The following is a 288,358-nucleotide window of genomic DNA, read 5'->3' as shown; positions in this document are numbered from 1 at the left end:
ATATATATATACATATATATATACATATATATATATATATACATGCATAGATCATCGTATAACGATTAGATCACTCTCTGACTGACGTAAATGAACATTTAAAATTAAAATGTTGTAATCCAACGCTATTTCATGCGGTTAATGGTAGCCGAATGGAAACGGTCTCCGCTAATCGAGCCAGAGATGTCTCGTGATGCGGGGTTTGAATCGTTCGGCTGGTGTTAATCGTGACACCCTGCACTGAAGAATCCCGAAAGGATGAAACACTAGTGTCTGTAGGTATTTAATTATTATAGCAAAAAATTATTATGACAGCCCCTTTAAGAAATTCATTTCTTATCGTTGAGCACTTTCAGTTGAATAAAGTCGGTCAATTTAGCTCTTATGTATAGATCATCGTATAACGATTAGATCAGTCTCTGACTGACGTAAATGAACATTTAAAATTAAAATGTTTAAATTCAACGCTATTTCACGCGGTTAATGGTAGCCGAATGGAAACGGTCTCCGCTAATCGAGCCAGAGATATCTCCGGGTGCGGGGTTTGAATCGTTCGGCTGGTGTTAATCGTGACACCCTGCACTGAAGAATCCCGAAAGGATGAAACACTAGTGTCTGTAGGTATTTAATTATTATAGCAAAAAATAATTATATATATATATATATATAATATTCCGATAAAATTAAGTATAGAATGTAAAAATGATGAGCTAAACTGGATAATAGAGTTAAAAATAGCATACACAAAGTAAAATAAAATTATAAAAAAAATTACTTCGTGTATTAGTTTGTTTCTGCGTTTATTTGTCCATTTTATATTGTATAATACCTTTATTGTATATTATATAATATTTTAGATGATATTTTAAATCTCATTATCAAGGTTAACTAATAGTACTTACATTCTATACTTAATTGCACCGTCATATGGTCTCTTTTCTAATACCTGATTATAGGAAAAATATTTGAGAATACAATCCCAACAAAAGAATAACGCAGGTTAAAATAGTGTACAGCACTGGTTCAGGGGTAGATCCTGATTAAAATTAATATTCAAACTTTTCTGATTGAAAACTCGTTAGTGAACAAATCAAAATTCAAGTAAAATACATTTAACTCTAAAAAAGAAATAATTATGTTTAAAACGAATTGCTTTCCTATATATTGCAACATGATCGTCTTCAAATTTTATGTCAATAAATTCATTCTATGAACCATTCCCCACTAATAATTCGAGCTTTTTGTATGCAACACATCTTTCCCAATCCTCTCAAAATTTTCTTATCTCTCAATTCTGAGGAAAGTAGAAATTAAACCTTGGCTTTGCTTTCCGCAACTTTACAACCTTCGCTTCTTTTATTTTGTGCTTTAGTCCTCACATTCCATAAGCGATGTTACTGACAAAGAAAACGCGAAGAGAATCGCTGCTTTCTGTGTCGGAATCTCTCCATCTAACTCTTATCGTTCGCTACATTTTGACCTCGAAGTGTTATTTTTTGCTCAAGTGGCTTCATACTTTGTCTGGAGCGATTTCCATAAAAAATCTGATATGTTACCTTGAACATGATGGTACAGGTAAAACAATGTTGTTTTATAAATGTTAATCGATCTTTTTATTTGAAAGTGTAAAAAAAAAGAATTAAAAGGACAACACAGACAAGCTTACAATATTCATAAATGTGATCGCATCCTTATTGATCTTCCCTGTTGCACCATCTGGAGCCGTGATTTTACCCTGGACGTCCACCACCAGAACGTTTGCTTGGAAAATCAAAATCAGCTGTCGTCCGTGCCAATAATTGAGCTAAACTGAAACTAAAGCAAACCAAATACCTTTTAAAACGATTAATAAGCGTTCAAAATCGATGGAAATAAACGTAACAGTTCTGGTGGTTTGAAGTTACAGCCGGAACACCTGAAACCTTAAACCAATAGAACTATTGCATTCAAGTATCACAAATCCCTCCTCTGTAAAATTATTTGGTCCAATCAGATCCATTATGGTAATCGATACGTGTCAGTCATGCATATCCAAGAAAAACTATATAGGTTGATAGATAGGAATACGCTCCGGTGTCTAACACGAAGCCAAATTAAGAATTTCTTTCGCTAGTTAAACATTAAGATACGTATAATAATTGCACCCGAAAAGTAATCGTATCACCTTTAAAATGGCGGGTGGTAGCGCCATTGCCATTTTCATACCCATTTTCATCCTTTTCCTGCAGACAGCATCTTTGGTCCGGTAAGTGTTGACTTGCTACATAATATTTGTAGAAGAATATGAACAGAATTTTAAGTTAGTTTTGGTTTGTAAAATTCTGACTATATTTAAACTAAGAATCTTAGATTTTTAATAAGATGAAGATTAATTGTTTAACAACAGATTTCGAAAGATTCCTGTTAGAAATTTACTTGAGGGATCGTTCCTAAAAAAAAATACAGATAAGTATTTTTTCTTTTATTTTTAGCTTTATCCTTTCTGGTTTTATGCTATCAAACTTTGCCTTAAGTCTTACCCGTCATTCACATATAACAGCTCATTCCTTTGAATTCGTAGTCTTCTATTCGTCATTCTTATTAGTTCCAAATATACATTGTTCGAGTTAAAACCTTCGTCTGAAGAAGCAATTATTTTGTTTCTTTGCAAGTTTTCTTCTCAATTCAGTTCTCTCGGTATAATGAACATTGTTTTAGCCTTTTGCACTTTGAAAATTAATTATTTTTCGAATAAAGATGTTCATCTCGCTTTTAATCCTTGTCCAGTTACAATTGTGTTTGAAATTAACACATTCCCAATGTATCTTTCTGTTCAGTTTTTATTCATAACGACTTTCATAAGCTACTGTTTTATTTTCTGTAGAATTTACTCTCTGATTTCCCGCTGCTATTATTATTATTATTATTATTAATAGTAGTAGTATTTTTATTATTCTTCTTCCTCTTTTTCTTCTTCTTCTTTTTCTTCTTCTTCTTATTATTATTTTATACCCACTAGAGCGGTGTTAGTACAGTATATATTACAGTCCGTTTTCATCTAGCTTCTACCGATTTACAAAAAATATCTTTGAAATTACATGGAAGAATACGCTAAGTAACTACGATGAATTTCTTTAGTTATTTAAAATTGTATACGTACTATTTTATTGTCGAAAAATGTAAGCAATTATGTTTTTAAGCAAAAGTCATTCGCAGTGAACTAATTATGAATATCTCACTCTGCGTTTTGCGAAATATTAAAAAAGATGTCCTTTGCTTTCATTTTTATGTTATGTTATATCAATGATTTTAAATTTATGAAGAAATATCCAGTTAAAATTATCATTTAGACTTAAGTTAGATTCGAACTCGTGTACTGTTAGTTATAAAACTTTACTTCTTTAGTAATGTGTAATCTGCCTATTCTTTCTTTCAAGTCTGTTTCTATTCGCGTACAAACAAGCAAACTCCAAAGCAGCAAACTTTTTTAATAGATATTTTCAAAGATCGTTCACCAGCAAAAGCAGGTAGTGTTAATTTGAATCTGAGTGGCATCAAATATCCTCTTGTCCTTCAGGGGCATAGTACTCTGCATTTCTTTTGATCACTGTTGTATTCTTGCAACTATTATTTGCCATTGAATTGTTGTACCATTGCAACAGGCAATTGAACTCTAACTATTACCGGCCGTTAAAGACCCTCAAAATCGTTTTATTCTCTCAGACTCTTCAACACCTTTTCTAGGTAACATCCGATGCTGCTGTCACCACATCCTTTTGGGGAGCTCAGATTAGATGTTGCTTTTTTTTATATAAATCAATTCTGGCAGTATCAACTCCCTTGGTTTCGCCTTGTGCCTTTTTTATGTTCGCAATCGGTATTCTGCTTCAACTGATCTGTGTTTAGTCTTTGTCACCTGGTGTGGATGCGGGATGGTTTTCGAACTCGAAATGTTTTCTTCATAGTGTGCTATGTTTTGTTTGTTTCCAATTTTTCCTTTCATTCAAAATTATCTTGGGTGTATTCCAGTTTTTTTTTTCTGAACTGTTCCTGGAAGTAGTATAGTAGTTATCTTAATGTTACATATTCCTGACAGTTTTCCAGTATTTCTTTAATTTTTCTGCCACATTCACATTCAACCTGTGAATTACTGTGACGGTGAAATGTACATTTTAACAACTTTTTAATTCTGTTTGACAATTAACACATTTAATCTTCTTGCTTTTCCGTGTCCCAGTGGATTATATGCATTTAGTTTCCCAATTTATTTAGCAATCTTCGCGTGTTTTCGTGCACAATACCTGCTATCTTATAAACAGTTCATGCACCTTCTTATCGCATTTTGATTCACCCGTTTTGATATTTCCCATTTCGCTGTTGTCCATAGTGTTCATCTTGTTGTTGCTTTTGGCGGTAGTAATTAACCATACAGTATTTTTTGTGTGTAGTATTTTTCCTGCCTATTTGCCGCATTGTTTCTGCAGTATTCATTAGTCATTCCTTTTTCCCTTTCTTTTGTTTATTTTACTATCATCTTTTGCATTTTTTATATTAATCTTGTTTCTTTTTATCCAATTTCTTATTCCCTTTCTGTTTTCTCTTATACACTATTAGCTCTCAAACAACATTAACAGTGATTTCTCACAGATAAAAAAAAAGCAATGTTCCTTAAAGTTTTCTAAAAGTCTCGTTTTCTTTGTTTCTTTCAATTTCAATTATACACTACTTCTTCTCGTTTACATCGAGTTGCTGCTGATAATTTATAGGACAGTAAACCTCCTTAAGGTTCCAGTAGTAACTGTATACTTTCAGTTGAATATTCCGTGGTGTTTTCTTCCTCCGTCTTTCCTTCGTCTCAAACCCTCCGGAATATTTTCTGTGGTCTTAACCGATATTGAAGCTAGTAGGATATTTTGTAGAAGTTAAGCGTCATGTTAAAAGATTTTTTCTATAACTACCCAGTTAGGGCTAATTAGCTTAATATTACATATTACTCATTAGGAGTTCTCATTGATTTAAAAAAAAAAACGAGTAGCGTTTCCTTGAATTTGAGGGATAGCAAATCACTGCATGTATTCCTTTTTTAGAACACAGTTGAAAATCACTTTGCGTTTTCGTAATAGACACTTACCGTTAAGTTCTTGCTGATAAAACCGCCCGCTCTCTCTTTCTGAAATTCGAATGACAATAAACAACCTCAGGATTACAATACTATACATACCCCTCAAGTGGAGTTCCTGAATTTTCTTCCGTTTATCTGGCTTTTTTATTATGTGGCATTAACCCATACTGATATTAACGCGCTTTTATATGTGAGGAAGCGGTGGTCCTTACCTACTTACCGAACCCCCATCCCACGAAACTGAGGTAGACACAAAGGCAGTTTTTAAAGTGGAGAAAATTCAGCTATACCAAAAGAGATACTCTGGATTGTAACAACGATTAAAAACAAAATCTCAGTTTTCACTGACCGAGGACAGAAAAGCGATATCAGAACATATACTTTATTGCACCCTTAGCTAACGAAGAAAGTCATATTATGGACTTTGTTCTCATATATCAAACCTTGTAGTTTCAGATCCGTTGGCTTCGTGCAATGGTCTTTCTGTATTTCTAGTCATGCGCATGCAAAACTATTCCATACCAGTTTACGTGTGAGCGGTCGTTTTCGCTTGCTGATATAAGCTGCCTTCCGATCTCGAAATTTTTTCTTAATATTTCAACTATGCCGTACTTTGTATGTCAATCCTTTATTTGATTTCAATTTCTACTTTTATCATTTTCGTTATTCTGTAATAATTATTGATATTACTGTAGTTTTCTCCATGTTCCACATTCTCTTAAATATCCGAGCTAGCTCCACATATATTTTTTTCTGCTTTCTATTGCTATTAGGCATGTTTCTACTCTTACTGATTATTATCACACCTGATAATTTTGCTTGAATCAGTTCATCCGTTTGTATTTTCAAATAGCACTTCAGTTTATGCCTTTCATTTTCCAATAACATTTTCGATTTGTTGATTTGTCTGTATGTTCCAAGCTCAGTTGTGCATAGTTCCCAATGGAATATATTCCTAGTCGAGCCATTCCTGTTTATATAATTGTTTTCAGATTTGTTGCATTTACTTTTAATGTGGTTTATCCTTTTGTCTTTTTGCACACAATTTACCTTTTTATGTAATTCGTTTCGATTGCGTTGTTTTGTACGGTTGTAAGTATCTATTGCGTTTCTTTCTTTCCATGTCTTTTCAACAACCATGTCGAATGGTCCATCTATTTTCATACGCTATTTCTTTATAAATCGTCTATGCAGCTATCCACACAGTTTTCAATAGTTACACTTTCTTTTCTCCCTTCTTTACTTTTTACATATAGACGGTCAATATGACTCTTCAAAGTGAAGTACGATATTCATTCTCATTAGTTTCCTCGTTCTTTAATTCATACATCTGTGTTCTTCTTTAGGCTATGTATGAAGGATCCGGAATATCTTATTAATTATACTGCACACTTATGGATTCTTTTTATTGGGTTTCTTCTATGTAATTTGGCTTTAAAGAGGTTTCTTATTTTTTTTCATGTATTGTCTCCTAATCATTTCTTTCATCGCTGTTTATTTGATGATATTCACTTCCATAATTCATCCTCTCTCTCTCTCTCTCTCTCTCTCTCTCTATATATATATATATATATATATATATATATATATATATATATAATGTGTGTGTGTGTTAGAAGGACTAACCAGTGTGTTCAGAGGCAAGTAAAATAAAATAGCAGAGTTTTAAACGTGTGTATATCATCGTTATATTAAACCTCATATCTTTCTACTTCGCACAATCTGTCTCTTTATCTTTTCTTTTATCCCGCATTCTACATTCTTCTGCTCATCTTTCTTTCATCTCTACCCAGCCCATTGCTCTCTCTGTTTTAATGCATAATAATAATATAAGTCATTCACCTGAGTTTTCAATTTTCAAGTTATTGCTCATGGGCAACATCGAGTTTCTCTCCACCCATCCTCATAAATGTAACAGTATATATATATATATATATATATATATATATATATATATATATATATATATATATATATTCGTTTTAATTTATTTTCCTTTCTCTCTTAATAATATAATGAAGTCTACATTTATTTTACTGTATTTCCGGACAACGCAGGGTTTCGTTTTCCCTTTATCCATGAAGCATACATCACATTGAATCTGTCCTACCGTATTGTTGCACACACCTACTCTATTTAGAATATTCAACACTGACTTCCGAACAACACCGAGTACCTTTTCTGCGATACAATAGTAAAAAAATACCGTGAAAACTTTGTTCTCGGAAAACGCGGTACTTAAAACCACCTGCTGTATTTAGATTAAGTCAACCTCAGATAACCATGACTCGTCTGCAACGCCGTGTAAACACACATGCTCTTAGATATTTAGCACTTTAGATTAACTTATATAACTTCATTTACGAAATGGAACATTTATTATTATTATTATTATTATTATTATTATTATTATTATTATTATTATTATTATTATTATTATTATTATTATTGTCCCGAGTCAACTAAAGATCAAAACTCTTATTACCGGGCAACGCTGCGTTTATAAACACCTACTATATCTACGATAAATTACAATCTTACATTTATGTTTCCTTTGTTTAGAGCGGTACTGAGACCACCTTTTCCAAGTTTCTTACCATTTTCCCCATAATCAGAAACGTTAAATAATTTTAAAGCAATTGACAAGCGGAAGGGACATCTTCTTTTTGTTCCAACCGATTGCTGAAAAACTCGGTTCTCACCATGACGAAATCTGCTCAATACGGATGATCTGGGAATGCATACATTGTCTTCCCCCTTAATCTATCTATATATATAAAAGTCAACGCGTGTGTCTGTGTACATTTCCCTACGCAATAACTCTGTCAATTTTTAGTCTACAGACTCGAAATTTGATATACAGGGTACTGAGATTTGAGAAAATCGATGTGATTGTTTTTTGGCCAGAAATTTAGCGTCAAAGTTCAACGATTTGACCTTTGAGAACTCTACCAAAGTCCTCCGACAATTTTGGGGCTACGCACTTGAAATTTTAGATATGCGTTCCTTGGACATGGATCTAACTTAATAACTTAATTTGAGCCCAAAACAATACATTTTAAGGGGTCATAATACGGGTCAAAGTTTTTAAAAAATTGACCTCTGCGGTCTCTTCCAAATTACTCAGACAATTTCTGGTCTAAATATTTGAAATTTTACATAAAGGGTATTCAGAGATAGGGCAAGTTTTTTCATCAGTTTGGGTCGAAAATTTTTAGTTACCAATATATAAATGCATGTATGTATGTCTGTTTGCATGTCTGCCTTAAACTTTCAATAGAGGCGACGGATTTTACCAAGATCAGGATCGTTTTAAAGTTCGACCTTTCATACGACAAATATCGAAAAATTGGCTAAAACATTTATCAACTGGGCACTTTTCTACGGGGGACGGGTCACTTTTTTCGCCGAGATTTTTTTAAGTTATCCTCTCCTTTAGATTGTTTAGCCTTAATTTTTAAAAATGTCGCTTCCGGTTTAGCGGTGTTCGTAACAGCATAAACGTTAGGTTTTTACCCCGTTCTTTTCCTCCTTTGCGGTGCGGGTTCGAGCCTGCCTTCCTACTACCACTTTTTTTTTTTTTTTGCTCAACATATACATCCAAACACCCGGGCAACACCGGGATGAAATGCTAGTTTTATATAAAAATACACTTTTAGATTTTGTGAGCATTTTCTAACATTTTTCCTATAGGAAGTACACATACACTGAGTTATATATATATATATATATATATATATATATATATATATATATATATATATATATACAGAGAGAGAGAGAGAGAGAGAGAGAGAGAGAGAGAGAGAGAGAGGATCAAACCGTATTATGTGTTCATACACGTTCTGTCTTTATTTCGAGACTTCCTCTGGATTAAATAAAGACGAAACGTTGATGAACACATAACACGGTTTGTTCCTTTTTATTTCTCTATTTTGTCGGAATACTATTTCCATTATGTTCATCACCCCCCACATATATATATATATATATATATATATATATATATATATATATATATATATATATATATATATATATCGCGTTCACGAAGTTATCGTGCGATTAAGCAATTCTATACCTTCCGTTATTTTGAGTTTTCTCTTCACACTTTTTGGTTGTATTTGTTTATTAATGTTTTAGCTCCTGTTTGTTTTCGTAAATAGTTTTAATTCATCATCATCATCATCATCATCATCATCATCATCATCATCATCATCATCATTGTTATTAGCGTGCATGAGTTTCGTTAATGGATTTATGTTAATATTGTCATTCCAGATTATAAACAAGCAATTTATGTTTAACTTCCGTACAGTCTATTTCAAATATATTGATAAATATCTTAATATCATAATAAATATTTTTTTTATTATTTTAGTGAGGTGTGATAATATCCTTTTAACTAGTTTGCCAATATATGGAAGTTTTTGAAATTGAAGCATGCATGAGATGACAAATTTGAGTCGTCGAATTTATTTGTGTTAGACTTAATGATTCATTGAAGGTGGAGTACATATGTATCGTTTAAATTAATGTGCACTTTTTTATATGAGCAAGTACCTATTTTCAGATTTTAAATATGACCCAGAAGTTATGGAAGTTTCATATTTAAATGAGGTTGCCAAGCAGTTATTTAGTGAGTTGGTCATTTTTATTAAACCAGCCTAGGTGTCCGGCGTTTCCCGGATGCTTGGAGGTGTGTGTTGAGCAAAATAAAAAAATGTGGTAGTAGGCAGGCAGGCTCGAACCCGTACCGCGAAGGAGGAAAGGAAAGTAACAAAAAATCTGAGGTCTTTACCTTTGCGTCCATCGCCAAGTCGGAAGTAAATTAAAGTTAGTCAATCAATAATAGGAGATAACTTTCGGAAATATCGGCGAAAAAAGTGACCCCCTCCCTGTAGAAAAGTGCCCAGTTGAGGGTGAAGGAGTTAATGTTTTTAGCCATTTTTTCGATATTTGCTGTCCGAAAGGTCGAGCTTCAAAACGATACCAATCTCGTGAAAATATGTCGCCTCCATCGAAAGTTTTAGGCAGACATACATACTTACGTACATACATACATATATTTAAACAGACAGGTAAGATTTATATTATTAAATAACAGTGAAACGCTTTTTGAAATGAATTGCGCACTCTTTATTTTAAGATAAAAAGGAGACGATTAATTGGACAATCATTATTTTCTTTTCTTTTTTTTACTATTTTGTCGCCACTTATAAAAGCGAATATACACGAGATAATGAGACAGGAATGATTGACAGCCGAAGAATGATGGACATTATAAGTGTACTAACATTTATCAATGATATGAACTATTATTATCATCTATGGTGCAGTTTATGACAACTAGTTTGACATGAAGATGACCAAGTTCTAATTAAGACAGAAATAGTCTGCCGTAGTGGTGTGTTCCACAGACAGAAAGCCCTTGCAAAAAAAGCTCGGTCAAAAATTTCATCTAACGTTAAGTACATGGAAGAACGGACAAAAGTCGTATTTCGTTGTGGTAGCAAGTGTTCTTACTGTGAAAGTTTTACAAGATGGAATCAAAGATTTGAGTTCAGCCGAGCATCTTTCATGGGAATAACGATGGGGTAGAGAAAGAATAGCAGCGTATCTTCTATGAGAAAGAAACATTGTACAAGAGATCAGCTCCGTTAGATTTCGAATATAATTGAGTAATGTTTCACGACAGGAAAGAGTGCGACACTTCTCTGGATGAGGCAACGCATTTTATTTTGTGGACTGAATCTTTTATAGGTAAAGATTGTATCTAGAGTCAGACACTTTCTGGAGCGCTAAAACTATTGGAGCAGTTTTTCAGCGATCTTAGCAGCGACTACATATACGTCTTCGACTTTAGATCTTATTAATCATAAGAGCTTATCAAAACAAGATTCTTCAGTGAAAGAAAAATTCATTTTTATTGGAACAAAACATTCGATCATATTACTCTTCTAAAACAATAGTACATAAATATATTCATACAGTCCATATGAAAATCGAACTCGTACTTTGTAAAGAAAATTAAACAAAACTAGTGTTGCAGAATAAAATTAAATGTGCATTATTGAGTTATTCGCACAACTATGCTTTATATTAGTTGTTACATCCAAAATGTTTCGGTAACATCTGCCCTTCTGCAGGCGAACTTGAGAATTTTGGGGTTTGTATTACTGTACACATAGATTCGAAAAAGTTGTCAAAAAACAAATATATAACAGATAAATGTTATCAAAGGCAAGATAAGTTACTTTTCTACCAAACTGGATATATTTTTCGTGTTTTTATTCAATGTAACATGTTTATTCAGCTCGAAAAACATACAGTGTTTACCGATGTATTCGAAAATTCAAGATGGCGTCTGACTCTCTCTTTAACACGGTAAGTTTGAGAAAAGGTGTTATAAATTAAAAAAAAAACTGAATAAAATACAGTTAAAACCCGCTCAATATATGTTACCGTGACATAGGTTGACATATATTAGGCGGGTTTTTAACAGTATTTTGTCTATTTTTTTTTTTATTTATAACACCTTTTCCCAAACTTATCGTGTTAAAGAGGAAGTGAAAAAATATATCCAGTTTGGTAGAAAAGTAACTTATCTTGCCTTTGATAACATTTATTTGTTATATATTTGTTTTTTGACAACTTTTTCAAATCTATGTGTACAGTAATACAAACCCGAATTTTTATTTAGATAATCTATGTAGAGTTTTAATCTGCAATCTTTATTTAATCGACAGGAAGTATAGTTCTCATTCCATCAGCAATGATCATGTAGAAGTATTATTTTTATGCTTAATTGTCATCACTTGTAGCACGAATTGAATATTTAAAACCCAGAAAACAGTACATACTGCTGATTATTAACTTATGCTTTTAACCGTTAGTCCATATATGCAGACGAAATAGAAGATTCTTACGTTCTCAAATAATGCACCGGAGAGGATAAGAAGTTACGTATGCCAAAACGTTCTGAATATAAAACTAACATGTGTATAAAGTGTTACGATAGAAGTGTCGCCCTAAGGAGAAAAAAAGCACTACAACTATATTTGAAAACTTTTATTGAAAAAATCAATTTAGGTAACTTCATTATGTGATAGAATTGACAGCTATTCAATGCCTTCAGTCTCAATTAATATCTCATTATTGTCCGGAACTGGGAGAATGTCTTTTTCCACAAGCCCCGGCAGGAGCTCGGCGAATACTCAGCAGATGGTGGCGATCAGGCTTGCTTTGGTGTTGGTGATTTTCTCGACGTGTGACTAAACAAAGCAGTCTATCTGGTTCAGTTCGGGAGAGAAGGGGGGCTATTGAAAGAAGGGTACAAGTCGTAGTACCCCTGAAGCCAAGCCTAGGTCTCTTTGGACTTGTGGGTCGAGTCCTGCTGCTACACCAGGTCTGCCAGCGGCCAGCTGATTGCACCAGGGGATCACCACACTCTTAAGCACATTCAGGTACACTTTGGTGTTGACTTTCAAGCCTACTTCGAAGATGTAAAGTGGCATGATGTGACCCTCACTTGAACCACACCAAAGACCATAACTGTGACTGGTTGGTTGGTTGTTTTTGTTTTACGGCATATCAACCCTTTTCAGGTTATTTAATGCCGAATCCGGTGATTTTGAAGAAAAATTTTTTTAATCGAATATATTTGTTATTTTCAAGTTGGTTTCTATTTAACCCATAGTTGGGACCCTAACAGATACTACCATTCCGGGTCAGAGTAGACCTGGGAGCAATGGCAATTAAAGGGTGGCTCCACATTCCCCAAACACCGCAAGCTAGGGCCTCACCATCGGATATAGTTTAATGTCATACCCAGGACCCATAACCGCGACAGGAAACTTTGTTTTCATTACTCTGAGCACGTTCCTGTTATTCGTTATGCATGTTGATGGTGCTGGCGTTGTCGTAACTTGGATCGGTAGAGGGCATGAGTTGTATAGCGGTGCATCTCCGAGCTTGCTCGTTGAACATTGTCACTTTCAGACATGATAAAAGGCTCCTATCCCTCTTGAGATTTGTACACAACTGGCCTACTAGTAGATGATCTGCAATAAAAACAGAGAAGCCGTATTCGTCAAACGGAAATGGAATCCGTTCGTCTTTTCTAGTGCGACGATACAGTAAGACGATTAAGATCAAAATAATACGCATTAATTTCATCTAAAAAAATTAATTCACCTAAAACAAGGTACACTGACGTAAAGAGATGTAAAGGGCTATTGTAAATTAAGGATCCGTCTTTATAAGGAAGTTCTTTATGGAGAGCTGTTCAGCAATATGTTTGTTTACATGTGTATACGGGAGCATACAGGAGAGCTGAGAGAAAATTCCAAATGTTAGCCGTCCGGGGAAAGAAACTATTAGAACAGAAGCCATTCTATTATCTGGGAACTCTACTGTGAAGAGTAGTAATTTTGCTGATTGTAGGGTTAATCGTCGGAAAGCACCAGCCCGGTAAGTTCGTCGGACCACATTCTATTGAAGTACTTGTAAAAGAAGCGCAAGAATGCAATATTGCGGTGATTTGACAAGGGCTGGAGCTTGATAACAAGTGCAGGGCCTATTAAATTAGTGATGCAGATATCAGGGTACGTACCTGCAGATTCTTAAAAACTTCCTGTGGTTGAAGCGGATGGCTATATTTTAAGAAATATTGCAGGTTTAAGTTCGGTCTGAATAAGGCCCTCCATGATAATGGCGATGTTAGCGTAAGATAAGATCATATGTGTGTATATATATATATATATATATATATATATATATATATATATATTGTTGCTGCAAAAATAATGTTGTTTTTGAACGTTCAACTATATATATATATATATATATATATATATATATATATATATATATATATATATATATATATAAACGACATTATTTTTGCACCAACCTAATATAAGCTTATCAGTTAGATTTTCGCACGCACGTACATAATAGTTTCGGTCAGAATGACCTTTCTATCGCAAAACCTCGCTAGTATTGTTTCATGTAATATTCTTATAACTTTCAAAAACGTCAACATATCAGTTGAAATCCTTCCCTACAGATTTTTTTGTACACGATCTATTCAGTTCTCGTGTTTGTTTATTCTGAGAATTTATTTTCTTCGTTAATTAAGCTTTGTATTTTATCACAGGGGGGACAGATATGTTTCAAGGGTGAGACTATATAAATATTCAGTTTTGCAATTCGAGCAGTAACCATGAACCAATTTAAACAAAACATAAAACGATTATTTTAATCTTAATGGCCGTAAGAATGTGATAGATTATGCTATGTTTGACCAGATTTTCCAGCTCTGCGTCCTTCCTTTGTGGGTAGATTTTCTGCTTAATGGTGTAGGTTTATCAAAATATTTATTTCTGTAGTTAAACTCCAGTTAAGAATATAAATTGAATTTTTAGTTATTGATATGTTGGTTTTAAACTATTCCAACGTCTACAATATGTTTTATACGAACAGATAGTTGCTTGACAGAGATTAACATGAATACTGCAAATACCGAAGTTATTTTATTTTCCTTAATCAGTTCAATATACAGTAGGTTGGCGAATCTCTCAAATAATTAAATTAAACATTTACGAAACTGTTGTAACCTTGTAGGGACGATAAAAATTATGACAGCACGATTGTATATTTGCAATGTAATGTCGTCGTTGCATGTCCTCACTCGGAATCCACACGTTGCATAAAGATAGTCGCAAGGAAACAAAAGACAAAGAAAAAATCGACTCAATTTTCTTCAGTTGACAAAACAGACATTTATTTACAGGTACTTCCAAAATAACGCCTTGTCTCTCGTACTACAATGTGCTTCACAAGCCTCTGCCGTATCGAACATGTGGTACTCTAACTGTGTCCAGCCATGTTTAGGACATCTCTTTTCCATATCGCTCTCTGGCTACGTGTGTAACACGTCTGTACTTCTAAGGACAGATATTTTATATAATCTTTTTCTTTTTTCTTCCTCGCTGTGACATCACCTCGCACACAGCTCGGTCATTTGCATACGTTGACTGTTACTGCTGCTGCTATACGCGAGTCTGCACTCTGTTACAGCAAGAATGTATTTACAGAAATACAGAAAACGTTTGTAACATAAAGTCTGCATCCAATAATGTGGGCTTGACTGTCACCAATGACGGCCACTAATGACTGTCACGACACATAGTCGTATCTCTATTCATATTTTCTGATATAAGCCATCTACATGCGAAATGAGGTAGATTAACATCGCTCTATAACAAAAACCCGGCGTGTTAAAATGAGAAAGACGGAACAACGTCAATATTTCAAGTACCGAATGCATATATGAATAAAAGGACGAATATACAAAATTGTGAATATGGACGGAACTAGTCACGATGTAGGTCACTGGCTTCAGTTTGAATTAATCATTGTATTTCCCTGCTAGAGAAACACCAAGAGATATTTTTCTATCGTACCATAAATCATAAAGCGTGACACTAAAAGTTTAATCGGTATCGTGTACATTATGTAAATTTAATGCAGGTTATTATTCGAGAAGTTGAATAGACACACTTTAAATATTTCTCAGTGACAAAACGTGACATTTTCAATGAAATAGCAAATAATTTGAATGCTATTTTAACACTGATACACGTTTTCCGTCAAAATTTTTGCAAGTGTTTCTACTTATTTTCTGATATTTTTTAGTTTCATTCCCAATTTTCTACTCTTTTTTTAGTTTTACTTATAACACGTTAAAGTTCTTATTTCTAAAACACACATAAAATTTTACCCCAAATTAGCACACAGCTAAATATGTTTCTATTCCTTCATTCATATATATATATATATATATATATATATATATATATATATATATATATATATATATATGTGTGTGTGTGTGTGCATATATATATATATGTATATTCCTATAAATTTGGAATATTTGTGTATTGATGTTCATATTAAAACCGTTTTTTTCTATTTATTTAAAAAGAAAATACAACTTTGTTATATATGGGTTGTGGAATTGCATTCATCTGCATAAGATCTAGCTAATTTGCATATTCTTTCAAACATTCATTTTAATTCAATCTCTATTAGTTTTTTTCGATTTTCTTATGAGATGATCATCTTTTGTTAACTATTACGTGTAATTATTTTTATGCAGATATTTTACATGATTTATACTTGCGTACTATTTGTGTAAACACAAACCCCTTTCTATATATTTATATATGCGTATATATATATTTGTTTAAAAAATTTTGCCTACCAAACTCCTCTGTCAGTTTTTGGTCTACAGAAATGAATCTTACATTATAGGATATTCGAACCCACGGGAAACTTAATAACTTGGTTTTTACCGAGGAAAATTGGTGCAAAACTGTGAAAATCAAAAAAAGGCGGCATTACGAATATGCATGCGTAACGTAATAGCAATTGGTTCATGTTTTAATTTTTAGTCTTGCAGCAAACATGTCTCTATAGCTCAGGCATTAACGTCAAAGGAAAAAGTAAATCGTAAGCTAAACGTTTTGGTTTCGATTCTCAGTGGTGGTGCACGAGTCATTTTTTTACATTTTAAATCATTACTCTATATGTGTCAAATATAATATATAATAATAAATACCAAATCTGCATTAATCAAAATATTAATAAAAACAATTTAAGCGTATTTTACGATCGATTATACGATGGGCATACCTTAGTAAATGGAATTATAGCGTGGTAATCATAAGTAGTTGAAATTTTGTAAATTGGATTACTTACTCAAGAACTTGTTTACGTTGGACTTGAAGACAATCAAATTGTAGTACACTGGAAAGCAGGCAAACGGAAGAGAGTTCCACAGACGCGCAGTTCTAAGAAAGAAGATTTGTTCATAGAATCTACGTTTAGGTTTAGGCACAGATAAATAGTGTGGGAAAGTATTGATAGCGGTTTTGGCTAGACGAGTGTTTTTCGTGAAAGTTTGACGAGGGTGGACCATAGATTTAAGCTCAGACGAGCACTTGCTATGAAAATAACGATAAAGCATTGACAGGTTTGCAACGTCTCTTCTGTGCGAAAGAGGTTGCAGGGAAGAGAAAAGGGCATCCCCCACTAAGCTACGATATCTATTTTGAACTCTGTCAAATCAGGATAAGCTGCTTCCAGTAGCTCATGCCCAGATGTGGCAACAGTACTCCATCATGGGAATATTTTACGTTACACTGGCCAAGGGAAATAATAAAATCTCAGCAAATCATTTCTTTTTAAAATAAAACAAATTTATTATCATCTGGAGACATAGCAGAATGGTAGAGCATTCGACTACAGATCGAATGATCCAGTGTGTCAGCTCGGGTGTACCTCAACATTTTATTTTAATTTTTTCTTATTCATGAGTTAAATTTACGATAAAGAAGAGGTAGCATTTCAAATCGCCGCAAATAATTTATTCGTTTGTATATTTAAAAACTAAAAATTAATTAGAAGTAACATTTCCAGATCATTTATCGTCAAGCCAAAGTATCAGCTGACTTGATATTGTAAACAAGCACGGACGGAATTTGATAAACGACATTATTCTTTTTTCTTTTGCAAACAAGTCCACCCGGTAAATTATTCCTTGTAATATATAATAATCAATAGAAAATTGATTCTATAATAATACACATGCAATTTGCATAAATTAAAATATCATATTTAAGCGTATTGTACCACAAGGCAACACCGCGTGGCCAGCTAGAATATGTGCATTTAGGCGGCATTTTTCTCTTAAGCATATTTCATTAAATAAAATAGACGTTATTTGTTTATTAATTCTATTTTTGATCCTTTCCAACTTCCCAATACCGATCTTCACTACTGGCAGGAACCGGCTGATGTAATCGTCATATTTGTCGTAAGTCTGAGTAGGAGTACTTTTCTATCTTTCTGGATGCATCATCCTGTATAGCTTAATATAACTGGTTTTGTATAGCTTATATATATATATACTATGTATACTAGCATGGGTGCCCGGCGTTGCCCGGGTGTTCGGAGGTGTGTGTTGAGCAAAAAAAAAAAAGTGGTTGTAGGAAGGCAGGCTCGAACCCGTACCGCGAAGGAGGAAAAGAACGGGAAAAAACCTGACGTCTTCGCTGTTACGATCACCGCCAAATCGGAAGTGACGTAGGTTTAAATTAAGGCTAGACAATCGAAAAGAGGGGATGACTTTCGAAAATATCGGCGAAAAAATGCCCAGTTGAAGGTGAAGAAATTAATGTTTTTAGCCAATTTATCAGTATTTGTCGTCTGAAGGATCGACCTTCTAAACGATACTGATCTTGTCGAAATCCGTCGCCTCTGTCGAATGTTTTAGGCAGACATGCAAACATACATACATAGATTTATATATTTGTAGCTCAAATTTTCGACCTAAACTGATTAAAAAGCTTGTCCCATCTCTGAATACCCTTTATGTAAAATTTCAAATGTCTAGACCATAAAGTGTCTGAGTAATTTGGTAGAGACTGCACAGGTCAAATTTTTTTTCACTTTGACCCCTATTATGACCCCTTAACGTTTATTGTTTTGGGCTCAAATTAAGTTAGATCCATGTCCATGGAATCTATATTTAAAATTTCAAGTGTTTAGACCCAAAATCTGCGAGTCTGCAAAGGTCAACTCTTTCAACTTTGACCGCTTGGCCGCCAAATTTTCGCCCAAAAACTGATTAAAAAGCTTGCTACGTGTCGAATACAATTTATGTAAAATTTCAAAATTTGCTTAATAGTTTGCTAGAGGCCGCAAAGGTCAAATCTTTTTAACTTTGACCTCTTGGCAGCCAAATTTTAGGCCAAAATCGATTAAAAAGCTTGCCTTATGTCTGAATATACGTTATGTAAAATTTCAAATGTTTAGACCAAAAATTGGCAGAGTAATTTGGTAGAGGCCGCAGAGGTAATTTTTTTAAAACTTTGACCCCAATTTTGCCGCCTTAATGTTTATTGTCTTGAACTCAAATCAAATTAGAAAGTTTGATCCATGTCTAAGTGACCTACATCTAAAATTTCCAGTGTTTAGACTACAAATTGGCGGAGTAGTTTGTTAGAGTATTCAAAGGTCAAATCGTTGAACTTTGACCCCTTTATAGCCAAATTTATAGCCGAAAACCGATTAAAAACATTTTCCCAAATCCCAATACCCTTATCTCAAATCCCGAGTCTGCAGACTGGAAATTGCCAGAGTAGTTTGGTAGAGAAATGTACACACAGAGACAATTTCACTTTTATAGATTTATATGGATGATTAATCGGAATCGGAAACACGAATCGGATGACTTCTGGAACAAAGTTATTTAGTCAGATGAAACGAAACTTGAGCTTTTTGGAAGAAATGCACACCCGTGTATGGAGAATAAGGGGCACAGAATTTAAACTATCTAATACCATTCCCACTGTAATATTTGTGAGGTGAAAGTGTGCTGATTTGGGGATGCTTTTCTGCAAATGTTGGAGCAATGGAAATTAAAGAAGGGAAAATGAATGCAGCAAAATACACGAAGATATTGTCAACACATCTGTTCAAGAATGTAGCAAATTTAGGGTTGGGCCATGACTTTATATTCCAGCAAGACGATGATTTCAAGTACAAGGCTAAAATAACTATAAAATAGTTTAAGGATAATGGGATTAATGTCGTCTGCTTCCATTTAGATAGCATTTTTGTAATTGGGCTAATGAAACTCCCCGAAATTCAATGTAAAGAAATAATTGATGAATAAGTAACTAATCCGAAAATAAGAAGTCAGCCCTCCCTTTTAGTATCACCTTAAAAATTACTGTAAAGATAACAGAATGAAAAATACAGTAAATAAAATCTAAAGTCGAGTGATCGTTTCAACATTTGAAGAATGCTGGCGGCTGACTGTTAGAGTTTGCTGTAAAACCTGGAAGCGAAGGTTAGTTCGTTTTGTGTTTTTTTTTGTTTGTTTTTTTTTTACTAAACGTGATATTCTCTGTGTAAACTGTAGTTGTATTGCGGAGGAGCACGGATTTCTGTAAGAGAGCGTTTTCATAGTATGCTATGAAATTAAGCAACGTAAAATTAAACGTGGGATAAGAATTAATATATCTGGGAATATTGGTTAAGATGTAATCCGTGGTGCGGGGCAGATGTAAAAAAATTGGGGGACAAAATAAAAAAAGAAACAGATGGCCTAAGTAACTCTTCGAATCGATAAGAAAAAAAAATAAAAACAAAAAAGGAAAAGATGGCCTAAGTAACCCTTCGATTCGCAAAGAAAAAAAAAGTAAAATAATGGCATAAGTAACCCTTAGAATAGCTGAAACCGAAGGTTGCGTTTCACCCGACTGTAAAATGCCAACTACAAGCAACTACGAACTCAAACCGGTGTTTCCTCGTAATGCCCCTTGTAGATGTATCCCCAACGGTGTTAAGTGGTCGCGGGAGGGGAATGAATGTATTAGAGATAAAAGATTTTACCACTTCCATTGATTTTAACCGAGTTTTGCCGTGAACTATCAGAAGAAAAAATATAGGGATCTAAGATTATCGAGGAAGTTGATAGGTAATAGGCCTATAACACACCAGAGATATTGTGCTGCAGTGCGTGCATATTACATTCGCACGAAATATTTTGATTTTTAATCCTATTAATGTCAAAATCAGAATATATAGAGAGAAAAAGTATAGATAGATAGAAGATAGAAGAGAAGAGATGACGAACTCGATACTAATTAAATTACGAGAATATATTTAAATAAAGAAAGAGTATTAATTGTATATAGCAAGTTTAAAATCCAAATAAATATGATATTACATTTATTTTTGAAATATATAAACGAATTTCAAACAAGCATAAAAAAGTACATAAGAGTAGTAAACATTTTTCTGAAATTTCCGATTTTAAGTTTTGTGAAAATGTACCCGAAAAGAAGATTTTGTATTATTGTTTTCATTTACCATTCTTCGGTTTCATACTAAACGATGGAACATACGGTGTAATCTGAACAATTGATCAATTATGTTTTTATTATTTCCTTACGGTGTAATGGTTGCGGGAAAAGGACTTGTGACTGAGAGAGTCATCTCTTCCGATTCTCTATCAGAAATAAAAAGTGTTGATTGGATTGCATATAAAACTTTAAATGAAAATAATTTTGTTAAACATACACGAATAACTAAATTCCTGACGATACAACTTTGTTATTTAGCTTTTGTTATAAATGTATGCCGGTTAAAGATGAGAAGTTCTTGTCTGCACATAATATATGAGAAGACTGAAAGTGAAAACTCTTAACATAATACAAGCAATACTTGAGAACCTTTGTTTTAAACGAGTTCATAATTTAACTCTACCAATTATTATTTCTATTTAAAAAATTGAAGTAAAACAAATAATTTGATTAATTAATCGATTATTTGTTATCAAGTGTTTTTAAAATATAATTAATTGATACTTTAAAATCATACATCGCTATGTGTTGCTTTTGCCGATTGTTAGAAATCGAAATTATATATAATATAGATTTTTTTAATGAGGCCTTTATTACAGAAAATGAGAAAACGTACAGAATTGGAACACAAGTTCTCTTTTATTATTATATGAAGAGTTATGACAAAACTTGCACGATAAGCAAATTTTAATTTAATACGCGAAGTTATTAAAAATACTATAGATTTCTTGAAAATGTCTATAAGGGATAATTTACGAGAAAAGAAAATTATCATACGAAAGCCATAAAGTCATAAAATACACAGAAAAACAATAACTCAGGTAGATTATATTAACTGGAAAAAATCAAAATGCAGAGAATATTTGTCGATTTAATCAGACAATTAAAAATGCTTCAAGGTGAAATTGATTAAAAGACATATTTGATTTTTAACTCCGTTCTAGGAACTTTGCGATAGGCTTGGTCTGTCGTGATTTCAGTTTAAAACAATATTACCATCGCTAAATGTAGACATCGTAGATATAAATTATTTTATATGCGACCAAGCATTTTAAAAGTCTCTCTCTGTAAATCACTCGTTGTGTCACGCTTAAATTTGAAGTATTATTTTCTCACGAATAAGTTTTAAGTACCATCTTCTTTAATCTGCCACGTTAAGTTTTAAATATTATTTATCTTGGTCTGCCAGGCTTAAGTTCTAAATGTCATTTAAGTCGGTCTGTCACATGTACATATAGCAAATCATTTTCAAGGTCTATCATAGTTAAGTTTTAAATAGCATTATTAAACGTGTAGATGAACAAACGCCTCTAAATTATAGTCATTTTTATTTATATCAGCATTAATATGGTCTACAGGTCATCAGCGTAGCTTGACTGTATAAGGGCTCGAACCTCGAACCATAGGTTCTATGGTCGAGTGTGTATACGTTAAGCTACAACCCCTGCTGATATTATGCAATGCAGCAAGAAGCCGTAGGGTAATGGTATACGCACTTGCTTCGAGATTCGAGTTGTAATACAGTCAAGCTACGCTGATGACCTGTAGAGCAGCGAAACACATGTACGTAGAATACTGGTTTAAAAAGTAAAATAAAAAAAATAGTATATATATTTATTTGCTTACGTCCAAAAAATATGGGCGACCTTTCTTAGGGAAAACTAATTCCTTCATCTCCTAGGTAGGAGACACTGTACAGAATATTTAATTATCGATAAAAAGTCAAGTACAAAAAATCGACATAGCATTAAATCAATATTGTTTTCAGTATCTGGTATAATATAATTAAAATTCTGCTTGGAGTAAAAGACTTCATGGCAGTTTGGATTCCTTTTTTAATATGGTTGGTTTTGTTTTTGGCGTTCTTTATGTTAAACATTTTCTCATTTTGATAATTATTTTTTACTCTTGTTTATTTTCTGTAATAGTAACATTTTATGACCATTAAATTACTTTTCTAACATGTCATTTTATTACTATATACTAGGAACAAAAGAACAAGATTATATAAATGTAAAAATAAAGCATGTCATACTAATTCTAATTGCTACATTCTAATTACTAGATAATGTGAAATCCAATTTAAATTATACCCAATATAGATCGTTACCACAATCAACTCTACGACCGATATCTAAATTTCAACATTTATCTTCATTTCTATCGATTAAGCAATAAATGACAAATTATAAATATTACAAATCGAATTTGTCCGTCCCCATTCTAATTGCTTCATTGTTATTCTGACAGTGAAATGCATTAACAATAATACTAAAAATACATGCTCACCACTTACATCTGTATTTATTTTTAGCATTTTACTTTATTTCCATAAGCTGAGCACACACAGATAATGTTATAAAAGTGTCTCTTCTGGTTGCTAAATTGTATTCCAAAAGGATTTTAAAAGCAATTTAAATTATAGTCAACAGATATTATTGATCCGTTCACCTCTGACATCTATTTTTTTTACATTTTTGTTTATTTAGATTAATAAAAAATGATAAAATTGTAAAATGAAATAGAATTTATTCTTCCCGTTTTAAATGTTTTATTCGTCTTGCGAAAGTATGTGTTATGCAATTTAAATTATAGTCCAAATTTATTTTTGAATCATATTATTTATTAATATAGATTATTAACCAATGACAAGATTATAAAAATAAAAATAGTATTTATTCTTTCCGTTCTAAATGTTACTTTTTTATTACTAAAGAATAGTAAATGCTATTTACATTATAGCAAAATGTATTGCTGCCATGCTCACCTACATGCTCATATTTATTTTCTTAATATTTCTATTTATCACTATTAATTAAAAACGCTAAAAAAAAAAACGCCGCCGTTCAGTCTCGAAAGACAATGGATACTCCCTGTAAGGGTAGATACGCGTGTAATTAGGAGACAAGGGTTGCGTAATCCCAACCACACCTCTCCTGAATCGGCACTGATTGAGCCCAGTGACAAGGAGAATCCAGGACAATTGCAAACAATGTCGAGGTAAGCGGAAAGCACATACAGCCACTGGGATTCCCAAATGGTCATCTATTTTAGTACTGACTGGGCTCACCGTTTCTTATCATCGGTGATATAACTGGGTCCGGTATGTTAACATAATTATGTCACACTATTTATTAAGCATTAAATGACAAGCTTATATAAAAAAAAACTCTAAATCGCATTTCTAATTGCTACGAAGTTAAAAACTATTAAAAACAAAAACGCAAAAATGAACTTGTTCTCTTTATTTTAGTTCCTACATTCTTATCACAAAATGGTGCGAAATGAAATTTAAATTATAACCTAAATACTCATATATCGTTACCACGATCATCTCTCACATGTCTATTCATGATTTTAGCATTTATTTTTATTCATACAAATTAACCCAAAATTAAAACAGGAACTCCTCATTCTCATTCTAATTTCTACATTTTTATTAAAAAAGGATTTTTTTTTCCATTTTCACCCCAAGCAAGGCACAGTGCCGCTTTGATGTAGAGGGATACTATTAGGGACATAGGTTGCAGGGATACTATGCATGGAGTTGAGCAGCTAGATGTTCGTTCACATTACACTTTAACTTCTGCATGTCAGTACAGTTGAAAAAGAAGGAATCCGGAAGGGAGTTCCAAAGTCTAGCAGTTCTGGGGTAGAAACTATTAGAGTAAAAGTAAAAGACTTATTTAAGAAAGATTTAATTATGTTAAGTATTCGTCCAGTAATATAATAAGATCTGATTTTCCTGAGAAGACCATCATGTTATGCCCTGTCAAAAGTCTTAGATTTATCTAGGGCTACCGCTCTACTCCTACTTGCTTTGTCCAGTGTATGGTATATACGTTCAGCGATTACAGTTAGGATATCTGCTGTAGAACGGGCTTGTTTAAATCCATATTATTGATCAGTGAGAAGTTTAGCAGCTGTAAGGTGATGGGCTAGGGCTTGGTTAATTATGGACTCAAATATTTGGCGAAAAGCGGGAGAAGGCTAATGGCGCAATAATTTAATAGATCAGTTCTTTCGCCATAATTCTTGTAAACTGGTGCCACAGAATCAATTTTCCAACAGTTGGGAAAGCAAGATTCATTAAGCCATTTGTTGTATAGTTAGGAGAGGACTGCACCAATTAAATGTATAACCACCTCTATGATCTGTATTTATTTTTTTAAATATTTCTCTTTATAAATATTAATATATCAATGTTAATCCGACTAGAGATGAGCATTCTTGCAATAATCTGGTCTCTGTTGATTACGATGAGATGCTAATTTTGTGCAATCCACCCTCTCACGCTTTGCCTTCTCTCTTTGAGAAGGGGATTGTTTATTGCTAATCGCCCGAGGCGCCCTTACAGCGGAATGCCGACGACGTTGCCTAGAATCTTTTTGCTGTTCAAAGTTCTCCTTCTCGGAAGCTCTAACTTCTCAATCACACTTTTTGACCCTGGTGTCCAAGTTCTTGCAGTGGGAGAGAACTAAATACCTTCTTTTTATTACTATCAAGCACGCGATAACAAGATTATAAAGATATTAGCAACAGAACTTCTATTTATTCTACTGGCTACATTGTAATTAGAAACGGATGTAAAATTCAATGTAAACTATAGCCAAAATTAATCGACGGCGTGCCCACATATAACAATTATATTTGAATTTAATATTTATCTTCATAACATGTATTAAATTACAAGATGATAAAATATTAAAATTCTTCGTGGTATATTCTGATTACAGAAGGATTTTAAATTCAATTTAAATTATAATCGATGGACAATGGCCCCCACTCTTACCTTTAAACACTGCATATGCTTCAATAAATTATTTATACTTTTACTATAAATTCAGTCCTAAATTACAAGATTATAAAAATTACTTGTAAAATAGCTAAATACGTCCTTAAATTAAGTACTGTTTCTACATCTGGGGAGGAACTGCTAAAAGTGGACTTTCCTTCCTCAACAGTGTATAAAGCCGTCTTAGAATTCTAAAGGGCGAGTTTCTTTTAACCTCCATAATTCATCTTTCTCACAGAAGAGACGCTACAAGTCTATCTCTGCTCTGTCGTTATTTTCATGACATGTACTCAACAGAGATTTAATATATACTGCCACTGCAAAACATTCACAACTAATACTCGTCTAACTACAACCACTGTTAACAATTACCCTTACTCTATAGCTGTGCCTAAAACTAAACGCAATTTTCATGAATAAAGTTTCTTTCTTAAACTGTCCGTTTGTGGAACACAATACTGTGGGGCTGCTCCCCAGCATTCAAGCCTGATGTAAATAAGTTTTTGTTGAGCATTCTTCAAAATAATCAAACTGTGCCCAAGTTCCACAATTATCGATCATCACAGAGTTGTTTCATCGTTCTCGACACTTATTAGCGCTTATCCTTGAGTAGCTTTTGGGTCTTGATAAGCATTGACATCACCCCTAAGTAAAAAATATATATCTTTATCAAAATAAGTGTTTAGTACTCATGACAGTATTCGATTTATCATTGAAAATAGTTACATCGTTCATTTCTGGTGTTTATATAAAATAATTTCTCCGAATACTCATGAGATTAAAATCTATCTAACTGATGTCGATAGATTAAAAATGCATTACAAGAATATAAATAGAATGAAGAAATAATTAATTTTATATAATTAACAGCCATCGATATCAACTGAAAATGAATCCGTTAAATATCATCCTGTTTCCTTGTGTAAGAACTATTCCTAAGCTGACATTAAAAACATTTACAATGATATTTATTATAATTTAATAGAAAAAGCGATTATTATACTGGACAGAGTCTTGTCCTGAAAGTTTTTAAAACTACAACTTAAAACTACAAACGCTATGTACATAGATGCGAGTGAAAATATTACGTTTGCTAAAAGCTTTTGAGGAAAGAACGTTTCACACACCTTGAAAATCTGTGAGCTATTTTGAGTTTTGTAAGGCTCATTTCGATTTTTTATAATAAAAAAAGCTTTCGCTTGATCTTGCCAGTATTGACAATAAAATGAAGAGTTTCATTGACAAAATGAAATCATGAATCTTATGCATGAACCCAAGACATTATTTCCATTCCCAGTTAGATTTTATGACATATCCATTACAAGAGATGTCATCAAGCTATCTAAAGATGGACATGGCACACATAATCATGTAATTGTTCAGGACATTAACACAAAGTAGAAATAAAGAACTGGCGGCGAAATTGAAACTTGGTTACTCTACTCCGAACATGGAAGCCGTTGTGCGACATCGGCAAATCCGCATGTCATTTTGTCCTTAGTAAACATTTCGTTATAATTTATACGCATCTTTACATTTCCTTAGGTTCTGTTATGTACATAAAGATTTCTTTTGTCAGTTTGTGCATAAGATTTTAATAACATTCTCTAATGATCAATAACACTATCTTTCAAGCAATCGATTTCTTGTCCGTCAATCTGAACGCCATGATAAAGCGAAGACTATTTTTTTATATATATTTTAATCGATCGTTTTATTTGAAAGAATAAAAACCAAAATTAAAAGCACAACAATAGCAAGCCCACAATATTCATAAATATGATCGCATCCTTATTGATCTTCCATGTTGCACCATCTGGAGCTGTGTCTAACCTTCGACGTCTACCACCAGAACGTTTCCCCGGAAAATCAAAATCAGCTGTCGTCCGTGCCAATAATTGAGCATAACTAAAAACAAAGCAAACCAAATACCTTTTAAAACGATTAATAAGCGTTCAAAATCGATGGAAATAAACGTAACAGTTCTGGTGGTTTGAAGTTACTGCCGGAACATTAAACCAATAGAACTGTTACATTTATTTATCGCAAATCCCTCCTTTGTGGATCTATTTGGTCCAATCAAATTCATTATAAATCGATGCCCGTCAGTCAAACGTATTGAAGAAAGACTATATAGGTTGATTACGCTTTGGTGTCTATGGCAATGCCAAATTAAGAATTTCGTTGGGTAGTTAACATACACAATAATAATTGCAGCCGTAAAGTAATATGTTCACCATTAAGATGGCGGGTGGTAGTGCCATTGCCATTTTCATACCCATTGCCATCTTTTTCCTGCAGACAACATCTTTGGTCCGGTAAGTGTTTACTTGTTGAATAATATTTGTATAAAATATAAATAAGATAATATTTTAAGGTTATTTTTTTGTCCGTAAACTTTTGTACCTATGAATTTTTAATCAGCTGGTCAAAAATCATGAGTACTTGAATAATCTAAAAAATAATCCGTAAGTGAATAGTTCAGCGAATTTTTATTAAAATTTAATTTGAGGCAAACAGTCCTAAAACAAAGTATAGACAAGCATTTTTTTTTAATTATATAATCGCACTATCAGCCAACCTCCAACATATGTCCCATCGCCACAATGATGTATTCCTGTGCCTGCTTGACAAGTACTTTAATGGAATGTGATCTGATGAACTCATAACACTTGTACCTCACCATCGACGTACATATTTCCCACTAAACCGACATGCAGCAAAGCAAAATCCACCCCTTTGATTATTAAGGTCCCTAAATGCCGGAAAGACTTATACTCTAATAGTTTCTTCCTCGGGTTGCTATACTTTTAAATCCATTCACTGTTCCCCGCTTCCCTGAATGTACTAATCTACAGAAGTTTAAATATAATGTGAGCATACATCTTGCTGCCCAACTCTGCACAATCTTCTGTTAGACACAAGCCTTAATAGTAGCCTCCAAGTAGCAATATATCTTGTTTGGGAGGAATTCTATTCCATAATTCCTGTATTTTTGGGAGTTAAACAGCAGTGATATCTTACCATTTCGTTCACTCACGGAACTATGTATTTTAAATGTGCGGCATCCTCTTCATTATTCTTATTTATTTCCAAAGTGTACGAATAATAATCTTTTTTTGAATAAACAATTTTTTACGAATGTTCTTCTTATTATAATCAACGTTGTTCTTACAGTTTGTACTGAAAAATTATTATTTTTTATAATTCTAACCGTGATCCCGCTTTGAATTTTTATTCGGTTCCAGTGTCGTTTTCTTTTTATTTTATTAATTATTTGACACGAACGTTGCTCGAAATTGAATGAGGAACACAAATATTTCCTTTTTTATTATGCTCAAACTTTCTTCTTTTTCCTGCTATCATTTTTTCCTCTAAAATATCGAAAAACAACTGAACTTTTGGAAATATATTAATCGGTATTATATATGTTTTAAATTTCATTTAAATCGGATTTACGCATTTAAAAATGTAATGATTTACCGCATTCATGGCTGACTTAACATAGAGAAGCTAGAGATTCGGTAACATTTACATTCGCTTTCCAAGCGAATTTTGATACATATCATATAACTTTCGTCGAAATAGGATATACTATGGGTTTTCAATGGCGTTCGACCCTTATTCTCTTTTAAGTGGGCACTTAAAGATTCAGGACGACATTCATTGTTTTCATTTATATATATATATATATATATATATATATATATATATATATATATATATATATATATATATAGACAGACAGATAGATAGATATTCAGAATGTGAGAGATGATATAATTATTTCCACAGTAAAACAATGTCGCAGCTCACGTGGTTGCTCAAGTGGCAGGGTACTTTTCGATAACAACCATGATTCGCCCCTTTTTTGCCATTTAAAAGACCTCTAATAAAGCGATGGACAGTATAAATTACTTGATAATACATAACATATCATAACTTCGTGAATATCGCCTGGGTTTGAATAACATTTTGGGAAATAACTAACCTTGAAACAGTCATTTGATGATACAATTTTCTTTTTTGTGTGACGTACATTTAGTGAAATATTGATATTTTAGTAATCTGCAATAAAGCGATTGACAAAGTTTATATGTTTTGGTTTGGATTCTATGTAAGGGCACCCAGGTCACTTTTTAAACTTTTGAAATCACTACTATGATATAATTATCAATATAGAATTAGCTATATAAGAAATACGAAATCTGCATAAATTAAAATATAATATTGTAGCGTATTATATATATATATATATATATATATATATATATATATATATATATATATTTAAATAAGAGAGTAGTCACTCACAATGTGTATTTTTTAACATTATTTTATTATTCCGTGTCTTGGTTTTTCATTGAGAATTATGTTTGGATCATTGTAATAATGTTTTTAAGTCACTGAAATCGTTTTTACGCGCGTTTCAGACGTTCTGTGAAGGGTCCTCGTCAGAAATTATTTTCAAATGTGTTGGAGATGTAAAAATGGCAATTTTCGTAGTTAATTCGAGGTTTTTCCAAGGGGTGGAGGCTTGTAAGTGTTTATTATTCATTGGCATGCTCAATTTTTATTACTCTTTTATTGGGCTAGTCGAGGGAGGCCGCTGATCTGGTTGTAGTCGCTCTCTCTTTCTGCTAATGTTTTTTTTCTTTTCCTTTAGGGTAGGGTGTGTGTGTGTGTGTGTATGTGTGTGTGTGTGTGTGTTTGCTTTTATTGGTTTGGGAATGTGTCTATTGTTTTATAGTGTTATGAGGTTATTTGCTTCCTTAGGAAGGCGACTGTGATCCGAGGTCGTTACTAATGTGTATGTGTGAGGAGGGAGGGACCGGCTCTTCTGAAATAAGGGTAGGGGTGCTTTCATTCTATTTTGATATTTATTTTTTGGATTCTTGGATTTTAGTATTGTGATTTTTCGTTTTAGTCTTTTCGGGTATTCCTTATATTATGTTTGTTTAGAAAGAGGGGTGTATTTAAAATATGTATAGGGGATTTTTTAATGTTTCTATTCATTTGTTTCCCCATGTGGGTATGGCCAGACCCAGGACCGGTTCCTAGTGTGGGGAAGATTTTGTTCCCCAAAGGGGGGTATTTGAGGGGGTATAGGTATGGGAGGGGGGTGATAGAAGGGATGATAGTTGTTTCAGTCATGAGGGGGTTCTCCTCCACTGATTGAGGAGGGAGCGAGGTGTTGGAACAGATATTATACTATGGTTCTAGGTGTTTTCTAGTGTTGTTGGTTTCGAGGTTAAGTAGGGTTGGTATTGTTCAGTGTGTTGTATTAGAGATAGGGGTGTTATTTCTGTGTGTGGTTGTATGCGCGTACGTGTGTGTGTTTTAATGTGTCGGTTCTGATTTATGTGTGCGTGTGTATATGTGTATGTGTATGGATGTGCATGCGAGTGTACCTTGCATTTCATGTTTTTGTGTGATGATATTAGGCTCTGTTCAGTTCAGGAGTGAATCTGGTGATGAAGTTTTTTTCTTGTGTAAGTAAATAAAAATAATTGTCTGTTTGGAAGATTGGCATTATTTTGAAGCTGTTTCCACTGCATGTGTGTAAATGTTTTGAAACATAGAGGTGTCTGTTATCTGCAATTTTGATGTTGCTCTTATGTAAGCCCACTCTATTGCTGAAATTTTTGGTGGCGCCTATGTAGGATTTGTTGCATGTTGTGCGCCTTAGTGCATATACTACATTTCTGGAGGTGCAATTTAGATCCTTTTTATTTTGAATGTCTGTGCTGAGTTTTTGAATGTGTATGTGTTACCTTCTATTATTATGTCACATACTCCACATCGCGGTTTGTTGCATTTTGTAACCCCTTTTGTAGTATGTGGGACGAGTTTTGAGGAAGTTAGGATGTGTTTTAAGTTTTTGGGTTAGCGTTTGCTTTTTATTATTTTGGTTGTTTTAAGTATGTTGTTTAGTTTGTCGTTCTGATTGAGGAGGATAAGGTTTTTTTGTTATCTGTGTGAATAGTTCTGGGTTGTTTGTGTTGTGTGTAGAGACGTATGCTAAAATTTGTTATTTGTTGTGTTCTTTTGGGGTTCTTAGTTGGTCTATTGGAATTTTTTCAGCCAGTTCAATACCTTTCTGTATTAGTGGTAGTGGATATCCTCTTTTCCGCAGTGTTATTTGTAGTTCATTCAGTCTAGTTGAACGGAGGTGTCTGTCTGTTACTATGGTGCTAGGGAGTAGGGTATTGATTTTAGACAGTTTTTAGGATGGTGGCTTTTGAAGTGGAGGTATTGTTGAGTGTCTGGGGGTTTGTGGTAGATGTCTGTGATTATGTTGTTGTTTTTTATTGTTACTACGATGTCTAGGAAAGGTAGTTCTGTGGGGCTTTGTTCTAGTGTGAAGTTTATTTTTGGGTGTAGATTTTGTAGCAAAGTGTGGAGTTCTTTGATATCCCCCATGAGGTTCTCCAGAGGATAAAGCAGTCGTCTAGGTATCTTTTCCAAGATTTTATGAAGAGTGTTTTTATATTGTGCCCGTACTTTTACTCTATCCTTTCATAAAGGGTCTCTTCTAGGAAGGCGAGTGTAAGGGTGACATATGTCGATGCCATTTTGGTACCCATTGCTGTGCCTAGTATTTGGATGTAGTTGTCTTTATTGAATTGGAAGGAGTTGTTATTGAGGATTATGTCGATGCTATCAATCACGAATTGTTTATTGAATCTGGGGTGTAAAATCTGTGTATGTTTGTCAATCCAATATGCGATAGCTTCTTTTCCTAGATTGTGTGGTATATTGCTATATAGGCTGCTAACATCGAATGTGGCTAGTATAGTCCCATCGTCTACTGTTTGTGGTAGGGAGCTAAGGAAGTGTGTGTTATCTCTTACAAAACTTCTGACTAGATTGGTGAAAGGCTGTAATAGTATATCTATTAGGTTGCTAAGTCTGCTTGTTGGGCATGATGGTCCTGCTACTATGGGTCTGAATGTGAGGTCGTTGGGGTTTGGGGTGCTTATGTATTCCGACTTTTGTATGTTGAAGGCATGTCTTTCCTGGTTAGATTTGTGTATTTTGGGTAGCCCATAAAAGATGTTTGTTTTTGTTGTGAAGTTTGTAAGGAAGTCTTTTTCTTTTTTAGTTAATGTACTATTGTATGTTGTGCAGAGTTTTGTTATTTTAGATATCGTTGTGTCGTCTATGTTATAGTTTATATGTTTAAATATACATCTTTCTTTCGTTGGAATTTCTTAACCCATTTTATATATATATATATATATATATATATATATATATATATATATATATATATGAAGTTTTATATGGAGTCTCTTTCCATAGCCATCTCTTAGAGGTTCTCCTGAGGATTCGAGAGGATTTTGATTGTCTTCCCCCTGAATATTTTACATAAAAATACACTTTTACATTTCATTTAGATTCTCTTCCTTTTTTCTGTAAGAAACAATCACATAATTGACATTTATATAAGGGAATTAATAAATTCTTATTGGATACTTGGATTTATATTTAGTCATATTTACTTCCTGAAGCTACCATTTCTATATTTAATCGAGTAAATTACAATTTTATCTCGGTTTTCTTATTTTTACTATAAAATTCATCATTCGTTAAGAGTTCTCACACAATTATTGCCAGGGATTTCTCGCTGCTAACAACTAGTAGTGTTATCAGGAAATTCAGTGACAGACATGTTCTCCATACTTTTATCATTGTCTGTTCTATTCCATTGTAGTTGAATGTCATTTCGTGTTCTCGTATCTGATCATAGCAGCGATTTTCTCGTGGATTTCTCTGGAAGCTGAGTGTCTCCACACAATTCCGATAATCATCACTCCGATTTTGCCGAGGTCTGTGCGGCGGTCTATTTCTCCTTAGTTTTTGACCTTCTCAAATATTCTGCGGCCCTTTTCCATGTTACCAAACGATTATAATGACACTGTTTTTCTTCTCATTATTATTGCTACTTAATTGCTTCGCGACGAGAGCAATATGTGACACAAGGTCGTTTTTAATGAGGGAGGAACCAGCTCCACAAAAAGGGGCTCTCTGGAAATAGACAAAAATAAAAGTTGCCTTAATATAGAAGGGTTACCTTTACATTGACTAAGGACACAATAAACTTAAGTGTAGCATCAGAACAGATACTACACTCAGATCTTTGTATTCTCATTATTATTTACCCGTTAGGTGTTCTCATACGAGTAATTATAAGGGATTGCTCACTATTAACAATAGGTGGTGTTTCTTGATCCACCTTTCTTGCCTGCATTAATGTTACACCCTTCCGGACGCTATCTGTTAAATTACTCCTTAATGACATAGCTGTACCATCTCTATTATTTTCACAAGCTACTTATGAATTAACACATCATCTCATTATGTTTTATGACTATAAAATCTAATTTCATGCAATTTCAGATTTGTATATAATAGTTATAATAATAAATAAATAAATAATATACAAAACAAGTGAAGCATGCATGATCCTCCGTGAGTGCACAGTGAACGAAGCATAAAAATTAACAAGTTCAGCCAATGCCACCCCCATTTAGCCCCAAAAGTCCCCAGAGGACGTCAAATCTAGGCAAACAAACGGTGCAGTTTTAGGTCTTAACATATGTAAATTTGAGTTCTGTACCATGCAAAAGAAAAAAGGAATTTACTAAGTCCATCATCTCCCCATTTAGCCCCAAAAGTCCTCAAGGCCTTAACATATTTAAATTTGAGTTCAACACCATGCAAAACTGTTTAATAGGCATACACAAAAATTTTGGACAAACAAGAACCCAAGTTTGCCCAGCTTGGCAAACTTGAGTCCTTGTACCGGAAAAATATCCAGTTGTTTAGTAAATCGTTATTTTTTTTGCATTTTTTCTTTTTTGCATTTCCATACACCAAACATGGATATAAATATCAGTAAAACATTCGTTGGGTCATAAGCTTCATTTCGGTACTTAACTTGCCTGGGTGGGTTGCCTTTAGGCTGAGATAAACCGCGTCACACACACAGACATACAGTAAACCGAACTTACTAAGGGAGATAATAACTTCCGGTGAATACCGGAAAATATCCAGTAAATAAAACGTTTTTTAGTAAATCGCTATTTTTTTTTTTTTTGCATTTCCATACACCAAACATGGATATAAATATCACTAAAACATCCGCTGGGTCATAAGCTTCATTTCGGTATTTTACTTTCCTGGGTGGGTTGCCTCTAGGCTGAGATAAACCGCTTCACACACACACACACACACACACACACACACTAGGAAAATGTATAATAAAGATAAGATGTGCTAAAATAGTCACAAAAAGGAATGTTTTTATTAGTCCTAAAAGAGCTCCAAGGGCACACCCAAGAATTATCGCGAAGTATAAACAAACAAAATTACATAGAAATCAGTTAGCTACAACTTTTCAAAAAGTTTTATAAAAATCCTAGGCATCATTTTTTTAATAAGCACAAAAGTATGATTTTTAGCAATTTTAACCCGAAAGGCACCCCTAGGGGGGGGGCAGTCGGGGTTTTCCCGGAAAATCCGTTCTGTTACTTTTTTACTCATATCATGTTTAATGTTTGTGCAAAATTTCAAAAAATTCTAAGGTGTAGTTATTGAGAAAAGTGCGGACAGACGAACAGACGAATGGACAAGGGTGAATTTACAGGGCCACCCTCCTTTTGTCGGGGGACCAATAAAATATTTTAATATATGTACACATATTGATTAAGTCGGTATTGTATATGAACATTAGTGCAAACATTAACGAACTATAATTTTGTCCGTCATTTTTTTCATGGAGAGTGTACATTCGTATTAGATTATTTATTGACTACTAGCGGGACCTCTGGATATTCCAACGTCGACTCTTCCATATGTAATATATTGATGTTGGCATTCTGTGGATGTTCAGTGTAAATAGAGACGCCCTGATATTATTGTAGTTCTTTTGTTAAAACTGCAAAAGTATTCATCTACGCTAGCCGAGACTCCAAGCGTGACCGGGTGGTAAAGGACGCTTAAATATGGAATTTTGATTTATGCAGACTTAGTATATATTGTTATAGAGTTAATTTTCTATCGATTCTTATATATTGTAAAGTTTTGAGTTCCAAAATAAAAAAAATGTATTCATATGACTTGGGCGCATCAGCTTCAATCGAAACTGAAACTAAAACTTATGAATTATATATATATATATATTTATATATATATATATATATATAACTTGAGTTCCTTCAGCTATAATCGAAACCGAAACCAAAACCTATGAAGAATTCTTGGTAAAATTATTTATTACAAGAAATAGACGGTCATAACAATTAAACGACAGTCACTGTAGCAGGGTCAATAATACTTTCGTTAATGTATAATTATATTCTCAAACAGATTTTCTGTTAAAGATATCGCAGGATAACTTAAGCACACTTTCATAGCATGAGTCCTAACTGCAACAGAGACTAGTAGTTTCAACTAATGGACCAGTTTGCCCATATTATATGGTTATCAACTTCATGTGATCTATGAATAACTGGTAGTTAATAAAAAGTTCATCTTTTTTTTTGCTAAAATACGCTATTGATGATAATCGACAAAGAGCAAATGAATGATCTAGAAAAGAAGAGGTGACTGTAGTCTAGTGGTTAATGACACGAACTGATGACCTCGGTGTCCCAAGTTCGAATCCAGTTCTTTCCATAAAAGTCAATTTCACTTAGGATGTTGGGATAATCCCCGTATGTTCCCGTAATCCCCGATGTCTTTCTACAATGAACTCTGACTAGAAAAATATGCCAACAATTGAATCTTCGGATTCATACGATATGATAATTAGGATCTTGAAAAGTTCTGTAGATATTGAAACATCCCACTGCGGCATTCATCCTGGAGCGGGTTTTCGACTTTTCTAGAACGACGGAGTTTCTAGTGAATACTAATTACTAAATTCACAAATGTTCCCTACGAACGTGGATTCTCACACTAGCAAAGTTAGATATGTTCGGTTTTTAATGTGAACAAACATGAAGTTACGTAAAAGAAAAATTCTAGATTGGGACAAAAAAAATGTTTTAATTAAAAATGTCTTCAATCTAAACGAATATCTTCCTTCACTAACCGAGGACAGAAAATACGAGATACAGTATAAGAACACACACTAGACGTTTTCTCCTTGTTCAAAAATCAAGGAATGCTGAACAAGAAGACGATTAGTTAGTTTTTGTATTTTTATTGTAGGTGAGTTTCGCCGCCACCTCATACAGCGCCTGGTATTTCAATCTAGCCATTTATCTGGTATTAACCAGGTTCGATGTCGCTTAATGTCGCTAATTAAATGAGAACTGTTGTATCAACGTGATTGTGACTTCACATAAGAGATGATCATGTGTCATTCGCAGGCATAATTCACCAGACGTTTCAAATAAGTTACAAGCATTACGTTTTTTAATTTTTTAAGATGAGAATTGGTTATGCGTATTATTTGGAATCTTCGGACTACTATTCTCAGCTTGAGTGTCATTTTCACATGAGTGAGGTAAATAAAGGGTTCCGTTCGGAATTCCCGAGTTTGGCAGAAACATTCCCGAGTTCGATAAGATACATCTGAAGAAGGTCGGAGGTTACATCGACCGAAGCCTTGTGAAAATAACGCGCAAGGTGAAAACAGTAGTCCAAAGTTTCCAAATAATACGAAGTTGCAAACATGTTATGAGTCTCCAATTGCCCATTTATGAATTTTTTATCACTAAAGATGCGTTGCCAATTTGTACCTCAGCTTAATACGGTAATGGAAATTCGAAAATCTATTTTACTCTAAACTTTTGTATTCCACCAGATTCGAATGCAATTCGGCATGACTTTCATAAACATAAACGAAATGAAGCTCTCGCTCTCTCCCTTCCTCCCTATTTATTTATTTCTAAAACATATAAACCAAACTTCTAAACCTTTACTAACAGCATTCAAATCAATGTTGAAATGAATGGTTCTTTTTTTTTCGAGAAAACTTTTTGTTTTGATAAGCTCCTAAGATTAGCATTCACTCTAGATATAAAATAGAAGACTTATCGCCAATCTGTTGTTAAGTTTGATGGAACAATAGATGGATACTTTTACCACCCTAGAACGCACCCGATTCCTGGTGCAACCTTGTACTTATATACAAAGCAGATACACACGAAGATGTTATACTGGTGCACGACCGACGTAAATATAGATTCAGGCCTGCTAACTGAGAAATTACGCCATGCCTGAGGGCTTAACAAGCGATATCTACCAAACAGGCACACTGTCGATAATGTATTAAATATTGTACGAAAACTATTAGGAATCTTTAAAATAAAAGAGAAAATAAAGGATATGATTTCCATTGAAATTTAGATGATTATAATTTTAATTAAGAAAAGAAAAACATGAATTCAAGAAAGGAAACTTGTGCGTTAAAAGCAAATAAAAATTTCGTTTTTCCATAATATTAAAGACTGAAATTCGTCGATTGTTTATTTCAAAAATCACATATAAAAAAGAAAAGTAAGAAACATGATTTGCTACATGTTAAATTACGTGCTTGAAGGGGAAGACAATGAAATACTGCAAAACCTAAATTGTGAATTTAGCGAATATAATGAATATTAAACAACCGATTAAGAATCAGGCGATAAATAATTCTTATGCCAAAATGAACGATAAATAATAGAATAATTAACCATAATATGTCATTAATTTATCTGAATTTAATTGCATTTAAATATTTAGATAACTCATCTCGCACTGAGAATAAACATGACAAAATTAATTTTTAATACGAAAATTACAATTTTCCATGTTCATATCGAAATATCAAAGTACACGATTTAGATCGACTTAAACAGGATTTATAATGAAAATGAACTTATTCAATATTAATATTTATAAAAAAAAAATGAAAGACGAGAACTAATTAAAAAGAGAAAAAAATGTGTTGTTTCTTCCAATCAACATTTTGTAAATAAACACTTTTTGTTTCATGGACTTAAAAGACTAACATTCGTTTATTTACTTACAAAATATCATTAAAAAAGCAAGCACGATTCGATTTTTTCTGAAACTGAAATTTATTCAATATAAATTTTAAAAAACCAAAAAAACAAGCATGATGTATGTAAAAATAATTGCATATAATGTAGGAGACAATCAAATACTGCAAAAACTGAATTATTAATTTTAAGTAATAAACAAACAATAATTAAACAAACAAATAAAAATCAAGTCATGGAATCGAAAGATAAATTATTTAAATTCAATTAAATAATTTAAACATTTATAATAATTTAGTGTTAAGTTATTTCTTTTTAAAGTTAAACTTATAGAAAAATTTTGTTAAATAATTTTAAGAACGGGTTTCTAAATGATAACATTATTTCAGCACGCATCGTTTTCCTCCATAAATAATAAAGGCCGATTCACTAATGAATTTTCCAACTGTTATAAAAATTGGTGATGCAGAATATTCAAAACTGTTTGGGAATAAGTTATATAAACAGTTTTAGTTTCCACAGATTTTTATGGAAAACTTTTGAACGAGGACTAACATTACTTTTTAAATATATCATTATCCAATAAAATCTTACTGGTAGAAGTAATGAACTTGGAACATACTCAAATCGACTACCGAGATTCAGTTTGTATTCAAAATAATTTAAACTTTTTGTTTCGTTTAAAACCGTAAATTTTTATTATATTAATAAAAAAAAATCTGCTTAACCTATGTACATGATTTTTTCATTATGTCTATGTTCCGTGACAAATACATCATACATCGTCATAAAGATTCTTCTGTATTTTTGTTAAAGTCGTATTCTTAATAAGAACCGACTTATATATTGTTATAAAACTTGTTGATGCGAAAAATTCTGAATTATTTGGGCATAAATATATGATATAATATATATGTGTAGATGCTTTCTTTTTATGGAAATATATTTGTTTGTAATTATACATTCAAGCGAGAATAAATATTAATATTTGAAAAATGCCATCATACAAAAATTTCCCCACAAAAATAATACATTTGAAACATTCATTTTATACAAAAAAGTTTTAATAGAATTTGATAAATTCAAAATAAAGAAATAGACAACTTACGGTCGAAGGTAAACGGTTGCTTACTGGCGGTAAATTTACATTTTTAGATTCGTATAAAAATATATGCAGTTCACGAATAAATAATTCAACCTTGTCTGCTGTATTATCAATAAAAAGGATCGTAAAACGAATCTCGCTTAAAATCATTTGAAAACAGGTGCATTTTTAATTAAAATTGAACTACCGCGTGAATTAGTAATTAAATACACTTAACAAATAAAAAACTTTACAGTATTTTTCCTGCAAAAATACTTCTTTTTAGTTGCACGTATCCAAATGTCAAAATAATTTTTATCTTGCCGAAAATAAAATACAGTCATTTTTTAGCCAGTTTTAGGAATCCAGCGGCAATTTCTCTGAGAACTGAAACATAAAATAACGATCCTTTATAATAGTCAGTGCTGTTTGAATGTGAATGTAGGACTACATCTGTGATGTTGGCAGATCACGTCACTTTTAGCGACACGGCCTGCTATATTTACATCGGTCGTGGTTGGTGTCACATCGGAGTAAGAACCGTTCGAGACTCCTTTCCTTGCCTTGATAGAGTACAAAATATGTTTCGAAATCTAGTTGAAGATTATCTCTTTTGTCTATTTAGTCTCAAAGAAAATAACTTTGCTAGTTTTCTTATAATATTCTATATCATTTAATTGGCAATACGCCAATCCCATTAGTGTCTATCATCGAGTGGCTTTCGATCTTAATTATTGGGGACTCATTAGTAAAACAAATATGCAAGTTATGAACTTTTCCGAATTTTCTGTATCAACTTTGAGTCGTGCGTTATGGCTTTCACAGAATTATCTAGAACGTCATTGCTTCACTAAGTAAATGTCGAATAGTTTTACATTTCTCGGTTGAAAGGCTTAGAGAGAATCCGCTTTGATTGTGGAAAATAGTTGATTTCGTTTTAAATGCTTATATATTTACCTTATTGTTTAACACGGCTTTAGCTGTGATCCATTTTAATTTTTTCTGCTGTTTTTTTTTTTTTTTGCATATCCTTTGATCTCATTACCCTTTTTTGCTAAGATTCCTTTTGTGCTAATATAGTTTTCACGTTATAAAATAAAACGTGACATTTTATATGATTTACTAGAAATGTAAATATAAAAGGATTTTACTGATTTTCTTTCGCGCAGAAGTTATAGACGACTTTCGACATCTTTTCGTCATAAAACTGTTGAGAATTTGAACTTGCGCCATTAATACGAAGATGCCTTGTTAGAGATTAAAACTTTCGTATTATTTTGATTATTCAAATTTGTGTTTTTATCTTGAAGTTACAGTTTTTCTACCCGTGTAACTTTCGACCTTCGTAATGTGCGTCTTGTTTAATACGGAAACCTGTGCGAAATTTCAAACTACACAATTCATTTAATCAACTGAGTATCTTACTTTCATTCCTTCAACCATGACTAGGAAAAAAGTCTTAAGTGATTTTTATTATGAACCTGTAGCGCAAAAATAAATATTAGTTAGTCTTAAGTTACATTCGTCTGGAATTTCAAGGTTTAATCTTCACAAAAATGGTACTAACTAATAATAAAGCTTACTGAAGACCTCTGTCTGACCATGTCTAATTGAACGATAACGACCAACCTCGTGAATTAAATAAAAGTTTTAGTCTGAAATTCCGTACGGATCGCCGGGTTCGATATAAACATTCCCGATTTCGACGAGGCGCGCCGAAAGAAGGTCGGAGGTGTGAGAATAACATTCAAGATGAGAACAGTAGTCCAACTAATTCAAATACAAATTATCGCCCCGCATCTCAAAGCTTCGAAACACTAAAACTTTCTTACAAACTTTCACCTATAGTTTCTATGTGATACTAGACATATCCGTGAATCATTGAATTAGAACAACTACCACTATTTATTTTACTTCGACAATTCACGAACTATGACATAACATTTAAGACATTCTTCTTGCACAATTAAAAATAATAAGTCTATTTACCTCTATATTGTTATTATCATGAATAACATAGAAGTAATGAGACTTATTATTTTGTCATCGGATTTATATACGAGTTTGTGGTGTATATATTGCAAACTTTGCTTTAGTATAAACTGTATCGCCTGAAGAGGTATCTAATTACTAAAAGCTAGTTGACCTCTAAACGCACACAAGGAGATTAGGAAATATTAGAAAGCAAGCGAATCAACATACGAGGATCGTACCAAAAGTAAGCCCTTTCATTTTAACTCAAAAACTAAAACGTCGAAAAGCTACGAAGACGGGAGTAGTACTATTAAAACAAACAAGGTGTTTGCATCAGAAAGTATTTTTCTACATAGTTACCACAATTCTTAAGGCGCTTTTTCACTCACATTTTCGTCCTCACTTTGAAGTCGATAAAGCAATCTCCTAACTGTGCTGATATGAACTGCATCAGGCGCCGATGAATGTTGATTGGTTCAACTTTTTCTGCATTGAGGAATTCAATGATGTATCTCTGCTTCTGACTCACATCCATGAAAGGAGTTACTTACTTAGTCTATAATCGTCAATATCGACAACAGAGAGATGAAACTTTAAGATAATGAATCCATGTTCTGTCGCCATAACAATGCAATTTACAATCCCCTCTGATCCATTACGCTGGAATAAAAATATGAGGCATTACTTTTGGAACGTCTCTCGTAAAGTGAGTAATGTATAGATAGTTGTTACAGATTCATTAGCCTTTCGGCTAGGAGCAGCGTGTAATATTTGTTCTGATGGTACACTACATTATTTCTGTCCTTGGTCAGAGAAGGAGAAATGCTTGTAGACTGAAGTAATTTTTATTTTGTCCGAATACAGAGTCCCATTTTTATCGCTCGGTGGATTTTCCCCGCATTAAAGATCGACTTTTTGTTTAACAATGCTCTCGTGAGAAGACAAGTAATTGTTAGTTTGCTAAGTAAATTGCAGATAACTTCTAATTATAACAATCAAAGCAGAATCATATTATAACAACTTTAAAATGCGGTATATTTACTTTTGCCAGTAATTTACACAGTTTTTTTTTTATTGAAAAGGCAAGTGCAGTGTTTCAACAATTACATATTGAAATTCTATGCTTGATTTTTCATCTAATTGCATAATTCTCTGTTAGTAACAATATTTCTTTGAATTCATTGGTAGCTCGTGGCTAAGATCAGTGAGGATGCCGCTTTAATAAGCTTTTGTCTATTGTTTTAATCTATCTATTCTATTCTACTATTTTATAAAAAAGGAAGTTTGTGTGTGTTTTGTATCTGTGTGTCTCTGTATTCATTCATTATGGACTCAGAAACGGCTGGGTTGATTTTTATTAAATTTCTCAGAAAGGTACTGTATATGCCTGACAGTGTTCTTAGATAGGTTTTCTGTCGGAATGTCTTCGATAAGTATCTATAATCGAAATAATCCGATGAAAGAAGGAACAGGCGATTTTGACCAAAGTTAATATCTTACACAGCCTAAAATCACAAGTGCATTTGAGAAGTTTTATTACCGCACAAGCCGAAAGGCCCAACACATAAATCAACCGTAGGTTCTTTGATATGACAGAGGTGCGTATGAGATGAATGTTTGTTTAAAGCACATTTCCACAATGATACTTGACTTTTTCATTTTAAACTTAAATTCAAACAATTATCATCGCACAACTAGTAATGCCAGACATATAAAATCAACAGTAGGTCCTTGATATGACAAGGGCGCGTTCGAAATAATTGTTTCTGTTTGGAGCGCAATTAAATCATGATATTTGACTTTTGCATTTTAAACTTTAATGCAAGCCATTATATATAAATAGTATTTTATAAAATGAACAGTAGGTTCTCAGAAATGCAATGTAGACTACAACATATTGTGAACTTAGTTACTGCGAGAGGCATGTGAAGCTTCTTTCAGGTGCATAGCAATGTGTCCCCAGGCAATCAATCGATTTGATTGGAAAATAGGCTATTTCATCGATTTCGATAACAATAAAAAAAATATGGGAGTGTGAAACATTTGTTCATCATCATACAATCCGGACAATGTCGGGTCACCCTGTTAGTATATTATAAAAGGAAAACGCCATATATAGAAATATACATAATTCGTACATATGTATAGATATGAAAATACATAAACTAGATAGAATCCTAAATACAAACTAAATTTCTAATTTACTTGACACAATCATTGAGAAGTAAACTACACATTTCTTGTTTTAATTTACGAGAAAATATTAATAATTTTCTCTTTTTTACTCTGAATGACGGCGGGGGAATACTCATAAACAAGTTTCCTTTATTGAATAGATAAATGGTTATATTGAGACTTCGAACCTAGCCATGGTGTCCGATTCTTACGTCAACATGACATCAATATTTTGACGCCGGTGTGTATCTGATAAAAAGATATTCGAGCTAACTACAAAGTCGAAATCATTTTTATTAGCTTTAAAAAGAAATCAATTAAAATCAAATGTTTCGGCTTATTACTAACAATTTACTATAACAAGATGACTCCAGCCCCCCAAAAGATTGACTCTTGAATTGTCATTAACAATTTTATAAAGTATGACGATACCAACTCAACAGTTTCTATTTTTCTTTTTTCTCTTTCTCAACACTCAATGTGGTCCCAATTTCTCGCATCGCCTTTAGTTTATGGCCGAAATAGCTTGTAGAAAATTAGCAGCACTCCTTTTCACCTTCACCGTAATTCGCACCAACTCTTAACTTCGATCTGTTCTCTCAGTTGCCAAACACTTGGCTCACATCCTTCCCATTTCTTCTTCAACTTCCTTTCCTGCAAAATAATTGTCATTGTCAGTTAAAATCTCTTTAAATGGCTAAAATGAATAATTTACTGTTTTATAATTTCTTACTCTGTTTGTTACATTTTTCTTAGTTTAACAAATCCAGCATAATATTATGAAATTTGTGCAAAAAGAAAGTTGTGCCAATTAGTATTAATTTACAAAGAAAATAATCTCTTAATAAACTCAAGTGTTTGGTGAAGGCATTTCTTCTAGAATAAATCAAGTTTAGTTATAATGGAAAAGTTGTTTTTTGTTGTGTTTTTGTTGTTTTTGTTTTGTTTTTTGTTTTTTGCAATCGTATTTTTATGTTACATTTTTTATATTACATTCTTTTCAGAGGCGAATTTCATTTCTGTAACATAACCGAATTTACCAACATCCAAATGAATGGATCCTGTGCAGGAGCTGATGTCTTGTTATTGAATGGCTACAGACTGGCTAATGACAGGCTGCCGCCTATAGGTCAACCGTGTCTGTTTGAAAAGTAAGTGTTGGAGTGCCGTTTTATTTTATGGTGCATTTTTTACAATTAGTAATGTAATTAAAAATCTTGAAGAAACTTAGAAGTCGAAAAATCGTAATAAAAACAGTAAAATCATGCTTATTACCATAAACATCTTTGAGCATAAGAAACATATAGATGAGACTAATATTCTTTGAAAGTCGACGAATCTGATGAGTTAAAAATTTTATGTTTTTTAAATTCTAAGTTTAAGAATTTCGTTTGCTAGAGTTTTCTTTACCTAGTGGCATCTTATGCATTTGTAAAACCCCAGCATATTATTAGAGACTGTCGGAGTCTTAAAAAAATGTACTGGATTTTTAAAAACCCATACGATGCTACGTCAACGTAATTCTTAAACTCAACCGAATGACGGAGTGTTTAAAAATAATATTAGCTCCATCTTTTTGAAGATCGGAGAATTTGGCGAATTTTTAAATGTTTAAGACTTGACTAATATAGAAAAAAATATTTGTAACTACATCTTTCTGAAGAATGAAGAATCTAATTATTTTTTAAACTTTCCTTCCGATTTTTAAGATCCAACAATAAAACTGTCATTAACGACATCCTTTTGAATGTCGCAGAATCGTATGTATTTTAAGTTCCCCATCCGATCGTTTTTAATACAGTACGTACCTTTAAAAATGTTGTTGACATTTTTAAAGTATCACAAAATCTGATAAGTTTTATTTTTGAAATTCCGTACCAAGCTTGAAGAAAGACTACATTTTGAAGTTCGCGGAATATGCAGGTGTATTTTTAACTCCTATCAAGATTTTGAACCCTCATAGTAGTTTTAAATGCTGCACTAATTATTAAAATATCATTGACTACATTCTTGTGAAGGTCGTGGAATATACGGAGATTCACACCCCCTCCAGATCGGATTTTTCAACCCCAATCATTTTTAAATATCCTTACAAACTTTAAAATATCAATCATTAGATCTTTTTAAAGACCATAGAATCTTAAGAGTTTTAACTCCCCCCCCACTACCACCACAACATTTTTGAGAGAGTCTGCCAGCCATTAAAATTATCATTGACTTAGACGCAAAATATGATTGTAGTCGCTTAAAACACATTGATGTTCTTGGGGTTTTAAAATTATTTCTCTGAAATATAACTGAATTTCTGAATAAAGACTTAAAATATATCTATTATATTCTCCATTATTTTTATTTAACAAGTATACCATAAATATTTCATCAAATAAAGGATTAGGTAATTATCTATTGTATCCATTTCACCAATCTATTCAATGTATTATATATATATATATATATATATATATATATATATATATATATATATATATATATATATATACAGAGAGAGAGAGAGAGAGAGAGAGAGAAAGTTATAAAAATATGCATGGCAATTAAGCTACACAGAATATTTCGCGCTTATGCCTGACGAACTCTTACGAGTCGATGACATTTTTAAACACTTTCAAAGATACGTACTGTATTAAAAACAATCCGATGGGGAATTAAAATCACATATAATTCTGCGACATTCAAAAGGATGCCTGACGAATTCTCACGAGAATGAAACGCTGAATATTTTGTGTTGCTTAATTACCATATATATTTTTATAATTTACTACCTAGCTCTACCTATGTATAGATCACTGTTGAAGTAAATACTGAAAATTTACGCATAAAATTATATTCTCGTATATTTATGTGATAAAATGAAGTAGTCATATATATATATATATATATATATATATATATATATATATATATATATATATATATATATATATATATACCTACTTTCCTATACAATTTACAGTTCCAGTAAAATTATGAATTACTTTAATCATTTCAGATTTATATCCAATTGTTAAACTAATTTTTAATAATCTTCCAATAGGTTGTAATCCGATCTTTTCATTTTTTTTTAATCCTTTTTTATCCTCTTTTTTAGAGAGCTCACAACTTTTTATGATCTTTTTATATTTTTTTAGGAGCTCCATTTTTTTTCCTTTTTCAATCTTTCTTTCTAATTTTTTCCATTTTTCTTTGCGGCGTCGCGAGGTTCCAGGTCGCCTGAGGAAGTCTCATTGACTGAAACCGATGGCTATTTGTAGCGACCATATGTAGCTATTTACCCTCAAATAAAAAAATATTTTGCTTGTTTTCATTAGTCCCGACTTTTGAACACCTCAAACCTGAACCTATATATATATATATATATATATATATATATATATATATATATATATATATATATATATATATATATGGTGGCAATAAGAGTTTATGCAAAGGATCTGCATGCTGTTTGTTCGTTGACGAAGGATTCAAACAGAATGTAAAATCAAAATTTGTGATAAAGAAAATTGTTGTCATGTTATCTTATTCAAGTGGATTAACTATTCTCAACAGGAATCGAAAATGTAAATTGAATAACGTCATTTACATCAAGAGCATCGGGTTTTTTCAGACAGGTGATAAATTCAATCCGATCGTGTTACAATAGTGAAAGAGTGTTTAATTTCTCAACATAATATATCTATGCTAATTGTTTTTCAGGGTAAAAGTTCATACGGAAATGCAGTGTTGTGTATCATGGTCTGGTGTGAATTGTGACATACGTAAGTATAATGGCAAATGTTTTCCAATAAAAGAAACACGATTTAGAATTCACACTAGAGAAATCTGTAAATTAAGGAACAAGAAATCTTCTTTTTGTTTTTGAAGTCAAAAAATAATAATTCAAATTTTATTAGTATATAGTAATACTAGCATTTCAGCCCGGTGTTGCCCGGGTGTTTGGAGGTGTATGTTGAGCAAAAAAAAAAAAAAAAAAAAAAAATTTTTTATTAACTTTGACCCCTTAATATTTATTGTTTTGGGCTCAAATCAAGTTATTAAGTTAGATCTATGTCCAAGTAACCTATATCTAAAATTTTAATTGTTTATACCCAAATTGGCGGAGGAGTTTGGTAGAGTGCTCAAAGGTCAAATTGTTGAACTTTGACCCCTTAACAGCTAAATTTCTGACCGAAAATGGATTACAAGGATTTTCCTAAATCTCAATACCCTGTATATCAAATTTCGAGTCTGTAGACTGAAAATTGACAGAGTTATTGCGTAGGGAAATGTACACAGACAGACAGACATATACACAGACAAAGAGATAGACAGACACTTTCACTTTTATAGATATATAGATTGATAATAATAGTCTCTTTATTTAGATAATTGCTTAGAATTGCGATTTCATTTTCCAAACATATTTTGCACTTCTCCTAGGTCTCTATTTATACTTTTTTAAAAATGTTTATCCTAAACAGAAACTAGTTCACAAAAATTGATGACTGGACAATTTATTGGGATACAGGACTGGATACAGGATAAACCGCAAATAAGGTCTTAAAATTAGATATACTATTTCGGATTATTCGGACTATCGTATTTATCTTGAATGTTATTCTCACAGCGTTTCTGCCGATGTAATCGTCGACCTTTTTCAAGTGTATCTTGTAAGACTCATGAATCTTTATGCCGAATTCGGAAAACTATACGGAATTACGGATTTAACCGTTTATTTAATCCACGAGACAGAGTGTTTCAAGTTCTATCAGCCATTATTAAATAGAAATGTTAAGTAATTTTTTATGTTTTCTTCTTAGTGCCGCCTTTCATAAAGCTTGAAAACTTGTTGCTCTTCAACGTCTGTGTTGACACGTGTCGCAACGAATGAATTATTAATCCACATCTCAAAATGTACTATACTTAGATCTTATACATTTGAGTATATGTATTATATAAGACATGAGAGAATTGAATGACAACACAAAGGCATCCTATCTATTAATATGACCTTACACGAGAACGGGAAGTTTGTTTTTTACATAAGAGTCACCACTTATCAAGGCCAGGAGGTCACTCGAGGATAAGGGTTAATGAGTGTACAACAGCCAATGGGATAACATCGGAAGTTGAAACTTAGATTAAATGTAACGCGAAGTTGGAACTTAGATTAAATGTAACGGAAAGTTGAACTTAGATTAAATTTAACGGAAGTTGAAACTTATTAAATAACTTGTTTATATTTAGTTATTCAGTAATTACTTTTTAATCATAGCTTCTCCAGACAAAGCATAACACAACTTGATGTAAGGAGCTAGAATTACTTCAACGTCAATAACTAACCAACGATATGTGTTAGATGGATATATTCCAACCAAGAAACAATTATTCTCCTTTTGTCGGAAACATCGCTCATGGAATGTGAGATCTTACTTTTCCTTAATCTGTAGACAATTTAATCGTGTCGTTGCTGTAGTTTGAGAAATTAATATAATTCAAATACTCACTAGTGGACGTCTTCTAATACCAATCGTTGTCGAATTGCAAACGATTGAATATCAAGGAAAAGGAGACACTAGAATAAATGAGACTTAAAAACAGTTGAGCGTGAGAAGGAAAACTAAGTAAAATAAATATATTATTTAAACGATACAACTGAGAAAAACTGAACACGATTTCTTACATTGTTCATGTTTACTTATATAAATAAAACGGATATGATTCTTTACTGAAAACTAGCATGTCACCCGGCGTTGCAGGGGTCGTAAAATACGCTTGAATATGGTATTTTAATCGATGCAGCTGTCATATTTATTATTTGTTTCCCCCACATATGGTCTTTGCTTGCAGTATCTGCCGGAACAGATGGTATTTATTTGCTCCCCCACCGAGCAAATTAGGCACAAGGCCAATTTTTAATGTGAAGAGTGAAGGGAGGGGGAAGGGACAAGGGGACCAGCTCCCGAGAGGTGGGAAATGGGAGCTGGTTAAAGGTCAGGCATGTGGGGTTGCCCCCACATCTGGTCTTTGCTAGTCATAGCTAGTCATAGCTAGTCATAGCTTGCAGTATCTGTCGGAACAGATGGTATTTATTTGCTCCCCCACCGAGCAAATTAGGCACAAGGCCGATTTTTAATGTGAGGAGTGAAGGGAGGGGGAAGGGAAAAAGGGGACCAGCTCCCGAGAGGTGGGAAATGGGAGCTGGTTAATGGTCAGGCATGTGGGGTTGCCCCCACATCTGGTCTTTGCTAGTCATAGCTAGTCATAGCTTGCAGCATCTGTCGGAACAGATGGTATTTATTTGCTCCCCCACCGAGCAAATTAGGCACAAGGCCGATTTTTAATGTGAGGAGTGAAGGGAGGGGGAAGGGGAAAAGGGGACCAGCTCCCGAGAGGTGGGAAATGGGAGCTGGTTAAAGGTCAGGCATGTGGGGTTGCCCCCACTTCTGGTCTTTGCTAGTCATAGCTTTGCAGTATCTGTCGGAACAGATGGTATTTATTTGCTCCCCCACCGAGCAAATTAGGCACAAGGCCGATTTTTAATGTGAGGAGTGAAGGGAGGGGGAAGGGGAAAAGGGGACCAGCTCCCGAGAGGTGGGAAATGGGAGCTGGTTAAAGGTCAGGCATGTGGGGTTGCCCCCACATCTGGTCTTTGCTAGTCATAGCTAGTCATAGCTTGCAGTATCTGTCGGAACAGATGGTATTTATTTGCTCCCCCACCAAGCAAAATCTGTCGGAACAGATGGTATTTATTTGCTCCCCCACCGAGCAAATTAGGCACAAGGCCGATTTTTAATGTGAGGAGTGAAGGGAGGGGGAAGGGAAAAAGGGGACCAGCTCCCGAGAGGTGGGAAATGGGAGCTGGTTAAAGGTCAGGCATGTGGGGTTGCCCCCACATCTGGTCTTTGCTAGTCATAGCTGGTCTTTGCTAGTCATAGCTTGCAGCATCTGCCGGAACAGATGGTATTTATTTGCTCCCCCACTGAGCAAATTAGGCACAAGGCCGTTTTTAATGTGAGGCAAAAACCAGCTCCCCTAAAAGTAGGCAAAAAGGGGGCACTCTGGTTACCAAAAATAATAATTGTCCCAGTATAGAGGGTTTCCCCTCCATTGACTGGTACAAATTATCTTAAGTGCAGCATCTGCCGGAACAGATGCTACACTTTGATCTTAGCCAACAGGCCAAGAAAAGCTTAAAAGGCCAAGAAAAGGTTAAAAGGCCAAGAACAGCATCTATTAACAACAGACCTTTGATCTTAACCAAAAAGACCAAGCACAAAAGTGTTATGGACAGACCGACAGACCAACCGACCGACCGACCGACCGACCTACCGACCGACGGAGTGACTTATAGAGTCGCTTGCACACGACTAATAAACCGATAGTTTTATCTGTTTTAGCTAATTTATTTAAATCAAAATCGTTTTCGCATTAATTCTCTTTTTATTTTTACTGTCAAAAATTTTTCCGGTACCCTATTTTAAAAAAAAAAAAATAGATATTCGGTGATCGGGCGAGTTTATCTGCTAAAGGTGGATGTGGAGCGCGATAATGGACGTGCATGAAATTTTCTTAACGTGCTAAAATATACATAACAAAAAATCGTGTTTATAAAGCAGACGTAAAATAATGATGGAAAATGATACTTCGCAAGCGTACAATAATATTCTTAAAATAATGTAAAATTAAATAATAAAACGTCTATAATTTGAAAGTTGAAACTAAAAAATAAGAACGTATTAATCGTCTATAGAAACAAGAAGAGAATAAAAAAGGAAAGCATCATATTGTGGAAATAGTCCGAATTGCTTTCCGAAAGCATAAACGGCAGACGTTTAGACATGCTTTCTCCTAAAAACTTGAAATTGTTTCGTTCGAGAGTTTTTACTCACTAATGATTATGCATTTATTTTTATTATAGAGTGAAGGATATTGATTTTTATTGAACTATTAGTGATTTATTGTATCGTGTTTATTTTTCAGCGGAATGCTTACCAACTTGCATGAACGAAGGAATTTGTGAATCGCCGAATTATTGTACCTGTCTCGACGGATACGCTGGTTTCCGTTGTGGTATTAAGGTTTCAGGTAAAACAAAACAATTTTTCACTGCAACGTGCATGCTTCAATTTCGTGTTGTATGTATATATATATATATATATATATATATATATATATATATATTAAAAATATAAAACAAATAGAATAAAGATTTTAATATGTTTAATACTAGCAGGCCTCCATTCCTGACATTGTCCGGGAGAATTTTTCTTTAAATGCTAACTAAAAATATTAACTATTCTTTTTTAATGAGTATATGCTTAAAATTAATTTGCGTTTACATGTACATGTAAGCACCCAAATATATAATTCATGGGCCTTATTTCTGTTCTAATTCTTCTTTGAGTAAATTAATGAAATTGTATTCTTTTGTACTGGATGATCAGTAGGGACTTGCAATGTTTGCCATAAAATCGGTGACGACATCATTTTATGCGTATTTTATGAAGCTGCTAAGATAAATATTACTACAGTATAGATAATCTTTAAATTCCGAGGAAGTGTAATATATTTTGTTCACCTTTCATTAAATTAAATAGGGGAATGCGTCACGTACAAAAATAAATTTCCAAATCCTCTAACCAACACACGCAATGGAAATATGAAATGTTAACGATGTATTATTGGAAAAAACAATGTATTTTTGTTTTACGTAAAAATGCGATATCTATAAAAAATATACGTTTTTCTAAAAAAAAAAAAAAAAAAAAAAAAGAGCAATGTCTGTTTTGATGCTACATTTCATCTAGCTTGTTCTAGGTTAATGGTGCAAATATTGTTCTATACTAAATCGTTTTTTTTTTTATTATTATTATTTTTGTTCTTCAATTTGAGAGCAGCTAGATATTTCCTACATTAAGAACCGTGCCAAAATTTGGGCTTGTAAAAAATGATGTTATTATTAAAAAAAAAACATTCTTAACATGGGGAGGGTGGGATCATAATTAATTATTCTACATTTTTATCGAACAATTTAATGAACACAACTACTGAGAAAAATTAAGTTAAATTCAAAATCGTACCCCTAAAAAGGTAAAGTTTGCACATCTTACTCCTCCCAAAATGTTACTAAAGGCAAGATAATTTTTTGGATTGTTGAATAAGTTTAATAGACAGTAGTTACATTTTACTTTTAACAAAACTAGGGACAACACTCGGTAGTTACATCTAGCTGTCATGAAGTTGAAAAAATAAACACTGGAAACAATTTTCATAACCATGACAGCCGACTCTTATAACTATACTAGCGGAGGTGTCCAACATTGCCCGGGTGTTTGGGGGTGTTAAAAAACAAGTGGTAGATGCAGGCAGGCTCGAACCCGTATCGCGAAGGAGGAAAAGAACGTGAAAAAAAAGAGTTGGTAATTAAGTTTTGTCAAGGTGACGAAAGACGAAATAAAAAATTTTAAAAAGAAAAGGAGAGAGAGAGGTGGGATCGTACTCGAAATTGTAATTAGTCATCATCGCTAACTATTACGTCAACGAAGACAGTGAATTCATTTAGCATGTAATTAAGTTAAGAATCTTAGGAGTCGGCGCAGGAATGAAAGTGGCTTTTAAACCTGGCCAGCGGCCAGTTAAGCTTTCTACTTTCTGTCGTGGTATTTATTTATTTCCCCACGAAAGCAAATTAGACACGAGATCGATTATAATGTGGGGGAAAACCAGTCTCCCCCCCCCAAAAAAAAAACAGGGGGGACTCTGGCAGTGTCCAAATGAATAGCAATTGTCAGATATGAAGGGTTTTCCTCACATTGATCAAACCTAATTGCCTTCAACACGTGCCGGCCAAAAAGGTCAGGTTGACGCCTTTGCTTTGCTTCGATCAGTTTCGCTTTATTTATACGAGAAAGACAAACACTGAAAACAACGGTTTTTTTTATAACTCGATCAAAATAAACATAGAAACGATGTCCCCTTGCAAATCGGAGATATTACGATCTAGGAAGTATAACGAAAGTTCCCCATAAACGTAACCGACGCGGGAGGCCGAGGAAAAAAGCCTTTCTTGGGCATACACGAACGCGCGTGCCCATTTTGCCTTTTATATAATAGACTAGTAGTGGTCACCGGCGTCGCCCGGGTGTTTGTAGGTGTAAAAAAAAGTTTTGGTTGGCACGAACCCGAATCCTTGAGGCGAAAGCGAATAAGGTCGACATCTTACCACGACGCTAAGAAGGCACAGATGTGAGAATGATTGAATTTATACGATTAAAAACTTAAGTGACAGGTGCATAAATTTAATGAGGTTAAACATCACGCCACAGGGGGATGAAATTCCGTACTTAACTTTGGCTGCGAGGCAGTTTTTTGGGGGGAGGAGCTTTGTTTCCCCAAGATGTTGGGGAAAACCACTCCTTATAAAAGGAGTGCGTCCAAATGATTATAAATGGGCATAAAAAGCTCTAAGACATAGTAATCTCCCAGAGAACCCCGGCGAAAAAAGCCTTTGTTCGACGTACAAAAATACACGCCGCTTTTGCCTTTTATATATATAGATGTTATGATCGCACTCCTACAGATTCTAACAATGGACTATTCCTAACGTGACTTCCGGTAACCAGTTTATACTATCGAGTAATCTGGAGCTGAGACTGTGGGAGTAGTTTGTAACCTTACTTTGTCCTTCCAGTTGAGCGGAGTCTCACTCAACCAATATGCGTTGCTGTATTTTCTGATAATATATATTTTTCATTTCACTGTTTCCAAGTCTTCTCGTTCTTCTTTCAACATTAAACCACAATAAAATGGCGACGAGGTTTCGAAAACTTATGAAGGAAAACCGAATTTTAAAATACCTCAGTATTCCCACAACAAACTAGCCACGAAAGAATTCGAATAAAAAAACAATGGACGGTAATTCGAAACGAAATTACGAAATTCATAAGCAAAACCCGGCTACTGTTAATTTGAAAAAAAAGAAAAAATACATTTTATCGAAGGTCTCACAAGTAAAGTCATAACGGACGTCAGAACTACTCATAAAAAGAAACAAACGCATAAAAGGAGAAAAACGAATGCAAGGAGGTAGAATGGAAATTCAAAGTCGTAAGTCAAAATCTTTTTGTCTTTTCTTGAAAAAAAAGTGAAAAAAAAACGATTTCTGTTACAAAGCATTTTTGTAGTTTGAACATTTTTACTTGATGCAAACAAATGAAAAACACAAATTTCCATGTTAAAAGCTGACCTAATTTATTACATGAGTGTGTCGCCTTCACTCATTCATTTAATTAATTCATTGCAAACTGGAAAACTTAAATAACATTTTAAATTTTTTTAAGAAATCTTCCCCTTGAGTTTGAATATTTTTCCGTGCTGTCGTTTTTATTTTATGAAACAAGGAAAAAGGACCATTTTTCGGCTAACGAGCAAAGGCGCCATTTTTGTACACTGTTAAATATTTGGAAATAAGTTTTTGCCAATTTTAATTTCGGCTTTCAATGTTTTAGACCTGAGAACCCAAGTGATATGTGAAAAAGATTTAGTATTAACACAAAAAAATATATCACAATTTTTTTTCTCTGAGTAAGTTTTTTCTTGTCGTTCGCTTGGAGTAGATATCAAAGAAAGAAAACTGAAAAAAAAAACAATATCACACAGTTGCTCAAAGTGCAGCAAAAATCAGAGGAAAAATTCGAAGAACAAAATAGACAGATCCAGTTGCAATTTTAAAAGCAGTTTCAGCAACACCAACTTTTCCTGCAGTTCCAGAACAAACAGGAAAAATGCAACAAAGGCAATTGTCGGAACAAGAAGCCAAACAGCAACAGCGACAATAAATGTTGGAAGAAAAATTGTTACTTCAACAGACGGGATAAGAGGGGTTTTTCTTTAAAAATGTTTAACAGAATGGAACACAACAGCGTAGTTTTTTTCTTCCAAAACACCACATGGAATTCGATTGAAACATTCACCTACGTACCGGAGCAGGATGAGACCTTTGACGGTTTTTATAGGCGGTGCAAAGATTTATTTACTGTTAATTGTCCAGAGTGGAGAAATATCAAAAAGATCTGCTTACTTTAAAAAAAAAATTAGGGAACACAGAACACAGTAAGTTCGTTCACTATTTACTGCCCAGGAAAGCGAGCGAACTGGAATTCTCTGAGGCAGTCGAACTTATCTGAACTTTTCGGCCCGAATACGACGCCTTTTCACAAGAAATGCAAGTGTTTCAACCTGGCGAAACGCGACGATGACAATTATCTCACATTTGAGATTGTTAACAAGCATTGCGACGACTTTCATGTGGCTGAACTATCAACGGATGATTTCAAGTGTTTGATTATTATACAGGGTCTCGTCTCGTCGAAAAACGCAGATACGAGTTCTCTCAAGACTCGAAAGCGAACAAGGGTTCACACTCCAAAAGATGACAGAAGATAGCCAACATGTAGTCAGCATGAACAACTCAAGAAACATCAAAGAGTCAGGCGTGTCATACGTACGAAGGGATAGTTACAGACCAAAGGAGTGGTTCATCAGAATATAAACAAATAAACAAGAAGACAACCCAGGCACAATCAATAAGTAATTATATAATCTCTTGACCAAAATCGCTCACAAGTCCGTGCAGACTTTGCGGCGGACAAATTGGTCTATAGACAGTTTTTACAAAAATAAAACATGTAATGAAAGGAACCGACGGAACTATGTAACTGTTAACATCCTCAACAAGGAAGTGGATTTACAGATGGATTCCGGTTCAGACCTGTCAATCATCAGCATACAAATATAGAAAATGTTGAAGAAACCAACCATAACTAACAAGCAAGCCTGTGCAGTGATAGGTGATGAGATAAAATTTGAGGGAGAGCTAACACTCTCTGTAAAATTGAATGTTACTACCTAAAAGTATGAGACTCTGTGCACAAGACATCTGAAAACCTCTTTGAACCAGATTGGATGGAGCAATTTAAACTTTGAGACCAACCGATAAACAAGTTCTGTCATAAAGTAGAAAACTCTATTGGAGTACAGCAATTAAAAGACGAGTTAAAAGGAAAATTTCCGGAAGTTCTTTCCATCGGGGCTAAGATGTACCAAGGCTATAACCAGATTTCAGCTAAAGGAAAAGACTCTGCACATTTTCAAACGTCGAAACGTCCGTTTTGTAGCAGTTGAGAAAATTAATAAGGAACTGGATTGGCTAGAAAAGGTCTGAATACTATAAAAAGTAAGCACCAGTGAATAGGCTGCCCCTACCGCATACATTACGAAAAAGACCAACCAAATCTGAGTCTGTACGGATTTTTCCACGGGTTTGCATGCGGCTCTGAAAGATTACCACTATCCCCTCCTTACACCAGAGGAGATATTCAACAATTCAACAAATCTAACCGTGATACACTATTCTGTAAGATGGATTAAAGTTATGCATATGTTCAGATCCCCATCGAGGAAGGATGCTCTAAACTCCTCTACATAAATACTCACAGGGGACTCCACAAGTTTAAGAGATTGGCCTTCGGGATGAAGGTCGCACCTGCGATATACCATGCTGGGCGAACTCAACTTCGCATGCACCTACTTGGACGACATCTCTATTGCCAGTAAATTCGCAGACGAACATCCCAAACTTAACTATGACATTTTTTAAAAAAATTTAAACTTCGGATTTTAAGTAACAGAAATAAAACGTGATTTCCTCACGAACGACATAAAGTACCTAGGTCACATAATTGATAAAAATGGAAGACCTCCCGACGGGAGAAGGACAAAAGCCATAAAGAACATGCCTACCCCGCTAATGTACAAGCGCTTCAAAGTTTTCTGGGACTGGCGAACTTCCACCAGGTCTTCACAAAGAACATGCATGGCTTGCGCGCCAATGCTGAATGAACTAGGAAGGAAACAGTCTGGAAGTGGGTTCCTGAATGTCAAACGGCGTTTGGAAAAATCAAGGATACGCTAACATCGGATCTGCTTCTTACGCATATGACCAAAAGCTGAAAATAATTGTAGCAAGCGACGCAAGCTCATATAGTATTGGAGCTTGTATACTACATATAATGCCCGATTGTATCAAAAAACCGATCGACCATGCATCAAGAGCGCTACTGCCAGACAGAGAATATTCGAAAATCGAAAAGAAGCTCTAAGTACTATATTCGTGCTAATTACATGACATACTTTCACCTTACAAACCTATTATAAGCCGTTACTGAAGATTTTCGGATAAAAAAAGCGTAACCATGTATACTACCAATAGACTACTTACATGGGTTACTTTCCTATTAACGTATGAATTTAAATTTGAGTACATGCCATCAAAAAAATTAGCCATGCAGATGCCTTATCAAAATTGATAACAATGAAAAGGGAACTTTTTGGGGATTCTGTAATTGCTGCATTTCGTACCGATTCCGAAATAAAAACAACGAGAGACAACACAATTAGATAGCTTCCAGTATCTCTATCTGAAATAAAAATAGAAGCAGAAAAGGACAACTTTATTTGTGACATCAAGAGCAAGGTCGCTATGAAGGACAACAACGTTCCAGAAGTATACTCGCTTTGTGACGAGGTCTTACTGTATAGTGAAAGAGTTATAATTCCGAGAAGACCCAAGAAAGAATTCTACGGAATTTTTACATCGGACACCCTGGAAAAAACGGATGAAAAGTTTAATGAGAACCTACGTCTACTTGTCTAACATGGACAAAGACGTAATGGATATGATTGACTCTTGCAGAGGTTGCGCACTAGCTAGAAAAGCAGCACCTATCACAATTAAACCTTGGCCGAAAACTTCCCAGCCAGGGTCAAGAATCTACATCGACTTTGCAGATCCTCTCGATTACCACGATTATTTAACCGTAGTTGATAGCTACAAAAGACCCACATCAAAGACAACAATAATTTTTTTATCCGAACTGTTTCTACATTTCGGTGTAGTAGACTGCATCGTGAGCGATAACGGAAAAGTTTTTGCGATACGTTCCAACACATCACCACGCCCAATATCACCCTTGATCAAATGGACAAGCGGCACAACTCGTGGATACACTCAAAAGAGCACTGAAGAAGGCCTAAGATACATCGGCGTATGAAGCCCTCCCACATTTCTTACACGTGTATAGAATTATACATAATCCTAATACTCCAAGAGCGGTCTCACCGGCGGAAACCATGTTCGCATAGAAGGTGAGATCCGTCTTTGACAAACTCTTACCACAGCAGACAAGGCCACAAGTGACTACTTGTGTAAGCAGAAAACGTTTCATTCCGGCAAGGAGAATTTTCTTCAAGAGTTACAAGAATAACACCTTATTCTGGGATGATTAGTAAGAGAGTCAGAGATATGGTGTATATCGTGCAGGGTCTAAAACATACCCATAGACGCCACCAGCAGAAAACCACCCTTTGAGGAAGAACTAATCGAGTCCATTTTCGAGACACTCGATCTCGACTCTCACCAATTTACGCCAGAATCACGACGGTCGGTTCGGAAAAGTAAAGTAAGCGATCCATTAATAATCGATCCTAAACGTGAGAGATATGAACAGCTTTTACGAAGAAAATGCTTGGAAGGGGAGTTTTAAGGTAGCACCTCTACAGATTCTGACAATGGGCTATTCCTGATGTCACTTCTAGTAACCAATTTCTGGTATCGTGTAGCCTGGAGTTGAGACTCAGTAGGTGTGGGTCGTAACCTTACTTTGTCCTTCCGGTTGAGTGGAGTCCCATTCAACCAATATACGTTTCTGTATTTTCTGTTAATATATATTTCATTTCACTGTTTCCAAGCCTTCTCGTTCTTCTTTTAACATTAAACCACAATACTATAGGAAGAAGCTACTGCTGTTTGGCACGGTTAAAGTAAGATAAAGGGCACATAATATAAAGCGGCTTAAGCAATTACAAGTCGTTTGATTTTAGTGTGAAATCGCACATTACAACGCAATGTTTGTAACTCGTTCGAGTTAAAGCTTTTACAGAATATATATTTGGTAGAATATATTTATTCGAATGCAAATAAAAGAAAGAGAAAAGGTGAATGTTTATGTTTAAAAACATTCAAAGGAATATGAGGTGAGCAATTGTGTTATTAATTGCAGTGATTACTTGGTGGTCGACAATGTCATTCCGTCATTCCGAGACTAAGAAATCTATGCATTTGAAAATAAATAAGATTGTACTTTTCATCAAGGTACTTTAAAGTTCTTTAGTTCGGTGCCATAATAAACGGAAAAGAAAGTAAATTTAGTAGCTTAATGTACCTGGTGTTACCTATGAATATTTTTAACTGAAATTCTAAAGCTTTTAAAATGATAATTTGAAATGCATCAAAAGTAAAGATAAGAATTATTGAAACTACTGTAAACTACTGTAAAGATAAGAATTATTGAAACTACTGTAAACGAACAGTGAAAAAAATCTGCTCAAATGTTATTTTATTTACTTTCTTTCTGAGAGATTAGACACAAAGCCATGCATGGGTTTGATGAAAGTATTTATGTTGAACAAATTTGGGTCGAACTTGACACACCTACGCTTCCAGTTTGTGTCGTTTACTATTTAGCCACCGTCATCTGCTCAAATGCTATTCTGTCAACAGATAATGTAAAAATATATTTGGAATCAAAATGCTCCCAAAAAGAACGTGTATGTGAATGAAGAGTCCCATTTTTAAGTGAAAAATGTATAGTACCTAACAGCACTAGCAAGATCGAACAAATGAAATAATGATGGTACTGGAAACGAATAGTTTTCCGCTCAAAAATACTTTCCGGTAAAAGTTAATTGCAGTTGTAGTAGATCTGAGCGTTATAGTAAAAATTTCTCCGACTTCCTGGATAAATGACAATTTTGGGGAGAATCTTCTGGAACGGAAAAATGAAAACCTTATAAGAACTGATTGAAACAAATGCATATTTGTTGGCAACAAACAAAAAAGAAGAAATTGCCGAAATTGCAGCTGAAACAGAAACGCAGATAGATATCAACAAACAAACAAGAAGAAATGGCCGAAATTGCTGCTGAAGTAAAAGACGCATATAGATCTCAACAAACAAACAAGAAGAAATGACCGAAATTGCCGCTGAAACAAAAGACGCATATAGATCTATACAAACAAACAAGAAGAAATGGCTGAAATTGCTGCTGAAACAAAGGAGCATATAGATCTCTCTGAATTGAAATCAATAATTCTTAATCAAATAGGTGAAATCGATAATGCATATTATCATTTTATAATTATTTTAAGTCGTTGTAAAAACAAAATTCGGAGTTATAAAAGTATTTACTATCAATCTTTTGACAGTATTTAAGTCATCACCCAACCGTGTTAGTGGCGCAGATCTTCTAGACTCTTTCATACCATATGTCTGATTTTGTACATGAGTTGTAATCAGTTTGTGTATAACTGTACAGTGTTTACCTACGCCATACAACAGAAAAATAGTTATTTGCTGAGCTAAAGTAAACCACCACTGGCGAAATTTGTTACTTACATTCATTAAACTACTTACTTGTGGATAGAAGTTGTCTCTACATACATCGCATACTATACCAAAAACCAAAATGATAACCCATCTGGTACTGACCAGGCTAGATATTGTTTAACCACTTATCTAACGAGAAATGGTGTGTCAGCGTGATTATGCAGTATTAGTCTTTAAATTATTAAAAAAATATATATTGTTTATTTTTTGCAGTTTCTGGTGTTACAAAAATTTAATAGGTGTCGATTCGCTTATTCCACTGAAACGGTGATTGAATCCCTATGTTTGGTTGTTTTTGTTTTACAACATATTAATCCTTTTCAGGTTATTTAATGCCGAATCCAGTTATTTTGAAGAAAATTATTTTAATAGAATATTTTTTTTCAAGTTTCTATTTAACCCATAGTTGAGATCCTAACAGGTACTACCACTCCGGGTCAGAGTGGACCTGGGAGCAATGGCAATTAAAGGGTGGCTCCACATTCTCCAAAGCCCCCAAGCTGAGGCCTTACCATCGGATATAGTTTAAGGTCATATCCAGGATCGATCCCTATGTTTGAACCTTTGATTTCACTAATGACACTTGATTATTTACAAAATTTTCTGAGCAATAAATATTATTTATCAATGTTTTTAATTTGTATTATTTATATTAAACTATATTCTTAATATTTATAAAGTCAGAAAATCACTGATGTTCATATGAAATATGCGCAGCCAAACCATTATATATATATATATATATATATATATATATATATATATATATATATATATATATATAAACTCAATGTCCATGTATATGTGTGTGCGTGTGCCCTGTAGAGAAAAATGTTAGAGAATTTACATAATATCTAAAAATAGTATTAAATGAAAAGCTACCCGAGTGGATATAATGGATGTGTTCTTGAATCTCTAAGGGGACTATGCAGCAGATTTCATCTGGATTCGAGTTTGTTTGTTTTTTTTTTCAGACGTAATTTTGAAATAAAACACTTTAATTTATATGTATTCCTTCTGCAAATGCCTCAACCTTTTCTTTCAACATTATGTTACAATCTTAAACTTTTCTTCAAGCTAGGAGAAAGGGAACAAGAAACTAATAAAGGATGATTTTCGCCAGAGAGTGTTATTAATTTCATTTGGTTGACAATGATCCCAACGGGGGCGTTTCCCGAAAATATACTAAAATGAATATAGGTTTCATTATATTATTAAGGGGAGAAAAATATATGCAACTCGGTGTTGCCAGATAATTTTTCGGAAAGTGGGGTAATTCTCGAGATCGATAACTTTAAAACCAAAAGTTTAGGTGAATAACTAACATATATATTATTTCCAATACATTAAAACAAAAGAGAAGAATAGGTTGGGCTAAGTGAAAAAGGGAGCGGGAGAGTCATGCGAACAAACAGAGAAGGGAGAAACGAGAGAAAGATAGAGAGACGAATTGAGGTATATATAATAATTCTTTTAAAAGTTACTCTCTGTCAAACCAAACTACTCTATCCAACTATATTTGGCAACTAAAAAACAGCAATATTTCTTTCAACTTAAAATGGCAAATAATTGAGACTTGCAAATCATATAAACCAGGAGATAAATTTTGTGCACTATGTACCTTTTGTACATAGTGCCCAAAATTTTAAAAATATGAAGATATAAAAAATACAACCAAACTATTAAATTCAAGACAGGAGCTTATGACATGTAGTCATAAACGTTGGTTTAAATTTAATAAATATAAACCACCTTAAATCATTAAAAATTACTTATTAGTAAAAATAGATTACAATTATTATTATTTTTATTATTTTTTTTTTTAATAAATTAAGTTAGACTAATTATCTCCCTTACACCCGTCAAATAAATAAAGTAAAGAAAACATGACAATTATCTCCCCTTAAAATATGTAATAATAATATTCTCTATATATAAACCATAGCGTCTTTAAATCAAAAATACGCTAACGGAAACAATTTATTGCACGAGCGTCCCCCCCCTTTTAAAATTCATCATTCAATAAGATAAAAAGCTATAGCAAACATCTAAATGACTATTTTAACCACAGTTCCTGATTTCAAAAAACGAAAAATTAAAAGGTAAATATCTCTATATATTTTTAAAGCAAATTTATTATGTAAATTCAAAAATATATATTTTTCTCTACTTATTTCTATCTCTAACCCATATTAATTTTCTTTTAAATTTTAAATCCAGACCTTTATTTCAATTTTTCAGATTCATCTGCCTTTCTTTTAATGCTAGGTTTATTTATGGTGTCTTTTAAGTTCAATAAAAACCCTTCAAAATTTGCTGATGAGGAGACCTTGCTTATCAAAAAACTATATATAATTATTGTACATAACTTGATGTATACCACAATAAAAAGCATTGTTTTCCGAAACGATCGTACAGATAATTGATTTTGTTGTTGTTCCTTCTTATGAAACGGATTTTTAATTTAATTAAAATTTGATTTTTAAATTTTAAATTATCAATCACATTACTTAATATATATATGTGTGTGTGTGTGTGTGTGTGTGTGTGTGTGTGTGTGTGTGTGTGTGTGTGTGTGTGTGTGTGTGTGTGTGTGTTTTAATACAAAAATGTTACGTACACTTTCTAACCTTTTCTATTCTATTTTTATGACCCTGAGTAGCGCCGGGTGGTTAAGTTAGTAGTATATGAAATAAAGTAATCGATACGTTTCTGCATACAAGAACAATATTTGATTATGATCCGGATGTTTACTCGTTCGCCTCTTGCAGCCTGTTCTTAAAAAGAAAATAAATAATATAAAATACTTTATCTGAGTCGGAATGTTTTTAGATTATGAAATAAAAAACATGGCTCATCTATAAAGCATTACATAATATTTACACAGAGAGATCGGGCAACAGAGAATTATAGAAATAGGCAGTTACTTGATGGATTATAACAGTAGCAGTAACGCTATTTCGCTCTGCTTTTAAGGTATAAAAAAGTGGCAGAGAGAAGAGAGTTAGAGAGTAACGGAACACCTTCATAGCTACGCTGTTCCCCTGTTTTATTAGGGAATACAATAGCCCAATTGGGAACGTATTAGACTAAAGATCTGAAGCTCTCTGTTTCAATTCAGTTCACATAATTTTTCGTTTCTTCTACTTAATGAAATATTTGCATTACCTGGTGTAGAGATTAAAACATTACCTAAACAAAAAACTACTTGTTGTCTTATAGGATTATTGCTCAAGATATACTTTAGTAACTAAACGATATTCTACTAAACACATTTAACTTTCAAATTTATGTATGTAAAAACAAAACGTATGTAAACAATCAAGTAAACAATATGAATGTAAAAAGAAAAGAGTATTTTTGTATAAAGAAACGACATAGTTTTTTAAAAAAAAGAAAACCAAAATAAAAGTAAAACACTCACGAGAATCGCCGGGTAGTTATAATATTTGGTAGTAGTGTCATGAATATAGCAGTAGTATCAGTTAATAAAACACTGTCGTAATGAATGCAAATCTCTGTAATATATTTTTACTGGATATTAAAAACATTAAATCGAAATAATGTCTGCTGCATTGTTTTTATCTTTTATTCAGATGCAACTGATAATCTAAAGTTTTGCTTTGAATCAAATTCCTGCAATGGGCCAGAGGTGGAAAACACTTCAGGCAGACTAACAAGCCTAATTGACTGCTGTGGTAATCGTAACAACGGTTCTTGGGGTGTGCCAGGACTTAACTGCCTCGTTTGTAACTATCAAAGTAAGTTCATGACTTAATGTAGTTCTAAAATATAGAAAATGGCGTTTTATGAAGGTTTTGAATAGTAACACATTGCTTAGATGCTAGAGTGCAAGCTTTGGTTATCCAACATTCTTTCTATTCAAGAGTTCTAGTTTTCATGTATTTTTGCAAAATATTCCTATCCCAATAAGGAGGAACAGACAAGTTAGATAGCTCAATAATTTCTGTTTCAAGAATTAATGATTGAAAACCATCTCCCTCGGAATAGATTAATTCTTAATCAGTAAATAAAACGTATAATATACTACATTACCCGTGACTTTCCGGATTACAACTAAATACTACTATTTTTTACACTTATTCTTATTTGAGAATTCATAAGTTGTTTTCTTAGCTAATTTACACACATCTGTATAAGCACACTACGTAAATGTCACTCTTTATCTGAATATTTACAAACATTTAATATATTAGAGAGTTGCTGAATCAGCATAAAGTGAAATGGAGTGAGATGTAGATATTCAAGAAAATGGGTGACTTGTTTAGTTAATTATAAATTACAGCTAAAAAGAACAATTAAGTTTATATTCAAACGTAACTTAATCCCAAAACTAAATTATATTTTAACATCTATTTTGTGCTATTAAAGCATATTGAAAAAAAGTTAAGGGTTACAAACCTTGATTAGCTGACATTTAATAATAGAGTAAATATATTTTAAATTATCAAAAATGATGATTAAAACGGAAATCTTCATTGAAAATGTTTGAAATCTATTACTTCTTTTTTTTATTTAATATTTTTATTTGGTTTGTTAATTAATTGATTATTTATTTAATTTCTTGTATTTTTATAAATTAATCATAATTGTCCCATAAATTTTACTTTTTTTTAAAATAACCCTTCTTTGTCTACATTTGACACACATTGAAATAATTGAAATATAATGATAGTTTAGGAATAACACTATTGATTATAATGCATAAGTATTAATAATTGAGCATTAGTTTCAGTTTTTGAAGAACCATGTTCTTAAGACTCATTATTTTTTAAAAAATGCAGATTTTGTTCATTCTTTTAGTGATCAAACCTAAAATTATCGGGTAGGTTTTCTTAACAAAACGCAATGTCAGCACGAAAAAAAAAGAAAACAATTGTCCAATAAAGTTTTTCTCAATAAAAGAATTAATTCGTTTTTCATCTTTTGAACAAGCCCTAAATGATCATAATTTTAAAATTTTAATTTATTTTCTTATCAAAATAGTTGGAAAATGCCACTATAGTTTATATCAATATATATATATATCATATATATATATATCATATATCAATACTGATAAACGAGCATTGAATATGATTTTTTAAGATAATCTGATGAAATATGAAACATTCAAAGGTACAGATAGAGTTAATTAAAACTTAACTAAAATACCAACTGTTTACATATGAGATTAAAAAGAGCTCTTACTAAATATTGTTGATAAAATAGATTCCCTATAAAAACATATAAAACTATACATATTTCAGTACACAATTTGACATTACATTAAAGTACATTTTAAACTATTCTTTATATTAATTCTGCGGTTTTCTTCCAATTTATTTTAAATTAATTCTTTTATAACTTAAACTGTCGTAAATATTCAATAATCAAATAGGAAAATATAGCAAATCTCTAGTACAGACATAGGAATTGCTTTATCTATGTTATTATAATTTAAGCATAAGATGCATGTCTCTTTGCTTTAATAGTTCGTTTATTATTATTATTATTATTATTATTATTATTATTATTATTATTATTATTATTATTATTATTATATGTACCTGTTTTATTGTGCGTTTTCTGGAATATTCAACACAATTTCACTCACTTTATCAGAAAAGTTTTCTCAACAAAAATCGCAAATGAAAAATATTTTTAAAAAATAAATAAAACCATTTAAACATTTTTCTATAAAAATACAAAGGATATTTAAGCCAGCGTTCATAATTCCAGTGTTTGTCGCATTTTAAAGAAACATTCTTATTTTTGGTTTTATTTGATTTTCAGATAATAGCGTTACAAATGAAACACTAACAAAAGATCCAAGCTGTCGTTTTGAAGGAGCACAACTATTAAAGACCTTCGATGGAACCTATTTTCCCGTGCAAACCGGCACGTGTACTTTCAATTTAGCCGAGTACAGTAACGTGTGGGTGATTTCTGTGACAGTTAATAACTGCCTTAATCCAACTTTCTGTAGAAAGGTAAGTCGATAGAAAAGCTTTCGGGGAGTGCTTAATTTGTCTTATGAAGAAATTAACTTATATACACGCATCCACTGAACATGACTTAACTTGAATCGTCTAGCTATTGATGAGGAAACATTTTAAACATTCATGCTCCGTGATGCTTGCTCGCTTATCGAAACCAGTCGCTACAATCAACAAACGCTTTTCACGGCTTTGTTTTTATTTCTTTACGCATGCGCATTGTAAAGCAGAACCGGAAACACGGTTTCAACGCCCATGCAAGACGATTTGAGTTTTATAATATAATAGATGTATTATATAACTTTATTTATACAAACATTAATGGCTACATACATGTTAAACCTGTGATTTCTTTCAAAGTTTAATGTCAACAGTCGATTTCAAAAGCAAACGCATATAGTTGTTTTGATTATAAATAACCCCCTCTCCAGCTCGTTGTTTAGTTTCTCGGGTTCACAGAATCATTTTTTCCAACAGGTTTATTATGTTAAAACACATGTCCAGAAAGCGCCGAAAGTCGGTGTTAAAGAACATCCAACATACGTGGAAACAATTAATGTGTTTGTTACATGACATGGTATTTTGTAGACGACGTATGTCATTAAAGGTTATGATCCAGAGAATCTTGACTTCAATGCATATGCATAAACTCTCAATTGTTTACATATTATTTATACTCTTGTTCATGGATAATGTGTTAATGTGTAAGTATTAACAGTATAAATGATAATGCTCATTTAAACATTTGTGTCATTTCATAACAACGAAAATGCATCATCGTAGAAACAAAAATTACGTAGTAGAAATGATTATTTTTATTGGGGAGATAAATACGTTCTTTTGTACATAAACACTGGAAGGAAGATAATATTTTATATTAATTAAAATAGAAAGAAAAATCATAAATCTTATCGCTAACCATAACTCTGATTGACAATTCAGAAAGGTGTAAACGGTTCGCGCGCAGTGGGCTTAACACAACCGGTAAACGTCAAGTTAGGGTTTAAGATGCCGTTAAAAGTTAATTTCTGAATAACTCTGTTGATTCGAACCCGAACACCTCCGACGATTCGACACGACATGATCCCAAACAACTCCGTTAATTCGAACCAGAAAGCTTCCGACGATTTGATACGACCTTACACAATCCCGAACAGCTCTCTCAATTCTAACTCGACTACCGACGACGATTCGATACGATCATGAAGGCAATGATTCAACACGACAGGTTACCAGAGCAAACTTGGCAGATACTCGTTGATTGACTGTTATCTGCTTTTTATAGCCCTTGGACGAACTCATTTTCGCTGTTGGTAGGTCCGACTTGAACATTGACATACAATTTTTGTGCGCTTCCGTGAATGCTCGTCATAGTTCTCCCTGATTTCTATATCACACAAATAACAATGTTGGGCAGGCTGCTTTTTCCTGGTACTTCGCCTTAATGGTACAGGTTCAGATACTTCCTCAGTGGCGCCTTTATCTATCACATCATTGAATTCTTCCTGTTCTGGATCCTTGGGTGCATCATCTTCTGACGAGCTTTCTTCATGTGATTTTTCGTACAGCAGTGGGGCTTCGTCATCTGAGGAGGTAATTTTGTCAAGGATTAAGTAATCCTGTCGGCACGTTGGGAGCACTTCATTTATGTGGCGTGATATCCCATGAACTGAGACCGAGTGTTGTCTATTGATTTCCGTCACCATCCCAGTGCTAAACTGCGTTGAGCATCTTCCCCGTAGCTCCTTCACCCAAACAGCATCTCCCTCCTTGTACGAACTAGTAATTGAATTGTTGGGCACCACCACTTCATCGATACCTTTGAAACAGATCCTACAGGTGTATAGTACATTCGCAGGTGCAGTCATAGCCATCTTGTCATCTTTATGCGTAAAGTTGTGTCAGTACACTGCCTACAAGGTTGTGCACTGTGTTTTTGCTGCAATATGCTTTATTGTGCGATGGCACCTCTCAATTATTCCGTTTCTCGCGGGTACCTGAGAGCATCGAAATCGAATGTGCACGCTCCATATCCGTATAAAGTCAGAAAAACTTTTCCACAAAACAGCAGCTCCCTTTCAAAGAACATGATCTCCAACTGTTTAATGGCGCTAGCAAAATCTTGTTGGTGCAACTGCTTCCAGATGGCAAAACGTCTAGGACCACAGTCTATCAACATCAGGTACAGCTGAGTGTCGAAATGGGTTATATCCATAACAACCCTGCTCCAATTTTTAGGGACGTAAAGTCTACCTGGCTTCCAATGCACTGGGGCTTAATCTAGGGATTGGCATGTTGTGGAATCCTCAACCATCGTCCGCACTTCAGCTTCAGTTATTAATAGATTGACTAACTTACGACACCCTCTTCACGCCGGGATGTCCGCTGGATCTATGGATTGCCTATACCTGAGAAACATTCTGCGGCTACGGTACACACAGGCTCTCTGGGTTCTGTCTTTTTACTGATTTCATTTAACCATCGTTGTGGTACCCGAATAAGTTGGTCAGTTCTGTTATTGTAAGACTTAACGAGCCCCACATCAATCTTTAGTGAAAATTCCTAGGCCAAATCTCGAAGCGTAGAAAGGCGGTGCCTACTTAACATTTTAAAGGCTGCTTTGGTGTGCACTCTCATCTGTCCGGACGATATACACATGCAAAGTCCGTTCGTAAATGAATGGTTTTGTCTTTTCATTGCAAATCAAGGTTGACACCTCGCAGCATAGCATCAAGCTCAGCTAAATTTATATGCTTGTTCTCATGCACTGCTCGGAGCCAAGTTGCGTCTTTCGCGACGGGACCATTGCTTTCCACAACTACGCCTGTGGCAATGCAACTAGTGTCCACTCACACTGTAAGATCTTTTCCACAGTCAGTCAGCTTTCACTGGATTGTGCTTAGCTTCGATCATCCGTGCTAGAAGAGGGTCTCGCAATGCGTCATCCCATCCAGTTGTCATAGTGTCTGTCCTTCATTTTACAAACGTCGTGGCGACACGTAACCAGTCACACACTGGAAAATGGCCAGTCAGTTTCCCACATACTGAAAACACAATTCGACGCTTAAGCCTATCGGGTACTACTGGTAGGTCACTTTCACGCCGCCATAACAGTTTTCCTTGCTCCTCCTGGACACGAAATCCCAACACGCGTGAGCACAGTCTCAGCTGTTCTGAGGTTTTGCTTGCCAGACCAAACTTCTTCAAATGTTCTTTGACACTGGTTGCAGAGCACACGCTTTCCTTCACAACAATGTTATCAATATAAGACGTAACTTCTTTTATGATCTCGTTCTGGCTGAAGACGGCATTAACTATGACCCGTATTATTAAAGGGGCGACATTGAATCTAAATCCGTGGCGGGTAAGACAATATCGTTGTTCCTTAATCTCAACTGTTTGGAATGGCCAAAGAGATTTTTCAACATTGCAAATAAGCTGGCGTAGGTCTAGCACTGCAACATTTGGTCCTTGGTGTCGTCATTCCTTTATTTTTTTTTTTTTTTGCAAGTTCCGGATATGACAGCAGCCAGCTGTTATCGATCTTCATTTGCAGCTCACGATCATATTTCTCAAGAATTTGCGCTGGGACTGGATATTCTGCAAGTCTATTTTTAACGTACTTCGATGTTGGTCATTAGCCCATTTCCATAATATGGTCCACTTCTGAGTGTGGTTTTCTCTGTGAAGAAATCAGGCTCTGTAATGGTGACGGCAGCAAAATTGGTTTTGGTAAAATATGCAAAATTTACCTCACCGGCACTGGACACAACGACTCGTCCCAGCCGCTTGATTGCGTCCATCCCAAGCAACAAATCAAATCCAAGTAAGTATACAAGTATCCATCCACAACTAAACTTCTATGTTAATGCTCAGCTTTGCACCAATGTTAACTTGCACTACTCCTATTCCACAGCAACTAAGTGTGCTTCCATCTGCTGTGAACACAGGGGTCACTTTCCTTGTCCATTCCTTGCAACACGATTTACGAACTAGTTACCGCATGCATCCAGTATCCACCAGAGCTGTACGTGGTATTCAATTGGCGAACAGTTACAACTGGCAATGCGCCATTTACAGCAGTTTGAGGGTGAGATTGACGCTTAATTCCTTCCCCCTGCTCATTTCCCGGACAAAATCGAGCAATGTGCCGACACCGCTTACATCGATAGCACGTGATATTACTTCAAGGCTTGATACCAGCACCTCTGAATGTATCACTATCCAGTAAACAATCGCTAGCCCTATGATTGGGTTCATTACAATTATAAAACCGCCAGGGAGTATCCGTCTCCGTAGGTGTGCTTTGTGCCGACCGTGTAGCTACTATAACCTGCTCTGGAGCTCTCGTGCCGTTTTGAAAATGGCGCGAGAGCGCGCCAACACGTGTGACAGACATAAGTTATCCATATGGGAGAATGCTCGTAATAGTTATTCCGCATATTCAGGCATTTCAGCAATGAATGAACATTGCAGGCACTGATTTGGTACGCCGTCAAACAGAACCGCAAGCTTGTGTAGTTCTGCCAAAAATAAATCGACTGCTTCACCTGGTTGAAGGCAGCATGCTGCAAACTGCTTCCATGCAGCGAACGGGTTTGAATCAAAAGCTGTGTACAGCGTTTTCTTTATACAACCAAAATCCGAACGCTTTTTTTCACAATTGCATGTACACAGCATATATACCGCCTGGCAAGCGCATCGGAATGACACACTCTGCTGACATATAAGTTCTACTTTCTCCAGACACTTAACTATTGATTGTCCGGATTCATTGCCATTAAATACTGTTATGAACTTTGGGTGGAACGACGTAATAGCTGAAATAGCTTGTTGCTTCACGAGAGAAGAGGAAACAATAAAAAATGTTATCACACGACACCACGATACTTATCCTGAATCTGATCCTGAATAACTTCGTCAATTCGAACCCGAACACCTCCGTTGATTCGATATGACGCAATCCCGGGAAACACCGTCAATTCGAATCCGAACAGCTTCGACGATATGACACGACATGATCTCGTACGACTCCGTCGATTCCAACCCGAACACTTCCGACGATTCAACACACTTCCGAACGCAGTGACTCACTCGACATCTTACCAGAGCAAGCTTGGCAGTTACTCACCGAATTAATCTTATAGATTTTTATAGCATTCGGACGAACTCATTTTCGCCGTAGGTAAGCCCGACTTAGACATTGGCATACAATTTTTGAACGCTTCCCCGCATGCTCGTCACCTGATCGCTACTATCAGTATTCTTCAACAGACTATAGCGCTTCAGACGACATTCAACTAACCTATCTACCCTGAAAGAGAGTGATCAATTCTTTTGAAGATGGATTCCTATTAACTTAGCAACTATGAAATATTTGTTCTATAAATTGTGTAAATCAATGGCAATGTTAGTAAATCTGAGCGGTTAAACTAAACTTCCTCTGATTCCGTTTTATGAATGACTATGTTAGGAGAAGCATTCAGGCTGAATAAAATGAAAGCGAAAGAAATTGGGCGCATATTTTTCAAGAACAAAAATCAAGAATTGGCCTAAATAGGTGCTCAAGCATATTTGTATAAAATATTTTTAAATAGAAAGTTATAGACGTCAATGAGATGGGAGGTAACTATATTTTATTACAAAGAAGAATATCCATGATAGAATTAAACTATTTTTCGTTATTAAATAGATTGATAGGATCAAACGCAGTTGAAAAGAAACATAGATTCATTTGTCCATCTCTTCCTAATGAAATACTTAAACACTTAGAAACAAAGATGCATAACTAGTAGAATTTTGCCTGATAAAAGTAGTTTTTCGATTGAAAATATTCAATTATGAAATAACATAATGGTAAATATAGATTGAAAATAAAAGGGTTCAATCACTGATTAAATGAATTAGCCTTTCGTATTTGAGATTCCACAGCTCCTATAAAGAATTTAAAATAAAAACGTAACGCTTTAGAAAAAAAATGTTACTAAAATTTTATCAAGTTGGGTTGTGATTGTCTAGATATTTCATTTTTTCATTTTCTTACAGACTTTGACAATAAAATACGGGAACACAGCTGTTATATCAGAAAAGGATTCTGTTTTGGTTAATGGAGTCAGTATGGACATAGAGAAAGGAGAAGTGAGAAATGGTATGTATTGAATTAATTCCTTATATTTAAATCATAATGTGATATCAACCTTTTCGTTTAGTCTTTCAGTATTTATCTCTTATTAAAATCAATTCATAGAAATTATTCTTTCATACATGGGGTTTGATAGAACAGAATTGACGATCGTTGTTTAAATCTTTGTTATTTTAGTCATTTAAGTGAATCACATTAAAACATATGACGTTTCAGGAAGTGCTGACAAAAAACTGAAAATTCCGAAAAGAAAAGCATTTTTCATTGATTGTGTTCTTTAACATCTTTAGTTCTTTTTTTTTTTTTTTCATAAAACAGAATTTATTGGAAAAGAAATATTTAGTGTGAAAAAAATGTTCTGGTTGATTATTGTTGGAATTAGCATACCGACGAGTAGAGGGTGGGAGAAAAGACGGTTTAAGTCTTCGAACAAAATGTCGACGTTGCTTACAAACAGTCTTTCCTTGTAAAAGTTACAAATGGGTAACGATGGTCGAAGTGTAATTTGTCTAAAAGACAGCAACAACTACTACAACAACAGTAGAGCGGCCACCCGTTTTTATCTACTCCAACTCTCAGTCAACGAGATTCACGCGTGACTGAAATGTCTATTCAACTTGTAAGGAATAGGCACTCATGTTCTTTGATTAACGGACCAGTACTCCTTTCTTCCCCACCGACCTACCCTTGGCAAGTCAACCAATTCAAAATTCTCACATTTTCTTTGTCAAAAGATAAATAAAATGTTTTTAAAAAATGATCACACGGTCAATATTTGTTGTTCATTATGTTTTCCTGTAAAAAATATTCATGTTTTTTTTCATTTTAATTTGTTTTTTCCCGGTTGTTTACATTTGGGTCGGCAAAAATCGGGGTTGTCAAGTTAAAATACTATACATGTACCGGAATTATTTTCGTTTGTTTCTATTTACCTTATGCAAGCAAAAAATTACCCACCACCCAACTATTAATCTAGCTAAAAGTATTATGTTTTAATGTATAACTTACATTACATATTTTAATATGATGCAAATCTAATGTAATATTAATATCGAGTAGTTTTAAATTCAAATTGCCTCCCTTGAGAATTAATAAATATGGTGTTTTACCAAAGATTTTTGTAATTTATTGTTTAATTAAATAACTTTAATTAGTTGCCGTTAATATTGACTAAACTATATATGAAATATATAATAAACTTACAAATAACACTAAGCCGTAATTTATCATATATTTTAAATAATTATTATAAATTAAATAATGAAAATAGAAAGAACGGAAATAATGAAGACGTGAGAAAATCAATACTACTAATAAAAAAAAAGGAAAAAAGAAAACATTATAATCGAAAAAGTTGTAAATAAAAAGAACCACATATCTCGATGTAAGGAGTTTTAACACAAGGAAAAGTAAGAAAGAAAATTGTAAAAAAAAAAATAAGAAATGCTGAGCTTGCTCCAGTCCTCTCCAAACTTTATAAAAACTACCTCAACGAATCTTGCTTTCCTAACTGCTGGAAAACAGCTTCTGTTGTACCAGTTTACAAGAATTCTGACGAAAGAACTGACCCATTAAATTATCGCCCCATTAGCCTCCTCCCGCTCTTCGCCAAACTATTTGAGTCAATAATTAATCAAACTCTAGTTTATCACCTTACAATTGCTAAACTTTTGACCGACTAACAATATGGATTTAGGCAAGCTCATCCTATAACAGATATCTTTACTGTAATCTCTGGACTATGTACCATATACTGGACAAAGCAGGGGAGCGGAAGGCAGTAGCCCTAGATATATCTAAGGCTTTTGATAGAGTATGGCACGATGGCCTTCTCAGGAAAATCAGACCATACGGTATCACTAAAAGAATGCTTAACATAATTAAATCCTTCTTAAATAAGAGAAGAATCCAGGTTGTCCTTGACGGTCGTACATCTAAACATTATGATATAAATGCGGGTCGTACATCTAAACAATATGATATAAATGCAGGGGTCTATCCTTGGACCTTTATTATTCCTAATATTAATTAATGACCTCTCTGATAAAATTGTCTCTGAGATGGGTATATTTGCTGATGACACCACGCTCTATAGCAAGCACTAGGGGAAAATGAATGAACATGTACCTAAGCCAATGACAGAAACACTAGAGGAAGACTTCCAATCTGTAGTGGAATGGGGACAAAAATGGATGGTAACGTTCAATAATGCCAAGAAAAGCTTGTTTCCTTCAATAATTACAAGAAACCTTCTCAACCACTAATAGCTTTGGCTAGATACATTAACTGAAAGTACTTCCTTCAAACTCCTCGGCTTAACGTTCATAGGGATCATAAATTAGAATAGATACATTGAGAGTAGTGCCAAGGCTGCTGCGAAGAAGGTGGGCTCTCTCTATCGTGCTAGAAAGCTACTTACGCCTGAAAGTATCCTGTACCTCTATAAAACCATCGTTCGCCCATGTATGGAGTATTGTTGTTACATTTGGGCGTGTTCGTCTGCTCTTATTCTCTCACTTCTGGATAGGGTTCAAAAGAAGGTCGCTAACCTGATTGGTCTTAAACTGTCATATAAACGTCAACCTCTGCCTCACCGACAAAATGTTGCATCCCTTTGTCTGTTTTACATGTATTTTAATAGTGGATGCTCCGACGAACTACAAGCCCTTGTACTCCCACGACTTGAATACCCCCGTCACACCAGACAAGCAGCAAAGTCTCATCCTTACACACTACTCTAATAGTTTCTTCCCCAGCACTGCTAGACTTTGGAATTCTCTTCCGGGTTCCTGCTTCCTCAACTGTACTGACATGCAGAAGTTCAAGTGTAATGTAAACAGACACCTTGCTGCTCAACTCCCTACATAGTATCCCTGCAAGTTATGTCCCTGATAGTAGCTCCCTACATCAAAGTGGCAACGTGCCTTGTTTGGGGTGAAAATGTAATTTAAAAAAAAAGCAAGATATGAAATAAAAAGTTAAAAATGATATTTGAAAACTGTTATAGGAAATAGAATAAAAATATACGAATAGGTAACAGTATGAATAAAGTAAACACTTATTGTTGCTCAAAATCCGATGTATGTTTTCAGAAAGCCAAAATCCTGTTTGTATATTTCGAAAATCAGCAATGTGAAATATTTGGAATAATAAAAAAACAAAAGTTTCGCAAAAGGGAGCGCCATGTATTTAACTTGAAAATTTAGTGTAATTTGTAGGCAATAGCGAGAACGAAAAAAAATGAAATACTAATGACGCGAATTCAAATAGCGAAAATATTAAAATAGGACTCCTAATGAAGTGAGTGGCATTTGTAACATATGTTAGCGTAAGAGAGAAATCAATTCTGGTCTCCTATGTAGATAACTTTGTTAGAAGCAGATGAGTCGGGAAAATGTAAGTAACATTTTAAAGCGAACTAAACGAACGCTTATGTACAAACTCACGCATCACGCATGGATGTCCTAACAGATTAAATGGATATCCACACAGATGAGCTGATATAAGTTTGGGTTCTAAAGTTATTATGATCATTAAAATAGGGAAAAGTTCACTTTATTTTTTATATATATAAGATGTAAGATAATTCTATTTAGCAGCATGAACTTAATATATGCAACAAGGCTTGAAATCTTATATATACAAGGTTTACAAATCTAATATATAAATCTCACTATGTCTGTCTGTATGTCTGTCTGTTTGTCTGTCTCCGTTTTTCAAATTATATCTCCTCCCAGACGGAAGGTCGCTGGACGGTGTGCTGTAGCTCAAAATATTGCATTTTGGTACAGAATTTTTGTAAGAGATATTTACTTGGTTCAAATAACGGCCAAGTGGGTTAAAAAGGGGGTCAAAATTGAAAGAAACCCCAACTTGCCAAGCTTATCGTAATGGCGTTGTTGTACGCATGCGTACGTCCTGTAAAACAAATATATTTATTAGTTATTTTACAACATTTTTAAATAGGTTGTCTCTTTTGTGCAGTGGATAGCGTGACCGGCTACTAGTACTGTATTACCGTTTCGCTCCTCAGCATTTCCTCTTCTTTTTTTAAATTCTGATATTCTTGTCTTTTAGATGTTATTATGTAATAATTTTACAAGAACACTTTTATTTTTAAAAATATGGAAGAATGTCTTGATGTACGTAACGAAAATGCCATACTGAATATATATATATATATATATATATATACATATATATACATATATATATATATATATATATATATATATATATATATATATATATATTGTTTATATAGATTTCCGTCTTTCTGGTAGTAATTTATAAGAATCATTTATTTAAAAATACAATTTATATAGAAATTTATTTCGCAAACTTTTATGTAGACATTTTCTATACTTGTAAAAATTAAAACATAATAAAACATAATAATGTAGAGAAAGGGAGAAAAGATTTAAATAGTAACAGGACTTAAATGTTATTATACGTTTTCGTCTTTCTTGTATTGTAGCAACTTATACGAATAATTTATTAAAAATACAATTTATGCTAAATTTTCCTTCGCAAGCTTTTGTGTAGATACTTTCTATACTTGTCATCTCAATAAACACAAATATTAACAACTTTACACTTTTACCATTCCTGCGTTGCATTTATAATATTTGTTTTGAAAATCTAAAGTTCAACATAATTAACAACAAAAGATAGAAAAATTTAGAAAAATCTTTACGATGTAAAATGTACATATCTGACACGGAACTAAAATGCCATATTCTAAAAAGTCACGTAATTTGATCAAGTAGCTATTTTATTTTTTTCAAAAATTTATTTTTGTTCACAAATGTTTTGATTTACATAACTCATGATTAGAATATGAATCAAGCTGATATTCGAAACTTGCTGCTGTTTCTGCCATTTTTTTACAGAAATTAATAGGGGAAAATTCGTAAGTTTTTTTTTTTAATTTGAGTACTTATTTCATATATATTTTTAAGAGGAGTACTATGAAGTCAATCCGAAAATGGCTGAAGCAGTTTACGATCACAGTATTGCTTTATTTCATATATATGTTTAAGAGTAGCAAGAAAAACATGAAGTCAGTTCTGGAAGTAGCTGAAGCAGTTTACGACCTCAAAATCACTGTATGTCATATATATTTTTAAGAGTGGGAGAGGGATGTGGAATAGGTTCCGGAAATGGATGTAGAACTTTATGATCTCAAAATTACTTCATTATAAAATTTTCAAGAGAGTTGAGCAAGAGTTTTAAAATGTGAATGTTTTACATATGTTAAAAAACATTAAATTCAAACAACCTAATAAGTACGTATCTAGTCGATGATATTGCAAAAACATTATTTTTAATCGGCGACGATCATAATAGATTGCTCAGGTTTAAATATATATCTATACAAGTGAAATTTTGTGTGTGTCTGTGTTCGTACATTTCCCTACCAAATAACTCTCTCAATTTTCAGTCTACAGACTCGAGATTTGACATAAAGAGTATTTAGATTTGGGAAAATCTTTCTAATCGGTCTTCGGCGAAAAGTTCAACGATTTGACCTTTTGAAAACTCTACCAAACTCTTCTTCCAATTTTGGGTCTAAACACTTGAAATTTTAAATGTAGGTTACTTGGACATTGGTCAAGCTTTCTAATTTGATTTGAGCCCAAAACAATAAATATTAAGGGGTCAAAGTTGGGGTCCAAGTTAAAAAATTTGACCTCTGGGGTTTCTACTAAATTACTGAGAAAGTTTTGGTCTAAACATTTGAAATTTTACATAAAGTGTATTCAGGCATAGGGCAAGCTTTTAATCGCTTTTTGGCCAAAAATTTAGCTTCCAAGGGGTTAATGTTTAAAAGATTTTACCTTTGCGGTCTCTAGCAACCTATTGAGACAATTTTGGGTCTAAACATTTGAAATTTTACATAAAGGGTATTCAGACATGTAAGCAAGCTTTTTAATTAAGGTATGGACGAAAATTTGGCTGTCAAGAGGTCAAAGATGAAAGAATTGACCTTTGCTGAATCTACCACACTTCTCCGCCAATTTTGAGTCAAACTATTTAATATATATATATACATATGCATATAAAGTGAAAGCCGGGCTGAACTGCTAGTAAAGTATATTTAATTAAAGTATATTTGAATAAAGTACATTTAAAAACAGACGTATCTATATTTGAAAAAACAAAAACAAAACTTATATATGTTTGAAAATATATTAACACAAAATATCTTAATATTTTGCCCAAATATATAAGTAAGCAGTTTTTAAGAATAGCAAAAGTATTGAATACATTTTGTACTTCCATACCTCAATTGACAGGCCTGCCGATTTTTTACACCGATACCTATGCTACAGTTTTAACGTAAATGTCATTACATAGGGAAACAATTATTTGTTATATACTTGTGTTTTCACCAATTTTTAATTCTGTTGAGTATTTTATTTAATTTTCTTTTTCCGGACTGATTCTCGAGATTGCACTCACGTTAGCTTTTTGGCGGATGGGGGGGGGTAAATTTGTACATTAGTTCCACCTCCACAGTTTTCTTTAGAATGACGACTTTTAGAGGTTTTCGATTATGCTTATTAAAAATCTCATTCCAGTTTTGCAGAGACAAGTACTTATAGAAATATAAAGACCTGTATCATGCACTGTAATTCACTGGTTGCCAGATTTGTACGCACGCGTGATAAGCAAATCTACTTCTCTTCTACCGACACTGCTACCCCCTCCCCCAAAGGAGGTTGTTTACCCCGAAAGCTGTTCTTTACATGGTATCTTAGTGGTGTCTTTTTCGAACGCCGTTCTTAAAATGGGGAAGTTGATGATGTCTATTCCAAACACCATTCTTAACATGACAATACTCAAAGACGTGAAGTGAAAAAAGTCCTAATGGTTATGTTTTACACGTTAAAAAATACAACATAAAACTGGGATTTAATTTAATACTATTGGTGGAAGAGTTGAAAAGAAGAGGAAGACTTGAACAACAAACAAAAATAGCTTGAACTGCTACCGCTGATTTCGATCACTCTAAACAGTTCATATAGTGATAATCCCTAACTTCTAAAACTTCTGTTTTTACTTTCTATTATTATTCTAATGGACCATTTTTCGTAATTTTATTAATTCATACTGATTTACGCATTCCCTTAATTGCTTTGTTTTTAAACTCAAACAGTACCTGCATGTTATTGCCCCAAACCAGCACTAATTTCCAGTGAAAATCAGATTATTTACTTTCGGCCACAGCCGCCAGTGTCTGCAATTGTTCAGGGATGGCAGTGGCCGCCAACAACAACCGTAGTTTACTGTTTTGCGAGGGGGGGCTTCACCTGGACAATGCCGGTTAACGGGTCCTGTTAGTATTTTAATAAACATCAACAACCCCTATAACTCTTATATCTAAACAAATGTATGATTTTTGTCTTTTTAGGTGTCATTGTTTCCCGTCGTTATGGTTATATTGCCATAGAAATATCCGATATTCCAGTGAAAATCTTAAGGGATAAAGAATTATTTATCCAATTATCTCCGTCTGAAAGATTATTAGATGATAAACATTTGAAAGGTCTTTGTGGGAACTATGATGGAATAAAAGAAAGTAAGTATATATATTTTTAAATTTTACTTCACACATGAACATCATTTGGGTCGTTTTAATGTTACTTTTAATGTTTCACAACTGTACTGATATGCAGAAGTTCAGGTGTAATGTGAAAAAACACCTTGCTACTCATCTCCCTTCATAATGCCCACTCAAATTATGTCCCCAATAGTAGCCCCCTACTTCAAAGTAGAAGTGTGTCTTGTTTGGGGTGAAAAAAAAATTGAATAAATAGTTACATTTGGTAAAATCTGTTTCCAAAATTTATAAATCTTATAAACTACATGTTAAATAATCATTTAAAAATCTATAAAATTTTATATATTGATAAATTTGATGTTAGTCTCTTCATAAATCTGCATATTCTCTGTATGAATCTTCCTCGCGGCTTTGTGAGAGCACTTGGCACATTTGTCACGGCTATACTGCAACAGTTGACTTAAAACCAATGTGTGAGCTGACATACAGCGTGAGATTATCTATGAAGGGTGACTCTTTAGCGGCTCTTTGTAGTCATCCTTTCCGACATTTGTTCGGAGGTTACTGAGCAGATCTATCGCAATACAATAATATAAATAGGATAGACTGTCTCCATGGAAGTCCCCTCATTGGATCATAACATCTGGGATTTTGATCGTCTAGTTGTTGTGGCTTGGAGATATCCTTGTTATCCACATTTGTATATGAACACCCACTGTCCATTTGATTGACGGATTAATCTTTAATAATCTACCCATGCTTAGATGCCTCTGTCTATTTATTCAGTCTTTAGAGATGATCTTGTAAAGTAATATTTCATTGCTAGGATTATTTATTTCAGAATATTTGTTAAAATTAATTATTATTAAATAATTATCAATGAATCCTCAATGAATTGGTTTCACTATACAATCTCGTTAGCAATTATATACAACACATATGTAACAGTTTGTTCACAGATAATAAATCTGAGTAAACCAACTATCATATTTTATCGATGTCAATAAAATGCAAACCAAGAAACTAGTATCTAGAATAGAGTTCGCTTTCTTTATTTTATATTTCAAATATATCTTAGCAGATACTGCCAGATGTATATGCATTTCCTATATAGAAATCAATAGCTATCAGTTGTCTATATTAGATATCAGTTTAGCAGATCAGACAATTGGAAGCCTTCAGTTGCAGATAATAATTCAAAATATTTTTATAAATATGTTATAAAAATCTTTAGGAAATAAAAATTATGATACATTAATCCTTATACCATTCGATGAATTGTAAAAGATCAATTTCATTATAAATTTAATATTTTTTAAACAATCTATCAAAAAATGTTGGTGACATTTTATATCTGTTTTCTTTTATGTTTTTCCTAGACGATTGGGTCAGAAGAGATGGAATAAAATTAAAATATTCGGAAGAATTTGTTCAATCATTTATCACGCCACCGTTTCAGGTAAGATAACGCTAAGTCAGAAGTAAACAATTACTTACATTGGTGTAAATATTTGACTTTTTTAAGTACAAATATTTATATTTTCTAATGAAAACACAAACTTTATTACAAATATTGCCTGGTTTATTTTATTGGATTTGATTCTTTATTTTTAATAGAATATTCTGAAATTTTAATCACTTACCCATAAAATCTGTTATTATATGTAAGACGTTTTCTATGTCAACGGACACTCAAAAAAGATAATTAACTTATTCCATTTCCATCTGAATTTATATATAATAAATATATGTTACATTTTACTTTAATCGGGTTTCATCAGCGTTACGATTTGTAATAGTAACACAGCCCGTGTGATTCGAACACCAGATAACTGTTCCATTTGCTTTTTATCCGACAATTCTGCCCGTACAGACACTGAAACAGTTACACCAAAAATTAGGGATAAATTACTTTTTCAAGTTCATATAGATCGTTATTGTAAGAGGAGAGAACTTCGTGACATTGCTTTAGTTAGAAGACTTACATATTTCCGCTTTAAAATACTTTAGCTTTGAAGGATTTTTTTAAATAATTATTTTTATATCCACAAATATGTTTTTATATACACCAAGACACATTAGTGTAGCTATTTATTACTATATTGTCAGTTGAGAGCTTCGAACACTGGTGTAAGGAGATTCTACAAATTTTGCAAACATGGGAATAAACAACACCGCATTATAATTAATAAGTTTTCGTCTTGCAACTTTCAGCCAATTAGCTTCATAAAATATATTGATTTTTTCTCCTATATACAATTAATGAAGTTATATATATATATATATATATATATATATATATATATATATATATATATATATATATATACTAGCATGGGTGCCCGGCGTTGCCCGGGTGTTTGGAGGTGTATGCTGAGCAAAAAAAAAGGGGGTAATTTTTTAAACTTTGACCCCTATTAAAATTTATTGTTTTGGCCTCAAATCAAGTTATTAAGTTAGATCCATGTCCACGGAAGCTATATCTAAAATTTCAAGTGTGTAGACCCAAAATTGTCGGAGAAGTTTGGTAGAGTTCTCAAAGCTCAAATCGTTGAACTTTGACCCCTTAATCGCCAAATTTCTGGCTAAAAACCGATCACATAGATTTTTCCAAATCTCAGTACCCTGTATATCAAATTTCGAGTTTGTAGACTAAAAATTGACAGAGTTATTTCGTAGGGAAATGTACACAGGCACACACACACACACACACTTTCACTTTTATAGATATATAGATTTAAAATTTGAGTCTGACAGAATGACAAAATTATATTGCAAACCGATATATTAAACAAACGAACTTCAAAGAGACAAATGAACACATAAGTAAAAAAAATTTGTATTAGAAAACATTTCTTGATTATTCCACGTCTTTTTTTTTTATAGACCTGACGACTGAGGTTCGCTCTTAATAAAAATTGTTTTTTATAGTCTTAATTTTGACTTCCCTTTTCATAAAAAAACTAAAAAAAAAATCAAGAAAGAACAGAAATTTAATTTTATTCTTTTTTCATTAATTTCTTTCTGTGCAAAGCAATTCTTTCAAACTTACTCTGTTTCCAAAATGTTTTTATTTTATTCCCCTCCCCCTTCATTCATTTTCCTCCGCATCCTGGCAAGTATTAAAATAAACCATTTATAATATTTATTTATGGATTTATTTACTTATCATTTCTTTTGTATCGGTAAATGAATTCCATTTAAAAAAAACTGTAAAAGTCACGTTAAAGGTGATTAAGTTGGAAAGTAAGTAAAAATTTACCCTTTTTACTTTTATACGATTTCTGATCACTTTGAAAAAGGTGTGTGTGTGTGTTTTAAAAATGTTTTTTAACTGCTATAATCTCATTTATATATATATATATATATATATATATATATATATATATATATATATATATATATATATATATAACACAACGTGAGTATTCATATCGTGGGTTTGTATTACTGTACACATAGATTCGAAAAATAGTCAAAAACAAATATATAAATAAATGTTATCAAAGGCAAGATAAGTTACTTTTCTACCTAACTGGATATATTTTTTGTGTTTTTAATCAATGTAATATATTTATTCAGCTCGAAAAACATAGTGTTTACCGATGTGTTGGAAAATTCAAGATGGCGTCTCACACCCTCTTTAACACCGTAAGTTTGGGAAAAGGTGTTATAAATAAAAAACTATACAAAATACTATTAAAAACCCGCCGAATATATGTCAACCTATGTCACGGTAACATATATTGAGCGAGTTTTTAACAGTATTTTAACAGGGCACATCGTAAAAACTGACCCATTAATTTTCCTGAAGTAAAAACTATATAGTTTTTAAACTTTTAAAACTATACATTATAAAAAGAAAACTGTTCGAGTGATTTTTTTTTTTACATGGGTGTCACCACTTATCAAGGCCCAGAGGCCACTCAAGGATAAGGGTTAATAAGTATACATTAGTCATTGTGATTTTAGCATAGTAAACAGTGGGAATTTTGTAACTTGGATTACTTGAAAAAGAAAACTGTTCGAATGATTGAAAATGAAAACAAAATAACAATGTAAATATATTGATAAGAAAAAAACAAAAACAAACGAAGTTTCCGTTTCAGGAACCCGAGTTTAATTTTATGTCGTAATCATTCAACTCGTTAGCTGTTTTATTCAGCGATTAGGGATAACCATACGACATATCTAATTACCAAAGCGATTTTTTTTTTTTTATTAAAACTAAACCTGTTTAGTTTTAATGAACCAATTTTTTTAAAGCCAACACTTTAGTTATTTTGAGAGCGTGCAACTGCACCCGAAAAGATTGATTAGGAAACTCCAAATCCTTTTATGACGCGAAAAAAAAAGGCTTTTTATCGGCTTAAATGATAAACTAATGTTAAATATTAGTATTTAATATAATGAGATATCAATCTACACAATTTGCCATCGATTCTGAAATAAAATGAAATCCTGACATTGTGATCATTTTTGCAGGTGTTATGTGCCAAATATTGAAATAAGAATGTTTAAATTTAATTATTGTAATTTAAGTCTTTAATTTTAAAGTCGATTTTATTTATAAAATATCTTTTTAGAAATCAATCTCAAAAACAATCTGAACAATAAATCTCTTTTGTTTTGCTAAGTTTTTGTCAAGGGTAGAAATTATAATAGACAAGTATTCATCCATGATGACATTTTACCGATTCCTTGTTTACAGGTATTCTTGCTAAATTTCTTCGAAAGAATTGACGTAAACAATACTTCAACTAAATACGTATATTTCATGCAATAATGACTTTTGTTTCTTCTGACTTTTCCTAAACTAAACATAAAACATCGGTTAGGGTTAGTTTAACATTCTGTAAAAGTACCTTCCGTTTTTTTTTTGGGGGGGGGGTTGTACTTCTGCAGAGAAGGTAAAAAACCGATAAAAACTGAATATATTTTTCGTGTTTTTATTCAATTTAACATGTTTATTCAGCTCGAAAAGCATACAGTGTTTACCGATGTGTTGGAAAATTCAAGATGGCGTCTCACACCCTCTTTAACACCGTAAGTTTGGGAAAAGGTGTTATAAATAAAAAAAAACTATACAAAATACTATTAAAAACCCGCCGAATATATGTCAACCTATGTCACGGTAACATATATTGAGCGAGTTTTTAACAGTATTTTAACCGGTTTTTTATTTATTACACCTTTTTCCAAACTTACCGTGTTAAAGAGAGAATCGGCCGCCATCTTGAATTTTCCAATACATCGGTAAACACTGTATGCTTTTCGAGCTGAATAAACATGTTAAATTGAATAAAAACACGAAAAATATATCCAGTTTGGTAGAAAAGTAACTTATCTTGCCTTTGATAACATTTATTTGTTATATATTTGTTTTTTGGCAACTTATTCGAATCTATGTGTAAAGTAATACAAACCCGAAATGAATTTAAGACCACGAGTGAAATGAGAAAATGAAGAAAATCACATTTACTGTGTGTGTTTACTGTTTATGTAAGTCAGCGGGTTTGGTTGCCATAACAACGTGACGGTAGTGAACGTGTGTGTGTGTGTGTGTGCGTGTGTGCGCGTGTGCTTGCTAGTACTACTACTAAGTTTGTAGGAGCATTTGATTTCGTGTAGTTTAGTTTCGTATATAAGTTTCGTATTTTTTTAATTTGTAAATAACAAGTTATTAAAAAATTAAACCCTTCCAAGATGGACAATAAATAAAGCCATAATATATTATGGTAAAGGTAAGAGCGTAGAAACCATTGTTTTTTAGGAGATGTGATTATTGGATTAACCAATCAGAAATCGTCTGTGGCACACACATCTCTGTTTTTATAGATATATAGAAGATAGATATATATATATGTATATAAGTGAACGTGTCTGTGTATCTGTGTGTATGTGTCTTTCTGTGTGTGTACATTTCCCTAACCTAACCTAATTTTATGTCTACAGACTCGAAATTTGATATACAGGGTACTGAGATTTGGGAAAATCCTTGTGATCGGTTTTCGCCCAGATATTTGACTGTTACGGGATCAAAGTTCAACGATTTGACCGTTGAGAACTCTACCAAACTTCTCCGACAATTTTGGGTCTAAACACTTGAAATTTTAGATATATGTTCCTTGGACATGGATCTAACTTAATAACTTGATTTGAACCCAAAACAATAAATGTTAAGAGGTCACAATAGGGGTCAAATTAAAAAAATTGACCGCTTTTTTTTTTTTTTTGCTCAACATACAACTCCAAACACCCGGGCAAGGCCAGGCTGAAACGCTAGTATATATATATATATATTGGAAGCCTTCAGTTGCAATGGACATATATATATATAATGTGTATATTAAGGAAGCATTATGTAATATGAGTGTATTTAGGAAGCATTATTTAATGTAGACTGTGTAAAAAAAAAAAGAAAGACAAATACTGTTTAAAATAGCTGTATTTCTTCGCTTAATCATAACTTTTAATTTTTAAATACACACCATAATCATTTTTGTGTTATAACCAAAAGAATTAATGTATGTTCCATATTTATTATTAACGTTTCCGATTCTTCATAGAATCATGCTTAGGTGACAAAAACAAAAACTGGAAAAAAGAGAATTTCAAAACAAAAAACAAGAACATGCAAACACGTTAGAGACTAAAAGAACGGTCTCTCATATTTTCATGAAAGACGTTAACAATTTAAATTCCGGGACGACAGTATATAATTATACAAGGTTAAGCAATTTAAAATGTTGTTTCTCGTTTCATACGTAATGTTATTACTTGTTGGTTTTTGGGTCTTAATGCAGATGGCTTCAAGTATCTTTAGTTTTTAAAATTTATTTTCGGAATATATTATTTTCGTGTTATTAACTGATGTTAATAATGTATTATTGTCGTGTTATCAGAGAGGTTAATTATGTTTTTCGTAGATCTTGGTAGATTAAGCTATAGTTTACTAGATGTATGGTGAGGCAGGATAATAGTTGTTGTCAAACTAATGTAACTATTAACATATTATTATTTTTATTTACTCACTAGGAGTAGTCACACAATCCAACAAAGATTGCTCTTTAAGAACAACTTGTGGTGCTGGCTGGAGTCTGAGTGACAATAAATCTCCCCAGATTTCCAGTACTCTCCACCTCTTTCGATAACCTTTGCAAAGGATTTGCGTTATCGCAACAGTCGCCTATCATTGATTCCTTGTTGGCTGCGACGATTGGTCTTCACTGGTATTTGGGTGGTAATAAGCCTCCCCAAGGCCTCAGTTCACTTTGTACTCATCCAGCGGTCTGGCTAGCGCTCAGTCTTTCCATCATATTATCCACATCCTCATTATTTGGTGTGGTGCTGTTTATGGTGATACCCCGCAAATAATTATTATTATTATTATTATTATTATTATTATTATTATTATTATTATTATTATTATTATTATTATTATTCAGAAACATTTTAAAAATTATTATGGTTGATACATTTTCTCCAAAGAGTATTACAAAATATTGCTTCTTTTCAACGCCATTGTTTTATGTAGGAATCACCACTTATCAAGGCCCATATGCCACTTGAGGATAAGGTTAATGAGTATACATTCGTCATAATGATCATAGCGTAGTAAACATAAGTAGTGGGAATTTTGTAAATTGGATTACTTGGGGGGACGGTTCACTAAGCACTTGTTTACGTTGGACTTGAAGACAATCAGATTGTAGTCAACTGGAAAGCAGGTAAACAGAAGAGAGTTCTACAGACATATAGTTCTAAGAAAGAAGCGTTATTCATTGAATCTACATTTAGGTTACGGAACAGATAACGAGTGTAGGAAATTGTTGATAGTGGTTCTGGCTAGATGCGTGTTTTTCGTGAAAGTTTGCCGAGGGGGAACCATACATTCAGATGAGCACTTACCATGAAACTAAAGATAATGCAGAGATATGCTCGCAACGTCTCTTCTGTGGGAAAGAGATTGCAGGGAAGAAAAAAAGGCATCCCCGACTAAGTCTGTTTTGAACTCTGTCAAGATAGGATAAGCTGCTTCTAGCAGCTCCTGCCCAGATTTGTCAAGTACTGCATCGTTCCCTGTACCTGGCGTTTATATAGGTAAAGAATTGCATCAGGAGTGAGATATCTACCGGAGCGGTAAAATGATCCCACCATTTTTCCATCTACCTTGACAATGGATTTGATATACGTGTTCCATTTCAGATCGGGAGTAAAGGTCAAGCCCAGAAGCTTGTCAAAACATAAAGCCTCTCCAAGACGAGAGCCATTGTTTTTAAATTAATGACAGATGGGCATCACAGCGTTAATGATGTAAAGATAGAAGCTTGTTTTTAGATGCATTAAAAGTAATCAGCCACTGTTTCCTCGTTGTAATACGTGCCCAAGATTAGAGAAGAGAGAATCAGAGAGAACTTGGTCGTTTACGATCTTTGATGTGCTACCATAGATGATAGTGTCGTCAGCATAAATGTCTGAGAATGATGTAAGGATGTGGTTTGGAAGATCATTGATGTAGATCAGGAAGAGAGTAAGGTCTAGGATGGACCCTTGAGAAACTCCAGCATTAATACTGAAATACTATTATTAGAGGCGTTAATAAGAACATTAAGAAATGGGATTTTATTATTTACATTTAGTTCTGCAGTAAATTTAAGAATGTAATATTTTGAAAAAGGCTTTCTAGTCAATGTATTTGGTCATTAATAACATCTATGATAAGACTATCATCAACATAGATTACTTAGAGTGTTTTATTCTGTTATGAATACCTTTTCTAGAATCTTTTATCGAATATATCTTGCTCTAAGACGGTGTAATCAACTCGCACCACAGCTTCTGGATCTGACCTGAATCTGGAGCATATGACTTTCTTGGTTTTCTTTCAAGATGTCTAAACACTAGTTTGATCTGGCAATGGGTTAGGATTTTTTGTTGCAGGCGATATGATTAGTTTCTTTGTCAAATGTTTCTTACAAATGATAGTATATGGGGTTGCCGTTAGGTGAATTGAGGGATCAAATATTGATATAGTGCTTGACAACAGTGGATATCATCTACAATAAGTATAACTATTTGAATTGATTTTGAGTCACTTTTCGAACGTTTGATTATGCACCAAACTTTGTTCGGAGTGGAGTATATATATATGTATATATATATATATATATATATATATATATATATATATATATATATATATATATATATATATATATACGAAGAGAGTTAACATTTTGCAAATTATAATTTACAATATTTATTGTTCATAAACAAAAAATACAGGACAAAGTTGAGTATTTCCTTATTCCATGGAGTTTTAAACATTTGGCTTTATCTTCATGAGAAAACGGGTAGGAAACGAAATTTTATATAGATTAGCTATAATTTTGCCCGTTAGCACAAAATTCACAGCTTCAAAGTTTGAAAGAAATCAATGTTCGAAAGATTATATAGAAAAATATACAGGACAAAAAAAAGGATATTCAAACTGATGTTCAAGTATAAAAATATATTTAGACAGTAACAAAGTTCCAGTCCATGAAGTTGATTGAAAATTGATAAAATCTTTGAATCCATTGCTGATATGTACATTCGTAGATAATAATATTCAGAACGTATAGATCTAAAGTTCTTTGAAGGATTTCTACTAGAAAAATCTCGGAGCGTAAATATGATAGCTTATAGAGGATCTGTTGGTTTTTATAAGACTAAAGTAGATTGTGAATCAAGTTTTTTTTTATTTAAAATTTAGAGGTAAATGTTTCTTTTATCGTTTATATGTATAGATATATGGTTTCACGTAAAGTTTTCCTATGTCCAAAAGCAAAAAAAAAATAATAATTCTGAATATATATATATATATATATATATATATATATATATATGAAAATAGGTAATTTTGTGGCAATTAACAATGATGGCTTTGTATTCTGACATGTATATGCAAGTGTATATATACACATGCGAATATGTGTGTATACGTGTGAATATATTTATGCTAGTTAAACGAAAAAATAGATACACCTACACACTTAGATGAACATGCGAGATTAGGTTCACTGTTACATAATTAACGAAAGTGCGACCCTAATTCACTGGTCCATTTTGTTGCTTATCACTGTTGCGATCTTTTACTAGTAGCCAGATATATGAGTTTACAAAATTAATGGATTCATTTATATAATTTTGTCCTTTTGCGAAAATGCGAAAAATACTTATTTTAAGGAAAATCACTCATATTTTGACATTCAAGTTTGTGTACCCGTTATCTCCCTTACATTTTCTGAAACTGTCACTATTTCCTTTTTGTTCGTAGTCAACTGTTTTGCTGGTATAACAAAGACTTTATTCACGTCTCATAATAAGCAAGAAATAAGAAATACATAATGTAACTACATATAACTGCTATAGAACATTGTGAAATATATAGCAAGACTGATTTGGATATGTCATTAAGGACATAAGCTGCATCAGCATCCGTTTGCTTTTATATTAATAATATTCAGTTTTGGAACTAGTTAAAGTTATTTTTGTTGTGCCTTTCTGATTTTGTATCACTTTCTAATAAATTCTATTCGCCGATATTTAAGGTGGCTGCAGTATACACTTAATATGAAGATTCGATGTTGTATGTTTAGCAAGTGAAAAAAAATGCAATAGCCAGTGGATTAAACTTACCGAATATGTGTTTAACTAGTTTTTCTTTACCATATTTTGCATTATATCGAATTATTCGATCTGGCATGGCTGCCATATTGTTTTTAACGCCTTCTAGACACCGATACAAAATTTAAAAAAAAACACTTAAAATGGTTCCAAAACTGAAAAGCTCCGTAAATTAATTCAAGGTTAAATTTTCTTGCGTTTTGTAACAGTTATTTTTTTGTCTATTTGTTGTTTTTATTGCTCATCCCTTTTTATTTTGATAATATTACTGCACAATCGTTATGTTGACACAATCGCTACATTAACTTATGCTTATTTTTCAGGTTATTATTGGAAAATTTATTTTTATTTTTATTTTTTTGCTCTAAAAAAGTATTTAAAAAACAAGATGCTTGTTTTATGAAAATGAAATTATCTTTGCCTTCTCTTGATTCTTGACGAAATTACATGAACGTTAAAAGGAAGAAACCAAACAAAATCCAGATTTCAGAGAGATGGAATAATTTCTAACCATCATATGTAAACTAATGTTCATTGTGCATACTGCTCTTCTATTCCCTTGAAAATTTTATTCGTTGTGAAATATTAATGAAATTATTTTTTCATACTTGAAATGTTTTATTTTTAGTGCGCCATTTCAAAACATTCTCCAGTTCCTAGTGAAAAATATCCTGAAGGAAATCAAATTTGTGATATTGTAAACTCCTTTTATGGTTGTAACATTGTCGTAAGTATTTCATCAGATTCAATGATAATGCTAACTATTTTCCATAATCAATCCCTACTTACATATAAAGTCACTATTTCTGTATGTGTGCGTGATTTCGTTCCCTGTGAACTCCAAAATGTTTGGATCGATTTTTTTTTTTAATTTCACACAGATGTACTTTATGTGTCTGGAAGTGTTCTTAGATAGGTTTTGTATCGGAATTAGATTAAAGAAAGAAACAGTCTGCTTTTAACTAAGGTTAACACCCTTATACAACCTAACATAACAAGTGCATTTAAAAGGTGTTGTCACTGCACAAGAGCTCGGTGCATAAAATCAAATGTGGGTTCTTTGATAAGATAGAGGTGCGTTAGAAATGAGTTTTTTTCTGTTTAGAGTAGAATTGAACATTGATACTTGAATTTTGCAATTTAAACTTTAAGCAATTATATAAAGATAATTAATAATATTCACAATAGAGTCTATACAGTGCAATCTAATCTACAATATATTGTGAACTAAGTCACTGCGGAGAGGCATGTGAAACTTTCTACTGGTGCACCGCGCTGGGTCCCGGATTAGAGCAGACAATCAACTGATTTTATTGAAAAATGGGCGATTTCACCTATTTTAATGATAAAAAATGTATTGAAATCATAGAACATTCGTTGATCCACATTCAGCTCTGGGTAACGGCGGGTATTCCTGATAGTATAGTCTAAATTATTTGGGCTTCGAATATTATGTTATTTAAATATTTGATCAGGATTTACCTGTAGAGGGAAGTATCCTCAAGTCAGGTTGTCCTGTACGAAGATACCGTAAACAATTGAGGATGGTGTCACTGGGCATTCAACTTCTCGATGTCTAACAAACGCGGTATATGTTTAACAAAAGTGTGCTTTCTCACTACAATAAGGACCATTCACTGTAAACAAATATGGCTTTTCTCCTCCATGTAGTTGAGACTAAGGAGTTCTTAAGACCAAAAGAAGAGTCATACATTTTACAAAAATATGACTTTTAACCAAAATGCTATATTTATTATAAAACGTTCTAAAAGCACATAAAATGAAATCGATTTAATATGAGTTGCCAAGTGTAGTTTCCCGGGGGTGGTCATTTTGTAAAAAACAAAAAAAAAGGTTGCTTTATGCTACAACAATATCCAGATATTATATCTTTATACATAAATCAAGGTTGTATTATGTGTATCGTGGCATCACAGCCGAATGATAGATCTAAGAGCCCAAACAACCGCAGATTTTGAATAGGTACCTTCCCGCCAATTCTACACTACCAACATAAATAACCCCGAAAATGTTTTTTTTTTACAAATAAATAATCAACACAATAAAACGTATTGTTTTATTGTGTACGTTTTCAGCGTCCCAATTGTGTTTTTTTTTTTTTCGTGTTTAAATTATCCAAATAAACAATTGTTAATACTTTCCGTGTTTTTTTTTACATCGTTCATTTCCACATTGTCTTAATTAGTTTTATTGACCTTATTATTAACATAAATTAAATATATGACCCAATGGGTCATGAATGTTTGTTTAAAATAAATGAAAAAGTTACAATTATTTTCATTTTCTATTTAAAAAGCCATTCTTAACATGAGGATAGTGTTTTTAACTATTCTGTACTTTCAACTAACAATTTCATTTAAAAAGATATATCAAAATTTGAATTTAACTTGAAGCATTACGGTATCTGTTCAGTGCACATTTACCTATAAGTATGGCAAACCACTTATAATTCAATGGCTGTAAGTTTTTTCTTTTCAAAAATAAACAATTATAAACAGAACGACTCAGAAATCTATCTATATTCTTTTTTCATTTTAATATACTTTCATAGAAATGTTTCTGTTATGTCACAAAAACTATTTTCTTTACGTCAGAAGTGTCACGCTTATACATTAATTCCATAGCTAATCTAACATACTGAACCAACGGGTCACGTGTAGTCTAGTATATAAATAAAACAGCAGTAAACGAATGACGAAAAAAAGTCGTTAGTCACTCACTCAGTTACTCGCGTTAGTATGTAGATAATACAAACATTTTCACCTCATCTCAAACTGTAATGCTAATTTTAGTTTAAATCATGTAAGTAAATCGAATTTAACAGCAATTATGTAAAAGTGTCCATCTGAACTTTCTATCGTAAGTCAAACATGTCACTTTTACGTGCACATGCAATCATTATAAATAACACGTACTTATGTGTAAATAATACAGTGCATATAGTTAGAACTTCAGACAAATAAAATTGATTGTATTTGCTGTCTAACTAATAAGGTTGCATCCCAATAAGAAAGCAAGATAAAATAAAAAAAATAATTAACACTCGATAATTTGTAAACCAAGACCAACAGCAACAAACAATTGATATAAAACGCATTATAATGAAATTATCTAATTAACTAACTATTTTAACGTTGAAAATGCATTTTTATTTCTCGACTCTCTTAATGGATGTATTAACCTATTATGGCCATCATTAAGAAATAAATTTCGATAGAAGATAATTTATAGAAGAAAATATTGAAATATACAGTGTTATTCCGTAAAAATTGGATTGTTATATAGAGAATTTCATTCTAATGCGTTTGATGCAAATTATATTTTGTTCTTTTGTTTTCGAATTACTGAGTGTTAACTGTTCTGTACTTTTACCGAAAACGACAGAGTTGAAAGTTATCATTGGGGCTATGACAACAGCATATTCTTTTCATTGTTTTGACTCTTGAGTATATATCCGTTAATATCTTATGTTTTTATATAGACGGGTGTGGTTCTCGGTTGGTTAAGTGTGTCTAACTGTGTTGGATATATACCTGAGAGTCAAAAGAACACTACTCTGTTGTCACAGCCCTAGTTATCATTTATTTTAAGAGCCAATGATAGTAAATGAAAAATAACAACTAATATGCACATGTAATAAAAACTGTAAAATATAATTCTAAAAATTAAATATATTCTTTCTTCTAGGAAACAAGTAATTTATTAAAAACTTACTGTTACAATGAAGTGAAATCTGCTTTAACAACGGAAGAAGCCATACAAAGCGCCTGTAATGTTTTGAGTATCGCAGCATTTGAATGTGCTTCAAAAGGTTATCAAGTGGACGACTGGAGAAGCAAGACAACATGCGGTAAGAATACGTTGTCTTATTACTTTGTTTAATGCTTTTGGTTTTGGAGAATCTCTGTTGCTTTTGTAACTTTCATGCCCGTAGTTCACAGAAAATACGTGATAGAGCGTATTTCGTTGTTTATTCTACTTTCCTTGCAGTTATTCTAAGAGTCGCATACGGAGTGTTTTATGGTATTTTTTACAAGGGAGTCACCACTTATCAAGGCCGCTCGAGGATAAGGGTTCATGAGTGTAAGTTGGTCAGTGAAACAACAGCTTAGTGATCTTTTTTGGTGGGAATCGAACACAATTGGGCTATTTAAGGATACGGGATAGCAAGAACCTGTTAACATTAGACTTGAAGACGACCATGTTGTAGTCAGCGGAGAAGAAGACTAGTGGAACAGAATTCCACAAGCGGGTAATTCTAAGAAAGAAGCTTTGTTCATGGAATTTGCGTTTAGATTTAGGCTTGTGTCGGGAGTGAAATACCTTCTGCGCCGGTAGAATGACACAACCATTTTTCCAGTGAACTTGGCATTTCAGGGTGAAGGTCAGTCCAATAGGCTTATCAAAGCAGAGTGATTCTCTAAAACACGAACCACTTGTGGGCAACTTGTACAAAATATTTGACTAATAATGCTATGAAGGGTTACGTTGGTTGGTTTTTGGAGTTTGCGACAAGTTAACCGTAGTTGGGCCTGTATGTTTTGTATATGATTCGTACGTTAATTAATTTATTTTGTAGACGCATATTTTGGAAATAAAATATAAATTCTATTTAAACCATAGATAGGTACCTGACAGGTACTACCACTACAATTTAGTGAAACAGGAAATAGTGATACTGCTTAAAATGCCCAAATTGAGGCCTCGCTACTAAATTCAGTTTTTTATACTAATTATGACGGTTGGTAGAGCTTGAATAGTTGATAAAGTTGGGAAATAAAGGAGACAGAAAAAGTAGTAACGGCTGGATAATATGGATTTCGGTGTGGTTAGGTTGGGTAGAGCCGGACACTTTTCCCAAAGGTTCCAATGTATTTTAGAGTGTCGTATTCCAGACTAATTTTATTTAATTCGTATGTGAAATCTTGACAGATGTTGCCCCATTAGATCAAATTAGACCTGAAAGTAACGTTATTATTGATTAAACATTAAGAGATCTTCTTTCTTAATCATATTAGACTAATTAGAGAATATGAAGAGACGCATTGTAGTCACACCCAAATACGAAACATTTTCCTCAAAATAACTACATAGTGCATGATTTTTCTCAATAATTTTTTTTTTTTAAACTTGGAAATTTAGTGAAGATAATCTCTTCTCTATAAACTAATATTTGCTCCCAGAAGAGTAGCAGAAACTTGCAATGAAGCAAGCGACCAACAGAAGATGCTGTTGTGTGGAAGAAACAGCTTACCATGCAGACATGTATATAATCAAGTTTATCAGATATTTTAACTTGTGGGCTATTTCATTACGGTCTTCAGATAATGTTGGGTAATCAGGGGAGAATACGCAACATTTCGGAGCATACCTCTTTGTTTAGACTTGTATATAAAGTTTATCTTTTCTTTTCTTTTTTTTTTTTTCTTGTGGGGTAATCCATTCCGGCATACATACAATGTGGGGACGTCAAGAAAAAATACGCACTGTTTTGGAGCCTACCACTCAACGGCTTTTCGCGTATCGGATTCCCTCACTAATCTGAGGTCCAATTATCTGAATTGCATTTAACTGGACTGTTCAATAGACTCAAAACTGAACGTTTAATGATTTCAACCTTTTTTCATTTTCTTACAAAAGAAATGTTGCTAGTTTCTCTACACTAGCGCTATTTTCATGGAAGATGCCCGATTTGGCTCCCATATCATGTTCCTCCTCTATAAGAAAATCGCAGCTGAACTTATCTCTCTATCATAACGGAAAAGGACTATTACTTCTTGCGTCACGTACCTAGCCCCAGGCAGAATCTTTATGGACTTATTTGTCATAATTGTCTTCAAATCTAATGTCATCAAATATTTGTCATAAACTCAACCATAAGTAATCTAACTTACTTAATTGCATTAATTGCTTGTAGTACAGCCAAAATCTTCTCTATCTTTCGGTTGACAATTATTCTATCTCATTAACGATTATCCTCAAATAGATTTTGGACTTCATGAATAGTGATACAACAATAAAAATAAATTTGAACAAATTCATTCGAAGTCCTATCGATAATGTAGATTGAATATCATTTTATCAATTCTAAATATTGTACAGAACATTTCCTTGATCTCGTTGATAACTTATTTCTATATATTAGGATAAAAATAAACACCAGAAAGACAAATACATGTAAACATTGAAAAGTCGGTTATGGCTGATCACATAGGAAGGGAAAATGGGAAAACATCTCTTATGGAATGAAGTGAAATTATATTCAGGAAAAAGGATGGGGAGGAAAACATCTAAAAAAAAATAAACGCATATATATATATATATATATATATATGTGTGTGTGTGTGTGTGTGTGTGTGTGTGTGTGTGTGTTTTATTTTTTATTACCATTTTATCTGTTTAGTTACATATGTTTCGGATGCTGGGCCGTGTTTACGATCTAACAGCCTCGTTAGACCTTACAGAAATGGTTGGTTAGTATTAGGAAGAATTGTTTTTAGGAATACGGGGGAAAAAGGGAAAGAAAAAAGAAGGGTTTTTTTGGTAGGAGATAATAGAGGGGGAAGGCGGGTAATGACAATATTTCAGTTTTGAAAGTTAAAATATATTAGGTTGTATTGTGTGTGTGGGAGTAGCAGATTCAGGTAGGCTATATATATATATATATATATATATAAAGTGCGTAGGTATAAAAAATAATTATTGTTTAATAATAATTGTCAAGACCCTTTTACAATACTTAGGAGTGGGCACTTTCTAGAGAATAATAACTAAAAGGCAGTCAACTAGCATCTATGCAATTTTCACGACTTCCACTCGTTCGTCTAATGTATTCGACCGAATCCGGCGTTTAATAGTTCTTAATTCCATTCATTAATTGTTTGGTGACCCTGAGGCAACGGCTCAGCAAATGACGCAAAAGATGGCATTCTAACTGGGTTCGAATCTCATTGCCGGCAGAAATTGTCACACCCTACACTGTATGACACACTAGTGTCTGTAAGTATAAAGAGTAATTATTGTTTAAATAAAAATCATTTTTTAGTTTTAATTCTCAAATGTTGATATTTTTAAGTAATTAAGGTTAAAGTTTGTATAATTATTAAAGAAATTAATTATTATTTAAGGGGAATATAAGCAAGTCTCGCTTTTTATCGGAGCAAAATTCTATCTTTGTCATTGCATGATCTTGTAATTTACCCGTTGATATGCCTAAGACGATAAAATATTTTTTTTCTTTTCACAGTCATATCGCAAAGAAAAACCGTAGTGTCACTGTACTTCAATCTTTAATAAAGCATTGTTGGTCGGTTCATGACATTTTACGCCAATGTATTCAGTCACTTCGTGAATCCCACTCACTTGGTTTCGACCTCCATCAATTTGACTAGGTGCACAACTAAATTGCTTAAGAAGCTAACAGTGTTTCTACGCAATGGCATGTAGCGACTAGTATATATCACCCATCTGAGACTCAAGTGTTATGCAAACTACCAAACGGGTACATTAGTGAAAATCTAATCCATTGTATTTGCGATAAAATAGATCGTGCTTAGCTGTCTATATGACATCCTATTGAAAGGTCTGATTTCGGTTGTACAGGGTGACCCTAAAAAGCAAAAGCTAAATGGAGGCCATCTAGAACATATGCTGTAGAACGGAGAAAAAAAAAGGCAAAAGACTCTAGTGTTTGGATGTGATGTTTTGAATATAATAAACTAGTTATGACCAAAGTTTCATTTCATTCGGACAAAACACTAAGAAACGGGGCCTAATTAGAGTTGGTGCACGTTTTTTTCTTTTTTTTGGGGGGGGTCACCCTGTAAACCTCATGTGTTCCAATTTTGGGTCTTATTTCTTAAAATGTATTCAGAAAGGACACAAGCAGGAAAAGTGTATACATAAAAAAAAAAAATTTTTTAATTTTAAATGTTATTTTTCAATTTTCTAACATAGATAAAACATATCCAATGACATGAGCGGTTTTACAGATTTCCTGTTTGAAACATTTCTTTTAAATGCGTAGATAGTTTTTATGAATTCGAACATTGCATCTGTTTTGGGATTTGGATTATGATTTCAAGCAACATTACTAGTCGAAAATGAAACTGTAACAGAGTTATCTTAATCATTAAATTTGAAAATATTCCTAAATACCGAGTCACTAGAAGAATATCCGTCGTAAAACACATAAAACTGATTCCCTTAACAGAACAGTTTTACACTACTTTTATGCCCTCTTGCGAAGATTAAAATCAAAATATAGTGTTACTGACCCTAGGTACGACCAACAGAGAAGGATGGAGTAAGTATTTTTTACGGAGTCTTTCTTTAAAAATCTATCAAAAATCAAGTAATTATCCAATCAATACGAAATTTTCACCGATTATTAAATGAAGAATGAACTTTATAACGGTGTACTTTTGTCATAATATATATATATATATATATATGTATATATATATATATATATATATATATATATATATAAGTTTGGTGGTTAAATTTCAAATTCTGAAAAAACAACATATAGACACATATATTCGAATTAAGAATTTATTGTTTGACAAAAGGAATATATAGAAGGAGTTATGTTGGGTTTTTTTTTCAGAATTTAACCACCAAAATTATATATTGTTCTATTCTTAAATAATGAGCTTTTCCTTTTTGGCTAGGATCACCTTGAAAGTATTACTTCAAGTAATATCCATCAGGATTTTTCATCTGAAGTCTATCAGTGTCTTATCTCGCTTATATATATATATATATATATATATATATATATATATATATATATATATATATATATATATATATGTGTGTGTGTAGGTATGTATGTATATTGTTGCATACAACCCCATTTGTTTATTTGTAGTTACAAATATACTTAAAATAATCGACCGAAACTGAACAAAATATATTGTATTGTGGGAGGGTAATGTTTGTAGATATAAAAACTGTTCGCTATCAGATTTTAAATTCGAATTTGGAATGTGTTTAATTTTACATCTTTTGTGCTTTGAAGTGTGAAATTCGTCCAGATAAGCAAAAACATTATATATTTTCATTATTTTTATGAAAAACACTACTTTTTAATCTTTGAAAAATAAATTAATATTTTTTTGAAGCCAATATTGTTAGTATACCATTAAATAGGAAATGCTTTGAAGAATCGATGTAAATATATATATATATATATATATATATATATATAAAGTGTGTGTGTGTGTGCGTGTGTATGTGTGTGTGTGTGTGTGTTGCTTACAGAGTTGATTCTTCACTTAATCGTCAAAATAAACGTTAAAAATAAATGGAAATTTACAAAACTAATCAACTTATTTAGTTCTATCGAGGCTACCGGATTTCCTCCAACCGATCATAAATTTTGGATCTTTTATTTCGCCACGCGAAATCCACTCAGTGAGATAAAAGATCTAATTATTTTAAATTCAGGGACTAATGCCATAATATTTTTTAATATTCTTATAGCAAAGCATCTTAAATCTTATCTAGACAAAAAATTAAAAAATTAATTGATTCAAAAACCTTTTCAAAAAATATTTAAATGTGTTATTGATCGAGATAAAATCGCGGTAAAAAAGTGTTGTTTTTTTTTTTTTGTTTTTTGGGGTTTTTTTTAAATTACATCTACAGGGTGTCCACAAAGTCTGGCTACATAATGACTTGTGTATATGACGTGTATGTTACGTGTATGACTGTATAGCGTTGTGACTGTCTAATCTAGAGTTCGTTGTGTGTGTACATTTAATTACAGTTCGTGATGTGACAAGAATATACATAAATATTTTTACAACAAAAAGGAAGAATAACACTTATTTGGGGTTTAAATATCTAGCGAATTGGGAACATATCTGGTCCGTCTTTTGTCTTGTTTAACGGAAAGCTGCAATAGAAAGTCTTCCCAAGAAATAACAGAACCTCGGGTTTTATTTTCGGTAACTTTTTTTATGGCAGTGTTTTCCCCCTTTTGGAAAGTTGCAATGCTGATTCTGACTATCGCCATTTCTGACCTATCTTTACTTGGAGCCACTATGATGAGTCCTTTTTAATAAATAGTATATATATAGAAATCATGCAGGTATAAAATTATATAAGAGTCTGTTTTAACTATTAAAAGATACATGTAAAACAGTGTACCTTTTGTATTTATTAACGAAATTGTGAACTAACAAACAGACAGAAATAAGATAAAAGTTATTGTTTCGTTTTCTATAAAGCTCGCATGTTTTATTGTTTAAATTGGAGGTTATACCTAAAAGTTTATCAATTTTAAATTCATTTTTATTTCTGTGTCAAAACGAACAGGTTTTATCTTTATTTTCCTATTCTTTTAATATCTGAATCTTTAGTAGATGCGTTATAAGGTATTGCGATCAACATCCTCGTAAATAAAATATTGTTCACTGATTATAGATTAAGGCTTATATATTTTATATTATAGTATATATATATATATATATATATATATATATATATATATATATATATATATATATATATTAATGAAGACAAAGGGATGCAGTGTTTACCTGATATACGCAATGGTAAACTTCAAACTAATATAAATAACAGTATTTATATATAGAAAATGTAATCCCAATCGAATTAAAAAAGCTCAATACGCAATAGAGAGTATAGCTTATTATAGGAGAAACAAAATTAAAACTGTAAGTTGAACTTCACAATCAAAATTTATTATTCAACCGAATACTCCAAAAAAACAATTTAAAAAGTCTTTATTCCGCGGAGTTTCAAAGAATGCAATTCTTATTATTCTTCTCATCAGAGGACATAAAGAAATCAGCAAATTATATTTGTATCAATGCTAGAATTTGCTAGTTAAGGCATTAAGTGAAACCGCAATTTGTTGTAGTTATAAATTTCCAAAATAAAAAAATGAAAAATATTGGATATGTAAAAACTAATATAAAAACAAACCGCGCATAATATTTCAGCTTGAATGAAACTCCTCTAGAGTTGATCCAAAATGCAAAGTAGTTCTTAAGATAAAATGTATTCCAAAATAAGTCCAGCGTGACGATGCATATAATCCGATTGGAAAGTTTTCAAAAATCCGATTGGAAAGTTTACAAAACAGCTGAAATAATGAAAATTGTTTTTTTCCGGGCAGTGCAGTAGTCCAAAAAAAGTCTGCCCCTAGTCAAATGGGACCTAATAGTAAAAAGAGAGAAATCTAAAATGAGAACCTTCATCATCGGTTTAAAAAGAAAAACTGATTTCAAGCTGGGAAAAAACCGTGAAAGCTCGTATTACTGTGACCGGACATTGTCTAGACAGAATAAAACAGATCTTTCTATAAAGAAATTCGATGTCATTATTAAAAAAAGTGTAGGGTTGGTGATTATAAATTTTAAGTGTTGCAGAATCATAGTTTATTAAGGCTGTCAAAAAGTTTTAATTACAATTATAATTTTCTTTCTCTTATATATATATATATATATATATATATATATATATATATATATATATATATATTTTACCCACCTGCAACCGATATTCGTAGTTCTTCTTACTCCTCTTCTATTATAAAGAGTTTCACTTTTTATAATTTCCCATATAATATTATTTTTTTCCAAACATATGGGCTAACTCTTCCGTTGCATAGTGAGACACTAAGTTCGTGGTTTACTCATTTCCTTTTTGCCTGTATATATTATTGTTATGGAAGTATATTGATTTTCTATAAAAATATTATTATTGTGTTATCAGCATGAATATTTGCATATTACTTGGTGAAATCCAATGATTTTTCCGATGGATATTCTTTGATTGTGTGCTAAAGTTATTTTGTATTCAATTTTGTAAATGTGAAATTTCTTTTGTTATTAATATCCTTAACGCATTTTATTGTGAAAATTTATCTCTGTAGATTAAATATAGTTCTGTTTGAAGTTCTGTATATATTCTCAAGTTTGACTTAAAGATTACAAACTTCGAAATGATCCATCTGAAGATCTGAGATTATATTGGCCTCAATGTTGTCCATATAACTTCCAAGATGAGAATAATAGACTGAATAATCCCAAACCATACTTTTACACAATATTTTCCTTTAAAGTTTTTGTAATAACACGTTAATATTCTAATAAACACTAAAGATCGGGAAATAGTTCATATCTACTTACCTCATCACGAGAGAATAGTTAAATACAAGAAATTGGAGAGAAATTAAAATTACTTCAGTCTAAAAGGATTTCTACGTCATTGACCTAAAACGAAAGTGCAATATTAGAAGAGATGGTACACTTTACTTCTTCAACAACTCCCAGATATAAAGAAAAACTAAATTAACTAACTCTGAGGAACAAAACAATACCAATGACGATAATGAAAGAAATGATATCTTTATATTTTCAGATAAAAGTTGTCCAACGGGATTGGTATACAGTGACTGTGCTTCACCATGTCCGGCAGTTTGTGCTACAAGATCGGGAGGCAGTAACAATACTGACTGCGATTTTTCCTGTGTCCCCGGATGTGTTTGTCCTGAGGGAAAACTTTATGAAAGCGGAAAATGTGTGGATCAAGCAGATTGTCCTTGTGAATACGAAGGTAAACAGTTTCCCAGCCAAGCAGTTGTTAAAATGAACTGCAATAAATGGTGAGTTAACAGACAAAATATTTTTATTCTTACAAAGTTTTATTTTCTCCGCCTCGTATACTTTTGATTGTTATACAACTGTGGTTTCTACTTACTAGTGATCGAACGATTCCAATATTTTTTTCTGAATCCAATACAATTACTGATTCTGTTCTGAATCTCCGATTCTAATTCCGATTCTTTTAAATTTCTAAATATATATTATTTGAGGAGAGATTATCACAAAAAAAACATGAAAAAATGTACATATAATTTCGTAAACGTATAACTACTCGTATGAAGATGATCTATAGTTTTTCGTTTTACTAGTAGTTCAAAATCAATAAACATTTATCATTTAATTATTAAAACGAGCCATGAAAAGTTTTAAACAAAAAAAGCAAACAAATCAGAACAATGAAAAAGAATCGTTTTTGGCATCGAAAAATAGACGCAAATTTTTCCGACTCCGTCACTCTCAAAAGCTCCGATTTTTTTTATTCCCGATTCCGATTCCTATTAATCGTCCCAACACCCATATTTACATGTGAATACGTTTTATATTGCATACTTACTCATTTGTTACTTCTCATTTAATAGTACCTGCAAAAGTGGTCAGTGGTCTTGTGATGGCAAGAAATGTGATCATACATGCACTATGATTGGGCGTAATACGTTCACAACATTTGATCAGTTAATCTATACCATTGAACCGGTTGCCTGTGGTTATACTTTGGTGCAAGTAAGAACAACTCCTTTTCTATTTTTAATTTTCTTTTATAATCCATCAAGTATTAACATTCTTTGCATTGTAAATTTGGATGATTAATAATCTTAAATTAGTATGTGTCAAGATTGAAACTAGGCGGCATACAATGGGGATTGTTGCTACTTGATCAAAATCAACGATATTATATAACACTGGCTGTACATACCTGGCGTTGTTTGGTAAAATAACAAATTGCCGGGCGGAGGATTTAGTCACATACGATTTAAGTTTTTTTTGTGTTTTATTTTTTTTTTTTTACATAGGCGTCACAACTTATCAAGGCCGATAGGCCACTCAATGATGAGGGTTAAAGAGTGTACAGTCGTCAAAAGGACAATATAGTAATCGATAGTAATGGAAGTTCGGTAAATTTGTTAACTGAAGTGGAACGGTTCATCAGAAACTTGTTCACGTTGGACTTGAAGACAACCATATTATAGGCGGCTGGAAAGCAGAAAAACGGAAGACAATTCCACAAGCGTGCAGTTCTAAGAAAGAAGCTTTGATCATGGAATCTATGTTTAGGTTTAGGCACAGATAAAGAGTAGGGGGAATTATTGATAGTGTTTTCAGCTAGACGAGTGTTTCTTGTGAAAGTTTGGCGAGGGGAGACCATAGATTGAAGCTCAGTCGAACGCTTTCCATGAAAATAACGATACATCAGAGACAAACTCGCAACATCTCTTCTGTGAGATAGAGGTTGCAGCGAAGAGAAAAGGACACCCCCACCAGGCCACGAAGTCTATTTTGAACCCTATCAAGGCAGGACAAGTCTTTTCTAGCAGCTCCTATCCATATGTGGCAACAGTACTCCATCCTTGGACGTATCTGGCTCTTATATAGATAGAGAATTGCATCAGCAGTGAGATATCTACTGGATCGATAGAAGGATGCGACCATTTTTCCAGCGGCCTTGGCAACAGATTTGATGTACGTATTCCATTTAAGATCAAAAGTAAAGGTAGGTACACTCAATATTCAAAGTTATTACGATTTTCCTGACAGTTGCCAAGTACGTGACAAGTCTGACACAAGGTTCACTCTCCGGGAAGTCTCCAGCCCCCCAAAAGGGAGCCTCCTCATTGTACTACATGAGAACCTCCAAAAAGATATAAACAAAAATTATAAGAGTGTTCAACGGTTAAAAGGTTAAAAATGAATAACTCTGAGTTGATTTTTTATTGAATTAAAATGTGACTTCTCGATTTTTCTCTCAAACAGAAAGTTAAATATTGTGACAAAAAGAACTTGATTTTAACTTTTTCTGCCATAAAAAAGGGTGAAATTTAATTTAATTAGAAAAGTGTGATATGTTTTCATTTAACCTTAATATTTACATAATGTCCATTCTTAACAAGAAAAACGGTTACGTGGAAAATAGTGTCCCATTCACTTATAATAGACTCTTCTAATCATTATAAAAACTCAGTCAAGAATCATCGCGACCTAATGCGACTGTATAATAGTCGGAAAATTCCGATAACCTTTTCTTTGTATCACTTTTTTGTACAATATATTCTTTTCTACCTAAACCCGTGGTTCGAGTCTTTCTTTAAGACAATTTCCTAGAGCCACAACAGTTATACGTTCCGATAAAAATAATTGAAAGATGGCTTTTGCTTTTAACTACATTTAAAATTTTCAAATATATCTACAGAAATTTATTCAAATTCTTTTATATTTTCTATATTATCAGAAGCTTCTCTTACGCTTTTACAAAACGGATTTATTTATGGTTCGATAAATAAATGACTCTATCCAACTCATTTCGAATAAATTTCAAATCAATCCATGATGAATGTATTTACTTCAATAGCTTTTACTCTTAGTCACCTCAAACAAGGAATATTGCCATTTGGGTGTAGGAGGCTTCTATTTTGGGATCAGGCCTAATGGGGCGCTATGTTGACAGTTGAACTACAAGGTGTTTGTTTGAATTACATTTTAATTTATGCGTGTTAGTACAGTCAAGGAAGCAAAAAAGAGGGAGGGAATTTCAAAATCTAGCAGTTCGAGGGAATAAACTACTAGAGTAGAAAACTTTCCGGTATCTAGAGACTTCTACAGTGAAGGAATGGGTTTTGTTGCCTATCGGGTTAGTCGAGGGTATTCACATCGAGGAGGTACACATACTACGAGTTCTTCAAAACACACCCCATTAAAGTACTTGTAAAACAGACACATGAATGCAACATTGCAGCGATGGGACCGCTTGATTGACAGCACGGAATCTATTACATTGGAGACTATTTGGGCCCTGTCCAAGAGAGGGAAAACTAGTGGCAGATGCACCAGCTCAAATTTGACAATAATATACCATGCATGAGCGAATGGTTGCTTTGTAGAGATACAGGATACTATCAGGCGTGAGTAGTTTTGTAGCACGGTAAAGGGAGCCCATCTTCATTGCAGCAGCATTGGCAATGTCTTCAATGTATTTGTTCCTATTCATTAAGAGCTCTCGGGATGCATGTATATTAGTCATGTAAATCGATGGGTAAGAAGGTTTCTTGTAATTGTTCAAAGAAAGCAGCTTAATCTTAGCAAGGTTAAATTTTATCGTTCATTTACGTCCCCATTCCACCGGCGGTCATGTTCTAAGATATTTACCTTCAAAATAATACATTTACTTAACATTCATCTAAAGAGTAATCGTCGGTTATACCACACATGTCCTTATTTAAGATTAGCATTTATCTGTTTCAGTTTGTTTTCGTAAATTATCTTCAAGTTAGGTCTAATGTCTAATTAAAATCTACAATTTCTGTCTTCCATATTCAAATTTACGAATTGTCTTTTCATCCTAGTGAATGGTTTTTTATATTTTAACTGGATTTTTTAATATTTTATATATTTTCTTCATTGTTCACTACTTCAATGTGAGAATTTATGTTATTTCTCTTAATTACAATAATAATATAATTATTTTTTAATTGTGCATGAATGTATGTAACATGATTAATTTTGAGGCAAAGTATTTTATTTGATATCTTTCTTTCGACTTAGCGTATGTGTTAAATATCTCTTCCCTTAAGTTTTACTAAATTTATTAACATTGTTTAGCTATATTTTGTATTATTAACGTTCTCTTGGGGGCGTAATACCTTTAATAATTTTGAGATATTTGAATACAACGGTAATAAATTAGCAAAGTTTGAATTTTTCATTTTTCTAATGGACGACGCTTGAAAATGGTGTCGACATTATTAACGTATATTGAAAAGTACACATCTTCGTCAAAAATGTATTGCTGAAATGACACATCTGGATTTTTAGTATATAATTAACATACTCTCCATGTTCAATAACTCAGACTTTTCCAAGAGCAAGTCCCTTTAGATATGCTGCAAATGCATTCTCTCCTCGCTAATACCAGTTTGGTTTATTATAAGAATAATTAGTTATTTGCTTTTCCTTCATATTTGGAACTTATTTAAAAATTATATATATATATATATATATATATATATATATATATAACTACTTCATTTACTCACATAAATTAATATACGAAAGTATAAATTTATGCGTAAACTTTAAGTATTTACTTCAACAGTGCTCAATATGTAAGTAGAGCTAGTTAGTAAGTTATAAAATATATATGGCAATTAAGCTACACTAAACATTCCGCGTTTCATCCACTCTAGGATTCTTCAGACTTATGCATAAGCCTGAAGAATCCTAAAGTGGATGAAAGGCTTATACATAAGCCTGAATAATCCTAGAGTAGATAAAACGCGGAATATTCAGTGTAGCTTAATCGCCATATAACTTACTAACTAGCTCTACATACGTATTGAGAACTGTTGAAGTAAATACTTAAAATTTACGCATAAATTTATACTTTCGTATATTAATTCATGTGAGTAAATGAAGTACTTATATATACAAGCTGAAGAATCCTAGAGTGGATGAAACGCGGAATATTCAGTGTAGCTTAAGCGCCATATATATTTTAAAACTTACTCTCTCTCTCTCTCTCTCTCTCTCTCTATATATATATATATATATATATATATATATATATATATATATATATGTTTGTGTATTAATTTATGTGATCAAATGAAGTAATCATATATATTTATATTTATATATATATATATATATATATATATATATATATATGATTACTTCATAAAATTTATAATTTTATGCGTACATTTATCAGTATAAACTTCAACAGTGCTCAATACATAGGTAGAGCTAGGTAGTAAGTTATGAAAATATATATGGCAATTAAGTTACACACAATATTCCGCGTTTCTATTTTCATGAGAATTCATCAGGTTTATGTCTCACGAGAATGAAACGGGGATTATTTTGTGTAGCTTAATTACCATATATATTTTCATAGCTTACTATATAATCTATATATATGCATATATATATATACATATACATATATACATACATACATACATACATACATATATATATATATATATATATATATATATATACTCCAATACAAGATCGATAAACAATTATATATCATTTAATGCTTCTATCAATTACAAAGACAAAGGCACGTTATTAATAGTCCTTATGAAGTGTAAATGATTATGGCAGTGAATGGTTATCATTCTACAAGAATATGTCAGAAATAGTAGTCATTTATTTTTTATTAATAACTAATGATAATATGTTAAAATTGTGTCTATGCTTTTAACGCCTATTGTTTTCCATTGCAGACTCATGGATTAAGCGATAAGCTAACAATAGATATGGATTTCGGAATGTGTAACAAACCGTTCCAGTCCATGTATAACTGTTCAACTGAGCTTCGTATTGCATTACCAAACGAGACAGCGAAAATTACGCAAACTGGTTTCTACATTAATGGTGCCTACAATGCTGATATCACGTATTTCGGTAAAAAGCTGACAGTAAAGAAATCTTCATCTCTGTTCTATTCAATCGATGGACCAAAATTTCAAATTCTTTACAACCCCGGAGAGCAACTTTACATCAAACTTCACCCAGCATTACAGAAGAAGGTAAAATATTGTTTTAAATCGGGGGGGGGGGGGCAATCAATTTCGTATACAATATACAGTTTATGATGAACCATTCGAGAATTTAGTTTATTTGAGATGTAAATGAAACATATGCAACATTAGTTTTAACAGCAACCGAATTTCTACAATTTCGTTAGATTTATTGTCCCTTTTAAAAACGTATTCATCACTACTGTAAAAATATAGGTGCTAGAGATCTTTCAAAAATACATTACATTGGTCAGATACATTGACTAACTAGCTCATAATTTTTTTTTCTTGTCTTGTTTCTCGTCTGATTTCTCAAATCTTTATATTCTGTATGTCAAAAATGAAAAACCAAATGTTTTAATTCGGTTTATAATGTCGGCTAAGAAATAAATAGAACAGTATAGCAACAAAAATAACAAGAACAATATAATGCCAGGTGTAAGAGTTTAACCCTTAAAGATGGCATAAAATATTAGAACTGAGAACGAACGTTTTATTCGTATCGCCATTGTTTTAACGAAAGTACTGTAAGTGTTTGTGAGTTCGGTGTGTATATATATATACAAAACTAAATATATGTTTTACTCTTACGCATAGACCTAAAGTTGTTTGATTATGTAAATAATAAAAAATAAAGAAATTTTCATTCTTAATTATAACAAAGGATATAAAATACGTACGATTAGTTGACCGAAAACAGTCTAGACTTATTTTTATGTTTATTTGTTTTTTCTTACTTCTAGTGTAAAGGTTCAGATTATGTTGTTCGGTCTGCTGAATAATATAAAATATCAAATTAAAAATGGAACGTTTATAATGTCGGAACATTTGTTTATAACATTTTTACGTAATTTTTGTTTTTGAATAATAAGTTTAAAAAACGGTTCAAGAGCTTCGATAAAAATGTTAGATCGAATGTACTGATTCCAAATTAGTGGTTAGTTCTGGTTTTAGCCCAACTTTTTAACTACGATGTCGTAACACATTCAAACAAATTTTCGTCATATATAGAGAAATATCAATTCAACTAATATATGTTGAGTTACAGAATTATCAAAATATTTTCTTTGTATATAAGTCAATAGATAAAATTCATTTTTATATGCCAAAACACTGAACAATTAAGACAATCAGTTGACACACATTTATTTTTCTATTTTATTATTCCAGGTTCAAGGTCTATGTGGGAATTATGATTTAAATATTAACAATGAGTTTTTAGGTCGCACTGGCTTGCTGTTACCGAAAGTCAAATTTGCCCAAGATTATCTAGCTCCAGCCTGCTTCACTGACCAAAGAGAAGACGTTGAAACTGAACCATGCTCAATAAACATAAACGTGAGTCACATGATCTTGTATTATTATTTCAACTACACAAAGTGTAATTTAAACCATTTTTCTTATTATTAGTACTAGTAGTTGTTGTTTTTAAAACTCAATAATAGTAACTAGTAGTAAACTTATCAAAATTATACGAATTTGTACAAAAATCTTAAATAAATAAAAGTCCTTGTGTTATGTAGAAACCTTTAAGTAAAGAATAGATATCAAATACTGGATAATATTATGTTTCGTGATTTAATTAAATGATTCTATTCATTGTTTTCATGTCTTTAAAATAAATATCGCAGTAGAATTGCGTGCGTATTGCCATTCAGACTTCAAAGATATTATAATTTACAATTATCCTTACGAAGTGGATATTTTAATGAGAAAAAAACTTTGTTCTATTTTAAATTGTTTTTGTTTGTTTGTATTTTTCCTTTCATTCCGATTCTTAACCTTTTTTGTTTTGACTTTCCAGAATGAGGAAACTGCACAAAGATACTGTGCTTTCATCCAGGAAAGTAATGTGTTTGACAAGTGCTTTTCCGTTGTACCATTTCAAAGATACTTAAAACAATGTATGCGAGACATGTGTGCTAGCAATATGTTCAGCCCAAAAGGAATGTGTATCACTTTGCAAGCTTATGCAAAGGAATGTGCTGACAATGAAATTATTGTTGACTGGAGAAAAAATACGACATTAGACAACACATGCGGTATTTATGATTCTTTAGCACTTTCTTTAAACATAAAAATATCTACTCTATCGTTACTTTCGTGACGGGTGATCGATTGAGCTCTAATACATGGTCCCCTCTTTCAAAACGTTTATAACAAATACTCGTTTAGCTACAACAACCGTAAAACATTATTCTCTTTCCGTGCCTAAAACTAAACGTAAATTCCACGCGCAGAGTTTCTTTCCTGGAACAATCCGTCTGTGGAACAAGATTCCGTGGAGCTGTTTCCCGACTGACTATAGCTGATCCTTTTCAAGTCCTATGTAAATAAGTTTTTGTTGACATGTTCTCTTAAATAACTAAACCCTACCCAAGTTCCACCATTACTGATCATTATTGAGTTCTCACCAACTACCTAACACTTAATCTTTATACTTGATTGGCCTCCCGACCTTGATAAGTGACGATTTTGTAATAAAACAATATCTTCCTGTGACAATTTTTTAATATCCTACTTTGATGTTCGCATTCGTGACATTTAATTTTTGTGTATCAATATTTTGACTTTTCTTGACGAAGTCAGGGAGGGGGGTCCAAGATATGAGAAACAGTCAGTCGAAGATTCGGCAGTGAATTTCCAAAATACTGCTTCGTTCCCGCGTTCTAGACTACAAAGAGTCTAATAACGATAGGACCTATCAATGCTCGCTATCTGGCTGATAAACTGTATAAATCGAGGTCTCCACCGTTAACAATGGCTAGAATGTCCAAATCTGCGTAAAGAACGTTCGTTTCTGTAATAACTAACGAATAAAACTGAAACTGCAAAGAAAGGTAAGGATAGTAACCATTTTTTATAAATCGGTTCCGTTAGTGCGATAACTGTCAAGAGTACGTATCACTGTTCGCTACCAGACTGGAAAGTTATTTATCTCTTTCCCACGGCAGGACGATATGACACAAGGGTTGGAAAGTGGGACTTAAAAATCCAGCGCAAAAGCCCTTTGGCCTCCAATAAATATCTGGAGAGCCAAATCGGAATTTCCCGAGAAGGGCGCCTCGGGCTATTAGCAATAAACTAACCCCTTCTCAAAGGGAGAAGGTAAAGCCTGGGAAGATTTACCTCTTAGAAATGCACAGGAGCAGAAACATACCTCGGTCAACAAGGAAAAAGCCATCTCAACAATTACCTTGACTCTGTTGGAAGTTGTGTCAGTAGACCTCATACTGCTAACATTGGCTGTAGTGTCCGAATCTAATCCCACATAAGCTTAGTAAATGATGCTCATTTCGTTAATAATTATGGGTTAATCTGGCGGCAGACAAGTTTACGTTTCACTAACCAATAAAACTTGAGCTGAAAAGGTAAGGGGTAATGGTGGTCGTTTTATAAACACACCACTGCATTACATATGGACACAAGTTCGCGTATACGAATCAATGGCCAGAGCAAACTGACTGATTACTGTCTCGTGCTAAAACAACTTTCTCCTCTCTTTCACATGTGTAAATAAATACTTTTTCAAATATCAAATTTTTTTTTTAATATTTCACCATCAATTTTACGATTGATGTAATCAAAATGTTTTCTGTTTTGCAGCCATCAACTGCCAAGCGGGAACTGGCCAGAAATATACTTATTGTGGTTCTTCATGCCAGGCAACATGTCATGACTTGGGAAAAAATGATCTTGAATGCAATTCCGAATGTGTATTTGGATGCCGTTGTCCTGGGGGAACTTTATTGAATAACGAGAAAAACTGCGTACCCATTGAAGAGTGTACATGCTACGATCGTGTCAGACAGAGGACATACGAAAATGGTGCAAGTTTGCGCAGAGGAGGTGATCATTGGTAAGCTCAAGTGTACTCCAGTTTACGAATAATGCTACTTATAAACTGTATCATTAAATAATTGTAAAACTTGTATAAAGTATTTCACAAATAGTTTTATATTTCAAAATTATTGTCGCACAAAATCGTTGATAATCCAACACTTTTATTTTCAAAGTTTATATTTTTTGTAAATTATAGTAGTATATATTTTCAGTATTCCAATAATAATTGTTCAGTTTTCTTCAAGAATAAAATTCTATGTTTTTAGTGAGGGGAAATTTGGGTGATGGATATCAATACATTTATTTGCATGTATTATATATGTATGCATATTCGCATGTTTGTATTTATAAATGTGTGTGTGTGTGTGTGTATGTGTGTGTGTGTGTGTGTGTGTGTGTGTGTGTGTGTGTGTGTGTGTGTGTGTGTGTGTGTGTGTGTGTGCTTTCATTTCGTGAGGATGAGATGATTCTATTGCTGACATTGGTGATCACGGTATCTTTTTAGTCAGGAAAGATATTGTGTAGCCCAATGGAATCGGTTGTACACATGGGATAGAATCACGGTGACAACACTTTCAACTTCGTCTAGTATTGGACACCTCAAAAATGTAATCAAATATTCACTGATCACTAGAATGTATCACGTTAATGCTCTGAGTGCACAAAAACGCACAATGACCTAAGTCCCTGTGGCAACTCCTTTAGCACGTTAGGTGGTCTGTGAGCCTACCAGACAGTAGTTTGATGTCAGACGTAGTGGTTGAATTCTTCCTTCATAAATGGTGCTTGATATGCCGCTTCTCTTTCATTGTTATGTATCAGGGCAGGTCTGGAAACAGCTGAGTCATTTTCAAATTAACATGCAATCAATAATTAACGAAACGTCAGAGATTATTTTTCTTATAGAAACGTATTTTCATCAAATAATTCAATATATACTTCGTACAAAAAGATTAGATAAGTCGAGACTTTTCTGGATTTAAGCAAAACAAATTGTTTTTGAATGCAGGATTTTTAACTGAATCAAATTATTTTAAATAGTTTTTTACCACTTAGCTATTTCGAAGCTAGTTCTCAAGATTATTTTTTAATAGCTTACAAGGCGGAAACCTTTATCTTTCAGCCGGTCAGAGAGAATGGCCTTCATTTGGCCGGGGTACCTGGTTTTTATGAAGTCGGCTATTGTTTCCTTCCGTCTCTCTGAGATCACCATTTTCTCTTCTCTTCCTTTTTCTTTTTCTCTCTCTTTCTTCTGATAATCTTTCTCTATGAAATCTCTCTGTCTTTCTGTCCTCATCACTGCGATTTTCCCTGTTTTTGTTTTCCTTTTTCTTTTCTCCCCAAAATCGGTTATCGCTATTTTGTATTTTTACGTGCCATTTTTCCATTTTTCTTTTCGATATTTAATGAGATACACTATATTTTTTGCACTTTGCTCATAACACAATATTATTTTCTTTTTTACTTACTCCTCCCCGTTTTCATCACTAAATTAGTCGCAAGAACTGAAAATTTGGAAAATATCATTGAGTTAGTATCTTATACATATGGTTCATATTTTTAATAAATCGAATATACGTATTTGAAGTTTTAAACTCAGTCCCATATATTCCTTAAAACGACTACATAAAGATTCGGCACATTAAAAAGCACGTAGAGATTCATGACCACTTCCAATATCTTCCTGAGAAGACGGGAGGATTCATACAAATTATTTAAATTTCATGAAAATATAGTATATTTAAACTTTTAAGAGAGGTTAGGCTCATATATCTTCCTTAAAGATTCCAAAATACCTCTATTGTCTTCCTTGGGAGATATTATACATTATAGATATCGTTTAGATGTTATCAAAATAGGGTATATATTTGATTTGTGTGTGTGTGTGTGTGTGTGTGTGTGTGTGTGTGTGTGTGTGTGTGTGTGTGTGTGTGTGTGTGTGTGTGTGTGTGTGTGTGTGTATAGTGTGTTTCTGCTTTATGAGTATTTTGCGTTTACGAAAGAACCTCCGATATAAACAAAAAGTTTGGAATGTATATACACCGATATACCAAAGTTTTGTAGCATATATGTCTGAACAAAAAAATATAAAATGAAATAGATAGTATATATTAACTATTTGGCTTAGATTCTATGGATCAATCAATGATTAATCTGTGAAACAGTTTTGTAATCTTTAAAAAATCATAGTGTATTTTTTATAAAATCGTAGCTTGAATATAACATATATTCGGTAGGATTTTATATTGTTGTCATCGTCAATAGAATAGAATGAATCGCTGACCATTTTTGTAACAATTGCGTAACAGAGTTATTTATAAAACAAAAAGACAGAGATCCTCTGTATGTTATGAATCTATATACGTTTGATGAGACATCTATTGTTGTATTCTTCTTACCGATCGAGTAAGTTACGTCAAATAAAAAACGCCAAAGTTTGATCTTATAACTCGCTATCTTTTCATTTTTATTTCTGAAGAATTTTTTTTTTAATGATAAAGATGGTCACTCACTATTGGTTGATACAACGGAACTTTTTTACACTGGAACTTTTTTGCGTTGTATATTTTTACCGCTAACAATGCATTCAATACAACAACGTGTTTGATACTTTATTTTTATCTTTTCTAACAACACAGTTTGCATTACTGATGTTGGACAGAACTTGCTCACTACCAGAACTTTGTTACGTGGTATACTTTGCTCCAAAAACACCATTTTTAATACTGATCTTTATTGCTCAATGATCGCAACCTTTTGAATGTTAAACCATCTTGTCTCTACTTAGATTTCAACGCATACCGGTCACATACGGTAAATACGTGTATATACTATGATTCCAGCATTCATTCTCATATAGAGGCTCTACACGCTAGCAAAGACGGGGTCTTTTTTTGGGCGATGGTAAGATAGGTCGAGACTATTTTCACGACACTATCCAGGGTTTGAGTAATCATGTCCGCTACGATCTCACTTGCTATTTTAGCATTAAAAATGACTGCCATTACTTTTAATAAATTATAAATACAAATTGCGTTTAATTAAATAATGTCTCCATTTTTAACACCGACTATAGAGTAAGCCCGTTTTCATGGCAATATATCGCCATCCAAATTAAAACAAGATCAAGATGAAAAACTGCATGACGGTTAACTCGCCTTAATTAAGCCTGAAATGGCAATTTAATAGGCATTAGAATAAATGTATACAATTGCTGATTTATTTATCTATTTCTCTTAATATATGGCATAATAATTTTGATAACAAAAGCAACGTTAAGTCTGGTCAGTACTAAATAAATCACTAATAACAAATACATAGCGCTTTGCTTATCTTGCCATTTTTCCAGGCCGACTTAGACTTAATTTTTCCCACTAGATTAAAGCATTACCAGTTCAGAGGATGTGTGGTTAAATATTGCGCAACGCATGCTTCAGTAGACTCTCAGCGTAGATACCCTTAGAGGAGTATCCACTGTCTTTCGAGATTGAAAAGATGCTTCTCTCTATTTGAATATCAAAAGGCTTCATTGAATGTTGGCTTTAGCGTAAAACAAGGTTGTATTAACGGACAACTCCATTCAGAAAAATAAATAGCTTCATATGGATAGTAATCAAATGTACCGATTATTCCTCATTATGATGGCTTGTTAAAAGAAACTTGCAGGTTAACCAGTGCGTTAGTCGATATTGATATACATCATTTACTTACTGACCAGAGCATGTTGACATTGTTCACATTAAAAGATTTGCTTGAGTTCAATGTGAGACAATATTTGCTAACAGCTGCCATAAATCTCTTAAGATTATAGTCATGAATCAAGTGACTGTGTCAGCAAAATATTACATTACACAAACGTCTTTATATATTTTCGACATTAATTATTTATCGATTGTTCGTTGGAATCTCGCCATACCGTTTGTTGAATACACTGTAATAAAATGACTTTGATATAAACGAGTATTAGCTTAAGCATATGTATAGTGTTGATCTGGTTTGATTTTGATCTGGTGACAGATATTCATAAAATCTAATGCGCCGAGTACTATACAGTTAGTGTATGTTGCAATATTTATATATATATATATATATATATATATATATATATATATATGTATATATATATATATATATATATATATATATATATATATATATATATATATATATATATATATATATGAGAGTGTATGATTAAAGAAAATTTAAAGGTTTTACTTATAGACACTGGCGATAGGAACTGACCAATTAAAGCGATTCACATTCTGCTAGCAATTAATCAGAAACCGGAATTACTCCATAAAATATTGGATCCTTTAGAATTACTGCACATAATTTTTTCTTGTTCACACGAGAAAGATCTTTGCCTGTATAATTTTAATGTCCAAGGATTATACAGACCAGCCACCCACCGAAAAGATTTTTTTTATCTCCAGGATTTATACAGATCAGCTACCCATCGGAAACTCTTCTGAAATTAGACATAGCTTTCAATTCAAAAGTATGTGTCTCTATACCTATAAAGGGTATTATCTAATAAAGTCAAAATCTCACGATACTTTGATTAGTACAAGGAAAGGGAAGAAACGACGCTGAAGATTTATGACACTGCAACGAGTCAATTAAACTAAAGTCAAGTGGCTTACATCCACCAACAGACTGGTCACATGGGCCTTAGAAGAACGCGGTAATTTGATAGGTCTGTCGACCAGATGGTGTCCAAAGGATTTATCAACTCGATTGTCACAGTCTATGGAGCAGTCCAATCAATTGATCTAGTACCAATTAATTCAGAAAAATAGATCTTAACTTCAAGAAAAGACTGAAATAGATTGACAATGGGCGCAACACATTACAGTGGCTATTTTCTGATGTTTATCGATTGTGGGCCCTACCATTTCATAACCACGACTACTGCAATGTCACGACTCAACCAGTGTCATTAGTAATCTGGAGATATTTTTTATGAACAAGGACAACAACCAAAATATTAACAGATAATTACACGGCATTCACTTACATGCAATTTAGGAAATTTGTAAGAAGCTAGAGTGTACATTTGAGAGTGCGGTGTGCGCATGTCCTGGCTGGGGATGACATTGTCAAACGAAGTTACAGAAGCAACAAAACGATTACACACAGAACGAATTGTTTTTTTCTTTTTTTTTTTTTTTTTTTTTTTGCATTTTCTGCCGGAACCATGAAATAAACATCTGGAAGGAGATTCAAAAATAAAAGAATTTTTTGGTTAAGACCCCATGCAGAAGGTGCAAGACAAAATTCAAAAACAGGGGCATTGTATTTATTTCACGTCTGCCATCTAATCTTTACTAGATCCATGAAGGAATAAAATAAGAATAAATAGGGAAAAAGTATTCTCTGTTGATGGATAAAAATGTGTTGTACGCGTTTTGTTAAATTGAAGTTCTACGCTTTATAAAGACAGGATATTTTTTATTATAAGGTAATTTTAAGCACTTTGAATTATTCAATCCAGATTCTGGCTCATCAGGTTCACTACATTCAGTATACTTAATAGGTGACATTTTATCAACATTCTGTTACTTGTGAATAACGCTTTGACTTGTTGCTGTTGTTGTTGTTGTTGTTGTTGTTGATGATGATGATGATGATGATGATGATGATGATGATGATGATGATGATGATGATGATGATGATGATGGGCCATTTATTTTTTGGTATTCGTTTCCCCAATATCTTTCTAGACATTGAGTACTACGGGAGGGACAACATGAAGGTTGCCAACATCTCTAAGTGAAAGTGTTTCTGTGGAACGAACTGGATTCGAATTTGACACACCCAGGTTGTCAGTCCGTGTCGTTAACCACTCAGCAATCTTCACCTCTCTATTGCTGTTAATTCGAAGTTAACTGTCAGACATTTCAGTAATGACTAGAAGTTAAGGCTTATCGATGCAGACTTGGAAATGCTTAGGGCTGGTTTATATGTACCGAATAGAAATCTAATACCAGAGCAGTGTTTCAAAATGCTTTAGTATAAAGTAAAAAAAGTTTTTTTTTCGGAGCAGAACGTTTAATATTGCTGAAATAGATAATTCAGTTGAATGCTATCTCAACAATATCCAACTAGTTTCAAACATATTGGAAAAATTCCCGATTGCTGTCCGGCTTGAGCAATGAGAAACCTAACATTCGTTGTATTTTGCAATGTAGAAACTTCCACATACGTTATAGAAAACACATTGATTGCATTCACTTAAATATTCGTTATAGATTTTAAGGTGCAAAAGTGGCACCGATGTTAATGGTCAGCAGAGAAAGTATACATGTATTCAATTTTCTACTCGTTAAAGAGTTGGAAGTATTCATGTTTACAGATTTGTGCCACCTGGGATTTAGAACTAAACATGAACGATGTGTGATCCAGCTGAGTCCACAAGCATCTTTTCTGACTGACCAAAGCAACAGTAACATGTTGTTTAGCATGCGTCGCCAACTTTTTCTATCTTCTCTGAACAGGGTACAAGCATTGCTCTCATTACCTTTTCAAGCTTACATTTCTTTATAATTTGTGAGGGGGCTAATATTTTAACGAAAAACATAGGTTATTAGTTTTTACTACAAATTCCCAATTTTAACTGAAAGAATAATAAAAGTGAGTATCCGTCTCTTGTAAAAAGAAACAGATATATGTTTGCTTCGCGTCTTAGTAAATTCAAAATATAAACAGGAACTTCCGCTATTTGGATTATTCTTGCAACTGATTTTAATTGATATTTTCAAAACGTTTTGCTCGATGTAACTTTGCACTTTATTCAGATGCATCATTTCGAACTCAGGAATATTTAGGAAACTCATACAGAATTCCGAACTGAACCATTTATTTTATACAAGGGGTTAGATGGGCCTCATTATGTTAACCATGACTGTGTAAAAGTGTGAGTGACAGTCTTTGGGTGGTTGAAGGTTCAATCTCCATTGCAGGTAATAAAAACTAAAAAAACATTTTAATTAAAATTACTTAACACCTCTACCTTGTTATGGATGACGGGATGAGAACATTGTGGATTAAATAAAAGGTTCCGTACAAAAGTCCGTATAGGATTCAGAGTTCAACATAAAGATTCTCGTGTTTGAAAAAGTGCATTACATTACATTGGCCAAAATGTTATGAAAATAACAGTCTAAATAAGAACAATTGTTCGAATAATCAAAATAATATAAAATATCAATCCTCATCTAAAAACAAAACATTCTTAAAAACCAATTATCGTTTGCTTTTCTTAACAAAAAAGAACATTAAATTCTTAAAGAAGGTAATCTATACTGTACATTAATCTTTGGAAATGTCGAAGAACTGAACACAAATTTAGTTATTTGATGCTAATAAGATCACCTTTCTCTTTTCTAGTGTTTGCAAAAGTGGGAAATGGATTTGCACGGAAGCTCTTGAGGAAGTTATCTGCCCAAAGAACCAAATTTGGATCGAAAACGCTACAACTTGCCAAGAATCTTGTGATTCGTTGGTGAAACCAGAACGCTGTATACAATTTGACAGCGAATACGAAAGCTGTAGGTGTGCAAATGGATTAGTTTTGTCCCCAAATGTATGTATTAAAAGATTCTATTCTATTTCTTAATCAAATTAAAATATTCTTCTCCTCCTCCATGTATATCATTAACATTATTATTATTATTATTATTATTATTATTATTATTATTATTGTTGTTGTTGTTGTTGTTGTTGTTGTTGTTGTTATTATTATTATTATTATTATTATTATTATTATTATTATTATTTTTTACTCACTAAGTTCTCACACAGGACATCATCAGTGATTTCTCAATGATGATAATTGGTGGTTTTTACCTGGAGTCTGAGTGACAACAAGTCTTTCCAGATTTCTAGTATACTCCACTTCAAACAACTTTGCCTTATCGCAACAGCCGCTTATCATTGATTTCTCATTAGCAACGATTACTCTTCTCTTGGATTTAGGTGACAAGTTTTCAGTAATATCCATACACTTCCAGTGAAGGTTTGGTTAGTGTTCTCTCTCTCTCTCTCTCTCTCTCTCTCTCTCTCTCTCTCTCTCTCTCTCTCTCTCTCTCTCTCTCTCTTCCATCCTTCGTGTCACATCAGCTAAGGCTGGTGTCGTTACGTTGTAGCTTTTTATTATTATTATTATTATTATTATTATTATTATTATTATTTAATTACTAAGACTTCTTACGCAAGTTATTATCAGCGACTACTCACTGGCCATAACAATTTTTTAAAGTGTACGTGACAACAAATCTAACAATATTTCCGGTAATTTCTACCGCTTTTACTAACTATTGAAAATCATTTTTCATCGTCACAAAAACTATTTAGCTTTAATTTCTCGTTCGTCTTCTTTAGAATTTGACAGGCAATAGGCCTCTCCAACCTTCAAGTTTTCTCCGAACTCTTCCAGTGGAGGTCTAGTTGGTGTTGTCGTTCACTTTTTATGTTACCAGCTTACGCTAATACCATCAAACATGTATTTGGTTGTATGTTTATTTTTATTTTTTTATTTGTTTATTTTTAGCGTGGAGGGGGTCACATTATGAAATTTTTCGTTTACTTCTTTTTTCTTTTTTTCTACTTTTCCTTGTTGTTGTTGTTGCTGTTGTTGCTGTTGTTGTTGTTGTTGTTGTTGTTGGATCTTACAAGGTTGATAATGAAGTTACAATAATTTGTTCTTAATTCCATTAATAGTAGATTGCTTTTCCCCCGTACAAAATTAAAACTAGATGATTCAATTAAGACTGTTAGCCAATTGACAGCATTTTTTTAGATTTTATTATTTCGTAAATATTTTCTCTTCTTTGTTTTCTTTAGTAATCAATTAAAAAAAAAAACCTCTGTCTGTCTCCAGTTTTTCAAACTATCTCCCCTTGAGATGAAACTCCGCAGAGAAGAAGCACTATGTGGCTTAAATGATTGCATTGTATGTGGATCATTTTTTTCTGTCCCCCCTCTCTGGGTCTTTAGCCGGTTAAAATAGTTACTAAGGGGTAAAAATTGAAAAATATAACAACTTAGGAAGTGTATTGTGTAAGTATCATTTTAACCATTGCGTCTCTTTGCGCATGCGTCAATTAATCTGGCACGTCCTGGCATAAAAAAGTATATTTAGTTAAATTACATCCGTTTCAGAATGCTTGCCCTAAAAGAGTTGTTGATAGTGTGATCGGCTTTTAACAGTAGGGTAGAGGTTTCCATCCCCATTAATTCTTTTTCTTATATTTTTATTACATTCCTACATTCCTGGCTTCATAATGTTATTATGCAAGAATTATACAAGAAGACATTATGTTTGTGTAAAAAAAAAATACAGCCATTGATTTTTTATATAATAGATTCTCTAAAAATTATTATTTGTAAAAGATTGTTTTTTTTTTTTTTTCAAACTAGTCTTATCTAATTATCACTGCAAAATTTAGATCAAATAAAATTAAGTCTTCTCCAGATTCCGTACTCATTGTTTCCAGTTCATTTAATGGCGTTTTTGTTAAATAGCTTAGCTTTTATTTAAATCTACTATTTTCAATAAGTGTGAGCGCTAGTTTTGAATATTTTACAAAATTGTTTTATTTCTCAAAAGAATAAACTACGAATATTTTCAATTTTTTAGCGATCAATATCATTATATTATAATTTTATGTATTCAAATTACCACCAAACTGATTTTCCTTTCTTTTTATTTCGTTTCTTTTTTTTACGATTATTATATTTAGTTTATTGGTTGAATTAATTTATGTACACTGTTCTTGTTTCTCGCTTTTGTGTGTGGTGATAAGAGGAGAAGGGGGAGGAGTATAATTGCTATTTCTGAAGTTTCATCAAATAAATGTTTTTATTAAACGTATTTTCTGCATTTTTCGTCAATTTCAACTTTGGTTCCTTATTTTTTTTAGGGAACTTGCATCTCTCCTTCTTTCTGCCCTTGTCGGTATGAAGAAGAGTGGTTATCACCAAACAGCACATTGAAAATTGGATGTAAAGAACTGTGAGTATCAATCAAATAATATACTTTTAAAACGTTTTTTTTTGGGGGGGGGGATGGAAGTTTGTCTGCGAATGTGGTTGGTTGTCAAAAAAATTTAAGACAGTAGTTTTACGATGTGAATACCTTAATTCAAATCACATATAAAGATATAGGATTTTTTTAACTGGATACGTTTTATAAATTTAAAGAAACTAGCTAATATATATTCCCACCAGTCGTATATTTTTTGCTAGGTTGGAAGGATTATATAATTGTAAAAAAAAAAAACTACATATAATACGTGGTTAAAGCTACTTAACTTGTTTTAGATTATTAAAATAATTTCCAATGCTACTGGAAATGTTTACTCTTTCATTTATTTATTTTTTGTTACCGCTTATGTTTGAATTCATGTTTGGATATAGAACACAAATCATAAATCTATGACATCACTAGGGCTGTGACAGAATATTCTTTTCATTCTTTTGACTCTCAAGTATATATCCGACACAGTAAGACACAGTCAATCAACCGAGAACCACGTCAGTCTATATAAAAACATATTTGGTTGGTTGTTTTTGTTTTACGGCATATCAACCCTTTTCGGGTTATTTAATGCCGAATCCAAAGATTTTGAAGAAAAATTTTTTTTAATAGAGTATATTTGTTGTTTTCACGTCGGTTTCTATTTAACCCATAGTTGGGACCCTAACAGGTACTACCACTCCAGGTCAGAGTGGACCTGGGAGCAATGGTAATTAAAGGGTGGCTCCACACTCCCCAAAGCCCACAAGCTGGGGCCTCACCACTGGATATAGTTTAAGGTCATATCCAGGACCCTCATTTAGGGACTTTTGCCCCCTGCAGGGGGGGCAGTCGGCGTATTCTAATGCCCCACCGACAGGGCCCATAAAAACATATAAGCTATTAACGGATATATACTCAAGAATCAAACAATGAAAAGAATATGCTGTTGTCACAGCCCCAGACATCACACAGAAGCTATAATTTTTTAAGGGTAATGTTTTCAGCTCTGTTTATTGCATTTATTTGCTTCCCCACCAAAGCAAATTAGGCACAATACCGTTTTTAATGTGGGGTAAAAACCAGCTCCCCTAATAGTAGGCAAAAATGGTTATAAAAAATAATAATTGTCCCAGTATAGAGGGTTTCCCCTCCATTGACTGATACAAATTATCTTAAGTGCAGCATCTGCAGAACAGATACTACACTTTGAGATATTAAATCTTTTATTCAGGCAAAAAAAAAGAATATGAACAAAAAACTTAGGCACAAGACACTTTGATCCCGGCCAGAAGGCCAAGAAGTATTTATTTGCTTCCCTACTGAGCAAATTAAGCACAAGGCCGATTTTTAATATGGAGAGAGGGGGAGGGGAGGGAAAAGGGGACCAGCTCCCGATGGATGGGAAATGGGAGCTGGATAGTGACAATTGGTATGAAGGGTTGCCCCTACATTGACCAAGGTCTTACATGTGGGGCTTCCTCCACATATGGTCTTATTTATTTGCTCCCCCACCAAGCAAATTAGGCACATGGCCGATTTTTAATGTGAGGAGTGAAGGGGAAATGGGGACCAACTCCCCGGTGAGTAGGGTAGCTGGATAGTGACAATTGGTATGAAGGGTTGCCCCTACATTGACCAAGGCCTTATATGTAGGGCTGCTCCCACATATGGAATTTAAGGCAAGCCTCTTTCCACTCTGTTTATAAGAAAGTTCAAATAGGTCAGTTGGTAGAACCTCAAACTGTTTATCTCAAGGTTCAGGTTTCGATTTATAGTCGTGGTATTTGCTTTATTTGTTGGGAATTTATTATTTACTATTAATGCAAGAATTTGATTTTTAAGAGTAGCTAAGTTAAGTTAAAAACCCACTCTCCGACCCCTGCCCACTTCTTTTTTCTTTTCTTGCTCATTTAGACCCCATCTCCACTTAGAGATTGACCTGCTTGCCTGGGAAAAGTTAGACACACGGTTATTTCTTTATACATTGAGGATATCAAGCTCCCTAAAACGGGACACTCCTAATAAGACAATATTTTAAATTGACCTTGTTAAAATGGATTTTTCCTACTCTGGTCGAGAACAGAACAGATACTACACATTAAAAATATTTAGATTTTAAACAAATTAGGCACAAGGCCACACTTTCGTGTAGGGAAAATAGGTGTCGGTGCTCATCCTATGTCATAATAACTAAAACATGTCTATCCTACTCTTAATAAGAATCATCAATCACCATAATACCACATTTACTCCAGGGACCTACTTAAAATTTCACAAATGATTAAAAGTTTTATTGTTCATGAAAAGAAATATGTCTATTGTACAAGTTTTGGTGGAGAGAATTGTGGGAATGAGGAAAAAAAGCAAAGAATAAAAAATATTGGTTAGTAAGATCCTCCCAACTCTTTTCTAAATAAATATACCGCCCACTGTTTCCGGTTTGTTTTGAACTGAAAACAAACAGGTCAATCTGTAAGTGGGTGTGAGATCTAAATGGGAGAAAAAGAAAAAAACGTGGGGTAGAGTTTGGATAGTGGGTTGCGTCCTTCCAAAATGCAATTTGGAAGAGGCCAGGGCCAAAAAAATGAAAATGGAGAATAAGCATATTGGAGGCTTTCTATAAGGATGGGGGGGGGGGCTTATTCACGCGAGTAGCCAAGAGGCTAAAAAAAAAACTTAGCTGAAGATATGGGGTTCGACAGGACCAGGAACCGTGTATGCTGTGCTCAGGGAACATGGACTCATACTTGACTTCTCTTCATCACAGATACTACACTTTGATACTAATCCAAAAGATAGGAAGTAATGTTGGGGTAGGTTTTTTTTTTGTGTTTTTTCATTTTACTTTAGTATAAGTCAAGTAGCCCCTTCCTAGAACTAACACTACTAGAGTTATATAAATATGGAGTATAAACATTAATAATTGTAAATTATGAATCAGTTTCAAAAGGATGAACAAACAAAATCAAATTGAGTGTACGATCGTTTCGGAAACGATATTCATTTTATTCAAATTGACAATAAACATTGGCAATAATTGACGAAGATTGTGTTTTTGAATATATCATCAGCGTAAAGAGGATGGGGGGTTTAAGACACCAAAATAAAACTAGCACTTTTGTAGTAAGTAAGGTTGATAGTCCTGAAAATATTTAAAAACATAAGAAAAATGTTGTAAATTTTATGTTGATGATGAAAATAGAAAATTAGGAGAAATAGAAAAAAGAAGGAAGAAAAAATTCTTTAAATACCTTATTGAGTTGAATTAGAACATTTGTTTTAAAGGTCGTCAGCACTTACGTGAGCATGTTGTTGTATTTTGGTCACAAATGGTTGAAAAAATTATTTACAGTTTAGTCCACATTAAGAATGTATTAGTAGGATAAAACTCAAGAGAATTTTATACAGGTTTATAAAATAGTGCTCTATAGTAAATAGAACTATTTATATTAATATTATTTAAAAAGATGTAGTTTGATTGAAGCATTCTGTGTAACATGTATATGGAAGGATATTAGAAAGCTATCACAATGCAAGAACTGAAAATATGTTGCTGTTGAGAAAGACAAAAGACTTCATCTATTATTATTATTAGTAGTAATAATAATAATAATAATAATAATAATAAGGTAGTAGTAGTAGTAGTAGTAGTAGTAGTAGTAGTTTAAATGGGTACTTATTCACATTCTGACTAAAGGGTATTAGAAGGCTATCACAATGCAAGAACTTAAAATATGCTGAGAATGACAAAAATATTAATTTATTATTATTATTATTATTATTATTATTATCATTAATAATAATAATAATAATAATAAGTTAGTAGTAGTAGTAGTAGTAGTAGTTCTAATTTAAATGGGCACTTATTCAGATTCTGACAAAGGTTCTGGCAACCTCGGCTTTGTATATTGCTGCATAGTTATAGAAGCACCTGAAAAAGGCATGCGATGCAAAGACTGCCAGAGGTAATAAATTCAAAACGAAGCATTATAACCAAACGGGATTAAATGATAAAATTGGGGAATTTTTTTGTTTAATATAAAACAAGAAAAATACATAGGAGTTTAACTGTAACTACCATAAGTTTAATTGTATAAAAGAAATGTATTTTTGTTTGTTTGTTTGTTTGTTTGTTTGTTTGTTTGTTTTTTGTTGTTGTTTTTTTGTGTGTGTTTTTCAGGAAAAGTATATTAAAATTTTTGAATTTTGTTTTTCAAGAAAATTTTCAAATAAATTGTTTTTTGTTGCTTTTTCCATTAATAAACATTTAAAGATTCCTCCACGATGTGATAAGAAGACACTTCATTACACCCGTTCGCACGTGGACGTATTATGTAAAACACTAAACACTACCTAAGGCGGTGAAATGGCACAAAATAGTCTTAATGTCTAGAGTTTCATACCATGCAAACGGTAAATTTGCGACAGGTTTGATTATCAGATTCGTTGCCAGGGATTTCTAATACCCCTAAAATAAAAACAAATCCGAGTGGTCGGGGTTCTGTTGAAGTGTAAGTTAACATTTACCAGAAAGTAGTCTTTAATATTAAAAAAAATACCAAGAATGAAACCCTTTAATAAAACAAGGATGAAACTTTTAAACCTGCTGTGCGACTTTGTTTGTTTTTGTTGTTGTTGTTGTTGTTGTTGTTGTTAATGCCGTAACAAAGTCTATAATAATAATAATAATAATAATAATAATAATAATAATAATAATAATAACAACAACAACAACACTAACATCTAGTTTTCAACGTTACAAAAAACGAAAATGCGACGATAGTTGTAGGGGTATTGCAATTTTTATTAAACGAAAACTACGGTTTATTATTTATGTTAAAAACTAGATTTTGGTGTTATTAATATTATAAGCTTTTTTCAGTCAAAACAAAAAAAAACTGCTGCAGTTTTTATTTTTTTATTTTATTTTTTTTCATCCTTGTTCTATTAAAAGGTTTGTTTGAAAAAAAAAATTCCTATCATCGCATTTAATCTCTTATTAAGTCGTAAAAAATGTAGAAAAAGTTGCCGCAGTTTACAACTATCATCGCATTTTCATTTTTTGTAATGTTAAAAACTAAATGTTGGTGTCATTAATATTATAAGCTTTGTTACAGTAAAAAAAAAAAAAAAAAGTCGCCGCAGCTTTAAAAGTTTCATCCTTGTTCTATCAACGAGTTTCATTTTTGGTAGTTTTTAAAGGTTAAAGACTTAATAACATTACCATAACCTTTACTTTTTTAATAAAGAAAAAAAAAAGTTGCCGAACTTCCTTTTTAATTTTTTTCATCTAATCAAAAAAAAAATCGTGGGTTCGGTGGTTTTCTCTTAATAGTCGCGTAAAGACTACATTTGTACTATTAATGTTATTAAATTTATTACATTAAAAAAATTCATCGCAGCTTTCAGTTTTTTTTTTTTTTTTTTTTTTAATATTTTGATTCAAAATCATCGGGTCTTAAATTATGAGATGAAAAAATGAACGTCGTATCTCTTAGTAAATGAGGGTTTCTCACTCTGCACATTGACAAATTGTAAAACAGCGCCAAATAATTATACTTTTTTCAAAGAGGGTGCCGTTTATGTAATTTTACCCAATATTAAAAACTTATAGTTATATAAAAATGTTCTTAGGTTCAAAAACGTGTGTGGGGGGGGGGGCTATACATCAAAAGCTATTCCATTTCGTCCAATATTTTTGTTTTTATAAAATTAAGAGATGCTTTTTTTTTTCCTTTTTTTTTTTCGGAGGGGTTAATGGGTATCCTGGGACAACAGGTATATTGCCTTGATTATTTCATTGATTCATTCTTGTTTGGGTAAAAAAAAAAATAATAATAATGTGCCGTTTTGTATGCGTAATATTGCATGATTAATCATTTTATTTTTCGATACAAGGGAAATAACTCACCGCAAATAAATTTTTCAAGTGATTAACTCCCCTTATCACAATTGCCGCTACTTATTCAGATTCTGACAGAAGTTTTGACAATATCGTGTTGGCATCTTCCGGCATAGTGACTGAAGCTATCGGAAGATTCTGACGCGATTAGCCAATTACGAATCAGCTGTTAACAAGCGATAAACTTCAATGAATTTGTGAAATTCATTTAAACCAGAAAAAACAAATATTTTATGTTAAAGTCGAAAATGAATTACAGCACTAAGCGGACGCATTAATTTTTCAGGAGTCATCGCTTTCTCCCAAGAAAGAACTTATTGCAATGAAGGAAAAATGCAAATATTGTAAATCTATGTACAGAATGACCGAAAGAAACCCTTTAGTGGACAAATATGCATGGATATGTATCGATACTACGGGTATAGGATGGATACATTAGTTTCTCAAACAAGAATGACCATATGTCAAATAAACAAAATCATATACCTTTGGTCCCAGGATTTATCCCTTCTCCAAACAAGCGAAAGAAAAAAATAATAATAATAATTAAAAATTAAAAAAAAATTAAAACGTTGTTAAACTAATTAAATTTCTTTATTTAAAAAAAAGAATAAATAAACTAAAAACATGAATACTGGATTCATTTGCGTAAATTTGGGTGCACAGCACTTTTTTAAAAGGATAGGTACGTACATACTAAAGCTTCATGTAATAATATTTTTAACATTGGCAGCAAACTAGATAAACGCTATCTTCTTTTTAAAAAGGGGATTGTTTTTTTTGTTGATTTTTAACAGTTATTACCATATATTCTTCGTAAAAATAACTTATTTATTTGTAATTTTTATTGAAAAAAAAATGATAAAAAGAAATTTTTTTTTTAATTTTGGTTTTTAGTCGTAAAATATTTAGTAATTGAAAAAATAACAAAAGAAAATATTTGCAACTCTTATTACAAAATACATTCATATATTTTTCTTGAAAAAAAAAACTGGATTTTTCTTTTATACAATATAACTATTGGTCACTATATTTCTTGTTTAACATTTTTTAAAAGAATTTCCCCAAGTTTGTTATTCTGATCCGTTTACAACGCCATGTTTTGAATTCTTACATGTCTGGGAATCGTCGACGTCTGGCTGTTTTTATAACTATGCCGAAAGATGTCAACACAATGTTATCAGAATTTGGGTCAGAATTTGTATAAGTACCATATGTGTGTGCGTGCTGTATATAGATTTTCAGTATTTATTTGTGTGTGTGTACATATATATATATATATATATATATATATATATATATATATATATATATATATATATATATATATATATATATATATATATATATATATATATATATATATATTCTTTCAACCTTGGGGATTTTTACTCAAATCATTACAATTTTTTTTCGATGGGCAGGACATTAATAAAAAAAAAACCTGTCCTTCAGATAATTCGACCTAAAAAAAAAAACTTGCACTTTCCAATATATATATATATATATATATATATATATATATATATATATATATATATATATATATATATATATATATATATATAAGAAGAATCTGAACGTTATTATTTTTCCTCTTTTTTAATACATTTGTACGTAAAAGTAAAAAAAATAAACATTAATCACAGACAGAAATGACTGATTACCTAAAATAAAGAAAAACAAATTTCTTATTTTTTAATTCTCGTTTTAAAAAAAATGACATTGACGGTTTTAAATACTTCAAAATCTCCTTCAAAAACGTTTTCTATTTTCGTTGTTTTGTGTACGTTAATTATTATGCGGATCAAATTATACCTTGCAAAATGAAACTACAGAATAGTAAAAAAAAAATAATTAATTAATTAAACTTTAATCATAGCCAGAAATTGACGGCTTAAATACTTCAAAATTTCCTTCAAAAATGTTTTAATTATCCTGACGCTGACTCTGACTGATTACCTAAAATAAATAAAAAAATTCATCTCTGTGTGTGTGTGTGTGTGTGTGTGTGTGTAATCATTTATTTTTTATTTATTTATTTATTTATTTATTTATTTTCATTTAACATTATTTCATTGTTCTACTGATTTTTTCAGCGTCCCAAATTATATCTTGCAAAATATGCTTATTTTTGCTATGTCTATGCTGGATATCTCTCTTAGATTTAATGATCCGTTGACATAAGCGCCTACTTTTTTTTTTTTTTTTTTTTTTTTTTTTTTTTCATAAAAGCAAAGGATTGTTCAAAACATTAAAATTAAAAGTTTCCATAATCTCTATGCTTTTCAACCGAGATTCACTTTAGCCAAACGTTACAGGTATAACATGATGTAAGGGAGGTAACAAAGCGATTAAACTCTAAGGGAGATAATTCACCTTGGAGTCCATACAGTAGAATTATATTTTATTTTTATTTTTATTTTTTTAATAAATGACGCTTGCAGTGACAGCAGATTCTGTTGAGGATTGGAATCATTTATGTTTATATGTTTATATATATTTTATGCACACCATTCGCTCATTAATTAATTAACCAATCAATATGTGGATAGGGTAGAACATTTCAGAATACTTTGTTTTTATTTGTCTCGAAATGAAACTGAAGAAAACTTTATTGTGAATTTTGTTCAAAATTGGAATAAGAACTCCAGACATATAGTCTAGTATTATTATATTTTAGTTTTAATCTTCTTAAGCGGATATAAATTTTCCCAAAATAAAACTACAATGCTTATAAAAAGTATTCAATAACAAGTGGAGTAGTATCGTAGTATAAATTTCTTAATACAAATATTATTGACTACATATGTGTGTACATGTTTCAGTTATAATTTCTTTCAAAATGCAACTTAATTCCTCTTATGATCAACTGAAATACATTTAAATGAATATATAAATTCATCAAAGTTAGTTAATCTCTTATGCAAATATTAAATAACACTTTTTCTATAAAATTTCACAAATATTGAACGAGGTAGATCACAATGAATAAGATTTACTATTTTCATGGGGAGAAAGAGAGTTAGTTACTGCAATACATTTCTATGTTCATTGGAATGTATTTATGTATTGTTATTATTAGGGACAGAAGTTACATAAAGATGGGAATTGATACAATCAGGTACTGTACCAAAACCGTTTAAGGAACAGTGTAAACTTTTAATTCATTTAAAATTCAAGTTACAGTAAAAACTACATGAAAATTAATATTGGAAACAATGATTGAAATTAATATTTTCAAACGCTGAGAACATTAATGTAAATTTGAAAATTTGTTTGAATTGCATTGATGTTATCATTTTTCATAGTAACTGATATTTACTTATTTATTTATAGAAAATGTTTCAATGCAGTTTGGACTGAACTGACCAGGTCTGATAGTTGTCCAGGTAAGAGAAGCAATATTTACGATTGTGCACACTTGTATGAAGACATGCGTGTATTTTATTTTTTCACTTACTCATTAGAACCATCATGATAGATTTCATATTCATTCATTATATGTTCATAATTTCACTAAATAATTGAGTTAAACAACTTTGTAAGACAAGTAGTAGTATGATATTATGTTAAATCTAAAAACAAAGCATTTATAGTTTTTCTTCTGACTTTTATTTCATAGGGAGGGTGCAAATCAAGGGAAGGGTTAATAAAAAGAAATAAATGTAAACATACATACTAAAGAGAAGAATCCTAAAGTCTGATGTTTCCTTGAACCTTTTAATCGTTGTTTCAACTCCCTTCCTTGAACATTACCTTTTCATATAGAAAACAGTTTCTCATAAAGTTAAATTTTAATGTTTAGTAATTAGTTTTCTGAGAATAATTAAATGCCACTCTCTGAATAACAAAACTTGTTCTGTAATTATTTCTATGTTGCTATAACAGTTTATATTATGTTTCCTGTTTCATTTAGTTATACTTTACAATAAAGCACTTTTATAAATATTATCAATATAATGTGATTATCTACCAGTACTAATATATGTACGATCTGTGAGATTTCTCTAAGCCTTGTTTAAATGCATATTTTTTCAGCTACCTGTTGGGCGTCTGGAGATCCCCACTATTCGACTTTTGATGGAGTCGCTTTTACCTTTGAGGGAGATTGTGAATATCTGTTGTCAGAAGCAATTGATAAATCCTTTTCAATCACGGTGAAAAATGTCAAATGTGGATTTCCAGCTTTGACGTGTACAAAAGACCTTATTATCCATATTCTGGGTCACAAAGTGCATTTCATAAAGGACAAAATACCTACAATTGATGGAAAGCAAATTCCAGATAGAGGATTCACTTCGTCTGGCTTTACAATTAAACGAAACGAATTCTTCTATTCTCTGTTTACTAATATTGGTCTGTCTGTACAATGGGATAAAGGTAAGTATATTCATAGGAAGTTTCATGTGTATCTTCTTAATACTAACATGGCATTAACAAATTATATTCTAATCTATTTGACGCATGCAATATTGGCTTTAGATTTTACTTTTCAAAAATTTGAAATATGCCAAGTATTAATTAATATATGACTAATTTTTAAATTGGATCAGATTCACGTTTCATCATGAAAAAAAGAGAAGAGGAACTGTTACTATCATACATTAATTAAAATCATTTTCTTCATCTTTATTTTCAATCTGCTTATAAGGGAGACTACTATACTACTATTATTAAAATGATAAAAGAAAAATTACCAGTCTTCATGAATTGATCCAAATAGATAAATATGTCTAATTTTAGGGTTTCTACTTTGCTTGAATAAGTTAGAAAACTATTAAACGTATACACTTTCTAAATTATAACAACGGTTCGATTATCCAATAGAAAAGGGGAGTCGTTTAAGCAGTTATATTTTTTTTATTTAGGTACTCGAGTATATGTCCATTTGACTGAAAGATGGATGAAAAAGGTTAAAGGCCTTTGCGGAAATTATGATCAAGATTCAACGAATGATTTTATTTCAAGATCTGGTTCATATGAAAATGTTGCTTCCGCCTTTGCTCACAGCTGGAGAATTTATGACTGTCAAATGGTTCCTCAGGACAAACCAAGTTTCAGCATTCATCCTTGCATTGTAAGTTAATTTTCATGGAAAGAACTTAAACATTGTTATATGGTAAACATTTTTCTGGTGACACCGTATACAAATCAACCACGTTTTTGCCACTAGATCTTTATCACATAATATACATTTTTTTCAACAACACCATATTCAATGTATCTGCCACCGGACCTAACATTGTGAACTTTTCTGCAGCAATATCATTTTTAATACTGATATGTATCGTTTATTAATCTTAGTCTCTCAACTTCCCTTAATCCCCTCTTTTATCGATTGTAATATAGTGGGATTGTGTATATAACTTACTTGTACATATAAACGTCCATGTATTTATGTGTCTATTGAACGTATATAACGTGTATATATTTATGAGTGGGTCTAATGATACTCTAATGCTCTCATGTTTGTATGTGTCGATATATTCACAGATACGGTTCAACAACAAACATAACATTTACAACAAAAAAGGACAGATAACAGTTCTCTAGGGGTTTACATCGAGCCAATCAGAGAAATATATCTAGTCCATCTTCGGTCTTGTTTGATGGAAAGCTGCAAAGAAGATTTATCCCAATTAATCAACAAATCTCGAATTGTCTTTTCAGCAACTTTATTACGGATGTTTCCCCATTGGAAAGCTGCATGTTTATCCTATGTTCCTTACTTTTGATAGGCGTTGAGCCTCTGTTCCCCTGGGTGCTTTGAGCCATTGCAACCAGTAATCTCGACTCTCTGACTGTTTCCTTCAGGCTCTAACTACTAACTGACTAAATCCTACATATACAAAAACATCTCCTTTCTAATGACTTCATCAACACATATCATTCATAGCTATCACGTGATGTCTGCCATGTATACTTGTTTATCTTGCTATCATTCCTGTTTGTGTTAGTTATGTAAACTAACATTCCTTTTCATTTCTAACATAAATATTTTTATCCTAAAAATACCTTTCTCTGTGATAACATTCTTTTGGTTTCTATTTTTACAAATATTGATGATTATTATAATAATAATCTTTCAGTCTAGACCAACTATATAACATAATGACAACGCACACTAATCATACGTGGTGGATATGTCTTAATACTCAACTTCCAGTAACAGACTATTTTATGGCAGTGATAAAATATTTCAAGTATTCATTTCAGGTTCTAACTTATTGTGTCCTTAACTAACTTTTTACTTTAATTACTTGGTTTCCATTTATTCGTATCGTAAAACATGTCACACTATGTTAGAAATCTAGTTATCTCATATAATTTGTTCTTAGTGACCTTATGGTAGATTATCTAATTAAATATAACAATTATAAATGTTTTATTTATTTCAGATAAACCCTTCTCGAAAACTGTGGTCAATGGAAAGTTGTGCACCGATTAAGTATGGACCAACATTTGCAATATGTCGTGCCATCCTCCCTGATAATGTCGTTCAAAGGTTTTATGATGATTGTTTATATGATTCCTGCAGGTAAAATCAGTTGCATTCATCATTCCGATTTCAGATTTTTTAAAATAATATTCAGGGAGATTTTAAATAAAAATAAGTGAAGCATGCATGGTCCCCGTGAGTGCACAGTGAACAAGGCATAAAAAATGATTAAGTTCAGCATTGCCCCCCCTCCCCATTTAGTCCCAAAAGTCCCCAGGGGATGTCAAATCCTGGTGAAAATGAACACACGGTGCAGTTTTAGGCCTTAACATATGTAAATTTGAGTTCTGCACGATGCAAAAAAAAGAAATGACTAAGTCCATCATTTATCCCCCCCATTTAGCCCCAAAAGTCCCCAAAGCTTTTATATATTTAAATTTGAGTTCAGCACCATGCAAAACTGTTAAATAGATATACACAGAAAATTTTGGACAAATATGGTAAAATAGTCCCAAAAATGGAATGTTTTTATTAGTTCTTAAAGAGACCCTGGGGCACACCCAAGAATTATCATGAAGTATAGATAAACAAAATTATATAGAAATCAGTTTGTTACAACTTTTCAGAAAGTTTTATAAAAATCCAAGGCATCAATTTTTTTTTAATAAGCACAAAAGTGTCAATTTTAACCATTTTAATCCGAAAGGCATCCCTGGGGGGTGAGGGGAAACCGGATTTTTACCGGAAAATCCATTCTGTTACTTTTTTACTCATATCATGTTTAATGTTTGTGCAAAAATTTCCAAAATTTCACGGCGTAGTTATTGAGAAAAGTGCAGACAGACAGAGAGACGAACAGACGAATGGACAAGGGTGAATTTACGGGTCCACACTCCTTTTTGTCAGGCGACCAAAAAAGAAATTGCAAGTTTTATTTATCACTTAATGATTTCTAACTTTCTCTCTCGTTACATATACATCTGTTTATCTATCTCTATCTATTTAATGTCAATTTTCCCTGGTATGATGCTTTTTGATATTTCACAAGCTCATTCCCCAGAACTCACGGTTCGATGGGGAAACTGCCTCCAAACATCACTCCCTATGGTCTTGTGCAATTACTTGTTTCCAAGTCTTACTTAGCCGGCCAATTTTCCTGCCATTTTAAGATTTTCATCTTTCCACAATTGTTTTTCCAGGCGGTTGAACACTCTACAAAACCGTACCGGTTCAACCGATCCGTCTATAGAATAACATCTATGCTGGGTAAAAGTAATGCTTTCAAAAAATTCTCCGACACAATGTGTTGAGTTTGCACAGATTTCACATTGCAGAGGCGAGTAATAAGTGGGCACAAACACTTACCAACATATAACATGGCACTTTTGGTATGCCTGATACATAGCTTACCCCGAATGTAGAGGGAGATTGATTGCAATATTAACAGGGGTCATGAAATTTTGCACACATTGTTTTGATCTTTGTGGTTTTAATGTGTCTAAATTCACCACCCATTCTCAACATATCCTCTAGTTAGGATGAAAGAGTCTACTATTTACACACATAGTTATATATAGTACTTTCTGTTATAGTAGTTTTAACAATTGTACTGTAAATAAACTAAATATGTATCTCATTATATTGTTATATATATCGTTTTTCATTATTATTATTGTTATTCTATGTTATTATAGTTGTTAGGATTTTTCGTTGTTATGAAGTCTTATTAAAGTGAGTCTTAGAGTCTTAGTAAGAGAGATGTTGCGTTCTGTGTTCGTGTTATGAAGAGATTCATATAAAGACATTTTAAAACACATGATATATAAGACATATAATCACTTTACCTTTTGGTAGAATTACAACACAAAGATGACGTTTATAAAAACACATGATGGGTTTATTTCTTCTCCGACCAGTCGTGGTTTTCTTAGTCAAGAATTCAAAGTTTTACATTCTATGTTTCAAAGGTGACCGTCTCGCTTCCAGACGTTCGACTGTCCATGTCTGGACTCCAGACTGTCGTCTCTCGTCCTCAGACTCCCCCCTCAGACTCCCCCCTCAGACTCTCTCTGCTTAACTCTAAAGTTTCTAACTATATCGAGAACTTCCCATTTTCCATGACGTCATACACATGTTAAAACATGTGTCTTCTTTCACGTGTTCTGGAAATGCGTGTCCAAAGCTTTTTCCTTTGTTTACAAAAGAAATTTTAACCTATATTCCCAGTAACCTATATTTCCAATATGTTAAAAACATGTTTATTAAATTATCCTATAGTTGCATTCCTTTTCTTAAAACTATTTTATCTCTAAGCTAAACAATGGCTTGTTTTTACATTCCATTTGCTAATTCTCTCTCGTAATCTATTTCTAAACCTAAATTACGAGGTTCGAATTTCGTTTATTCTACTTCATTTTTACATTTAACTAAATCTCTCTATTTTTATACTTACATGAAAAGGGGACAGCCCTTATCATGTAACAATATTATTAATATTAAATATGAAGTTGCTATGAATGGATATGTATTTCGAAATTAAATTAAGAAAATTCTCAGATTCTTTTTTTTATAAGTAAAAAATTAGTACAATTATTAAAAATACTCTAACACAAAGTACTATATATAACTATGTGTGTAAATAGCAGACTCTTTCATCCTAACTAAAGGATATGCTGAGCACAGGTGGTGAATTTGGACACATAAAAACCACAAAGGTTTAAACAATGTGTGCAAACTTTCATGACCTCTGTTAACATTGCAATCAATCTCCCTCTACATCCAGAGTAAGCTATGTATCAGGCATGCCAGAAGTGCCATGTTATATGTTAGTAAGTTTTTGTGCCCACACTCAGTCCTCTATTACCCGCCTCTGCAATGTGAAATAATTGACATACATAATCTAGATGAATTGTGGGAAATGTGTTATGTAATTAGTAACTATTACTAAAGACGTTAGAAAAGATTTTATCGTATGTCATGTGGATTTGGTGTCGTGCTGATAATTATGATACAAAGCTTGAGTAAAAAACAAATAGTTTGTTTATTTAAGATTAAAAACTTTGACTAAATTTCAGGCATATGTCCATCAGACAGAAATTTTGAATATCTTACGATGTGTAAAGCCACTTTTGAGTCATGAGATGAAACCAAATTTAGGATATTGAACTTGAGATAATGTAAGTGTTAGGGTCAATAAAATGCATGTTTTTGTTCTTCAAATCGTCAAGTCAGTTCCAAAGTTTCGTCCAAATTACTTACACTCAAATCCAAAATGTAGCAGAATTTGAAAAAAGGAACTATGTGTTGTTTTTTTTTGTTTTTTTTTTTAAATGGCAAAAATAATTATCAGCATAACAAGTCTGCATAATAAAAATTAGATCTTAAATAAATGTGTTAGTTGTGATTTCTGCTCCAAACTTTATATGCAGTCGAATAAAACTGATCAAGAACTTTATATAATGTCGAATAAAAATAGTTTTTCTCTCCAGCTTAATTACGAATATTATTTATCTTTCCCTGTTTTCTTTTTATCAGTTGTAACTTAGGAGGCGATTGCGAATGTATGTGTACAGCACTTGCTAACTTTGCTACAATCTGCTCGAATAATGGAAGGCCTGTAAAATGGAGAAATAATGATCGGTGTGGTAAGTAATACACGTGTGATTTCACTGGATTTTGGAAGAGAATTTTTTTGTTTTTTCTTTTTCAAATTTAATTCTGATTAAAAAAAAAGTTTATGAACTAATTATTGACATTCCAAAACGAAGAATTCAATGAGATATTTTAGAATCTATTTCAGTATTAAGAAAATATGTTTTATATTATTTAAAATGACACGATTTATTTCAAATTTCAAATTAAAATAAATTATTTCATTCGTTAAGTGCATATGAAAACATCCTGGCAATAATATAAACCAACAAGTACATACAGCATCTTTACTAAAAGACATTAATTTATAATTCCAACAACAAACGATACACAAATGGAAATGAAAACAAACTTAAATCGTAATTTTTTATCCTCCTTTCAAAAAAGTTTTATTTTGAAGTATTAATCATTTCAAACATGGTAGAGAGAAAGGAAATTAATCCAATTTGCATCTCACTATCGCTGTCTCTCATTTTCTCTCTCTTTCTCACGGTCCTCTGTATATATATATATATATATATATATATATATATATATATATATATATATATATATATATATATATAATGAGCAAGAGCGAGAGCAAAAAAGACACAGATAAATAAACTTTAAAAAGTAGCTAATTCTTTGTTTTGGAATGTCAAACATTAGTTCATAAACTTTAGTTTATATATATATATATATATATATATATATATATATATATATATATATATATATATATGTGTGTGTGTGTGTGTGTGTGTGTGTGTGTGTGTGTGTGTGTGTGTGTGTGTGTGTTATAAACTAGAATGTCTTGCAAAGAAGCTATGTTCATGGAAATTTCACTTGAGAGTAGGCACACAGAGGAAGAAAGGAAAATATTTTTCATTGTAATAGTCAGTTCTTGCTGTAAATATTTTATAATGGAAAATCAAAGATTGGAACTCGGTCTAGTACTTTCTATGGAAGAAACGATATCGTGTAAACTAGCAATGTTTGTTCTCTGAGAAAGGAATTGTAAGAAACAGAATGATCATCGTCCCCCTCACTAGATTTCAAAGTCTATTTTTAAACTTTTTCTAGGTAACCGAAAGTGCCCTGATCAACACCTCCCAACATGTGATAGCAGTATTCCATCTTAGGATGCATGTTACGCTTATATAGGTAGAGAAAATTGCATTTGGGGTCGAATACTTTCTTAGAACGATCCAGCCATTTTTAACAAAGATTAGATATAAGCCTTCAATATTTGATTTGGAGCGAAAGTTTGTTCTAGGAGCTCATCTAATTAAGGCGCTTTCTCAAGGAAAATACAATTAATTTCGCCTGAGGAGAAACGGGAAAATAGAGCCTAAAACGTTAGTGATGGAAGAAAAGACTCTTTATATAGTTTTACTATACATATTATTAACTTTTACTTGTAAATATTATCAGTTCTATTAGATATACTTAATAGGTGATATTCTTATTTTACAATTTTGTCAGATACTCAAGTATCTCAAAAAATGCTTTTACGTTGAAAATTGTATTAAAATAGAATATACACCAGTACACATAATGTTGAATATTTGAAAAATAGTTATCCTAATATCTCTCTATACCACAAATTTTCCAGTGCAGCTGAATAGTTTATAATGTGCTCAATCCAAGCTACTTGGCATTTAGGTTACTCGTGTATTCAAGTTTTTAATTACCCTCTGAACGTTTACACACAATCGCAATGTCTTAACTGACCGTAGTCGATCGCTATGACGTTCAATATGTTCCTGTACACTTCCTACCCCCCCCCCTAAAATAAAATTTATTTAGGAGACATTTTATTGTGGAATTGTTGAGCTTTGATAAACGATTTTGTTGCGAGACATTAGACACTCGAAGATAGTGCATTCAAGTTCTCCAATCGTTTTGGATTACTCTTTGTAAATCAAAAGTCTTAGTATGTTTCACTAATCTATCTATCTATCTATCTATCTATCTATAAAAGTGAACGTGTCTGTCTGTGTCTGTGTGTGTGTGTACATTTCCCTACGCAATAACTCTGTCAATTTTAAGTCTACAGACTCAAAATTTGATATACATGGTACTGAGATTTGGGACAATCTTTGTAATGAGTTTTCGGCAAGAAATTTGGCTGTTACTGGGTCAAAGTTCAACGATTTGACATTTGAGAACTCTACCAAACTCCTCCGACAATTTTGGGTCTAAACACTTGAAATTTTAGATATAGGTTCCTTGGACATGGATCTAACTTAATAACTTGATGTGAGCCCAATACAATAAATTTTAAGGGGTCATAATAGGGGTCAAAGTTAAAAAATTGACCGTTTTTCTGTTTTTTTTGGGGGGAGGGGGGCTCAACATACACCTCCAAACACGTGGGCAACGCCGAGCTGAAATGCTAGTATATCTATAAAAGTGAATGTGTCTGTGTGTGCGTGTGTACATTTCCCTACACAATAACTCTGTCAATTTTAAGTCTACAGACTTGAAATTTGATATACAGGGTACTGACATTTGGGAAAATCTCTGTAATCGGTTTTCGGCCAGAAATTTGGCTGTTAAGTTGTCAAAGTTCAACGATTTGATCTTTGAGAACTCTACCAAACTCCTCCGAGAATTTTTGGGTCAAAACACTTGAAATTTTAGATATAGGTTCCTTGGGCATGGATCTAACTTAATAACTTGATTTGAGCCCAAAACACTAAATGTTAAGGGGTCATAATAGTGGTCAAATTTTAAAAAAAAATTGACCTCTGCGGTCTCTACAAAATTACTCAGACAATTTCGTGTCTAAATATTTGAAATTTTACATAAAGGGTATTCAGAAATAGGGCAAGATTTTTAATCAGTTTGGGTCGAAAATTTATAGTTACCAATATATAAATGTATGTATGTATGTATGTTTGCATATCTGCCTAAGACTTTCGACAGAGGCGACGGATTTTACCAAGATCAGTATTGTTTTGAAGTTCGACCTTTTAGACGACAAATATCAAAACATTGGCGAAAAACAAATATCTTCACCTTCAACTGGACACTTTTCAACGGGGGGGGGGGGCTTGTTTCGCCGATATTTTTTAAAGTTATCCTCTCCTTTCGATTGTCTAGCCTTAATTTTAACACAACTCACTTCTGGTTTGGCGGTGGTCGTAACAGCAAAGACGTCAGTTTTTTTCTCCGTTCTTTTCCTCCTTTGCAGTACGGGTTCGAGCCTGCCTTCCTACTACCACTTTTTTTTTATGCTCAACATACACATCCAAACACCCGGGCAACGCCGAGCTGAAATGCTAGTCTATCTATATATCTATAAACGTGAACGTGTCTGTCTGTCTGTCTGTGTGTGTGTGTGTGTGGACATTTCCCTACGTAATAACTACGTCAATTTTCAGTTTACAGACTCAAAATTTAATATACAGGGTCTTGAGATTTGGGAAAATCTATGCGATCGGTTTTCGGCCAGAAATTTGGCTGTTAAGGGGTCAAAGTTCAACGATTTGACCTTTGAGAACTCTACCAAACTCCTCCGACAATTTTGGATCCAAACACTTGAAGTTTTAGATATAGGTTCCTTAGACATGGATCTAACTTAATAACTTGGTTTGAGCCCAAAATGATAAGTATTAAGGGGTCATAATAGGGGACAAAGTTTAAAAAATTGACCTTTTTTTTTTTTTTTTTTGCTTAGCATACACCTCCAAACACCTGGGCAACGCCGGGCACCCATGCTACTAGTTAACTAAAGATGATTATCCCATTAAAAAACCGAAGCAACTAAATAGGGAATTAATTAAAATGAATGTTTAAAAGAATATGTAAAGTAGCTAGATTGTTTGCTAGTGAATGCAATTCCACAACCAAAATATAAGAAAATTGTATTTTCTTTTTAAATAAATAGAAAACGGGGTTTTTAAGATGAATATCGATACACACAAAAGAAAACCGAATTTAAATGTGTGTATATGTGTGCGTGTGTGTGCGTGTGTGTGTGTGTGTGTGACTTGGGTGCCATCAGCCAGAATCGAAAGCAAAACATACAACTCTCCACCCTTGCTCCTTAGTCATTGAGCCACGTCCATGCGCACATAGCTATCTATATATCTATAAAAGTAAACGTGTCTGTGTATCTGTCTGTCTGTGTATCTGTGTGTGTCTGTCTGTGTGTGTACATTTCCCTATGCAATAACTCTGTCAATTTTAAGTCTACAGACTCGAAATTTGATATACAGTGTACTGACATTTGGGACAATCTTTGTAATGAGTTTTCGGCAAGAAATTTGGCGATTAAGGGGTCAAAGTTCAACGATTTGACCTTTGAGAACTCTACCAAACTCCTCCGACAATTTTGGGTCTAAACACTTGAAATTTTAGATATAGGTTCCTTGGACATGGATCTAACTTTATAACTTGATGTGAGCCCAATACAATAAATTTTAAGGTGTCAAATTAGGAGTCAAATTTTAAAAAATGGCCGTTTTGGTTTTGTTTTTTTTGTTTGTTTGTTTTTTTTTGCTCAGCATACACCTCCAAACACCCGGGCAACGCCGGACACCTATGCTAGTATATCTATAAAAATGAACGTGTGTGTGTGTGTGTGTGTATGTGGTTCTGTGTGTCTATGTACATTTTCCTACACAATAACTCTGTCAATTTTAAGTGTACAGACTCGAAATTTTATATACAGTGTACTGAGATTGGGAAAATCTTTGTAATCCGTTTTCGGGCAAAAATTTGGCTGTTAAGAGGTCATATTAGGGGTCAAATTAAATAAATAATAATAAATGTTAAGGGGTCATAATAGGGGTCAAATTAAAAAAAACAATGACCGCTTTTTTTTTTTTTTTTTTTTTTGCCCAACATACACCTCCAAACACCCGGGCAACGCCGGGCTTAAATGCTAGTGTTTAATATAATTGATTGGAATAATGAACGCATATTTTCTACAAACAAATAGAGCTGAAATAATAGTCTTATAAATTTATGTCATATTTTCGTTAAAAGTCAATAGTCGACATTTGACATTTTCTTTTGTTAATTTAATATAGGAACTGTCAATTTTAAATGTTTGCATTATTTTTATGTTTGTATTTGTTTTATGGATGACCACATATTATCTTTTTATTTAATAATAAACATTATATTTTAATATCTTTTACTATAAGCCGATTTATATTTTAATTACAGCTGTAATGTGTGAAGAACCTCGCATCTATAGTGCCTGCGGCCCAGCTAACCCGACAACATGTCGTGATTTAGATTCATCACATGTGACTGACAATACAACGCAATGTTCAGAAGGTTGTTTCTGCCCTCCTGGTCTTGTAGACGATGGTATGTATAACAATTTTAACATTTTATCAATTTCTTCTATTTGGTTTACGGATAATCATACCGTTGCTATAGAAAAACACAAATAAAAAAGAAAATGCAGTGTATTGACGTAATACAAAATATTAATAATATTAGTTGAATTTTTAAAAATAGTAAGACACCATGGAATTTTCAAAGTGTTTTCTACATTAACCCGTATAATTTAACGCTAATAATAATAATAATAATAATAATAATAATAATAATAATATAACATGGAAAATGGAGAAGATGAATCACCTGATGTACACGGACGATCTGAAACTTTTCACAAGGACCGAAAATGAACTAGAGACACTTATAAACACTACAGGATCTTCAGCCAATATATCCAAATGGAATTTGGTATGAAAAAGTGTGCACTACTAGTTATAAGAAAGGGAAAACTGGAGACGACAGAAAGCATAAAACCACCCAACCAAACAGAGATGAGGGCATTAGGGAAACAAGACGCCTATAAATATCTGGGAGTTCTGGGAGCAGACAACACCAAAGCAACAGAAATGAAAGAGAGAATTGGAAAGGAATACCTCAAGAGAGCAAGAAAACTTTTGGAAATTAAATTATATAGCAGAAACCTAATAAAAGGTATAAATACATGGGCAGTATCATTAGCAAGATACTCTGGACCGTTCATATGTTGGACTAAAGAATTGAGACAGCTCGATCAGAAGATCAGGAAACTCATGACCATGCACAATGCACTACACCCGAAGGACGATGTTGACCGACTCTATGTGAAAAGGGAAATATTGTGGGAGGGGACTGGTATGTATAGAAGAATGTGTGAATGACACCAAAAAAAGAACTAGAAAAATACATAGTGCAAAACACCGAAAGGATAATTATGGCAGCAAGAGACACTAAAAAAACAAAACAGAAAACAAAGAGACAAAGGATAAGACAAGAAAAGAAACATGGGAAGAGAAACAACTACACAGAAGATTCGTAAGGATGACAAAACATGAGAATAACAAAAACACGTGGACATGGCTGAGCAAAGGACACATAAACAGAGAAACTGAATCCCTAATAACGGCAACACAAGATAACTCGATAAGAACCAATCACATCAAAGCAAATATCGACAAAACACAAGAAAACAGCAAATGCAGACTCTGTGGACAAAGAGACGAAACAATAAACCATATAGTAAGTGAATGTAGGTAGCCAAAACGGAATATAAGAACAGGTACGACAAAGTGGGAAGAGCAGTATACTGGGAATTGTGCAAACAATTGCATCTGGAATGTGCAGACAAATGATACAAACATAAACCAGCAACAGTAATTGAAAACGAGAATCGCAAAATCCTATGGGACATGGGCATACAAACATATAAACTCATCCAAGCGAGAAACCCAGATATCATAATACTCAACAAGAAAGAAAAGTCCTGCCAAATCGTAGACTTTGCTGTTCCAGCTGACCACAGGATAGATATCAAAGAAAAGGAGAAATGGAACAAATATACAGAACTAGCCCGAGAACTGAAAGGGATGATAGACACAATTAAGATAGTACCTATAATAGTAGGAGCACTTTGAAAAATTCCGAAAAACTTTGAAAAAAGAATGGGAGTAATTGGAATCAGAGGAATGACTGGAAAGATACAAAGAATAATAATAATGAAAACAGTAAGCGACTGTTGCGATAATGCAAATTCATTTGCAAATCTTATCAGAAGAGGTGGAGAGCACTTGAAAACTGAGGAGGCGTGTTGTCACTTGGCTTCCAGAGAGCACTACAGGCTGTTCTTAAGGAGAGATCCTTTATGACCTGTGTGAAAGCGCCTTGTGAGTCAATAATAATAATAATAATAATAATAATAATAATAATAATAATAATAATATTAATAACTAGCAGGACCCGTGGAAATTCCACGGTAGTTAAAATCTTTTAAAACACATCAGTAAGAAATTCCTTATAAAAATGAACGTATGGAAGCAAGTAGAACAAACAAAGAACTTTAGTTTAAACTTTTATTGAAGGTCAATGCGATCGTAACTGATGCTGTTGATATTGTCAGGAAGTGCTGGTGATGATTGAGGCGGTGACAGGGACGTCGATCAGCTGCTTGGAGTGAGAATAGTGGTCAGTCAGCAGGTTCTTGGGAGTCAGATTGTGAATTTAAAAAACTGTGTGACATTGCTGACATCGATTTTGTGCAAGTTCTGATGAGCCCAAGTTATTTAATATTTCAGGACATTTTGGATTACATGTGTGAGTAATGAATACGTCACAGAAAACTGCCATTGCATCTTGATAAAGCTGTTGTAGATTCCTAGGACTTCCTGTAAATGGAGATGGTAGAATAACTGGTACACCAGAATAACCATCTTCATTCCTTGCTAAATGATCCATTAAGCCAGAATATTGAGCAGCTCTTAGTTGACTTTGATGGCTTTTAATGAAGTTAAATAAGCAACTGTCAACTTTTACATATGCGATAGACTTTTCTATTCATTTTGAATTTTATTCAATGAAGATTTGGAAATTCACAAATATTTTTTAAGTGGAATTATTGATATAGATTTCAATTAATGCATCACAACTTCCTGATAATATAAATAGAACACTTTGAATTTTCTGTACAAAAGTTTTTTTCCATAAAAACATTGTAATCTGTTATAATATTCAGATTCTTGTGTATTACATGCATAGAAAATGAAGTGTTTCTGTAAATCTTACGAAGTACAGTTAAATTTTGATTTTTCGATAATCAAAATGATGTGAGGTAGGTTATACCTATCAAATTTATTGTCAATGTTATATAGTTAAGTAAGCTGGCTAATTGGCTATAAAGTAAGTTATTCCGAACTTTGATCTAACATTTTAATTAAAAAAAAAAAAAGCTTAACATTTTCTTGTATCTTTTTTTTGATATTAAGAAAAATGTAAGCATCATGCTGAAATAATAAAATGCCATTCTTAATAAGGGGAGAGGGTTTGATTATTCTAAACCTTCACCTAAATAACAATTTAACGAAAAAAATGTTTAAAATGTTCTTGTATCTTTTTTATAATTTTTGTTAAATAAGAAAAATCAATAAACTTTGATAGCACTATTGTAAGAATCATACTGAAAGCCATTCTTAATATGAGGAGGGGGGTTAACTATTCTGAAACTTCACCTAACAATGTAAAAAAAATAAGGGAAAAATATATGTATGAACAATAAATATTTCTTCAGTTAAATAAAATATACTGTAAATTTTTAAATAAGGAATAAATATTTATTTAAACCATAATTATTGAAACAAAGTATTTTACTGCATAAAAAAAACGGTTATGGGGAGAAGGGTTAACTATTTTGAACCTTCACCTAAATAGCGATTTAATGAAGAAAAATTTAATGGTCTTGTATCTTTTTTTTTATAATTTGTTTTAAAATAAGAAAAAAAAAAAAAAAAAAGGTAAATATCCAGATACGCTACTACAGAACACCGACCACTCTAATTTGTTTTTTTATAGGTAATTGAGGTCGCTGACAACGAATCTGATAGTCAAACCTGGGGCAAATTTACCGTTTGCATGGTATTTACCCCTGAACCCACGAACTACTTTCCACCATTTTGCAGCTTCCGTTTATGCTACGCGCATGCACGTTGTAGCATAAATGATGGCTTCACCAAGCAAACTACGTTGGGGGGAGGGGATTTTTCTTTTTTTCCAGGACATAGAATTTTCTAATTTTCAAAAATACATTATAGCACTTTTTGGGTGGAAAATTTAAAATTAGCTGAAAAAGAAATAAAACCAGAAAAGGAAAGCACTCCAAGTTGGAGTAGGGGGGGGGGGTAATTTATCTGTTTATTTTTTTTACCTGGAACATAGAATTTTCAAATTTTCAAAAAGTAACGCACCGACATTTACCAATTAGAACACCATTTAACATTTTCCGACATTTACCAATTAGAACACCATTTAACATTTTCCGAAGATTTTACTGTGTGGGGCGCGAGGGGGGGCGGATGTGATGTTGGGGCACGCGCGCCTCAACATCACATCCGCCCCTCCCCCGCTCGTGCCCCCAATGTACACAGTAAAATCTTCGGAAAATGTTAAATGGTGTTCTAATTGGTAAATGTCGGTGCGTTACTTACGGAAAAACGTTAAACTAAACTGCAAAAGCACCTATTAAGCCGCATAAGTTCTATAATTGAATCCCCCCCGCAAAAAAAGAATGAAAAACATAAAGATGTTTGGTGCTTATGTTTTTGTAAACCACATTAAAAACTACGCGAGACAAAAAAAAAAAAAAGTCCCCCAATTTGTTGTACTTTTCTTTAACTGTAAGTCATTAAAAAAATGTCAGTCCGTAATTTTTCGATTGGTACGCCATGTGAGAAGGCAGTTTGCTAGGTGAAGCAAGCCGTCGTTCATGCTGCAGCGCACGTGCGTAGCGTAAACGGAAGCTGCAAAATGGTGGAAAGTTATTCGTGGGTTCGGGGGTTAATACCATGCAAACGGTAAATTTGCCCCAAGTTTGACTATCAGATTCGTTGTCAGCGACCTCAATTCCCTGTAAAAAAAGGAAATTAGAGTGGTCGGTGTTCTGTAGTAGCGTATCTGGATATTTACCGAAACTTCACCTAACAATGTAATAAAAATAATGGAAAAATTCTTCAGTTAAATAAAATATACTGAAAATCTTTAAATAGGAAATAAATATTTCTTTAAATAAATTAAATCGTAAGTAATGAAACACTGTTTTATTTCATATTAAAAAAAAATTGCTGTGTCCATTTTTTATAGTATTTAAATATGTATGCCTTTTCGGTGGGCATTAGAAGATGAATGCCTGTAAAAGAAGCAAAATAAAACGAACAAAACATAAGTAATAACTATGTAAACAACATGAAGCTGTATAAATGTTACAAAATTACTCGATTCGGCATTAAATAACACGAAAAAGGATTGATATGCCGTAAAACAAAAACAAAACAGAACAAGACGTAAAATATGTTTTGACTCTGTATTTGCGAATGGTGACTTTGGTGATTTATTTAATAAAGTCATTCTTGACTTTTGTAAACATATTTTTTGTTGTGTAAGGCTCACTCAAAAGTAAATAAAAAAAAATAAAGTGGCACAGTAAAAAAAAAAAAAAAACGTACTCGTAGCGTTAAATGTAAAAAATATATTTATTACTGAATAAAATAGAATAAGCGTTCCTACAATAATAAACAGAAGACATCGTTAAAAATGTAAGTAAAATGCTATACTATTTAAACTGGAACGATACCTTCTATGCATAACTGTCTTTAAAATAATCCGGAACCATAAATAGACAGTTATTATTTTTTTTATTTTTGTTCGGGAACTTTTGGGAAATAAAAGGGTTAATGATTTTAACTGATAAAGATTGAACAATAAAGGGAGATAATTCACATTAATTAATGTTTGCGATGATGATGACGCGTTTCATTAATTAATGTTTGCGATAATGATGACGTGACACCGTACGGACAAGCAAATTAATATATAGATAATAATAATAGTATTCCTTTGGAAATCATAAATGTCTCTCAGGAACAATATTATTAAGAAAAATGACTCTTTCTCTTTGGTGGAAACAATTGTCATTATCAGTTAAATATTTTTAAATAAATAAAATAAATGTGTCACCTTTTTATTCATTTCTTTCTCCATCAAAATTTCATTCTTTTTATTAATCAATAAATATTGTTTCTCTTTATGATAAAAATAATTATTAGCTAAATATTCTTCAAATCAATAAAACAAATGTTGTTTTTTGTCATGTATTTATTTAAAATGGTAGCATTTTAAGCAACAAGGCAACAAAATTTAACTTTGGTACCATTCATTTTAGAATAGATAAAGTCGATTGTTTTTTACCTTAAAGATACTAGATTAATCACTAATCTCCATATCTGGTTGCATCTTTTTAATGGGCGATTAAATATATATATATATATATATATATATATATATGTAAAAACACATTGAAAACATACCTTACTCTACTTCAATATTGAGCAATCTTGAATTAACCTCGTTTCATTTCACTGTTATATTACCCTTGAAAATAGCAACCTCAAATTCTAACTCAGTCACAATGTCACCTTTGACTCTATAGTCTGGTATTCAATATATATTCATATACATACATAATATATATATATATATATATATATATATATATATATATATATAAATATATATATATATATATATATATATATATATATATATATACATACATAATATATATATATATATATATATATACATACATAATATATATATATATATATTATATATATATATTTTATATTTAATGTATATGAAAACTGATAACATATTCAAGAACAGGAAATGCCTAAGTGTATGAGCATATAGATGATGCAAGAATTAAAATTATGTTCTACTGTGATGATTTTTAGTGATTCATGAAACTATTTCTTAATCCAACTACGAGTATAACCCTACTTTTACTTAAATTTAGTTCTTTTAAAAATAATTGTGAATTAACAATGATTATTCAATAATCCTTGGATTGACATAGATATGATGGCATGACTATAAAAATCCACATGTTTTTACAAAGTACTAACCGTCAAATTTAATTCCAGTCAGAATATTAGTTTACTAATTACAGTTATTTAAGTGAAGTTATTGCTGCAAATTTTAAAAGCAATGGAAAAATCTGAATTTCGTGTGTTGATAAAGCTTTGCTTTGATAAAAAAATCTACTGTTCAAGAAATGACATGATAAGTATTATTCCTGCTCTGCTACGTCAGAAACATGAGTTAAGACGCGGTTTTCTGACTTTAAATGCATACAAACACAAATGATGCTGAACACTTAGATCCAACAAATTCGGCAATTGTCTCTGAAAACATCAAAAACGTTCACAAACTCATTTTGGCCGATCATAAATTGAATTGTATGAGATAGTTGAAGAGTTGAACACATTAAAAGGCAGTCTCCATTATAGATATAAATTTGTTAATGAAAAAAATAGTAAAACAAAACCAATAATGCATTGACGATGTTATTTGCAACTGTTTGAGCACAACAAAATAATTTTTTGTTTCAATAGATGAAACATGGATTCACCAATTCACTACAAAGTCAAACCGACAATCAGCTGAGTAAATAACAATTAAAGGCTTCCAAAGCTACCAAAGACGAAAAGAACAAAAAGAACAGAGGCAAATTTTTATTGATTTCTTGAGAAAGGAGGATCCATCAATAGTGAATAATATATCTCATTGATACGTTAGAATAAGATAATTTCCTAAAAATTGACCACAAATGAAGATAAAAAAAGTATTCATGAATTGTATTTCGAATTGTTCCCATCCTATTCTCCAGATCTGATCTCAGCGGCTATAATATTCAAAAAAAAAAATTAAAGAAAAAGATATTTGGCTCCTATAAAGAAGTTATATCGTAAATTGAGGGGTATTTAAGATCAATGACAAATCGTTCTACAAAATTGGCATTTGATTGTTAGAGAAGCGTTTAAATCAATGTATTACATTTTAAAGAAACTCTCTCTCTCTCTCCCCCCCTCTCTCTCTCTCTCTCTCTCTCTATATATATATATATATATATATATATATATATATATATATATATATATATATATTCTGTGATAATTATTGGCGCATAAGGGATTGAATACCAGACTATAGAGTCAAAGGTGACATTGTGACTGAGTTAGAATTTGAGGTTGCTATTTTCAAGGGTAATATAACAGTGAAATAAAACGAGGTTAATTCAAGATTGCTCAATATTGAAGTAGAGTAAGGTATGTTTTCAATGTGTTTTTACATAAGCAGTAATGTGTTGCTACACAGTTATGAGTATGTTTCGATTTTTTTAGTATTTAGTAATAAGAGACCTCTTCAGGCAACAAAACTTATATTCAAAAGCCAAGCATCGTTGCCTGAAGAGGTCTGTAATTACTAAATACTAGAGGACCGAAACATACTAATGACTAATAGCAACACAAAAACACACACACACACACACACACACACACAGACACACACACACACACACACATATATATATATTTAGTAATTATGGAAATATATATGGCAATTAATCTACACAAAATGTTCCGTGTTTCATTCTTGTGAGAATATTCTGTGTAGATTAATTACCATATATATTTTCATAACTTACTACCTAGCTCTACCTATGTATTGAGCACTGTTTAGGTAAATACTGAAAATTTACGCATAAATTATATCTTTGTATATTAATTTATATGATTAAATGAAGTAATCATATATATATTTATATACACACACACACACACACACACACACACACACACATATATATATATATATATATATATATATATATATATATATATATATATATATATACAGTACCGGCAAAAAGAAAGTCTGCACTTGTAATTGTTTCAAAACTGCAAATTTAAGCTAAATTTGATGTAACTGTTTAAACAACCTATACTTCATTTGATTCGCTTTTTTATTCCTCTATAATTTTACTTGTTCATATTTAACTTTTTATTGAAATATTCTAGCGTCCACGTCAATTTTAAAAAAATAACTTCAAATTGAGGTGGCAAAAAGAAAGTCCACAGCAAAAATTTAATTAAAACCAGCTTAAATTATCGCCCCTAAATCAGTTTAAAATATCCACCAACAGGCAACAAAGCATCTCTAATAGTAATTGTTGTTGTTCCAGGTTATACAACGTAACATTTAGTCCATATGCTACGACTTTCTCTTAGTGATTGTCAGGAGCTCATTAATCTCCACCTTTCTGTGGAAATCGAGAAATCGGCCGCAGATTGAAATGTGATGAGAAAACAGAACGAAGGACTGTGCAGAAGCACCAAAACACCGGCAGTGTTCACGATGCCTCTAAATCTGGTAGTACTAGAGTTTCTTCTAACAGGGAAGACAATGCTATCAAGATCCGCAGCCTAAGAAACAGATTTGAAACGGCTCCCCAAATCTAACAGTGCAATCCTTTTAAAAAGTGCTCTTTTTCTACTGTCAAGAACAGATTAAAGGAATTTAATTTGCGAGGATATATTGCAAGACGCAAGCCAATAATTTCTGTAAAGAACAGTCTGGATTTCGTCAGATGCAATGAAGATCATGACTCTTCATATTGGTCAAAAGTGCTTTTTAGCGACGAAAGCAAGTTCAATAGGCTAGGCAGTGATGGTAAGGAAGATGAAGAATTTAATCCTAGGTGTCAATTTCAACACTGCAAGGTGGTGGAGATTCAGTTTTGGTGTGGGGTATTATTAGTACCAATGGTCCAAGGTTGCAAGGTCGAATTAATTCGACCAATGACCTTAATATGTTGACTGAGTATTTTTCTACCTTACTTTGATCGGAATTTGGATGATAATTCCATCTTTATGCCGGATAATGTTCCCATTCACACAGTTGGCAATGTCAAGAGGTTTCTAGCAGAGCATGATATTCCGTGTTTGGATAGGCCTATACAATCTCCAGACCTCAATCCTATCGAAAAGGTATGTCATTACATCAAGCAAACAACTATGCAATGATAAAATTTCAAATTTGGTAGAATTTTGGACAAAAATTTTTTAAAAAGTGGCATGCCCTTTCCCCGGAGTATTGCTGCAGTCTAATTCAAGGAATTCCCGAAAGATTGCAGGCTGTCAAATTGCAGAAAGGGCTATGCTACTAAATATTAACTAGTTCATTGTGTTCCTGTTGTATTTGTGTTGCATTAATGTCCTAAAGTTACATTTAAATAACAATTTTCCATTGTGCGGACTTTGTTTTTTGCCTCCTCAATTTGAAGTTATTTTTTTAAATTGACGTGAACCCTAGAATATTTCAATTAAAAGTCAAATATGAACAGGTAAAATTATAGAAGAATAAAAGGCGAATCAAATTAGGTATAGGCAATTTAAACAGTTACATTAAATTTAGCTTAAATTTGTAGTTTGGAAAAACTTATAAGTGCAGACTTTCTTTTTGCCAGCACTCTCTCTCTCTCTCTCTCTCTCTCTCTCTCTCTCTATATATATATATATATATATATATATATATATATATATATATATATATATATATATATATATATATATATAAACTTAGACAAGGAAAATATAAATATAACTATCATATATGTAGTAATATCATGGAACTATTTTCATATGTGCAATAACTGTAACCAATTCACATAGAAATGTTGAAAACTGTCTCCGGTGCTTAAACATGCATTAAACAACACGCGCGTCTCTTCTTATGTTAAATAAATCTTTAATCAAATAACAATGTCTCCGTTATAATTTACCATGCCTCGATAAAACAACATTATTATATAGTGTCTGCTTGATATTTAAAAAAAATTCTACAACACACTGAGTTTCAACCTTAGCATACTCACAGAAAAAAATTGAAGTCTGAGAATCTGTTTAGATTCAATACACTCGAATACAATACTCAAAAGACAACATCATGCAACTCCTACAGTAAAAACACTAACACACCATTTTGCATATGACAAGCTATATTCTAAACTTGATTCTAAAGCTGGTTATTGTTCGATAAACCTCGACAACGAATCTCAACTATTAATAACATTCTAATCTCTTTATGGTGGATATTGTTTTTAGAGATTACTACTTGGATTAAGTGTATCACATGACATTTTCCAAATGAAGAGGGACTAGATACTTAAACAAGCTAATGGTGCGATAGGAATCACTTACAACGTTGTTACCTATAGTAAAACAGAGGAAGAACACAACAAAATTCTGTGTAGGTTCATGCAGTTAGCTGTTAATAATGGTCTTATGTTTACTTCAACAAAATGCGAAATTCAGTCAAAAAGCATATCTTTCTTCAGGATGACGGTGTCAATCCAGACCTAGAAAAGCTCTAAGACCTACAAAACATGCCTTACCCAATTCGTGTAAATGAGCTACAAGAATTCTTAAGCATTATCACACACTTATCACCGTTCATTCCTAACCTGGTTGTCAAGACACCGGAGGACTGTTAAAGGAGGACACAATTCTTTTAGGAAGAGCACCACAAGGAATGTTTTGAAAATCCCCAAACAATAATCAGCTAAGACTCTATACTAACATAGCTTAACACAGCTGAAATACCAGTACTAGAAACCGATGCAAGTTTGAAATGACTTGGATGTGCATTAATGCAAAACAAAAAAATCATTGCGTCAAAGTCTCTAACAAATGCTGAAAAGTGGTACGCATGCATAGAGAGGGAACTTCTTGTGATTGTATTTGGTGCCCAAAGATTATGTACCTATCTATATGAACGTAAATTTAAAGTACTCACTGACTATAAACCATTCGCCATGATACTATAGAAGTCACTAACTAGTGCATCTCCTAAACTACAAGATGATCAAGTTACAGGGATACCACATGCAAATAGGGTGCATACCAGGACAGGAAATGATTCTAGCTGACACTAAGAGACATCTTTCTAACTCGAGAAACACTGATACGATTGACCAAGATTTTAGAGTCGATTTGGGGAAATTCAGGTGTGAGTGTCTAAATGATATAAGAAAGGAAATAAATGGTGATCTCATATTCGTTCAACTATAGAAAATCATAACAATAGGATTGCCAGACTCGATTAAGAAGATACCACCAGCAATACAGTCATACTGGTCATACAGAAATGAACTATTTGTCAATAATGGTATCATCATAAACTAGTCAACGATCATTATTATTATTATTTTTGACCAGCTGCATTGCAGCCATCAAAATGTTAATGTATCACATCTTCAAGCCAGAAATACTGTACACTGGAATAAGATTAATGCTGATGTAGAAATGTTTTATATGTTAAGAAAACCTTCCAGTACAACCAAAGGCAACTTTGCAGCCACATGACATCCCCAGTAGAGCATATTAAGTTGTTGGCATTGATTTGTATCACTGTAATGATCAAGAATACATAATATTTGTGATTATTCCAGCAAATTTCCAATTATACAGAAAATGAGTAGCCTGACTACAAGCAATATGATCATCTCAGCAATGAAACAGATTTTTCTCTGAACATGGTATTTCCACCAAAGTTGTTAGTGACAATAGACCACAATATTCCAGTGAAGCATTCAAAGAATTTACTCAGCAATAGCAATTCGATCACATAACATCATATCTAAAGTTCCCAAGAGCGAATGGTTTTATTGAATGATAAACAGTCAAAAAAACATTAAATCAAAGCAAGCCTGAAGAGATCATAACTTATCAATGTTATGCCTACCAACAACAACAAAAATTGACCACAAACTTTCAAGCCCAACTGAAAGTTTTAACAATGAGATTATGGGATCGAACATAATTGCAAAAATTCCAAACCCAGAATTTCCCGAAAAGAATTTCCCTGAATCACATCCATGAACAACTAGAACATAGATAATATATGCAGAAAATGTATCATAACAGAACATTTCATGATTTACCAGCACTTGATCGAATTGCTGGACAATATGTACATACACTGGATAATTGCTGCACAATATGTACATACACTGGATAACCAAACAGAGAGATGGAAACGAGCAATGGTCCTGAGTAAATGTGCAGAACCGAAATCATACATCTTTCAGCTACCAAATGGATCTTAAAATGACAAAACAGAATCCAAATAAAAGCAAATGAAACATCCATTCATAAATGTTCATTTCAATGATCACATCACCTCATCACAAACTGGACACACTAACACAAACAATATTTCACATCAATTAACCCCAAAACAATCAACATATAACATAACAAGAACTGGTCATGAAATATATATGCCAAAAAAAATATAAGCAACAAAGATACTACTACGTTTCAGAATTTTTTAGATGAGGATTGCTTATTCATATTATTTGGATTCTTCGGTTTATTGTTCTCATCCTGAGTGTCATTTTCACAACGTTTTGGTCGATGTAACCTCCGACCTTCTTCAGATGTATCTTGTCGAACTCAGGAATCTTTTTTGTCCGACTTGGAAAATCTGCACGGAATTTCTTTATTGAATTCATTGGGAGAAACATGCTCTCGTTCCCTCAGTCATGACTAGATAGTGATCCTAAGTAATCAGTAATTGTATTTTCGGTTGCCTACATATACGCAATAATTGTAATATCTTGGAATGAGGAAAACAGTCTTGGGTGCTAAGGCAACACACACATCTCTTATGCATGCATCTTAAATAAATATTTAATCATATATCGATGCCTGTTACAATTTACCACACCTCGATAAAACAACATTATTGCAACACACACACACACACATATATATATATATATATATATATATATATATATATATACATATATAAATCAAATGCAACCAAACTTCATATTAAATAGAAAAAGCCATAAAAATATTTTACACGGATACATACCCCCAATTGATTATAATGATAAAATTAGACTCATTACTTACTATAAGAAATTTAAAACCCAAAATCTTGTACTAAAAAGAAACTCCTCCCCAACTCATAAGACATTAAAAAAAAACAATGTTATTTATAAGTTTAAATGCCCTTTGAAAGAATGTAACTCTTATAATAACAACTCTATATAGCTACATTGGTTTTACAATCACTACATGTTACCTCACCATGCAACTTCTTAATAACACAAAAATAATACATTCTGAAACCAATTAAAAAAATGAATACTCAAAGTATCTTTACTAAAGCTCAGTCATTTACAATTAATAACATTATGTATGAAACCAGTTTCATTTTTTGCATTGTTGTTCAACCTCTATGAGGATGAGTCAGTTAACTGTGGTAAGCTGACCAGACACTAGAAGGGCAAGCATTTATCTTAGGTACCTTTTCTAACCCTCTCCCTCGTTTGTGATTGCAACCGCCAGTGTTCACCTACACTTATTGTTTTTGTCACATTCCCATTGCCGCAAGACTTGAAGGGTGTGTGTAGATAGATCGGTAATCGGTAATGATTTGCAAAACTGATCTGTGCGTGAAGATTTTATAGTGTCCTCACTACAAAATGCCGGTGCACAGGGGCAATCCCACTCTCTTGGCCTGGGAAGTCTTGATCCAGTGGCACAAAGAACCATTATGACGAGAGACTGCCAGGCTGTAGTGGATGTCCAGGAATTCTTTGGGCACCGCATCCTACTCAAAGCGCTCCAACGACACTTGCTGCCACCACCTTCACAATTGTTGGATCTGCTTGATCCGCCGGGAGTCAGGCTTCGCATGCAGTAGGGCTGATGAAGCCCAATTCTAACTCACTGAAGGTTTGAGGCCCATCGACTACCCTCACCTGGTTTAGCAAGCTCGCCAAATCTAGTACCCAGGGTGTGGCCACTGTTGCATGCGACAGCTACGGGGAGCCACAGGTGAGATCTGAGTGCCAGGTGAGGTTTAGTGGCAGACGAGCTGTCCTAAAAAAGAACATGGCGAGCTCTCTTAACAAAGATACTAACCACTTACTGAACACCTCAAACACACCAGTAACAACATTTAAAAAGCTTAACGTAATTCAATTTTATTCTGTGACGCTAATCCCGGTATTACAGAATTTAAATTTTTAACGTCTTTCCTGGAACAGTTTGAGACTGTTCTTTTGGCAACAAATTCACGTGTGCTTTTCTCGGCTATGTTTTAAAATTCTTTTCATTTCTTGAACTTTCTGTTAATTTGCTTTTTGAAAGTGAAATGACAAATAATAAAAATAACGTTCGTGATACATATGAAACGTACATTATTTTTTTTTTTTAATACAAAAAAGATCATTAGAAAAATTGAACAACTGAAAAGGATATAATTATGCAAAAAAATTTATTCTTTTTAACAGCGTTTGCTTTTATGCATGCATATATATATATACACACACACACATATAGTCATCCACATACAGTACAGTTTCCTTGTATAACAACTCATCAGTGTGGCTAGACTAGCACCTTTCCCTAGCTGTGGATCGAACCTACAACTATCGCATTAACAGTCAGCAGTTCTAACCACAGGACTATGGATCGGTGCCTACAAATGATTTATCAAATGCCTATTAAATAAGCATTTGTCCATCGCTTAACAGTGCTCGAGCTACTACTTTGTTTACAAACAGACACACAGCGAGTTTCAAACATTGAGTATTTTATTAAAAATATATTAAAATAAAATAAAAATGCAATTTAAATTCCTAGGATTACAAAGTATCAATTTATCACAGACTTAGAATTTAGACAAGCTGATTTTCTGCAAAGAAACCCACAATTCCAAAAGGCGATTTAATATATAACAGTGGAGAAAAAAATCTTAATTTAAATTGTAAACAAGAAAATGGAGATAATCAGCTGTTTATCATGAAACTGTTTCGAAAATTTAAAAATAGAACAGCTGTTTAATACATGGCTCTGCAGTGAAAAATATCACTTCCTTATTAAGAAATGTAGATAGAATCCAGTTACTATTTTACTAATATATAAATGAAAGATACTATGTGTGTATGTGTGTGTGTGTGTGTGTGTGTGTGTGTGTGTGTGTGTGTGTGTGTGTGTGTGTGTGTGTGTGTGTGTGTGTGTGTGTACATTAATAATAAGAAGAAGTACATAATAATAAGAAGAATAAGAAATACTCTTTTAAGAACTATTCAGTGATATGGTTAATAACATATAAAATTATATGGGAACAAAGATGCATTAAAAAACAAAAAACAATGTAAATACCTTTAGTACCAGACAGGTAAATAGATAAGAGGAAAGGAATCTAGCCATACAAATCTAAAAGACCAATATATATCTACTATTATATTAAAGGTAATTGTGTGTGTCTGAGTTCTTTCCTCATAGATTTTGAAATGGGTGAGGCTATCTGTTGCAAATTTCACACAAAGGCAATTTATAGTTTTGGTAATGTTCTTAAATATGTTTTGTACAGAAATTCATCCGATTAAGTATCGAAAATCGAAAAAATTCGATCTTAAAAATAGTCTTTGTTCCCTTATAGATAAAAAAGATTTTTTGCAGGGGAATATTTTATGTTACACCAGTGTAACCTTTACCGGTGTAACATAAAACATTCCCCTGTAAAAATTCTTTTATCAAGAGAAAAAAGACTATTTTTCAGATCGTTAAGCCCAATATCAGCTAACGTAATTTCATGAACGACATTATCATTATTATTTTTTAATTTTTTTTTTTTTTTTTGCGAATTAGTCCAATTTTTTGCGAATTGATCCACGTTTTTATTTTAGAATTGATTTTAATACAATTCACTTATGATATTTCTAAACACACAATAATGAATCTATATTTAATCGTCTTTTGTACGATGTATAATTTTATGATAACCATATTGATAAATTTACCAAATAAAGGAAGAAATGTTTTCTTTTTTCAAACCAGGAGGAAAATGCATCCCAAAAGAGGATTGTCCGTGTTTAGAAGATGGCAAACTTTATCCAGCAGATACTGTCATCATTATACATAACTGTAAGAATTGGTAAGTTATTCATGTAGCTTTGGTGTGTTTGCTATTTTCCTTAAACGATAACATTTTTTTTCTATGACAAATGTTTTTTTTCTTTATCTTCTATACGTGTATATTATTTTCACAGAAATCGCTCCAGACAAAGCATGAAGATACTTATTATAAAGAGTTGAAAATACTACTTGCAAGACAAAAAACAGTCAATAATATAAAGATATAATGAAAAGATTCCTATAAATATAGGTTTGAAAACTGATTTCTGCTGGGCAACATTTTTATTATAAAGATCTAGCATGCATAATGTGCATGGCACTGTGCTGTTATTCCTACATATTGAATAAATAAACCCTAACCTTGTAACATAATCAAATGTACAATATGTCTTGAGCTGGCATTTCCACATATGTCAACAAAACAATGAAAAAATATTAGCAAAGAAGTATAAAAGCTGTGGAGCTCAAAATAATGATCTGAATGATATGATAGGCAGGAGCTCCTTTGATAACCAACATAAGATACCAGCATCCAGCGACTGTTGGCCTTCTTTATATCAGGTAATAGAATATAACATCACATACAGATAAAACAATATCTTCTTCACAGAGCCACAAAAATCATGCCTCAAGATCATCAGGCCTAAATAAAGTCCTTTTCCATAACCGTTGATATTCAGTATACAGTATGCAATTAGTTATTACTTTTCGCCAATCTGATATTATGTTTCGTAAATTTTTATATGAGGGTTGATGATTTGTATTCTTTAGGAAGTAATTTGCTCTCGGATCATGAGTCATGACTGGATAGAAGTCTTGAGTAAATCGTAATTGTATCACCTGTACTGCTGACTCATGGCCCAACATGGATTACATAAAGATATATGTTTGTAATTCCGTACAGGTTTCCGAGTTCAACAAGTCGTACCTGAAGAATATTAGAGATAATACAGTCCTAGTCAAAATCATAAGACCACTTAAGAAAGTAAACGTTTACGCATATTATCGAATTTTTTATCAAACAAATGGTTGAAACCATTGCCAAAAGGGAAAATATGATGGAAAAAATGAAATCTGCTTCATTCGAAATCTTAACCCTGATCTAATAATTATTTTTTAAAAAACAAAAATTTTCACCTGGTCAAAATCATAAGACCACTTATAATTTATCTAACAAAAGGCAATTATAAATTACTAAAAAGGGTCTCAGTATTTAGTATAGCCTCCATTATTACGAATTACTTCAAAAATTCTCTTCGGCATGCTTGCGACTAAGTTTTTTATCAGTTGTGAAGGAATTTTATCCCATGTACTGAAAACTGAATCAGAAAGTTCCTTTATCGAATCATACTGGGTTCTATCCTTGAACACTTCTTTTGCCATCCATCCCCAAAGATTTTCAATGGGATTGAGGTCCGGAGAACATGCTGGATGATCTAACAATTCTATATTATTTGAAGAAAAGTATTCTTGTGCTTGTCGAGAAGTGTATATCGCAGTGTTGTCTTGCTGGAAAATCCAATTTCTTCCACACAGACGTGGACCTTCAGTCCTGATAGAAGCATTTTCGAGCATTGAAATGTACTTCAATGATGTTTGCCGGCCTTTCATTACTTGCAACTTTAGGGTTCCAGCTGACGAGAAAGCACCCCAGATCATTAAAGACCCTCCTGCACTATGCCGAGTTGAAAAAGTCTCTTTGCGCAAATTTTTATCATGCCAATAGTGTTGAAATCCATCTGGACCATCTAGATTAAACTTTTTCTCATCGGAGAAAATTACATTTTCCCACTTCTCTTCATCCCAAGTCTGGTATTTGGCGGTATATTTAAGTCGGTTAGTTTTGTGCTGTTCAAGAAGACGTGGTTTCTGCAGTCGCTTTAAATGATTGAAACCCTTCATTTTCAGATGCCTTCTAATGGTTTTAGGGCTACATTCTGCTGCTGTTTGGCTTTTCAATCGACTTGAGCTCATAATGGAGTTTTATTTTTTAAACTTCTTCTGATACAGCGATCCAGTGATGGGGTTATTTTTTTTTTATTTTTTTTTTTTTGGTCGACCTGGATTCTTTTTGTGCCCATATTGATCTGGATTTCTTAAAAAATTTGTGATGACCGTTTTGCTAGGATTCACTTCGTTTGCAATGGATCTATAGGAGAGTCCACCCCTATTAAGCTCAAAGATCCTTCCTCTCTCAAAACTCTGATAATGGTTTCCCTTTTGCCATTTATAATTTAATAAGATGATTTTTATCCACTAACAAGTTGCTTTTAGTAACATAGAAAGCTTTTCGTATTCATTTTTTCAAAACTAGCCGATTTTATTAAAGTGGTCTTATGATTTTGACCAGGTGAAAATGTTTGTTTTTTAAAAAATAATTATTAGATCAGGGTTAAGGTTTCAAATGAAGCAGATTTCATTTTTTTCCATCATATTTTCCCTTTTGGCAATGATTTCAACCATTTGTTTGATTAAAAATTCGATAATATGCGTAAACGCGTACTTTCTTAAGTGGTCTTATGATTTTGACCAGGACTGTATCTGCCGAAATGTTGTGAGAATGACAATTAAAATTTGAATAGTTGTGCAAATAATCAAAATAATCCAAAGTTTCATTCAGTATGTTATTCTAATTGAAAGAAAACTGCTTTTTTTATTTTCATGAATATAGCATACATTTGGAGAAGGTTAAAAAAATGTATTGGTTAACGTAATTTTTTAACTCGTGTATAATTACTTTAAGATATTTCGTAATTTTCACTATAAAATATTATTTCATATCTGAAATTTCTTTTTCTACTTCTTTTTAAATTTCATTAGTTGTGAATGTTAATGACAACTTCATAAATTGAATCATTTGATTAATTTTGTTCTTAAATGCTAATCTGATCTTATTTTGAATTTATACCACTTAGTACTTGCAAGTCTGGGTCTTTGGCTTGTGTTACCTGTGAGTGCACCGACGAGGAATTCCAATGTGATGATGGACATTGTATCAATAAAACACAGCTTTGTGACGGTGTTTATGATTGTTATTCGGGAATGGATGAATTCAATTGCCGTAAGCATAAGAGTTTTATTTTTCATTTTTATTTTTATTTTTATACTAATATTTTTTTAAAAAGCCAAAAGCCACCTGATAGTAAGAGTGAATAGAATCGTCAGTTCCATGGTAAAATATACTATGAGAGGATTTGAAACGATGTGTAGAAAGAGGAGAATTTGATGATTTAAAATGATTGCTTGAAAAATATATGTTGGCATTGGACCTGGAAACGATCATATTATAGTGAGCAGAGAATCAATCCCGTCGTATTATATTTCACAGATGTGAAATTCTTGGAAAGAGACTCTGTTCATTGAAGTTCAGTTTGAATTTGGGTACACAGAGAAAGGCAACAATATTTGCATTGGTGGTAATTAAACAAGTTTTTGCTATGAATGCTTTACCCGGCGATTCAAAGATTGAAGCTCAGTCGAGGATATACAATGAATATAAATATAGAGCAGAGAAATACTAACAACTTCTCTTCTTTATGGAAGAGAAGAGATCATCCTCCATTAGATTGCAAAGTCGATTTTGTATACTGTCAAAGAAAGAAATAATGTTCTGAGTTGCACTTCTTCAGATATGGCAATATATATCTAACTCTTATATAGGTAGAAACATTTTTTAAAATAATGGAAATTGCTCTAGACATGATATGAAGCCACTTGATGTAAGAAGCTAAGAAATGCCACTTCATGGTTTAAAACTAACCAACATTATAAGTATTGAACGGATAGATTCCAATCCAGAAATATTGCTCATGATTAACTAAAGGACAAAATAAGGAAAGCGAGTTATGATGCTGCTGAAAGTTAAACCAAGTTCCACTTTTCCATTTAATCAGTAGTAAGGTACTTAGAATGACTCAATTTTTTCAATGGACGGTACAATCAGATTTGATGTGCATCTTCTGTTTCAGATCTGGAGTTAAAGTCAGTCCCAATAGTTTATCAAGGCAAGGGGTTTTATTATGGGGAGACATTTACTTCAACTGAGTCCTAACGTGGATTCGAGCATTAGTAAAAGGAAAAAAAGGTTTGTTTTGAGGTGTTGAAAGCAACAAGTCACATTAACTCATTGCATAACGTGTTCATGGTCGAAAGAGAAGAAATCAGAAAGATCTTGATTAAAAATGCTTATAGAAATATTGCACAGAGAGTTATATCGCCTGCATACATATCAACGAATTATATCAGAATATGATTTTGAATATCATTTATGAAAGAAAGTGGGTCCGGAATATATCCTTGAGTCATGTCGGCGTTGTTGCATTGTAATTTTGTGCTTGAGATTTCAATCTTCGATTGGTGCATCCACTTCTAGTCTCTCGCTCCTGGACAAGGTTCAAAAGAGAGTCGACAACCTGATAGGTCCTGAACTGTCATCTAGGCTTCAGCCTCTGTCCCATCGACGAAATGTTGCATCCCTCTATCTGTTCTACAAGTATTTTAATGTTGGATGCTCTGACGAACTGCAAGCCCTTGTACCCCCTCGACGTAAATACCCCTGACAAACCCAACAAGCTGCAAAATCTCACCGCTACACAGTAGAGATCCCTAGATGTAAGAAGGTCTTTTACTCTAATAGTTTCTTCCCCAGAACTGCTAGACTTTGGAATGCTCTTCTGGGTTCCTGCTTTCCCAACTGTACTGACATGCAAAAGTTCAAGTGTAATGTTAACAGAAATCTTGCTGCTCAACTCCCTATACAGCAACCCTGCAACTTATGGCCCCGATAGTAGCCCTCTACATCAAAGTGGTACTGTGCCTGTTTGGTTGTGAAAATGGAATTAAAATAAAATCTCCAGCATTTTAAAAACTAGGCAGACTGAAAATTATTCTAAGGAGAAAGCAGCTCTCCCTTAAGCAGTGATTGAACAGCTATGTTAGGATATGAGATAGTTCTGGCTGCATATTTTCATACACAATGCCTGAAATGTTGTCAGGAGCCGTTGCTTTGTTAGCATCAAGGTTCTTGATAAGTTGGATATCATCCTAAACAAATATATGGAGGTTGTTTAGAGTATTTTTAGTCAATTTAATAAATTATTTTATTTTTCAGTTTAATATTCTATTAAATTAAATGTCCCAAAATACAATAGTGAAATGAAATGTGGTATGTAAAATTTTGTCGATGCCAAACAAGATTAGACTGCTGCCACCTTGTGTGTGAGCGACTAGAAGGCAAACTTTTCTTCCCCATTGAAATGCAGTTCATAAATATGGTGTTCTATTTAGTTATCATAAGTGAAATTAGTAGGGGAAAATAGAATACATAATAAAGATTTTCTCACTTGATAACAGTTATGTTTTTCTATTTCTTTTCTGATCCATCTTTATTTGTCTCAGTTAATAAAAGTAGACCAAATTTCGACACCCTTTTTATTGGTCAAACTACATGAAAACTGAGAAAACCAAGAATCACAAGCCCAAAAGGAAATGACCAGAAAAGAACCGAAAAGACATTTATCGTTCAAAATGCTAAGCTGTTATCGACGATATAAAAGTATTGGTAAATAAATATATGTGCTATATACTAAAATAAAAATATTTATTGAATTAGAAGACAATAAAAACAAATATTGAAATAATGAGATGTATTTTATAAGGCACTTTGCATATTAATTAACCTTCCGATGACGATCGCATATACTTAATGAGTATATTATAAAACTATTAATTTTCTATCATGAATATGGATTTTGTGTTTTAATCTGACAGTGCGATAAATTGTTCAACTTTATAAATTAACTTAATTAATAATTAACTACTTATGATTGGAACTGATATATATTTTGCTCATAGATCCAAGTGTGCTTTTCCATCGACCGAAAGTTTTAATCTTAAAGTATTTCAACATAATCTTCAGCTCATTTTCATCTTGTAAACTCCTATCTAATAATCGCCTTATGTTTTACTTCTTTTAAGGCGTACAGTATTATATTATAAATACCAAATATGATTTCATATTTGACTAGCAGAGTCTGTGCACATGCGTCGCTTGTGAAAAAAAATTATGAAGCATCCAAGAAACCCCATTTCCACTTTTGAAACATTTTTACTCGACTTTTAGCTATCTGTGTGTATTAATCATGGTTTCATTTAATTATTAAATGTATTCGTATTGTTTCATAATTAAGAAAGACCATCCTCGCAGTATCGTATATAAGTAGAGGCGATGATTTTTTCTGTGTTTAAATGAGGTGCCAATAGCGTCTACACGCAATTATTGGAATATTAGTATTATTTTATAACTTAGAATGTGCATATGTGAATCAATGTACGTTTCTATGATAACTGGCCTACTGTCTCGTACAATGTGACAAATACACAATACTGTGGTAACTGACAAATAAGAACTCGGATTTGATCATGATAAGGAGCATGAGAGTAAGGTTTATCCGCAAGGGGAGTAGCTGCTATAACGATCAATATGAATTTTTTCATTTTTCTCAACACATAGATCAAGAACAGAAACAGTCATGCATATTACATAATGTTTATTAAATATCTAAAACAAATAATTTTAGAGGACGTTTTGTTATTTATATTCTAAGAACGTCATTAGAAAGAAGATTGTGTATAATTCTGTATCATGTATCTTTAAAAAAAGTGTGTATTAGTATTGTATTAAATTGATTTTAGATGTAATGATTATTATGATATGAACGGATAGCAGGCATAATGCGAAAAAAATAAAGCTTAACTAGATTTCTGTCATATTTCTTAAACTATTTTGGATCTAAGAATGAAGACTTATTCTTGTGAGTCACTCCCACTCACAAACTGAAATTAGTATGCAAAGAGAAAACGGCTGAGAGCAAATTCGAACAAACCTAAATTGTTTTGGATAAACACATCCATAATTGGGCTAAAGTGCATACAAAGCCGAATTCTATATGCAGATTCTATTTATTATAGCAAATCTCACTTTATTGTACATATAAGATAATAAGATAAATTTATCTTTATCTTTAGGGAGAATTATTATTTTTTAATAATAAAAAATGTATCCCAAAATAATTATAAGTTATAACTCAGATATTAAATTTAAAGTACAAGATGCGAAAAGGCATAATAATTAAATGAATAAATGTTGCCAATCTTAATTATGTATTCCTTGTAACTTTCACTATGGTGAAGATTCGGCTAAAATTTACCAACAACTTACAGATCTAACTTTATATAAATAGAGATTTATATTTGTTAAAATCTCCCCATCACTTTCAGTTTCAACCACAACATACATGACGGTTATCAGTACAACCCTGACACCTGAAATATCAAGCACAGGTAAGTAATAGAAACTTATTTCAGAAAAAATATATTTGAGGCCAAGTGAAAATGTATCTAATTTTTTCCTTTTTAATTTTACAATTCATCATTAATACTAAAAGTGATTAAAATTCGAAATTTAAATCATAAATGACAATAAATTGTTAGTTTCAATGCCTCTGTTCAGTCTCAAAGACAAACGATACCCCCTGTAGAGGCAGCTGTGCATGTAATTGTGAGGCACGTGTTGTGTAATCTCCAACCACACCTCTCCTGAATCGAGAGTCCAGTGGCAAGGTGAAGTCCAGGACGACTGGAAACAATGCCGAGATAAGCAGAGAGCACATACAACACCTGGAAGTTCCAAATAGTCACCCATTTAGTACTGACCAGGTTCAACATTGCTTAACTTTGATGATCTAGCAGAAACTGGTGTGGCAATGTGATTATGCCATATTGTTAGATTTCATACTTAATAATTGACAGCATTAACTGCCAATGATTTTTATATAATACTAATATGTTCTACATAATTTTGAACAAATTTTATCAATTCAATGAAAAATATAAATAAAATATTCAGCAACGTTCCTTTTTTGAAAAATTAGGAGTACTCTTCCTGGCGTTACTAAAGAGAGAATTAGGAATTAAAAAAATGGCGTTACCAGTTCTGAACCTCACATTACTTGGTGAAACGATAAAAGTGTCGACCTAAAGAAAAAAGCACTACAATTTTATTTTTAAATTTTTATTGTAAAAATCAATCAGATTATGTTGTAAAGCAGACATCTAATCAATGTAGTCGCCTTTAGCCTCAATTACCACCTCGATACAGGTTCAGAACTGGGAGCATGTGTTTTCCACAAGCGCTGGCGGGAGTTTGGTGAATACTCGGCGGATGGCGGCGAGCAGGCTGGCTTTGGTGTTGTGGGAGGTCATGTTGGTGATGTTCTCGACGTATGACCAAACGAAGTAGTCAGGGGGAGGAGGGGGACCAGTGAGAAAAGGGTCAAAAGACGTAGAACTTCTGAAGGCAAGCCTGGGTTTCTTTGGACTTGTAGGCCGGCACTGAGTTTTACTGCCACACTCAGTGTCTGCCTGATTGCACCAGGGGCTCACCACACTTTTCAGAACATCCAGGTACACTTTGGTGCTGACTTTTAAGTCGTGTTCGGAGATGTGAGATGGCATTATGTGGCCCTAATTTGAAACTACACCAAAGACCATAACCATGGCCGGAAACTTTATTTTCACCATCCTGGGCATGTCCCTGTCATTTGTGGCAATCCAGCGATGCATTTTGAGGGTGCTGGCAATGGTCCTGTTGTCATAAATTGGATCTCGCTCATTGAACATTGTATCATTTTCAGACATAATAGAAGGCTCCTATCGCCCTTGGGATTTGTACACAACTTGCCAACTAGTAGATGGTCTGCGACAAAAAAGAAAACTGGTTTTCATCAAAGGGAAATGGAATCTTGTTGTCTTTTCTATGACAACAATTTTTTCGTTCCACCTTGTATTTTATTTAGTTTGTAATTACTCCAAATATCAATGTTAAATTTCAAAAATTAATCCAAATGAACGATTTTCTTATATGCCAAAACTATTAAAGAGAAGGAGTATGCATCTGTTTTAAAGTACAGAATAATCTCCAATGTCATGCGGTAAGGATATATTTGTTATTTTTATTAAATTTGAAAAATTATTTCATTTACTTCAGAGTTAGTGTTAGTATTTTGTTTTGAAATATCTGTATGTAAACAAGATTTTATTTTATTTATATAGGAAGTATGTTTCTTCTTCATTATGCACAAGATGGACACGAGAAATCGCTCTAAACATTAAATGAAGACTGCATTTTAAAAGATGCTACCTACTATTGTGATATTAAATAATTGTAAGAAATAAGTAGACTAATATTTATTTTAAACAAATATACTTGGTTATGTGGTATATAAGATGGATAAACAAATGACGAATTTTAGTTTAATTAATGATGGAAGCAGAAACAGAGTTGTAAAGAAAAAGATCTGTATTTTACCGATTTCTGGACCGAAGGAAACTGAAACAAAATACATAATGCTCGTGCAACGAATAAGATGTAAACATGAAAAAGAAGAACTCGCTTGTCAGAATCAAATATCGATCTGTCAGATGCAATGTTATTGAAGTCTACAATCGAAAATCTTGATGACTTGATTTTATGTTAAATAATAGAGCTTTTATGTCAATTTTGCATGGATATGATTACATTTAAATGATTTTAATATTGCAAGAATAAGCCAAAAAATCGTAATTTAAATAAGAACAATGTTTTTTTATATAAATGTTACTTTAGCTTAAAAAGATAATAGAATATAAATTGTTTATTTTTCCTCTGATGAAGTAGGTAAGTGGCGAAATCATCAGAAAAGGACACATGCTTGTTCATAAGAAGGCACCTATGCTATTAAAGCAACAACCCAAAATCTTTGTATAACTACACAAGCTCGACTCGTTACACGTAGATTAACCCTATTATTCACATTTCAAAGAATGTTTTGTTTATAGAAATAATGTGTTTCATTTGCTATTTTGTTTAATTGTAATTTATATGCAAAAAATACATTGATATATAATGCCGTGGGCAATAGCTATTTCCTATACATTCCAAAATGATACTTTCTCTAGTTTTTCTTCTATAATCTACAGTGACAACTGAATATCCTACTTCGGTATCACCTTCACAACCTATGACCACTACACCATCAATAACTACTGTCACACCTCCTGGTAAGTCATCTTTACGAATTAGTAAGATTTCTGATTGTTTAGCATTGTATCATGTTGGTGGAAAAATAATGTCGTTTTTTTGACGTATATATATCTGATAAAAAACGACATTATTTTTGCATCAACCTAATACTTTTCTTGAGTGATGGTTAATGCAACATATTTTATTTTATTGTATGTGTTTTGGGGCGGTTGTGAGTGCATAACTATGAAGGAACCAACAATCTTTTCAAATAAAATATCCCAGGCTGGTTTGCTTTAACGCATAAAATGTTCTTTCAGTGTGCAGACATTTTGATAAAAGTTATGTTTTAAACAAGTGCATATACCTAAAAAAAGCGTTATAGAACGACCAGCTGATAAATAGAGACGAAAAGACACACTGGAAAAGTGAATGTCAATGCAAGCCGCTAAGTATATGCCAACTGATACCACAATATAAAATCTGGAAAAGGGAAATAAGGTCAGAATACATGCATTACTTGAAAAAGTAACATCGTAGAAAAGTTTTTTTCAAAAGCTTTCCAAACATGCCTTCTTTCTGTACTAAATGTGTGAGTTGCATTCATGATTTTGATGTACTATTTTTTCTTAATTTAACCAGTCAAGAAAATGCTGAGTAATTGGTCTAATGACCAAGAGAATCGCTTGGTACATGAATACGGTTCGTTGGACTAGTTCTTCAAAGCGTACCTATGCAACTATTTTTTCAGCTATAGAATGTAAAGTAGCACGCTACATAGCAGGTTCCTTTCGGACTGGTGAGCTGAACGTCTATCAGCATATTCGAATAGCAAAATATTAAACTAACTGTGTCAAAAAAATACTTAAGTGAACGCATCTCGAACAACTAGTCTAATAAACTGTATTCATATGCTAAACTATTCTCGTGGCCGATGAGTCAATTATTCAATGCTTGCTTGTCTGTTTACTCTTACATTAAGGGAAAAAATGTGTGCTCATTTTTCATGTTTTTCCATAAATGTTGCTTCAACACATTCTGGTAGCTTACATAAACTGTCGGAATATTGTGAATCGCCCAACCAATGAAAAATCGCTCAACTAGACGACAGTGTAAAAATGTTGTGTGCGTTTGGCTAAATGTGGTCTCACGACAATGCAACTATACAAAATTTAAAGCGAGATTGTCATATCGGCTCAGAGCACACCGAGGCCGATTGAAAGAATTTCCTAATAGACATTTGCCAGGAATATTTCCTTAAAAATCTTGGCAGTGCTGTCGGCGACTGTTCTTCTGTTAATCGAAAATATTCCCAAATAGTCTACTCTCTAACCGTAATAGAAAAATGGAGTTGCAAAATAAAACATTTCTTTATGCGAAAAAAAAATTTTTTTTCGTGCCCCCTCAAAATATATAAAAAATTACTTAAAACACTAACATTTCTCACAAAACATATTCCTGAAAAAAAAAAAAAAAGCAGTTTTACGAAAAAAAATCTCCCATAAAAAATTAATTTTTTTCCAAAACTTTTCTTACAAAAAAAAACAACAATTTTTACAAAAAAAAAAATGTCTTCATTTGTTGGTACATATTATTTTACAAAAAAAATAAATATTTATGAAACTTACCCTAGGTTGATGTTTATATTTTTAATTATATTTCCATTTTTCTTTATTGAAATTACTATCATAATGGGTTTTTTCTAGCATTTTAAAATATGATCAGTGTTCGGTATATTCGAGCGGTTTATGCAAGCTACCAGAATATGCCCATAAAATATCATGGAAAAGCGGGTCGTTCACTACATTGATGTACCAAAATTGTGCACAAAACATCATACATAACAAGTTCCACGGTTGCTTTTAAATTGCATTAATGTTGGAGTGAAAATAAATACAAGCGCTTTTTATATTAATCAACTACAAAGTCTTCGTTTTAAATCCTCATGTATATTGATCAGATGGAAAATATCGTTTACTACCAAACATTTATATAATATAAATGCGATTTGTAGAAATGCTTTCTAAAATACATTATACGATTATCTATTTACAGTATTATGTCCAATGGTGGATAGAATGGAAGATGATCAAATATTACCAAACAAGAACATCACACTCGAACCGAATCCATCGGGAGATCCAAGTGATGTAAGACCGACCGGTAAAGGATGGTTCACAGACGTGGCAAACGACAGAGTAGCCACCATTGACGTCGGGATTATGTCGCACGGTGGTAAAATTGCATTAATTAATGCTTTCAATGTAAAAAAATACATTGTTGAACTCATCAGTTTACCACAGGTAATTTAATTCTCCTATACACATGTAATGCAGTTAATGATGACACTCGGTTTTGTTTGTGTGTTACATCAAAATAAATTCCGAGATAATACATAATCAAATAAATACAACTCCCGTTAATAACATAATCAGTAATCTACATGATAAACTGGCATTTTGAACGTGTGTATGTGTCTGTCTGTTGTTCATTAAAAGTTTAGAATTCTACTCGATAGAATTGCACCAGATATGACATGAAGCACTCTTCAGATGAGCAGTAGGGATTAAAACATAGTAGCTATATAGAAGATTTAACTTCTCCCTCTTCTATTGCCACTTTTAATTACAAGGCTTGCTTTTCTGGTTTATTTTCTTTTTGAATTTGTTTTCGGATTTCTCTTTATTACTTTTCAAATATCTCGAATGTTTATTAAAAAATTACCGTTTTCAGCCACATAAAAATATTGTAAACATTAATTTTTTGAGGTAATCACTCCTCCATCCTGCAAAAAGATAATAGCCTATCACTCCCCCATCCTGCAAAAAGATAATAGATTATATAAGCTTCTTTCTTTCATTCTTGTTTTGTTTAGAGGATTGTTCTTTTCTTTACAATAATGAAATCTTAGTATAATGTCGTTTTAGCTCCTTTTATTTAAACTAATGTCATTAAATGGAATTAAAAAAACTGTATTGCTTAAAATTTTGTTGTATTAATGTCATTTTCGTTGTCATTTGCAGACTAAAACTTCGAAAGGAGGTGCTGTGATACCGTTAAGTCGAACATCAGCACCCTCCAATCAGCCTGTTAATATTCCGTCTGATACATCTGCAACTAGAGTGAGAATTACAATTGTACCTGAGATGCGTGGAACCCCGGTTAAAGTACAAATTTCCATCAAAATATGTACTGAAATCCCAAGTGAGTTTTTGTGTTTCGTATCTATTCAAATATATTATGGTCAGCTTCATGTTCGATATCATTGTAATTTAATTTATTTTACACTGAATAAAACGGACGGAATTTGATTTGAACATTACAAAATAACCAAAGCATGAGAAAATGAGAATGGTATTTTAAATATATGAAAAACAGGTATTATGAAACATTAAAAATATAAGGAATAAATTTAGTACAAATATACTTGATATCTTTTAAAAGTTTTTGTTCAATCATTATTCAAGGGAAATATAACAGTAAAAGTCTTACCTTCGATATGAAATATTATGAAAAAGACATGTAGATATATATATACAGAAAATTTTCATATATAAGCAGACAACACTTAAAACAATTAACTTCCGGTTCGATATGGAACCAGTTAACTAACAGAATTTCCTTCATTATTAATCTTCAATATTGTAATTTGTAGCCCGAAAGGTAATATTTCAATTATTTTTATTAAATTTCTCTTTAGTCTAGGAATTTTAATTCCTAAAACTAAGCTTATTTTTAATCTTAATTAACTTTATCGGAAACTTATTTTCAATTAAAAATTCTTGTATAGCCTTATAAACTAAAAGTCACATTTTTATTTAATATTAACGGATTTGAAAACATATCATACACAAAGAAATTTAATTAACTCTTAAGTCATAATTGTTTCAGTTACTTAGAAATTATATTTTTGTCTTCACAAAAGAAACAAGTAACGCTATGATACTTATCAGCGTAGTGCAAACAGATAATCGGGCTTCCATAGAAAAAATATTCACGGTGTTTCCAAACCCAACTTTTGTATCTATTTGTTAAAGTCTTTCGTCACCGATCCAAATTGCCCCCACTTCAACAGATTTACAAGCGATTACAGGAATCCATTAGATCTATAAGATTTGTGAAATATATATGTGTGTGTGTATTCATTTTATATAATCTATGCTCCTGTTTATTTCTCTACTTTCTGAAACCTACGCCACGATGCATTCCCAAAACAAATTACTAAATCCATATTGAAAATACTTCAGGCCTATATTCAATGAATACAAATAATAACTCATAAAAACGTATAAATGTTTACAATAGCTAATAAAAACTTATAAAAATGCAATTATCAGTAATAAGTAAGGTATAAGTATGAGTAATTGAGAAAAGTATTTACTTCCTATAAATTATCCTGGATACCAACGATCTAACTCAAATTAACACCTTAAAGTTAACCGCAAATTTTGTTTCTCTTAAAGGTTTAAGTTAAATGGTAGTTTTTAGTTCCATAATCTCTTCAGTTGTGATATACGCCACGGAGTATCTAATCATGTACAACTGTTTTCACTTATTTTCCTTCTTAAAACATTCATGTGTACTTTGAGCTATATGCAAATATTTAGAGGATGTATTCTTAGGTAATTGAGGAAAAATGATTGCAAACTAAATATTTTTAATATTTTATTGAATGGTTTTTTAATTGCTGAGTGCATAAGTTCAAAGAAGACTCCTTTCAAATATGTTCTGTTTTAGATCATTCGTTTACAAACGCACTACAGCTCAATTCACAATGCCTTGTATAAACCAATTATATTTAGAATATATACCACCACATTTAATTAATAAAAAAACGTGTACTTTTAAAATATGTCTGCTTTTCAGATCTTGAAAATATTGTAATCAAATGATCTAAATAATTTAAATATTTTTCAACATATTTGATTGAATGCTATTCAAGAATTTGTATGTGGTATGCATCCAAGTCAAATTCTTTAAAGATAATGATATGGTCAGAATTATTCAGTTTATTGAGATTGTCAATTATCAATTTGCTGAAAATTTATTAGAATTAGACAAAGTGCATCGATCATTCAAACTTAATGAATTGCAAATCACAAATGTGAATATAGTTTTTTTTATATGTTCAGCTATTTTAATGCATTAATTATTTAATTTTAAAATCTCTTAAATGAAAATGTGTTACAGCTGTAACAAGAAGAGCACAAGGTGTAACAACACCGTCATCAGGTGCGCATATGCCTGCAAAAGCCCTAACAACATCAATACAAGATTCATCAATGAATATCCCTGCAGTAACAAAACAACGCCCAGGTATTCCTACAAAAGCCCCTCCAGTAACAATACCAGCATCAGGTGTACCTACACCCGCCTCTGCAGTATCAAAAAATCTTCAAGATGTATCTACGCCCGCTCCTGGTGCTATAACTCTAGCACCATATCTATCAACGCCTATAAGAAAGCAATCACCATATATCCCTATGCCAGTTACTGCAGTACAAACACTAAAACCAGTTGCACAAACGCCTATCCTTGTAATTGGAACACAACCGCCAGTTGAAATTGCAATAAAAACACAAGCAGCAAATGTACCAACACTGGTCCCTTTAGTAAGATCACAACCCCCAGAGGTACATATGTCAGTTCCTACAGTAAAAACACTAATACAAGGTGTACAAACACCCGCTCCTAGAGTACCAACACAATATCCAGGTGTATCTAAGCCACCTCCCCCAGTAAAAATATCAGCAACCGGTTTCCCAATATCGGGCACTGTACTATCAACACAATATCATAATGTACTTACACAAGGTCTTGCAACAAAAACAACAATAGCAAGTGATTTAATCCATGCCACTACAAGAATAACACAACCAGCACATGCACCTACACCAAATCTTGCAGAAAAAGCACCATCCTCAGGTGTATCAATATCTAGCCTTGCAGTTACAACACAACCTCCACAGGAACATACATCAGGTTTTGCAGTAAAACCATCATCATTAGGTGTAATAATTCCTGTCCCTGCAAGAATGACACAACTTCTAAAGGCATATACACCTGCTCTAGCAATAAAAACATCAACACCAGGTGTACAAACACCTCTCCCCGCGATAAGAACACAATCTCTACAGGCACCTACGATATCCGAGCATGAAGTAAGAACACAATCTCTTGATTTACCTATGATATATCCTATAATAAAAACACCAGGACCGGGCATATCAACGCCCTTCCCTGGAGTCAGAACAAAACCTCCACTTGTGCCTATACCAGTTCCTGCAGTACAATCGCCAGCACCGGAAACAGCCAGGTCCACTCCTTCAGTGCTAATTCAATCCACAATAGAAAGTACACCAGCTGTTAGAGTAAAGACACCATCACCAGGTATACCAACGCCCGCCCGTACAGGAAAGAAACAACCTATGCCAGCTCCTGTATATACAGCAGTTGCACCAAGTCTACCAATACCCGAGCCTAAAGTAAGAACACAACGCCCTGATTTTCCTAGGGTAAATTCTGGAATAAGTATATCAGTATTCGATGTACCAACACATGTAAGAACACAACCCCAACAAATATCAACTCAATTCCCTGAAGAAAAAACATCAACACTATCATCATCAAACACGGCTCCTGCAGTAAGAACACAACCCCCACAGTTACCTACGTCAGCTCCATCTGTAAAAACATCAGTATCACATGTACCAATGTCCGTCCATGAATTACAAACAAAACCTCCACGGGTACGTAAGCCGGATTCTGCAGCAAAAATATCAGCATTTAGTATACAAACGACTACCTCTCTAATAAGAACCCCACATCCAGGTGTAAATACGCCTGTAATTGCAACAATAACACAGCTTCTAAATGTACATATGCCAGTTCCTGTTGTAACAACACCAGCACCGGGTATATCAACGCCAGTTCCGGCATTAAAAACACGAGTACCAGGTGTAACAATGTCTTCCTTTGCAAAAACAACACAATATTCAGATTTACCTATACTAGGTTCTACAATAACACCAGTACCTAGATTACCATATGCATTAAAAACAAAACCCTCCGCTTTAGTCCCACAATCTCATGCAATAACACCATCATATTTACCAACGTCATTCCCGGCTTCAACAACACAATCTACACCATACTCTATAGTAACAATATCAGGACCAAGTATACCAACACTTCCACCCTCAGTACCAACACAATATTCACGTGTAACTACGCCATTTTTTGAAAAAACAACACCAGTACTAAATATATCAACGGGAACTACTACAAAAATATTAAAATCTATAGGTATACCTATACTAGATCTTTCGATAACACCTGTCACCTATGTATCCACACCTGCCTCCCCAGTAACATTAGAACATCTAAATGTACCTTCGCCAGCTTCTGTAATTAAAGCACCAGTATCAGGTGCACCTACGCCTACTCTTGTAGTAAGCATTCAATCTTCAAGTGCACACATGCCCGATTCTGCAATAACTCCGCAATCTCCAGGTGCATCTAAGCCTGCTCCTGCAGTAATCATGCAATTACCAGATGCACTAATGCCCGCTCCTGCAGTAAACACGCAATCTGCATGTGCACCTACGTCTGCAGTAATCACGCAATTACCAGGTGCACCAATGCCTGCTCCTGCAGTAAATACGCAGTCTCCAGGTACATCAATACCCACTCCTGGAGTAATCATACAATCTCCAGATGTATCAACGACCTCTTCTATAGAAACCACGCAATCTCCATGTGCGCCAACGCCCATTCTTGCCGTAACCATGCAATCTTCAGAAGTACTGAAGACCTCTTCTACAGTAACCATGCAATTTCCAGGTGCACAAACACTCGTTTCTGCAGTAACCCCACAATCTCCAGGTGCACATACGCCTGCTCCTGCAATAACGATGCAATCTCCAGGTGTACCAACATCCTCTTCTATATTAACCACACAATCCCTAGATGCACCAACGCTCACTCCGGCAGTAACCATGCAATCTCCAGAAACCACACAATATTCAGGTGTACCTACACCAGCTATTGCAGTAACTGTGCAATCTACGCCAGCTCCTGTAGTAACCACACAATTCCCAGGTGCACCAACGTCTGCTCCTGCAGTAACCACACAATCACAAGGTAGGCTAACGCCCGCTTTTGTAGGAACCACGCAATCGTCAGGTTTACCTACGCCAGTTCCTATAGTAAGTACAGTAACATCACATAAACCAACGTCCGCTACGCCTAGAAGAATAGGACTTTCAAGTATACCTACACTAGATTATTCAGTAATAACATTAGCAACCGGTATACCAACGCCAGCTGCTACATTCAAAATGCCACCACCAGGTGTATCAACGCCCGTGCTTGCAGTGAAAACACCATTTTCACATATACCTACGACAGTTCCTGTCATAATAACACCGACACCGGCTATACCAACGCCCGCCCCTGAAGTAACAACACAAACTCCATGTTTATTTACACCGGCTTCTACAGTAATACCTGCACCTGGTGTGTCAACGCCCGTCCCTGCATTAACAACACAAATTTCAGGTATATATAGTTATGTACGAGCGCTGACGGGTCGCACAAGACGACACGTTATCATAAATACGAACAATGAAATTATTTTGTTTTTAATATAAAGTGTTCATACGTTCCCGAAGTCAGTTTTAAGTCTCATATAAATTCAATAGACACACTGAAGAAATAGCAATGACCTAAAACAAAACGTTTAAATATATAATTTATTACAGAAATATTAATAAAATAGAATAAGGAAGGATGCACAGGATATTGGCAGAAACGGGGGATAACATTCTGGTTGTAGTAGTTATAAAGATTTTAGGAATTAAATAAATTCAAGATGTACAAATGTTGGCATGTAAAAGAAGTAATATTTTTGAAATAAACCAAGTCTTTTAGAATTAACAGAGTCAAATGGTACACATCTGTGGATGAAGATAGTTGCCGGCTACTGCGAAATCGTTGTTTCTACAACCTCTCAATACAGACCAATCAGTCTCCTGTGCATTATGAGTAAGTTGCTGGAATCTGTGTTAAATAGAAAAATTGTCAACCACCTTAGCAAAAAATAACCCCCTCAGTGACATGCAATATGGTTTTCATTCTGCTAGATCTACAGCAGATGTGCCAACAGTTATTTCATAGGATTAACGAATCTCTCGATGGAGGTTTCCTTTCTAGGGCAATTGCTCTTGACATATCAAAGGTTTTTGATAGTGTGTGGTATAAAGGTCTACTCCACAAAATCTCCAGTTATGGCATAGCTGTAAATGTTTTTTCAATTATTAAATTATTTCCCTCTGATAGGTTCATAAGACTAGTAGTCAGAATCAGAAGCTCACAGTATTAATGCTGGAGTCCCTCAGATGCCCATCCTAGGCCCTACTCTCTCCCTGATCTTCATCAATGTTCTCCCAGATCACATCCTAAGATCATTTGTGAACATTTATGCTGACGACACTATCATCTATGCCAACACTTCAAATATCGTAAACAACCAAGTTCTGTCTGATTATCTCTCCTCTGATCTTAATCACGTGGTACAATGGGGGAAAAGGTAGCTGGTTAATTTTTATGCATCTAAAACCAAGCTGCTATCTTTCCATCATCTACGCTCTGATCACCGTCTGGCACCAATTAAAATGAACGGCTCTCATCTTGGGGAGGCTCTATGTTTTGACAGTCTGACCTTTACTCTTGATCTGAGATGGAACACATACATCAAGTCCATTGCCAAGCCTGCTGGAAAAATCGTGGAATCGTTCTACTGCTTCAGTAGATATCTCGCTGCTAATGCAATTCTCTATTTATATAAAAACCAAGTACGTCCAAGGATGGAGTACTAAAAGCAGCTTATCCTTTGACAGAGTTCAAAATAGACTTTGTAACCTAGTGAGGGATGCTCTTTTCTCTTCCTTGCAACCTCTTTCCCACAGAAGAGATGTTGCGAGCCTGTCTCTAGTTTATCGTTATTTTCATGGCAAGTGCTCGTCTAAGCTCAAATCTATGGTCCTCTCTTGCCTGACTTTCATGAAAAGCACTCGTCTAGTTGAAACCACTATCAATAATTTCCTCCACTCTTTATTTGTGCCTACTCCTAAATGTAGATTCCATGAACAAAGCTTCTTTCTTAAAACTGCATGCATGTGGAACACTTCCGTTTTCCTGCTTTCCAGTTGACTACAATATGGTTGTCTTCAATTCCAACGTGAACAAGTTCTTGATAAGCTATCCCCTTAAGTAATCCAATTGACTTAATTCCCACTACTAATGATTACCACATGTTCCCATTGACTACCGTATACTCATTAACCCTTATCCTCGACTGGCGTCTGAGCCTTGATAACTGATGACTCCTTTGTAAAAAAAGGGATAGCGTTCATTGCATACTTTCATGATTTAGAAATATAACTCACACTGCCACTCCTTATGTCTATCAGATGTGTTCTAACAAATTCGTTAAGATGAATTAATTGCTTTAGAAGTGAATCTTGATCATTAAAATATTTAAACATATAAACTATATATAGACATATCAAACTTGTTAAAGATATACATGTATCTAAGTTTACATTAATAGATAGCAAATATAATTAGGATCTTAAGGTAATAAATATTTTTCAGGCTGCATCGTAGAATTAATTCAAATAATTTCAAACATTATATTTCATGACAAGGATAGTTCGGTTATCACTGATAATATGTAGGTTCTTTTGTTGTACGTCTGTATAAATAAGTGTTTTATTTTATGTATACACCCGGTTTCATCATCTTCGTGTTTTAAACAAGGTATGTAATTAACGATTGTTAAAAAATATATTTTCAGCTGCACAAACACCAACACCAGGTTATACAAACCAACCGTCTGGTGTACCTACTTCAGCCCCAGGTGTAACAACACCAATACCAGGTGTACCTACCCCTGCTCCAACATTTACAAAACAACCTCCAGGTGTACCTACGTCGAGTCCAGTACTAACAACACAACCTCCAGGCTTACCCACAACGGGTCCAGTAGTAACTACACAACCTCCAGGTGTACCTACAACAGGTCCAGTAGTAACAACACAGCAAAAAGGTGTACCTACGTCAGGTCCAGTAGTAACAACACAACCTGCAGGTGAACCTACATCGGGTCCAGTAGTAACAACACAGCAAAAAGGGTTACCTACGTCAGGTCCAGTAGTAACAACACAGCAAAAAGGTGTACCTACGTCAGGTCCAGTAGTAACAACACAGCAAAAAGGCGTACCTACGTCAGGTCCAGTAGTAACAACACAGCAAAAAGGTGTACCTACGTCAGGTCCAGTAGTAACAACACAGCAAAAAGGTGCACCTATATCCGGTCCAGTAGTAACAATACAGCAAAAAGGTGTACCTACGTCCGGTCCAGTAGTAACAACACAACCTTCAGGTGTACCTACGTCAGGTCCAGTAGTAACAACACAGCAAAAAGGTGTACCTACGTCAGCTCCAGTAGTAACAACACAGCAAAAAGGTGTACCTACGTCAGGTCCAGTAGTAACAACACAACCTTCAGGTGTACCTACATCGGGTCCAGTAGTAACAACACAGCAAAAAGGTGTACCTACAACAGGTCCAGTAGTAACAACACAGAAAGAAGATGTACCTACGTCAGGTCCAGTAGTAACAACACAGCAAAAAGCTGTACCTACGTCGGGTCCAGTAGTAACAACACAGCAAAAAGATGTACCTACGTCAGGTCCAGTAGTAACAACACAGCAAAAAGGTGTACCTACGTCAGGTCCAGTAGTAACAACACAGCAAAAAGGTGTACCTACGTCAGGTCCAGTAGTAACAACACAGCAAAAAGGTGTACCTACGTCAGGCCCAGTAGTAACAATACAGCAAAAAGGTGTACCTACGTCCGGTCCAGTAGTAACAACACAGCAAAAAGATGTACGTACGTCGAGTCCAGTAGTAACAACACAGCAAAAAGGTGTACGTACGTCAGCTCCAGTAGTAACAACACAGTCACCAGGTGTACCTACGTCAGGTGGAGTAGTAACAACACAGCAAAAAAGTGTACCTACGTCAGCTCCAGTAGTAACAACACAACCTTCAGGTGTACCTACATCGGGTCCAGTAGTAACAACACAGCAAAAAGGTGTACCTACGTCGGTTACAGTAGTAACAACACAACCTGCAGGTGTACCTACATCGGGTCCAGTAGTAACAACACAGCAAAAAGGTGTACCTACAACAGGTCCAGTAGTGACAACACAGCAAAAAGGTGTACCTACGTCGGGTCCAGTAGTAACAACACAGCAAAAAGGTGTACCTACGTCAGGTCCAGTAGAAACAACACAACCAAAAAGTGTACCTACGTCAGGTCCAGTAGTAACAACACAGCAAAAAGGTGTACCTACGTCAGGTCCAGTAGTAACAACACAGCAAAAAGATGTACCTACGTCAGGTCCAGTAGTAACAACACAGCAAAAAGGTGTACCTACGTCGGGTCCAGTAGTGACAACAGAGCAAAAACATTTACCTACGTCAGGTCCAGTAGTAACAACACAGCAAAAAGGTGTACCTACGTCGATACCAGTAGTAACAACACAGCAAAAAGGTGTACCTACGTCAGCTCCAGTAGTAACAACACAACCTTCAAGTGTACCTAGATCGGGTCCTGTATTAACAACACTGCAAAAAGGTCTACCTACGTCAGGCCCAGTAGTAACAATACAGCAAAAAGGTGTACCTACGTCAGGTCCAGTAGTAACAACACAGCAAAAAGGTGTACCTACGTCAGCTCCAGTAGTAACAACACAGCAAAAAGGTGTACCTACGTCAGGTCCAGTAGTAACAACACAGCAAAAAGGTGTACCTACGTCAGGTCCAGTAGTAACAACACAGCAAAAAGGTGTACCTACGTCAGCTCCAGTAGTAACAACACAACCTTCAGGTGTACCCTCATCGGGTCCAGTAGTAACAACACAGCAAAAAGGTGTACCTACGTCGGTTACAGTAGTAACAACACAACCTTCAGGTTTGTCTACATCGGGTCCAGTAGTAACAACACAGCAAAAAGCTGTAACCACGTCAGGTCCAGTAGTAACAACACAGCAAAAAGGTGTACCTACGTCGGGTCCAGTAGTAACAACACAGCAAAAAGGTGTACCTACGTCAGGTCCAGTAGTAACAACACAGCAAAAAGGTGTACCTACGTCGGGTCCAGTAGTGACAACAGAGCAAAAAGATGTACCTACGTCAGGTCCAGTAGTAACAACACAGCAAAAAGGTGTACCTACGTCAGCTCCAGTAGTAACAACACAGCAAAAAGGTGTACCTACGTCAGCTCCAGTAGTAACAACACAGCAAAAAGGTGTACCTACGTCAGCTCCAGTAGTAACAACACAACCTTCAAGTGTACCTAGATCGGGTCCTGTAATAACAACACAGCAAAAAGGTGTACCTACGTCAGGTCCAGTAGTAACAACACAGCAAAAAGGTGTACGTACGTCGAGTCCAGTAGTAACAACACAACCTTCAGGTGTACCTACGTCAGGTCCAGTAGTAACAACACAGTCACCAGGTGTACCTACGTCAGGTCCAGTAGTAACAACACAGCAAAAAGGTGTACCTACGTCAGGTCCAGTAGTAACAACACAACATTCAGGTGTACCTACATCGGGTCCAGTAGTAACAACACAGCAAAAAGGTGTACCTACGTCGGTTACAGTAGTAACAACACAACCTTCAGGTGTACCTACATCGGGTGCAGTAGTAACAACACAGCAAAAAGGTGTACCTACGTCAGGTCCAGTAGTGACAACACAGCAAAAAGGTGTACCTACGGCAGGTCAAGTAGAAACAACAATACCAAAAGGTGTACCTACGTCAGGTCCAGTATCAACAACACAGCAAAAAGGTGTACCTACGTCAGGTCCAGTAGGAACAACACAGCAAAAAGGGGTACCCACGTCAGGTCCAGTAGTAACAACACAGCAAAAAGGTGTACCTACGTCGGGTCCAGTAGTAACAACACAGCAAAAAGGTGTACCTTCGTCAGGTCCAGTAGTAACAACACAGCAAAAAGGTGTACCCACGTCAGCTCCAGTAGTAACAACACAGCAAAAAGGTGTACCTACGTCAGGTCCAGTAGTATCAACACAACCTCTAGGTGTACCTACGTCGGGTCCAGTAGTAACAACACAGCAAAAAGGTGTACCTACGTCAGGTCCAGTAGTAACAACACAACCTCCAGGTGTACCTACGTCAGGTCCAGTAGAAACAACACAAACTTCAGGTGTACCTACGTCAGGTCTAGTAGTAACAACACAACCTTCAGGTGTACCTACAACAGGTCCAGTAGTAACAACACAACCTTCAGGTGTACCTACGTCGGTTACAGTAGTAACAACGCAACCTTCAGGTGTGTCTACATCGGGTCCAGTAGTAACAACACAACCTCCAGGTGTAACTCCGTTAAGTCCAGTAGTAACAACACAACCTTCAGGTGTACCTACGTCGGTTTCAGTAGTAACAACACAACCTTCAGGTGTATCTACATCGGGTCCAGTAGTAACAACACAGCCACCAGGTGTACCTACGTCCGGTCCAGTACTAACAACACAGCAAAAAGGTGTACCTACAACAGGTCCAGTAGTAACAACACAACCTTCAGGTGTACCTCCATCGGGTCCAGTAGTAACAACACTACCTCCAGGTTTTCCTACAACAAGTCCAGTAGTAACAACACAACCTCTAGGTTTACCTACGTCGGGTTCAGTAGTGACAACACAACCTCCAGGTTTAACTTCGTCAAGTCCAGTAGTAACAACACAGCCACCAGGTGTACCTACGTCAGGTCCAGTAGTAACAACACAACGTCTAGGTTTACCTACGTCAGGTCCAGTACTAACAACACATCCTACAGGTGTACCTACAACAGGTCCAGTATTAACAACACTACCGCCAGGTGTATCTACGTCGGGTCCAGTACTAACAACACAACCTCCAGGTGTACCTACAACAGGTCCAGTAGTAACAACACAACCTCCGGGTATACCTACGTCGGGTCCACTAGTAACAACACAACCTTCAGGTGTACCTACGTCAGGTCCAGTAGTAACAACACTACCTCCAGGTTTTCCTACAACAAGTCCAGTAGTAACAACACAACCTTCAGGTGTACCTACGTCGGGTTCAGTAGTAACAACACAACCTCCAGGTGTACCTACAACGGTTCCAGTAGTAACAACACAACCTCTAGGTTTACCTACGTCGAGTTCAGTAGTAACAACACAACCTCCAGGTGTAACTTCCTCAAGTCCAGTAGTAACAACACAGCCACCAGGTGTACCTACGTCAGGTCCAGTAGTAACAACACAACGTCTAGGTTTACCTACGTCAGGTCCAGTACTAACAACACGTCCTACAGGTGTACCTACAACAGGTCCAGTATTAACAACACTACCGTCAGGTGTATCTACGTCGGGTCCAGTACTAACAACACAACCTCCAGGTGTACCTACAACAGGTCCAGTAGTAACAACACAACCTCCGGGTATACCTACGTCAGGTCCAGTAGTAACAACACAACCTTCAGGTGTACCTACGTCAGGTCCAGTAGTAACAACACTACCTCCAGGTTTTCCTACAACAAGTCCAGTAGTAACAACACAACCTTCAGGTGTACCTACGTCGGGTTCAGTAGTAACAACACAACCTCCAGGTGTACCTACAACGGTTCCAGTAGTAACAACACAACCTCCAGGTGTAACTTCGTCAAGTCCAGTAGTAACAACACAGCCACCAGGTGTACCTACGTCAGGTCCAGTAGTAACAACACAACGTCTAGGTTTACCTACGTCAGGTCCAGTACTAACAACACATCCTACAGGTGTACCTACAACAGGTCCAGTATTAACAACACTACCGTCAGGTGTATCTACGTCGGGTCCAGTACTAACAACACAACCTCCAGGTGTACCTACAACAGGTCCAGTAGTAACAACACAACCTCCGGGTATACCTACGTCAGGTCCAGTAGTAACAACACCACCTTCAGGTGTACCTACAACAGGTCCAGTAGTAACAACACAACCTGTAGGTGTACCTACGTCGGGTCCAGTAGTAACAACACAGCCTCTAGATGTGTCTACGTCGAGTCAAGTAGTAACAACACAACCTCCAGGTGTACCTACGTCACGTCCATTAGTAACAACACCAACACCAGGTATTTATTGTTACGTATGACCGAGGATCCAACATTTTATTTTTTCAGTTTTAGCTTTTGTTGTTCGTTTCTTGTTTATCTAGCCGTACCTCTTCTCTTTGTTTTCACTATTCTCTTAATATATATTTTCTGTGTCACATATGGTGCGAGTTTTCTTTAATAAGTTCCAAACTGTTTTATCCAGGCATTTCAAATTATTGTAGACTCTTGAAAATTCTGTATGTTATAGCTATACATCGTATAAGATGACTGACCAATTTGTATGATTGCAGTTTTAAATGAACGGCTGCAGCAAAAATTTTAATACACCCTACTAAAGCCTGATTGTTACAACTAGTGAATTTCAAAAATGCAATCTTATGTGACGAATCTTTAGAAGGACGATATGAAATAAAATTATGTTTTAAACTTGGGAAAAATGTTAGAATCTTATGGAATTGTGACGTAATCCCTCGTTGGGAAGCTTTAGGACCCGCCAGGGCCCTGTGAGAGGCCGAGTAACTATGTTAGATAGCTAATCGTTCCCGGGTGACGCCAGATATCCCGAGGATTTAAAATAGAGAATATGAATATATATTTTTAATTTCATGTCAAAATAGATATTGTTTGAAACCAGAGAAATATATTTTGCAGTTAAAGTTGATGACAGGAAACGTGGAGCATAACATTGTCTGGGCTTGGTGAACTCAAAGTTGGATGTCAGAACTGACATCTGACCTTAAGGGGTCATGGGAATTAGTAGGTTTGTAGAACTCAGATCCCAGATTCAGGAATTGCACACACGCAAAAATATTGGGTTTTATTTCGTGGCGAAATCTGATTGGCTAGAGAAACTTCCACCCCATCCATATACCTCACTATATAGACTACTGTCGCGCAAAAATTAGTCAGAAGAAGAGGAGGAGGAGGAGAAGGAGGAGGAGGAGGAGAAGGTGGTATAGCCAATGAGAAGGTGTCACGTCAGTTTTAAATATATACACATATAAGCACGCACATACACACATGCACACAGTACATATACACATATAAACGAAAAATTAAAAATCAAACAATAAATAAAAATGAAGAAACGCGCCTTTAACTGTTCAATCTTTTGAATCCTAACGATATTATTTATTCCAAGATAGAATAAGAATTCAAAGGATATAAGACGTTATGAGGAGAAACGCTATGATGCTCAATTGTAAATCAACGGCTATTTCTCGTCCGAAAAAGAACGAAAACGTAGTTTCCAAATTGAACTGTTTAAAGACAGAAACGAAACGCTACTTTTTATTAATTTATATATTAATATGTACATACACATATGTATACAAAAAATACTCATATGTACAAATATATACATCTACATATATGCATATATATACAGACATAAATGTACGTATATATACACATATGCATATACTAACAAATACACATGCACATGCATAAATGTTTGCGCATATATTTACACGTAGAAACAGCTATACATATATACACAAGTTTGCATAAGCGAATGTAGGGAGAGAGGGGAAAGGTGAAGAGAGGGGCGGAAAAAGAAGTATAGGTGTGCGAGAACTACATACATATATATACATATACGGTAATATGAAGAAAATTAACACTTAAAGAAAATGTGTTTAGAAAAACACACACACATACATGCAAAAACATACACATATATCCACATATACATACATATATATATATATATATATATACATACACATACATATATACACATATACTGACGTGTAAATACACTTTCAGGTACATATACACATATATTCGGATAAATACATACATATATGCGTATATAATACGCACACACATACACATGCATAGACCAATGTGTATGAGAGTGTAAAGAAGAAAAAATTAGGGAAAATGTTAAGGTTTCGGAAAGAGTTGGAAAAAAGAAAAAAGTTTACCCCATCTCACCGTGCATTTTAATCCTAAGGAAAATATTTATGGAAAATCTTTGTAGTTATAAAAATTGTAGTCATTGAGTAGTCCTAGGTTTTTGTTAAGGCCTGAAGTGTGCGTGTTGAGTTTTAGAATTAATTTTTGTTCATATTTTCGTCTCTGGTGTTGTGTAATAAAATTGGATGCTATGAGGATGTATCTGATGTTGTTTATTGTGTGGTTAGGTAAATTATAGTGGATAGCTACTGGATGCTGTGTAGATCTGTCTGTAATAGTATGTTTGTGCTTATTAAGACGTAGGCGGAACTCCAGGCCAGTTTCCCCCACGTAATTGCCTTATATATATATATATATATATATATATATATATATATATATATATATATATATATATATATATATATATATATATACTGTGGAAATATACTTTATTTCCTTTTAATATATACCAATCCTTATTCAAGAAGCTCAATGTAATTACAGAGTAATATAGTCAATGAATGACAAAGGTCTATATTCCAAAGTTCATGATGTTGACAATCTTATAATTTATTCCTTTAATTCAGTTGTAAATTGTAAATGTCAACTGAATTAAAGGAATAAATTATAAGATTGTCAACATCATAAACTTTGGAATATAGACTTTTGTCATTCATTCATTCATTATATATATATATATATATATATATATATATATATATATATATATATGTATATGTAGAGAGAGAGAGAGAGAGAGAGATAGAGAGAGAGAGAGAGAGAGAGAGAGAGATAAAAAAAAGAACAAACCAACTTATGTGTTCATCAACGTTTCGTATTTATTTCAAGACTTCCTCTGGATGGGTGAATAAAATTAAGAAAACAAACACACCAGTACAAATATTTGAAAATTTTCTTGTGAAAAGTGTGACGCTATTCCATTTCAGAAACGGAAAAAGATGTTGGAAATTTAAAAAAAAGGGGGGGCTGCGTTGTTAAAGAGAGGGAGATTTTTAATAACGTCATATAGCCGTTAATATATTTTTAAAAGATATGACGCAGTTAAGTAATATTCTTTCTGGAGAAAAATATGTCCATTAAATTCAAATATAGTTGTGTAACTGAAATGAAATAAGTGTGCTTTGTTATGTAATTTATTGATTGAGATTATATGTATTAATTATTATAGGAGGTGTTGCTATGGTGTCTGAGGGTTAATCTGTGTCTACAATTAAATTATGTTCTTTTAATAGAAGTTTACTTATTAATTGCTCTACATTATAGACACCTCCACGTTGTTTAATTGTGCTTGAACTTGCGATAAGTGCTGATTCAAGAAGTCTCTGGTGCGATGTATTTGAGATAAATTTAACTAATTTTGCTTTTTTGAAGTTAAAGGTATGATTATGCTGCAATGAATGAGAGAATAATGCACTAAGAGAATCGCTATTTCTTAGCAATTCTCTAAGTGTGTTATTCTCTATGTTCATTGAGCCTTTTTTTCTAATTTACGCTTGGTTTCACCAACGTATCTACGATGGCAATTTTGGCAAGGAACAGAGGAAGTCTCGAAATAAAGACGAAACTTTGATGAACACATGACTCGGTTTGTTCCTTTTTATTTCTCTATTTCGTCGGAATACTATTTCCATTATTCACATCATATATACATATATACACTTTCGAAAATGACATTTATCTAACAGACAATGTAAATAACATGAATTGAAATCTCTCTCTTTGAATTATCAGTCCTGCAATTCTTTTGTTGATTTTCACGTCTAATCTTTGTTTCCTTCTAGTGCAATGTGTCCTTTTCGATGGAATGAAAGATAAAACAATATTGCCAGATAGTGCTATTATGTTGGAACCAAATGGAAATCCTGGAGACATTAGACCGAGTGGTACCGGGTGGAGAACAGATACACGAGAAGACAGGGTGATCACAATTACGGTTGGATATTATATGGAAGATGGCGGTGTAATTGAGCTAGTCGATACAGATAACGTTAAACAATACGTTGTTGAATTTCTCACAACTACTCAGGTAAATTATTACATCGCTTGTATTCTAAGCTCATGGCACAATTGAATTGCTTACGTCAATATCCTCTTTTTACAGCGTTAGAATTACGATTTATATATTGTGTTTTAAGATTAAAATTTTCTTTTGAATGCATTTTGTGTTTTCCTCCTTACAAACGATGTAACCAAACCTTTTGCTGCATGAAGTGAGAGAATCATATTACCATAAACAAATTCACTTATAGTACCATAAAAGTGCATTTTAGTAAAAGTTTTAATTACTGTAATATGCTGTAATGAATTTCTTAAAGTAAGGAATACGTTACTGATTTTCGCAACTGCTCAAGCGAATGATTATCTCGCCTAATATATGGAGAACATAAAAAAGTGGGTCTGATCCTTTTTATCTTAGTGAAAGATCACATCTAAATAGTTGCACTCAATAGAATCATTTTTATTTCATATCACATAAGATGTTTGTGTGAATATCGTTTTATTATTAATTGTAAAGACATCTTTTGTAGCGTCGATATATTGTAACGACCAAGAATAAATACAAATATACGCGTTAGTTAAACTATGCCAGTGTTGTAACTGGAGATAAAATTAAGAACACGGTTTGTTTTAAGATAAGTGTTACATTTCTGTCCATAGCCAAATTATAGAAATGGAGTAGATGTAATAACATAGGATCCAGTTGCTATCAACTCTTAAATTTTGCAGATTAGACAACAGAATACTTACCTTAATAAAACTACCCGATGAGTTTACACAACCTTGAGTCATTATTTCATGTTTATTGTGTGTAATACCTGGTTATTTTGTTGTTGATTTTTTTGTGTGTGTATGTTTTTACAGAAATCACTACCTCCAGGAAATTCACCAACTAAAGTAACAGAAAGAAATGACAAACCTGTCAATATTCCATCTGGTACCGATAAGACTGTAATTAGAATCACAGTTATTCCTCAAAATCCCAATAAACCTGTTACAGTGAAACTCTGCATTCAACTTTGCATCAAAGAAACAAGTGAGTAATAAAAATGATTTCATTTATTGAAAGATCAGTGTTTCTTTTATTTAAAATTCTGAACATTGTCGAACCAAGTCAGTCATTGAAGGCTACATTAAATGATAACTGAAATTATTAGTTTCATCTTATAAAATTTGAAAAAAAAAGTTTTAACAAGCAACAATTAATTACTTTTTCCACATGTAACATTTTTATTTAATAAATTATAAGATTGTTTTAAAAAATTTAAATTAAAAGTGTTTGCAGGTTAACCACATATATTTGAATTTATTTAGTTACTTTTGCAGGGCAATATAAGAAATTACTTGAAAATTACAAAGTTGAAAATTTACATTCCATGCAAATTGTATACAGAATAAAATTCCATGTGTTTTGCCTCTATACTTATATATAGCAATTCTTTTTATATGTAGTTTAAGACGAGTTTGAATACTTGATATAAACGAACAATTAGTACATCGAGTTTATCACATATGTTACATTATCGTAGATTTTCTCTTTTAACGTCAGAATAAATAGATTGTTAAACTGTTGTGTTTATACGGTTTAGCAATCTTAACATTTCTTGAAATATTTATCATTAAAGTTGTCTTAAAGTAAAAGTCTATTTTCAGCTGCACAGACGCCAATCGTAAGTACAACAACACCACAGCCAAGTGCATCTACGCCAAGTCCGGGAGTAACAACACAACCTACAAGTGTACCTACACCAAGTCAGGGAGTAACAACACAACCTACAAGTGTACCTACGTCAAGTCCTACACTAACAACACAACCTCCAGGTATATTTATATATATATATATATATATATATTAATATATATATACATATATGTGTGTGTGTGTGTGTGTGTGTGCGTGTGTGTGTCTACCTCTGTGAGTTCACGTATATATAAACATGTATTCTTACAAGTTTCATTTTTTTATTCATAATGTTGAATAACCTCATCAAAATTAAAATAAAAAAATGAATTTTATTTACATTTTTTTATTTTAATTTTGATGTTAGGGTTTGTAGTTTCTCCTATCTGTAATAATAGCGTGATAATATTTAGATCAGAAAATATGAAAAGTTATCATTTTTTATTTTCTTTTGTTTTTCGAGAAAGAAAAGCACTTGCGATCCTTGATATTTACAATGAAAAAATTTAAGAAATAATTTATATATTTTGATAAGATTTTATTGTGCGTGTTTCAGAGCGTTTTTAATTGTGCAAATTCAAATTATTTACAATCTCTTCGATCACCCCGTAACTATCTCACTCGAAACAAACACGTAAAAATTTCCTTTCGATCTTTGCATATTGTGATGAAAATTTTATTCTAATCTTGAGCATAATATCATGCTTAACATAAGCCTGACAGATAGATTTATGCATAAGTAGAGATGTAATGACATGTGAGAAGTCAATGTCAATGCAGATTTCCTAGCCTAGGCAACGTAGATATGTTTGTCTGACTCACATTGTATACGTTACGTCTAATTTAGAAACAGTTGTGCGTGTTTTGGCTTCGACTAAGGCTCTTAATTGATCGTTGTCAACATCCGATGGCCGACCACTATGCTCATCATCTTGAAGACTCTCGCCGCCGCTACGAAATTTCTTAAACCACCAGTGTGCTGTGCGTTCTAGTAGTGGTTCCCAGGAAAAACGCTTCGTTGATATTGCGAGTCATTTCAGCAGCTTTTTGGCCTAGCTTGAATTGAAATAAGAAAATTGTGAGAGTTTACTTTTTTCTCATCTTGTATTCAACGTTTTAAAAAGAAAACATAATTGTTTTAAAACGATTGTAATTTAAGCGATTAGATAGAGCGGAAAACGCTATCTAAAATGATATATAAATAAAGATATTAAAACGCAAAACTTTAATTGGAAATACATCATTTGAAGTCCAAATTAAAAATTCTGCAATAAGTTTTGTTTCTGAACCTAATAATAATTTTACTTTATTATGTGTCTATAAGCATTTGTAGTGGCATAAATCATAAGGAGCCAACAACCCCGTCAAATAAGATATACTGGTTTGTATCGATCTCACTTTGTGTAAACACACAAAATTTTTATTCAGTATTCAGATATTTCGACAAAAGTTCTGTTTCAAATAAAAAAAATGGAACAGGAGGACATGCCACAGCAAGACTAGCTGACAAATCGAGATGCGGAGATGCTTCAGAAAGATCTATGCCAATGCAGATCCCTTAGTCTAAGCCTTCTAATATCACAATAATAATATACAGAGAACAAAATGACCTCAAAATATGTATTTCTTGAAAAATAATAGCGTAAGTAATTACTTTTTGAAGCGTTTTCAGTTAAGCATGATAGTCGTATTTATGATGTAGCAATCAGATTTTTTTATGTACTATTTTCTCTTTAGTTAACCAGACAAGCAAATGCTGAGAAATTTGCCCAACTACTAATAGAATCACTTGGTGTATGAATACTGTTTGTTGACCTCGGTTTTCAAAAGTATTTTCCTGTTATAGAATGTAAAGTGCCACGCTGAATACCAGGCTCCATGCGGACTGGTGAGTTGAAAAGAACCTATACACATCCCCTTACTCGACCGATGCAAATACTTGTATGAACGTACTTCAAAGAACTAGTCCAACAAACTGTCAAACTGCATTCATACACAAAGCCATTTTGTTGGTCGATGGGCCAATGATTCAAGGATTGCTTGCCTGTTTACATTAAGAGAAAAATGTAATGGAAAACATGTGACTGATACAATATCATACCTAGCAAGTTTCATGATTGTATTTAAAATATATTTTCCAGTGATAATCAATACAAACGCTTTTAGCAAACCTACATATATTTCATATATTACGAGGGGCGTGCAATAAGTAATTCCCCTGACCCACTTCCCATAGAAGTAGAGCAACGAAACTTGGCACAGTTATTAGTCTTTCTCTACATAGGAACCACCCAGAGTTATGCATTTCTCATATCGTTTGATGCAGTTCTGGAGACCGTTTTTGTAGAACACCCCAGGTTGGTCCTCCAACCACGACGTGACTTCAAAAATCAAGGCTGCATCATCTGGGAAACGCTTTCCTTTCAAAAACAACTTCATAGTTAGGAAGAGGTGAAAGTCAGAGGGTGCAAGGTCAGGAGAGTAGGGAGGATGGGAAAGGATTTTATAACCACACACCCGTGCTTCTGATCTGGTGACATGCGAGTTGTGAACCGGAGCGTTGTCCTACAGGAGGCGCATAACTTTGCTGATCTTGCCCCGCCTCTTGATTTTGATAGCTTCCCTTAATTTCCTCAAAAGTGAAGCAGAATAGGCTCCTGTAATTGTGGTACCCTTTGCCAGGAAATCTGTCATCACTACTTCGCCCTGGTCCCAGAAAACTGTGAGCATGACCTTGCCAGCAGAGGGCTGCACCCTTGCCTTCTTTGGAGGTGAGAGTCCAAGTGTTTCCACTGCATTGACTGGGCTTTGGTCTCTGGATCATAGTAATAGACCCAGGTTTCATCCTGTGTAATCAGTTTTTTGAAAAACTTTGACTCATCTTCTTGGCACATCTCCAAATTCATTCTCGAGCACTCGACGCGTTCTCGCTTCTGGAATGGTGTGAGTAACCTGGCAATCCATCTGGCAGACACCTTATGCATATGCAAATGGTCATGAATGATAGTTTCCACAAACCCTATACTAATCATGACATCTTGGGCTATTTGGCGAATAGTAATGCGCCAATCTTCCAAAATGGCAGCCTCAACTTGACGGACAGATGCCTCATCAATGGCAGAAGGGGGGGGGCGACCAGGTCTGGGAGCTGTTTCCACAGACTTCCGGCCATGTTTGAATTCACGATGCCAGCGTTTTACAAGGTCATATGATGGGACATCATCACCATAAGTTTCTTTCATTTCATCAAAATTCTCCTGTGGTGTGCGTCCTTTCAAATACAAAAACCGGATCACTGCTCGACATTCAACAGGCTCCATTTCACACCTGACTCAGTTCAAACACCTGTAAAACAGAAACCACAATTCGTTAAGAGCTATAATTTGCCACATACCCCATAAAGATATAAATCATTGCACATGCAAAATTTCAGCTAGATCAGACAACTGAAAGTGAGTCAGGGGCATTACTTATTGCAAGCCCCTCATATTTAATTGGAATTCATTATTTGTGGTTACAACATGACGAAGGCCAGAGACATAGTGGCCGAATCGTCGTGAAACAACAACTAAGAAAAATTAGTATAATAGTCCGCAAAATATTTTTTTTAAACAAAGTGAAACAACAATTAAGAAAGATGATAATTATAGTCCGAAATAAATTTTTTTTAAAGTGAACGAACAACTAAAAAAGAGAAGGAAAATAGTCCGCAATAAACAAATTTTTTAAAAAGTGAAACAAAACTAAGAAAGATGAGGAAAATAGTCGGCAATACACAAATGTTTTTAAAAAGTGAAAAAGCAGCAACGAAAGTTAAGGATAATAGTCTGCAATAAACAAAATTAAAAAATGAAGTGAATCAACAACTAAGAAAGATGAGCAAAATAGTCTATAATAAATAAATTTAAAAAGAAGTAAAGCAACAACTAAGAAAGATGAGGACAAAAGTCTGCAATAAATAATTTTTTTGAAAAAGTAAAACAAAAACTAAGAAAGATGAGAATAATAGTCTACAATAAATAAATCTTTAAAAAAAGTGAGACAAGAACTAAAAAAAAGATGAGGATAATAGTCGGCAATAAAATTTTTCAAACAGTGAGAACAAAACTAAGAAAGATAAGGATAATAATCTGTAATAAATATTTTTTTTTAAGTGAAACAACAACTATGAAAGATGAGAATAATAGTCTACAATGAATAAATTTTAAAAAAAATAGTAAAACAATAACAAAGAAAGATGAGGATAATAGTCTGCAATAAATAATTTTTTTAAATGTAACACCACAACCACAAATGATGAGGATAATAGTCTTCAATAAATACGTTTTTTAAATGTAACACCACAACCACAAATGATGAGGATAATAGTCTTCAATAAATATTTTTTTTAATGTAACACCACAACCACAAATGATGAGGATAATAGTCTGCAATAAATAATTTTTTTAAATGTAACACCACAACCACAAATGATGAGGATAATAGTCTTCAATAAATAATTTATTTTAAATGTAACACCACAACCACAAATGATGAGGATAATAGTCTTAAATAAATATTTTTTTTTAATGTAACCCCATAACCACAAATGATGAGGATAATAGTCTGCAATAAATAATTTTTTTGAAAAAGTGACACATCAACAAAGAAAGATAAAGATAATAGTCTGAAATAAATAAATAAATTTTTAAAAAATGAAACAACAACTAAGAAAGATGAGGACAAAAGTCTGCAATAAATGTTTTTTTTGAAAAAGTAAAACAAAAACTAAGAAAGATGAGAATAATAGTCTACAATAAATAAATCTTTAAAAAAATTGAGACAAGAACTAAAAAAAAGATGAGGATAATAGTCGGCAATAAAATTTTTTAAACAGTGAGAACAAAACTAAGAAAGATAAGGATAATAATCTGCAATAAGTATTTTTTTTAAATTGAAACAACAACTATGAAAGATGAGAATAATAGTCTACAATGAATAAATTTTAAAAAAAATAGTAAAACAATAACAAAGAAAGATGAGGATAATAGTCTGCAATAAATAATTTTTTTAAATGTAACACCACAACCACAAATGATGAGGATAATAGTCTTCAATAAATATTTTTTTAAATGTAACACCACAACCACAAATGATGAGGATAATAGTCTTCAATAAATTTTTTTTTTTAAATGTAACACCACAACCACAAATGATGAGGATAATAGTCTTCAATAAATATTTTTTTTAAATGTAACACCACAACCACAAATGATGAGGATAATAGTCTGCAATAAATATTTTTTTAAATGTAACACCACAACCACAAATGATGAGGATAATAGTCTTCAATAAATTTTTTTTAAATGTAACACCACAACCACAAATGATGAGGATAATAGTCTTCAATAAATTTTTTTTTTTAAATGTAACACCACAACCACAAATGATGAGGATAATAGTCTTCAATAAATATTTTTTTTAAATGTAACACCACAACCACAAATGATGAGGATAATAGTCTGCAATAAATATTTTTTTTTTAAAAAGTGAAACAACAACTAAGAAAAATGAAGATTATCGTCTGCAATAAATAAATTTTAAAAATAGTAGAAAATAACATCTTATTTTTTACTATTTTTAAAATTTGTTTATTGCAGACGATAATCTTCATTAACAACAACTAAGAGATATGAGGATATTAGTCTGCAATAAATAATTTCTTATAAACAAGTGAAACCACAACTAAGAAAAATAAGGATCATTGTCTGCAATAAATAAATTTTTTGAAAAAGTAAGACAAAAACTAAGGAAGATGAGGATAATAGTCTGCAATAAACAAGATTTTTTTTGAAAAAGTAAAACAACAAGTAAGAAAAATGAGGATAATAGTCTGCAATAAATATTTTTATAAAGTGAAACCACAACTAAGAAAGATAAGGATAATAGTCTGCAATAAATATTTTTTTTAAAAGACTGAGACAACAACTAAGAAAGATGAGGATAATATTCTGCAAAAAATAAATTTTTTTTAAAAGTGACACAACAACTAACAAAAATTAAGATAATCGTCTGCAATAAATAAGTTTTTAAACAAAGTGAGAACACAACTAAGAAAGATGAGGATAATAGTCTACAATAAATAATTTTTTTTTTAAGTGAAACGACAACTAAGAAAGATGAGGAGTATAGTAAGCAATAAATACATTTTAAAAATAGTATAAAATAACTAAGAAGGATGAGGATAATAGTCTGCAATAAATATTTTTTTTTTAAAAGTGAAACAACTAATAAAAATGAGCATAATAGTCTGCAATAAATGTTTTTGAAAACAACTAAAACAAAAGATAAGGATAATAGTTTGTAATAAAAAATTCAAATAAAAAATTAACAACAACTAAGAAAGATAAGGATAATAGTTTGCAATAAACAAATTTTTTAAAAAGTGAAACAATAACTGAGAAAAATGTAGAACATAGTCTGAAAATAAATAATTTTAAAAAAGTGGAAACCACTACTAAGAAAGATGAGGGTAATAGCCTTCTATGAATAAAATTATGAAAAGATTTTATCTTAAATCCTCATATCTATCCAGATAGGAAACATCGTTTATTTCCCCATATATTTCCTCACGTACATGCATTAGAAATGTGACTTGTAGAAATGTTTTCAAAAATATACTATATAATTATCCATTTGCAGCAATATGTCCAATGATTGATAGAATGACAGATGAGCAAATGCTACCAAATAATGCCATCGTTCTGGAACCGAATCCAACAGCAGTTTCAAGCGATGTAAGACCGAACGGTGAAGGATGGGTTACACAGGTACAGGGGAATAGATTAGCCAAAATTGACGTCGGAAATATGTCACCTGGTGGTCAAATTGAATTGATCGATACTTCTAATGTCAAGGAATACATTGTCGAATTCATCACTCCATCGCAGGTAATTTTGTTTAATACACACATACTATGCTTCTTACAGAGAAACTCGCCTCTACCTAAATATTATATCTTAACTAGCATACCGTGTTTCCCGACGTTGCCAGGTATTGCCTGACGTTGTCTGGAGTTGTTCTGGGAAATATAAAAGAATGCTAACTAAAAAGATGTCATTAAGTATTATTAAGTATTCTTTTTTAATGTATATATGACTAAACATAATTTATTTAGACTCAGAAATATAGTTTATGAGTCTTATTGTCAGGCTAATTCTTATTTGAGTCTCATGAGTTATTGAAATTGCATTCGTTTGCATGAAGTGATTAGTAGGGATCTCCAATGTTCGCCATCAAAACACAGAGAAGAGAAGGAAGGAGACAGAGAAGAAAAGCAAATATATGGAACTGGATTGAGAGCGGAAAGGGATATGAAAGTTTCCAAAATAAAGGGATATGGAAAATACCAAAAATTAAAAAAAAGAATTAGCGAGATGACTGAGATGATACAACGGATAACAATAATGAAAATGACTGAAATATTTAGAAATGCCCTTGCAAGTAATATACATGAAGTGCAAATGTTAACAGGACATATATAAAAGAATGCTAACTAAAAAGATATCATTAAGTATTATTAAGTATTCTTTTCTAATGTATATATGACTAAAATTAATTTATTTGTACATGTAGAGACTCAAAAATATAGTTTATGAGTCTTATTGGCGGGCTAATTCTTATTTGAGTCTCATAAATTATTGAAATTGCATTCGTTTGCGTGAAGTGATTAGTAGGGATCTCCAATGTTCGCTATGAAAACGGTCACGTCATCATTTTCTGCGTATTTTATGAAGCTCTTTATAAGCATTGTTTATTTAGAGTTGTAGCAAAAGTGTAAGATATGCATAATAGAAGTAAAATCTAATAATTACAAAATTAGAAAACCTGTTCCCAAAATTTTATGGTTAAAACTGAAAATTTCTGAAAAAAAGAATGTAAATCATCTAAATGTTTTAAAACATTTTCTATAATATTTTTTTTGATTTTAAAGTTCGACAAAGTATAATATTTGTTAATGAGAAGTAGTATCTTCTTTTTTTACAAAATAATAATATTGAATTGATCTGCATTGTTTATTTACGAATTCAATGTAAACATAAAATAAATATTACTTCAGCAAAGATTATGCTACAATTCCAAGGAATTGTAATATATTTGGTTCAGATTTCATAAAATGAAATAGAAGCACAATGTACAAAACTATAACTTTCGCATATAATTTTAGAAAGCTGCATATAAATATAACTTGTAAGAGTGAATAAGTATAAAAAACTTTAAAACTCTCACCATTAATTGATATTTTCTAAATTTATTGAACACATATATGTCTACCTGTGAAAAATGGGCACTATATCAGAATATTATTGTAAGGCGTCGATAATGAAAATACGATTTTAGTGTCGCATTTTCATTATTTTCCTATGTTTAAATATTTTTTTATTAATTTAAATCGTAAGCAGTTTATTTTAGGCTTCGTGTTTTGAATTGTACATAGCTTATGATGATAATAATAACCTTTATTAAGTTATATCGTGTTACATATAGGCTGGAATTCTATAGTGTTATTTTGAAGTACATAGTAAATGACGATGACCTGTCTAAACATTTTAAGTGAGTAGAAATAATAATAATAATAATAATAATAATAATAATAATAATAATATTAATGACCTGTTACATATAGATAAAAAATGTTACATATAGATAAAAAATCTTAAAGGTTAAAAGGTGAAGAAAGAATTTAGCCATGGCATGGATCGACTACAAAAAAGCTATGACAGGATCCTCCAAGCATGGATAATAGAATGCCTAAAAATGTATAAAATACCATGCGGGATCACCAACATAATAGAAAATGCAATGAAAACATGAAGACTGGAATTGACAGCTGATGGACAACACGTAACAGAAATTACCATGCAAAGAGGCATGTTCCAAGGAGACTCACTATAACTACTACTGTTCATCATAGCCATGATTCCCTTGAACACTATTCTGAGAAAGTGCCAAGTCGGATACAAGTGTTTCAATACAGAGGAGAAAATGAACCACCTGATGTATATGGACGATCTTAAACTTTTTGCAAGGACCGAAAAGGAGCTAGAGACACTAATTAACACTACCAGGATCTTCAGCACAGATATCCAAATGGAATTTCGAATGGAAAAGTGCGCACAAATAGTAATCAGAAAGAGAAAACTGGAAACGACAGAAGGCATAGAACTATCGAACCAAACAGAAATGAGGGCACTAAGGGAAGAAGACGACTATAAATACTTGGGAATTCTAGAAGCGGACACTATCATAGCAACAGAAATGACAGAGAAAATTGGAAAGGAATACCCAAGGAGAACAAGAAAACTCCTGGAAACGAAATTATATAGCAGAAACCTAATAAAAGGTATAAATACATGGGCAGTATCACTAGTAAGACACTCTAGTCCGTTTATAGGATGGACAAAAGAAGAACTGAGACAACTCGACAAGAAAACCAGGAAACTCATGACCATGCATAATACACTACACCCAAAGGACGATATTGGGAGAATCTACGTGATAACGAAAGACAGCGGAAGAGGACTGATCTGTATAGAAGATTGTGTGAAGGACTCAAAAAAGAACTAGAAAAATACATAATGCAAAACGCTGAAAGGATAATTATGGCAGACCGAGACACTGAACAAAAGCAACAAAACAGACAACAGAGAGACAAATGACAAAAGTAGAAAAGAGAAGTGGGAAGAGAAACAACTTCACGGAAGATTCATAAGAATGACAAAAGATGAGAATAACGAAAACACGTGGACATGGATGCGAAAAGGCAATATAAACCTAGAAACTTAATCTCTAATAACTGCAGCACGATAAGAACCAAACATATCAAAGCGAGGATCGGTAAAACACAAGAAAAAAAAAATAAAAAACAGCAAATGTAGACTATGTGGAGAAAGAGACGAAACGATAAACCATATAGTAAGTGACTGCAGCAAACTGGCCCAAAAGGAATACAAAAAACAGGCAGGATCAAGTGGGAATGGCGGTGCAATGGGAACTTTGCAAACGACTGCATTTTGAGCCTACAGACAAATGGTACAAGAAAAAACCTGCAACAGCACTCGAAAACGAGAACCACAAAATCCTATGAGACATTTGCATACAGACGGACAAACCCATCCAAGCAAGAATACAAGATGTCACAATAATTAACAAGAAAGAAAAATCCTGAATAAGCGTTACAGGGAATGAAAGAAACCGAAGCTCCATATCTACAATTCTACACCCCCATCATGCATCACCCCCATTGATTCATCACCGCTCCCCCCCCAAAAAAAAACAAAGTGATACCAAAGAGCCAAGAAGGGTCAAGAAGGACTGAAAAATGGAGGAGAGAGCACAAGCAAGACCCCGGTTGGACAAGCACAACGAGGACTGGGACCTAGAGGAGGCTGAGTGCCACTCAAATTCCAGTATGAACCAATGGCTACTGCCAGCGAGAAATGAATGGTAAGTGGCTGTTGCGATGATGCAAATAATTTTGCAAATGCTATCGAAGGAGGTGGAGAGAGCTAGACGTCTGGGGAGACTTGTTGTCACTCAGCTTCCAGAGAACACCACAGGTTTCCAATCAAATCGTTTGTTGACTTGTGTGAAAGCTCATTGTGAGCCAATATTACTAATACTTGCAAACAAAAATCACAACATACTATAGGACGTATAAACAAATAAAATATCCAAGCAAGAAGGCCGGATGTCATAATGAAAGGAAAAGTTCTATCAGAGCGTTAATTTCGCCATTCCATCAAAACACAGAGAAGAAAACGAAGGAGACAGAGAAGAAAAGCAAATATATGGAACTGGGCTGACAGCTGAAAGGGATATGAAAGTTTCCAAAATAAAGGGATATGGAAAATACCAAAAATTAAAAAAAAAAGAATTAGAGAGATGACTAAGATGATGCAACGGATAACAATAATGAAAACGACTGAAATATTTAGAAATGCCCTTGAAAGTAATATAAACGAAGTGAAAACGCTAACAGGACATATAGAACCTCCAACAAAAGTTTTAAAAAACTAAAAAAGAATAGAGGAACACCACATGACATCAAGAAAACTGAAATTGTATGATTATAAGTTAGCCCAACTCCATAAAAACAACAACAAAATATGTACCGTCGGCATCAACTGCCACATCAAACGGTCGTGAAGTTCAGGGAGGATGGAAAGACAGAGGAGAGAAAACACTACTCAAACCTCCACTGAATGAGTGCAGATAGGACTGGGACCTTAAGAAGAGGTATTGCCACACAAATTCCAGTGAAGACCAATGGTCGCCACTGGACGGGAATCAATGGTAAACCGCTGTTGCGATAACGCAAATTAATTTTCAAAAGTTATCAAAAGAGATGGAGATTACTGGAAATCTAAGGAGATTCTTGTCACTCAGGCAGCAGTTTGTTGACAGAGAGAAATCTTTAATATGTGCCTGTGTGAAAACTAATAGTGATGTCATAATAATAATAATAATAATAATAATAATAATAATAATAATAATAATAATATTCATTTAGAGAATAAAAAACATTTAGTAACGTTATGATTAATACCACATAAAGATTATTACACGTGCCGTAGATAACAGAATTTAAAAAAAATATGCTATTAATGATTAAATAATAGATATACAAACATCTGCTCTAACATATTTTAACATGTATCGCTAGTATACAAACATAGGCACAGATAAATGTATTTATTTAAACAAAGATTACTTGTCTGAGGTTGATTCTACTTCCAATACAATGTACATTAGATGCTTAGTTTAGTTAACTTTAAATAATTGAAGACTGGAATAAACGTAATAGCATTGCTTAAGATTGTTGAGCTAATAAATGATATCATTCTTGTCGTCATTTGCAGACTCCAACTCCTTCAGGACTTGTCACTCCTTCAGGAGTTGTCTCTACTTTAGGAGCAACACTCGTTCCTTCTGTGACACCTACATCAACTCGAATAGTATCACCATCCAATGAGCCCGTGAACATTCCCCCTGGTACATCTGCAACTCGAGTGCTTATTACAATTGTACCTGAGGAACGTACAAAACTAGTCAACCTGAAAATTTCCATCAAAATATGCACCGAAAAGTCAAGTGAGTCTTTTACGCTTCTTACCTGATTCAAATCTACTAGGTCCATCTTCACTTTCCGTGTTATCAGCTAGACATATTTCCTGTGCCGCAAACATCTTATCTTATATAATTATAATAAATAATTCCCATCACTAACATGGCTAAAATTAAACAATTGCTTTGTCAAATAAAACTTGTGCGTGGACAAGCTCCCAAAACTGATTTTTATTCCAACGTGGCTGCATATATATTTTGAACGGAAGATTTTGAGTAGATGTAAGAAAAGCTAAATAATCGTAACATATTATGCGTGTATTTCTAACATTTCCGGTTGTATAAACATTCCAAAATAGAGATCTGTTTTCTGAATCACTCAGTCACAATGCTGACAACGAAAACTTTGATAAGGACACCATGTGTATATTTGAAATTATACTAATTAAAAAAATGCGTTTCTGTGCAATTAAGAAAACCGTAGGATAAATTACCAAATGTTAGAATTAATGTAAGTATTTTGTTGAATATTTATGAATGCTTTTTAGTGCATGGTAAAAGGACAACTCTGATATTATTCTCAGAATGGCAAAGTCCAGTAAATATTAAAAAATTAACTCGGTTTCCTCAGATCATGAATTGTACACTTGTTGCTAATTCATTACAATATGAATCCTTATTTGGAAAGAACTCAAATATTAATTAATACATTTATTGTAAAGAATTAAATATTCTAATTTTGTATACAGTTCTGTTTATATTTAATTATTGTGAGTCATGAATTTTCATCTTAACTTTTTTATCATGGTATTATCATTTGAAATATATGTTAAATATAAAATGTATTTATAGCACCAACACAGGCTGTGACAACACCGACATCAGGTTTGACTACGGTACCTTCTACAGTAACAACACAAATGCCTGGAGCAACTACAACATCTCCAGGTATATATTTATATACATATGTTTGTGGGTGTAAATGTGTGTGCTCTATTATCATGTTGTTCTTAATGTCTTGAAAACGAAAGAAAATTTTCTGTTAAATTTATAAGGAATATATTCTGAATTTCTCATCTGTTTTGTTATTTTATGAATTTAATGGCTACATAACTTATTTTACTTATTTAAGTAAAGATGTTTTTAAGTGCTGATGTTAACAAAGATCTCTCAGCGTATGCTTTCTGATACTGTAAGCATAAAAACAAACTCACTTTAAAATATGCGTGTCAAATCTACAAGAATAACATATGCATGCTTAAATGGTATTTTTTGATCATTTGTTTTTCACATTTCGAATTCAGTTATGTCATGGGACATGATTTATTTGATAAAATAACCAGTATATAAACAACGTTTCCGAAAAATAGGTTTGAATTTTATTTACAAAGAATTAAACTGCAGCATTATATAGTTATTCGGGGACTTAAGCAAATGTTTAGTAATAAATATTCTCATATTTGAAGTACTAATCAAAGATCATATTTTAGTACATTTATTATCTGTTATGACTCACAGGTAGCCACAAAGGAGAACAGAACAACGAAAAACAGTTAGAAACATGTATTACATGAGAACAACTGAAAACCTGGCGCGGAGAAAACCCTCTCAGGGCTGACGGACCCAGTAGGTCTTCCCAGATCATCCGTCGAGGAGAAGGAAAACTCTGAAACTAAACCAAAGGGGAGAGAGGCCTCTTCAGTCTTGGATGACAACCTTCCTAGAGCTGGTGACTCAAACAAATTCACCGGTTTGCAAACCTAAATTTCTTAAGGAGTAGATAGGCTCTGTCTATCGCCCGGCTTCCACACGCCTTCTTTACCTATTAGTCAAGCGCAGAGACACTATCTCGGTGATTCGACAGAAACACCCAGCGGTAGATCTTGTTTCCTGGCTAGGGCAACGAACGCCGTTCTTCCCCATTCCCAGCACGCCCCACCCCTAAAACTGAACATTTGGGAGTGCTTGAGTATAAGATATGCCTGAGCGATTAGATTGGGTTGACCTTCTTCTAATGGGTTGAGGGTACCGGATTGACAGTTCCTGGCTGCTGTTCCCGACTGGTAGTACAGGAGCCCTAACTCTTTGGTAGCGCTTAGAGCGGCTGCTCCATCAACAGTTGAATAATATCAGGTTGTTTGTAGTGCCATGACGCGCATGGAAAGGGACCCTGCACTCATCCCCGGTGGGCTTTCCTGAGGCCACAATCCTAATTGGAGAAAGGTCAGCTGATGGTCTACTTGTGATGCATGTCTGAAGCTCTGCATAACCTCTTGTTTAGCTCCCCCTTACCGAAACTCTTAAAAAAAAATATGACGACAGTACAATTTAAAAATAAGCTTAAACCAGGATTAGGGACAAACAAATTCAACTTGCCTCCTCCCTTGAGGCTCTCATTCACAAATATCCGTGGGCTTAGAACTAACTTAGCTGATGTTGAAGCATTTCTCTTAACAAATACCCCGGATATCTTAGCACTAAGTGAGACTAACCTACACTCCTCCATTCCCTCTAACCACTTTAACATGCCTGGATATCTCCCACTCTGCCGTAAGGACTCTGACAGACATATGCACGGACTTGGAGTTTACATTCGTAATACCCTTCCCTTGACTAGAGAAACAAACCTAGAAACAGATGATCAAGCCTTTATGTGCTTTAGACTAAACATGCAACACAATATTAGCTACTATTATTTTCTCTACCGCTCTCCCTCGACTCAGGACTGCTCCATAATAAACAAAGTATCTGACAGCATAGACATGGCACTGTCCCTCGACACTAGCGCACAAATACATGTATTTGGTGACTTTAATGTCCACCACAAAAACTGGCTTGGATTCTCTACTCACACAGATGCAGCGGGCAGCACAACCCATAGCTTCGCTATATCTCACTCCCTATCACAAATTGTTACGTTTCCAACCCGTTTCCCTGACCAGGAAGAACAACACGCATCACTTCTAGATCTGTTTTTGACCACAGTTCCCGATGACTGCATAACGAAGGCCCACAGCCCACTCGGGAACGCTGATCATGCAGTGATAATGGTTGAAATCGCCCTAAACTCTAGACCCAAAACTGAAGAGCCAGTACTCAAAACAACGAGATATTATAATAAGGCTGACTGGGAAGCCATCAGGGAACTAATTAGAGATGCTCCATGGAAAAATATTTTCTCTCTCTCTGCTGAACAATGTGCAAACGAGACCACTGACTGGTTCAAAACTGCAATCTAAGCGCATGTTCCCATGCGGAAATTTTATAGTAAGCCCCACTCTCCCCAATGGTTTACGTCGACTTGTGCAACTGCCATTGCTCAAAAGCAGCATGCATACCGTAGGTTTAACCGACATCAGTCCAGTTCAAACAGACTGAAGTATATAGAAGCTAGAAATAACGTTAAGAAAGAAATAGCGACAGCTAAGAGAGAATTTACGGAAACCACTAAAAAGTGCATCGAAGCACAAAAACTAGGAACTCGAGACTTCTGGAAAATCTACAACAGTGTAGTAAATAATGGGCAATCAACAATTCCCCCACTAACCAACAATCACGAGGTTGTCTCCTCAGCAACCGACAAGGCTAACATGCTTGCCAGTCGGTTTGCCTCAAACTCCACACTGGACCCTTCCAACCACCCCCTACCTGACTTTCCTATGCGGACAGACGCCACACTAGACGATCTGAAAACCACCCCTGCTCAGGTGCATGCTATCATAAAAAACCTTGACACCTCAAAAGCATGTGGACCCGATCTTATCCCAGCTGTGCTATTAAAAAAGTGCTCAGCTGAAGTAGCTCCAGTTTTCTCCAAACTCTACAACAAATGCCTTAATGAAGCTTGCTTTCCGGGCTGTTGGAAAACTGCTTCTGTTGTACCAGTATTCAAGAATTCTGGCGAAAGGACAGACCCATCAAATTATCGCCCCATTAGCCTCCTCCCACTTTTTGCCAAAATATTTGAGACCATAATTAACCATGCTCTAGTCCATCATCTTACAGATGCTAAACTACTGACTGGCAAACAATATGGATTTAGACAAGCCCGTTCCACAGCAGACATCCTAACTGTGATCTCTGAACGTATATACCATTCACTGGACAAAGCGGGGGAGGGCAGAGCGGTAGCTCTAGATATATCTAAGGCTTTTGACAGGGTATGGCATGAGGGTCTCCTCAGTAAAATCAGATCATACGGTATCACTGGTAGAATACTTAACATAATTAAATCCTTCTTAGATAAGAGAAAAATCCAGGTTGTCCTCGACGTTCGTACATCTAAACAATATGATATAAATGCGGGGGTGCGCCAGGGTTCTATCCTTGGACCTCTATTGTTCCTGATATTCATAAATGACCTCCCCGACAACATTGCCTCTGAGATGGGTATATATGCTGATGACACTACACTCTATGGCAGGCACGACAGGAAGACGAATGAACACATTTCTAAAGAAATGGCAGAAACACTAGAGGAAGACCTCCAATCTGTAGTGGAATGGAGACAAAAGTGGTTGGTCACGTTCAATGCTGCCAAGATTAAACTAGTTTCATTCAATAATTACAAGAAACCCTCTCTACCACCCATAGCAATGGCCAACGACTCTTTATCTGAGAGTCCATCTTTCAAACTCCTTGGCCTAACGTTCACAGGAAACATGAGTTGGAACAATTACATTGAAGGCATTGCCAGGGCCGCTGCAAGAAAGGTGGGCTCTCTCTACCGTGCTAGAAAACTACTAACACCCGAAAGTATCCTGTACCTCTATAAGGCCACCATTCGTCCATGTATGGAGTATTGCTGCCACATCTGGGCTGGTGCATCTGCTACTAGTTTCTCGCTCCTTGACAAGGTTCAAAAGAGAGTCGCAAACCTGATAGGCCCTGAACTAGCATCTAAGCTTCAGCCTCTGTCCCATCGACGAAATGTTGCCTCCCTCTACCTTTTCCACAAGTATTTTAGTGGTGAATGCTCTGACGAACTGCAATCACTTGTGCCCCAACGACGTGAGCACCCTCGACACACCCGACAGGCTGCTAAATCCCACCCCCACACTGTAGAGATCCCTAGATGTAAAAGATCTTTTTACTCCAATAGTTTCTTCCCCAGAACCGCTAGACTCTGGAATTCCATTCCAGGTCCCTGCTTCCCCAACAGTACTGACGTGCAGAAGTTCAAGTGTAACGTGAACCGACACCTTGCTGCCCAAATCCCTACATAGTACCCCAGTAGTTGTTGCCCCTGAAAGTAGCCCCCTACACCAAAGTGGCAATTTGCCTTGTTTGGGGTGAAAATGTAATTAAAAAAAAAAAAAAAAAAAAAAAAAAAAGTTATAAACGAAAAATGTTGGTAAATCACCGAGCATGCGAGGGTTGCTCTGGAATTAGATCCACGCTGGATATCGCCATGAGTAAAGTTCATATGGACGATCCAATAAATAAATGTTTTAAAAAAGTGAAACAACAACTAAGAAAGATGAGCAAAATAGTCTGCAATAAATAATTTAAGAAAAAAGTAAAGCAACAACTAAGAAAGATGAGGATAATAGTCTTAAATAAACATTTTTTTTAAGTGATTCCATAAGTAAGAAAAATAAGGATATAAATCTGCAATAAAAACATTTATAAAAAATGTTAAACAACAAATAAGAAAGATGAGGATAATAGCCTGCAATAAATAATTTTTTTAAAAAGAGAAACAGCAACTAAGAAAGATGAGGGTAATAGCCTTCTATGAATATATTAATAAAAAGATTTTATCTTAAATCCTCATATCTATCCAGATAGGAAACATATATTGCCTCACGTACATGCATTAGAAATGTGACTTGTAGAAATGTTTTCAAAAATACACTATATAATTATCCATTTACAGCAATATGTCCAATGGTTGATAGAATGACAGATGAGCAAATGCTACCAAATAATGTCATCCGTCTGGAACCGAATCCAACAGCATTTTCAAGCGATGTAAGACCGAACGGTGAAGGATGGGTTACTCAGGTACCGTACAATAGATTAGCCACAATTGACGTCGGAAATATGTCACCTGGTGGTCAAATTGAATTGATCGATACTTCTAATGTCAAGGAATACATTGTCGAATTCATCACTCCATCGCAGGTAATTTTATTTAATACACACATACTATGCTTCTTACAGAGAAACTCGCCTCTACCTAAATATTATATATTAACTAGCATACCGTGTTTGCAGATGTTGCCAGGTATTGCTCTACGTTGTCCTGAGTTGCTCTGGGAAATATAAAAGAATGCTTACTAAAAAGATATCATTAAGTATTAGTAAGTATTCTTTTCTAATGTATATATGACTAAAATATATTATTTGTACATGTAGAGACGCAAGAATATAGTTTATGAGTCTTATTGGCGGGCTAATTCTTATTTGAGTCTCATAAATTATTGAAATTGCATTCGTTTTCGTGAAGTGATTAGTAGGGACCTCCAATGTTCGCTATGAAAACAGTCACGTCATCATTTTCTGCATATTTTATGACGCTCTTTATAAGCATTGTTTATTTAGAGTTGTAGCAAAAGTGTAAGATATGCATAATAGAAGTGAAATCTAATAATTGCAAAAATAGAAAACATGTTCCCAAAATTCTATGTTTAAAACTGAAAATTTCTGAAAAAAGAATGTAAATCATCTGTTTTAAAACATTTTCCAAAATTTTTCTTTTCTTTTAAAGATCGACAAAGTACAATATTTGTTAATGAGAAGTAGTATCTTCATTTTTTTACAAAATAATAATATTGAATTGATCTGCATTGTTTATTTACGAATTCAATGTAAACATAAAATAAATATTACTACAGCATAGAGTATGCTACAATTCCAAGGGATTGTAATATATTTTGTTCAGATTTCATAAAATGCAATAGTAGCATAATGTACAAAACTATTACCTTCGCATATAATTTTCGAAAGTTGCATACAAATATAACTTGTAAGCGTGATTAAGTATACAAAAATTTTAAACTCTCACCATTAATTGATATTTTCTAGATTTATTGAACACATATATGTCTACCTGTGAAACATGGGCACTATATCAGAATGTTATTGTAAGGCGTCGATAATGAAAATACGATTTTAGTGTCGCATTTTCATTATTTTCCTATGTTTAAATATTTTTTTATTAATTTAAATCGTAAGCAGTTTATTTTAGGCTCCGTGTTTTGAATTGTACAAAGCTTATGATGATAATATTAACCTTTATTAAGTTATATCGTGTTACATATAGCCGAGAAGGGTCAAGAAGGACTGAAAGACTTGCACTAGCAAGACCTCGGCTGGACAAGCACAAAGAGAACTGGGACCTAGAGGAGGCTGAGTGCCACTCAAATTCCAGTATGAACCAATGGCTACTGCCAGCGAGAAATCATGTGTAAGTGGCTGTGGCGATGATGCATGTTCATTTGCAAATACTATCGAAGGAGGTGAAGAGAGCTGGATTTCTGAGGAGACTTGTTGTCACTCAGCTTCCATAGAACACCACAGGTTTCCAATCAAATCGTTTGTTGACTTGTGTGAAAGCTCCATGTGAGCCAATATTAATAATACTTGCAAACAAAAATCACAACATACTATAGGACGTATAAACAAATAAAATATCCAAGCAAGAAGGCCGGATGTCATAATAAAAGAAGGAAAAGTTCTCTCAGAGCGTTAATTTCGCCATTCCATCAAAACACAGAGAAGAAAACGAAGGAGACAGAGAAGAAAAGCAAATATATGGAACTGGGCTGACAGCTGAAAGGGATATGAAAGTTTCCAAAATAAAGGGATATGGAAAATACCAAAAATTAAAAAAAAGAATTAGAGAGATGACTAAGATGATACAACGGATAACAATAATGAAAACGACTGAAATATTTAGAAATGCTCTTGCAAGTAATATACATAAAGTGCAAACGCTAACAGGACATATAGAACCTCCAACAAAATTAAAAATAAAAAACTAAAAAAGAATAGAGGAACACCACATGACATCAAGAAAACTGAAACTGTATGATTATAAGTTAGCCCAACTCGATAAAAACAACAAAAAACTATGTATCGTCGACATTAACTGCCACATCAAACGGTCGTGAAGTTCAGGGAGGATGGAAAGACAGAGGAGAGAAAACACTACTCAAACCTCCACTGAATGAGTGCAGATAGGACCTTAAGAAGAGCTATTGCCACACAAATTCCGGTGAAGACCAATGGTGGCCACTAGACAGGAATCAATGGTAAACCGCTGTTGCGATAACGCAAATTAATTTTCAAAAGTTATCAAAAGAGATGGAGATTACTGGAAATCTAAGGAGATTTCTTGTCACTCAGGCAGCAGTTTGCTGACAGAGAGAAATATTTGATGTGTGCCTGTGTGAAAACTTCTAGTGAGTTTATAATAATAAAAATAATAATAATGATATTCATTTACAGAATAAAACACATTTAGTAACGTTATGATTAATACAACATAAAGATTATTACACGTGCCGTAGATAACAGAATTTAAAAACAATATGCTATTAATGATTAAATAATAGATATGCAAACATCTGCTCTAACATATTTTAACATGTATCGCTAGTATACAAACATAGGCACAGATAAATGTATTTATTTAAAAAAAGATTACTTGTCTGAGGTTGATTCTACTTCCAATACAATGTACATTAGATGCTTAGTTTAGTTAACTTTAAATAATTGAAGACTGGAATAAACGTAATAGCATTGCTTAAGATTGTGATACTAATAAATGATATCATTCTTGTCGTCATTTGCAGACTCCAACTCCTTCAGGAATTGTCACTCCGACAGTAGTTGTCTCTACTTCAGGAGCAACACTCGTTCCTTCTGTGACACCTACATCAACTCGAATAGTATCACCATCCAATGAGCCCGTGAACATTCCACCTGGTACACCTGCAACTCGAGTGAATATTACAATTGTACCCGAGGAACGTACAAAACTAGTCAACGTGAAAATTTCCATCAAAATATGCACCGAAAAGTCAAGTGAGTCTTTTACGCTTCTTACCTGATTCAAATCTACTAGGTCCATCTTCACTTTCCGTGTCATCAGCTAGACATATTTCCTGTGCCGCAAAGATCTTATCTTATATAATCTATATATATAAAAATGTAAATGTTGGTTCGTTCGGAATTAATTGTCTAAAAAACCACTGGACGGATGGCTTCCACGTTTTGGTATAATATGTTTACTATATCCATGTGTGTTTTTATATATTTCTTTTTAATTATAACATTACACTTTATTTTTCTATGATAAATAGGTGTTTTTCTTTGTACCAATAGGCCATTATTTTCTTTAGGGACAATTATTTCTTACCGCTTCCTGTCACGTGACCAGTGTTACAATTTAGCGGTTTTCCTGCTAGATCTGGAGATTTCGTTTGCAATCTAGCGGGGAATTCTAGAAAATCTGGAGATATTTGGCACCCACACACCCGCATTAGATTATTAAAAAATAAAGAAAACCCGAAAAGCGATTGAAAATACTTTAAAACATGAAATAAACTCATTCATGTATTAAAAAAAAGTAGCATTTATTGTCTTTGGTAACAATTATTTATTGATTATTTGTTTGGTTTTTCACCTTTTTTCGACTAACCATTCTTAAATCTCACTATAAAATCGATTTTTCCAAGTATATTTTAGGTGGGGGGGCAGTCCAACCTCCGAATGTACCAATACATCGGTAAACACTGTATAGTTTTCGAGGTGAATAAACATGTTACATTGAATAAAAACACGAAAAATATATCCAGTTAGGTAGAAAGGTAACTTATCTTACCTTTGATAACATTTATTTGTTATATATTATTTGACAACTTTTTCGAATCTTTGTGTACAGTTATAAAACCCAAACATTGCATCAACAGAAAAACACCACAGGCTTAATGTAAACAGAATGTGTTTACAATATCGGTAAATTTTCAATGGGTTTAAAATACATGATTATTGATAATGTAACCATGTGATTGAACTTTAATTTAAATTAACCACACGTGTGCCGACGCTCAAAATGTATACACATTTTGACTCCTTCCTTTACTTAAAAATTCACCAAAAATCAGGAAATTAACGAATTTTAATGACAATTGCAGTTTTTTTCAAATAATGATCGCAGAATATAATGAACTAATTATTTTTACTTAACTCTTAGTGAAAATGTTTTATTTTGTTTAAACAAAAAATACCTTTACTAAAGTTATGGTTTTCAGTAGTAAATAAAAAACGCAAGAATTTATTTTTGCTTTTTTTAAAGCATCGTAATTTGTAACAATAAAAAATAATTTTTACAGTAACATTACGAAAAAAGCCCCTAAAATCCGTATTAATGTATTCGATATAACTCGAAGAAAAATGAATTCTAGCATAATATTCAGGAAATTAAAGATTCAATTAGATTCCTATTTTAGTCACCTAAATTATTTAGGGGAAATGAGTTTAGGAATTTATAGCCAAACCTAAATATTTTTTTTTTGGTAAATATCCAGATACGCTACTACAGAACACCGACCACTCTAATTTGTTTGCGCGCCCCAACATCACATCCGCCCCCCCCCGCTCGCGCCCCCAATGTACAAAGTAAAATCTTCGGAAAATGTTAAATTGTGTTCTAATTGGTAAATGTCGGTGCGTTACTTACGGAAAATTTGCAAATTCGATGTTCTAGGTAAAAAAAAAAACAGATAAATTACCCCCCCCTACTCCAACTTGGTGTGCTTTCCTTTTCTTATTTTATTTCTTTTTCAGCTAATTTTAAATTTTCCGCCCAAAAAGCGCTATAATGTATTTTTGAAAATTAGAAAATTCTATGTCCTGGAAAAAAAAAATCCCCTCCCCCCAACGTAGTTTGCTTGGTGAAGCCGTCGTTTATGATACAGCGTGCATACGCGTAGCATAAACGGAAGCTGCAAAATGGTGGAAAGACGTTCGTGGGTTCAGGGGTAAATACCATGCAAACGGTAAATTTGCCCCAAGTTTGACTATCAGATTCGTTGTCAGCGACCTCAATTACCTATACAAAAACAAATTAGAGTGGTCGGTGTTCTGTAGTAGCGTATCTTAATATTTACCTTTTTTTTTTTCTTGCTTAAAAAAATAGCATTAATACAGTAAGTTAGGTAAACTGACTTTTTCGTTTAAAAATGGAACTATTTATTAACTTTTTTTAAAATTTTTTTAATAAATATTTTGTGTTTTATATACATAAAGTACAATTGTTGAATGTTACTGTTTTGATTATATTCGTTTGGGGGGGGCACAATTAAAAAATTAAGAAAGATTAAAATGAAGCGAAATTTAAGTTTCCGTTCCATTTATACAACAACCGTAAAACAGTGCATACTCAGCAAGTTTTATCGTAATTTATAAGCATATTGAAACATTAAATAAACATTTTATTTATTTTTTTGCATAATTAATGATGGAAGTATTTTTCTGTTTATTTTCTTAACAATAGTTAAAAGAAAAAATTATTTGTACATTCTCTTGAAAAAAAGAATCAAACTTTTCTTTACTTTTACATGTGTTCCATTTTAGCAAACTGAGCCACAGCAACGCGTGGCCGGGTACATCTAGTAATAAATAAATCCCATCACTAACATGACCAAAATTAAACAATTGCTTTGTCTTAAATAAAACTTTTGTGTTGACTAGCTCCCAAAACTGATTTTTATTCCAACGTGGCTGCATATATATTTTGAATGGAAGATTTTGAGTAGATGTAAGACAAGCTAAATAATCGTAACATATTCTGCGTGTATTTCTAGATAAGGACACCATGTGTATATTTGAAAATACACTAATTAAAACAATGCGTTTCTTTGCAATTAAGAAAACCGTAGGAAAAATCACCAAATGTTAGAATTAATGTAAGTAGTTTGTTGAATATTTATGAATGCTTTTATGCTTTTCAATGCATGGTCAAAGGACAACTCTGATATTATTCTCAGAATGGCAAAGTCCAGTAAATATTAAAAAATTAACTCGGTTTCCTCAGATCATGAATTGTACGCTTGTTGCTAATTCGATACATTAGAAATCCTTATTTGGAAAGAACTCAAATATTATTTAATACATTTATTGTAAAGAATTAAATATTCTAATTTTGTATATAGTTCTGTTTATATTTAATTATTGTGAGTCATGAATTTTAATCTTAACGTTTTTATCATGGTATTATCATTTGAAATATATGTTTAATATAAAATGTATTTATAGCACCAACACAGGCTGTGACAACACCGACATCAGGTTTGACTACGGTACCTTCTACAGTAACAACATTTCCGGTTGTATAAACATTCCAAAATAGAGATCTGTTTTCTGAATCACTCAGTCACAATGCTGACAACGAAAACTTTGATAAGGACACCATGTGTATATTTGAAATTATACTAATTAAAAAAATGCGTTTCTTTGCAATTAAGAAAACCGTAGGATAAATCACCAAATGTTAGAATTAATGTAAGAATTTTGTTGAATATTTATGAATGCTTTTATGCTTTTTAGTGCATGGTCAAAGGACAACTCTGATATTATTCTCAGAATGGCAAAGTACAGTAAATATAAAAAAATTAACTCCGTTTCCTCAGATCGTGAATTGTACGCTTGTTGGTAATTTATTACATTATGAATTCTTATTTGGAAAGAACTCAGATATTATTTAATACATTTATTGTAAAGAATTAAATATTCTAATTTTGTATATAGTTCTGTTTATACTTAATTATTGTGAATCATGAATTTTCATCTTAACTTTTTTATCATGGTATTATCATTTGAAATATATGTTAAATATAAAATGTATTTATAGCACCAACACAGGCTGTGACAACACCGACATCAGGTTTGACTACGGTACCTTCTACAGTAACAACACAAATGCCTGGAGCAACTACAACATCTCCAGGTATATATTTATATACATATGTTTGTGGGTGTAAATGTGTGTGCTCTATTATCATGTTGTTCTTAATGTCTTGAAAATGAAAGCAAATTTTCTGTTAAATTTATAAGGAATATAATCTGAATTTCTCATCTTTTATGTTATTTTATGAATTTAATGGCTACATAACTTATTTTACTTATTTAAGTAAAGATCTTTTTAAGTGCTGATGTTAACAAAGATCTCTTAGCGTATGCTTTCTGATACTGTAAGCATAAAAATAAACTCACTTTAAAATATGCGTGTCAAATCTACAAGAATAACATATGACATGCTTAAATGGTATTTTTTGATGATTTGTTTTTCACATTTCGAATTCAGTTATGTCATGGGACATGATTTATTTGATAAAATAACTAGTATATAAACAACGTTTCCGAAAAATAGTTTCGAATTCTATTTACAAAGAATTAAACTGCAGCATTATAAAGTTATTCGGGGACATAAGCAAATGTTCTCATATTTGACGTACTAATCAAACAACATATTTTAGTACATTTATTTTCTGTTATGACTCACAGGTAGCCACAAAGGAGAACAGAACAACGAAAAACAGTTAGAAACATGTATTACATGAGAACAACGGGAAGTTATAAACGAAAAATGTTGGTAAATCACCGAGCATGCGAGGGTTGCTCTGGAATTAGATCCACGCTGGATATCGCCATAAGTAAAGTTCATATGGACGATCCAATAAATAAATGTTTTAAAAAGTGAAACAACAACTAAGAAAGATGAGCAAAATAGTCTGCAATAAATAATTTAAGAAAAAAGTAAAGCAACAACTAAGAAAGATGAGGATAATAGTCTGAAATAAATATTTTTTTAAAGTGATTCCATAAGTAAGAAAAATAAGGATATAAATCTGCAATAAAAACATTTATAAAAAATGTTAAACAACAAATAAGAAAGATGAGGATAATAGTCTGAAATAAACACTTTTTTAAAGTGATTCCATAAGTAAGAAAAATAAGGATATAAATCTGCAATAAAAACATTTATAAAAAATTTGAAACAACAAATAAGAAAGATGAGGATAATAGTCTGCAATAAATAATTTTTTTAAAAAGAGAAACAGCAACTAAGAAAGATGAGGGTAATAGCCTTCTATGAATACATTTATAAAAAGATTTTATCTTAAATCCTCATATCTATCCAGATAGGAAACATACATTGTCTCACGTACATGCATTAGAAATGTGACTTGTAGAAATGTTTTCAAAAATACACTATATAATTATCCATTTACAGCAATATGTTCAATGGTTGATAGAATGACAGATGATCAAATGCTACCAAATAATGCCATCCTTCTGGAACCGAATCCAACAGCAGTTTCAAGCGATGTAAGACCGAACGGTGAAGGATGGGTTACTCAGGTACCGTACAATAGATTAGCCACAATTGACGTCGGAAATATGTCACCTGGTGGTCAAATTGAATTGATCGATACTTCTAATGTCAAGGAATACATTGTCGAATTCATCACTCCATCGCAGGTAATTTTATTTAATACACATATACTATGCTACTTACAGAGAAACTCGCCTCTACCTAAATATTATATATTTACTAGCATACCGTGTTTGCAGACGTTGCCAGGTATTGCTTTACGTTGACCGGAGTTGCTCTGGGAAATATAAAAGAATGCTAACTAAAAAGATATCATTAAGTATTATTAAGTATTCTTTTTTAATGTATATATGACTAAAATATATTATTTGTACATGTAGAGACTCAAAAATATAGTTTATGAGTCTTATTGGCGGGCTAATTCTTATTTGAGTCTCATAAATTATTGAAATTGCATTCGTTTGCGTGAAGTGATTAGTAGGGACCTCCAATGTTCGCTATGAAAACGGTCACGTCATCATTTTCTGCATATTTTATGAAGATCTTTATAAGCATTGTTTATTTAGAGTTGTAGCAAAAGTGTAAGATATGCATAATAGAAGTGAAATCTAATAATTGCAAAAATAGAAAACCTATTCCCAAAATTCTATGTTTAAAACTGAAAATTTCTGAAAAAAAGAATGTAAATCATCTGTTTTAAAACATTTTCCAGAATGTTTTTTCTTTTAAAGATCGACAAAGTATAATATTTGTTAATGAGAAGTAGTATCTTCTTTTTTTACAAAATAATAATATTGAATTGATCTGCATTGTTTATTTACGAATTCAATGTAAACATAAAATAAATATTATCTCAGCATAGATTATGCTACAATTCCAAGGGATTGTAATATATTTTGTTCAGATTTCATAAAATGCAATAGTAGCATAATGTACAGAACTATTACCTTCGCATATAATTTTCGAAAGCTGCATATAAATATAACTTGTAAGAGTGAATAAGTATACAAAAATTTTCAAACTCTCACCATTAATTAATATTCTCTAGATTTATTGAACACATATATGCCTACCTGTGAAAAATGGGCACTAAATCAGAATGCTATTATAAGGCGTCGATAATGAAAATACGATTTTAGTGTAGCATTTTCATTATTTTTCCATGTTTAAATATTTTTTATTAATTTAAATCGTAAGCAGTTTATTTTAGGCTCCGTGTTTTGAATTGTACAAAGCTTATGATGATAATATTAACCTATATTAAGTTATATCGTGTTACATATAGCCGAGAAGGGTCAAGAAGGACTGAAAGACTTGCACTAGCAAGACCTCGGCTGGACAAGCACAAAGAAAACTGGGACCTAGAGGAGGCTGAGTGCCACTCAATTTCCAGTATGAACCAATGGCTACTGCCAGCGAGAAATCATGTGTAAGTGGCTGTTGCGATGATGCATGTTCATTTGCAAATACTATCGAAGGAGGTGCAGAGAGCTGGGTTTCTGAGGAGACTTGTTGTCACTCAGCTTCCAGAGAACACCACAGGTTTCCAATCAAATCGTTTGTTGATTTGTGTGAAAGCTCCATGTGAGCCAATAATACTAATACTTGCAAACAAAAATCCCAACATACTATAGGACGTATAAACAAATAAAATATCCAAGCAAGAAGGCCGGATGTCATAATAAAAGAAGGAACACTTCTCTCAGAGCGTTAATTTCGCCATTCCATCAAAACACAGAGAAGAAAGGAAGGAAACAGAGAAGAAAAGCAAATATATGGAACTGGGCTGACAGCTGAAAGGGATATGAAAGTTTCCAAAATAAAGGGATATGGAAAATACCAAAAATTTAAAAAAAAAAAGAATTAGAGAGATGACTAAGATGATACAACGGATAACAATAATGAAAACGACTGAAATATTTAGAAATGCCCTTGAAAGTAATATACATGAAGTGCAAACGCTAACAGGACATATAGAACCTCCTACAAAAGTTTTTAAAAAAAAAAACTAAAAAAGAATAGAGGAACACCACATGACATCAAGAAAACTGAAACTGTATGATTATAAGTTAGCCCAACTCGATAAAAACAACAAAAAACTATGTATCGTCGGCATCAACTGCCACATCAAGCGGTCGTGAAGTTCAGGGAGGATGGAAAGACAGAGGAGAGAAAACACTACTCAAACCTCCACTGAATGAGTGCAGATAGGACCTTAAGAAGAGCTATTGCCACAAAATTCCGGTGAAGACCAATGGTGGCCACTTGACAGGAATCAATGGTAAACCGCTGTTGCGATAACGCAAATTAATTTTCAAAGGTTATCAAAAGAGATGGAGATTACTGGAAATCTAAGGAGATTTGTTGTCACTCAGGCTGCAGTTTACTGACAGAGAGAAATCTTTGATGTGTGCCTGTGTGAAAACTTCTAGTGAGTTTATAATACTACTACTACTACTACTACTACTACTAATAATAATAATAATAATAATAATAATAATAATAATAATAATAATATTCATTTACAGAATAAAACACATTTAGTAACGTTATGATTAATACCACATAAAAATTATTACACGTGGCGTAGATAACAGAATTTAAAATAAAATATGCTATTAATGATTAAATAATAGATATACAAACATCTGCTCTAACATATTTTAACATGTATCGCTAGTATACAAACATAGGCACAGATAAATGTATTTATTTAAACAAAGATTACTTGTCTGAGGTTGATTCTACTTCCAATACAATGTACATTAGATGCTTAGTTTAGTTAACTTTAAATAATTGAAGACTGGAATAAACGTAATAGCATTGCTTAAGATTGTTGTGCTAATAAATGATACCATTCTTGTCGTCATTTGCAGACTCCAACTCCTTCAGGACTTGTCACTCCTTCAGGAGTTGTCTCTACTTCAGGAGCAACACTCGTTCCTTCTGTGACACCTACATCAACTCGAATAGTATCACCATCCAATGAGCCCGTGAACATTCCACCTGGTACACCTGCAACTCGAGTGAATATTACAATTGTACCTGAGGAACGTACAAAACTAGTCAACGTGAAAATTTCCATCAAAATATGCACCGAAAAGTCAAGTGAGTCTTTTACGCTTCTTACCTGATTCAAATCTACTAGGTCCATCTTCACTTTCCATGTCATCAGCTAGACATATTTCCTGTGCCGCAAACATCTTATCGAATATACTCTATATATATAAAAATGTAAATGTTGGTTCGTTCGGAATTAATTGTCTAAAAAACCACTGGACGGATGGCTTCCACGTTTTGGTATAATATGTTTACTATATCCATGTGTGTTTTTATATATTTCTTATTGATTATAACATTACACTTAATTTTTCTATGATAAATAGGTGTTTTTCTTTGTACCAAGAGACCATTTTTTTATTTAGGGACAATTATTTCTTACCGCTTCCTGTCACGTGACCAGTGTTACAATTTAGCGGTTTTCCTGCTAGATCTGGAGATTTCGTTTGCAATCTAGCGGGGAATTCTAGAAAATCTGGAGATATTTGGCACCCACACACCCGCATTAGATTATTAAAAAATAAAGAAACCCCGAAAAGCGATTGAAAATACTTTAAAACATAAAATGAACTCATTCATGTAAGTAAAAAAAAGTAGCATTTATTGTCTTTGGTAACAATTATTTATTGATTATATGCTTTGTTTTTCACCTTTTTTTCGACTAACCATTCTTAAATCTCACTATAAAATCGATTTTTCCAAGTATATTTTAGGTGGGGGGGGGCAGTCCAACCTCCGAATGTACCAATACATCGGTAAACACTGTATAGTTTTCGAGGTGAATAAACATGTTACATTGAATAAAAACACGAAAAATATATCCAGTTAGGTAGAAAAGTAACATCTTACCTTTGATAACATTTATTTGTTATATATTATTTGACAACTTTTTCGAATCTATGTGTACAGTAATAAAACCCCAACATTGCATCAACAGAAAAACACCACAGGCTTAATGTAAACAGAATGTGTTTACAATATCGGTAAATTTTCAATGGGTTTAAAATACATGATTATTGATAATGTAACCATGTGATTGAACTTTAATTTAAATTAACCACACGTGTGCCGACGCTCAAAGTGTATACACATTTTGACTCCTCCCTTTACTTAAAAATTCACCAAAAATCAGGAAATTAACGAATTTGAATGAAAATTGCAGTATTTTTCAAATAATGATCGCAGAATATAATGAACTAATTACTTTTATTTAACTCTTAGGGAAAATGTTTTATTTTGTTTAAACAAAAAATACTTTTACTAAAGTTATGGTTTTCAGTAGTAAATAAAAAACGCAAGAATTTATTTTTGCTTTTTTTAAAGCATCGTAATTTGTAACAATAAAAAATAATTTTTACAGTAACATTACGAAAAAAAGCCCCTAAAATCCGTATTAATGTATTCGATATAACTCGAAGAAAAATGAATTCTAGCATAATATTCAGGAAATTAAAGATTCAATTAGATTCCTATTTCAGTAACCTAAATTATTTAGGGGAAATGAGTTTGGGAATTTATAGCCAAACCTAAATATTTTTTTTTGGTAAAAATTCAGATACGCTACTACAGAACACCGACCACTCTAATTTGTTTACACGCCCCAACATCACATCCGCCCCCCCCGCTCGCGCCCCCAATGTACAAAGTAAAATCTTCAGAAAATGTTAAATGATGTTCTAATTGGTAAATGTCGGTGAGTTACTTACGGAAAATTTGAAAATTCGATGTTCCAGGTAAAAAAAAAAACAGATAAATTACCCCCCCCCCTACTCCAACTTGGTGTGCTTTCCTTTTCTTATTTTATTTCTTTTTCAGCTAATTTTAAATTTTCCGCCCAAAAAGCGCTATAATGTATTTTTGAAAATTAGAAAATTCTATGTCCTGGAAAAAAAAAATCCCCTCCCCCCAACGTAGTTTGCTTGGTGAAGCCGTCGTTTATGATACAGCGTGCATACGCGTAGCATAAACGGAAGCTGCAAAATGGTGGAAAGACGTTCGTGGGTTCAGGGGTAAATACCATGCAAACGGTAAATTTGCCCCAAGTTTGACTATCAGATTCGTCGTCAGCGACCTCAATTACCTATCCAAAAACAAATTAGAGTGGTCGGTGTTCTGTAGTAGCGTATCTGAATATTTACCTTTTTTTTTTCTTGCTTAAAAAAATAGCATTAATACAGTAAGTTAGGTAAACTGACTTTTTCGTTTAAAAATGGAACTATTTATTAACTTTTTTTAAAAATTTTTTTAATAAATATTTTGTGTTTTATATACATAAAGTACAATTGTTGAATGTTACTGTTTTGATTATATTCGTTTGGGGGGGGGCACAATTAAAAAATTAAGAAAGATTAAAATGAAGCGAAATTTAAGTTTCCGTTCCATTTATACAACAACCGTAAAACAGTGCATACTCAGCAAGTTTTATCGTAATTTATAAGCATATTGAAACATTAAATAAACATTTTATTTATTTTTTTGCATAATTAATGATGGAAGTATTTTTCTGTTTATTTTCTTAACATCTATTAAAAGAAAAAATTATTTGTACATTCTCTTGAAAAAAAGAATCAAACTTTTCTTTACTTTTACATGTGTTCCATTTTAGCAAACTGAGCCACAGCAACGCGTGGCCGGGTACATCTAGTAATAAATAAATCCCATCACTAACATGACCAAAATTAAACAATTGCTTTGTCTTAAATAAAACTTTTGTGTTGACAAGCTCCCAAAACGGATTTTTATTCCAACGTGGCTGCATATATATTTCGAATGGAAGATTTTGAGTAGATGTAAGACAAGCTAAATAATCGTAACATATTCTGCGTGTATTTCTAACATTTCCGGTTGTATAAACATTCCAAAATAGAGATCTGTTTTCTGAATCACTCAGTCACAATGCTGACAACGAAAACTTTGATAAGGACACAATGTGTATATTTGAAATTATACTAATTAAAAAAATGCGTTTCTTTGCAATTAAGAAAACCGTAGGATAAATCACCAAATGTTAGAATTAATGTAAGTATTTTGTTAAATATTTATGAATGCTTTTATGCTTTTTAGTGCATGGTCAAAGGACAACTCTGATATTATTCTCAGAATGGCAAAGTACAGTAAATATAAAAAAATTAACTCCGTTTCCTCAGATCGTGAATTGTACGCTTGTTGGTAATTTATTACATTATGAATTCTTATTTGGAAAGAACTCAGATATTATTTAATACATTTATTGTAAAGAATTAAATATTCTAATTTTGTATATAGTTCTGTTTATATTTAATTATTGTGAATCATGAATTTTCATCTTAACTTTTTAAAAATATTATTATCATTTTAAATATATGTTAAATATAAAATGTATTTATAGCACCAACACAGGCTGTGACAACACCGACATCAGGTTTGACTACGGTACCTTCTACAGTAACAACACAAATGCCTGGAGCAACTACAACATCTCCAGGTATATATTTATATACATATGTTTGTGGGTGTAAATGTGTGTGCTCTATTATCATGTTTTTCTTAATGTCTTGAAAATGAAAGCAAATTTTCTGTTAAATTTATAAGGAATATAATCTGAATTTCTCATCTTTTTTGTTATTTTATGAATTTAATGGCTACATAACTTATTTTACTTATTTAAGTAAAGATCTTTATAAATGCTGATGTTAACAAAGATCTCTTAGCGTATGCTTTCTGATACTGTAAGCATAAAAATAAACTCACTTTAAAATATGCGTGTCAAATCTACAAGAATAACATATGACATGCTTAAATGGTATTTTTTGATGATTTGTTTTTCACATTTCGAATTCAGTTATGTCATGGGACATGATTTATTTGATAAAATAACTAGTATATAAACAACGTTTCCGAAAAATAGGTTTGAATTCTATTTACAAAGAATTAAACTGCAGCATTATATAGTTATTCGGGAACATAAGCAAATGTTCTCATATTTGACGTACTAATCAAACAACATATTTTAGTACATTTATTTTCTGTTATGACTCACAGGTAGCCACAAAGGAGAACAGAACAACGAAAAACAGTTAGAAACATGTATTACATGAGAACAACGGGAAGTTATAAACGAAAAATGTTGGTAAATCACCGAGCATGCGAGGGTTGCTCTGGAATTAGATCCACGCTGGATATCGCCATGAGTAAAGTTCATATGGACGATCCAATAAATAAATGTTTTAAAAAAGTGAAACAACAACTAAGAAAGATGAGCAAAATAGTCTGCAATAAATAATTTAAGAAAAAAGTAAAGCAACAACTAAGAAAGATGAGGATAATAGTCTGAAATAAACATTTTTTTAAAGTGATTCCATAAGTAAGAAAAATAAGGATATAAATCTGCAATAAAAACATTTATAAAAAATTTGAAACAACAAATAAGAAAGATGAGGATAATAGTCTGCAATAAATAATTTTTTTAAAAAGAGAAACAGCAACTAAGAAAGATGAGGGTAATAGCCTTCTATGAATACATTTATAAAAAGATTTTATCTTAAATCCTCATATCTATCCAGATAGGAAACATACATTGTCTCACGTACATGCATTAGAAATGTGACTTGTAGAAATGTTTTCAAAAATACACTATATAATTATCCATTTACAGCAATATGTTCAATGGTTGATAGAATGACAGATGATCAAATGCTACCAAATAATGCCATCCTTCTGGAACCGAATCCAACAGCAGTTTCAAGCGATGTAAGACCGAACGGTGAAGGATGGGTTACTCAGGTACCGTACAATAGATTAGCCACAATTGACGTCGGAAATATGTCACCTGGTGGTCAAATTGAATTGATCGATACTTCTAATGTCAAGGAATACATTGTCGATTTCATCACTCCATCGCAGGTAATTTTATTTAATACACATATACTATGCTACTTACAGAGAAACTCGCCTCTACCTAAATATTATATATTTACTAGCATACCGTGTTTGCAGACGTTGCCAGGTATTGCTTTACGTTGACCGGAGTTGCTCTGGGAAATATAAAAGAATGCTAACTAAAAAGATATCATTAAGTATTATTAAGTATTCTTTTTTAATGTATATATGACTAAAATATATTATTTGTACATGTAGAGACTCAAAAATATAGTTTATGAGTCTTATTGGCGGGCTAATTCTTATTTGAGTCTCATAAATTATTGAAATTGCATTCGTTTGCGTGAAGTGATTAGTAGGGACCTCCAATGTTCGCTATGAAAACGGTCACGTCATCATTTTCTGCATATTTTATGAAGCTCTTTATAAGCATTGTTTATTTAGAGTTGTAGCAAAAGTGTAAGATATGCATAATAGAAGTGAAATCTAATAATTGCAAAAATAGAAAACCTATTCCCAAAATTCTATGTTTAAAACTGAAAATTTCTGAAAAAAAGAATGTAAATCATCTGTTTTAAAACATTTTCCAGAATGTTTTTTCTTTTAAAGATCGACAAAATACAATATTTGTTAATGAGAAGTAGTATCTTCTTTTTTTACAAAATAATAATATTGAATTGATCTGCATTGTTTATTTACGAATTCAATGTAAACATAAAATAAATATTATCTCAGCATAGATTATGCTACAATTCCAAGGGATTGTAATATATTTTGTTCAGATTTCATAAAATGCAATAGTAGCATAATGTACAGAACTATTACCTTCGCATATAATTTTCGAAAGCTGCATATAAATATAACTTGTAAGAGTGAATAAGTATACAAAAATTTTCAAACTCTCACCATTAATTAATATTCTCTAGATTTATTGAACACATATATGCCTACCTGTGAAAAATGGGCACTAAATCAGAATGCTATTATAAGGCGTCGATAATGAAAATACGATTTTAGTGTCGCATTTTCATTATTTTTCCATGTTTAAATATTTTTTATTAATTTAAATCGTAAGCAGTTTATTTTAGGCTCCGTGTTTTGAATTGTACAAAGCTTATGATGATAATATTAACCTATATTAAGTTATATCGTGTTACATATAGCCGAGAAGGGTCAAGAAGGACTGAAAGACTTGCACTAGCAAGACCTCGGCTGGACAAGCACAAAGAGAACTGGGACCTAGAGGAGGCTGAGTGCCACTCAATTTCCAGTATGAACCAATGGCTACTGCCAGCGAGAAATCATGTGTAAGTGGCTGTTGCGATGATGCATGTTCATTTGCAAATACTATCGAAGGAGGTGCAGAGAGCTGGGTTTCTGAGGAGACTTGTTGTCACTCAGCTTCCAGAGAACACCACAGGTTTCCAATCAAATCGTTTGTTGATTTGTGTGAAAGCTCCATGTGAGCCAATAATACTAATACTTGCAAACAAAAATCCCAACATACTATAGGACGTATAAACAAATAAAATATCCAAGCAAGAAGGCCGGATGTCATAATAAAAGAAGGAACACTTCTCTCAGAGCGTTAATTTCGCCATTCCATCAAAACACAGAGAAGAAAGGAAGGAAACAGAGAAGAAAAGCAAATATATGGAACTGGGCTGACAGCTGAAAGGGATATGAAAGTTTCCAAAATAAAGGGATATGGAAAATACCAAAAATTAAAAAAAAAAAGAGTTAGAGAGATGACTAAGATGATACAACGGATAACAATAATGAAAACGACTGAAATATTTAGAAATGCCCTTGAAAGTAATATACATGAAGTGCAAACGCTAACAGGACATATAGAACCTCCTACAAAAGTTTAAAAAAAAAAAACTAAAAAAGAATAGAGGAACACCACATGACATCAAGAAAACTGAAACTGTATGATTATAAGTTAGCCCAACTCGATAAAAACAACAAAAAACTATGTATCGTCGGCATCAACTGCCACATCAAGCGGTCGTGAAGTTCAGGGAGGATGGAAAGACAGAGGAGAGAAAACACTACTCAAACCTCCACTGAATGAGTGCAGATAGGACCTTAAGAAGAGCTATTGCCACAAAATTCCGGTGAAGACCAATGGTCGCCACTTGACAGGAATCAATGGTAAACCGCTGTTGCGGTCACGCAAATTAATTTTCAAAGGTTATCAAAAGAGATGGAGATTACTGGAAATCTAAGGAGATTTCTTGTCACTCAGGCAGCAGTTTGCTGACAGAGAAAAATCTTTGATGTGTGCCTGTGTGAAAACTTCTAGTGAGTTTATAATAATAATAATAATAATAATAATAATAATAATAATAATAATAATAATAATAATAATAATATTCATTTAGAGAATCAAAATCATTTAGTAACGTTATGATTAATACCACATAAAGATTATTACACGTGCCGTAGATAACAGAATTTTAAAAAAATATGCTATTAATGATTAAATAATAGATATACAAACATCTGCTCTAACATATTTTAACATGTATCGCTAGTATACAAACATAGGTACAGATAAATGTATTTATTTAAACAAAGATTACTTGTCTGAGGTTGATTCTACTTCCAATACAATGTACATTAGATGCTTAGTTTAGTTAACTTTAAATAATTGAAGACTGAAATAAACGTAATAGCATTGCTTAAGATTGTTGTGCTAATAAATGATACCATTCTTGTCGTCATTTGCAGACTCCAACTCCTTCAGGACTTGTCACTCCTTCAGGAGTTGTCTCTACTTCAGGAGCAACACTCGTTCCTTCTGTGACACCTACATCAACTCGAATAGTATCACCATCCAATGAGCCCGTGAACATTCCACCTGGTACACCTGCAACTCGAGTGAATATTACAATTGTACCTGAGGAACGTACAAAACTAGTCAACGTGAAAATTTCCATCAAAATATGCACCGAAAAGTCAAGTGAGTCTTTTACGCTTCTTACCTGATTCAAATCTACTAGGTCCATCTTCACTTTCCATGTCATCAGCTAGACATATTTCCTGTGCCGCAAACATCTTATCGAATATACTCTATATATATAAAAATGTAAATGTTGGTTCGTTCGGAATTAATTGTCTAAAAAACCACTGGACGGATGGCTTCCACGTTTTGGTATAATATGTTTACTATATCCATGTGTGTTTTTATATATTTCTTATTGATTATAACATTACACTTAATTTTTCTATGATAAATAGGTGTTTTTCTTTGTACCAAGAGACCATTTTTTTATTTAGGGACAATTATTTCTTACCGCTTCCTGTCACGTGACCAGTGTTACAATTTAGCGGTTTTCCTGCTAGATCTGGAGATTTCGTTTGCAATCTAGCGGGGAATTCTAGAAAATCTGGAGATATTTGGCACCCACACACCCGCATTAGATTATTAAAAAATAAAGAAAACCCGAAAAGCGATTGAAAATACTTTAAAACATAAAATGAACTCATTCATGTAAGTAAAAAAAAGTAGCATTTATTGTCTTTGGTAACAATTATTTATTGATTATATGCTTTGTTTTTCACCTTTTTTTCGACTAACCATTCTTAAATCTCACTATAAAATCGATTTTTCCAAGTATATTTTAGGTGGGGGGGGGCAGTCCAACCTCCGAATGTACCAATACATCGGTAAACACTGTATAGTTTTCGAGGTGAATAAACATGTTACATTGAATAAAAACACGAAAAATATATCCAGTTAGGTAGAAAAGTAACATCTTACCTTTGATAACATTTATTTGTTATATATTATTTGACAACTTTTTCGAATCTATGTGTACAGTAATAAAACCCCAACATTGCATCAACAGAAAAACACCACAGGCTTAATGTAAACAGAATGTGTTTACAATATCGGTAAATTTTCAATGGGTTTAAAATACATGATTATTGATAATGTAACCATGTGATTGAACTTTAATTTAAATTAACCACACGTGTGCCGACGCTCAAAGTGTATACACATTTTGACTCCTCCCTTTACTTAAAAATTCACCAAAAATCAGGAAATTAACGAATTTGAATGAAAATTGCAGTATTTTTCAAATAATGATCGCAGAATATAATGAACTAATTACTTTTATTTAACTCTTAGGGAAAATGTTTTATTTTGTTTAAACAAAAAATACTTTTACTAAAGTTATGGTTTTCAGTAGTAAATAAAAAACGCAAGAATTTATTTTTGCTTTTTTTAAAGCATCGTAATTTGTAACAATAAAAAATAATTTTTACAGTAACATTACGAAAAAAAGCCCCTAAAATCCGTATTAATGTATTCGATATAACTCGAAGAAAAATGAATTCTAGCATAATATTCAGGAAATTAAAGATTCAATTAGATTCCTATTTCAGTAACCTAAATTATTTAGGGGAAATGAGTTTGGGAATTTATAGCCAAACCTAAATATTTTTTTTTGGTAAAAATTCAGATACGCTACTACAGAACACCGACCACTCTAATTTGTTTGCACGCCCCAACATCACATCCGCCCCCCCGCTCGCGCCCCCAATGTACAAAGTAAAATCTTCAGAAAATGTTAAATGATGTTCTAATTGGTAAATGTCGGTGAGTTACTTACGGAAAATTTGAAAATTCGATGTTCCAGGTAAAAAAAAAACAGATAAATTACCCCCCCTACTCCAACTTGGTGTGCTTTCCTTTTCTTATTTTATTTATTTTTCAGCTAATTTTAAATTTTCCGCCCAAAAAGCGCTATAATGTATTTTTGAAAATTAGAAAATTCTATGTCCTGGAAAAAAGATCCCCTCCCCCCAACGTAGTTTGCTTGGTGAAACCGTCGTTTATGCTACAGCGTGCATACGCGTAGCATATACTGAAGCTGCAAAATGGTGGAAAGACGTTCGTGGGTTCAGAGGTAAATACCATGCAAACGGTAAATTTGTCCCAAGTTTGACTATCAGATGCGTTGTCAGCGACCTCAATTACCTATACAAAAACAAATTAGAGTGGTCGGTGTTCTGTAGTAGCGTATCTGGATATTTACCTTTTCTTCTTGCTTAAAAAAATAGCATTAATACAGTAAGTTAGGTAAACTGACTTTTTCGTTTAAAAATGGAATTATTTATTAATTTTTTTTTTTTTTTTTTTTTTAATAAATATTTTGTGTTTTATATACATAAAGTACAATTGTTGAATGTTACTGTTTTGATTATATTCGTTTGGGGGGGGGGGCACAATTAAAAAATTAAGAAAGATTAAAATGAAACGAAATTTAAGTTTCCGTTCCATTTTTACAACAACCGTAAAACAGTGCATACTCAGCAAGTTTTATCGTAATTTATAAGCATATTGAAACACTAAATAAACATTTTATTTATTTTTTTGCATAATTAATGATGGAAGTATTCTTCTGTTTATTTTCTTAACATCTGTTAAAAAAAAATAATTTGTACATTCTATTGAAAAAAAGAATCAAACTTTTCTTTACTTTTACATGTGTTCCATTTTAGCAAACTGAGCCACAGCAACGCGTGGCATGGTACATCTAGTAATAAATAAATCCCATCACTAACATGACCAAAATTAAACAATTGCTTTGTCTTAAATAAAACTTTTGTGTTGACAAGCTCCCAAAACGGATTTTTATTCCAACGTGGCTGCATATATATTTTGAATGGAAGATTTTGAGTAGATGTAAGACAAGCGAAATAATCGTAACATATTCTGCGTGTATTTCTAGATAAGGACACCATGTGTATATTTGAAAATACACTAATTAAAAAAATGCGTTTCTTTGCAATTAAGAAAACCGTAGGAAAAATCACCAAATGTTAGAATTAATGTAAGTAGTTTGTTGAATATTTATGAATGCTTTTATGCTTTTCAATGCATGGTCAAAGGACAACTCTGATATTATTCTCAGAATGGCAAAGTCCAGTAAATATTAAAAAATTAACTCGGTTTCCTCAGATCATGAATTGTACGCTTGTTGCTAATTCGATACATTAGAAATCCTTATTTGGAAAGAACTCAAATATTATTTAATACATTTATTGTAAAGAATTAAATATTCTAATTTTGTATATAGTTCTGTTTATATTTAATTATTGTGAGTCATGAATTTTCATCTTAACTTTTTTATCATGGTATTATCATTTGAAATATATGTTAAATATAAAATGTATTTATAGCACCAACACAGGCTGTGACAACACCGACATCAGGTTTGACTACGGTACCTTCTACAGTAACAACACAAATGCCTGAAGCAACTACAACATCTCCAGGTATATATTTATATACATATGTTTGTGGGTGTAAATGTGTGAGCTCTATTATCATGTTGTTCTTAATGTCTTGAAAACGAAAGCAAATTTTCTGTTAAATTTATAAGGAATATAATCTGAATTTCTCATCTATTTTGTTATTTTATGAATTTAATGGCTACATAACTTATTTTACTTATTTAAGTAAAGATCTTTTTAAATGCTGATGTTAACAAAGATCTCTCAGCGTATGCTTTCTGATACTGTAAGCATAAAAACAAACTCACTTTAAAATATGCGTGTCAAATCTACGAGAATAACATATGCATGCTTAAATGGTATTTTTTGATGATTTGTTTTTCACATTTCGAATTCAGTTATGTCATGGGACATGATTTATTCGATAAAATAACTAGTATATAAACAACGTTTCCGAAAAATAGGTTTGAATTTTATTTACAAAGAATTAAACTGCAGCATTATATAGTTATTCGGGGACTTAAGCAAATGTTTAGTAATAAATATTCTCATATTTGACGTACTAATCAAAGATCATATTTTAGTACATTTATTATCTGTTATGACTCACAAGTAGCCACAAAGGAGAACAGAACAACGAAAAACAGTTAGAAAAATGTATTACATGAACACAACGGGAAGTTATAAACGAAAAATGTTGGTAAATCACCGAGCATCCGAGAGTTGCTCTGGAATTAGATCCACGCTGGATATCGCCATGAGTAAAGTTCATATGGACGATCCAATAAAAAATGTTTTAAAAAAGTGAAACAACAACTAAGAAAGATGAGCAAAATAGTCTGCAATAAATAATTTAAGAAAAAAGTAAAGCAACAACTAAGAAAGATGAGCATAATAGTCTTCAATTTTTTTTAAAGTGATTCCATACGTAAGAAAAATAAGGATATAAATCTGCAATAAAAACATTTATAAAAAATGTTAAACAACAACTAAGAAAGATGAGGTTAATAGCCTGCAATAAATAATTTTTTTAAAAAGAGAAACAGAAACTAAGAAAGATGAGGGTAATAGCCTTCTATGAATACATTTATAAAAAGATTTTATCTTAAATCCTCATATCTATCCAGATAGGAAACATATATTGCCTCACGTACATGCATTAGAAATGTGACTTGTAGAAATGTTTTCAAAAATACACTATATAATTATCCATTTACAGCAATATGTCCAATGGTTGATAGAATGACAGATGAGCAAATGCTACCAAATAATGCCATCCTTCTGGAACCGAATCCAACAGCAGTTTCAAGCGATGTAAGACCGAACGGTGAAGGATGGGTTACTCAGGTACCGTACAATAGATTAGCTACAATTGACGTCGGAAATATGTCACCTGGTGGTCAAATTGAATTGATCGATACTTCTAATGTCAAGGAATACATTGTCGAATTCATCACTCCATCGCAGGTAATTTTATTTAATACACATATACTATGCTACTTACAGAGAAACTCGCCTCTACCTAAATATTATATCTTAACTAGCATACCGTGTTTGAAGACGTTGCCGGGTATTGCTCTACGTTGACCGGAGTTGCTCTGGGAAATATAAAAGAATGCTAACTAAAAAGATATCATTAAGTATTAGTAAGTATTCTTTTTTAATGTATATATGACTAAAATATATTATTTGTACATGTAGAGACTAAAAAATATAGTTTATGAGTCTTATTGGCGGGCTAATTCTTATTTGAGTCTCATAAATTATTGAAATTGCATTCGTTTGCATGAAGTGATTAGTAGGGACCTCCAATGTTCGCTATGAAAATGGTCACGCCATCATTTTCTGCATATTTTATGAAGCTGTTTATAAGCATTGTTTATTTAGAGTTGTAGCAAAAATGTAAGATATGCATAATAGAAGTGAAATCTAATAATTGCAAAAATAGAAAACCTGTTCCCAAAATTCTATGTTTAAAACTGAAAATTTCTGAAAAAAAGAATGTAAATCATCTGTTTTAAAACATTTTCCAGAATTTTTTTTTCTTTTAAAGATCGACAAAATACAATATTTGTTAATGAGAAGTAGTATCTTCATTTTTTACAAAATAATAATATTGAATTGATCTGCATTGTTTATTTACGAATTCAATGTAAACATAAAATAAATATTACTTCAGCATAGATTATGCTACAATTCCAAGGGATTGTAATATATTTTGTTCAGATTTCATAAAATGCAATAGTAGCATAATGTACAAAACTATTACCTTCGCATATAATTTTCGAAAGCTGCATATAAATATAACTTGTAAGAGTGAATAAGTATACAAAAATTTTAAACTCTCACCATTAATTGATATTTTCTAGATTTATTGAACACATATATGTCCACCTGTGAAAAATGGGCACTATATCAGAATGTTATTGTAAGGCGTCGATAATGAATATACGATTTTAGTGTCGCATTTTCATTATTTTCCTATGTTTAAATATTTTTTATTAATTTAAATCGTAAGCAGTTTATTTTAGGCTCCGTGTTTTGAATTGTACAAAGCTTATGATGATAATATTAACCTTTATTAAGTTATATCGTGTTACATATAGCCGAGAAGGGTCAAGAAAGACTGAAAGACTTGCACTAGCAAGACCTCGGCTGGACAAGCACAAAGAGAACTGGGACCTAGAGGAGGCTGAGTGCCACTCAATTTCCAGTATGAACCAATGGCTACTGCCAGCGAGAAATCATGTGTAAGTGGTTGTTGCGATGATGCAAGTTCATTTGCAAATACTATCGAAGGAGGTGCAGAGAGCTGGACGTCTGAGGAGACTTGTTGTCACTCAGCTTCCAGATAACACCGCAGGTTTCCAATCAAATCGTTTGTTGACTTGTGTGAAAGCTCCATGTGAGCCAATAATAATAATACTTGCAAACAAAAATCACAACATACTATAGGACGTATAAACAAATAAAATATCCAAGCAAGAAGGCCGGATGTCATAATAAAAGAAGGAACACTTCTCTCAGAGCGTTAATTTCGCCATTCCATCAAAACACAGAGAAGAAAAGGAAGAAGACAGAGAAGAATAGCAAATATATGGAACTGGGCTGACAGCTGAAAGGGATATGAAAGTTTCCAAAAAAAAAAGGGATATGGAAAATACCAAAAATTAAAAAAAAAAGAATTAGAGTGATGACTAAGATGATACAACGGATAACAATAATGAAAACGACTGAAATATTTAGAAATGCCCTTGAAAGTAATATACATGAAGTGCAAACGCTAACAGGACATATAGAACCTCCAACAAAAGTTAAAAAAAAAACTTGAAAAGAATAGAGGAACACCACATGACATCAAGAAAACTGAAATTGTATAATTATAAGTTAGCCCAACTCGATAAAAACAACAACAAAACTGTGTATCGTCGTCATCAACTGCCACATCAAACGGTCGTGAAGTTCAGGGAGGATGGAAAGACAGAGGAGAGAAAACACTACTCAAACCTCCACTGAATGAGTGCAGATAGGACCTTAAGAAGAGCTATTGCCACACAAATTCCGGTGAAGACCAATGGTCACAACTAGACAGGAATCAATGGTAAACCGCTGTTGCGATAACGCAAATTAATTTTCAAAAGTTATCAAAAGAGATGGAGATTACTGGAAATCTAAGGAGATTTCTTGTCACTCAGGCAGCAGTTTGCTGACAGAGAGAAATCTTTGATGTGTGCCTGTGTGAAAACTTCTAGTGAGTTTATAATAATAAAATTAATAATAATAATAATAATAATAATAATAATAATAATAATAATAATAATAATATACATTTACAGAATAAAAAACATTTAGTAACGTTATAATTAATACCACATAAAGATTATTACACGTGCCGTAGATAACAGAATTTAAAAAAAATATGCTATTAATGATTAAATAATAGATATACAAACATCTGCTCTAACATATTTTAACATGTATCGCTAGTATACAAACATAGGCACAGATAAATGTATTTATTTAAACAAAGATTACTTGTCTGAGGTTGATTCTACTTCCAATACATTGTACATTAGATGCTTAGTTTAGTTAACTTTAAATAATTGAAGACTGGAATAAACGTAATAGCATTGCTTAAGATTGTTGTGCTAATAAATGATATCATTCTTGTCGTCATTTGCAGACTCCAACTCCTTCAGGAATTGTCACTCCTTCAGGAGTTGTCTCTACTTTAGGAGCAACACTCGTTCCTTCTGTGACACCTACATCAACTCGAATAGTATCACCATCCAATGAGCCCGTGAACATTCCACCTGGTACACCTGCAACTCGAGTGAATGTTACAATTGTACCTGAGGAACGTACAAAACTAGTCAATGTGAAAATTTCCATCAAAATATGCACCGAAAAGTCAAGTGAGTCTTTTACGCTTCTTACCTGATTCAAATCTACTAGGTCCATCTGACTTTCCGTGTCATCAGCTAGACATATTTCCTGTGCCGCAAACATCTTATTTTATATAATAATAAATAAATCCCATCACTAACATGACCAAAAATTTAACAATTGCTTTGTCTTAAATAAAACTTTTGTGTTGACAAGCTCCCAAAACCGATTTTTATTCCAACGGGGCTGCATATATATTTTGAATGGAAGATTTTGAGTAGATGTAAGACAAGCTAAATAATCGTAACATATTTTGCGTGTATTTCTAACATTTCCGGTTGTATAAACATTTCAAAATAGAGATCTTTTTCTGGATCACTCAGTCACAATGCTGACAACGAAAACCTTGATAAGGACACAATGTGTATATTTGAAAATATACTAATTAAAAAAATGCGTTTCTGTGCAATTAAGAAAACCGTAGGATAAATCACCAAATGTTAGAATTAATGTAAGTAGTTTGTTGAATATTTATGAATGCTTTTATGCTTTTTAGTGCATGGTCAAAGGACAACTCTGATATTATTCTCAGAATGGCAAAGTCCAGTAAATATTAAAAAATTAACTCGGTTTCCTCAGATCATGAATTGTACGCTTGTTGCTAATTCGTTACAATATGAATCCTTATTTAGAAGAACTCAAATATTATTTAATACATTTATTGTAAAGAATTAAATATTCTAATGTTGTATACAGTTCTGTTTATATTTAATTATTGTGAGTCATGAATTTTCATCTTAACTTTTTTATCATGGTATTATCATTTGAAATATATGTTAAATATAAAATGTATTTATAGCACCAACACAGGCTGTGACAACACCGACATCAGGTTTGACTACGGTACCTTCTACAGTAACAACACAGATGCCTGAAGCAACTACAACATCTCCAGGTATATATTTATATACATATGTTTGTGGGTGTAAATGTGTGTGCTCTATTATCATGTTGTTCTTAATGTCTTGAAAACGAAAGCAAATTTTCTGTTAAATTTATAAGGAATATAATCTGAATTTCTCATCTTTTTTGTTATTTTATGAATTAATGGCTACATAACTTATTTTACTTATTTAAGTAAAGATCTTTTTAAATGCTGATGTTAACAAAGATCTCTTAGCGTATGCTTTCTGATACTGTAAGCATAAAAATAAACTCACTTTAAAATATGCGTGTCAAATCTACAAGAATAACATATGCATGCTTAAATGGTATTTTTTGATGATTTGTTTTTCACATTTCGAATTCAGTTATGTCATGGGACATGATTTATTTGATAAAATAACTAGTATATAAACAACGTTTCCGAAAAATAGGTTTGAATTTTATTTACAAAGAATTAAACTGCAGCATTATATAGTTATTCGGGGACTTAAGCAAATGTTTAGTAATAAATATTCTCATATTTGACGTACTAATCAAAGATCATATTTTAGTACATTTATTATCTTATATGACTCACAGGTAGCCACAAAGGAGAACCGAACAACGAAAAACAGTTAGAAACATGTATTACATGAACACAACGGGAAGTTATAAACGAAAAATGTTGGTAAATCACCGAGCATGCGAGGGTTGCTCTGGAATTAGATCCACGCTGGATATCGCCATGAGTAAAGTTCATATGGACGATCCAATAAAAAATGTTTTAAAAAAGTGAAACAACAACTAAGGAAGATTAGCAAAATAGTCTGCAATAAATAATTTAAGAAAAAAGTAAAGCAACAACTAAGAAAGATGAGCATAATAGTCTTCAATTTTTTTTAAAGTGATTCCATACGTAAGAAAAATAAGGATATAAATCTGCAATAAAAACATTTATAAAAAATGTTAAACAACAACTAAGAAAGATGAGGATAATAGCCTGCAATAAATAATTTTTTTAAAAAGAGAAACAGAAACTAAGAAAGATGAGGGTAATAGCCTTCTATGAATACATTTATAAAAAGATTTTATCTTAAATCCTCATATCTATCCAGATAGGAAACATACATTGTCTCACGTACATGCATTAGAAATGTGACTTGTAGAAATGTTTTCAAAAATACACTATATAATTATCCATTTACAGCAATATGTCCAATGGTTGATAGAATGACAGATGATCAAATGCTACCAAATAATGCCATCCTTCTGGAACCGAATCCAACAGCATTTTCAAGCGATGTAAGACCGAACGGTGAAGGATGGGTTACTCAGGTACCGTACAATAGATTAGCCACAATTGACGTCGGAAATATGTCACCTGGTGGTCAAATTGAATTGATCGATACTTCTAATGTCAAGGAATACATTGTCGAATTCATCACTCCATCGCAGGTAATTTTATTTAATACACATATACTATGCTACTTACAGAGAAACTCGCCTCTACCTAAATATAATATCTTAAGTAGCATACCGTGTTTTCAGATGTTGCCAGGTATTGCTCTACGTTGTCCGGAGTTGCTCTGGGAAATATAAAAGAATGCTAACTAAAAAGATATCATTATTTATTATAAAGTATTCTTTTTTAATGTATATATGACTAAAATATATTATTTGTACATGTAGAGACTCAAAAATATAGTTTATGAGTCTTATTGGCGGGCTAATTTTTATTTGAGTCTCATAAATTATTGAAATTGCATTCGTTTTCGTGAAGTGATTAGTAGGGACCTCTAATGTTCGCTATGAAAACGGTCACGTCATCATTTTCTGCGTATTTTATGAAGCTGTTTATAAGCATTGTTTATTTAGAGTTGTAGCAAAAGTGTAAGATATGCATAATAGAAGTAAAATCTAATAATTGCAAAAATAGAAAACCTATTCCCAAACTTCTATGTTTAAAACTGAAAATTTCTGAAAAAAAGAATGTAAATCATCTGTTTTAAAACATTTTCCAGAATGTTTTTTCTTTTAAAGATCGACAAAGTATAATATTTATTAATGAGAAGTAGTATCTTCTTTTTTTTTACAAAATAATGATATTGAATTGATCTGCATTGTTTATTTACGAATTCAATGTAAACATAAAACAAATATTACTTCAGCGTAGATTATGCTACAATTCCAAGGGATTGAATTGTACAAAGCTTATGATGATAATATTAACCTTTATTCAGTTATATCGTGTTACATATAGCCGAGAAGAGTCAAGACGGACTGAAATACTTGCACTAGCAAGACCTCGGCTGGACAAGCACAAAGAGAACTGGGACTTAGAGGAGGCTGAGTGCCACTCAAATTCCAGTATGAACCAATGGCTACTGCAAGCGAGAAATCATGTGTAAGTGACTGTTGCGATGATGCAAGTTCGAAGGAGGTGCAGAGAGCTGGACGTCTGAGGAGACTTGTTTTCACTCAGCTTCCAGAGAACACCACAGGTTTCCAATCAAATCGTTTGTTGACTTGTGTGAAAGCTCCATGTGAGCCAATAATAATAATACTTGCAAACAAAAATCACAACATACTATAGGACGTATAAACAAATAAAATATCCAAGCAAGAAGGCCGGATGTCATAATAAAAGAAGGAACACTTCTCTCAGAGCGTTAATTTCGCCATTCCATCAAAACACAGAGAAAAATAGGAAGGAGACAGAGAAGAAAAGCAAATATACGGAACTGGGCTGACAGCTGAAAGGGATATGAAAGTTTCCAAAATAAAGGGATATGGAAAATACCAAAAATTAAAAAAAAAGAATTAGAGTGATGACTAAGATGATACAACGGATAACAATAATGAAAACGACTGAAATATTTAGAAATGCCCTTGAAAGTAATATACATGAAGTGCAAACGCTAACAGGACATATAGAACCTCCAACAAAAGTAAAAAAATAAAACTAAAAAAGAATAGAGGAACACCACATGACATCAAGAAAACTTAAACTGTATGATTATAAGTTAGCCCAACTCCATAAAAACAACAACAAAATATGTACCGTCGGCATCAACTGCCACATCAAACGGTCGTGAAGTTCAGGGAGGATGGAAAGACAGAGGAGAGAAAACACTACTCAAACCTCCACTGAATGAGTGCAGATAGGACCTTAAGAAGAGCTATTGCCACACAAATTCCGGTGAAGACCAATGGTGGCCACTAGACAGGAATCAATGGTAAACCGCAGTTGCGATAACGCAAATTAATTTTCAAAGGTTATCAAAAGAGATGGAGATTACTGGAAATCTAAGGAGATTTCTTGTCACTCAGGCAGCAGTTTGCTGACAGAGAGAAATCTTTGATGTGTGCCTGTGTGAAAACTTCTTGTGAGTTTGTAATAATAAAAATAATAATAATAATAATGATAATAATAATAATAATAATAATATACATTTACAGAATAAAACACATTTAGTAACGTTATGATTAATACAACATAAAGATTATTACACGTGCCGTAGATAACAGAATTAAAAAAAAAAATATGCTATTAATGATTAAATAATAGATATACAAACATCTGCTCTAACATATTTTAACATGTATCGCTAGTATACAAACATAGGCACAGATAAATGTATTTATTTAAAAAAAGATTACTTGTCTGAGGTTGATTCTACTTCCAATACAATGTACATTAGATGCTTAGTTTAGTTAACTTTAAATAATTGAAGACTGGAATGAACGTAATAGCATTGCTTAAGATTGTGATACTAATAAATGATATCATTCTTGTCGTCATTTGCAGACTCCAACTCCTTCAGGAATTGTCACTCCGACAGTAGTTGTCTCTACTTCAGGAGCAACACTCGTTCCTTCTGTGACACCTACATCAACTCGAATAGTATCACCATCCAATGAGCCCGTGAACATTCCACCTGGTACACCTGCAACTCGAGTGAATATTACAATTGTACCCGAGGAACGTACAAAACTAGTCAACGTGAAAATTTCCATCAAAATATGCACCGAAAAGTCAAGTGAGTCTTTTACGCTTCTTACCTGATTCAAATCTACTAGGTCCATCTTCACTTTCCGTGTCATCAGCTAGACATATTTCCTGTGCCGCAAAGATCTTATATTATATAATCTATATATAATAAAATGTAAATGTTGGTTCGTTCGGAATTAATTGTCTAAAAAACCACTGGACGGATGGCTTCCACGTTTTGGTATAATATGTTTACTATATCCATGTGTGTTTTTATATATTTCTTTTTAATTATAACATTACACTTTATTTTTCTATGATAAATAGGTGTTTTTCTTTGTACCAATAGGCCATTATTTTATTTAGGGACAATTATTTCTTACCGCTTCCTGTCACGTGACCAGTGTTACAATTTAGCGGTTTTCCTGCTAGATCTGGAGATTTCGTTTGCAATCTAGCGGGGAATTCTAGAAAATCTGGAGATATTTGGCACCCACACACCCGCATTAGATTATTAAAAAATAAAGAAAACCCGAAAAGCGATTGAAAATACTTTAAACATGAAATAAACTCATTCATGTATTAAAAAAAAGTAGCATTTATTGTCTTTGGTAACAATTATTTATTGATTATTTGTTTGGTTTTTCACCTTTTTTCGACTAACCATTCTTAAATCTCACTATAAAATCGATTTTTCCAAGTATATTTGAGGTGGGGGGGCACTCCAACCTCCGAATGTACCAATACATCGGTAAACACTGTATGGTTTTCGAGGTGAATAAACATGTTACATTGAATAAAAACACGAAAAATATATCCAGTTAGGTAGAAAAGTAACTTATCTTACCTTTGATAACATTTATTTGTTATATATTATTTGACAACTTTTTCGAATCTTTGTGTACAGTTATAAAACCCAAACATTGCATCACTAAACAAACACCACAGGCTTAATGTAAACAGAATGTGTTTACAATATCGGTAAATTTTCAATGGGTTTAAAATACATGATTATTGATAATGTAACCATGTGATTGAACTTTAATTTAAATTAACCACACGTGTGCCGACGCTCAAAATGTATACACATTTTGACTCCTCCCTTTACTTAAAAATTCACCAAAAATCAGGAAATTAACGAATTTTAATGACAATTGCAGTTTTTTTCAAATAATGATCGCAGAATATAATGAACTAATTATTTTTACTTAACTCTTAGTGAAAATGTTTTATTTTGTTTAAACAAAAAATACCTTTACTAAAGTTATGGTTTTCAGTAGTAAATAAAAAACGCAAGAATTTATTTTTGCTTTTTTTAAAGCATCGTAATTTGTAACAATGAAAAATAATTTTTACAGTAACATTACGAAAAAAGCCCCTAAAATCCGTATTAATGTATTCGATATAACTCGAAGAAAAATGAATTCTAGCATAATATTCAGGAAATTAAAGATTCAATTAGATTCCTATTTTAGTCACCTAAATTATTTAGGGGAAATGAGTTTAGGAATTTATAGCCAAACCTAAATATTTTTTTTTTGGTAAATATCCAGATACGCTACTACAGAACACCGACCACTCTAATTTGTTTGCGCGCCCCAACATCACATCCGCCCCCCCCCCCCGCTTTCGCCCCCAATGTACAAAGTAAAATCTTCGGAAAATGTTAAATTGTGTTCTAATTGGTAAATGTCGGTGCGTTACTTACGGAAAATTTGAAAATTCGATGTTCCAGGTAAAAAAAAAACAGATAAATTACCCCCCCTACTCCAACCTGGTGTGCTTTCCTTTTCTTATTTTATTTCTTTTTCAGCTAATTTTAAATTTTCCGCCCAAAAAGCGCTATAATGTATTTTTGAAAATTAGAAAATTCTATGTCCTGGAAAAAAAAATCCCCTCCCCCCAACGTAGTTTGCTTGGTGAAGCCGTCGTTTATGATACAGCGTGCATACGCGTAGCATAAACGGAAGCTGCAAAATGGTGGAAAGACGTTCGTGGGTTCAGAGGTAAATACCATGCAAACGGTAAATTTGCCCCAAGTTTGACTATCAGATTCGTTGTCAGCGACCTCAATTACCTATACAAAAACAAATTAGAGTGGTCGGATTTCTGTAGTAGCGTATCTTAATATTTACCTTTTTTTTTTCTTGCTTAAAAAAATAGCATTAATACAGTAAGTTAGGTAAACTGACTTTTTCGTTTAAAAATGGAACTATTTATTAACTTTTTTTTAAATTTTTTTTAATAAATATTTTGTGTTTTATATACATAAAGTATAATTGTTGAATGTTACTGTTTTGATTATATTCGTTTGGGGGGGGGCACAATTAAAAAATTAAGAAAGATTAAAATGAAGCGAAATTTAAGTTTCCGTTCCATTTATACAACAACCGTAAAACAGTGCATACTCAGCAAGTTTTATCGTAATTTATAAGCATATTGAAACATTAAATAAACATTTTATTTATTTTTTTGCATAATTAATGATGGAAGTATTTTTCTGTTTATTTTCTTAAAAGAAAAAATTATTTTTACATTCTCTTGAAAAAAAGAATCAAACTTTTCTTTACTTTTACATGTGTTCCATTTTAGCAAACTGAGCCACAGCAACGCGTGGCCGGGTACATCTAGTAATAAATAAATCCCATCACTAACATGACCAAAATTAAACAATTGCTTTGTCTTAAATAAAACTTTTGTGTTGACAAGCTCCCAAAACGGATTTTTATTCCAACGTGGCTGCATATATATTTTGAATGGAAGATTTTGAGTAGATGTAAGACAAGCTAAATAATCGTAACATATTCTGCGTGTATTTCTAACATTTCCGGTTGTATAAACATTCCAAAATAGAGATCTGTTTTCTGAATCACTCAGTCACAATGCTGACAACGAAAACTTTGATAAGGACACCATGTGTATATTTGAAATTATACTATAAAAAAAAATGCGTTTCTTTGCAATTAAGAAAACCGTAGGATAAATCACCAAATGTTAGAATTAATGTAAGTATTTTGTTGAATATTTATGAATTCTTTTATGCTTTTTAGTGCATGGTCAAAGGACAACTCTGATATTATTCTCAGAATGGCAAAGTACAGTAAATATAAAAAAATTAACTCCGTTTCCTCAGATCGTGAATTGTACGCTTGTTGGTAATTTATTACATTATGAATTCTTATTTGGAAAGAACTCAGATATTATTTAATACATTTATTGTAAAGAATTAAATATTCTAATTTTGTATATAGTTCTGTTTATATTTAATTATTGTGAATCATGAATTTTCATCTTAACTTTTTTATCATGGTATTATAATTTTAAATATATGTTAAATATAAAATGTATTTATAGCACCAACACAGGCTGTGACAACACCGACATCAGGTTTGACTACGGTACCTTCTACAGTAACAACACAAATGCCTGGAGCAACTACAACATCTCCAGGTATATATTTATATACATATGTTTGTGGGTGTAAATGTGTGTGCTCTATTATCATGTTGTTCTTAATGTCTTGAAAATGAAAGAAAATTTTCTGTTAAATTTATAAGGAATATAATCTGAATTTCTCATCTTTTATGTTATTTTATGAATTTAATGGCTACATAACTTATTTTACTTATTTAAGTAAAGATCTTTTTAAATGCTGATGTTAACAAAGATCTCTTAGCGTATGCTTTCTGATACTGTAAGCATAAAAATAAACTCACTTTAAAATATGCGTGTCAAATCTACAAGAATAACATATGACATGCTTAAATGGTATTTTTTGATGATTTGTTTTTCACATTTCCAATTCAGTTATGTCATGGGACATGATTTATTTGATAAAATAACTAGTATATAAACAACGTTTCCGAAAAATAGTTTTGAATTCTATTTACAAAGAATTAAACTGCAGCATTATATAGTTATTCGGGGACATAAGCAAATGTTCTCATATTTGACGTACTAATCAAACAACATATTTTAGTACATTTATTATCTGTTATGACTCACAAGTAGCCACAAAGGAGAACAGAACAACGAAAAACAGTTAGAAACATGTATTACATGAGAACAACGGGAAGTTATAAACGAAAAATGTTGGTAAATCACCGAGCATGCGAGGGTTGCTCTGGAATTAGATCCACGCTGGATATCGCCATGAGTAAAGTTCATATGGACGATCCAATAAATAAATGTTTTAAAAAGTGAAACAACAACTAAGAAAGATGAGCAAAATAGTCTGCAATAAATAATTTAAGAAAAAAGTAAAGCAATAACTAAGAAAGATGAGGATATTAGTCTGAAATAAACATTTTTTAAAGTGATTCCATACGTAAGAAAAATAAGGATATAAATCTGCAATAAAAACATTTATAAAAAATGTGAAACAAGAAATAAGAAAGATGAGGATAATAGCCTGCAATAAATAATTTTTTAAAAAGAGCAACAGCAACTAAGAAAGATGAGGGTAATAGCCTTCTATGAATACATTTATAAAAAGATTTTATCTTAAATCCTCATATCTATCCAGATAGGAAACATACATTGTCTCACGTACATGCATTAGAAATGTGACTTGTAGAAATGTTTTCAAAAATACACTATATAATTATCCATTTACAGCAATATGTTCAATGGTTGATAGAATGACAGATGATCAAATGCTACCAAATAATGCCATCCTTCTGGAACCGAATCCAACAGCAGTTTCAAGCGATGTAAGACCGAACGGTGAAGGATGGGTTACTCAGGTACCGTACAATAGATTAGCCACAATTGACGTCGGAAATATGTCACCTGGTGGTCAAATTGAATTGATCGATACTTCTAATGTCAAGGAATACATTGTCGAATTCATCACTCCATCGCAGGTAATTTTATTTAATACACATATACTATGCTACTTACAGAGAAACTCGCCTCTACCTAAATATTATATATTTACTAGCATACCGTGTTTGCAGACGTTGCCAGGTATTGCTTTACGTTGACCGGAGTTGCTCTGGGAAATATAAAAGAATGCTAACTAAAAAGATATCATTAAGTATTATTAAGTATTCTTTTTTAATGTATATATGACTAAAATATATTATTTGTACATGTAGAGACTCAAAAATATAGTTTATGAGTCTTATTGGCGGGCTAATTTTTATTTGAGTCTCATAAATTATTGAAATTGCATTCGTTTGCGTGAAGTGATTAGTAGGGACCTCCAATGTTCGCTATGAAAACGGTCACGTCATCATTTTCTGCATATTTTATGAAGCTCTTTATAAGCATTGTTTATTTAGAGTTGTAGCAAAAGTGTAAGATATGCATAATAGAAGTGAAATCTAATAATTGCAAAAATAGAAAACCTGTTCCCAAAATTCTATGTTTAAAACTGAAAATTTCTTAAAAAAAGAATGTAAATCATCTGTTTTAAAACATTTTCCAGAATGTTTTTTCTTTTAAATATCGACAAAGTATAATATTTGTTAATGAGTAGTAGTATCTTCTTTTTTTTACAAAATAATGATATTGAATTGATCTGCATTTTTTATTTACGAATTCAATGTAAACATAAAATAAATATTACTTCAGCATAGATTATGCTACAATTCCAAGGGATTGTAATATATTTTGTTCAGATTTCATAAAATGCAATAGTAGCATAATGTACAGAACTATTACCTTCGCATATAATTTTCGAAAGCTGCATATAAATATAACTTGTAAGAGTGAATATGTATACAAAATTTTTCAAACTCTCACCATTAATTAATATTCTCTAGATTTATTGAACACATATATGCCTACCTGTGAAAAATGGGCACTAAATCAGAATGCTATTATAAGGCGTCGATAATGAAAATACGATTTTAGTGTCGCATTTTCATTATTTTTCCATGTTTAAATATTTTTTATTAATTTAAATCGTAAGCAGTTTATTTTAGGCTCCGTGTTTTGAATTGTACAAAGCTTATGATGATAATATTAACCTATATTTAGTTATATCGTGTTACATATAGCCGAGAAGGGTCAAGAATGGCTGAAAGACTTGCACTAGCAAGACCTCGGCTGGACAAGCACAAAGAGAACTGGGACCTAGAGGAGGCTGAGTGCCACTCAATTTCCAGTATGAACCAATGGCTACTGCCAGCGAGAAATCATGTGTAAGTGGCTGTTGCGATGATGCATGTTCATTTGCAAATACTATCGAAGGAGGTGCAGAGAGCTGGGTTTCTGAGGAGACTTGTTGTCACTCAGCTTCCAGAGAACACCACAGGTTTCCAATCAAATCGTTTGTTGATTTGTGTGAAAGCTCCATGTGAGCCAATATTACTAATACTTGCAAACAAAAATCCCAACATACTATAGGACGTATAAACAAATAAAATATCCAAGCAAGAAGGCCGGATGTCATAATAAAAGAAGGAACACTTCTCTCAGAGCGTTAATTTCGCCATTCCATCAAAACACAGAGAAGAAAGGAAGGAAAACGAGAAGAAAAGAAAATATATGGAACTGGGCTGACAGCTGAAAGGGATATGAAAGTTTCCAAAATAAAGGGATATGGAAAATACCAAACACTTAAAAAAAAAAGAATTAGAGAGATGACTAAGATGATACAACGGATAACAATAATGAAAACGACTGAAATATTTAGAAATGCCCTTGAAAGTAATATACATGAAGTGCAAACGCTAACAGGACATATAGAACCTCCTACAAAAGTTTAAAAAATAAAAAAAACTAAAAAAGAATAGAGGAACACCACATGACATCAAGAAAACTTAAACTGTATGATTATAAGTTAGCCCAACTCGATAAAAACAACAAAAAACTATGTATCGTCGGCATCAACTGCCACATCAAGCGGTCGTGAAGTTCAGGGAGGATGGAAAGACAGAGGAGAGAAAACACTACTCAAACCTCCACTGAATGAGTGCAGATAGGACCTTAAGAAGAGCTATTGCCACAAAATTCCGGTGAAGACCAATGGTCGCCACTTGACAGGAATCAATGGTAAACCGCTGTTGCGATAACGCAAATTCATTTTCAAAGGTTATCAAAAGAGATGGAGATTACTGGAAATCTAAGGAGATTTGTTGTCACTCAGGCTGCAGTTTACTGACAGAGAGAAATCTTTGATGTGTGCCTGTGTGAAAACTTCTAGTGAGTTTATAATACTACTACTACTACTACTAATAATAATAATAATAATAATAATAATAATAATAATAATAATAATAATATTCATTTACAGAATAAAACACATTTAGTAACGTTATGATTAATACCACATAAAAATTATTACACGTGCCGTAGATAACAGAATTTAAAAAAAAAATATGCTATTAATGATTAAATAATAGATATACAAACATCTGCTCTAACATATTTTAACATGTATCGCTAGTATACAAACATAGGTACAGATAAATGTATTTATTTAAAAAAAGATTACTTGTCTGAGGTTGATTCTACTTCCAATACAATGTACATTAGATGCTTAGTTTAGTTAACTTTAAATAATTGAAGACTGGAATAAACGTAATAGCATTGCTTAAGATTGTTGTGCTAATAAATGATACCATTCTTGTCGTCATTTGCAGACTCCAACTCCTTCAGGACTTGTCACTCCTTCAGGAGTTGTCTCTACTTTAGGAGCAACACTCGTTCCTTCTGTGACACCTACATCAACTCGAATAGTATCACCATCCAATGAGCCCGTGAACATTCCACCTGGTACACCTGCAACTCGAGTGAATATTACAATTGTACCTGAGGAACGTACAAAACTAGTCAACGTGAAAATTTCCATCAAAATATGCACCGAAAAGTCAAGTGAGTCTTTTACGCTTCTTACCTGATTCAAATCTACTAGGTCCATCTTCACTTTCCATGTCATCAGCTAGACATATTTCCTGTGCCGCAAACATCTTATCGAATATACTCTATATATATAAAAATGTAAATGTTGGTTCGTTCGGAATTAATTGTCTAAAAAACCACTGGACGGATGGCTTCCACGTTTTGGTATAATATGTTTACTATATCCATGTGTGTTTTTATATATTTCTTATTGATTATAACATTACACTTAATTTTTCTATGATAAATAGGTGTTTTTCTTTGTACCAAGAGACCATTTTTTTATTTAGGGACAATTATTTCTTACCGCTTCCTGTCACGTGACCAGTGTTACAATTTAGCGGTTTTCCTGCTAGATCTGGAGATTTCGTTTGCAATCTAGCGGGGAATTCTAGAAAATCTGGAGATATTTGGCACCCACACACCCGCATTAGATTATTAAAAAATAAAGAAAACCCGAAAAGCGATTGAAAATACTTTAAAACATAAAATGAACTCATTCATGTAAGTAAAAAAAAGTAGCATTTATTGTCTTTGGTAACAATTATTTATTGATTATTTGCTTTGTTTTTCACCTTTTTTTCGACTAACCATTCTTAAATCTCACTATAAAATCGATTTTTCCAAGTATATTTTAGGTGGTGGGGGGGCAGTCCAACCTCCGAATGTACCAATACATCGGTAAACACTGTATAGTTTTCGAGGTGAATAAACATGTTATATTGAATAAAAACACGAAAAATATATCCAGTTAGGTAGAAAAGTAACTTATCTTACCTTTGATAACATTTATTTGTTATATATTATTTGACGACTTTTTCGAATCTATGTGTACAGTAATAAAACCCCAACATTGCATCAACAGAAAAACACCACAGGCTTAATGTAAACAGAATGTGTTTACAATATCGGTAAATTTTCAATGGGTTTAAAATACATGATTATTGATAATGTAACCATGTGATTGAACTTTAATTTAAATTAACCACACGTGTGCCGACGCTCAAAGTGTATACACATTTTGACTCCTCCCTTTACTTAAAAATTCACCAAAAATCAGGAAATTAACGAATTTGAATGAAAATTGCAGTATTTTTCAGATAATGATCGCAGAATATAATGAACTAATTACTTTTATTTAACTCTTAGGGAAAATGTTTTATTTTGTTTAAACAAAAAATACTTTTACTAAAGTTATGGTTTTCAGTAGTAAATAAAAAACGCAAGAATTTATTTTTGCTTTTTTTAAAGCATCGTAATTTGTAACAATAAAAAATAATTTTTACAGTAACATTACGAAAAAAAGCCCCTAAAATCCGTATTAATGTATTCGATATAACTCGAAGAAAAATGAATTCTAGCATAATATTCAGGAAATTAAAGATTCAATTAGATTCCTATTTCAGTAACCTAAATTATTTAGGGGAAATGAGTTTGGGAATTTATAGCCAAACCTAAATATTTTTTTTGGTAAAAATTCAGATACGCTACTACAGAACACCGACCACTCTAATTTGTTTGCACGCCCCAACATCACATCCGCCCCCCCCCGCTCGCGCCCCCAATGTACAAAGTAAAATCTTCAGAAAATGTTAAATGATGTTCTAATTGGTAAATGTCGGTGAGTTACTTACGGAAAATTTGAAAATTCGATGTTCCAGGTAAAAAAAAAAACAGATAAATTACCCCCCCCTACTCCAACTTGGTGTGCTTTCCTTTTCTTATTTTATTTCTTTTTCAGCTAATTTTAAATTTTCCGCCCAAAAAGCGCTATAATGTATTTTTGAAAATTAGAAAATTCTATGTCCTGGAAAAAAAATCCCCTCCCCCCAACGTAGTTTGCTTGGTGAAACCGTCGTTTATGCTACAGCGTGCATACGCGTAGCATATACGGAAGCGGCAAAATGGTGGAAAGAAGTTCGTGGGTTCAGAGGTAAATACCATGCAAACGGTAAATTTGTCCCAAGTTTGACTATCAGATGCGTTGTCAGCGACCTCAATTACCTATACAAAAACAAATTAGAGTGGGTGGTGTTCTGTAGTAGCGTATCTGGATATTTACCTTTTTTTCTTGCTTAAAAAAATAGCATTAATACAGTAAGTTAGGTAAACTGACTTTTTCGTTTAAAAATGGAACTATTTATTAACTTTTTTTTTTTTTTTTTTTTAATAAATATTTTGTGTTTTATATACATAAAGTACAATTGTTGAATGTTACTGTTTTGATTATATTCGTTTGGGGGGGGCACAATTAAAAAATTAAGAAAGATTAAAATGAAACGAAATTTAAGTTTCCGTTCCATTTTTACAACAACCGTAAAACAGTGCATACTCAGCAAGTTTTATCATAATTTATAAGCATATTGAAACACTAAATAAACATTTTATTTATTTTTTTGCATAATTAATGATGGAAGTATTCTTCTGTTTATTTTCTTAACATCTGTTAAAAAAAAATAATTTGTACATTCTATTGAAAAAAAGAATCAAACTTTTCTTTACTTTTACATGTGTTCCATTTTAGCAAACTGAGCCACAGCAACGCGTGGCATGGTACATCTAGTAATAAATAAATCCCATCACTAACATGACCAAAATTAAACAATTGCTTTGTCTTAAATAAAACTTTTGTGTTGACAAGCTCCCAAAACGGATTTTTATTCCAACGTGGCTGCATATATATTTTGAATGGAAGATTTTGAGTAGATGTAAGACAAGCGAAATAATCGTAACATATTCTGCGTGTATTTCTAAATAAGGACACCATGTGTATATTTGAAAATACACTAATTAAAAAAATGCGTTTCTTTGCAATTAAGAAAACCGTAGGAAAAATCACCAAATGTTAGAATTAATGTAAGTAGTTTGTTGAATATTTATGAATGCTTTTATGCTTTTCAATGCATGGTCAAAGGACAACTCTGATATTATTCTCAGAATGGCAAAGTCCAGTAAATATTAAAAAATTAACTCGGTTTCCTCAGATCATGAATTGTACGCTTGTTGCTAATTCGATACATTAGAAATCCTTATTTGGAAAGAACTCAAATATTATTTAATACATTTATTGTAAAGAATTAAATATTCTAATTTTGTATATAGTTCTGTTTATATTTAATTATTGTGAGTCATGAATTTTCATCTTAACGTTTTTATCATGGTATTATCATTTGAAATATATGTTAAATATAAAATGTATTTATAGCACCAACACAGGCTGTGACAACACCGACATCAGGTTTGACTACGGTACCTTCTACAGTAACAACACAAATGCCTGAAGCAACTACAACATCTCCAGGTATATATTTATATACATATGTTTGTGGGTGTAAATGTGTGAGCTCTATTATCATGTTGTTCTTAATGTCTTGAAAACGAAAGAAAATTTTCTGTTAAATTTATAAGGAATATAATCTGAATTTCTCATCTATTTTGTTATTTTATGAATTTAATGGCTACATAACTTATTTTACTTATTTAAGTAAAGATGTTTTTAAATGCTGATGTTAACAAAGATCTCTCAGCGTATGCTTTCTGATACTGTAAGCATAAAAACAAACTCACTTTAAAATATGCGTGTCAAATCTACGAGAATAACATATGCATGCTTAAATGGTATTTTTTGATGATTTGTTTTTCACATTTCGAATTCAGTTATGTCATGGGACATGATTTATTTGATAAAATAACTAGTATATAAACAACGTTTCCGAAAAATAGGTTTGAATTTTATTTACAAAGAATTAAACTGCAGCATTATATAGTTATTCGGGGACTTAAGCAAATGTTTAGTAATAAATATTCTCATATTTGACGTACTAATCAAAGATCATATTTTAGTACATTTATTATCTGTTATGACTCACAAGTAGCCACAAAGGAGAACAGAGCAACGAAAAACAGTTAGAAAAATGTATTACATGAACACAACGGGAAGTTATAAACGAAAAATGTTGGTAAATCACCGAGCATCCGAGAGTTGCTCTGGAATTAGATCTACGCTGGATATCGCCATGAGTAAAGTTCATATGGACGATCCAATAAAAAATGTTTTAAAAAAGTGAAACAACAACTAAGAAAGATGAGCAAAATAGTCTGCAATAAATAATTTAAGAAAAAAGTAAAGCAACAACTAAGAAAGATGAGGATATTAGTCTGAAATAAACATTTTTTAAAGTGATTCCATACGTAAGAAAAATAAGGATATAAATCTGCAATAAAAACATTTATAAAAAATGTGAAACAAGAAATAAGAAAGATGAGGATAATAGCCTGCAATAAATAATTTTTTTAAAAAGAGCAACGGCAACTAAGAAAGATGAGGGTAATAGCCTTCTATGAATACATTTATAAAAAGATTTTATCTTAAATCCTCATATCTATCCAGATAGGAAACATACATTGTCTCACGTACATGCATTAGAAATGTGACTTGTAGAAATGTTTTCAAAAATACACTATATAATTATCCATTTACAGCAATATGTTCAATGGTTGATAGAATGACAGATGATCAAATGTTACCAAATAATGCCATCCTTCTGGAACCGAATCCAACAGCAGTTTCAAGCGATGTAAGACCGAACGGTGAAGGATGGGCTACTCAGGTACCGTACAATAGATTAGCCACAATTGACGTCGGAAATATGTCACCTGGTGGTCAAATTGAATTGATCGATACTTCTAATGTCAAGGAATACATTGTCGAATTCATCACTCCATCGCAGGTAATTTTATTTAATACACATATACTATGCTACTTACAGAGAAACTCGCCTCTACCTAAATATAATATCTTAAGTAGCATACCGTGTTTTCAGATGTTGCCAGGTATTGCTCTACGTTGTCCGGAGTTGCTCTGGGAAATATAAAAGAATGCTAACTAAAAAGATATCATTATTTATTATAAAGTATTCTTTTTAATGTATATATGACTAAAATATATTATTTGTACATGTAGAGACTCAAAAATATAGTTTATGAGTCTTATTGGCGGGCTAATTCTTATTTGAGTCTCATAAATTATTGAAATTGCATTCGTTTTCGTGAAGTGATTAGTAGGAACCTCTAATGTTCGCTATGAAAACGGTCATATCATCATTTTCTGCGTATTTTATGAAGCTGTTTATAAGCATTGTTTATTTAGAGTTGTAGCAAAAGTGTAAGATATGCATAATAGAAGTAAAATCTAATAATTGCAAAAATAGAAAACCTATTCCCAAATTTCTATGTTTAAAACTGAAAATTTCTGAAAAAAAGAATGTAAATCATCTGTTTTAAAACATTTTCCAGAATGTTTTTTCTTTTAAAGATCGACAAAGTATAATATTTGTTAATGAGTAGTAGTATCTTCTTTTTTTTTTACAAAATAATAATATTGAATTGATCTGCATTGTTTATTTACGAATTCAATGTAAACATAAAATAAATATTACTTCAGCGTAGATTATGCTACAATTCCAAGGGATTGAATTGTACAAAGCTTATGATGATAATATTAACCTTTATTCAGTTATATCGTGTTACATATAGCCGAGAAGAGTCAAGACGGACTGAAAAACTTGCACTAGCAAGACCTCGGCTGGACAAGCACAAAGAGAACTGGGACTTAGAGGAGGCTGAGTGCCACTCAAATTCCAGTATGAACCAATGGCTACTGCAAGCGAGAAATCATGTGTAAGTGACTGTTGCGATGATGCAAGTTCGAAGGAGGTGCAGAGAGCTGGACGTCTGAGGAGACTTGTTTTCACTCAGCTTCCAGAGAACACCACAGGTTTCCAATCAAATCGTTTGTTGACTTGTGTGAAAGCTCCATGTGAGCCAATAATAATAATACTTGCAAACAAAAATCACAACATACTATAGGACGTATAAACAAATAAAATATCCAAGCAAGAAGGCCGGATGTCATAATAAAAGAAGGAACACTTCTCTCAGAGCGTTAATTTCGCCATTCCATCAAAACACAGAGAAAAATAGGAAGGAGACAGAGAAGAAAAGCAAATATATGGAACTGGGCTGACAGCTGAAAGGGATATGAAAGTTTCCAAAATAAAGGGATATGGAAAATACCAAAAATTAAAAAAAAAGAATTAGAGTGATGACTAAGATGATACAACGGATAACAATAATGAAAACGACTGAAATATTTAGAAATGCCCTTGAAAGTAATATACATGAAGTGCAAACGCTAACAGGACATATAGAACCTCCAACAAAAGTAAAAAAAATAAAAATAAAAAAGAATAGAGGAACACCACATGACATCAAGAAAACTGAAATTGTATGATTATAAGTTAGCCCAACTCCATAAAAACAACAACAAAATATGTACCGTCGGCATCAACTGCCACATCAAACGGTCGTGAAGTTCAGGGAGGATGGAAAGACAGAGGAGAGAAAACACTACTCAAACCTCCACTGAATGAGTGCAGATAGGACCTTAAGAAGAGCTATTGCCACACAAATTCCGGTGAAGACCAATGATGGCCACTAGACAGGAATCAATGGTAAACCGCAGTTGCGATAACGCAAATTAATTTTCAAAGGTTATCAAAAGAGATGGAGATTACTGGAAATCTAAGGAGATTTCTTGTCACTCAGGCAGCAGTTTGCTGACAGAGAGAAATCTTTGATGTGTGCCTGTGTGAAAACTTCTAGTGAGTTTATAATAATAAAAATAATAATAATAATAATGATAATAATAATAATAATAATAATAATATTCATTTACAGAATAAAACACATTTAGTAACGTTATGATTAATACAACATAAAGATTATTACACGTGCCGTAGATAACAGAATTTAAAAAAAAAATATGCTATTAATGAGTAAATAATAGATATACAAACATCTGCTCTAAAATATTTTAACATGTATCGCTAGTATACAAACATAGGCACAGATAAATGTATTTATTTAAAAAAAGATTACTTGTCTGAGGTTGATTCTACTTCCAATACAATGTACATTAGATGCTTAGTTTAGTTAACTTTAAATAATTGAAGACTGGAATGAACGTAATAGCATTGCTTAAGATTGTGATACTAATAAATGATATCATTCTTGTCGTCATTTGCAGACTCCAACTCCTTCAGGAATTGTCACTCCGACAGTAGTTGTCTCTACTTCAGGAGCAACACTCGTTCCTTCTGTGACACCTACATCAACTCGAATAGTATCACCATCCAATGAGCCCGTGAACATTCCACCTGGTACACCTGCAACTCGAGTGAATATTACAATTGTACCCGAGGAACGTACAAAACTAGTCAACGTGAAAATTTCCATCAAAATATGCACCGAAAAGTCAAGTGAGTCTTTTACGCTTCTTACCTGATTCAAATCTACTAGGTCCATCTTCACTTTCCGTGTCATCAGCTAGACATATTTCCTGTGCCGCAAAGATCTTATCTTATATAATCTATATATATAAAAATGTAAATGTTGGTTCGTTCGGAATTAATTGTCTAAAAAACCACTGGACGGATGGCTTCCACGTTTTGGTATAATATGTTTACTATATCCATGTGTGTTTTTATATATTTCTTTTTAATTATAACATTACACTTTATTTTTCTATGATAAATAGGTGTTTTTCTTTGTACCAATAGGCCATTATTTTATTTAGGGACAATTATTTCTTACCGCTTCCTGTCACGTGACCAGTGTTACAATTTAGCGGTTTTCCTGCTAGATCTGGAGATTTCGTTTGCAATCTAGCGGGGAATTCTAGAAAATCTGGAGATATTTGGCACCCACACACCCGCATTAGATTATTAAAAAATAAAGAAAACCCGAAAAGCGATTGAAAATACTTTAAAACATGAAATAAACTCATTCATGTATTAAAAAAAAGTAGCATTTATTGTCTTTGGTAACAATTATTTATTGATTATTTGTTTTGTTTTTCACCTTTTTTCGACTAACCATTCTTAAATCTCACTATAAAATCGATTTTTCCAAGTATATTTTAGGTGGGGGGGCACTCCAACCTCCGAATGTACCAATACATCGGTAAACACTGTATGGTTTTCGAGGTGAATAAACATGTTACATTGAATAAAAACACGAAAAATATATCCAGTTAGGTAGAAAAGTAACTTATCTTACCTTTGATAACATTTATTTGTTATATATTATTTGACAACTTTTTCGAATCTTTGTGTACAGTTATAAAACCCAAACATTGCATCATTAACAAACACCACAGGCTTAATGTAAACAGAATGTGTTTACAATATCGGTAAATTTTCAATGGGTTTAAAATACATGATTATTGATAATGTAACCATGTGATTGAACTTTAATTTAAATTAACCACACGTGTGCCGACGCTCAAAATGTATACACATTTTGACTCCTCCCTTTACTTAAAAATTCACCAAAAATCAGGAAATTAACGAATTTTAATGACAATTGCAGTTTTTTTCAAATAATGATCGCAGAATATAATGAACTAATTATTTTTACTTAACTCTTAGTGAAAATGTTTTATTTTGTTTAAACAAAAAATACCTTTACGAAAGTTATGGTTTTCAGTAGTAAATAAAAAACGCAAGAATTTATTTTTGCTTTTTTTAAAGCATCGTAATTTGTAACAATAAAAAATAATTTTTACAGTAACATTACGAAAAAAGCCCCTAAAATCCGTATTAATGTATTCGATATAACTCGAAGAAAAATGAATTCTAGCATAATATTCAGGAAATTAAAGATTCAATTAGATTCCTATTTTAGTCACCTAAATTATTTAGGGGAAATGAGTTTAGGAATTTATAGCCAAACCTAAATATTTTTTTTTTGGTAAATATCCAGATACGCTACTTCAGAACACCGACCACTCTAATTTGTTTGCGCGCCCCAACATCACATCCGCCCCCCCCCCGCTCGCGCCCCCAATGTACAAAGTAAAATCTTCGGAAAATGTTAAATTGTGTTCTAATTGGTAAATGTCGGTGCGTTACTTACGGAAAATTTGAAAATTCGATGTTCCAGGTAAAAAAAAAAACAGATAAATTACCCCCCCCCTACTCCAACCTGGTGTGCTTTCCTTTTCTTATTTTATTTCTTTTTCAGCTAATTTTAAATTTTCCGCCCAAAAAGCGCTATAATGTATTTTTGAAAATTAGAAAATTCTATGTCCTGGAAAAAAAAATCCCCTCCCCCCAACGTAGTTTGCTTGGTGAAGCCGTCGTTTATGATACAGCGTGCATACGCGTAGCATAAACGGAAGCTGCAAAATGGTGGAAAGACGTTCGTGGGTTCAGGGGTAAATACCATGCAAACGGTAAATTTGCCCCAAGTTTGACTATCAGATTCGTTGTCAGCGACCTCAATTACCTATACAAAAACAAATTAGAGTGGTCGGTGTTCTGTAGTAGCGTATCTTAATATTTACCTTTTTTTTTCTTGCTTTAAAAAATAGCATTAATACAGTAAGTTAGGTAAACTGACTTTTTCGTTTAAAAATGGAACTATTTATTAACTTTTTTAAAAAAATTTTTTAATAAATATTTTGTGTTTTATATACATAAAGTACAATTGTTGAATGTTACAGTTTTGATTATATTCGTTTGGGGGGGCACAATTAAAAAATTAAGAAAGATTAAAATGAAGCGAAATTTAAGTTTCCGTTCCATTTATACAACAACCGTAAAACAGTGCATACTCAGCAAGTTTTATCGTAATTTATAAGCATATTGAAACATTAAATAAACATTTTATTTATTTTTTTGCATAATTAATGATGGAAGTATTTTTCTGTTTATTTTCTTAACATCTATTAAAAGAAAAAATTATTTGTACATTCTCTTGAAAAAAGAATCAAACTTTTCTTTACTTTTACATGTGTTCCATTTTAGCAAACTGAGCCACAGCAACGCGTGGCCGGGTACATCTAGTAATAAATAAATCCCATCACTAACATGACCAAAATTAAACAATTGCTTTGTCTTAAATAAAACTTTTGTGTTGACAAGCTCCCAAAACGGATTTTTATTCCAACGTGGCTGCATATATATTTTGAATGGAAGATTTTGAGTAGATGTAAGACAAGCTAAATAATCGTAACATATTCTGCGTGTATTTCTAACATTTCCGGTTGTATAAACATTCCAAAATAGAGATCTGTTTTCTGAATCACTCAGTCACAATGCTGACAACGAAAACTTTGATAAGGACACCATGTGTATATTTGAAATTATACTAATTAAAAAAATGCGTTTCTTTGCAATTAAGAAAACCATAGGATAAATCACCAAATGTTAGAATTAATGTAAGAATTTTGTTGAATATTTATGAATGCTTTTATGCTTTTTAGTGCATGGTCAAAGGACAACTCTGATATTATTCTCAGAATGGCAAAGTACAGTAAATATAAAAAAATTAACTCCGTTTCCTCAGATCGTGAATTGTACGCTTGTTGGTAATTTATTACATTATGAATTCTTATTTGGAAAGAACTCAGATATTATTTAATACATTTATTGTAAAGAATTAAATATTCTAATTTTGTATATAGTTCTGTTTATACTTAATTATTGTGAATCATGAATTTTCATCTTAACTTTTTTATCATGGTATTATCATTTGAAATATATGTTAAATATAAAATGTATTTATAGCACCAACACAGGCTGTGACAACACCGACATCAGGTTTGACTACGGTACCTTCTACAGTAACAACACAAATGCCTGGAGCAACTACAACATCTCCAGGTATATATTTATATACATATGTTTGTGGGTGTAAATGTGTGTGCTCTATTATCATGTTGTTCTTAATGTCTTGAAAATGAAAGCAAATTTTCTGTTAAATTTATAAGGAATATAATCTGAATTTCTCATCTTTTATGTTATTTTATGAATTTAATGGCTACATAACTTATTTTACTTATTTAAGTAAAGATCTTTTTAAGTGCTGATGTTAACAAAGATCTCTTAGCGTATGCTTTCTGATACTGTAAGCATAAAAATAAACTCACTTTAAAATATGCGTGTCAAATCTACAAGAATAACATATGACATGCTTAAATGGTATTTTTTGATGATTTGTTTTTCACATTTCGAATTCAGTTATGTCATGGGACATGATTTATTTGATAAAATAACTAGTATATAAACAACGTTTCCGAAAAATAGTTTCGAATTCTATTTACAAAGAATTAAACTGCAGTATTATATAGTTATTCGGGGACATAAGCAAATGTTCTCATATTTGACGTACTAAGCAAACAACATATTTTAGTACATTTATTTTCTGTTATGACTCACAGGTAGCCACAAAGGAGAACAGAACAACGAAAAACAGTTAGAAACATGTATTACATGAGAACAACGGGAAGTTATAAACGAAAAATGTTGGTAAATCACCGAGCATGCGAGGGTTGCTCTGGAATTAGATCCACGCTGGATATCGCCATGAGTAAAGTTCATATGGACGATCCAATAAATAAATGTTTTAAAAAGTGAAACAACAACTAAGAAAGATGAGCAAAATAGTCTGCAATAAATAATTTAAGAAAAAAGTAAAGCAACAACTAAGAAAGATGAGCATAATAGTCTGAAATAAACATTTTTTTAAAGTGATTCCATAAGTAAGAAAAATAAGGATATAAATCTGCAATAAAAACATTTATAAAAAATGTTAAACAACAAATAAGAAAGATGAGGATAATAGTCTGCAATAAATAATTTTTTTAAAAAGAGAAACAGCAACTAAGAAAGATGAGGGTAATAGCCTTCTATGAATACATTTATAAAAAGATTTTATCTTAAATCCTCATATCTATCCAGATAGGAAACATACATTGTCTCACGTACATGCATTAGAAATGTGACTTGTAGAAATGTTTTCAAAAATACACTATATAATTATCCATTTACAGCAATATGTTCAATGGTTGATAGAATGACAGATGATCAAATGCTACCAAATAATGCCATCCTTCTGGAACCGAATCCGACAGCAGTTTCAAGCGATGTAAGACCGAACGGTGAAGGATGGGTTACTCAGGTACCGTACAATAGATTAGCCACAATTGACGTCGGAAATATGTCACCTGGTGGTCAAATTGAATTGATCGATACTTCTAATGTCAAGGAATACATTGTCGAATTCATCACTCCATCGCAGGTAATTTTATTTAATACACATATACTATGCTACTTACAGAGAAACTCGCCTCTACCTAAATATTATATCTTAACTAGCATACCGTGTTTGCAGACGTTGCCAGGTATTGCTTTACGTTGACCGGAGTTGCTCTGGGAAATATAAAAGAATGCTAACTAAAAAGATATCATTAAGTATTATTAAGTATTCTTTTTTAATGTATATATGACTAAAATATATTATTTGTACATGTAGAGACTCAAAAATATAGTTTATGAGTCTTATTGGCGGGCTAATTCTTATTTGAGTCTCATAAATTATTGAAATTGCATTCGTTTACGTGAAGTGATTAGTAGGGCCCTCCAATGTTCGCTATGAAAACGGTCACGTCATCATTTTCTGCATATTTTATGAAGCTCTTTATAAGCATTGTTTATTTAGAGTTGTAGCAAAAGTGTAAGATATGCATAATAGAAGTGAAATCTAATAATTGACAAAAATAGAAAACTTATTCCCAAAATTCTATGTTTAAAACTGAAAATTTCTGAAAAAGAGAATGTAAATCATCTGTTTTAAAACATTTTCCAGAATGTTTTTTCTTTTAAAGATCGACAAAGTATAATATTTGTTAATGAGAAGTAGTATCTTCTTTTTTTACAAAATAATAATATTGAATTGATCTGCATTGTTTATTTACGAATTCAATGTAAACATAAAATAAATATTATCTCAGCATAGATTATGCTACAATTCCAAGGGATTGTAATATATTTTGTTCAGATTTCATAAAATGCAATAGTAGCATAATGTACAGAACTATTACCTTCGCATATAATTTTCGAAAGCTGCATATAAATATAACTTGTAAGAGTGAATAAGTATACAAAAATTTTCAAACTCTCACCATTAATTAATATTCTCTAGATTTATTGAACACATATATGCCTACCTGTGAAAAATGGGCACTAAATCAGAATGCTATTATAAGGCGTCGATAATGAAAATACGATTTTAGTGTCGCATTTTCATTATTTTTCCATGTTTAAATATTTCTTATTAATTTAAATCGTAAGCAGTTTATTTTAGGCTCCGTGTTTTGAATTGTACAAAGCTTATGATGATAATATTAACCTATATTAAGTTATATCGTGTTACATATAGCCGAGAAGGGTCAAGAAGGACTGAAAGACTTGCACTAGCAAGACCTCGGCTGGACAAGCACAAAGAGAACTGGGACCTAGAGGAGGCTGAGTGCCACTCAATTTCCAGTATGAACCAATGGCTACTGGCAGCGAGAAATCATGTGTAAGTGGCTGTTGCGATGATGCATGTTCATTTGCAAATACTATCGAAGGAGGTGCAGAGAGCTGGGTTTCTGAGGAGACTTGTTGTCACTCAGCTTCCAGAGAACACCACAGGTTTCCAATCAAATCGTTTGTTGATTTGTGTGAAAGCTCCATGTGAGCCAATAATACTAATACTTGCAAACAAAAATCCCAACATACTATAGGACGTATAAACAAATAAAATATCCAAGCAAGAAGGCCGGATGTCATAATAAAAGAAGGAACACTTCTCTCAGAGCGTTAATTTCGCCATTCCATCAAAACACAGAGAAGAAAGGAAGGAAACAGAGAAGAAAAGCAAATATATGGAACTGGGCTGACAGCTGAAAGGGATATGAAAGTTTCCAAAATAAAGGGATATGGAAAATACCAAAAATTTAAAAAAAAAAGAGTTAGAGAGATGACTAAGATGATACAACGGATAACAATAATGAAAACGACTGAAATATTTAGAAATGCCCTTGAAAGTAATATACATGAAGTGCAAACGCTAACAGGACATATAGAACCTCCTACAAAAGTTTAAAAAAAAAAAAAACTAAAAAAGAATAGAGGAACACCACATGACATCAAGAAAACCGAAACTGTATGATTATAAGTTAGCCCAACTCGATAAAAACAACAAAAAACTATGTATCGTCGGCATCAACTGCCACATCAAGCGGTCGTGAAGTTAAGGGAGGATGGAAAGACAGAGGAGAGAAAACACTACTCAAACCTCCACTGAATGAGTGCAGATAGGACCTTAAGAAGAGCTATTGCCACAAAATTCCGGTGAAGACCAATGGTCGCCACTTGACAGGAATCAATGGTAAACCGCTGTTGCGGTAACGCAAATTCATTTTCAAAGGTTATCAAAAGAGATGGAGATTACTGGAAATCTAAGGAGATTTGTTGTCACTCAGGCAGCAGTTTGCTGACAGAGAGAAATCTTTGATGTGTGCCTGTGTGAAAACTTCTGGTGAGTTTATAATAATAATAATAATAATAATAATAATAATAATAATAATAATAATAATAATAATAATAATAATAATAATAATAATATTCATTTAGAGAATAAAAAACATTTAGTAACGTTATGATTAATACCACATAAAGATTATTACACGTGCCGTAGATAACAGAATTAAAAAAAAAATATGCTATTAATGATTAAATAATAGATATACAAACATCTGCTCTAACATATTTTAACATGTATCGCTAGTATACAAACATAGGTACAGATAAATGTATTTATTTAAACAAAGATTACTTGTCTGAGGTTGATTCTACTTCCAATACAATGTACATTAGATGCTTAGTTTAGTTAACTTTAAATAATTGAAGACTGGAATAAACGTAATAGCATTGCTTAAGATTGTTGTGCTAATAAATGATACCATTCTTGTCGTCATTTGCAGACTCCAACTCCTTCAGGACTTGTCACTCCTTCAGGAGTTGTCTCTACTTCAGGAGCAACACTCGTTCCTTCTGTGACACCTACATCAACTCGAATAGTATCACCATCCAATGAGCCCGTGAACATTCCACCTGGTACACCTGCAACTCGAGTGAATATTACAATTGTACCTGAGGAACGTACAAAACTAGTCAACGTGAAAATTTCCATCAAAATATGCACCGAAAAGTCAAGTGAGTCTTTTACGCTTCTTACCTGATTCAAATCTACTAGGTCCATCTTCACTTTCCATGTCATCAGCTAGACATATTTCCTGTGCCGCAAACATCTTATCGAATATACTCTATATATATAAAAATGTAAATGTTGGTTCGTTCGGAATTAATTGTCTAAAAAACCACTGGACGGATGGCTTCCACGTTTTGGTATAATATGTTTACTATATCCATGTGTGTTTTTATATATTTCTTATTGATTATAACATTACACTTAATTTTTCTATGATAAATAGGTGTTTTTCTTTGTACCAAGAGACCATTTTTTTATTTAGGGACAATTATTTCTTACCGCTTCCTGTCACGTGACCAGTGTTACAATTTAGCGGTTTTCCTGCTAGATCTGGAGATTTCGTTTGCAATCTAGCGGGGAATTCTAGAAAATCTGGAGATATTTGGCACCCACACACCCGCATTAGATTATTAAAAAATAAAGAAAACCCGAAAAGCGATTGAAAATACTTTAAAACATAAAATGAACTCATTCATGTAAGTAAAAAAAAGTAGCATTTATTGTCTTTGGTAACAATTATTTATTGATTATATGCTTTGTTTTTCACCTTTTTTTCGACTAACCATTCTTAAATCTCACTATAAAATCGATTTTTCCAAGTATATTTTAGGTGGGGGGGCAGTCCAACCTCCGAATGTACCAATACATCGGTAAACACTGTATAGTTTTCGAGGTGAATAAACATGTTACATTGAATAAAAACACGAAAAATATATCCAGTTAGGTAGAAAAGTAACTTATCTTACCTTTGATAACATTTATTTGTTATATATTATTTGACAACTTTTTCGAATCTATGTGTACAGTAATAAAACCCCAACATTGCATCAACAGAAAAACACCACAGGCTTAATGTAAACAGAATGTGTTTACAATATCGGTAAATTTTCAATGGGTTTAAAATACATGATTATTGATAATGTAACCATGTGATTGAACTTTAATTTAAATTAACCACACGTGTGCCGACGCTCAAAGTGTATACACATTTTGACTCCTCCCTTTACTTAAAAATTCACCAAAAATCAGGAAATTAACGAATTTGAATGAAAATTGCAGTATTTTTCAAATAATGATCGCAGAATATAATGAACTAATTACTTTTATTTAACTCTTAGGGAAAATGTTTTATTTTGTTTAAACAAAAAATACTTTTACTAAAGTTATGGTTTTCAGTAGTAAATAAAAAACGCAAGAATTTATTTTTGCTTTTTTTAAAGCATCGTAATTTGTAACAATAAAAAATAATTTTTACAGTAACATTACGAAAAAAAGCCCCTAAAATCCGTATTAATGTATTCGATATAACTCGAAGAAAAATGAATTCTAGCATAATATTCAGGAAATTAAAGATTCAATTAGATTCCTATTTCAGTAACCTAAATTATTTAGGGGAAATGAGTTTGGGAATTTATAGCCAAACCTAAATATTTTTTTTTGGTAAAAATTCAGATACGCTACTACAGAACACCGACCACTCTAATTTGTTTGCACGCCCCAACATCACATCCGCCCCCCCCCCGCTCGCGCCCCCAATGTACAAAGTAAAATCTTCAGAAAATGTTAAATGATGTTCTAATTGGTAAATGTCGGTGAGTTACTTACGGAAAATTTGAAAATTCGATGTTCCAGGTAAAAAAAAAACAGATAAATTACCCCCCCCCCCTACTCCAACTTGGTGTGCTTTCCTTTTCTTATTTTATTTCTTTTTCAGCTAATTTTAAATTTTCCGCCCAAAAAGCGCTATAATGTATTTTTGAAAATTAGAAAATTCTATGTCCTGGAAAAAAAATCCCCTCCCCCCAACGTAGTTTGCTTGGTGAAACCGTCGTTTATGCTACAGCGTGCATACGCGTAGCATATACGGAAGCTGCAAAATGGTGGAAAGACGTTCGTGGGTTCAGAGGTAAATACCATGCAAACGGTAAATTTGTCCCAAGTTTGACTATCAGATGCGTTGTCAGCGACCTCCATTACCTATACAAAAACAAATTAGAGTGGGTGGTGTTCTGTAGTAGCGTATCTGGATATTTACCTTTTTTTCTTGCTTAAAAAAATAGCATTAATACAGTAAGTTAGGTAAACTGACTTTTTCGTTTAAAAATGGAATTATTTATTAACTTTTTTTTTTTTTTTTAATAAATATTTTGTGTTTTATATACATAAAGTACAATTGTTGAATGTTACTGTTTTGATTATATTCGTTTGGGGGGGGCACAATTAAAAAATTAAGAAAGATTAAAATGAAACGAAATTTAAGTTTCCGTTCCATTTTTACAACAACCGTAAAACAGTGCATACTCAGCAAGTTTTATCGTAATTTATAAGCATATTGAAACACTAAATAAACATTTTATTTATTTTTTTGCATAATTAATGATGGAAGTATTCTTCTGTTTATTTTCTTAACATCTGTTAAAAAAAAATAATTTGTACATTCTATTGAAAAAAAGAATCAAACTTTTCTTTACTTTTACATGTGTTCCATTTTAGCAAACTGAGCCACAGCAACGCGTGGCATGGTACATCTAGTAATAAATAAATCCCATCACTAACATGACCAAAATTAAACAATTGCTTTGTCTTAAATAAAACTTTTGTGTTGACAAGCTCCCAAAACGGATTTTTATTCCAACGTGGCTGCATATATATTTTGAATGGAAGATTTTGAGTAGATGTAAGACAAGCGAAATAATCGTAACATATTCTGCGTGTATTTCTAGATAAGGACACCATGTGTATATTTGAAAATACACTAATTAAAAAAATGCGTTTCTTTGCAATTAAGAAAACCGTAGGAAAAATCACCAAATGTTAGAATTAATGTAAGTAGTTTGTTGAATATTTATGAATGCTTTTATGCTTTTCAATGCATGGTCAAAGGACAACTCTGATATTATTCTCAGAATGGCAAAGTCCAGTAAATATTAAAAAATTAACTCGGTTTCCTCAGATCATGAATTGTACGCTTGTTGCTAATTCGATACATTAGAAATCCTTATTTGGAAAGAACTCAAATATTATTTAATACATTTATTGTAAAGAATTAAATATTCTAATTTTGTATATAGTTCTGTTTATATTTAATTATTGTGAGTCATGAATTTTCATCTTAACGTTTTTATCATGGTATTATCATTTGAAATATATGTTAAATATAAAATGTATTTATAGCACCAACACAGGCTGTGACAACACCGACATCAGGTTTGACTACGGTACCTTCTACAGTAACAACACAAATGCCTGAAGCAACTACAACATCTCCAGGTATATATTTATATACATATGTTTGTGGGTGTAAATGTGTGAGCTCTATTATCATGTTGTTCTTAATGTCTTGAAAACGAAAGAAAATTTTCTGTTAAATTTATAAGGAATATAATCTAAATTTCTCATCTATTTTGTTATTTTATGAATTTAATGGCTACATAACTTATTTTACTTATTTAAGTAAAGATGTTTTTAAATGCTGATGTTAACAAAGATCTCTCAGCGTATGCTTTCTGATACTGTAAGCATAAAAACAAACTCACTTTAAAATATGCGTGTCAAATCTACGAGAATAACATATGCATGCTTAAATGGTATTTTTTGATGATTTGTTTTTCACATTTCGAATTCAGTTATGTCATGGGACATGATTTATTTGATAAAATAACTAGTATATAAACAACGTTTCCGAAAAATAGGTTTGAATTTTATTTACAAAGAATTAAACTGCAGCATTATATAGTTATTCGGGGACTTAAGCAAATGTTTAGTAATAAATATTCTCATATTTGACGTACTAATCAAAGATCATATTTTAGTACATTTATTATCTGTTATGACTCACAAGTAGCCACAAAGGAGAACAGAACAACGAAAAACAGTTAGAAAAATGTATTACATGAACACAACGGGAAGTTATAAACGAAAAATGTTGGTAAATCACCGAGCATCCGAGAGTTCCTCTGGAATTAGATCCACGCTGGATATCGCCATGAGTAAAGTTCATATGGACGATCCAATAAAAAATGTTTTAAAAAAGTGAAACAACAACTAAGGAAGATGAGCAAAATAGTCTGCAATAAATAATTTAAGAAAAAAGTAAAGCAACAACTAAGAAAGATGAGCATAATAGTCTTCAATTTTTTTTAAAGTGATTCCATACGTAAGAAAAATAAGGATATAAATCTGCAATAAAAACATTTATAAAAAATGTTAAACAACAACTAAGAAAGATGAGGATAATAGCCTGCAATAAATAATTTTATTAAAAAGAGAAACAGAAACTAAGAAAGATGAGGGTAATAGCCTTCTATGAATACATTTATAAAAAGATTTTATCTTAAATCCTCATATCTATCCAGATAGGAAACATACATTGTCTCACGTACATGCATTAGAAATGTGACTTGTAGAAATGTTTTCAAAAATACACTATATAATTATCCATTTACAGCAATATGTCCAATGGTTGATAGAATGACAGATGATCAAATGCTACCAAATAATGCCATCCTTCTGGAACCGAATCCAACAGCATTTTCAAGCGATGTAAGACCGAACGGTGAAGGATGGGTTACTCAGGTACCGTACAATAGATTAGCCACAATTGACGTCGGAAATATGTCACCTGGTGGTCAAATTGAATTGATCGATACTTCTAATGTCAAGGAATACATTGTCGAATTCATCACTCCATCGCAGGTAATTTTATTTAATACACATATACTATGCTACTTACAGAGAAACTCGCCTCTACCTAAATATAATATCTTAAGTAGCATACCGTGTTTTCAGATGTTGCCAGGTATTGCTCTACGTTGTCCGGAGTTGCTCTGGGAAATATAAAAGAATGCTAACTAAAAAGATATCATTATTTATTATAAAGTATTCTTTTTTAATGTATATATGACTAAAATATATTATTTGTACATGTAGAGACTCAAAAATATAGTTTATGAGTCTTATTGGCGGGCTAATTTTTATTTGAGTCTCATAAATTATTGAAATTGCATTCGTTTTCGTGAAGTGATTAGTAGGGACCTCTAATGTTCGCTATGAAAACGGTCACGTCATCATTTTCTGCGTATTTTATGAAGCTGTTTATAAGCATTGTTTATTTAGAGTTGTAGCAAAAGTGTAAGATATGCATAATAGAAGTAAAATCTAATAATTGCAAAAATAGAAAACCTATTCCCAAAATTCTATGTTTAAAACTGAAAATTTCTGAAAAAAAGAATGTAAATAATCTGTTTTAAAACATTTTCCAGAATGTTTTTTCTTTTAAAGATCGACAAAGTATAATATTTATTAATGAGAAGTAGTATCTTCTTTTTTTTTTACAAAATAATAATATTGAATTGATCTGCATTGTTTATTTACGAATTCAATGTAAACATAAAACAAATATTACTTCAGCGTAGATTATGCTACAATTCCAAGGGATTGAATTGTACAAAGCTGATGATGATAATATTAACCTTTATTCAGTTATATCGTGTTACATATAGCCGAGAAGAGTCAAGACGGACTGAAAGACTTGCACTAGCAAGACCTCGGCTGGACAAGCACAAAGAGAACTGGGACTTAGAGGAGGCTGAGTGCCACTCAAATTCCAGTATGAACCAATGGCTACTGCAAGCGAGAAATCATGTGTAAGTGACTGTTGCGATGATGCAAGTTCGAAGGAGGTGCAGAGAGCTGGACATCTGAGGAGACTTGTTTTCACTCAGCTTCCAGAGAACACCACAGGTTTCCAATCAAATCGTTTGTTGACTTGTGTGAAAGCTCCATGTGAGCCAATAATAATAATACTTGCAAACAAAAATCACAACATACTATAGGACGTATAAACAAATAAAATATCCAAGCAAGAAGGCCGGATGTCATAATAAAAGAAGGAACACTTCTCTCAGAGCGTTAATTTCGCCATTCCATCAAAACACAGAGAAAAATAGGAAGGAGACAGAGAAGAAAAGCAAATATACGGAACTGGGCTGACAGCTGAAAGGGATATGAAAGTTTCCAAAATAAAGGGATATGGAAAATACCAAAAATTAAAAAAAAACAATTAGAGTAATGACTAAGATGATACAACGGATAACAATAATGAAAACGACTGAAATATTTAGAAATGCCCTTGAAAGTAATATACATGAAGTGCAAACGCTAACAGGACATATAGAACCTCCAACAAAAGTAAAAAAATAAAAATAAAAAAGAATAGAGGAACACCACATGACATCAAGAAAACTTAAACTGTATGATTATAAGTTAGCCCAACTCCATAAAAACAACAACAAAATATGTACCGTCGGCATCAACTGCCACATCAAACGGTCGTGAAGTTCAGGGAGGATGGAAAGACAGAGGAGAGAAAACACTACTCAAACCTCCACTGAATGAGTGCAGATAGGACCTTAAGAAGAGCTATTGCCACACAAATTCCGGTGAAGACCAATGGTGGCCACTAGACAGGAATCAATGGTAAACCGCAGTTGCGATAACGCAAATTAATTTTCAAAGGTTATCAAAAGAGATGGAGATTACTGGAAATCTAAGGAGATTTCTTGTCACTCAGGCAGCAGTTTGCTGACAGAGAGAAATCTTTGATGTGTGCCTGTGTGAAAACTTCTTGTGAGTTTATAATAATAAAAATAATAATAATAATAATGATAATAATAATAATAATAATATACATTTACAGAATAAAACACATTTAGTAACGTTATGATTAATACAACATAAAGATTATTACACGTGCCGTAGATAACAGAATTTAAAAAAAAAATATGCTATTAATGATTAAATAATAGATATACAAACATCTGCTCTAACATATTTTAACATGTATCGCTAGTATACAAACATAGGCACAGATAAATGTATTTATTTAAACAAAGATTACTTGTCTGAGGTTGATTCTACTTCCAATACAATGTACATTAGATGCTTAGTTTAGTAAACTTTAAATAATTGAAGACTGGAATGAACGTAATAGCATTGCTTAAGATTGTGATACTAATAAATGATATCATTCTTGTCGTCATTTGCAGACTCCAACTCCTTCAGGAATTGTCACTCCGACAGTAGTTGTCTCTACTTCAGGAGCAACACTCGTTCCTTCTGTGACACCTACATCAACTCGAATAGTATCACCATCCAATGAGCCCGTGAACATTCCACCTGGTACACCTGCAACTCGAGTGAATATTACAATTGTACCCGAGGAGCGTACAAAACTAGTCAACGTGAAAATTTCCATCAAAATATGCACCGAAAAGTCAAGTGAGTCTTTTACGCTTCTTACCTGATTCAAATCTACTAGGTCCATCTTCACTTTCCGTGTCATCAGCTAGACATATTTCCTGTGCCGCAAAGATCTTATATTATATAATCTATATATATATAAATGTAAATGTTGGTTCGTTCGGAATTAATTGTCTAAAAAACCACTGGACGGATGGCTTCCACGTTTTGGTATAATATGTTTACTATATCCATGTGTGTTTTTATATATTTCTTTTTAATTATAACATTACACTTTATTTTTCTATGATAAATAGGTGTTTTTCTTTGTACCAATAGGCCATTATTTTATTTAGGGACAATTATTTCTTACCGCTTCCTGTCACGTGACCAGTGTTACAATTTAGCGGTTTTCCTGCTAGATCTGGAGATTTCGTTTGCAATCTAGCGGGGAATTCTAGAAAATCTGGAGATATTTGGCACCCACACACCCGCATTAGATTATTAAAAAATAAAGAAAACCCGAAAAGCGATTGAAAATACTTTAAACATAAAATAAACTCATTCATGTATTAAAAAAAAGTAGCATTTATTGTCTTTGGTAACAATTATTTATTGATTATTTGTTTTGTTTTTCACCTTTTTTCGACTAACCATTCTTAAATCTCACTATAAAATCGATTTTTCCAAGTATATTTTAGGTGGGGGGGGGGCACTCCAACCTCCGAATGTACCAATACATCGGTAAACACTGTATGGTTTTCGAGGTGAATAAACATGTTACATTGAATAAAAACACGAAAAATATATCCAGTTAGGTAGAAAAGTAACTTATCTTACCTTTGATAACATTTATTTGTTATATATTATTTGACAACTTTTTCGAATCTTTGTGTACAGTTATAAAACCCCAACATTGCATGACTAAACAAACACCACAGGCTTAATGTAAACAGAATGTGTTTACAATATCGGTAAATTTTCAATGGGTTTAAAATACATGATTATTGATAATGTAACCATGTGATTGAACTTTAATTTAAATTAACCACACGTGTGCCGACGCTCAAAATGTATACACATTTTGACTCCTCCCTTTACTTAAAAATTCACCAAAAATCAGGAAATTAACGAATTTTAATGACAATTGCAGTTTTTTTCAAATAATGATCGCAGAATATAATGAACTAATTATTTTTACTTAACTCTTAGTGAAAATGTTTTATTTTGTTTAAACAAAAAATACCTTTACTAAAGTTATGGTTTTCAGTAGTAAATAAAAAACGCAAGAATTTATTTTTGCTTTTTTTAAAGCATCGTAATTTGTAACAATAAAAAATAATTTTTACAGTAACATTACGAAAAAAGCCCCTAAAATCCGTATTAATGTATTCGATATAACTCGAAGAAAAATGAATTCTAGCATAATATTCAGGAAATTAAAGATTCAATTAGATTCCTATTTTAGTCACCTAAATTATTTAGGGGAAATGAGTTTAGGAATTTATAGCCAAACCTAAATATTTTTTTTTGGTAAATATCCAGATACGCTACTACAGAACACCGACCACTCTAATTTGTTTGCGTGCCCCAACATCACATCCGCCCCCCCCCCCCCGCTCGCGCCCCCAATGTACAAAGTAAAATCTTCGGAAAATGTTAAATTGTGTTCTAATTGGTAAATGTCGGTGCGATACTTACGGAAAATTTGAAAATTCGATGTTCCAGGTAAAAAAAAAAACAGATAAATTACCCCCCCTACTCCAACCTAGTGTGCTTTCCTTTTCTTATTTTATTTCTTTTTCAGCTAATTTTAAATTTTCCGCCCAAAAAGCGCTATAATGTATTTTTGAAAATTAGAAAATTCTATGTCCTGGAAAAAAAAATCCCCTCCCCCCAACGTAGTTTGCTTGGTGAAGCCGTCGTTTATGATACAGCGTGCATACGCGTAGCATAAACGGAAGCTGCAAAATGGTGGAAAGACGTTCGTGGGTTCAGAGGTAAATACCATGCAAACGGTAAATTTGCCCCAAGTTTGACTATCAGATTCGTTGTCAGCGACCTCAATTACCTATACAAAAACAAATTAGAGTGGTCGGTGTTCTGTAGTAGCGTATCTTAATATTTACCTTTTTTTTTTCTTGCTTAAAAAAATAGCATTAATACAGTAAGTTAGGTAAACTGACTTTTTCGTTTAAAAATGGAACTATTTATTAACTTTTTTTTACATTTTTTTTAATAAATATTTTGTGTTTTATATACATAAAGTACAATTGTTGAATGTTACTGTTTTGATTATATTCGTTTGGGGGGGCCACAATTAAAAAATTAAGAAAGATTAAAATGAAGCGAAATTTAAGTTTCCGTTCCATTTATACAACAACCGTAAAACAGTGCATACTCAGCAAGTTTTATCGTAATTTATAAGCATATTGAAACATTAAATAAACATTTTATTTATTTTTTTGCATAATTAATGATGGAAGTATTTTTCTGTTTATTTTCTTAACATCTGTTAAAAGAAAAAATTATTTTTACATTCTCTTGAAAAAAAGAATCAAACTTTTCTTTACTTTTACATGTGTTCCATTTTAGCAAACTGAGCCACAGCAACGCGTGGCCGGGTACATCAAGTAATAAATAAATCCCATCACTAACATGACCAAAATTAAACAATTGCTTTGTCTTAAATAAAACTTTTGTGTTGACAAGCTCCCAAAACGGATTTTTATTCCAACGTGGCTGCATATATATTTTGAATGGAAGATTTTGAGTAGATGTAAGACAAGCTAAATAATCGTAACATATTCTGCGTGTATTTCTAACATTTCCGGTTGTATAAACATTCCAAAATAGAGATCTGTTTTCTGAATCACTCAGTCACAATGCTGACAACGAAAACTTTGATAAGGACACCATGTGTATATTTGAAATTATACTAATTAAAAAAATGCGTTTCTTTGCAATTAAGAAAACCGTAGGATAAATCACCAAATGTTAGAATTAATGTAAGTATTTTGTTGAATATTTATGAATTCTTTTATGCTTTTTAGTGCATGGTCAAAGGACAACTCTGATATTATTCTCAGAATGGCAAAGTACAGTAAATATAAAAAAATTAACTCCGTTTCCTCAGATCGTGAATTGTACGCTTGTTGGTAATTTATTACATTATGAATTCTTATTTGGAAAGAACTCAGATATTATTTAATACATTTATTGTAAAGAATTAAATATTCTAATTTTGTATATAGTTCTGTTTATATTTAATTATTGTGAATCATGAATTTTCATCTTAACGTTTTTATCATGGTATTATCATTTGAAATATATGTTAAATATAAAATGTATTTATAGCACCAACACAGGCTGTGACAACACCGACATCAGGTTTGACTACGGTACCTTCTACAGTAACAACACTAATGCCTGGAGCAACTACAACATCTCCAGGTATATATTTATATACATATGTTTGTGGGTGTAAATGTGTGTGCTCTATTATCATGTTGTTCTTAATGTCTTGAAAATGAAAGCAAATTTTCTGTTAAATTTATAAGGAATATAATCTGAATTTCTAATCTTTTATGTTATTTTATGAATTTAATGGCTACATAACTTATTTTACTTATTTAAGTAAAGATCTTTTTAAATGCTGATGTTAACAAAGATCTCTTAGCGTATGCTTTCTGATACTGTAAGCATAAAAATAAACTCACTTTAAAATATGCGTGTCAAATCTACAAGAATAACATATGACATGCTTAAATGGTATTTTTTGATGATTTGTTTTTCACATTTCGAATTCAGTTATGTCATGGGACATGATTTATTTGATAAAATAACTAGTATATAAACAACGTTTCCGAAAAATAGTTTTGAATTCTATTTACAAAGAATTAAACTGCAGCATTATATAGTTATTCGGGGACATAAGCAAATGTTCTCATATTTGACGTACTAATCAAACAACATATTTTAGTACATTTATTATCCGTTATGACTCACAAGTAGCCACAAAGGAGAACAGAACAACGAAAAACAGTTAGAAACATGTATTACATGAGAACAACGGGAAGTTATAAACGAAAAATATTGGTAAATCACCGAGCATGCGAGGGTTGCTCTGGAATTAGATCCACGCTGGATATCGCCATGAGTAAAGTTCATATGGACGATCCAATAAATAAATGTTTTAAAAAGTGAAACAACAACTAAGAAAGATGAGCAAAATAGTCTGCAATAAATAATTTAAGAAAAAAGTAAAGCAACAACTAAGAAAGATGAGGATATTAGTCTGAAATAAACATTTTTTAAAGTGATTCCATACGTAAGAAAAATAAGGATATAAATCTGCAATAAAAACATTTATAAAAAATGTGAAACAAGAAATAAGAAAGATGAGGATAATAGCCTGCAATAAATAATTTTTTAAAAAGAGCAACAGCAACTAAGAAAGATGAGGGTAATAGCCTTCTATGAATACATTTATAAAAAGATTTTATCTTAAATCCTCATATCTATCCAGATAGGAAACATACATTGTCTCACGTACATGCATTAGAAATGTGACTTGTAGAAAAGTTTTCAAAAATACACTATATAATTATCCATTTACAGCAATATGTTCAATGGTTGATAGAATGACAGATGATCAAATGCTACCAAATAATGCCATCCTTCTGGAACCGAATCCAACAGCAGTTTCAAGCGATGTAAGACCGAACGGTGAAGGATGGGTTACTCAGGTACCGTACAATAGATTAGCCACAATTGACGTCGGAAATATGTCACCTGGTGGTCAAATTGAATTGATCGATACTTCTAATGTCAAGGAATACATTGTCGAATTCATCACTCCATCGCAGGTAATTTTATTTAATACACATATACTATGCTACTTACAGAGAAACTCGGCTCTACCTAAATATTATATATTTACTAGCATACCGTGTTTGCAGACGTTGCCAGGTATTGCTTTACGTTGACCGGAGTTGCTCTGGGAAATATAAAAGAATGCTAACTAAAAAGATATCATTAAGTATTATTAAGTATTCTTTTTTAATGTATATATGACTAAAATATATTATTTGTACATGTAGAGACTCAAAAATATAGTTTATGAGTCTTATTGGCGGGCTAATTCTTATTTGAGTCTCATAAATTATTGAAATTGCATTCGTTTGCGTGAAGTGATTAGTAGGGACCTCCAATGTTCGCTATGAAAACGGTCACGTCATCATTTTCTGCATATTTTATGAAGCTCTTTATAAGCATTGTTTATTTAGAGTTGTAGCAAAAGTGTAAGATATGCATAATAGAAGTGAAATCTAATAATTGCAAAAATAGAAAACCTGTTCCCAAAATTCTATGTTTAAAACTGAAAATTTCTGAAAAAAAGAATGTAAATCATCTGTTTTAAAACATTTTCCAGAATGTTTTTTCTTTTAAAGATCGACAAAGTATAATATACACGATTAAACCCGGTTCCCCGACTTCCAACGTAGACCCCTACTACCATGTCTCCTTCTCCAACATCAGGGGTCTTCGTTCTAACCTTCCAGAGGTTGAAACCCAATTACAGGAGACTAAACCAGACCTTTTATTTTTAAGTGAAACTGGCATTGGACAGGCTATTTCCCTAGATGAGTTTGCAATTACAGGATACTCTAACTTAACTTCTAAATCTGACCCCCAAGATCGCCATGGGCATGGAATATGTGCCTATATTAAAGATAGCTTTCCATGTGGGAGGGACATCTCCAGGGAAGATCCTAACTTACCCTATATGTGCTTCCGGGTTGCTTTAGCTCACACTACTGCATTTATATTTACTCTCTATCGCCCCCACAACAGTGGAGTTACTATCTTTCAAAGCATATCTGAGAAAATTGACCAAGTCCTTTCTACTTATCCTTCAGCTAACATTCATATATGTGGAGACTTCAATGTTCACAACGTTGAATTGTTGACCCACTCAAACAAGACCGATGATGAGGGGAGGTTCTGTCATGATTTCTCCATTGCCTATGACCTCACTCAGATTGTTCAGTAACCTACCCGTGTGCCCGATAATGATGGCCAGTATGCGAGCCTACTAGACCTTTTTCTCACAACTTGCCCTGAACTATGTTCAGTTTCTGTTCTGTCGCCTCTTGGATCTTCCGACCACTCTGTTGTATCAATTAAGATAAAAATGAAATGTAATAAGTCCCCAGATGTACCTCTTCATCGTACAGTATATCGATACACTAAGGCTGACTGGGATAGCTTCCGTACATTTATATCTGATCTACCTCTGCATTCCATGTTTAAAAAGGATGTGTCCTCTATAGTATTAGACCTAACTGAATGGTTAATTGTAGGTATTGACCATTTCATACCCTCTAAAAAGTTTCAGAAAAAAACCTAACAGCCAGCCATGGTTCTCTCCAGAATGTGCTGCTGCCATTGCGCACAGAAATCACTTTTTCCACTGCTTCAAACGTAATAGATGTATGGAAACTAAAGCCGTTTTCAGGACTGCCAGCAACCATTGTAAGAAAGTAATAAGGAACGCAAGAGAGTTGTATGCTCAATCTGTTAAGTCCAAAGTAGCTGAGAAGCGGCTTGGTTCCCACCAGTTTTGGCAAATAGCAAACAGAATCCTGAACAGAAGCGTGTGCTCCATCCCAACTATTATCAATGGACCTGAGGTAATCTCGTCAGCATCAGACAAAGCCAAACTCTTTGTCAAGAACTTTGCAGCAAATTCTACCCTTTGCGACCAAGACCGCCAACCCCCAATATTTCCTCCTGTATCAGAAAACACGCTATGTGATATACGTATATCTGTACGTGATGTTGCGAAGCGAATCAAAAACCTTGATTCGAGTAAAGCAACTGGCCCTGATGGTATTCCAATTATAGTACTCAAAAAACTTCAACCTGAATTAGCGCCCATACTTACAAAACTGTTTAAACGTTGTCTTAAGGAGAATAGTTTCCCATCTCCCTGGAAAACCTCATCAGTATGCCCTGTATTTAAGAATTCAGGTGATCGCTCATCCCCCTCTCAGTACAGGCCAATAAGTCTCCTGTGCGTCATGAGTAAGTTGCTAGAATCTGTGTTAAATACAGAAGTAATCAAACATCTCAACAAAAATAACCTTCTTAGTGACACTCAATATGGTTTCCGTTCTGCTAGATCTACAGCAGATGTCATTACAGTTATATCGCATAGGATTAGCGAATCTCTCGACGGTGGCAATCTTTCTAGAGCAATTGCTCTTGACATATCTAAAGCCTTTGATAGGGTATGGCATAAAGGTTTACTTCATAAGATCGCTAGCTATGGTATAGCTGGAAAAGTCTTCTCAATTATTAAATCATTTCTTTCTGATAGGTTCATAAGAGTAGTAGTTGAGGGGCAAAAATCAGAAGCTCACAGTATTAATGCCGGTGTCCCTCAGGGATCCATCCTGGGCCCAACTCTTTTCCTGATCTACATTAATGATCTTCCAAATCATATCCTTACATCATTTGTAGACATTTATGCTGACAACACTACCATTTATGGTACCACATCTAAGACAGTAAACGACCAAGTTCTCTCCAATTCTCTCTCCTCTGATCTTGAGCACGTAGTACAATGGGGAAAGGAGTGGCTGGTTACTTTTAATGCATCTAAAACCAAGCTTCTCTCTTTACATCATCAACATTCTAATCCACATTTGTCATCAATTGAAATGAATGGCTCTCGTCTTCAGGAGGCCTCAAGTTTTGACAAGCTTCTGGGCTTGACCATTACTCCTGATCTTAAATGGAACACGTATATCAAATCTGTTGCCAAGGCCGCTGGAAAAATGGTGGGATCTTTCTATCGATCCAGTAGATATCTCACTGCTGATGCTATTCTCTACCTATATAAGAGCCAGGTACGTCCAAGGATGGAATACTGTTGCCACATCTGGGCAGGAGCTGCTAGAAAGGACTTGTCCTGCCTTGATAGAGTTCAAAATAGACTTCGTAGCCTCGTAGGAGATGTCCTTTTCTCCTCCTTGCAACCTCTATCTCACAGAAGAGATGTTGCGAGTTTGTCTCTGATGTATCGTTATTTTCATGGAAAGTGTTCAACTGAGCTACAATCTTTGGTCCCCCCTCGCCAAACTTTCACAAGAAACACTCGTCTAGCTGTAAACACTATCAATAATTTCCCCCACTCTTTATCTGTGGCTAAACCTAAACGTAGATTCCATGAACAAAGCTTCTTTCTTAGAACTGCACGCCTGTGGAATTGTCTTCCGTTTTCCTGCTTTCCGGCTGACTACAATATGGTTGTGTTCAAGTCTAAAGTAAATAAGTTCTTGATGAGCCGTTCCATATAAGTTATTAAATTTACCAAATTTTCATTACTAATGATTACTATATTGACCAATTTCTACTGTACACTCTTTAACCCTTATCCTTGAGTGGCCTATGGGCCTTGATAATGTGGTGATGCCTTTATAAAAAAAAAAAAAAAAAAAAAAAAAAAAAAAATATTTGTTAATGAGTAGTAGTATCTTCTTTTTTTTACAAAATAATGATATTGAATTGATCTGCATTTTTTATTTACGAATTCAATGTAAACATAAAATAAATATTACTTCAGCATAGATTATGCTACAATTCCAAGGGATTGTAATATATTTTGTTCAGATTTCATAAAATGCAATAGTAGCATAATGTACAGAACTATTACCTTCGCATATAATTTTCGAAAGCTGCATATAAATATAACTTGTAAGAGTGAATATGTATACAAAAATTTTCAAACTCTCACCATTAATTAATATTCTCTAGATTTATTGAACACATATATGCCTACCTGTGAAAAATGGGCACTAAATCAGAATGCTATTATAAGGCGTCGATAATGAAAATACGATTTTAGTGTCGCATTTTCATTATTTTTCCATGTTTAAATATTTTTTATTAATTTAAATCGTAAGCAGTTTATTTTAGGCTCCGTGTTTTGAATTGTACAAAGCTTATGATGATAATATTAACCTATATTTAGTTATATCGTGTTACATATAGCCGAGAAGGGTCAAGAAGGACTGAAAGACTTGCACTAGCAAGACCTCGGCTGGACAAGCACAAAGAGAACTGGGACCTAGAGGAGGCTGAGTGCCACTCAATTTCCAGTATGAACCAATGGCTACTGCCAGCGAGAAATCATGTGTAAGTGGCTGTTGCGATGATGCATGTTCATTTGCAAATACTATCGAAGAAGGTGCAGAGAGCTGGGTTTCTGAGGAGACTTGTTGTCACTCAGCTTCCAGAGAACACCACAGGTTTCCAATCAAATCGTTTGTTGATTTGTGTGAAAGCTCCATGTGAGCCAATATTACTAATACTTGCAAACAAAAATCCCAACATACTATAGGACGTATAAACAAATAAAATATCCAAGCTAGAAGGCCGGATGTCATAATAAAAGAAGGAACACTTCTCTCAGAGCGTTAATTTCGCCATTCCATCAAAACACAGAGAAGAAAGGAAGGAAAACGAGAAGAAAAGCAAATATATGGAACTGGGCTGACAGCTGAAAGGGATATGAAAGTTTCCAAAATAAAGGGATATGGAAAATACCAAACACTTAAAAAAAAAAGAATTAGAGAGATGACTAAGATGATACAACGGATAACAATAATGAAAACGACTGAAATATTTAGAAATGCCCTTGAAAGTAATATACATGAAGTGCAAACGCTAACAGGACATATAGAACCTCCTACAAAAGTTTAAAAAAAAAAAAAAACTAAAAAAGAATAGAGGAACACCACATGACATCAAGAAAACTTAAACTGTATGATTATAAGTTAGCCCAACTCGATAAAAACAACAAAAAACTATGTATCGTCGGCATCAACTGCCACATCAAGCGGTCGTGAAGTTCAGGGAGGATGGAAAGACAGAGGAGAGAAAACACTACTCAAACCTCCACTGAATGAGTGCAGATAGGACCTTAAGAAGAGCTATTGCCACAAAATTCCGGTGAAGACCAATGGTCGCCACTTGACAGGAATCAATGGTAAACCGCTGTTGCGATAACGCAAATTCATTTTCAAAGGTTATCAAAAGAGATGGAGATTACTGGAAATCTAAGGAGATTTGTTGTCACTCAGGCTGCAGTTTACTGACAGAGAGAAATCTTTGATGTGTGCCTGTGTGAAAACTTCTAGTGAGTTTATAATACTACTACTACTACTACTACTACTAATAATAATAATAATAATAATAATAATAATAATATTCATTTACAGAATAAAACACATTTAGTAACGTTATGATTAATACCACATAAAAATTATTACACGTGCCGTAGATAACAGAATTTAAAAAAAAAATATGCTATTAATGATTAAATAATAGATATACAAACATCTGCTCTAACATATTTTAACATGTATCGCTAGTATACAAACATAGGTACAGATAAATGTATTTATTTAAACAAAGATTACTTGTCTGAGGTTGATTCTACTTCCAATACAATGTACATTAGATGCTTAGTTTAGTTAACTTTAAATAATTGAAGACTGGAATAAACGTAATAGCATTGCTTAAGATTGTTGTGCTAATAAATGATACCATTCTTGTCGTCATTTGCAGACTCCAACTCCTTCAGGACTTGTCACTCCTTCAGGAGTTGTCTCTACTTTAGGAGCAACACTCGTTCCTTCTGTGACACCTACATCAACTCGAATAGTATCACCATCCAATGAGCCCGTGAACATTCCACCTGGTACACCTGCAACTCGAGTGAATATTACAATTGTACCTGAGGAACGTACAAAACTAGTCAACGTGAAAATTTCCATCAAAATATGCACCGAAAAGTCAAGTGAGTCTTTTACGCTTCTTACCTGATTCAAATCTACTAGGTCCATCTTCACTTTCCATGTCATCAGCTAGACATATTTCCTGTGCCGCAAACATCTTATCGAATATACTCTATATATATAAAAATGTAAATGTTGGTTCGTTCGGAATTAATTATCTAAAAAACCACTGGACGGATGGCTTCCACGTTTTGGTATAATATGTTTACTATATCCATGTGTGTTTTTATATATTTCTTATTGATTATAACATTACACTTTATTTTTCTATGATAAATAGGTGTTTTTCTTTGTACCAAGAGACCATTTTTTTATTTAGGGACAATTATTTCTTACCGCTTCCTGTCACGTGACCAGTGTTACAATTTAGCGGTTTTCCTGCTAGATCTGGAGATTTCGTTTGCAATCTAGCGGGGAATTCTAGAAAATCTGGAGATATTTGGCACCCACACACCCGCATTAGATTATTAAAAAATAAAGAAAACCCGAAAAGCGATTGAAAATATTTTAAAACATAAAATGAACTCATTCATGTAAGTAAAAAAAAGTAGCATTTATTGTCTTTGGTAACAATTATTTATTGATTATTTGCTTTGTTTTTCACCTTTTTTTCGACTAACCATTCTTAAATCTCACTATAAAATCGATTTTTCAAGTATATTTTAGGTGGGGGGGCAGTCCAACCTCCGAATGTACCAATACATCGGTAAACACTGTATAGTTTTCGAGGTGAATAAACATGTTACATTAAATAAAAACACGAAAAATATATCCAGTTAGGTAGAAAAGTAACTTATCTTACCTTTGATAACATTTATTTGTTATATATTATTTGACGACTTTTTCGAATCTATGTGTACAGTAATAAAACCCCAACATTGCATCAACAGAAAAACACCACAGGCTTAATGTAAACAGAATGTGTTTACAATATCGGTAAATTTTCAATGGGTTTAAAATACATGATTATTGATAATGTAACCATGTGATTGAACTTTAATTTAAATTAACCACACGTGTGCCGACGCTCAAAGTGTATACACATTTTGACTCCTCCCTTTACTTAAAAATTCACCAAAAATCAGGAAATTAACGAATTTGAATGAAAATTGCAGTATTTTTCAAATAATGATCGCAGAATATAATGAACTAATTACTTTTATTTAACTCTTAGGGAAAATGTTTTATTTTGTTTAAACAAAAAATACTTTTACTAAAGTTATGGTTTTCAGTAGTAAATAAAAAACGCAAGAATTTATTTTTGCTTTTTTTAAAGCATCGTAATTTGTAACAATAAAAAATAATTTTTACAGTAACATTACGAAAAAAAGCCCCTAAAATCCGTATTAATGTATTCGATATAACTCGAAGAAAAATGAATTCTAGCATAATATTCAGGAAATTAAAGATTCAATTAGATTCCTATTTCAGTAACCTAAATTATTTAGGGGAAATGAGTTTGGGAATTTATAGCCAAACCTAAATATTTTTTTTTGGTAAAAATTCAGATACGCTACTACAGAACACCGACCACTCTAATTTGTTTGCACGCCCCAACATCACATCCGCCCCCCCCCGCTCGCGCCCCCAATGTACAAAGTAAAATCTTCAGAAAATGTTAAATGATGTTCTAATTGGTAAATGTCGGTGAGTTACTTACGGAAAATTTGAAAATTCGATGTTCCAGGTAAAAAAAAAAACAGATAAATTACCCCCCCCTACTCCAACTTGGTGTGCTTTCCTTTTCTTATTTTATTTCTTTTTCAGCTAATTTTAAATTTTCCGCCCAAAAAGCGCTATAATGTATTTTTGAAAATTAGAAAATTCTATGTCCTGGAAAAAAAATCCCCTCCCCCCCAACGTAGTTTGCTTGGTGAAACCGTCGTTTATGCTACAGCGTGCATACGCGTAGCATATACGGAAGCTGCAAAATGGTGGAAAGAAGTTCGTGGGTTCAGAGGTAAATACCATGCAAACGGTAAATTTGTCCCAAGTTTGACTATCAGATGCGTTGTCAGCGACCTCAATTACCTATACAAAAACAAATTAGAGTGGGTGGTGTTCTGTAGTAGCGTATCTGGATATTTACCTTTTTTTCTTGCTTAAAAAAATAGCATTAATACAGTAAGTTAGGTAAACTGACTTTTTCGTTTAAAAATGGAATTATTTATTAACTTTTTTTTTTTTTTTTTTTTTTTAATAAATATTTTGTGTTTTATATACATAAAGTACAATTGTTGAATGTTACTGTTTTGATTATATTCGTTTGGGGGGGCACAATTAAAAAATTAAGAAAGATTAAAATGAAACGAAATTTAAGTTTCCGTTCCATTTTTACAACAACCGTAAAACAGTGCATACTCAGCAAGTTTTATCGTAATTTATAAGCATATTGAAACACTAAATAAACATTTTATTTATTTTTTTGCATAATTAATGATGGAAGTATTCTTCTGTTTATTTTCTTAACATCTGTTAAAAAAAAATAATTTGTACATTCTCTTGAAAAAAAGAATCAAACTTTTCTTTACTTTTACATGTGTTCCATTTTAGCAAACTGAGCCACAGCAACGCGTGGCATGGTACATCTAGTAATAAATAAATCCCATCACTAACATGACCAAAATTAAACAATTGCTTTGTCTTAAATAAAACTTTTGTGTTGACAAGCTCCCAAAACGGATTTTTATTCCAACGTGGCTGCATATATATTTTGAATGGAAGATTTTGAGTAGATGTAAGACAAGCGAAATAATCGTAACATATTCTGCGTGTATTTCTAGATAAGGACACCATGTGTATATTTGAAAATACACTAATTAAAAAAATGCGTTTCTTTGCAATTAAGAAAACCGTAGGAAAAATCACCAAATGTTAGAATTAATGTAAGTAGTTTGTTGAATATTTATGAATGCTTTTATGCTTTTCAATGCATGGTCAAAGGACAACTCTGATATTATTCTCAGAATGGCAAAGTCCAGTAAATATTAAAAAATTAACTCGGTTTCCTCAGATCATGAATTGTACGCTTGTTGCTAATTCGATACATTAGAAATCCTTATTTGGAAAGAACTCAAATATTATTTAATACATTTATTGTAAAGAATTAAATATTCTAATTTTGTATATAGTTCTGTTTATATTTAATTATTGTGAGTCATGAATTTTCATCTTAACTTTTTTATCATGGTATTATCATTTGAAATATATGTTAAATATAAAATGTATTTATAGCACCAACACAGGCTGTGACAACACCGACATCAGGTTTGACTACGGTACCTTCTACAGTAACAACACAAATGCCTGAAGCAACTACAACATCTCCAGGTATATATTTATATACATATGTTTGTGGGTGTAAATGTGTGAGCTCTATTATCATGTTGTTCTTAATGTCTTGAAAACGA

The 288,358-nt window shown here is 32.9% G+C and overlaps 1 protein-coding gene across 1 annotated transcript; it reads left to right on the top strand.

Annotated features, from left to right (window-relative positions):
- The first annotated feature begins 71,577 nt into the window (after window positions 1-71,577).
- LOC145283928 (SCO-spondin-like) lies at window positions 71,578-229,210 on the top strand. Its single transcript, XM_080133028.1, has 40 exons — window positions 71,578-71,664; window positions 73,620-73,722; window positions 81,134-81,301; window positions 82,663-82,742; window positions 92,583-92,681; window positions 95,663-95,825; window positions 104,375-104,618; window positions 105,198-105,339; window positions 110,061-110,366; window positions 111,528-111,695; window positions 112,162-112,399; window positions 113,964-114,216; window positions 121,593-121,788; window positions 124,127-124,218; window positions 133,466-133,518; window positions 134,168-134,509; window positions 134,998-135,206; window positions 136,528-136,667; window positions 140,103-140,212; window positions 145,383-145,529; window positions 161,951-162,047; window positions 164,944-165,089; window positions 169,307-169,369; window positions 172,046-172,126; window positions 174,144-174,391; window positions 175,112-175,292; window positions 192,009-192,253; window positions 193,090-193,261; window positions 193,879-194,046; window positions 200,588-200,835; window positions 205,807-206,038; window positions 206,864-206,959; window positions 211,890-212,137; window positions 214,813-215,044; window positions 218,874-218,969; window positions 220,257-220,504; window positions 223,235-223,466; window positions 226,786-226,881; window positions 228,052-228,299; window positions 229,202-229,210. The coding sequence occupies exons 1-40, from the start codon at window positions 71,578-71,580 to the stop codon at window positions 229,208-229,210; spliced, it is 6,726 nt and encodes a 2,241-aa protein (XP_079989154.1).
- Window positions 229,211-288,358: the final 59,148 nt, after the last annotated feature.

The sequence above is a fragment of the Euprymna scolopes genome, chromosome 8 (assembly GCF_053919585.1).
Source record: "Euprymna scolopes isolate OS-2025 chromosome 8, ASM5391958v1, whole genome shotgun sequence".
NCBI classification, from domain to species: domain Eukaryota; kingdom Metazoa; phylum Mollusca; class Cephalopoda; order Sepiida; family Sepiolidae; genus Euprymna; species Euprymna scolopes.
This window is presented reverse-complemented; position numbering and strand designations above follow the sequence as displayed.

Excerpts from the sequence above, each read along its gene's own strand:
- LOC145283928 (XM_080133028.1), top strand. The coding sequence starts at position 71,578 with ATGCATCCAGTATCCACCAGAGCTGTACGTGGTATTCAATTGGCGAAC. Across the intron at positions 169,370-172,045 it reads ACCTGAAATATCAAGCACAG|TGACAACTGAATATCCTACT; the intron begins GTAAGTAATAGA and ends TATAATCTACAG. Across the intron at positions 200,836-205,806 it reads AATTCATCACTCCATCGCAG|ACTCCAACTCCTTCAGGACT; the intron begins GTAATTTTGTTT and ends CGTCATTTGCAG.